This window comes from Gopherus flavomarginatus, chromosome 6 (genome assembly GCF_025201925.1).
Source record: "Gopherus flavomarginatus isolate rGopFla2 chromosome 6, rGopFla2.mat.asm, whole genome shotgun sequence".
NCBI lineage: Eukaryota > Metazoa > Chordata > Testudines > Testudinidae > Gopherus > Gopherus flavomarginatus.
The window spans coordinates 95,991,613-96,279,970 of NC_066622.1; the positions used below are offsets into that span (position 1 = coordinate 95,991,613).

The window sequence follows — 288,358 nt, forward strand, 5'->3', positions numbered from 1 at the left end:
AGCCCTACCAACAGGAACCCTAACCCTAGCACCAAGTGCCCTAATCATAGGAACCCTAATCCTAGGGCGGGGCACCCTACCCATAGGAATCCTAACCCTAGTTCCAAGTGCACTACCCTTAGGAACCCTAACTCTAGAGCGGGAAGCTCTACCCATAGGAACTCGAACCGTAGCTCGAAGTACTCTACTCTTAGGAACCCTAATCCTGGGGTGGGAAGTCCTACCCATACGAACCCTAATCCTAGCTCCAAGTGCCATACCCATAGGAACCCTAACCCTAGGGCGGGGCACCCTATCCATGGGAACCCTAACCCTAGCTCCAAGTGCCCTACCCTTAGGAATCCTAACCCTAGGGCGGGAAGCCCTACCCATAGATACCGTAACCCCAGATCCAAGTGCCCTACTCATAGGAACCCTAACCCTAGCTCCAAGTGCAGTACCCTTAGGAACCCTTCCCTAGGGTGAGGCGCTCTACCCATAGGAATCCTAACCCTAGCACCAAGTGCCCTACCCATAGGAACCCTAACCTGAGCTCCAAGTGAACTACCTTAGGAACCCTAAGGCTAGCTCCAATTTCCCTAACCATAGGAACTCTAACCCTAGGGTGGGACACTCTCCCCATAGGAACCCCTAACCCTAGCATTCAGCCATAAAACCATTTAGCTCTGAAACACCAGTAACCAAATCTGTCCTTAGATCCTGAAGCACAGACTGCTCACTCACAGAATTAGCATGGAGACATTCCTGTCCTAACACCATTGTCTTCCCAAAAAGCTGGCCACACACAGCCATGGGGTTATAGGGCTGCTTAACTTAGCAGCTTTTACTTCATCTGAGACCTTCTTAAAGTTACCCACACTGGATCTTTTAAAGGAAAAGTTAGTGGATCCATTCACCACAGAAAATTTCTGGTTGTTAGGACCTGAAACTTCCTTGATTAAATCACTTTCACACCCTTCAGTTGCAGTAAACTGTTTCCACAGGTTACCATGAGGATTCCTTTCCCTATGAGCTTCTCTAAGCAGCAATTCATCCCTCTCAGAAATTCTGCCCTTACCCTCTTCACCTAGGGCTTGCTCTAAAGGAACACTTCTCTGAGCCCCCACAGACTCTTTCTGGGTCTCACTTACATCCAGAATCACCTCTGGCCCATCAGGCAGATTCCTACACAATCCCCTTCCAGGCAAACCTATAGACTTTCTAGCTAACAGGCTAGAAGCCTTCTCCTTCCCTTGGCCATGAACAGGTTCAGGAATCTTTTCCTTCTTGCTACAAGTTGTCAAACTGTCAGTAGGTAACACAATTAAATCATCTTTTTGCTCTCCTTGTGCCCTGGCTAGGGTATTACCCTGATTAGACAGAGCTGCTACACCCTTTTCCAATCACACATTAGCAACTGGCAAACTACAAGCACCAGAATTGTCTGGTCTCTGGGATTTTGCTAAGACACTAACTGGATGTACCCTAGTTACAGTGCCATTTTCCTCAGCAGACACAAACTTAGGACCATTCCCTTCCTGGGCTTTAGCTGTATTTACAACCAACTCTGAGACAACTGAATCACCCTCAACCATCACAGGCTGAAAGGCACCTTCTGTCTGCTGCACAGACACAGAAGAGCCAGAGACACATTCTCCTCCACCAGACACACAGCTTGGGATTTCCTTTCCCTTGTCCCAGCACACCAGGCTGTTTACAGACAACTGGTTGGAGACTGAGGTAGCTTCCTCCATAGGCAAGTCAATACCCCTGACAGACACAGGCACATTTCCTTCTCTGTCACATTTTTCCACACAGGAAACAGGTAAGGGATAGGCCTTACCTTACCTTCCACTATCCTTGTCTTCCCACACTCCTGGCTAGACAAAGCCATCAGCTCACAAGGCTGCCTAGGCTTATCCAAACTTTTCCTACCAGGCACATTGCCACTCCCAACAGATAAGCTGCTGCTTTTTTCACTACACTGAGCTACTTCCAGCAAACCACAGTTACCCATTTCAGGTTCACTTTTACAAGCTATACTAGCCACCAATTCATCACCCATCACAAATCTACCCTTTCCTTCCTCAGTTAGGGCTTCCACCTGACCATTTACTTGAATCTGCTCCCGAGAAACATTTTCCTCCCCAATGAGATCTGTTTGCTCTTGATCTAACTTCAGATTCACTTCTGAGACATCAGACAGACATTCAGAAACTCCATTCCCAGACACTCTGCTTTCTTGCACAGACAAACCTTTGGAGCAACCCTCCTTAAGCAAACCATTGCCCACAATAGACACAGGTGTAAGATCATTCCTGTCCTGTGACTGGCTACCTGAACCGAACAAAGCTTTAACATTTTCCCCAATTAAAAGATCTTTAGGCAATAACTTCCTTACCCCAGCTATAACTTCATGCTTAGCCCCATTCCATTTGAGGTGGATTCTGGCTAAAGGCACACGGACAGTAAACTCATAGAGAATTACAACATTCACACTTTGATTTGGTAAATAATCTTCCTCTTTGACCAGATCTGCTTTAACAAGAGTGATGTTAGATGCCATAATTTGTCCTAAACAGCTTTTACCATTGACTTTTACACTCTCTATGAATTTTCCATTACCACTCCCATACATAGCACTGGCACAATTTATGGAGCCACCTTCTACTGAACCCACAGTAACAGCATTGACATAAAAGATGGTAGTGTTGGGGTACATTTGATTACACCCAGAACTGCTCAGAGTTATACAACATACCAACATTGTTATAAACTGGCCTTTCAAGAGGATATAGTTTCTGTTGTTCTTCCCTTGCTTTTTTGACTTGGAGCTGAAGTCTGGCAGTTTCTTGTTGCCTCTTGTGAGTCTCCTGTTTCAGTTCCCGTTGCCTTTGTCGAGCTTTCTCCTCAGCAGCCAGCAGCTCCAGATGCCCCTTACGAGCTTTTTCTTCTCTCTCCTCAACCTCCTTTTTTCTTTCAGCATCCTCTTTCTCCAGCTGGGCCAAGGCTTGCTTCTCTTTCATTCGAATTTCTGCCAGTTTTTGCTCATATTCAAACTGCAGGCTGTCCATCAGGGCTTGCAATTTCTTTGCTTTTGCTGATGCTTTCTGGCTCATGGTCACTGATCTTTAACCAACCAAACTCTCAATTCCAAAATTTAAAATTTGGATAGCGTGGGGTTCTGACCCAAAGCTTAATTGACCTGGTTCTGTGGATCCTGCCGACTACGCCACTGTGATGATGTGGTTCTGGCGGGACCCAACTGAGAGTGCCAATTCAGGACCAATTGCTCAAACAGGGCAGTCACAGCCCAAGGCTGGGGTTTTTCCACCTCTAAGGCAAACCAAACCAGCCAGACAAAAATGACTTCGGTTTCACCCCACTGGCTAACCACAAGTCACACAAGCAATTTCCTTAGACACTCCAGTCTCCCAGTGTCACCACCAGTGCCACCCGTCCTGGGGATGAATGGTTATGAAAACCAACATCCCAGTAAAAGAAAAAGATTCTCTCGATCCCAAAGGACCAAGCCCCAGACCCAGGTCAATATACACATCAGATCTTACCCACAAATCACGCTGTTGCCAATCCTTTAGAATCTAAAATCTAAAGGTTTATTCATAAAGGGAAAACGGTAGAGGTGAGAGCTAGAATTGGTTAAATGGAATCAATTTACATACAGTAAGGGCAAAGTTCTTAGTTCAGGCTTGTAGCAGTGATGGAGTAAACTGCAGGTTCAAATCAAGTCTCTGGAGAACATCCCCTGCTGGGATGGGTCATCAGTCCCTTGTGTAGAGCTTCAGTTTGTAGAAAAGTCCTTCCAGAGGTAGGAAGCAGGATTGAAGACCAGATGGAGATGAGGCATCATCCTTATATAGGCACTTCCAGGTGTAAGAACACGTCTCTGTTCTTACTGTGGAAAGTTACGGCAAAATGGAGTCTGGAATCACATGGGCAAGTCCCTGCATACTTTGCTGAGTTACAAGGCGTATCTGCCTCCTCTCAATGGGTCAATTGTGTAGCTGATGGTCCTTAATGGGCCATTAAGCAGGCTAAGCAGAGCGAACACCAACTTGTCTGGGATCTGTCCCAGAATTGCAGCACCAAATTGAAATACAGACAGTATAGAGCCAATACTTATAACTTCAACTACAAAATGATACAGACAGCATAATCATAACCAGTAACCCATAACCTGGTCTTAGACACCTTATATGACCCCCTTTACATAGGATTTGGTGCCACTACAGGACCTTGGTTGCAAACCTTGTTCAGTATGGTCCCAGTTTATATCTATAATGGCCCTAGGGTTAGGGTTCTTATGGGTAGGGCTTCCAAGCCTAAGATTAGGGTTTCTAAGGGTAGGGCACATGGAGCTAGGAGTACAGTACCTATGGGTAGGGCAAATGGAAATAGGGTTAGGGTTCCTATGGGTAGGAAGCCCTGCCATAGAGTAAGGGTTCCTATGGATAGGGCACGTGGAGCTAGGGTTAGGGTTCCTATGGGTAGGGATTCGCGCCCTAGGGTTTGGGTTCCTAAAAGTAGTGTACTTGGATCTAGGGTGAAGATTCCTATGGGTAAGGGACTTGGAGCTACGGTTAGGGTTCCTATGGGTAGAGCGCCCCGCCCCAGCGTTAGGGGTCCTATAGGTAGGGAACTTGGCACTAGGGTTAGGGTTCATAAGCGTAGGGCACCCCACCCTAGGGTTAGGGTTTCTAAGGGTAGGGCACTTGGAGCTAGGAGTAGGGTTCCTATGGGTAGGGCACTTGGGGCTAGGGTTAGGGTTCCTATGGGTAGGATGCTTCACAGTAGGGTAAGGGGTTCTATGGATAGGGCACTTGGAGCAAGGGTTAAGGTTCCTATGGGCAGGGCTTCCCACCCTAGGGTTAGGGTTCCTATGGATAGGGCATTTGGAGCTAGGGTTAGGTTTCCTATGGGTAAGGCACTTGGAGGTAGGATTAGCGTTCATATGGATAGGGCTTCAAGCCCTAGTGTTAGGGTTCATAAGGGTAGGGTACCTGGAGCTACAGACACAGTTCCTAAGGGTAGGGCTTCCCACTCTAAGGTTAGGGTTCCTAAGAGTAGGGAACTTGGAGTTAGGGTTAGAGTTCCTATGGGTAGGGTGCCTTGCCCTAGGGTTAGGGTTCCTATGAGTAGGGCTTCGCATGCTAGGGTTAGAGTTCCTATGGGAAGGGCACTTGCAGCTAGGGTTAGGGTTCCTAAGGGTAGGAAACTTGGAGCTAGGGTTACAGTTCCTATGGGTAGAGCTTCCCACCCTAGGGTTAGGGTTCCTATATGTAGGGCACTTGGAGCTAGGGTTAGGGTTCCTATGGGTAAGGCTTCCCACCCTAGGGTTAGGATTCCTATTGGTAGGGCACCCTGCCCTAGAGTTAGGATTCCTATGGGTTGGGCACTTGGAACTAGGGTTAGGGTTCATATGCGCAGAGCACTTGGAGATTGGGATAGGGTTCCTATTGGTAGGGCACTCTGCTCTAGAGTTAGGGTTCCTATGAGTTGGGCACTTGGAGCTAGGGTTAGGGTTCATAAGGGTAGGGCGTCCTGCCCTAGGGTTAGGGATCCTATGGGTAGGGCACATGGAGCTAGGGTTAGGTTTCCTATGCGTAGGGCACCCTGCCCTCGGGTAAGAGTTCCTATGGATAGGGCACTTGGATCTAGGGTTAGGGTTCCTATGGGTAGGGAACTTGGAGCTAGGGTTCCTATGGGTAGGGCACCCTGCCCTAGTGTTAGGGTTACTATGAGTACGGCTTTCCGCATTAGAGTTAGAGTTCCTATGGTGGGGCACTTGCAGCTAGGGTTAGGGTTCCTATGGGTAGGGTTTCCCACCTAGGGTTAGGGCTCCTAATGCTAGGGCACTTGAAACTATGGTTACGGTTCCTATGGGTAGAGCTTCCCACCCTACGGTTACGGTTCCTATGGGTAGGGCACTTGGAACTAGGGTTAGGCTTCCTGTGGGTAGGTCTTCCCGCCCGAGGGTTAGGGTTCCTAAGGGTAGGGCACTTGGAACTAGGGTTAGGGTTCCTATGGGTAGAGCTTCCCACCCTAGTGTTAGGGTTCCTATGGGTAGGGCACTTGGAGATAGGGTTGGGGTTTGTATGGGAAATGCACCTCTTTCTAGGGTTAGGGTTCTTATGGGTAGGGCATATGGAGCTAGGGTTAGGGTTCATAAGGGTATGGCACTCTGTTCTAGGGTTAGGATTCTTAAGGGTAGGGCGCACTGAGCTACGGGTAGGGTTCCTATGGGTAGGGAATTTGGAGAAAGGGTTGGGGTTCGTATGGGAAGTGCACCTCTTCCTAGGGTTAAGGTTCCTATGGGTAGGGCATTTGGAGCTAGGGTTAGGGTTCATAAGGGTATGGCACTTGGAATTAGGGTTAGGGTTCCTAAGTGTAGGGCTTTCCGTCCTAAGGTTTGGGTTCCTAAGGGTAGGGTGCTTGGATCAAAGGTTAGGGTTCCTATGGGTAGGGCTTCCCAGCCAAGGGTTGGGATTCCTATGGGTAGGGCACTTGCAGCTAGGGTTAGGGTTTCTATGGGTAGGGTTTCCCACCTAGGTTTATGGTTCCTAAGGGTAGGTCACATTGAGGGAGGTTTAAGGTTCCTATGAGTAGGGCTTCCTGCCGTAGGGTTAGGGTTCCTATGGGTAGGGCACTTGGAGCTAGGGTTAGGGCTCCTATGCGTAGGGCATCCCACCCTATAGTTAGAGTTCCTATGGGTAGGCACTTGGAGTTAGGGTTAGGGTTCCAGTGGGTAGGGCACTTGGAGCTACGGTTAGGGTTCATATGGGTACGGTGTCCCGCCCTAGGGTTAGGGTTCCCATTGGTAGGGCATTTGGATCTAGGGTTAGGGTACCTCTGGGTAGGACACTTGCAGCTAGGGTCAGGGTTCCTATAGGTAGGGCTTTCTGCCATAGGGTTAGAGTTCCCATTGGTAGGGCACTTGGAGCTAGGGTTAGGGTTCCTATGAGTAGGGAACTTAGAGCTAGGGTTAGGGTTCCTATGGGTAGGGCTTCCCGCCCTAGTGTTAGGGGGTCTATGGTTATGGCACTTGGAGCTAGGTTTAGGGTTCCTCTGTGTAGGGCACTTGGAGCTAGGGTTAGGGTTCCTATTGGTAGGGCATCTGGAGCTGGGGTTAGGGTACCTCTTGGTATGGTACTTGGAGCTAGGGTTAGTGTTCGCATGGGTAGAACACATGGAGCTAGGGTTAGGTATCCTTTGGTTAGGGCTTGCCGCCCTAGCCTCAGGGTTCCTATGTATAGAGAACTTGTAGCTAGGGTTAGGGTTCCTGTGGGAAGGACACTTGTAGCTAGGGTTAGGGCTCCTGTGTGTAGGACACTTGGACCTAGGGTTAGGGTTTCTATGGGTAGGGCTCTTGGAGGTAGGGTTAGGGTTCTTATGGGTAGGTCTTCCCGCCCTAGTGTTAGGGTTCCTATGGGTAGGGCACTTGGAGCTAGGTTTATGGTACCTAAGGGTATGGCACTTGGATCTAGGGCTAGGGTTCCTATGGGTAGGGCTGTTGTAGGTAGGGTTAGGATTCCTATGGGTAGCGGTTCCCACTCTAGGATTAGGGTTCCTATGTGTAGGGCACTTGGAGCTAGGGTTAGGTTTCCTATCGGTAGGGCACTTGGAGCTATGGTTAAGGTTCCTATGGGTATATCTTCGTGCCCTAGGATTAGTGTTCCTATGGGTAAGGCACTTGGAGCTAGGATTAGGGTTCCTATGGTTAGGATACTTGGATATAGGGTTAGGGTTCCTATGGGTAGGGCACTTGGAGCTAGGTGTAGGGTTCCTATAGGTAGGGCACTTGGAGCTAAGGTTAGGATTCCTATGAGTAGGTGTTCCCGCCCTAGGGTTAGGGTTGCTATGGGTACGGTACTTGGAGATAAGGTTAGGGTTCCTATGCGTAATGCACTTGTAGATAGGGTTAGGGTTCCTAAGGGTAGGGCTTCCTGCCGTCGGGTTAGAGTTCCTATTTGTAGGGCACTTGGAGCTCGTGTTAGGGTTCCTATGGGAAGGGCACTTGGAGCTAGGGCTAGGGTTCCTATAGGAGCTAGGGTTATGGTTCCTATGAGTAGGGCAGTTGGAGCTAGGGTTAGGGTTCCTGTGGGTAGGGCTTCCCACCCTAGGGTTAGGTTTCCTATGGGTAGGGCACTTCAAGCTAAGGTTAGGGTTCCTAAAGGTAGGACACTTTGAACTAGGTTTAGGATTCCTATAGATAGGGTACTTGGAACTAGAATTAGTGTTCCTGTGGGTGGAGAACTTGGAGCTAGGGTTAGGGTTTCTATGGTAGGGTACTTGGAGCTAGGGTTAGAGTTGCTATGGGTAGGGTACTTGGAGATAGGGCTAGGGTTCCTATGCGTAGGGCATTTGGAGCTAGGGTTGTGGTTCCAATGGGTAGGGCACATGGAGCTGGTGTTGGGGTTCCTCTGGGTAGGACTTTCCACCCTAGCGTTAGGGTTTCTATGGGTAGGTCAATTGTATGTATGGCTAGGGTTCCTAAGGGAAGGTGTTCCTGCTCTCAAGTTAAGGTTCCTATGAGTAGGATACTTGGAGCTAGGGTTAGGATTCCTACTGGAGCTAGGGTTATGGTTCCTCTGGGTAGAGCACTGGGAGCTAGGGTTAGCGTTCCTATTGGTAGGGCAGTTGGAGCTAGGTTCAGGGTTCCTATGCGTAGGACTTTCTGCCCTAGGGTTAGGGTTCCTATGGGTAGGGCACTTGGAGCTAGGGTTAGGCTTCCTATAGTTAAGACACTTGGAGCTAGTGTTAGGGTTCCTATGAGTAGGGCACTTGGAGCTAGGGTTAAGGTTCCTACGAATAGGGCTTCACTCCCTAGTGTTAGGGTTCCTATGAGTAGGGCACCTGCAGTTAGAGTTAGGGTTCCCATCATTAGAGCACTTGGAGCTATGGTTAGGGTTCCTATGGGTAGGGCTTCCCGTCCTCGCGTTAGGGTTCCTATGGGTAGGGCTTCCCGTCCTCGCATTAGGGTTCCTATGGGTAGGGCACTTTGAGCTAGGGTTAGGTTTTCTATGGTAGGGCACTTGGAGGTAGGGTTAGGGTTCCCATCATTAGGGTACTTAGAGCTATGGTTAGGGTTCCTATGGGTAGGGATTCCTGCCCTCAGGTTAGGGTTCCTATGGGTAGGGCACTTGGAGCTAGGGTTGGGGTTACTATGAGTAGGGCACATGGACCTAGGGTTAGGGTTCCTTTGGATAGGGCTTCCCACCCTAGCGTTAAGGTTCCTATGGATAGGTCATTTAGAGCTTGGGTTAGGGTTCCTATGGATAGGGTACTTGGAGCTAGGGTTAGGTTTCCTATCAGTAGGTCACTTGGAGCTAGGGTTATGGTTCCTATGGGTAGAGTAATTGGAACTAGGGTTATGGTTCCTATGGGTACGGCTTCCCGCCCTCAGGTTAGGGTTCCTAAGGATAGAGTACTTGGATGTAGAGTTAGGGTTCAGAAGGGTAGATTTAGAGTTCCTATTGGTAGGGCAGTGGAAGCTATGGTTAGGGTTCCTATGGGCAGGGCTTTCCGCCCTAGAGTTAGGGTTCTTATGAGTATGGCACTTGCAGCTAGGGTCAGGGTTCCTTAGGGTACGGCTTCCAGCCATAGGGTTAGGGTTCCTATAGGTAGGGCATTTTGAGCTAGGGTTAGTGTTCCTATGGGTAGGGCACTTGGAGCTAGGATTAGAGTTCCTAAGGGTAAAGCTTCCCGCGCTAGGGGTAGGGTTCCTATGGGTAGGGCATTTGGAGATAGGGATAGGGTTCCTAAAGGTAGAGCTTCCCGCCCTAGGGGTAGGGTACTTATGGGGAGGGCACGTGGGGCTAGGGTTAGGGTTACTCAATGTAGAGCTTCTCATCCTAGGGTTAGGGTTGAAATGGCTAGCGCACTTGGAGGCAGGGTTAGGGGTCCTATGGGTAGGGCATTTGGAGCTAGGGATAATGTTCCTATGGGTAGGGCACTTGGAGGTAGGGTTGGAGTTCCTAAGGGTAGGGCTTCCCACACTAGTGTTAGGGTTCATATGAGTAGGGCACTTGGAGCTAGGATTAGGGTTCCCAAGGGTAGGTCTTCCCAGCCCAAGGTTTAGGGTTCCTATGGGTAGGGCTTCGTGCCCTAGGGTTATGGTTCTTATGGCTAGGGTATTTGGAGCTTGGGTTGGGGTTCCTATAGGTAGGGCACTTGGAGCTAGGGTTAGGGTTCCTATGGGTAGGGCAGTTGATGTTAGGGTTAGGGTTCCTAAGGGTAGGGCTTCCCGCCATAGGGCTAGGGTTCCTGTGGATAGGGTACTTGGAGCTAGGGTTAGGGTTTCTATGGGTAGGGCACTTGGAGCTAGGATTCGGGTTCCAAAGGGTAGGGCTTCCCACCCTAGAGTTAGAGTTCCCATAGGTAGAGCACTTGGAGCTAGGGTTTAGCTTCCTGTGGATATGGCTCTTCAAGCCACAATTATGGTTCCTGTGGGCAGGACTCCCTGCCATAGGGTTACGGTTCCTATGGTTAGAACACATGGAGGTAGGGTTAGGGTTCCTCTGAGCAGGGCTTCCCGCACGAGGGTTAGGGTTCCTAAGGGTAGGCATTTGGAGCTAGGGTTAGGATTCCTAAGGCTAGGGCTTCCCGCCCCAGGTGTAGGCTTCCTAAGGGTAGGGCTTCCTGCCCTAGGGGTAGGGTTCTTATGGGTAGGGTACTTGGAGCTAGGGTTAGGGTTCCTATGGGTAAGGTTTCCCGCCCTAGGGTTAGGGTTTGTTATGGGTAGGGCACTTGGAGCTAGGGTTAGGGTTCATATGGATAGGGCACTTGGAGATAGAGTTGGATTTCCTGTGGTTACGGCTTTCCACCTTCGGGTTATAGTGCCTATGGGTATGGCACTTGGAGCTAGGGTTAGATTTCCTATTGGTAGATCACTTGGAGCTAAGGTTAAATTTCCTATGGGTAGGGCTTCCCGCCCCAGGCTAGGGTTCCTAAGTGTAGGGTACTTGAAGCTAGAGGTAGGTTTCCTAGGGGTAGGGCATTTGGAGCTACGGTTCGGGTTCCTATGGGTAGCGCTTCCCGCCCTAGGGTTAGTGTTCGTAAGGGTAGGGCACTTGGAGCTAGGGTTACTGTTCCTAAGGGTAGGGGTTCCCACCCTAGGTTTAAGTTTCATAAGGGTAAGGAACTTGGAGCTAGGGTTAGAGTTCGTATGTGTAGAACTTGCCTTTCTATTGTCAGGTTTCCTATGGATAGGGCACTTGCAGCTAGGGTTAGGGTTCCTATGGTAGGACACATGGAGTTAGGGTTAGGATTACTATGAGTAGGGCTTCCCGCGCTAGGGTTAGACGACCTTTGGGTAGGAGACTTGGAGCTAGGGTTAGGGTTCCTATGGATAGGGCATTTGGAGCTAGGGTTAGGCTTCCTATAGGTAGGGCTTACCGCCTAGGATTAGGATTCCTATGGTACGGCTTCCCACCCTAGGGTTCTGGTTCCTAAGGGTAGGGAACTTGGAGGTAGGGTTAGGGTTCCTATGGATAGGTCTTCCCGCCCAAGGGTTAGGGTTCCTATAGGTCGGGCACTTGGAGCCAGGGTTAGCATTCCTCAGGGTAGGGCTTCCCACCCTAAGGTTAAGGTTCCTATGGGTAGGGCACTTGGAAATAGGGTTAGAGTTCCTACGGGTAGGGCTTCCCGCCCTAGGATTAGGGTTCTTAAGGGTACGGCACTTTAAGCTAGGGTTAGGGTTCCTATGGGTAGGGCGCCCCACCCTAGGGTTAGGGTTCCTATAGGTAAGGCTCTTCAAGATAAGATTAGCGTTCCTTTAGGTAGGGATTCCAGCCCTAGGGTTAGGGTTCCTAACAGCAGGGCACTTGGAGCTAGGATTAGAGTTCCTGAAGGTAAGGCTTCTCGCCCTAGGGTTAGGGTTCTTAGGCATAGAGCACTTGAAGCTAGGGTTAGAGTTCATATGGGTAGGGATTCTCATCCTAGGGTTAGGGTTAGGGTTCCTAACGGTAGGGCACTTGGAGCTAGGGTTAGGGATCCTATGGGTAGGGCACTTGGAGCTAGGGTTAGGGTTCCTATTGGTAGGGCTTCCCGCCCTAGGGTTAGGGTTCCTAAGGATAGGGTACTGGGAGCTAGGGTTAGAGTTCTTAAGGGTAGGGCTTCCCATGCTAGGGTAAGAGTTCCTAAGGGTAGGGCACCTGGAGCTAGGGTGAGGATTCCTAAGGGTAGGGTACTGCGAGCTAGGGTTAGGGTTCCTATGGGTCAGACTTCCCGCCCTAGGATTAGAGTTCCTATGTGTAGGGTACTTGGAGCTAGAGTTAGGTTTTCTATGGGTTGGACACTTGGAGCTACGGTTAGAGTTCCATAGGGTAGAGTGCCCCACTTTACGGTTAGGATTCCTAAGGGTAGAGCACTTGGAGCTAGGGTTAGAGTTCCTATGGGTAGGACTTCCCACCCTAGGGTTAGGGTTCCTAGGGGTAGACCACTTTAAACTAGGGTTAGGGTTCCTATCGGTAGGGAACTTAGAGCTAGGGTTAGGATTCTTATGGATAGGGCACTTGGAGCTAGGGTTAGGGTTCCCATGGGTAGGGCGTCTCACCCTAGGGTTAGAGTTCCTATGGGTAGGGTACTTGGAGCTAGGGGTAGGGATTCCCGTCTGAGGGTCAGGATTCTTAAGGGTAGGTTACTTGGAGCAAGGGTTAGGGTTCCTATGAGTAGGGCAGCCCACCCTAGGCTTAGGGTTCCTATAGGTAGGGCACTTGGAACTAGACTTAGGGTTCCGATGGGTAGGGCTTTGCACGCCAGGGTTAGTGTTCCTAAGGATGGGGCACTTGGAGCTAGGGTTAGGGTTCCTATGGGTAGGATTCTACCTATAAGAACCCTAACGATGGGGCTGGGCCCCCTATGCATAGGAACCCTACCGCTAGTTCCAAGGGCCCTACCCTTAGGAAACCTAACCCTTGGGCGGGAAGCCTTACCCGTACGAACCCTAACCCTAGCTCCAAGTCACTTACTCATAGGAACCCGAACCCTATTGAGGGGCCCCCTAGGCATAGGAACTCTAACCCTAGTTCCAAGTGCCCTACCCTTCCGAAACCTACCCTTAACGCGAGAAGCCGTACCCAAAGGAACTCGAACCCTACCTAAACCTAGATTAAAGTACCCTACACTTTGAACCCTAAAACTAGCGCAGGAAACCCTACCCACAGTAATCTTAACCCTAGCTCCAAGTGCCCTACCCATTGGAAGCCTCACCCTAGCTACAGGTGCCCTACCCTTAGGAACTCAAACTCTAGGGCGGGAAGCCCTACCCGTAGGAACTCCAACCCTATTTCCAAGTGCCCTACCCATAGGAACCTTAACCTTAGGATGGGAAGCCCTACCCTGAGGAACACTAACCCTCGCTCCAAGTGCCCGACCTATAGGAACCCTAAACCCTTGGGTGGGAAGCCCTATCCATAGGAACCCTAACCCTACCTCCAAGTTCCCTACCCTTAGGAACCAGAACCCTAGTGCGGGAAGCCATACCATAGGAACCCTAACCCTAGGCGGTAAGCCCTACCTATAGGAAGCCTAACTCTAGCTCCAAATACCCTTCCCATAGGAACCCTAACCCTAGCTTCAAGTGGCCTACCCTTAGGAACCCTAACGCTAGGGCAGGAAGCCCTATCCATCGGATCCCTAACCCTAGCTCCAAGCGCCCTACCCTTTGGAATCCTAACCCTTTGGGTGGAAGCACTACCCATAGCAACCCTAAAGCAACTCCAAGTGCCCTATCTATAGGAACTCTAACTCTAGCTCCAAGTTTCCTACCCTTAGGAACCCTAACCCTTGGACAGGGCTCCCTACCCATAGTAACCCTAACTCTAGGGCAGGACGCCCTACCCAGAGGAACCCTATCCATAATGAGGGAAGCCCTACCCATAGGAACGCTAACCCTAGCTTCAAATTCCCTACCCATAGTAACCCTAACCCTAACTCTAAGTGCCCTACCCATAGGAACCCTAACCCTAGGGTGGGTCGCCCTACCCATAGCAACTCTAACCTTAGCTCCAACTACCCGACCCTTAGAAACCCTAACCCTAGTCCCAAGTGCCCTACCCTTAGGAATCCTAACCCTAGGACGGGAAGCCCTACCCACAGGAACCCTAACCCTAGTCCCAAGTTCCCTACCCTTAGGAACCCTAACCCAAGGGTGGGAAATTGTACCCATAGGAACCCTAATCCTAGCTCCAAGTGCCCTAGCCTTAGGAACCCTAACCCTAGGGCTGCGCCCCCTATGCGTAGGAACCCTAACCCTAGTTCCAAATGTACTACCCTTAGGAAACCTAACCATTGGGCAGGAAGCCTTACCTATAGGAATCGTAACCCTAGGTCCAAGTGCCCTGCCCATAGGAACCCTAACCGTAGGGCCAGGCCCCCTATGCATAGGAAACCTAACCCTATTTCGAAGTTCCCTACCCTTCGGAAACCGAACCCTAAGGCGTGAAGCCGTACCAATAGGAACCCTAACCCTACCTAACCCTAGCTCCAAGTGCCCTACCCTTAGGAACCCTAACCCTAGGGCAGGAAACCCTACTCACAGGAATTCTAACCCTAGCTCCAAGTGCCCTACCCATAGGAACCCTAACCCTAGGGCAGGAAACCCTACTCACAGGAATTCTAACCCTAGCTCCAAGTGCCCTACCCATAGGAACCCTACACCTAGCTCCAAGTTCCCTACTCTTAGGAACTCTAACCTTAGCTCCAAGTGTCCTTCCCTTAGGAACCCTAACCCTAGGGCGGGAAACCCTACCCACAGGAATCCTAACCCTAGCTCCAAGTGCTCTACCCGTAGGAACCCTAAACCTAGCTCCAAGTTCCCTAGTCTTAGGAACTCTAACCCTAGCTCCAAGTGCCCTACCCTTAGGAACCCTAACCCTAGGGCGGTGTTCCCTACCCATAGGAACCCTCACCCTAGCTCCAGGTGCCCTACCCGTAGGAACTCTAACCCTAGCGCTGGAAGCCCTACCCATAAAACCCTAACCCTAGCTCTAAGTGCCTTACCCATAGGAACCCTAATCCTAGCTTCAAGTGCCCTACCCTTAGGAACCCCAACTCTAGGGTGGGAAGCCCTACCCATAGGAATCCTAACCCTAGCTCCTAGATGTTTAAGTCGGTACCCAACTCTATGGGTGTTATGACAGTCAGGCCCAACAGGAGAGTTTTTTACTCATTTCAGCCTTAACTATGTTATTGTTGCATATGTTGTTCTTTTTGCAGAGCAGGATTGTCTCCAGTTAATAGGAGCACCTCAGTCATGAACTTTACTGAGGTGTTTAATTCCAGAGTGTAGATAGTGATATTATTATTAAATAGGTTAGCATTAAAAAAAACTCACCCTCCCACCCAACAACAAAAAACAAATCACTTCTGAAAAGAATATTGTCGTACGTATCTCACCTTCCACTTTTCTGGCATAGGCTTTTCATTCTTTCTCCAAAGTCAGACTGCTTAGCAGACTGTTTTATCCTGGTTGTTCCTTCTTTTTATTTCCCAGACTCCCTTCCCCTGTTGTAGCTGCATTGTGGCCCCCTGTTCCCAAGATGCAGGACTGGTGGCAGGGACAAACATAGCAGTTTAGATTAGATAACAACCCTTTCACTTACCCAGGTTCTAGGATTCAAGAAATTTTTTTCTCTCCCATTCTACTTCATTTTTGTATGTCAGGGATCTGGCTGGGATTGAAAGTGTGAAAACACTAAGCACAAGGCTCTTCCTGCTGCTGTTTGGGCTGGAAATACCAGAAGCCTCGTAGGAGGGAGAGAAGAGAGAGCGAAAAGAAGCCTATTGTTGTGTGATTTACATCTGAAATTGGCAGACCCACTGGGTTCCAATAAGCACCCAAACTTTTGAGGACTTTATTGAAACTGTTTAAAACAAACAAACAGAAAAAAGTCTTTTGACCTTCATCTGTTATCAGTAGGACCAAGTCACTTTAAATGCACTTGAATGTCCTGCCAGTAAATACAGTGAGTGACAAAACTAGTGCTTTGCTACTGGAAACTCTGCATATACTTTTTCAATGACCAACTACTGCGTGGAAAATAAATAACATGGTAATGAGTGCAGTGTAGAAACCTTGACAGAGTGACTGTAAATCCAGATATAATGTTAGATCTCTTGATTTGTTGTTTGAGGTTGCATTATGTGAATTATGCATACCTAGGTATAAATGTTAATAAGACACACACACACAGCATGTTGAATTGAGGCATAAACCTCCGTTTTCTTCACTCTTTAACTCTCACTACTGTGCTAACTCTCCAATCACCTGGTTTAGCCCTGTGTTAATCTGCAGTGGAATATTGTGCTCCAGTCTGGCTCCATTCGTCTCATGTCAAGTTGGTTGACACACAACTGCACTCAATCATGTGCATTGTAACTGGGATGATTTGACCCGCACCAGCATTGTGGCTCCATGGGTTAAGCAACAACTCCCCTCCACACATTGTCGTGAGGATGCTACAAGTAGAATGCTTGAGAAGATATGGAGAAATCCAAGCCTGCCACTGTACACAGACCACCCAAGAATGCGTTTGTTGTTGAGGCACCCATTGTGGGCCCACTTGCCCTGTCCAGATTTCTCTGCAATGTTAATGTGGCATCAAGAATGGTCTGCAGCTGACATCAGAAACTATCTGTTATAACTGACCCGTGCATACCGGGCTTTCATTTGCCATGCTGCTCATGGGCCCTTGTGAACAGATTTTTGAATGGGCCAGGGTCAGCCAGCCTTCACACCTGGGGCCAGCTAGAGGATCCCACATGCAGGTGTGGCCAAAGACAGACAATGTCATACATCACTGATGACTGTCCTCTGACCAGATTTGATGGTGGTCTGAGGGCTCTGCATTTCACTGATGAGGCTGCCCCAAATTGGCTTGGCAAGCTCCACATTCAATAAGAAAACTAGTGTGCCTATTTATTAAAAAAACATATAGCATGGGAAATAGCCAGTTGATCTGAGAACTCTGAGTAATGGGCCTTTCATATGACGAGAATTAGCTACAACATCACTCTGGGACTTTTCCCTGAAAAGTTTTTTTAAATATTTTTGAGAATGACACAAAATAAAACTCATTTGAGTCTGAGATGGTAATTTTTAAAAGTTAAATACCCAGAAAGGAACACTGGATTGGGCAAAGTTTCTGTATGACTCTGCAGGTTCAAATTGTTGTGAAGAAGTCTTGAATTGACAAAGGCAAAGATTTAAAAACTCCATTATATCCCTACAACTTTTGGTGTTCACTAGCTCTTGCTTCTTTCACCTACTGGCAGGGATGTGGGTGGGAGAAGAAGGGGTGTGGTGGCATGGAGTTCTGTTATGCTGATTCTGCACTAGTGTAGGTCCCTTAGGAAACCTGTAGGGACCTCACACCAGTAGTGTAAGTTAGAGCAGTTCCTTGGCTGCTCTAATGCCAAGGTTGGGCTGGTGCTGATTCAGGGAACCATAACTGGATTCCTGATAGCCTTAATTTCCTTCTGAACAAAGCAGAACTTGGACACGGAGAAGCAAGCCTAAAACATTATTTATACATGCAAAGATAGAGAGGTAAGATTGGTTGTTCAGTCTTAGGTCTCATTCCTGCTTGTGAAACGTAAACATGTGAGTTTTCTACACTAGGAAAGGATTTTTGAGCCCTCATCCAGTGACAGTTACAAAAAAAAAAATCTTCTCTAGGAAGCAAGCAAGCAAGGATGGAAAATATAATCCCCAGAAGTGATTTTTTTGGGGAGAGTTATAAGCATATGAGATAGGAAATAAAAGGAAGTGCTCTGCAACTTATTATAGCAGGTACTGAGAGTGCCCGTTTTAGTGAAGCTTTAATAGCAACTCCATAAAAAAGTAACTGATTTTCTACCAGCTCTTTAAATTCTGACTTGTTACACGACAGCTGGCCCTCTGAAAGGCTCAGAGACTCAGCCTATATGTGACAGGCTCTGCTGAGGAGAATGAGCCAGCCCACATCCACCTGTGATTACCTAGTTGTCTAGGTGGCAGTTAATTTGCTAAGAAACATCTGAGCCTAATAAAGGGTTGAGGGCTCAGTTAGAAGCTCTCAAAACACATAGGAAACTCCTGAGGAGAGGGACTTCTCAGAGGAGTTGGGTAGGGAACTGTTCAGGCTGATTCCCCACTATAGCACTTTGAGTGCAGAACTGCAAGGACTCTAAAAATTAATACTTGCCACTCCAGTCTTGTATTAAACTCTCAAGGTTCCAGCTTTTCTCTGACCTTGGATTGGTAAATGCTGCCACCCCCCAAGTGCAAAACCCCTCTGAGAATCCAGAAAGGCACACTTGGGAATTACTTCCTGTGGGGTACCTTCAAGCCCTTTCACCCCCTGCCCCTTCCAGGGAAGAGCTGAGAAAGAAAAACAAAGGAAACCAACTGTTGCCACCAGGTAATTAAACAACATGTGCACAAACCTCTTAGGACACAAAAATCCAATCCGGTCCTTAAAAAAAGGTAAATTTTATTAAAAACAAACAAAAAGAAAGAAAATACATCTGGAAACTCAGGCTATTGCTAGCTTTAAGGGAAAAAAAACACTTACAGGGATTAAGCACCAAGACTAACATTCTTGAGGTACAGTTTAAATGTTACAAGCAAAACAAATGGTTTTGGGGTTACCACAGAGGCATCCACAAGCCATAAAGAAATAAAAGGGATAAACCTAACCATGTCTTCCTAGACATTTCCTGATCTACTTACATATTTGGGGTTTTAAATGAGTAGCTTCTAGGTATAATCCTGATGATTTTTTCATACATAGCCCCAAGCTTCTTACAGCATAGTTCTGCCCTGTCCCCTTGCTATGAGAGAACAACCACAGACAGACAAAGGGGAGTTTTGTTTCAATTTTAAAAAGTTCTAGCCTTCCCCATTGGCTCGCCTGGCCAGGTGTCCACTCACTTCTTTTAACCCTTTACAAGTAAAGAACAGTAAAGAGGGATTTTATAGCTAATTGGCTGGCTGGGTTGATAAAAGAGAGCTTACCCCTTCCCTCCCCCTTCATTTATCACAGGAATTTACCAGGAAAGGCAATTTAGGAGAGAGACTCTTAGAGGAAAGAGGTTCTGCAAGGGAAGAGCTATGAATACCAAGTTCCAAGGGAGAGCTGGTCCGAGTGAAAGGATGTTACCAGACAGTAGCAGGTGGGCCAGATCACAGAGGAACCACATGTTGCTCTGGAGAAGAGCTGAAGTGGTTTGGACTCAGTGCCGTCAAAGAGGGAATGTTTCTGCAGGTGGTGACAAGAGATCTGATTAAAGAGGATGGGGGGTAGGTCATGAGGGCACTTGTAATAAGGAGCCGAGATGGATGGACTCAAGGGGGGAGATGGATTAAGATTCATTCAGCCCCCCCAGCTAGGGAACTGGGGAAAGGTTTGCTTGTGTACCATATTTTGGCCTTTGGTCAAATAAATTAGATCTCTGAAGGGGCCCCGTTTCTTACATAAAAGCCTCATTGAAGCCCATTAGGGAAAACTGAGGCATGGATGCAACCACAGTTGTGCAACAGCAGGCCAGTGGGTTCTGTATGCTGCATTGTTATTAAGCAACGTTGTGCCAGGACATGGTGCCTTGGATTCTGTGAAGGGGCTCAGGGGAAGGTGGGGAGGGCTGAGGTAAAAGAAAAGAGCCTGACAAGAAAGCCAGTTATGGGCAATGACAGCTATTGCTTGTCTAAAGCGACAGAGTCCTGTAGCACCTTATAGACTAACAGGAGTATTGGAGCATAAGCTTTCATGGGTGAAATGCATGTGAGATGAGTGAGATGGATGTGGTGGAAATTTCCAGAGGCAAGTATAAATGTGCAGGCAAGAATCAGTCTAGAAATAATGAGGTTAGTTCAATCAGGGAGAATGAGGCCATCTTCTAGCATTTGAGGTGTGAACACCGAGGGAGGTGAAACTGCTTTTGTGGTTGGCTAGCCATTCACAGTCTTTGTTTAATCCTGAGCTGATGGTGTCAAATTTTCAAATGAACAGAAGTTCAGCTGTTTCTCTTTGGAGTCTGGTCCTGCAGTTTTTTTGCTCCAGGATGGCTACCTTTAAATCTGCTATTGTGTGTCCAGGGAGGTAGACGCGTGCTCCTACAGGTTTTTGTATATTGCCATTCCTAATATCCGACTTGTGTCCATTTATCCTTTTACATAGGGGTTGTCCAGTTTGGCTGATGTACATAGCAGAGGAGCATTGCTGGCACGTGATGGCATATATTACATTAGTGGACGTGCAAATGAATGAACTGGTGATGTTGTGGCTGGTCTCATTAGGTCCTGTAATGGTGTCGCTAGTGTAAATATGTGGGCAGAGTTGGCATTGAGGTTTGTTGCATGGATTGGTTCCTGAGTTAGAGTTACTATGGTGAGGTGTGTGGTTGCTGGTGAGAATATGCTTCAGGTTGGTCGGTTGTCTGTGGGCAAGGACTGGCCTGCCTCCCAAGGCCTGTGAAAGCAGGGGATCGTTGTCCAGGATGAGTTGTAGATCAGTGATGATGTGTTGGAGAGGTTCAAGCTGAGGACTGTAGGTGATGGCCAATGGAGTTCTGTTGGTTTCTTTCTTGGGTTTGTCTTGAAGCAGGGGGGCTTCTGGGTACACATCTGGCTCTGTTGATCTGTTTCCTTATTTCCTCGTGTGGGTATCGTAGTTTTGAGAATGCTTGGTAAAGATCTTGTAGGTGTTGGTCTCTTTCTGAGGGGTTGGAGCAAATGCGGTTATACCTCAGTGCTTGGCTGTAGAGGATGGATTGTGTGGTATGTCCAGGATGGAAGCTGAAGGCATGAAGGTAGGCATAGCGGTCGGTGGGTTTTTGGTATAGGGTGGTGTTAACGTGACCGTCACTTATTTGTACCGTGGTGTCTATTGCTTGTCTGCAACACTGTCTATATATTTCTGTTAGAACTTGGAATCCAGCCTCTCCATAGCAGATTATATTTCTTCTGCCAGCTAAATACCTAATGTACAATCAGTTCCTGCTGCTAGTTGCCTTCATAACTAAAGATACAAGCCAGTATTGACCTTGCAGCCTGAGAAAGGAAGAGCAGAGAAGATGAAGTACTTACTGTGCATGCCCTGTGTCAGTCCTTTGTTATAAATAAGGCTATAATTATGTCATGGAAGTCACAGAATCCATGACTTCCATTGACCTCCATGTCATTTTCTGTCCCGGGGCTGGAATTTTCAGCCAGCCCCACCCCTGCAGCTCCCAGCCCCTGCCTCGGGGAGACCCTGCAGCTGCCCAGCTGGGGCAGAGGACTGGTAGAGTCCGCAGCTGCCCAGCCTCAGCGTGGGGCTGATGGACCCCGCAGCTGCCCAGCCGTGGCAAGGGAGCTGCCCAGGTGGGACGGGCGGCCAGCGGGGGGACCCCCCATTGCTGTCCACTTGTGGCGGCTGGTGGGGCAACCCCCACACCTCCCAGCTGCCCCAGCTGAGACGACCCTGCAGCAGCCCAGCCCCGCTGGCAGGGGGACCCTGGACCTCCCACACACTACAGCAGTGGGGGATCTGGGAGCCCCAGCAGCAGTGGGTGCTGAACTCGCCTACCCCTTTTGTCAGGGATATTTTTAGTGAAAGGCAGGAACAGGTCACAGGCTTCCATGAATTTTTGTTTATTGCTTATGACCTGTTTATGACTTTTACTAAAAATATCCATGACAAAAACTTATTTATAATGATTTACACAAGATGCCTATTCAAGGCTCAAGTGCCCTAACACATCATTAATAACACAATAAAATCTCAGCAGCATTAAAATAGTCATTTCAACAGTAATTTGGCCAGACAAATGTCCACAGAAATTCTTTTCCGTCCCCGTTGTTGTACATTGTTTATTTTATCACTTTCACATTCTGTTTTCCTAATATCACCTTGACTCATGCATTTTTCCGTTGCTTCACAGTTCTCCGTTCTCCCTCTGTTTATTTTCTTATTTTCAGCCTTTCTGACTACTAATCACTGGCTCCTATAGGCATATTTCAATTTTTAAAATTTAAGTGAAAAATAAAATTCTTGTTACCTGTTGGCACTTGTTCTCCTCATTGTACCTCTCAGCTGTGCCTTAGACTGACATATGTCACTTATTGAATCCCCAATCTTTGTCCTAACTAAATGTGGAGTTAACCCACTGTGTAAACTGACATGAGAAATATTGAAACCTCATGATGCTGAGACTATAGAAAACTTTATGGGTGAAATCTTGGCCCCATCAAAGTTAATGGCAGAACTTGCATTGATTCCACTACTGCCAGAGTTTTTTGCACTCTCATTTCTAGCCAAACCAGTTTTGTAAACTGACTGGAGGCAGAGGCAAAATCATAAAAGCTAACAGTTCTGGCATCGTTCCCTAATGATTCTTGGGTGTTAGTTAATAGGTGGCTGTCAGGAGCCATCTCTTCCTTCCAGATCACCACCCAATCAGTTAAACCAAAGGGGACATATGGAAAATGTCTCCCTACCCAGGCCAAATTCCAAGCTTTCTTTCTGCTTTCTCTCTCTGCTTTTCTGGTCTTTCTGCCTCTCTACAGATACACAAACCTTCACTAAACAACCACAATGAAATTCTGCCTCCTACATGTGTCTTTATTTGCCTGTGTTCTGGGTGGAGTCTGCTACTGTTTCATCTATCTGATTCTATAAAGGATCTTACCTGTGTCCTACATTTATCCCAAGTAAAGGGTGGCTGTTACACCTATTGGTTTCAGTAAGGTTTAACCCAGGGGTAGGCAACCTATGGCACATATGCCAAAGGCGACACGCGAGCTGATTTTCAGTGGCACTCACACTGCCTGGGTCCTGGCCACCGGTCCTGGGGGCTCTGCATTTTAATTTAATTTTAAGTGAAGCTTCTTAAACATTTTAAAAACCTAATTTACTTTACATACAATAGTTTAATTATATATTATAGACTTAGAGACCTTCTAAAAATGCTAAAATGTATTACTGGCATCTGAAACCTTAAATTAGAGTGAATAAATGAAGATTCGGCACACCACTTCTGAAAGGTTGCTGATCCCTGGTTTAACCCATAACAATAATATAAGAGAAATTAGTTCCATAAGCGTCCTATCCAGTGAAGCATCTCTTACCAAGTGTAGACAAGCCCTATGGGTAATTTAGTGAATTAATTATTCTGGAATAACTGTTTTGGGTAAACTTTCTCAGAAGAAGGCAAAAGACATACATTGATTGGTTTGACTTGTTATTTAGATCTTTGAATGCATCATTGACCATTTAATGTCTGTTTGGATCATAAAGCCTCTATTTGTGTTTTTAATTGTATTACTTTTTCTAATGTGTGTGTATTTAATAGGAAAGGAATATATGTGCATTTTGGAGTAAGAGGAAGTGTTGAAAACCTATACTGTTACCTAGTTTCTTTTTCACAGCCACTTGGGATTATAATGTGACATCACAAGAGGTGCTCCAGCTATGGCCACAGAGGAAGAACTTAATGCCTTACATGAGTCTTATTATTGCTGTTCCTCAGAATGCAAAGTAAGTGACTAATAATCTAAAGAGATACAAGGTAAAGTACATTGTACAGGTTGGAGGTTTCAGTTTCATTGAGTAAACAGGAAGCAAGATGATGATTATAGTAACATAGAAGAGGAAAAACTTCATGGACTTGGAATATATTCATCTCTATAGAATTTTGTCTTAAACCACAAAACAGAAAAAAAATTGCATTTTAGAATTTTAAGCCTTACTAATAAAGAAAATCAAATGCCAACTCTTTCTGGTAGTAACATCACATCTATTCTGGCACAAATGGATATTTGAAATTGTTAAAATTAAGTAGAATTTGTCCTATCCCAGAGTTACATACTTAATGAGCCGCTGTGTCACCCCTGTCCTGCAACTGTGGGTGCCTTACAAAGCCTTGCTGAAGTAGCTCCCACCTGGGCTGCTCACAATGAGCCTCCAGCATGCAAGCCACATCCTCAGGTGTCTGTGTGTAGCTGCAACCAGCCTGCCACACTTGGGTTACACTCTGGCTCTTGGTTATAGTGCAGGGTGGCCCCAACACTCCGAGATTTCCCCCCTGAAATGTATGTCTTGTACTGCCCAGCCCTCTCCTAGACAGAGCAAAATATTTTACATCTATTATTCCTTAAAGGGAAAAATGTGCCATTTTATTATCTAAAATAGTTATTCAGACACTTCAATTTAAGCACACTAGATTAGATAAAACAGTAAAACAAGTTTATTAACCACAGAGAGATAGGGTTTAAGTGAGTACAAGTAATGAGGCAGAAAAGTCATACATGTTACAAGAAAATGAAGTTAAGATGTTTATTAATACCTAAATTAACAAACTATGTCAAGATTCAAGCAAAGTTTCTCACCACATGCTTTAAGAAAACATATTGACCAAACCTTGTAGGTCAGGATCCCACCCCCCCGGAGACCAACAAATGCTTCCTTTGTCATGTCAGGTGTATTGAATGTGATCCGCATGGAGAGGTGGGAGGATGCCTTGGGCTGTTTGCCCTTCCTTTTATAGTTTCAGTTCGTCTCCTGAAAAACATTTCCAGCTGGGCACTAGCAGACAAAGAATCTATGTGGAAGCATGTTTCCTGCTGGCTTTTTCTCACCTGCTTGTGATTTTTTTTGTTTCCCTTCCTGCTTGATGACTTTGTTTACTGCTTAAATGCAAATTAAGCAGAGCACTCATTCATTTGTTTAGGACAGACCAGTTTGCCAACCTCAGTTTGTGGAGGACTGGGGGGTATGGTGTATGGGTTAATAACATCATACAGGGAACTCTTAAAACTTTATATACGCTGTTGCTACACATTTTATCAGGACAAAACTGACCAGCAAATTATGAGTTTTCAAATGATACCTTACAAGACATGCCTTGTACAAAAAATATTACAATAGTTTATAGGGTATGAATAGGGATGGGGTAGAGTTATATTCTGTCATAGCCAGCTTTTAAACATAATTTCTAAACTGCCTGCTCTAGATAGAGGAGAGAGCTCTGCTTCACCATTGTGTTGACCAAGAAAAACCGCTCCAGATCAAGCAGTTGCAAGACTAGGTCATCTCCTACAATTATTTCCTGATCCCTCAATTCCCATTTAAGCGTTAAAAAACTCAGACTCAGACATATATATGTTGTTTCCTTTGGTATCATCTTTTGAACTGCCAGATTTCTGGGTTGCGGGCTGAGACTTCTTTCAATTTTTTGAAGGTAATGATAGACAGAATAAACTGAATGGAACTTGTTTATCCAAATTATGAAAGGGACCTGTGGTATATGCATGTATCCATGCAATAAAGGGCATCTTTTTGAGTGCAACATGCTATTTAGACTGACAAAACTTTCATTGTATTGACATACATGCTGCTTTAATAAAAGCTGTTGTTGCTGTTCACTTTTGCAAACTGACCTCTTTGCGAGAGGTGAACATGAATGGATGCAGTGCTGGTCAATGGAATGGTATGATCTTTGACTAACATGTGAGATATGGGAGTCAGATTCTAACTCCCGCTTTGATCCCTTTGTATGGGGGCTTGGGAGGGCAAGGGAAGAGGTTGTCATCCCCAGCCGACACAGATGGTTCTTACACCATCCTCATTGCAGCCTACAGCATAGGGGATGTTGTCATGGTATAATTCCCCACTCTGAACCTTAGCGTCCAAAAGATGGGGTACCAGCATGAATTCCTCTAAGCTCAATTACCAGCTTAGATCTTGTAGTGCTGCCACCAACCAGGACTTGCAGTGCCTGGTACACTCTGGTCCCCCCAAAACCTTCCCAGAGGACCCCAAGACCCAGATCCCCTGGATCTTACACAAGGAAAGTAAACCCTTTCCCCCACCGTTGCCTCTCCCAGGCTTTCCCTCCCTGGGTTACCCCGGAAGATCACTGTGATTCAAACGCCTTGAAACTAAAAACAGAGAGGAGTGCACCTTGCCCCCTCCATTTTCCCCCTCCCCAAGAGGTAATACAGATTCAAGCTTCGTGAATCTAAAACAGAGGGATTCCACCTTGCCCCCTCCCTTCTCTCTCCCTGTCTCCCACCATCCCTGGTGAGTACAGACTCAATTCCCTTGAGCTTCAACAAGGGGAAAAAAATCAATCAGGTCTTAAAAAGAAAAACTTTTAATAAAAGAAAGAAAAAAGTAAAAGTTGTCTCTGTAATTAAGATGGTAAAGGTTACAGGGTCTTTCAGTTTATAGACACTAGAGAGAAGCCTTCCCCCCAGCACAAATACAAATTAAAATCCTTCCAGCAAAATACACATTTGCAAATAAAGAAAACAATCAAAAAGGCTAAACCGCCTTCTACTTATACTTACTATTTGAACAGAAAATTAGAGAGCCTGTAGTTAAGTCTGGTTACTCTCAGAACCCAGAGAGAACAACAGACAAACAAACAACACAAAACAAAGACTTCCCTCCACCGAGATTTGAAAGTATCTTGTCTTCTGATTGGTCCTCTGGTCAGGTGGTCCAGGTTCACTGCTTGTAACCCTTTACAGGTAAAAGAGACATTACCCCTTAACTATCTGTTTATGACAGATGTGCATGGCCAGAGTGTGGTATACTCTGATTATCCCTAGCTGGCAGACGGTCACTTCAGGGCATGGGAGCTGCTCTAACATGCACATGAGACCAAGCAGAGAGTCAGGGAACTATAACTAGATTCCCGACAGCGACCCATGTAAGCTGGATGCATCAGGGAATCTGGTATGTGATTTTTGTTGTTGCCGTCTGAAACAGGCCATTACTGACCAATCTTTCGGGTTCAATGTTCCTTTTAAATATACATATATCTAGTGAATAAGTTCTGGAGAAAGGAGTTTGATTAGAGGTGTTAGAAAATTATGTCTTATTTATGTGGACTAGGGAGTAACCAAACAATTGCCCTCATTTTTGGCTTAACAGAAAATTTTAAATGTGAGGATTGTTGTGATTTAATTTTAACTTAATTATCAGTTTTGCTGTATACCTTACTCCAATGTCACTATATCAGTAATGCTGACCCAGGAATCACGTTACATAGCCCATCTAATTCTTTTTAAATGTACAATTGATTTAAAATAGTCTGTGAACTCTCTGTTTGTGCACAACCTGCATATTTTGCAGTAGACACAATTCTTCCAGAAAGGACTGCTCATGAGTTGGATATTTTACTTAAGGCTATCTCCACTGAAAAACACGGTTAATTTAATTCCTCCCTTACCTCTTCTACATTTAGCTGCTCTGCAATAGCTTTTTTCTTTCTGTAGAACGTTGGCAAATGATTCTCTGTCGCTGTTTTATGTTTGACCAGCAGGGGAGGCTTGTGCACAAACAGTGAAATTGTTCGTGTCTGGAAAATGTATAATGTATCATCAGATCTGTGACATTGAGCAGTGTCTTAAATGAATTGACTTTCTTGACTTAATCTAAAGATTTTAGACATTTTGTAAAAACAGCCAGTACAAAAATGGTTAGACATTTGAGGTATTGGCCTGAGGTTACCATCAGGCCCTTCAGAATGATTAGAACCCTCCTCTGTGAACCCATATAGCATAACTTTGCTATACAGTATGGAAGCTGTAATTGTTGCACACAATTTTATTTCAGGGAGTTCTGTTTCCCCCCCCTTTCTAATCAGAATGCGAGGGCTTGGAGAAGTGAGATAGGTGTTGCAGGTCTTTTAGGCCTAGATCCACACCAGGATTTAGATGTACAATGCTCAGTGTTGCAACATGTAACTTTCAGGCTTCATGTGCAATGTAGAGGATGCCTAACCTCTATCCTTGGAAGCAGTGACTCTGAAAAAGACTTGGGGGTTGTGATGGATAATCAGCTGAATATGAGACCCCATTTTGATGATGTGGCCAAAAGAGCTCATGTGATCCTGGGATATATAAACAAGGAATCTTGAATAGGAGCAGAAAAGTTATTTTACCTCGGTATTTTGCACTGGTGTGGTTGCTGTTGGAATACTGCGTCCAGTTCTGGTGCCCACAGTTCAAGAAGGATGTTGATAAATTGGAGAGGGCTCAGAGAATAGCCATGAGAATAACAAAAGGATTAGAAAACATCTCTCATAGTGATAGACTCAAAGAACTGAATCTAGTTAATTTAACAAAGAGAACATCCAAGTGGGGTGATTTGATGACAGTCTATACGTATCTACATGGGGAACAAATATTGAATAATGGACTCTTCAGTCTAGCAGATAAAGATGTAACACAATCCAGTGGTTGGAAGTTGAAGCTACATAAATTCAGACAAGAAATAAAGTGTAAATTTTGAACAGTGAGGATCATTAACCACTGGAACAATTTACTATAGATTGTGGTGGATTCTCCATCACTGACAATTTTTAAATCAGGGCTGGATGTTTTTCTCAAAGATCTACTCTTTTATTTTGAGGAAGTTCTATGGTCTGAGTTATACTGGAGGTCAGACTAGATGATCACAATAGTTCCTTCTAGCTTCGGAATCTACAAGGAAAACAAGATGTAAGGGACTCTCAGAAGCCAGCCAGCAAGCTGAGTGGGGAGCTGACAAAGGTAACCAGTAGGAGATGCTGAGGAGAGAAGGGTATGGCTTAAGTCCTGCCCCAGCAAGGTACTTGGGTACCCATATCGTCTTGAGTAATCACAGCTGTGAACCCTCTCTAGGAGTTAGGCACCTAAACCAGGTCAGCCCTTCCTCAGGAAGACACCCCCCTCCCCTCCACATACACCTCCCACCCCAAGTTACAGCCAATAACCTATCTGGAGGAGAGCCCTAACAACTGGGTTATTGGCTATACTGGGACGAGTTTCTCTTAGCCCACATCCAGACTAACCCGCGGCATCGGCAGGTTAAAATCGATTGCTCGGGGATCGATATATTGCGTCTAGTCTGGACGCGATGTATCGATCCCCGAGCACGCTTACATCGATTCCGGAACTCCATCAACCCGAACGGAGTTTCGGAATCGACACGGAGAGCCGCGGACATCGATGCCGCGCCGTCTGGATGGGTGAGTACCTCGATTTTAGAAATTTGACTTCAGCTACGTTATTCACGTAGCTGAAGTTGCGTATCTAAAATCGATTTTAATACCCTAGTCTGGACGTGGCCTTAGATTTTCCTGTTGAAACTTTTCCACTTTGTATATGTTAAATATTCACCGGAGCAGGGATTTGAACTTGCATCTCCTATTTCCCAGGGAGTGCTCTAACCACTGGCATATACAGTTAGTCTTGTTCTGGCCCAGTGACTAGTTAATGATTTATACAAAGTGAACCAGCTTCAACAGGAGAGACTGAGAGAGACCTGTGCCAGAATACCCAATAGCCTGGTGGTTTGGGTGCTCACCTGGGATGTAGGAGACCTGGGTCCCTGCTCTGAAAGAAGCAGACTGGGGATTTGCAAACAAGCCTACACATCCCAGGTGAGTGCCTATCCAGTGGGCTATTGGCTATTCTGGTGGATACACATGCACATGTGATCATGCCAGTCAGTCAGCCCCCAAAATTCCTGAACTGGTCACCTCTGACTGCCTTATGTGTGAGGTCCAATCCAGTAAGCATGCTCTGAGAACACCTGTTGGATTGGACCCCACAGGTGAGGCAGGCAGGCAGGCAGGGGAACACCTAGTCTGAGAACTATACAGGGGCCTATGCATGAGCTAGGATGACACTGAGCTGCTTGGAGTTGTCAGGACTTGGGCAGTTTTGCATGTACCCACCGACTCAAATGTTGTGCATCTAGGGGACTTTACTGGCAGGAATTTAGGCACTCCCAGGGTTAGATGGCAGCTGAGTGGGGGGTTTGAGGATCTCAGTGGCACGTAAACATTGGACAGAGGTGCCTAAGTCTCTTTATGGATTTAGTGCTTAGTGCCAATGGAGCAGACTGCAGTCCTGCCACCCTGGTCTTGTGGTGCACCTAGGAGGAGGGTTGCTGACCACAATGATTTGGGACTTTGGAGGTTAATTCCCAGCCAGAGTTCAGGATGATCACAGGGTGGTACTTCTACCTTTGAGCTAATTCGGTGCTCAAGGACAGGATTACTCTTTCTCCTCAATCCTGAGACTACAATAAAGTCCATTCATCCAAGGAGATTAAAGTAAGATACAAACAACCATTAAGATTCTTCACCCTGTGAAATAAGTACTGAAACCATTTTAGTAAGGCCAGTCAGGGTCATTGGCTTGCCCAAGTTCAGTGCAGGATAGCCAACCCCAAGCATTCAGGATTCTGCACAATTACAGTATGACCCACCCAGGTCTTCATCAGACCCTGCTGCCCACAGTCTCCCCACACCACCAATGACTAACTGGACTCATTGGAGGATGTGGGAAAGGAGCTGCCCTCTGAGAGCCAGGATCTTTTTGGGACTCAGGAACCTGTTGATGGCCAAGTGGAGAGGTACCCCCAGTCCTGCCCTCCTACAACAGACCCTGATTCCTGTCCTGCATCCACTGATCCTGAATCCAGGCCAGAAACCCAGTCTGGGACTGAAGAATCAGATCCCATGGAGTGAACTTGGGCATGTAAGTACCTATTATTATTATTGGCAGATGTGAATTAGGAGTCCCACCTCCCTTCCCCTTTTTGCTGCTTCAAAATGGCTTCCCTCAGCATGGCACAGGCATAATCTGTGGCCCCTCCTCCTCCTGCCCTGCCCTGTGGCAGATTTGAATAACAAAGCATTTATTTGTGCAAAATTCAACAGTTTATGGAGGCAAAGCTTACAGGGAAAGAAATGTGATTAATTTTCATAGTTTACATGAGGTCTCAGTGCACACTGCACGGCTGGTCAATGGCCGGCCATGGGTACAAATGCCCTGTAACACACAACCATAGTTGATAGTCATTGCAGGTCCCTATCTATTTTCCTCTGCACTTTCTCTGTATCTGCAGGGGAGATGTAGCAAAACTTTCCACACTGAGAAACAGCTTGGTTTTGTTTTGCACATTATAGGGAATAGCCCCTCCCCGCCATGTCCCCAGTATAGTTTGGAAGCCTTTCCCACTCCTGCAGCACTTCTGGGGGACAATCCTGGTGAATAACTTCACAGCGTATCTTGGTGGTCTGCCCTTTGCCTTTTAAATAAGACCATCTTCTGTCTCCTAGTTACATGCCTCAGTGTAACATCATTGAGTGTCAGAACAGCTTAAAGGGGATGTAGAGGGGTTTACTGTCCATCTTGCTCCCCATAATCTTCCTCCTTTATGCCTCTGAGGCCATAGTAGCACCTCCAGTGCATAAACAAAGCTGCAAAACCAAACTTGGAACATAGGTCCAATCACCCCATCCCACGCCTAACAGCATGAAAACAGGCACAATAGACTGAAATCCCAATGCACCCAGCACTCTCTGTACACATAGACCACTTATCTCTGGGTTCCAAAGAATGGGAAGAGTCTCAGAGGTATAGTCACATATACATACCAAAAAAGGCTATCATTACTTGTTTGGGATATGAACCATAAACTATTTCCCTCCCTACTGCCACAGCCACAGCACCTGCAACAGCCAAGCTGCCAAGGACAGAACATCTATCTACTGCTGACAGACTGGTCAACCTGAAGGGGAGAAAAAGGAAGACTTGGGATGAGGTGTTGGCAGAACTCATGGCAAAGTCAGAGGCAAACCAGGCTGGCTCAGAGTTTGGAGGCTGTACATGAGCACCCAGAAGGAGAAAGGAATGCACCTCCCCCAGGAGATCATGGCAGTGGCCAAATACAGAGTTTCAGTGAGTAGGGAAAGCGTGGCTGTGGCTAAGGACAGCATCACTATGGTGAAAGAGAACATGGAAAAAGGCAGAGAGATGCAGAGGCAACTCATAAGCCAAAATAGCCTCCTGCAAAACACTCTCCTGCCAAACATGCTGCTGCTAGGCCAGTGGCTCTGCAGTCCCGTAATTTGGGACCCCGTTATGCTCTTCAGCACCCAGACAATGCTAGCTACTGGGACCAGCAGCACTTGTAACCACTGTACCCCTACAACAGTGCTCTCAGAGGCTCCCATTCACCTCTCAGATCCAACCTCTGGGCATCGACAACACTAGCACCTGGGTGTCCAACTCTTTTGAGCCACAGCACTCAACCCCAGAATGCATGCAGACGAGAAGTGCCAGAGGCAAGGTGTGTACTACTCTTAACTTTAGAGATACAACAGTCGGCGAGATAGGGTATTTGAAATGTTCTCACTGTTGTACTCTGAGTTTTGTTTACACTGTTGCAGAAATAAAAGGTTTGCATATAGTTGGTGACTGAAGATAATTGATTAAATATATTTCCAAATACAAAGATATATTATTCCATTGGTGTAATTAAAAGGTTATCTTTCTTATTGTTCTTTCATAATAAAACTATTTACAGTACATCCACTATGAGTTGTCTTTGCACTTAACACAGAAAATCCTTTAAATAAAGCTGAAATAATTCAGAGGGCTTTACAAATGTGCATAGGGAAGTTTAAACACAATATCACAGTGCACCCAATGTCTGCATCCCAACACACCCACCGTTGGCTGACAGGTTTATGCAGGAGTCTCAAAATATGAACAGTAGGCATCCCTGACAGTTCCCTCTGGTGTTTGTTCTCTGTGGGAAGCATTGCTGGCTTCTCAAACCTCCGAGCAAGTCTTTGCACCTCAGACATGGGCAAAGCTTTCCTCCTTACTCTCCCAATTATTGTGTAAAACACAACATGCAGCGGAACATTTCCGCCCTCCTCCCCCCCCCCCCCCGGCTACTTCCAACCTATTCCATTATCAGTGCCATCTGCTTTTCAAATGGCCAAGTGCACACTCGACTACCGTGCTGCAACTATTCAGGCAATAGTTAAAATGTTCCTTTCTTCTGTCCAAGCAGCCTGTATGTGGCTTCAAATTAGCCAGGGCATCAGGGGAATAAATTGGGCCTTCCAGAATAACTGGACCAACCTTCAAACCATTAATGTCCACGTTGCTCCTCAGGGCAAACAGTCCTTTCTCTACCAAGAGGAGTGGGATAGCTCAGTGGTTTGAACATTGGCCTACTAAACCCAGGGTTGTAAGCTCAATCCTTGAGGGGGCCATTTAGGGTTCTGGGGCAAAAATCTGTCTGGGGATTGGTTCTGCTTTGAGCAGGTGGTTAAACTAGATGACCTTCTGAGGTCCCTTCTAACCCTGATAGTCTATGATTCTAATTTAAATAGTACTGAATTCTGAAGGATCCTAGCATTGTGGGCTGAGGAATGATAAGCACATGGGTTCCATCAATTGCCCCACAAGAGATTGGGAAGCCATGTGTGTAAAGACATAATCTCCTGAGCATTACCCAGCCTCAATACCTTGGTTAGACAGCACCTTATCAATGCCATAGCAGACCTGCATAAGAATGGCCCCAGTAGTTGATCTCCCTGCCCAGAATTGGTTGGCTACAGACTAGTAACATTCTGAGGTGGACAGCTTCCACATAACAATGGCAATCTGTCTCTCCATGGGTACATATTGGTAGTCTGTCACTGAAGCTTCAGGGTCAGTTCTTCACAGATCTCAAAAAAAGTAGCCTTCCCCATTCTGAAGTTCTCTTGCTTCACCTGGTCTTCCCAGCTTTGCTAGACCAATCCTCTCCCACCAGTCCAGTCTGATTTCCCAGTTCCAGAAACAGTGCTGAATGCTGTGTAGGTGATCCAGAAACCAGTCCTCTTGTTCCAGCACCTATCTCACCTGGTGTTGAGTGTAATTTAAAGAGGAAAATAACCTGTTACGTGCTATTATTATTATTGCATGCAGTGTAGCTGTAGCTGTGTTGGTCCCAGAATATTAGAGACACAAGGTGGATGTGGTGATATCTTTTATTTATTTTATTTATGCATCTGAAGAAGTGGGTTTTTTCACCCATGAAAGCTTATGCCCAAATAAATCTGTTAGTCTTTAAGGTGCCACCAGACTCCTTGTTGTTTTTGTGGATACAGACTAACACAGCTACCCCCTGATGCTATCTTTTATTGGACCAACTTCTGTTTGTGAGAGAACAAACTTTTGAGCCACACAGAGCTCTTGTCTTACTGTTATTATCGTTATTGAGGTTGTCTGGAGTCCTTACTTATCAAACTCAAAAAATAATTCTTTACTCATCAAACTCAAAAAAGAAGGAGGGAAATGGACTGATAGTGAATATGCCAGTCTTGTTATCTGAACAAAGAAGGATTAATTCAGATAGCCACTCTTAAACATTTTGTCACATGTAAAGCAGCTCATTATATTCCCTCTATTGGAACTTATAAATGCAGCAACAAAATGGGTGGGCAGAAGGGGAAAGATCATTTCCTTTTGCAAATTTAGAAATCTGATTATTTGGCACTAAATTCTGAGCTAGAGCAGAGTCTTTGGGAGAGGAACTGCTCTAGAGTTGGGGAGACTCTACAAGTCCATGTAAGCAAGTAGGAACAAGAAAGCTCTGGTGAATGAAAAAAGAATCCTCTGCTCCTTAAACACAAGATTGCTGCTGGCTGCTCAGTAATACTGTACAGCTGCAGATTGGGCAGGGACTAGGCATGCTTAGGGGAAATCAAGGATGCTTGCCCCACCCCCTCCAAACAAAAGAGAAAGGAATAACGTATACAGATCAGTGAAACTCTTGATGGAAATGTCAAGAACTGAGTTTAAATAAATACAGAAATCTAGGGAATGGAATCCCACTCATTGAGGTTGATTTGCCCAAGATAAAGGAAGATAGACCTTGCAAAGAAGCCTGAGAATTTTGGTTAATGCAAACAACTGATTGCACCAGAATAGCTCTGAAAAGGAAGCCAGCACCTGCAGGCCAAATATTTAATTACTTGGCTGCAGTAACTGACTTCAATGCAAACATTGTCAAGGCAGTGTTTCAATGTCAAGGCTGTCTTTAGGGAATTACAGGCTTTCTCAATAACAGCTAATGTATTCAGTGGATATCCCCATATTGTTAATTGCAGGGAACCTCCTTCTGCCTCTTGTAGCAGTCAATTCAGTACACCCACTCTGGCTTCAGTGACTGGAGGCTGTTCTAGTTTAAAGTCAGTGGGAGCTGTGCATGCACATTGGAGAGTGCATTTGCCCTTCAGCATATAAAAAGGCTCAGAGTCTTCAATGTACTCTTTTTAAAAATGTTTTTCAAATCACAATTATTATTAATTATGTGTATTACCGCAGCACCTAGGTGTCCCAGTCATGGACCAGGACCTCATTGTGTTAGATGCTGTACAAACACAGACCAGAATATAGTCTCTGCCCCAAAGAGCTCACAGTCTAAGTAATTATGACTGAAGCATCTATTCATAGGTAAATTGATGACTTTTGCTGCGTTTGAAACCTTTTCCTCCTCAGTATGGATAATGTATGAATTATTCAGATACTGTGGTGATAGCAGCTTATTAGTTACTAGCTTGCTAGGTTCTTATTTAGCTTATGTAGTGTCTTTAGATCTCAAAAGACTTTGTAAATGTTGATTGCTTACATTTTAAGCCTCACAAAATTTGAAATGAGCTTGGGATGATGTCCCCACCTATAGCCCTTTCATTTCATATTGCTGTTCTATCAATGGCCAGATTTTGGGTTATTTACATAATGACCTCCACTAGATAGTGAACAATGAGAAATAAGTTTGTTTTCTTCTCATTTCCTTTCTTGTCTGGTCAATGGTGGCATGTAGGCCACCAAAGACATCCCTGCTTTGCCTAGCAGAGCAGGACCCGACTAGCAATACTGCTTTGGAAAATCAGTCTGTAGACAGCGATGAAGCGGGATACTGTTTCAACTCTTTTTCTTGGACTAGAATATATTGCCTCTATAGTGCACCAGCAATTCCCCCAGCCATAGCAGAAGTCACAGTGTTGCTCCCAAAGCTTTCTCTCATGCTGAGCAACATATTGCTAGCAAGCCACAAGGCCAGATATTATGATGTTGCTGTAAGATAAATTTAAGTGAACTTCTCATTTCCATATGTAGTAAGATCTCTGAGCACAAAATCAGGTATCAGTTGTCACACATTTAAATGCTAGTTTGTGAACATGATGTATAATGGACGCTTAGTGACCTTTCTTTTGATGCTTGCTAAATGTTGCTGCAACCATTCTAATAGCTTACGGGGAGATATTTAAAAGGCATACATGACAGTTAGATGCCTAACTCTTATTGACTTTCAATGTAGGGGAGTAGGAGGAGGATTAGATATTTAGCTTCCATTTGTACATCTGAAAATCACCCTTTTAGATTATATTTTTGGGTAAGGATCCCTCTTTCTTGCAGGATGGGAGGGCAGTTGTTCATTTCCTTGGTGAAATCCTGGATATATATATATTCCTCAAGTCTCCCTCAGCTCATTTTAAGCTTCCTTATCTTCAGATCTTGGTGTTGCAGCCAGTGTGTCTCTGACTGATGACTCTAGTCTACAGGATTCCCTTCAGTCTGTCTATGCTGTTCTTAAATTGATTTATTGGTCATTGATGAAGAATACAAGGCAGCCTGCTCCCAACAAAGTTGAGCTTCCAATTCTGCAGCTTCCCTAGTCCCTGCCAAAACAAGGGACAGTAATGAAGGGCTCTTAAGTAAGTGGGCACAACTTCCAGGGACTTTTAGAATAGTGCCACTTTAATCCACGGAAGAAGTTGGCCCTAGGAATCAATCACCATGAGGAGCAGAGTACTGGCATTAGGCCACCAGCTTGGCAACTTTCACTCTTTGGCATTAACTCCTTCATGGTAGCAGCCTCTACTGCACTGCCTTGTGTGCAGGTGAAAAGCAAGCTACCAAAACACAGTGGAGTATAAAATTAACTCTAGTAGCTATTTTTCCTCTAGCACAATCTCAAACTGACTGAAACCCTGCTACCTCCTTCAGAGATTTTGAAGTGAAGAAGGTCTTCTAAAAAATAGCTGTGACTGTTCATTTTTAACACGTACTTTTCCTTTTCTGATATGGAGACAAATTTTATAACCCCCCCCCCAAGCCTAAAATAATTACTCTCTTCTGTAGTGTTGTAAACATATTGATAACATCTGAAGGGCTGGGACACAGGTCTGAACAACAAGTTTGAAATACCTAGACTCTCAAGAGCTTCAGCTTCATATCCCAGCCCTACATCCTTGGAGCTTTGGTACATTGGGCTAGACTTGCTTGTGCACTCTGGCTGCTGTGCACTATTCTAGTGGCTCTACAGCTGGCCAGGTGTACATATGGAAAGATTTGCTGGGAGAGCTGTATCAGAACACTATATCGGCAAATTGCTCCATATTGTCATTGGGTGGTGCAGTTTTTTCAGCCTTCCGAGTGAAATAAACTATTCTGAAAAGTGCATTTTTGCTGGCACAGTTCTGTTGGTCATGTCACACCTCATCACATCTCTGACCGACACAGCTGTGCTAGTAGAAGTTAACAGGAAAGAACTGGCCTAAGCAGCCATAAATCCAGTCTGTCTGTCTGGTTAAACTGAGTTTAGGGTTGGTTTGTGTCACTGGAGTGGTGCAAAACTGGAGCATAGTGGTGAATAATCTGGCCACTAGAGTGCTATTTTACTGTGTGGTGGTCATTTGAGGCATTACAAATCCAAGTTTTGTCTGCTTTCTGTGGTCCATACAGATCCTACAGCACGTTCCATAATGGTAGGGGTTTGTCCTGCTGTCCTTGGCCAAAACTCCCTCTTACATCAAACTCTTATGCTGGTTGCTTGCTTCTCTCTACGTTAGAGTTGGCTGTGTTTTGAAAATAAAGTTATTGGAGACATGCAAACATCATCTTTTAAATTCTTCTAGAAATTGCATTGCGGTGTTCTCCATTTTATTGGGAATAACCTGAGAACATAAGCCATCTTTATATCTGATTTTTGTTGGTTACATTAGCTAGCCTAGTCTGTGCTATTTATAAATACTATCTGAACAAATACCCAAAATAATCTTTGACAAATGATTTCTGACTAGTGGCTAGAAGGCTTCACTCATTAGGAGCAGACAGTGTGAGGTTTTAGTTACATGTTTCACAGTATTGGCTAGATTTTTAACACTGCTAGTTAGGATAAAACTGTAATTCTTCTCCTTGATTGTAAAATGTGTACAGCATGAGAAGGTAGCTGCTCTCTGAATTGAATACAAGGCCTTGATAAATGAGGGAGCAAAGGAATGTGGTTTAGCAACTATTCAGAATTAGCCAAATGACTTGCAGGAGCTATCAAGTGTGACTGCTATGGCTGCAAACCTGCCAAGATTCATTCGCTGGCTAAGAATAATACTTCTTTTGGAGTTATTTTCATGCAGATTCTAAAATACTTCACTTTTGTGATCATGGTTTTGTAGTGTGAAATATTTTCAGTAGTTTTATTCTTAATAGTTTATTTTATGTATTTCTTTCTTTTCTGTAATTATTTACATGGCTGTAGGAAGACAGCCATTAAATTGAGAAATCTTGTATGTGTGAAGCCTAGGGACCCCACAGGAAGGTCAATATCCGTGTTAGGGACTTAACTGCTATTTGATTACACTTGTATCATAGTAATCCCATTTAATATCTTCCAACACGCCCAGCAGCCCTAATCCTATAGGCAGGGCACGTTATCACCGCGGCCCATACAAAGTAGCATACGGCCAACTAGTGATGGAAATGATTCCCTATGTCCAGGCCCAGAGAGAGGGGGAGGGGATGCCGCAGCGTCAGCTGCGTGACAGTAAGTGGCGCAGCCTATGCAAGCCGCGAAGGAGGCGGTGTGGGTGGGGCAGCGGCTGCAGTTTTATTTTCCGCTCCCTGCAAAAGCCGGGCCCCTCGTTGAGCCCCACGTGCCTGCGTGTGCAACGCGCCTTGGGTGAAGCAGGCATGTTACAATAGTCATAGTGTAAACACTCCGCGGGGATGCTGAACAAGAGGCTCTTTCTGGGGTTTAAGCATCCCTGTAACCCGAACGTTAATCCCATGTGTTGTGTGTGTTTTCATGGCTCCTTCCCGGCAGCCCCGGTTATTTATGTGCCGGGACCAGGAGTACCGGGAACCACTCGCTCTTTCAGTGCAGGAATGTCTCTGGCTCTTGCTCTCGCTCTCGCTTGAAATGCCATGCCCTTTGCAGGCAGCGATGGCAGCAAGTTCCGTAGTTCTGGCTGGATCTTCTCTTACTACCAAACAAACGGGTTTAATGGCACTTGAAATAAGTAACGTACGTGGGGAACGTGCAGTGATGTAGCATTTTGGGGGCGCTGGAAAGCCCACCTTCTTTGTCTGCCACAAACTGTCCATCACGGTGCCTAGGAGACTGTTTCTTCCCTAATACTGCAGAGCCCTCCTGTAACAGCCAATCCCAGCGCAGGAAGTGGGCAGGTTTTTCTCTGTCACTATCCCCTGTATGGAAAAAGCCTCTGCATCTTTTTTTGCTTGGTTGTGGGAGAGGAGGAAGAAGCAGCCTTCCTGCAGTTTAGACGCTTTTCGTGCAAGGGAAGGGGAACAAAACAAAACAAAAACCCAGCCTTTAAATCGTTCATGCCAGAGTTGTGTTTGTGTCCTGACTGCTTTGGTGTTCAGCAAAAACCGTTTAATTATTTTACTTAATCAGACAGGATGATAGCTGCCCAGCTTCTGGCCTATTTCTTCACAGAATTGAAGGATGATCAGATCAAAAAGGTAAGTCAGAAACCGAATATTTGCACCCCAGTGGCCAATTTATTTTCCATAAAGATGTCTTTGTGTTGTCAGTGGCTGTGGTGTGCTTCCAGTTGATGAAAATATATTTGTTAGAAAAGCTGAATGTAGCAAAATCAGAAATATTTGCTCTAATAAAATGAATCATCTTGTCTAGTGCACGTGGGGTGTTTTAGAAAAGCAGTGGAGCCTTGAGTTTGTAAAATTTGAGAGGTATAACGCCTAAAAAGCTGAGTAATATGCTGCAGTGTCCTTGAAAGAAGGATGTAGATGTCATTTCTCCACTGAGCAGTCCCTCCAGGGCCTTTGTAGAATAGTCTAAAATAGACAAATACAGTCAGTCTCATAATATGTAACTGAATTAATGGCAAATGTTTTATTACACTGGGAGTTCAAGGCCCCGGGCCAATTATTATTTAAAAATTAAGTTCTCTTAACTGTAATTTATTTATTTTTTAAAGTAGAGTCCTAACTAAAAAAACTGCTTATTTCTTGTTAAAGTAATCTTTTTAGCTAGCAATTGAGTGAAAACACTGAGCTGAATGTAACATTTAAAATGTAGACTGATGATTTATTCACAAATTTGAAACAATTTATTTATATTCTTATTAAAGTGACAAATAGGGGTCACACTAGTTTCCCCTAAGGTTATTTTACACAGTTATGCTGTGTCCTCATGTCTCATAGGTGGTCCCTTATTGAGATGGGCCTCTATATATAGGTGAAATTTTCGGTTTTTAGTATCATCAGGATAATGTTCTTAGGCCTCTTACAGGAGGAGGCCCAACATTTCATTACACTAGGTGTAGTGCCACTGTGGGGGTAGGCTATAAACACAGACTTTGCAGAAATATTAAAGAAAAAATATAAAAGTTTCCTTATGCTGCAGAATTTGTAATGACTGTAAGGTATTTTAACTACATTTGATGTAGTTTTGTTGTCAGTGTGTTATTGCAGCCGCATTTAAAAACAAAAAGAGCTCTAATTATCAGGAAGTCATTTCTACATGAGGAAGTCACTTCCACGTGCATCATTTCAATATGTTTTTTTATTTCTTTGTAAACAACAGCATATATAGAGGCGATCACTCCTTTTTTATTAGTCCTTGCACAGACGTGTCTTACAAGAATGTGAGTTCAAAATGAATTCAAAGTCACAAACAATTTTGGATTTTATGTTGTGACTTATGAATGTATGGGGCAGCAGTAATATTTTTATAGTGAATTGACAGAGGCTGTGTTAAAAAGCATGATTTTTAAGCAGTTAAGGGGAATATTATTGTGTGCCAATTAGTTGCATGGTTTTACTGTTTAACAGCATAGTACAATATGGGTGTGGAGTTCTGGGTAAATAGATTGTAAAATAGTATTACCTTATTTCTGAGTGCTACTAGTTGCCTGGGCGTGGTGGTTTAACATGAAAAGGAAAAGCACAGTAGTTTAGCGGAATAGTTAGCAATGCTGGAGATTTTGGTACTAGGACCAAAAAAAAAAAGTTTGACTTTCTGAAGAAGCTCAGTGGCCTTTCACAAACAGGTGCCTACTCTGGAAGATTCCACTGACCCTTTCTGTGCCACATTTGTCCATATTATGTGGATTTGAGGGGAGAAATGGGGAGACAGAGAGAGGAATGTTATTAAAGGTGCATGTAAGATTTTTTTGTAAAACTCTGAATAATATGCCTGTGTCCTTCCCTGTTAATGTTACAAGTGTGCATTTTTGTAGTAATATCTGAGCTTGTCTGCTTAGACCAGGGAAATTTGCACCTGTGTGACTAGATTGATGTTGCTACATTGGTGTAAATGATTAGCAAAGGTGCACTGCATTTGTGTAATTTACCCCAGTAACTAGCCAAGATGAGTCACACTGGTGCATCCACATCTTACACTGATGTATCACATCCATGCTGGGGTTTTCTCCTGTGTAGTTACAGGTAACTACACCAGTGAGCAAAAAACAAAACCATCAAAAAGCTATTCCCCCTCTTCCCACAATAAAAGAGAATAAAAAGCCTCCAACAAAAACTGCAAACTTGGACAGAAAACCCAGTTAGACAGGGCCTAAGAATGTGCTTTATTTTTAAAATTGCTTCTTGCAGTTTTAGGTCTCTTGTTTATTCCGTTGGCTTTTCCCCATCAGAAATCCCTGTAGGAGGTAGAGGATTAGAAATAACTGTTTGTTTAGTCTGGAGGAAGATCCTGGATCTGCCTTCTCACAGAATTTTTCTATTACCTGAATCTATGCAATGGATATATTTGTTTCAAGAAAACACTTTTACACACCACTTACTACTCCAGATTAACATGCCTGAGTAAAGCATAGTCTGTTTTATTGTTGTTATATTTAACAATCCAAAATAAACAAAAAATCACGACCACAGTGGAGGTGGTTCATACACAAGATGTCACAAGCTTTAAATTTACTGCATCTGAAATGCTTGTTATGATGCATGCTGATATAGGGGAAGTTTTATGGTGATGTCTCACAGATATTGTTATAAAAATATAGACAGTGTGTTTGTAAATTTTGTTACAGTGAGAAACATAATTTTATTTGACTGTACTAGAAACCATTGTGATGGAGTATTTTAGAAATATAGATAGCTATTTTATAAATTAAAATCCCATTTAGACTGCACACAAATCTAAGCATATAAGTAAAATATTTCTGTATGTGCACCCTACTCAGAATCTATTGATATTGAAGCTAAGAACAACCCCCCCTCCCTCCTGGCCTCCTTTTAAAAATAAATAAATAAACAAACATGTTTTGGAAGGTTTATGAGGGTGTTGGATGGATCAGAATTCTAGTCCTGTTCTGAGCCTCAAAATACTGGAAGGTGAGCTATGCACTATGTTGACCCGTGATAGCGGTACAATTGTACTTATCCTTAGTATATTGCACAGAAGAATACTTGCATTCATTTCTCATTTTCAGCTCCCTCCTAGCTGTGCTTTCTCCTCTCCAAAAGGGGGAGGTCTCTTTTATTCCGCTACAGACAGATTTGTTTCCACCCCTCACTCACCACCCCTCTATTACCTGCGTCCCCTATAACTTTACTGCTCCACATCCATACTGTTCCAACCCTGAATGCAGGCCCGAACTGTTAATCCGAGTCTCCCCTGCACTAGTTCTTGGCCTGAGGTTTAGGTGACAGCAGGTAGTGAGTCACACTGAGAATGCCACCATAGGGCATGGGGGATAAGGAAGGATTATCAGCAAAGAAGGGACAAGGTAAGCTGGAACTTTTTCAGCCTAAGTTCCACATGTCACTGAGATACAGAGCATAGAAATTTCTCCCGCTCCACAGAATCTTTGTGGTCACGTAATACAGGCAGTACTCTAGTGTCATTCCCCTGGTAGTTAACCAGTTTCCTCAGAGTCTATAACTTTAAGGATCTGTACTATAGCAGTTACCTTCGCGTAGTGCTGTTCATTGTGGCTAGATATAGTATGGAGATGATATGGTTCTGAGACATGTGGAGTACCTAGGTATAATGAGTTAAGAATACCGCCTCCAGCTTAACTTGAATATAGATATAAAATTTGTTTTTCTTTCTTTAAGACGGGCCCTTGAAGGAGAGCTCCACTAATTTTGCCTAGTACAGTGTCTGGAAAATTTTAAAGGCAGGAATCACCATGGTGTGGAAAGAACATAGTGTGTGTATCATGGGCAGAAATAGTATGTTATATGTGAACAAAATTTGTGGGGCTGTAGTATATTAAAAAGGAGCCACTTCCATATAAAATCATGTGTCAATATATGATCTCATGCAAGTCCAATATATAAACCAAGCTAAAAGTATACAGTAACATTAATAGGTATATAAGATGCATATAGTTTTGTTCCATGTGGGATAAACTGAAATGAATTTGAAAACTCACTTTTTCATTATAAGTGGTATTGACGAGCCTTTTGCTGATAGCAGCTCTGGTGGCAGTTCTAGGGCAAAATTTTAGGATACGCATGGCAAGTTTGTCTCTGTGCACATATGCTGATTAAGCCTGATCCTGCAATGAATTAAGCATTAAAGGTTCAGAAAAGGGCAACAAAAATGATTAGAGGTATAGAACAGTTTCTGTGTGAGGAGAGATTAATAAGACTGGGACTTTTCAGCTTGGAAAAGAGGTGACTAAGGGAGGATATGATAGAGGTCTATAAAATCATGAGTAGTATAGAGAAGGTAAATAAGGAAGTGTTGTTTATTCCTGCTCATAATATAAGAACAAGGGGCCACCAAATGAAATTAATAGGTTTAAAACAAACACAAGAAAGTATTTTTTCATGCAATGCACTGTCAACCTCTGGAACTCCTTGCCAGAGGGTATTGTGAAGGCCAGTACTATAAAGCGTTCAAAAGTGAGCTAGATAGATTCATGGATGATAGGTTCATCAATGACTATTGGGCAGGAATGGTGCCCCTAGCCTCTGTTTGCCAGAAGCTGGGATTGGGTGACAAGGCATGGATCACTTGATGATAACCTGTCTGTTCATTCCTTTTGGGGCACTGGTTATTGGCCACTGTCAGAGGACAGGATACTGGGCTTAATGGACCCTTGGTCTGACCCAGTATGGCTGTTCTGATGTTCTTATGAGCTTATGTACTGTGAGAGACCAGGAGGGTGAAGTAATATATTTTATTGGACCACATTCTGTTGATGAAAGTGTGGAGAGAGTGTCACTCGAAAGCATCTCTCTTTCACTAACAGAAGACAGTCCAATTAGGGTTGCCAGGCCTCTGGTTTTCGACTGGAATGCCCGGTCAAAGAGGGACCCTGTCGGCTCCAGTCAGCAGTGAAGTCCAGTCAGCAGCACAGCTAGGCTAATGCAGGCTCCCTGGCTGCGCACAGCTCCTGGAAGCAGCGACATATCCCTGAAGCCCCCAGGCACAGAGCCCAGGGAGGCTCTGTGTGGTGGACCTGCCCCGAGCGCCGGCTCTGAAGCTCCCATTGGCCAGGAACTGTGGCCCGTGGGAGCTGCAGGGGCAGTGCCAGTGGGTGTGGGCAGAGCCTACTGTGCAGAGCCACCTGTCTGCGTCTCCGCCTAGGGGCCGGACATGCCAGCCACTTATGGGAGCAGCACGGAGCCAGGGCAGCTAGGGAGCCTGGCTTAACCCTGCTGTGCTGCCGACCAGGAGCTGCCTGAAGTAAGCGCTGTCCAGCTGGAGCCCTCACCTCCTACCCCAACCCAGTGAAGATGGTGAGGGAAAACAAGTGATCGAGGGAGAGGGGCTGGAGTGAGTGGGGGCGGGGCCTCAGAGATGGGGCAGGGTAGGGGCGGAGCCTTGGGGAAGGGGCGGGGCAGGACTGTTTGGTTTTGTGCAGTTAGAAAGTTGGCAACCCTGAGTCCAATAAAAGATATTACCTCATCCATGTTGTCTCTGTCATATCCTGGGGCCACAACAACACTGCAAACAACTTTATCATTCTCATTGACTTTAGTGTAACAGGTCACAGTACATAAAGTTGAGCAGGTATATAAGTCTTTGCGGGATCAGGGCCTGGTCCTTCAAAAGGCTGAGTACTTTTGTTTTCTATTAGCTTACCACTGCATTTGTAAATCTATGTGTGAAGTTTAAGATTTTGCCAATTTTCTGTCTAGTCAAGGAGCTATTAATTTTTACTCATTGAGTGCCTGACAAAATCTCAAAATAGATAATGAAATAAAAAAGAGAAAACTCTTAAAAATGCAGGCAGTGTGATGTAAATGGCAATAGTTTGGATATAATAAAATTGATAGAATTAACTACCCAGAATCACTGCTGTATAGCTGACTGAAGCAATATGTAATTGAAAAGGGAAAAGTCTTGCAACGTTTGAACTGTGTTTATTAATGCATTTTTTACTCCTGATGAATATTCCTCACATTTAAATGAGCATGCTGCATGAACAACTTTATGGTAGGAGTGTATGCATAAGTTAATGACTTCCCTATAAGGACTAAGTGACTAAAGTAGGTGCTAATGATTTTTGGAAATCTTTATAAGAAGGAGGCCTCTCTCTGTCCGTGGATATGCATGAAACTCCCATTAGTGTCAATGCAAACTAGACATGCATCTAAGGGCAGTTATTGGTCCTTAATAGCTGAGTAGGTGTTTACGTAGAAATGTGAGCACATACAATTAGTTATATTTATCTACAAATCCACTGCATGATTCCTTCAGTTCTTGGAATTCAACAAGTCTTTTCTAATGTATGAAAATGAATCAGCATCACATGTTTTAGTCAAGAAAAATTACATGTATACTATTTTGTTTATAGCACCCTCCATTTCAAAAAATAGTTAATATACTTTTAAAATCAAACTGAAACTATTAAGTCTTTTGTAGAGCTCCAGGCTTCAGGACGTGCGCGCTGTTGATAAAGGGACAAATTCTGCTGTTTTGCATCAGTGCAGCCATTCACTTCAAAACTAACTGCTAACCCATTGGAAGGCTACTTCCCTTCCCTTCCCTATAAGTTCCTCAGAACTATCTCCCAGTGTGCCTAGGCAGCAGCAGCAGCCAGATCTTCACAGAAGGTCTTCCCTGCTTGAAATCAGGATAAGCTCCACTGGTGCAAGTATAGGCTTTGCCTGTCTGCACTAGGGATTGTGCCAGGCAGCTGCACCAATGGATGTGTAATCTGGGCAGATCCTGTTTCAAGTATTGTATGTTGGGCAATAATGAGAGGATGCCACACTTGTAAAACTAAACAGGCTCTTTAATGAGAGAGCTATTTACAGAGATGCTGCAGCTTCAGTTAGCTGTCAAGCCATGTGCATACAGACTGGCTTGCCGATGCCTTCTCCAAACTTTTCTGCAACCTGAGCTCAAGGCTGGTCCTCAGTGTTTTGCAATTCAGGGTGGAAAACGTTTTTGGTGTTTCCCCAACAGCTGAGCTACAAAACCCAAAAAGCCAACAAAAAACTCCCAGCCCAAACAAACCAAAATCAGACCAGCACCTCCCCAGGTGTTCATTTGGTGCCGCCCTTAATGTTTGTCCCTGCAGCTGACCCTGCCTGTTCTCCTGCCTCCTAATTCCACCCAGCTTGCTTCATCGCCAGTCTAGAGAAGGTCTAAATAGTTTCCAGATGGGCTCTGGTTGGGAACACCTTATTAAACCTCCTATTCAGCAAAGTGCCATTTTCCTAATTGTGGCCTCTCAGAAAACATTTTCCAAAGTGTCCCTTAACTGGATATTGTGCATGAGCTACTTAGTACTTGATACTTAACCAGAAAACGGAGAGTTTGTATTGTTTGTAGTGGATTTTTCTTGTAGTTCCTGCTTAATTAGTAGCCTCGTAAGGGGAATGAATTCAAGAAAGCAATGCTGTCTCCTTCCTCTCCCGCCACACCCTTATACTTGGTAGAATGACTGTAATCATTTTCCTTCAGCAGAGACTGCTAGCTGGTTTGTTAGAAGTGGAATGCATTGGAGTGATCTGTTTTGAAGTGAGATTTTCCATGGATCACAGTGTGCATCTCTGTGTACTCCCAAGATCCCTACCCTAATTGTGTAACGGCAGGAAAAGTTGCCATTGATTTTTCAGAATGAGAAAAATATCCACCTTTTACTATACATGGTGTTTGTTTAGCTTTATGTAGTAATGGTACATTGTCCCAGAGGTTGTCAGCTCAGGCTAGTTCGGTTTTGATTTCCTTTCTTCGAACACCCTCGCTAAAGTTCATGTAAACAGTATTGGTGGATCACTTCTTTAGCCTTCAACGCGTTATTTTAAATGGGAGGCAGAAGGTGGAGCGTCTACAGAGTTTATTTTAGATGCATGACAAGATATTATAAAGCATCTAACAGCCAGTTAGATCATTACATGAGCAAGGAGATTATGGATAGTCAAGACTCAGAATGACAATGTAGTCTGATGACGATACAGCCTTAAATAGTGTTCCCCCCCTTCACTTTAAAAAGACAGTACATCAGCCCTCTTGCATATGGCTGAGTGCTGGAGACTGATGCCTTCTGTTTATTCCCAGAAAACCTGTGGCATGGGTAGCAGCAGGGCAGGGCTCCTCACCCTTTCACCTTTATGCCTCAGCTGTTCTGGAGAGAGAGCCTTGAGCAGTCTCCAGAATCAATGATTTCTTGGTCTGTTTATTGAAACTGCCCACGAGAGCGCCATCTGTGGTGGTTTCTGTGATGAGGATACTCCTCCACTAGGAGCAGGACTGAGCACCAACTCATTCCAGTGTTCCGAATGTGAGATTGTAACAGCATCCACCTACTACTGATATGGGCTGGATTCAGACAGATGATTTCAAGATAAGATGGCTAGTGTTTAGGTAGAACCCTGGATATATTAATATAATCTGCCACTTATGAGCTACTATATGGTATTATTTCTTGTAATTGCCGTGTCTAATTTTTTTTCCAATTTATCCTTGGATAACTTTCCACTTCTGATAAGCTTCATATTAAATGCTTTACAACATTCAAGGATTGATAATGAAAAAGGTTCAACCTAACTTTAATGCAGAGGGATTAGGATGCAGCCCTATCAGTTTAAGATGAGACCAAGTGAGATCTGACAAGGTAAATTATGGTTAGACCTGGTCAATGCAAGAGAAATCTAAGGTGCTTCAGCAAGTGTTTTTGGTGAGTAGTTCAGAGCATTGTTACATGAATGCTTGGTCATTATGTTAGGGTGCCTTGTTCTGTCACATGTGCCATCTGCGGTTGAGATGTCAAACTGAGATTTTGATCACTTGTTATTGAAATACTTTTTGCAGGAGTAATTGCATTGGGACTGGTTTCCTGGCCAAATTGCATTTTGGGCCCTAATTACATTTTGACTAGCTATATTCTCTATAAGCTAGAGAATAGTAGAGTATTCTGCATCACTTTCTGACTTACACCCACACACTAAACAGTTCATGTTCATATGTATATATGATGTGTGAGAGTACATTATGGTGCTGGTGTGGTAATCAGTCGTGTTTTTGAATGATAGATATTAATATTACCTAATTATATACAAGATTAAAGGAGGGGGTCTTGACAAAGGAACCTCATGTGTCTGACATGTTTGCCACTGCAGGCACATTGATTGTCAGGTACATGGGTTGCATTTTAATGCTCTGGACCATATAGTAAGCTGTGCTTAGTACAGGGGGTAAAAGCGGCCATGTGATGTGGAAAGTGTTGCTTCAGGCTGATGAATTTCTAGGCCAGTATGTACAAGCCAGACAGTAAACTGCACTAGACTAGAAGCTGATGGTAAACAGGAATGGGACACAGATATCTTTTAACCAGATCTCTGAAGGTTGAATTGTTTCTCTGAAGCATCACTGCTGCTGTTATCCTCTTTAACGATGAAGAGGATTTGTGTAATATTGTGAACAACACAGTGCTGGGTGTCAGGGGAAGCTGGAACTCTCACCTCTTTCCAGTGGTATAATTTCCTATTTCTAACTATCTAGGGTTGTGAAACAATGAACTGTAAAACTGACTTTTTTGTGTACTGAAAAGCTAGCAATGACCCTGTGCTGAGTTACCCCCGGCCTTGGGCTGGGGTAATTTTAGAGGGCTGTGTGGGGATGTGGCTCTTTGAAGTTGCTCAAGGATTAGAATACTCAAATAAATTCTGGAGACATGGATTAGTGAGCAAGAGCAGATGAGTCAGTCAGAGGGTGCGTGATAACCTGCAGATCCATGAAATTAATTGATCATATTGCCTCTACATATTAGATGTTTTCTTATGCTTTTGCATAATATACAATAAATGTGTATAAAACATTTTTGGATCCTTTGTGATGAAAAGCACTAAATATGAGAGGATAATATATACAGGAAATAAATCCCCCCAACCACTAAGATGAGAATAGATGTTAAAAAGGGCGATTTTTATCCTGAACTTTCAGTTCATCAACAGTCCAAAGAGTTAAATAACTCGGGAATGAGCTTTCCTTGCCTCTTCAGATTAATTCAGATGGTTTCATTAATAATTACAGCTGTTTCTGTTGCTGTTTGGCAATGCCAGCTCATAGCTGTGTGCAGATGTGGCCAGGAAATTTTGTAACCCTGAGTCTTGCAGGGTGGATGAAGCTTAGCCAGACTGGCTCCTTTGTGGTTCCCATAGAAGTTTGAATGTGTTGCTTTTTGATGCTACACACATTTTATCTTGGGATCACATAGCAAATACTGACAGTTTGTCTAGCTGTCTTTTGCTCCTGACATCTCTTGCTCTGGGGAATGTTTGTACAAATAATATCTTTGGCATATCAGATGAGAGCAGAAGCCCATATAGCGTTGCATGCTGGACAGTGGATTCTATCCTTCCAGCAGTTGTGTGTGTAGATGTCATAGACTGAGGGCAAAATTGGGTCTATTAGGTTGAAATGCTAGTATTCCTTATTGTGTGGATATGCAAAAATTGTGACTTTGTCTCTGTCAAAGTTATCACTGCCTTGAATGCTACTGTAGTTTACTGCACTACTTCATTTTTTCTTGGGAGAGAATCAGAGAAATGCGGACTCTGTTCACTGGCTATTTTCTGATCAAATAAGCTATTGAATAGTTCTTTTGATTATTTTCTTGCTCATCTTAATATTGTAATCGCTGAATTGTACAAGAATTAATTTGAAGCCTGTTGGGGATTTATGTCATGTCTTTGAGGCAGGTGCTTTTGTGGACCAGGGAGAATATTTTAATAAGAAGCAGCAAAGCAGAGAGAGTTATTCATTAACATTTCTGTACAGAATAATTTTAAAACACTGATATTTGTATTCAGAGAAGCACATACCTAAATCTAGAAATGATCCAAATCTGGAATCTTGAATTCAAATCTCTGTACCTCTTTGGTATTGGGTTTGTTTCCATAGTTCTAAATGTGTCCCAGTGGTTTTAGTTCCATTCTGGATTCAAAACCAGACTGGACATATACTATGGTTATAGTTTGGATGTGATAAGTGATCTTGCAAGATTTTTCTCCATGTTGTTATTTTTGTAAATGTTAATCAAATCAGTAATGATCCGTTTGAGCCCTCTAACCTTGTTAAGCGCCCGCTGTAGACAACCCTGCTATGTCAGGTCAGCCTTCTGCAAAATGTGTATAATAGAGTCTACGGTCCTGTGGCTTCTGGGGTAGATACTCTGGTGAACTGGAGAGTAGTTTATACCGTACCCTCGGGGCTGGCTCTAGGCACCAGCAAACCAAGCACCTGCTTGGGGTGGCACATTTTCAGGGGTGGCATTCCGGCTATCTCTTTTTTGCTTCGGGCGGCAAAAGCCTAGAGTCGGCCCTGGCAGCAGCTGTACGGGGGGCACCCTGGGGCCGCTGTGGTTTGTGCCGCGGGGAGCAGCGCCCGCACATTGTGGTTGGGCTGGGCAGGCTGCGAGCGGGGGACACCTGGGCTGGGGGTTGCCCTATGGGGCACATGGAGCTGCCTGCAGGTGTGGCAGGGCGGCCAGAAGCAGCTGCAGCAGTGGAGTCATAGATGGTGGAGCGCTGCCATACAGGGCCCACGTCCTGCTTTCCAGGGCTCCGCTCCCTCTGGGGCTACCCTGCCCCGGCTCCTCAGCCCTCTGCTGGAGCAGTCCCCCCCTCTTCCCTCCTAGGTCCCAGCCAGTCCTGGAGATGGGAGCCCTGACTGGAGGGACCCTGGGCTGAGGCGCGGCCCAGGAGCCCCAATGCTTACCCCGACCCTGCCAGCGCTGGACTGGTTGGAGGCGAGGGGGGAGCGGGCGGAGTCAGCCCTGGTTGGGGGGAGCCCAGGGCTGGGACGGCAGGGGGTGTGGGTGGGGTCGGGGGGAGAGCCCACTACTGGGGAGGTAGGGGATGCAGGTGGGGGAGGGTACTGGTGGGAGTGTGTTTGAGAACCCAGGGCTGGGGTGGGGGGCAGCCAAAAATTTTTTTGCTTGGGGCAGCAAACAACCTAGAGCTGGCCCTGTGTACCCTTGATTCATTCTGAACTATGCTCCACAAGATTATGAAAAATTCAGATTCCAAAGGTTTTTGGAACTGCTGCTACTACATAACATATTTAAATGCCTTTATGACACTCTATTCTGGGAACCCAGATCTGCAAGCTACTGTTACCTCACTACCTTAATAAGTTTCAGGGTAGCAGCCGTGTTAGTCTGTCTCCGCAAAAAGAACAGGAGTACTTGTGTCACCTTAGAGACTAATAAATTTATTTCAGCATAAGCTTTCGTGGGCTACAGTGTCACAAGTCTCTAAGGTGCCACAAATACTTCTGTTCTTTTTACCTTAATAAGAGTGCTTTGCTGGAGACAGACCAGTCTGTCTGCCTCACCAGCAAATACCTTGAAAGTCTGCCAGTCCTAACTGTGCCTTGCATAAGTGAGCCCCAATTCCTGAGTTCTCCAGGGATGTCTCTATGCTGTGTCCGCTCCCTCTCACTGAGCGCTCACAGAAATTAAATTTTCTACCTCCAAAGAGCCAGAGCACACACCAGTCTGTTAGTTTGGCTGAAATCCCTGCACTGGGCTAGCTTTGTAATAAAACAAGAATAAGCTTATTAATAAAGAAACAGATTTAAGTGATACCAAGGAAGAATTAAGAAGATAGGAAAGGATTACAAACAATACAAAAATAACACACTTTCTGGTGCCTACAACTTAATTTTAGCAAGCTATGTCTTTGACTTAAATGATTTCTCACTTGCATCAAACTACCGGCATCTCTAGCCCTCCAGGCAAGAGGATCTAGTGTTCATAGAATCAGAGGGTACTGCCTCCTTCCCCCTCTCCCACCAGGTGCTGGATAACTAGAATATCTGTCTTTTTTGCTCCCCTTATATTTCTCAAAATCGATTGTCTTTGTCTCAAGAGCCAGGAAAACCTCCTGAAAATTCAGAATTTGGTGTCTTCGCCCTGCCCACCCCCTCCAGCTGTTTGCTCTGCTGCTTGTTAGCTTGATTGCTTTGTTTACCTTATGTGTAGTCCTTAGCTTGTAGTCAAGCCATGCAGACAAATAAATTCGCATTCCCATGTCTAAGGCAGGCTCGTTTATCTACTGCCTCTAAAACATATTTTAAGAACTTATTTCCAGTATGCATACATATATCAGGCAATTAAATTCATGACTAGCATGTCACCAGTTAGTATATGATACCTTACAAGGCACTGTTTCACTAAATCAACTATGTTGCCAGTGGGCATAAAAGGTGCTCTTAGGCTTTATTTACACTGGAACCTGAACTTTTGTCGTTCAGGGGTGTGGAAAAAAACACCTCCCACTTGAATGACAGAAGTTTTACTGACAGAAAGCGCCGGTGAGAACAGCACTTCGCTGACAAAGCTACCGCCGCTCATTGAGGGGGAGAGTTTTGTCGGTGGGAGAGCTCTCTCCCACTGACAAACAGTGGCTGCACTGCACACCTTTTAGTGGCATGGCTGTAGCAGCACGGCTGTGTCACTAAACAGTGCGTAGCGTAGACATAGCCTCAGGGTCACAACCTCCTATCCAAGGATCTCAAAGTATTGTCCACACATTTAATTCTCTTTTTCACAGATCTTTCTCCTTTGGTCCCCATTGTTTGCCCAGCCCAGTATTTATGGGGTCTAAATTGCAGTGAAACCTTTTCATAATGAAATTAGAGCCTCTTTGCTGTAAACTACTGCTTGTCCTTAAGCTAGACTAATGATGATGATAAACAAGTCCCATGCTTCAGGGCATAAGCTGGTTACCTTCACTACAACCAAGTGCATTAACTTATTTTGCTGGGGGAGAGGAAGGGAGTTTCACCTGGTTTTAAACCTGAGGAAGGATGCAGGACTAGATGTGCCTCTGCTCTAATTTGATACGTCAGTTACCGTGTTCTGTTCTTTTTCTTTTTGAGCTAAAAGAATAGAAAACTTGTTGGTATTGGTTGTATTTCTCATTTGACTGGAGAATCCCAGAATCAAACTAGAAGAGTGACATGTTCAGTATATAAACATTTAATCTGCTGGAAAAATCCAGTTAAAGAAAAAAGAGTATCTGCATTCACACAAGCAAATGCAGAATTTTAACTTGTCTTTTCTTTTTTTCAGATTGATAAATATCTTTATTCCATGCGGCTCTCTGATGAAACGCTGGTGGATATCATGGCTCGCTTCAGGAGAGAGATGCAAAATGGTCTTTCTAGAGACTTCAATCCAACAGCCACAATAAAAATGCTTCCTACATTTGTAAGGTCAATTCCTGATGGCTCAGGTAAGGATTAGAATATTGTGTGATGTGTTAATGTAATGCACTGCATGAAAATGTCTTTTTAAATACTACTGAAACCAAGCAAAGCATTTTATTCCCCGGAGAGCCTCATATGCATGTATTCATTCCAATGCATGGAACTAATTTGTGTAATTTCTTTACAGACCTATGCAAAATGGGTCACATTAAAGCTGGAAAAGAGATTTTTTTTTGGTCCACTTTTTTCTAGGTATTCTATCCATCAACACTCCCACACTATTAATTGGATTGAAAACCTTGTTTTCATTACAGAATTGTTGTTGGTAAAATTACAGTTTTTTAAAAAATGATTAGCAGTAGTCTATAGTGGCCTAGGGGTTTTAAAAGTGGACATATGAGTGAGTGTCTTATAAAAAATACCACATATTCCTCACAACCCAAGGAGATGGTGTGTTAGTATTTGATAGCAAATTTTGTTCTCATTTTGATTCTCACAGTGATTCATTTTATTTAATATACTTGAGTTAGTAATTACACTGCATTTCTGCAGTTGTTTTTAAGTCTCTGCAGCGTAGTTGTGAAGTCATGTTGGGAGAACCGGTTGGGTTAAAACCAAGTTAATACTAGGCAGTGAAACGCTAGGCTGTATTGTGATTGGGAATCTTTTATGGTTCTGCTCTGCTCTTGCTTCTTGTAGCTTAATACTAATTTTTTATGCTTGGAATTAGAGAACCGTGTTAAGCATATTTTTCAAGTCCCCCACTTGTGTGCTGTTGGCTACTATGATGAAATTTACTAGTGTGCGGATTGCCAGCCCAAAGCCATTTTTCTGTTTAAGCCATGCATAGAAACTGCTGTAGCAGACCCTTGGTGAAGTGACCATGTATGGTTGCTATGGGAATGGGTTTTGCCAGGGTAGTGGGAGTGATCCTGGGTTGGGGGTCCATGTTCATGTAGATTCAGTAGCTCCAATGCCTCATGCAACGGATATGGAGAGTACATCGCTGCCATAGAGGGGTGATTCAGTAGTTCCGCACTCTGGCTATGAATAGGTTGGAATGGATTTCATTTTTCTGCTCCCCCTGCAAGCTACCACACTGAAGTCAAGTACTTAGACAATCTACAGAGGGAGTGAATTTCACTGTATGTGTACATATTGGGTTGTAGGTTGGCCTAAGAAGGAAGCAATGACATGGCTTTGACTGGCCGTGCATTCTGTGCTTCTGTTTGTTGGTGCAGAGAATGTATGCTCCTGGTGCCCAATGGCAGTTCTAACATTTTTGATGACCCTGAACTTCAGATTTTCCTGCATCTTCACTTCTACCAGTCAAGCACAAATATATCCCCTATCCCACCAGCACTCAGTCGCTATCACACTGAGTAAGTAAAACAAATAACATTATGAATTATTAAAAGACGTAAATACAGAACCAGAAGACCTTTAGGCACAATGCAGCATGCTGCAGGATGGCTTAGGCCTGGAATAGGTGGGAGATGTTGGGCGTCAAGACCTGAAAACCATCGGGGTTGGACCTGGTGCAATAAGCCTGGTTCCAGGCAGTGCTGTTAGCGTCTCACTTTCATAAACAATAGCTTAACTCGCAATAAAAAATAAAATGCAATAAAATAGTGACATCAAAATCCAATCCTTAGGCAGAGCCGAGACAGGAAAAAGTGTCAAATTTAGTCTCTCTCGCCATCAGGAGTACAAATGAATTAAAATATCGGTTTCATCATAAATATTACATGACTTACAAAAAGAACAAATATTATTCATGGAGTGCTTTTATGGCTCAATTCTGTTCCGATTTAAAGTGGTGATAATAAAACTCCCATTGACTTCATTGGTGCACAAAGAAAGTGGTGATCGTATGTGTGTTGCTGTACAAAAATAGAAGATGACACCAGCCTTCCCCAAGGAGCTTGTAGGCTATATCCAGTTCAGACACAGAAGTAGACTCTGCAGGTTTTTAGTATCTATCTTTGGATAATAATCGAAAAACTAAATGATTATGCTGTGCAATATTTGTATAAATGCATGCCTGACTTAAAATATGAAATACAATATTTTCTGTACGTAACTGTTGGCATCTGGGTTCCTGAAATTGCAAATACATTGTTCATCACATGTCTTACGTTCCCCACAAATGAAAAATCCAGTATTGAACTAATGAGACTAGAGTGCCCCTTTCATTTTAAACGATACAATGCTGTATGAAGATTTTTGCTCTGGCTCTTCTGTACAAAATCCTTTACCACAGTCATGGAAAAGTGACTGTTATAACTCTGTTTAGACTCTAGTAAAAGATGCTGGCCATAAGAACTCACCCATTGGATGAGCCAATAAAAAGTGATACCAGGTGAAACTGCAAATGGGAAAATATTGAGCAGTTCATGGATTTCTGGGGCCTAGAAGCTAATGGACTTGGACTAGAGAGAGAGAGCTATTTTAGTGCCCTACACAGCCCCTCCCCCATGCTTGCGAGGGGGCTGGCCTCAGGCCTCAGTGGGGGCTGAGGGGAGTGGAGGGGGGCTGGCCACTTCCTGCGGGGAAGTGGAGTGACCTGGCCCCAGCCTGCTCTGCTTTACTGGCTCCCAGGCTTGGGGGGAGGAAGGAACTGCCCCCCAGCACTCACCAGTGGCGTGGCTGGGAGCCAGGGGAGCGGAGCAGGCTGGGGCTGGGTCGCCTTACTTACTGGTGAGTGCCGGCCTGACCGCTTCTGGAGTCCTCGGGAGTGGGGGCGGGGAAGAGGTGGGGGTCCTGAGGAAGAGCTGCAGCAGGGGCTGTAGCAGCATGCAACTGCGCAGGACACCAGGAAATTTGGTGCCCCAAATTTCTTCTGCCCCACGCAGCTGCATACTTTGAGTATGGGTAAGGACAGCCCTGCTCTGCTGCATTGATTGCAGTAGTGTCGATCTCCCCAGTAGTGAAGACAAGCCCTAAGGTCAGAATGCAGTCCTATGAGAACAGTCTTGCTATCTTGTAACAACTGTGAAAATAATTTTGTGACAATAATTTCAGTGCATGAATTAGCTGTAAATCCCAAATCTTGAAGGATGAATGAAAGCTGAATATTCTGAAGAAATACTGTTTTTTAGTTAGTAATCTACATTTCTGTACTGCTACATTTCTGTACTGCTAACAGTAAACCTTTTGAGTAATATCTTCTAAAGACTGTGGAGATGTTCTTAGAATTATTATTACTTTTTACAATTGTGAAGTCATTAGAGAATGTAGAAATTTTCTTGGACATAATGGTCAGGAAAGCATCTGAAGCTATTTAAAATGATTTACAAAAAGATCTTTCTGAATTAACTTCTGCTATGCTTAATTGCATCTTTATGTTACAAAACTTAGATTAAACGCTGTTACTTAGATTTGTTTAAATCATGAAATAATCTAAATCTGATACATTAATATACTCATGGAATGTTTTAGGTTTGGTTTTGTTTTTTTATTTTTAGCGGAAAAGCATGAATTTCTCATTAAACTTTTGGTTTATAAGGAGAGCCAAATATATTTGCAAACAAATGTTAATTTGCTACCTATTGCCAGAATAGACGTTTCTGAAGTGCCGTATTTGTTTGAAGTATATTCCAGGGTGCATTTAAGCTTGAAAAAGGACCATCTGTTCTAGTGTTTGTTTATCATTATTTATTGAAGGTAATGGCTTGTACCAGACAAATGATGTTCTCATATGTTATGGCTTATTCAGGTATTTCATTTAATGAGATGACCGGGATGAACATTTTAACTTCTGATTCTGTGACAATGAAGAGAACTCTGAAAACCCGGTTTACTGTGTTAAATATGATAAAAGAAGCTACATGCAGAATTTTGAGGATATGTTCAGATTTTAAATTACGTTCATTTGTACAACTTAAAAATTTCTAAACCTGTGTAGTTTTAAAATACATATGAAAATACTAAGGGAGCTTTCCTCCAGTAAATGAAACAGGATCAGCCCAATGTTTGAGGCAGCAGAAAAAGAGAGCTTAAAGTTATGTGGTAAAAGTATTATTAGAAGAGACTTGGATTATAAATTTTGTCTTTAATATTCAACTTTACCAGTTACAGTTTATTTTTTATGCATGAGTTGTTTTTGGTGTCTCCCATATGGTGGTTTGCTTGCTGCTATATGCTGCAATTTGGGAGACCTATAACAACTTCTGTAGAGAACTTACTTCCCCCTTTAGTAGTAGTTCCTAATTTCCAGGAGGGAAAATGGCAGCTGGTAGGTGTCTTAGACTGGCCCAGTAACCTATGTACAGTCACCAGTCTGTTGCAAGTGGATCCAGTCATTGGGACCCAGTCATTTCCAAGTCAGCGGGTCTGGGTAGAATCTAGTCACTATTTCTAGCTCTGGGACTCTAGAGAGCATGCTCGTAGGGTCAGCCCTCTTGTCTGACATCCTTCCTTGAGATATGGAACACTGCTATCCAACCACCCTAGATGCTGAAAACCAGTGTGTGAGACCTCCTGACGTCCCTGAGTCACTTACACATGCTCCCCACCAGAATTCCCTCTAGGCTGCAGGCACTCTGGGTTCACTCACTTAACGCTTTGAGAAACGGTGTTGCAGAAAAGCAAGGAACCCAGGCATAGCAGAGGAGTTGCCTGATAACTGTCATTTGAGGCTTTGTCTAGAAGAACTATGTGTGTGGTAGCAGGGTCCACATAGCCAGTTAGCGCACAGCATGCTAGTGTGCTCTAGCTTTCTACCCATGTTGCCATGTACTAGCGCTCAGTGTAGACAAGCCATTAAGATCTTTGAAAATAACAAGTCCTGACATGCCCGCTCTCCTAGTTTGAGCTCATCCTTTCACATGAGTCTGTGGTTCATCAGGGCTAGTCTACACTGCTGTGCTGCTGTAGTGCTTCAGTGAAGATGCTGCCTATGCTGACGGAAGAGCTCCACCTCCCCAGGAGAAGCACACCTGTTGATGTAGTGCTGTCTACACCAGGAGTTCGGTTGGAGCAACACGGTTATACAGAGATGTGCATTTTCTGTACCCCTGAGCGACATAGTTATACTGACATAAATTTGTAATGTAGACCAGGGCTCAGTGTTTCAGACAGGGCAAAGTCCCTCCTGCCCTCTCTTTCCTGCAAGTCCTCCTTATGTGTGGTGATGGTCAACCCCCACAGAGCAGATGGTCAACCCCTAATCTTGCATAGGGCTTTGTTTCCGTGCGGTATGCTCAAACTGAGAGGTTCTGTATTCACCAGTCTTGCTTGCTCACCCACTGCAGCCTCTGTGGAAAGACCATTGTTCCATGAGGGTGGGCCAGTAGTGGGGAATCCAAGTCAACAGCCCCAGGTTGTAGCCTCGATGACTTTCGGTGATGGTCCTTCAGCAAGGTGTCAAATGCTTTTCCTAGGCAGGGCAGCTGCCTGGAATGCAGCAGAGTAGGCTGCCCCTGGACAAGTCTGAACTAATGCAGCTACAGTGCCAATATATCAACACAAGTACAAAACAGATTTCACAGTTTGGGCTTGTTTACACTGGCACATTACAGCGCTGCAACTTTCTCGCTCAGGGGTGTGAAAAAACACACCCCTGAGCACTGCAAGTTTCAATGCTGTAACGTGCCAGTGTAGACAGCGCACCAGCACTGGGAGCCATGCCTCTCGTGGAGGTGGGGTTTTTTAGCACGCTGAGAGAACTCTTTCCTAGCGCTCTGCCGCGACTACACAAGCCACGATAAAGCACTGCCATGGCAGCACTTTAATGTTGCCAGTGTAGATGTGCCCTTTGATGCAGTCATATCCCACTTTATCACAGTGGGATCATTCCATCTTGAAAGTTACACTGCCTATGGAAGCTTACTAGGCAGGACAATATTCTGGAAGACTCTGTGCACATAACATCCAAGAGGGACAGATGAGGAGAGGTGGAAGTATAAATAAGACTATATTAGTTTTTGCAGAGTAGTGGTTTGAAATAATGTCAGATGCAAGTTCTGGTTTGAAGGTAGCAGTAGGCAAATTACAGACCCATGAGTTCTGGGATGAAGATTTGGGGTCAATCAAACTAGATTCTTGACTATACAGATGGATGTGAGATTTGAATGGAAGAGAAGCTGGAGATAATGAAGTTTTGGGGATGATACTTAGCAGTTAAAAGTGCATCACTATTGATTTTAGACAGACACATGGCTGAAACAAGCAATGTCAAGAGAACTGGGAATTTCCTTCATAGGAATTATACAAGAGGTTGAATTCAAAAGGAAAGTGAGATAGATATTTATATGGATCAAGGATTGAATCCTGTGGGGCATCATAGTAATGAGGACAAGTGGTACACATGGTTCTGTGCTAACCTCAATGAATGGTAGAATATGTGGCAAAGAATCCTGGTCCATCAGAAGTCAGTGGCAAAACTCCCATTGACTTCAACAGAGCCAGGATTTCACCCAGTGTCTGTGTAGTTTCTGAAATTTAACCAAAGTGACAAATCAGTGAAGAGATGGAATTTGGGAGAGCACTAGAGAGTGCAGTGTTACATTAACTGTGCTGCTAAGCTGCAATCAGCCTTCTAAAATCAACTGGCGTGTGTGTGTGTGCGCGTGTGTGTGTGTGTGTGGGTAGGGAGGAGGAGAGGGGCTCAAGGGCTTCAGTGTTCATGTATTGCGCACACTAAGCCCTGTAGTTCATTGTTATAAAGATGGTTTAAGTGTTTCCATTGTTATCTCTTCTTCAAACCATTAATGATCACTGTCTTTATTTGTTCTGTTATCTGATAAGACAAGACAGCACAAGTGTCATCACCTCAATCAGTCAAGTATATTTACACAGCAGTAAAACAAGCACCAAAAGTGTGACTTTTCAGATATATGCCAGTCCCTGTAGCATGGCTGGGTCACATCCTTAAGGCTTTTTGAACTGCTCTTGAGGTACATAATCAATTGAATTGGCTTAAAAGTTTTGAAACCCATCTCCTCTCCCTTGAGATAGACAGAAATGTTCTAATATTTTCTCTGGTTCGCAGGAGGAATTTGTTTTAGGCAGCTATATCTGTGTCAGATTCAGCAGAAGTCACAAATTTTGAACTCATCTGTTGCGACAGCTATCCGTTTGTTGAGATAGTTTGTAGTATGACTTCTCTCTGTCTGACATCCGTTGCATTATTGTAGTTTTCACTGAAATTTAGCTCTCATGAATAAAACTCTTGGTTTATAGTTAACTATGTTCCCGTGTAAATTGGGGTGATTTAAGGCTGAATTGTATCCAGATCCATCAAAACTTCAGAGTTCTCCCAGAAATACTGTAGGTCCCCCTGGAAAGACTCTTCCTCTCAGTCTGTGCCCTCCCCCAGAGAAACACTCTTTAATTTCCCCACACACCATGATTCCATTCCATTCAGATTTACAATGTTTGCAGCTTGCTCCTCAGATCTTCCTCACTGAATCTGGTGAGCCAGCTTAGTCATGATGCCTGAACCCTGATTGTTGACCACTACTCCACTGCCCTCTCTCTGGAGAAGCCACACTATTATTTACTTTACATCACTGATGTTCAGTGTTGCTATAGCACTAATCTTAGGTTGAATTACAGTGAATTAGCTTGACATACTGTGTATAGGAATGCTGTAGATAGAACTTATTTGCTATAAGCACAGTACATGTATTTATGCTTTATACATAGGTCGATGTTTTATAGGTCAGAGCCATTTAACAATTTTGATCACTTGAATCTTGTCTCCCAAATAGAGAAAGGAGATTTCATTGCATTGGATCTTGGCGGATCTTATTTTCGAATTCTGCGAGTAAAGGTCTCTCATGAGAAAAAGCAGACAGTACAAATGGAAACTGAGGTTTATGACACACCAGAAGATATCATGCATGGCAGTGGAACCCGGGTAGGTTTCTTTTCTCAGAGATACTTCTCTAAATATCAGATGTTTTACATTACCATTTTAAAGAAGTGTAGAAAGAAAATTATTATTAATGCTTTAATATTCAAAACTATCTACTGAACTCTATAATTATTTGTGGCACCTTAGAGACTAACAAATTTATTTGTGCATAAGCTTTTGTGGGCTAGAATCCACTTCATCAGATGCATGGAGTGCAGGGCCAGCTCCAGGCACCAGCGAAGGAAGCAGGTGCCTGGGGTGGCCAATAGAAAGGGGCGGCAGTGCGTCCGTTGTCAGGGCGGCACGTCTGGATCAGTGGCACCGGCACTTTGGTGGCAGCTCAATCGGCCCGCTCTGGATTGGCGGCAATTCGGCGGTGAGTCCTTCACTCGCTGTCTTCCTCTTTGGCAGCACTTTGGTGGCAGCTCAATCGGGAGGGTGGTTCTTTTTTTTCCTGCCGCTTGGTGTGGCAAAAAAGCTGGAGCCAGCACTGATGGAGTGGAAAATACAGGAGCAGGTCTAAATACGTGAAAAAATGGGAGTTGCCTTACCAAGTGTGAGGTCAGTCTAACGAGACAATTCGATTAACAGTAGGATACCAAGGGAGGAAAAATAACTTTTGTAGTGGTAATGAGAGTAGCTAATTTCAAACAGTTGACAAGAAGGTGTGAGTAACAGTAGGGGGAAATTAGTTAATGGAATTGTCTTGATAGACTGACATACTTGGTAAGCAACGCCCATCTTTTCATGTATTTATACCTGCTCCTGTATTTTCTACTCCTTGCATCTGATGAAGTGGGTTCTAGCCCACAAAAGCTTATGCCCAAAAGATTTGTTAGTTTCTAAGATGCCACAAGGACTCCTCCTACCGCTACCACTCTGAAATCTATAATTCTTATTGATATTAAGAATAAATAAGCAATCTTGGTAATTAGCCAAGGGAACTAGAATGCAGCCTTCACTGCACAAGTCACTTCCTGCTGAGTTTGAATTTTACAGTTCTAAACCAATTTCTGTGTCTTATGTTCTAAAAATCACTTTCCATGTATGGGAATGGAGGGTTGAAAAACCTCCCAGTCTTTGTAAGTGATTAATTCAGTCTAGCTTGCAATTGAAATGTAGGGCTGTGCCTAGAAACAGATGAAGATTGGTGACAAGACCAAGTATTCATTCCCCTGCAAGAGGACTTTTGCATGAAAGAGTATGAGGACTGTAGTGTGTGTGTGTTTTTTTTTTTTTTTAAATTACACTGTAGGTGGCAAAGTGTTTTACCACCACATAAATCTGACTTGGTGGTGAATGCTGTTTGAAACCAGGTAGGTGTAATTTTTTCAGTCTCCTGTGTTCCTTAAATACAAATTTGCCTATGGAGAAACATTTAGTGTATAGTCAAGAAATACTAAATGTGTATTCTTATTACTTGGGCTAGTGGTGTGCACAGTTAGATGATTAAGGCTAGTTAAATATGATTTTTTTAAAAAAAATCATAAGATAAGGTAAATATTCGAAGTCCCTACATATATTAAGAGACCAGCTGCCTGGGCTCAAAACTAAAAGGAATTGTCAAGAGGGCTTTAAAACTGGGAGGAGAGGTAGGAATGGTAGCTACAATTGTACTCTGTAATGACTAGATACCTTCTAGTATCTAGCTCCTGGTAAAGAGAGAGAGAAGCTGGAAAGAGCATCAGAATTAGATCCATTTCCTTAGTTCTTGTATGACGATGTAAACATGACTAAAATTTTCAGTGATAGTATGTTAGTGGCAGAATTCGTGCTGTTCTTCTACAAGGATACCTGAGGAAACTGATAGGCACTCAGGTGATTAATGATTAAATGCTTTTGCCTGATTCTTATGCTAATAGTTCCTTAAAATTTGTGAACCAGTTGTCACAATTACCTGAATAGCTGTTCCATTGACCTTCTGAACAGGATTGGTTACTAACGGTTGTTAACTTCAAAGACTTATCCTCTTAAATCCCATTCAGATCAGTGGAGGAATTGTGAATTATGACTTTGTATCTAGCTGACAGAGCTCATTTTGAGATTTTTCTATGTTAGTGTGTTGAGACTTTTATCCTCTCCCATCTGTCAGATACAAACATATTTCACTTTTATATAAGTCCTTGTCATTTCCCATTAAAGTCAAGGGCAAAACTCCCATTTACTTCAGTTGTGCATTATCAGGCCCAAAGTTTCTAGAAACTCTTCCAAGTCAGTCTAAAGAGCTAGAGCTAATTTAAAACCTGATTTCTGTATTAATCTTTGTACTCTACGTTCTGTCAAAATAGTTTGAGTCTGAGCAGTGCACATTTAACTGTTTTTCTGCTGGGTTCCTTCCTCTGAATTTACTCTCAGATTTGTAAATTCCTTCCAATTAGACATTAACCCTTAAAAAATATCAATTTGCGAACTTCCAGCCAAATGAATCCTTAGGAGGACTTGTGTATGAGTCACAGGGACACTTAGGAAAAAAATCATAAAATCAGTAGTAAATAAAGATGGTAGCAAAAATTGTAAGCATGTATCTCTCACTTTGTTACTCTGCCTAACAATCAATTTCTCTCTCCTATAGTTCATTAGTTTAGTTTTTTTAATCTGGTACAGTAAGCCTATACAATATAAATTAGACACTCCTGTGCTTTCATACTCATAAAAGCATAGCTAATAGCTAGTTAATTCACTTGATTTACCTGTCTAGTGTTTATGTATTAAAATACCTCTTATGCTGTAAAGATGTGCTCTGAGTCATTCGTGCATGTTTTGTGGTTTCAGCTCACTCAGGCATTGAGTGAGGGTGGATAGTTTTAGCAGTCTAACCATCATATACGATATATCTATACTTCTTGGAACCACAGGTTTAAATCCTGTTAGGTTGTCCTTATCTTCTCCAAGACAATGCACGGAGTTCCACAAAACTCACCATGTACAGTAGGGGATCTTTTTAAATTAGAATTTAAAAAGCAGGGCCTGTCTCCTCCTGGTGGCCCTGGCTGTTTGCCTAAGAGCAGGAGTTGGCATAGGGTTGCCAACTTTCTACTTGCACAAAACCAAATACCCTTTCCCTGTCCTGCCCCTCCTCCGAGGCCCCGCCCCTTCTCACTCCATTCCCCCCTCCCTCTGCCACTCGTTCTCCCCACCCTAACTCACTCATTTTCACTGGCTGGGTCTGAGGGGTTCAGAGTGTGGGAGGGGGCTCTGGGCAGGAGATTGAGGTCTGGGTGTATGCGAGGGCTTCTGCTGGGGGTGTGGGATCTGGGGTGGAGCTGGGTATGAGCGGTTTGGGATGTAGGAGGGGACTCTGGGCTGGGATCAAGGGGTTCAGAAGGCAGGAGGGGGATCAGGGCTGAGACGGGTTGGAGCATGGAGGAGGGGAGCTCAGGAGTGCAGGGTCCAGGCAGTGCTTACCTCAAGCAGCTCCCGGAAGCAGCAGCATGTCCCCCCTCCGGCTCCTACGCAGAGGCACGGCCAAGCAGCTCTGTGCACTGCCCTGTCCACAGGTGCTGCCCCACAGCTCCCATTGGCTGCAGCTCCTAGCCAAAGTGAGCTGTTTGGGTGGGGGCAGCGTGCAGATCCCCCTGGCTGCCCCTACGGGTAGGAGCCAGAGGGGAGACATGCTGGCTGCTTCCTGGATGGGGGACATGCCGGCTATGCAGTGTCGATGACTGGACAATCAATGGCCTGGTCAGTGGTGCTGCCAGGATCCCTTTTCAATGGGGTGTTCTGGTCGAAAACCAGACACCTGTTCACCCTAAGTTTGCACCAGTGTCCTTGGCTAAAATTTCCTCTTCCTGGACAGTAATTTAATGGGCTTTCTGTTTGTTGTTCATCTGGCTGTCACCTTTAACCCTAGTGGGGCAACATTTTAGTGGTGGCATGTGTAGTTTGCAAAGCACTTCCACTTGGAAGACACTATATAGATGTATAATGTATTATAACTGTAGGAGCTCATTTTATATGAACTGTCATACTTTTTTGTTTAATTATAATTCCTCTTTTTATAACTCTTTTTATCTCTCATTTGGACAGCTGAGCATGACCTTTGATTTCCTTCACTTTCTGGTTGTGTATGATGGTACTGGTGTTCTCAATTGCAAAAGACTATAAATCGCAGTTTCCTCTCTGAAATTACCATAGTAATACTGAATCAGATTAGCTCGTATTTTAGTTATGGGTTTAATATAGTTTAGTCCAGTGTTTCCCAAACTTGTTCCACCGCTTGTGCAGGGAAAACCCCTGGCGGGCCGGGACGCTTTGTGTAGCTGCCGCGTCCACAGGTTCGGTCGATTTGTGGCTCCCAGTGGCCGCGGTTTACTGCTCCAGGCCAATAGGAGCTGCTGGAAGTGGGGGCCAGTATGTCTCTTAGCCTGCGCTGCTTCCAGGAGCTTCGATTGGCTTGAAGCAGCAAACCGCGGCCACTGGGAGCCGCGAATGGCCAAACTTGCGGATGCAGCAGGTAAACAAACCGTCCTGGCCTGCCAGGGGCTTTCCCTGCACAAGCGGCGGAACAGGTTTGAGAACCACTAGTCTAGTAAGTAGAAATGTCATGTAAACCACTTTTTAGTCTTGTAAAAAAAAAAAAAAAATAAAACAAAAAACAACAAAACAACAACAAAAAAACCCTTTTAAGTTTTGTCTTTGCTGCTGTCTGTAGTATTTCCTCTGTCATTGTGGGATCTTGTAAATTATTTTGATTAGAGCTAGGTAAGTGCATGGCAACCTATGAGTGATAAGGCTATTTTGTAGTCTCAGTCAGTAGCCCTAGAATGCTGGTATTTTTCTAGGTTTGTGTCACAATTTTTGAGTCACAACGTGAAAGAAATATAATCGGCTGGTACAAGGAGAGAGATTTGTTATAGGTCAACTTGAGGCACAGCCAGCCTTTTGTGCTAGTAGATATGAATGTATTTTTTACAGTTCAATCCAAGGGGCTTAAGTCAGCCCTATGGTATGCTTTGTGTATTGCTATATAATTAGTCACTCTGCTTGGCGCAATGGTCCTTAGTAAACTGTGTGTTTGATGATATAACTGGAGGTTTCATAGTAATTCAAGAGTGATCTCTCTCTCTCTCTCTCTCTCTCTCTCTCTCACGCGCACACACCCACACCACGTGTACAATTTCTGATGTCAGTAAACCTAGAAGTAAATAGCCACAAGAATGAGTGAATAAAGCCAAGGGTGGGGATGGAGATGGCAACGGCAAGTATCACCTGCTATCCCCTCAAAAAAGCCCAGTGTAAGTTAAAGCTTCCAGAGCCACTTTCATTAATGCTACACCTCTTTCAGCCTATCCACTCCTATTTTTCTGGCTTTTTCTGGAACAAACAAACCTGAATGTTCATTTATGGTGTCCTGCATCCTGGCTAGCAGTCCCAAATGACTGTCATTTTAGCAGCTAAGCCACTGTATTAGATGAAGATTTGTTTGCTGATGTCATTGCTGCTGCAGAAAATGACACTCGAACCAATAAAGTTCATAATATCCTCTTTGTAACTGACTGACCACTGATACGGTCAGCCAGTCATTTCAGCATGCAGATGGAGTTTGGCCACTGATAGTGTTCTGGGCTCTCTTGTTAGGTGTCACCTGAAAAGGAGAGATCTGTTAAAAGATGGAGCATCAGTCACTGGCCTGTTTTGCAGCACAGGGTGCATGGGTATGCTCAAGCCAGACTGGAGCGCCAGTGTCTTTTTTATTTTTAAAAGCCTATGAAGTGCTTTGGGTGTTACCTGGTTTGAGATTGGAGAGTTGAACTATCAGAGTAAGAACCCTACTAAGCGGGGTGGGGGGGCAAGAGTGGTTTTCTAGTGTTGCCTGCCCTGGCCATCTTGTCTTTCTGTGCTGTCCTGGCTTTTCTCGTTGGTCTGCAGTAATGCTGTAGTGCTTGTCACTGGAGATGTAGTCAGTTCTCAGAATGTACCCTGCCTGCGTAGCTTCGCATTTTAAAAATTGTATTTCCATCAATGTTTGTCCCTTGAAGCTTGTGCGGTAGTTTAAAAATCTGTGTTTTTCATACTTTTTTTTTAATTAGATGATGTTATTCAAGGGTTCAGTCCTGCAAGGTTCTTCTCTTTATGGTCTCAATCTAGCAACACTTCAAGGAATATGAATATTTTAATTGACTAATACGATTGTTTTACCTGCTTAAAGCTAAGCTTGTGCTGATTTGATTTGCTGGGTCAGGTTCTTATATGATCAAAGGCCAAATATAAGCCCTTTCAGGTAGCTGCATTTGCATAATACATTATTAATAATCTCTTAAAAGAAACTGATTTTTTGTTTCATCAAATTATTAATAGATGTTATAATATACTAAAGAGGCACTTACCATCATTTTCGGTTTTGCATTTTTTAAAGAGTGGTGAAAAAACAGTTAAGTAGAATTTGCTAAAAGAACAATTTCTTTTCCTTATTAAATATTGAAGTATTTATGTTGCCTTAATTTTAACGTGTTATCAGTTCTAAATGACACGGAAAATGTCTCTTTAAATTTGGAATTGGTTGTTTATAATAGTCACTTTAATTCTTTCCAGTGTTTCTTGTGAGGGTCAAGGCATATTTTTTTCTTAAAACTGTCTTTCTAACTATTGTCATTTTATGTTCCTCTTTTTCTTACAGCTCTTTGATCATGTTGCTGAATGCCTGGGAGATTTCATGGAGAAGCAAGAAATCAAGGACAAGAAATTGCCAGTTGGGTTTACATTTTCTTTCCCATGTAGACAATCCAAGCTAGATGAGGTAAGAATATTTCAAAGTTTTATTAATGTACTGCAGAGACTCTGCTATTAACCCTTCCCTCCTCTGCTCCGTGTCAGCAGACAAGCAGTATTTTAGCTGGCCTGACTTTCAGTGTAAGAATCAATTATTGCATATTTCACTGTAGTACTTCATCTCAACATTGGTTAAAAATGCTTTTTAACAAATGAACAGGTTTTACTATTTTGTGTTACCATTTTGATTCAATGATGATGTTTTAATTTAAAGTATTGTATAGTATACAAGTTATAATTCTGAGGGCCCAATTCACCAATGCTTGCTCATACTGACTAGTAATTACTCATTGTGAGTAAAAATTGCAGAAACGGGTCCTAATTTAGAACCTAATCTTGAGAGGTAGTGAGCACTCTTAGCTCTCCTTGAGCAAAAACTGGAGCGTGAGGTGCTCAGCACCACCTAGAATCAGACCACTAGATTGAGGAAAGAAAAAACCTATTTGAGATAGTTTGAAAACGAACATGGCTACAAAATGAAATCTGGCTGCTGGCTGTGGTGTTACTCTGAATGCATAATGGTGGTTATGTGATTCCCTGAACCGCAGAGTGCTCTGCAGTATTGTATTTCTGCATTATTTCCCATCTTTTACTTCGGATACATAGAATGACTCAGTGACTTGCTAATACAGTATTGCTATAGAAACCGTGTACTAATGCTGATGTACTAAGAAGCAGTGAGAGTGCACATATTGATAGGCTTTCAATATTCTAAACATGACATCAGTACTAGTTCTAAGGGGCTAAGTGTTATGGAGAATACAACAGATCACACACCTTGTCATATCCCTCATGGACGTAGAGGTTCCAGTAGAAGTTTGTGGTGTAGACATGGTCTCAATGTGTGACCTTGGGCAAGTAATCTACCCTTCCTGTGTATGTCCCCATTTGTAAAATGGGGATAATATTTATCTCTCAGGGCTGTTGTGAAGGTTATTCACTAATGTTTTTAAGAGAGCTTTGGATGAAAATTGCCCTAGCAATGTAAGGCATCTACTTTTAATATTCATAGTGCATTTCACATCGCAGAACGGGGCCTGTGCTGGCAGGCAGAGGATCATTTAGTCTCTGAGTTTAGGTATAATTCGAAGGTCCAGAAGGAATATACTTTTCCAGATAATGTCCTTGTAATGAGAGCAGGCTTCAGGGGGTTTATAGAGTTCAAACAGCAGCTGGAAGCCTGTCAATAAAAGAAGCAACTGCATCAAACTGTATCCTGTGTTAATCATCAAATGAGAAGTAGAAGCAGGCATGTGACTGTAGAGTCCCATGGATAGTATCTGAGCTTGAGAAATGTCAACTGTATATTCAGTGCTTCCCCCGGCAAAGCACTGAATAAAATGGATAGTAGGAATGTATAACCCACGAGACACAACACAAGGGCAGAGGGTGGTGGGATTATTTATGTAGTGTTGTACATGATGCTGTATAGCAGGCAAAATGGAATAGTCTGAGAACAGAGTACCTGAACAAGAACTGAAGAGCATATACTTACAGGCTGTGGTCTTGCATTGGAATATGCAAGGCTGGACCCCTGCACTCACGGGGAGGCCCATTGACTTTGGTTCTGGAGGATTTTGTCGCAGGTTGTGATGCTTCTTAGGATTCTGAGACACCTCACGACTGATCCCTGTAACCCTTATGCATCCCTGTGCCCTCTGCGTGTTGGCACCAATGGGTCCCTAGGTCACACAGATTCCTTAATGACTTGTGGGCAAGAGCAATTATTTAGGAGTTAGAGACAGACTCTACATCTTGCTATGAAAAGAGGACTGATGTAGGCAGAGCCACAATGAGAAACCTTTCTCCTGTATCTGCTGAAATAAATACTGTCCAATTTTGAGGGGAGAAAAACTAACCTTCTGAAAGAATTTATAGGAAGAAGTGGTAGCCAGCTTTTAAGAGGAGAACCTTGCAGACGTGCAGGAGTATTAGATCACAGGCCATTTGTAGATTGTATTTTAACTCTTTGGAAGGCACTCAGATTCTGCTGTGGTGGGTACTGTTATAAAAGCCTGGATAGCTTGGGCATGTGAGAGAGAGGGGAAATTAAATGGTGCTAATTTGTATCTTCTTTTCCCTTCTGTTGATCAGCAGCTCTTGTCTGCTTCCTTCCTTTCATTATTTATTTATTATTTATTCATTGAATGCCCCAAAGTGAGCTAGGCGCCATCCAGATACGAAAAATTAGACATGGTTCTTACCCAGGAGAGCTTACAGTCTAATTAATGCAATTGCAGACAAGGTGATGGGTTAGGGAATGCAATACAAGGGAGAGGAGGTGGTGGTGGTGGTGGTGGTGGTGGTTGTTGTTGTTGTTGTTATTTTGATTCTTGCTTCATTTTCACTTTTGTTACTTTATCCCATACTTAGCCATCACCGCCTTGATTATTTAGTGAGCCTGGACAATTGTCCATTGTTAAATAATTTAACTCTAATATTAATTCAAATGTATCTATGTATTTTATACCTTATTCGTGCTTAATTCATTTTAGTATTTTATTTTTAACCCTTGCCTTTTTAATTTTTTTATTCCTCTAGTCCATTCCTTTTCAATGTGTAAATTATTTTAACTCTATTGTTTTAAGGCTTTTCTTTCTAAGTAACCCTTTGCATATTGTGTTTTCTAAATGATTTTTTAGCATAGTCATTTGTGATTTTTTTAAAAATTTATAATTGATCCTTGCATATTTAGCTTTCTGAAAATGTTTTAGCCCATTACCTTTTTAAAAATTGTTTTTAACCCTTGCCACATTTCTAATATTTCAGTTGAAGAACATTTTCTTTACAATTGCGAGATGCTCATCCTCCTTTCTCCCTCCTGATGCAAATCAGTGATGATGGATGCAGACCAGTCTGATTCCTGGCACCCTCTCCACTGATCAAATCTTTCTCTTTCCCTCCACATGAATTTACTGTCATTTCTTTTTCAGTCATGCCTGCATGGTGAAGCCTCTCTAGGAACTGCAGGGTCCCAGTTCTGTAACGGGAGAAATGGGAAACCGAATGGGTCTTAGAGAAGCAAACCATTCAGGAACAATAATAATCAATGGAGCTAGTAGAAAATTTGAAACTTCAGCCATGCTGTCTCACTCTTTTTCTCAAACAAGATCTTTGATGAAAAACTTTCCCCATTTTTCAACCTGTTATAGTAAGAAACAAAGACTGCCAGTCACATCAGATTAAGATGGCATTGTGGGGGAAAAAGATTGACCATCGAAACCCAGGGATTTGTAGATTCATTTGGAGTGCTAATGTTTTGTTTTAGAGAAAAAGATAATCTCTTTGTGTTTGGTTTAATATTGTACTTAATGTTACTCTCTTTTTTCATTAGGGTATTCTGATAACCTGGACAAAACGCTTCAAAGCAAGTGGAGTTGAGGGAGCAGATGTAGTAAAGCTGCTCAACAAGGCAATCAAGAAACGTGGGGTAAATTTGTTTAGTCTTTTTACATACATGCATATGCATATCACATTATGGGCTCTAGAAAATATCTGTGTGTTTTTTACACACACAGACAGAGAGATTTTCTAGATTCCATAATGTGATATGCAGTGGGGAAACCAGAATAATTTTATAGTTACTATGTGAAATTTACAACAACTTTATTAAAGTTACACTTCTCATCATAACACCATTTGTCCCATGAAGCAAATTAAGTTACTGTGTCTCACAATAGTTAACCTGAAAGCTCAAGTAATTTTATCACTCTCGTTAAATGTGAAATTACGTGTATCACCGTGCTAGTTCTCTAGCAAGGTCTCCCTGTAGCTCTGTAAATTCTCTTCCTGAGCAACTACTTAGAGATCATATGACTATTACAATCAGGTGAGCCTGTTGATGTCATAAAGTGTGACTTGGTCTGAAAATGGAACTCTGTTGAAACTGAACACTTTTTGTTCTATTTTAGCAGCACGAAAACCTTTGAGTTGATTTTATCTTCACCAAGACATGCCACTATGTAATCAGTTACTTTTTCAGACTTTGGGAAAGATAAATAACACACCAAATTAACCGATTAATGGAAATGATTTGATTATGTAATTTTGGTAAATTCTTTTTATTTTATTTACTGATTACATGCATACATTAAAATCTTTACCCAAAGTTTTCAATTAATATTAATTAAAGAAATCTTTACATCAGACATTCAGAAGGACGCTTGGAGACTCACGAACTCCTCAAGAAAAGCTTAGCAAAACCTTCTATTATAAGACAATTTGATCTCTGCTTTTCAGTTACTAGAGACTTTATATTAAGATGAATCTTGATTCCTTAGGAATTACTCTGTTACTATTACTTATTCTTCACTTGGAACATTAATCTGCTTCTAGTGCTCTTGCAATCTTCTCCAAATAAACTTTATTACCAGTGCAAGATTGTGACTTCAGATGGACAATAGGAAGAATAGGGGTGATTTCTTACTAACAATATTTGCTTGTAAACAGGAATTTTATATCTGTAGTAATAGAGAAATTGATTGGTATAAGCAGAGTTGTCTTTAAATATAATGTTTTTCAAAGTTCTATGGTCAGTGACATACTGATATTAATTTTTTTTTTAAGGAAAGTTTGTAGTATAAGTAAAATTCTGTTTTGTCCTTCAGGACTATGATGCAGACATCATGGCTGTTGTAAATGACACAGTAGGAACAATGATGACCTGTGGATTTGATGACCAGCGTTGTGAAGTTGGCTTGATTATAGGTGACATTCATTCCTCTGCTACAGTGGACATACTGCATTTTGGTTTTTGTTGGCTTGTTTTGTTAATATCTGCTAGTATCTTTTCCTAAAGGTACTGGCACAAATGCCTGCTACATGGAAGAAATGAGGCATATTGATTTGGTGGAAGGTGATGAGGGGAGGATGTGCATTAACACTGAGTGGGGAGCCTTTGGAGATGATGGGTCACTAGAAGACATCAGAACTGAGTTTGACAGGGAGATTGACCGTGGATCCCTCAATCCTGGAAAACAACTGTAAGTGAGACTTTCATTTGCTTATTTAGTGGCACAAAATGACTGAGACTAATCTATAAACTCATAGTAGAGCAATCTCAGGATTAGGCAATTTAGTGAGGCAATTATAGGAAGCAGCCCTGTGAAGTCTGTCACATTTAAAACTATTCCACCTTGTAGCCTACAAACCATAGGCCAGGGGAAGCTTTGAGATCTTACTGAGGGATGGACAAAATGGAAATATACGCCCCCCCCTCCCCCCCGGACTCTTGCCCGTGGCTCAAGTGAATTGATCTAAAGCCTTTTTATTCTAAAGTCCTGCTCTTACAGTGGCTGTCCCCACCATCACAGGTCTTCAATAAGATTGGGCCTCATTCTTTTCCAATCCAGAAGTTTCCAAGCAAATTCCCCTTTTTTTCCTCTTCCCTCGCTGTGAACTTCCAACAGGTCTCAACTCCTTTCTTCCCTTAGTACTTCAGTAGGCCCAAATTCCTACCTCACCACTCCATTAACCTGTTAAAGTTAGGTTTACAGGCCCAAAAACTCAAGCACTTGCTGCTGTGCTTTGACTCCAATGAATTTAAATATCTTGTACTGAGAGTTCTCAGTTATGATTTTTGTTTTTTCTTCTCCATCCCCGACACCACCTCTCTTCTCACAGGTATATGGCTTATCCCATATAACTGTTTTCCCTTTCAAACTTCCTGCACCTTCAGCAGGCTCTTGGACCTTTATCGCATGTAAATCACCTCTCTGCAGCAGGATGTGAGAATTTCAGTGAGTCTAAGGTTGGTGAAGGAGAATAAATCAAGTTGTACTTTGTCTAGCTCTAAGGTCTTTTAGCTTTTGATGTCTCTCTGATCTTCGGGCTGGATTTACAGCTTTCCTGCTGGAACTTATTGCTGCCTGCTGGCTGCTCTAAACTTGCCCAGCTGGTTATGACTCGCAGGAGAGACTGGGTGCAGCAGAGGATTTGGGTCATGGTTCGTAAAACAAATGTGGGCTGTCTGAACTGGGCAGAGGAAAGCAAGATAGCTCTGTTTTACTATCTGGTAATTTAATTTAAGATGGAGACTGCAGTAGGTGGAGGCACTGGAGCTAGCTATATATGCCCATTGAGCAGGGGCACTGGAGCCAGCTGATATGCCCATTGAGCAGGGGGGCTAAGGGAGGTTTAGCACTGCATGTTTGTGAACCATAGAAAAGGAGGAGGGGACACTCCATCCACTGAACTTTTGTTAGCACCTGTGAAATCACTGCCTGAGACTGATGATGTATTCAGCATCATTTTTAGTCGGGAATATCTCTGATTGCCCTGTACTGTAGCCGGGAAACCCCCTACCACAAAGCCATGCCTTTCCTCCCTTTCATTGCTGAATGGTCTTTTGGTTCTCAGAACTGATCATGGTTTGGTACAGACAGAATCCTATTGCCTGAGATTTTTCCTTGTAAACATGCCTGCGTGCACCCACCCAAGTAGCTTTACTAGACAGGCTGGGTGTGGCTACAGCATCCTGTCCAGCCTGATTGTTTGAGAGTTTGTTACTGGAATAGACTATTCATTCATTTTACTACCACCTTGGTAATAGCAATATTGTCAGGGTTGGTCCTTGATAAATAGTAATGGGTATTGTACTTTTATTTCTGTCTTGGCGTGTTCATTTTCCAGTCTTGTCTCAGTGATCACTGAAGGAGTCCATTTACAGTATTAAATAGCCCTGTTACAGTACAGTACCTGGTATAGAATGCTGGCTACTGTGCTAAAGTTAATTAGAACGACTCCTAAGTTATTTGGTTTAATAGGGAAGAATATTTATAAATTTCTGTTTGATAGTTGGTACTTAGTCTAGGCTTAAGAGGTTAGAAAAACATTTTGCATACTGCCATGCACTTGGAAGGGTTAAAACAATAGTTAAAAAGGGGAATGAAGAAACTCTTGTCTCTTTGCTAGAAGAGTACAGTGAGAGTTCAGTAAATTCTGCCTCTGTGATTTTGTTTAAAGCTACTCGGATCAGTATTTGAACTGGATCAAATAAAACCCAGTTAGTTTTTGTCTTTACTTCAAAACTATCCTGTAGGCCATTGAAAAGGGTAACTTCCCACTGAGTTAGAGGTGCAGGATTTTGTCTGAGGGCTGGTCTGCTCTGCAAAGTTACATCGGCACAGATACATCTCTCATGGATGTGAAAAATCCACATCTCTGAGAGATGTAGTTAAGTCAACCTAACCCCCAGTATAAATGGTGCTAGGTCAGTGGAAGAATTCTACCGCCTCTTGAAGAGATGGATTACCTGCAGCAGCAGGAGAACCCCTCCAGTCACTATAGTAAGCATCTACACTGAAGCACTTCAGTGGCGCAGCTGCAGCGTTTGAAGTGGAGACATAGCATGAGTTATAGATATCATTGTTGCTGATGTTGACTTTATTTGTCAGTTTCAGTTCAGTCTAATTTCCTGCAGTCAGCCTGTATTACCACAACCTTGTGAAATTCTGTTTGCCCTGTCTTGTCTGAGGCAGCTAATTTAAAATAAAATCATATTAGCTTGTTCGTTATCAGAATTATCATGCTGGTAAGGGTGGATGAGTAGACACTGCCTGAACAGGTACCTTTTCATGACGATTTTGTGAGGTTCTGTTAGCACCCCCTGCTGCTACTTTACCCTGAATCTTGTCTGAATCCTACACCTTGCTTTTGTCTCACCTTTGCTGACAGTGCTTATCCTCAGTATCATCGGATGTTACTATGTTGTGCTGACTGTTTCTTGTCAGCTCTAATTTAGTAGTATTTCCTGCATTTAGAGTCCAAAGTTAGCCAGCACTGCCTATCCTGAATCCTGATCCTCCTTGGCTGTTCTGCTGATGTATTCAGATGTTGCCTTTGGAACTTCTGCTCTCGGTGGTGCTTGACATTTTTTGCCTTTTACAGTGTACACACACTGGATCATATATGCAACTGCATCCAAAAGTTAGTTGGGATCAGGTGACAAGTATGCACGAGTGCACTGAGTGGGGCGTCAGTAAGATTTTCCTAAGTTGTGGTGGGGAACGTGTCCCTCCCATAGACTAGCATAAATACCAGAGCCCAGTGGAAAGTTCACAGTCAACGTGTCATGTTACCGAAGCATCTTCAGATTTACGTTCTGAACTGTTTTTGTGCATTTCAGTAAGAAGGGGAGATTAAGTTTATATGTAAAATGGGGTATTTGGTTATTACTTTGCCCTGACAGCTGCTGCAACCTCTGTGTAGCAGTGGCACTTGTCACTTTTCTTGCAAAGTAGCATCCTTATTTGAAAAGGAAAGAAACTAGTATGTTAGGCAGCACTGTCGGTCTTTTGGCTTTTCCTACTTGGTCTATTGCAGAGCAGACAAGTAGATAAAAGCCTGAAACTAATATTTGTGTATAAGAAATTTTTGACTTTGCTTTTGAATGTTCTCCAGTGACATTATTAGTGCTATTTTCAGAACTATTACTTGATGACTCAAAAATTCTCATTGTCATATGGTGGGGGCATTTATATATGTATAACGGTCCAGTTTTCAGCCGGACCTTAGCCCAGCTTCTCTTCTAGCAAGACCAGTTCTACTCTTGCATGTATTTGCAGGTGCAGACCATACCACTAAGCATTATAGATCAAGCAGGTGACTTATAAATGCAAATATTGTACTTAACCATCTAAGTGACAGAATTTCACCCACCATTATTTGCAGATGCGTTTTTGGCCTCTCAGGTTTCTCTGTATAATGAGGGCACTTTCCACTCAGAGCCCTGATCCTGTGTCTGTTGCATATTTGAACGGTCTTAATTCAATAAATGATATTGCCAGAGTTATAGCAAATAGCAGAAAATGGTTTCCCCTCTTAGTAGAAAAGCTGGAAGGTCAAAAAGCATCCAAGGTGACTTACTTCTGAACTTCAGATAATAAGTCTAAATCTGAGAGTTCACTGTGAAATCTTATAACTTGTGTGTTTGTTGTTGTTGTTGTTACAGGTTCGAGAAGATGGTCAGCGGACTGTACATGGGTGAGCTGGTCAGGCTTATCCTTGTAAAAATGGCCAAAGAGGGGCTACTGTTTGAGGGGCGAATCACTCCAGAGCTTTTAACCAAAGGAAAATTTGAAACAAAACATGTATCTGCCATAGAAAAGTGAGCAACTCATTTCTTGCTTTCTTTCTTTTTTTTTTTTTTCCTGTCTGTGATTTGTAAAAGCATCAGCACATGTGCAGTTTTGTGGCCATTCTCTTCCTTTCTTAATTCTTTGCTGCCTCTTTCTTATTTGGCAGTGGCTAGGAAAGTGGGATATAAGAATCTTGATGGCTGCTGTGTGAACAAGGAGCTTCAGGGCGGGCTGCTAGATGGGCTGTTGCAAACAGCTGCTTTCTCACTGCAGTGTGAACAAGTAGTGTGTCCAATAGCAGTGGACTATAAAAGTACTTGGTCTTGCATCTCCCAACTTATTGGTTAATGTTCCTACACTTACAGAGTTCTGGGTCGCGGTTGCCAAATGTGTAAAGTGAAGCTGGGGCATTGATCTCAAATGAACCTGTAACTTAAGTATAAAATTAGATCTAGGCTCTGATTCTTCTTTACATGAGGGCTCCCTTTATATCACTCTGAGCAGTGTGAAGGGACCTTAAAGTTGGTTTAAAGGTAATTACATTCGCATCCACTTTAAAGTCCATTTACGTTGCCAGAATGATGTAAAGGAGACCTTAGTGTATATGAGAATCAGACTTCAGATCTGTTCACCAACTTGATATGGGAGCTCCAGTTTACTAACGTACCTTTTTAACTCAAAGGGCATTTATTAATCTCATTGGGAGTTCAAGCACCACTGCCATTGATAACTATTGCCACCTGGTGCACTCCACTATTTCCAAGCAGAGCCTTTTCCCAGACCTTACTACCTGAGTGAGTGGTTTGCTACCAGTGCCTCCTCTTGTTTGTGTTGGCATCATGCATTTTTGACAGCACAGCTGGCAGTTTGCTGACTGTCATCCTTTCAGGAATGAGAGGTCAAAAATAGAAACTAGAAATACCGATGTGCTGATGCATTTTGCCGTTTTAAACCACTGTGCTTTCTGGGGTAGAAGTGATAGTGACGCATGGTCTGTCGGCATGCCTGTGGAGGTGTGAATATTTTTGAAGTGCTATCAAGTCCTGGCAGGCGATTGGTGTTTCTACTGAAACCTCTCTCTATTATCTAGAACGATGCAACTACCATGTGTTCCACCATGATGTACCAGAAACATATTCTCCTACCATGTAATTAAACCTGCTAAAAGTGTTGCTTAGTGCATACCAATAAATGTTTCTGTGACACCCTCTCCCATCTCCATATTACTGTCATGTAGAAAGTAAATAAATGTGAAAAGTATACAGAGCATCCTGTCCAGTAAACAACAATAATTATTACACTGACCTGTAAAACATGAGGTGTTGAATGTGACAATGTCAGCACCTTTTCAGTCCATAATTATGGCTTTCACTACCGATTTTTTTAAAAATTTGTATTGCTGCATAATACCCTCCTTAAGCCAAATTTTTAAAAATCTGTTTCTGATTTTTGGGTCTACAATTTTTGGTGCGATATTGTGGGAACAATCAGTAATTTCTGCAACTTCTGTGGAGCCAGCCCTCTTTCCCTACACACCTCCCTACATCATATTCCGTAAGCAACTCCACATTAAAAGTGAAAATGGATCCAACTTACATTCACATGCATATATAGTCAATAGAAAGGTGAGTGAAGAGAATTAAGGTATTGTGGTGTTTAAAAACTATCAGTGAGAACCACTGTAAAAAATTTCACACAAAAGGTAAAAGTTTGACAAAGTTATAAAAGTCTGAAAAACATGCTTTAGACACCCTTAGCTATAGCTATCTCTGTTCACCCTGGCCCTAATTCAGGAGACATGTAAAGCATGTGAGTATGGAATTACTCGTGTGTTCAGAGTTAGGCACATGCTTAAGTAGCTTGCTGAATGGTGGCCTCCGCTTATCATTCAGAATTGTGAATTAGTTTATAATTTAAAAAAATCAACAAGGCATAAAGAATTTCATTTTCTCCAGGCGTGTAGAGGTGTACAGCTGAGATGCTTACTAGTGCCCTGGGGCAACTTACCAAAGGAACTTTAATGGCTTTGCTGCTCTCTTTTTGCTTTGGCGGTGACAAATGACTGGCTTCCAAAGGCTTCACCATGTCTTTTTACCATCCTGCTTTTACGTGTACATGCCATGTTATCAGGTAACACTTGGCAATAGCAATATAAATATGATTATCCGCAGTTTTGGTTTGGATTCACACGTGGTTGAATTATGGCAAAGTCACTAGAAAGTAGACTTGCTCAGACAATCTGGCACAGTGAACAAAATTGCTCCCTGTTGGAGGTGAATCTTATAAACGCATCTTAATTAAGAAGTGATACATTTTCTGTCAAAAAATGTACTTGATGCCCAATGGCAAACAAATTTTGAGGGGATGAACAGCATTTTAAATATAGATATGTGATTAATCCAGCATTTTACATATCTATACATGTGAGCAGAAGAGTACTGACAGAACTGGTGCTAACAGAATTGTTGAAACTACATTGTACCACTGATAGAAATGATTTCATAGACTGTATATTTCCATTGGGCTTCACTGAAAAGCTGTATATTCTTAGCAAACATTATTTTGGCTTTGCTCTCCCTTGTTTTGTACTTTGTGATTTTGTAGTTCAGTTAATAGAGAGATTGACATGGGCTGATATTACCCTTAACTGCTTTTTCTAAGACCCTTCTCAGACCATTGTCATGTGGCAAAGCACCTGACATCAGATCATGTTACTTACTTCTGCATTTTATAATTTAATATTAAAGAGTTCACTGTTTAAATTCCTGTCTGTAGAAGCAAAGAAGGTCTGAATAAAGCCAAAGAAATTTTGACACGTCTTGGGGTAGAACCATCCCATGAAGACTGCATTGCTGTCCATCACGTCTGTACAATTGTTTCATTCCGTTCTGCTAATCTGGTGGCTAGTACTCTGGGTGCGATTCTGAATCAATTGCGTGATAATAAAGGAGTAACCAGGCTGCGCACCACGGTGGGTGTGGATGGTTCCCTTTACAAGATGCATCCACAGTAAGTCCTGCTCTTTCTATAATTAACATTTGGCATCTGTTAGGGTTCATCTTTTGCAAAGGTCAGACATGTAACATGAGGCCAGCATCTTGACTTGCAGTCACGAATGAGATAAGGAAACAGAAGTTATGAGTGCACATATGTATATTGAGAAGTAAAAATCTCTATGGAGAAGTGTTGCCTTTAACTGTAGGGTTACGTTAGTAATTCAAAGGAGTCTAAGGGAAGTAGGTAACCAACTCTCATTGACAGTAAGGTTTGGATGCCTGACACACTTATGTGCTTTTGAAAGTCCCAGCTGTAAAGGATAATTTATTTGATCAACAATATAGTTAAATATCCAAAGACTGTACTTTTGTGCCTGTGGGCTTGGCTCCGAGGAGAAACCCCAGTAATAGAATGTTATTCCTTATTACACATTTAAACTGAATTGTCATGAAAATGACTTTGATAACCCTATTTCTCCAGTGTTCCCTTGCTTATACTTGTAAGTTAGAAGGCAAAAATAGTGTCTGCCTTTCCTTGTCCTTATAAAAGCAGCTTATTTTTTTCCTCTGTTCCTAAGCTGCATTTTTATAATGTACTAGTTCAGATTTATGTAAACTTCATAGAGGAGGCAGTCTTATTTTTTAAATGCGTATCAGAGTTACCATTTGGCTTGTTTAGTCACTTGAAGATATTCTAGTTCTAACAATTAAACCAATGTCCAAGGCTTTGGTCTTGCAGACACTTACCTGTGACGTCATGGGTTAGAGTTAAGCATGTGCATAAGTGTTTGCAGGTTCAGCACCAAAACCACAAAACTGACAGAAATAAGAAGGGTGCAGGCTTGATTTCTTTAGTATCCTTCATGTGCAGAGGCTAGAATGTTTTTCATAATGAAGTGATAATCTGTTTAATAAATTAGTTAAAAATTAGTCCTAACAAATGGTTTTACTCTGGTCTTCAATACCATTGTCGTCACACATCAGAATTTTGGTGTACACAAAAGCTGGAAGCGTGTACTACTTCTAACAAACAGTATCTAGTTGGAAAAGTTAGTTAATTAAAATATTGTGATACTGCTTTGGGGGTGGAGCATGTAGTATAGATCTGTTGTAGATGGAACATAAAGGAGAAGGATAAATATTTTGTGTGGAGTATTTTTGGAAGAAACAAAAATGTTTGTTTCTTAAATCTTTTTTGTGGAAATTTTCTGGTGTTTTGGTGAATATTTTTTTAAATTTTGTTTGTTCAAAATGAAAATATTCCCTGAAAGTATTTTGTTATGGGAAAAACACTATTATTTTTATCACTTCTTCTAGATATCAGGTATCTAGTGCATGCTGTTTGTTTATTCTGTTTTTAATTTATAAGCTAATATTTCGAGATTTTAAATTAATTTTATGTTTCCCCTTAAGTATTAAAAAGCAAAATCAAATTATTGTGATTCCAGCTAAAGGGAATCTGCAATAACGTAAGAGATGCCATAGTAGCTCACACCATAGGGTGATCAAGTTTGACCCTGATATGTCCTCTTAGGAGGATGATATTCTGAGAGTTTTTTTTTTCCCTGGCTTTTGCTAGGATTTTATCTGAATTCAGGAAAAAATCTGTCTATGGGATAAATACTTTTCCACTCTACCCTTTTGTCATGATGATTCCTTTTATGTGGGAAGACATACGTCAGCTTATGTGATATGAGGAAAGCACTGCCCAAGGAGGTTTGGGGCTTGTGTGTGCTTGGTTGGGACACTTGCAAGGAAAAATCCATTGTTCAGCAGAAAACAGGGACTGGTAAATTTCAAAGATAGAAAAACTAGTTCCCATGCTCCTTTCAAGTTGTATAGCCAGTGGTGACCAGTGCAGATTTTTGAGCTGACCAGAGAGAGATTACGGTTTTATGATCTTCTCTTACAGATATGCCAGACGCTTGCAGAAAACAACGAGGCGATTAGTTCCTGACTCTGACGTGCGATTCCTTCTGTCTGAGAGTGGCAGTGGAAAGGGTGCTGCAATGGTCACAGCAGTAGCATACAGGTTATCCGAGCAGCACAGGCTGATAGATGAGACTCTGGCTGAATTCAAGCTTACTCACGAGCAGCTGTTGCAGGTTAAAAGAAGGATGCGAACAGAAATAGAAGCTGGGCTGAGGAAGAAAACTCATGAAAATGCAAAAGTCAAAATGCTGCCTACCTTTGTTCGCAGCACACCAGATGGAACAGGTAGTTTCATTACAATTGATGCAAGAACAGCATGGTAAATACTAGGGCTGTTGATTAATCAGTTAACTCACGCAATTAACTAAAAAAAAAAATTAGTTGCGATTAAAAAAAATTGTGATTAATCGCAGTTTTAATCGCACTGTTAAACAGCATAATGCCAATTGAAATGTATTACATGTTTTTGATGTTTTTCTACATTTTAATATACCTGTATATTGATTTCAGTTACAACACAATATACAAAGTTGACTGTGCTCACTTTATATTATTTTTATTACAAATCTTTGCACTGTAAAAATGGCAAACAAAAGAAATAGTATTTTTCAGTTCACCTCATACAAGTACTGTAGTGCAATCTCTTTATCGTGAAAGTGCAACTCACAAATATAGTTTTTTTTGTTACATAACTGCACTCAAAAACAAAATAATGTAAAACTTTAGAGTCTACAGTGTAAAACTTTAGAGTCCTCTGGAACGGTGGTTGAAGCACAAAGAGACATGCATCTTTAGTGCATCTGGCATATAAATATCTTGCAACACCGGCTACAACAGTGCCATGCGAATACCTGGTCTCACTTTCAGATGATATTGCAAACAAGCGGGCAGCATTATCACCTGCACATGTAAACAAACTTGTTTGTCCTAGTGATTGGCTGAACAAGAAGTAGGACAGAATGAACTTGTAGGCTCTAAAGATTTACATTTTTATTTTTGAATGAAGGGGTTTTTGTACATAATTCTGCACTTGTAAATTCAACTTTCACAATAAAGAGATTGCACTGCAGTATTTGTATTAGGTGGATTGAAAAATGCTATTTCTTTTGGTTTTTACAGTGCAAATATTTATGATAAATATAAAACGAGCACTATACACTTTGTATTCTGTTTTGTAATTGAAATCAATATATTTGAAACTGTAGAAAATATCCAAAACTAATTAAATAAATGGTATTCTATTATTAACAGTGCGATTAATCATGCAATTATTTTTTTATCACGTGATTAATGGTGATTAATTTTTTTAATTGCTTGACAGCCTTAGTAAAGCCCTACATAGCAGACTGTACTTCCAGCCAAGAAGGATGCTGTGGTGCAAGAAAACAAAAACCATAAACTTGGAGCTGAAATGCTAGTTTGTAATTTAATGAATTGGATCCAGCTAATGGATTTGTGTCTGGAGTAGAGTCTGTGTTCACTACAAAACTCTTAAACCATCAAAAAGAAGAAATTTTGAGTCAAGGCTATAAGTCCTCTTTTTAACACATCTTCTGTAAATTAGAGTGGCAGTTGTGAGCCTATACATAAATATAAATGCAGCTCCCTGCCCCACAGCTTTCGACTAGTTGAGAGTTTACAGGTACTTTTGCCTCATCTAGTACTTGGTGCAAAATCTGTAAGTCAGTGGGAGTGTTTCAGACAGCTTTGACTCCAGTCCATGAAAAGTGGCTGGTTCCATTCTCATCGTTCCTATATAGATAGCAACTGTGGAAAAAATGGGATGGGGGTAGGGGGTAATAGGCATCTATATACAGAAAAGTCCCACAAAATGAGACTGTCCCTTTAAGAACAGGACATCTGGTCACCGTGTGTGTGTGTGTATATATAGGAATAGATACCTCAACCAGCAGAGGCAGCCTCATGCTTTCTCTTGTCTTCCATACACAGCAGAGACAGAATGGCCACTCCGTTTTTTCTTTCCTCACCTCCCCATGCCTGTCTCAAGCACATATACAGCTCAAGACCACACTCTGCAATTGCTGAAGCAGGAACATAGCACCATCTGCTGACTTCCTGGAGAATTCTTCACTTTTTAAAGAATGTGTAGTTGAGTTGAGCATGTGCAGTGGCAAAGACCACCCAGTCATTGTTGTCTTTTGAAGGAGCAGTAGCTATATGGCAATGTATTTCTTCTGTTCTTCTCAATAAGCAGGGAGAAGGCTTAGAATGAACATGAAAAATCTTTAAAACCTTCAGACGATTGAGAGAACTTTCAGAGCCTTATGCCAAAATACCTGCTTGGAAAATGAAAAATGGACACCTGCTTACGCTTTCTTTTTGTGTTCCTAAAATGTATACATATTTTGTTACAGAGAATGGAGACTTTCTGGCTCTCGATTTGGGAGGAACAAACTTCAGAGTTTTGCTTGTGAAGATCCGTAGTGGTAAAAGGAGAACAGTTGAAATGCACAATAAAATATATGCTATTCCTATAGAGGTCATGCAGGGTACTGGAGAAGAAGTGAGCATTTCAATTTCTTTTTAGCATTATCACTTATTTGCAAAGAATGTATAAATATATATTTAAATAAATGACTAATTGTAATAATGTTTATATATTTCTTTTTTAAGCTGTTTGATCACATTGTTAGCTGTATCTCAGACTTCCTGGATTACATGGGAATAAAAGGCGCACGACTTCCCCTTGGCTTTACGTTTTCCTTCCCTTGCAAGCAGACCAGTTTAGATGCTGTAAGTTTTATAATATCTTGTATCTTTTGAATTTGTCCGTTAGAGCTTCTTCTGGGCCTGATTCTCCACCCTCACACAGGCTGCATAATACTTACTCACATGAGTAGTTCTATTAAAGGTTGCAGTGGGAATGCTTGTGTGAGTAAGTCTGTGGAAAGAGTTGCCAAATTATGTGCCTCGAATGTAATATTGGCTTCTATAGTAGAGTAACATTATTCTATTCAACACTGTGTTAGAAAGATGGCTTTCTCTACCACATTTTCATATCAAATTCAACATCTACTGCATGTGGTAACATTCTGAGTAGTAGCATTCTTTCCCTGTAATGTGATTTTTCTTTGGCTAAGGTTGTAGCATCTTCAAAGTGCAAATGGTCCTTTATCTGGGACAATAGCACCCACATTTCACTTTTTTTTTTCACTTGCATTTTCAGTGTTGAGCTGAATATGGAATGATTTAATTAGCAGATTGCGGTGTAATTCTGGAGATTTTGTCATTCAATTAGAATTCGTTGCTTTAGTCCAAATTAAAAAGTGGATGCAAATTTTGAAGAGGCAGAGAGACCTTCTCTCTAAATATAGCTTCACAGTAAAATATTTGAAATTTGGAGTAAGTGGAAAATTCATATTGAAAATAAGAGTAATATTCATATGTAAAGGAGCGCACCAATAAAAGTCCTTTTGAATCTTTAAGAGACTTTTTTTCACTCTAAAGTGCATACTTTACAGTATGTAAAGTGAGTATTTGTCTATGTCAGGTAAGCATTTTTTAAGTTAAAAACAAAGCCATAACATGGTGAGCTCTGTCCAAAAACTATGGTTGAGGGTGAACCACCTACAGTATTAGGGAATAGAATTAATCACCTTCAGCTTGAAAAATGAGCCTTTTACCAAATGAATTAAAAGAGCTGTTCCAGCTGGGAGAGAGAACCTGAGCATGACTGAAATACACAGTATATGCTGTTCAGTAGAGGGTTGTGGTACATTCCTATACTTGTGTTGTATTTTCCCAGAGAATGCTGGAGATGCTTTTCCTTGTTTCAGCACTCCATATCTGTGGTTCACAGGTGTACAATCCAACAACTGGGTTCCAATCTCTGAGTCATAGTCATGTCTGTGAGATCACCACTGCCATCTGCATATAATGTGGCATCAGGGTTAGAATGTACAACTTCTTGCAGTGGAACACTGTTGTTTTGTCCCATGGGTTTAACTGCAGTTTGCAACAGATATGTTTTGATATGTATGTGCTTTTATGTACGTGTATGTATTCAGTCTTTTAAACCTGTGTACATGTTTCAGAATATTTTTTAAAAAACTCTTACGTTCTAATGAAAGACATACTCAGAAACTTAGTAATGAAAATTTCTTCTTTTTAGGGTATCCTCCTCAACTGGACCAAAGGCTTTAAAGCTACTGATTGTGAAGGAGAGGATGTAGTGTATTTGCTTAGGGAAGGAATTAGAAGGAGAGAGGTGACATTTCAATATCTTATTATTTTCTTGAATGTATTTGTTAACTTGATTATGTGTGATAGAATTCTTACGCCTCTGGCATTCTGGCATTGATGAATTTGGATGCACTTTGCTTTTGTATTTACACAAATGGTACACATCTTACAAAGGGGCTAGGAAATACAGAAAAGAAAGATTCTTTCCAAACAAAACAGTTTGTTTCTCCATGTTGGTTGCTTTGTGGGGATAGCGTATGTAGAGTCCAGTTGGTGTGTAGGAGCATGCTCGGGGATGGAGCATGCTCGGGGGTGGAGCATGCATCTTCAGGGAATTTATTTGCCAAACTTTAACACATCTCTACTGAGCATGTATGAACTAACATTTTTCAGAGGCATGTAATTCGGACAAATTTATGTGAGTTTTCATTGGGATGACAAAAGGCACATCCCTGACACCAACGCAATACCCTTGTCAATTTTCAGGTCCCTGCTCCAAAGAATGGAGATACTAGAGTTTCTCAACAAAATGCTTGTAAGAGTGGGGTTTTTTTGTTGTGTGTTTTTTTTTTTTTTAATTTACTAGGCAAAAGAACATATTTTTTCCCCTATTGTATTATTGGAAATGGCAGAACTTTTCTAGGCAAAATTTTCCAGAACAATTCAGCCTGAGAAAACCAGCAGGCATGGAAAGTTTCAGCCTGCATGGTTTAAGCTTGGCGCAGTTACAAACAACTGAAAATAGGATCTTATAGTGAAAAGCTTTGAGCAACATTCACTATATGACTGCCTATAGAGTACGTGTGCGTGCATATGTGACTATATAAGCAGTTAATATTCCTATATAAGCAGTTAATATTAAAAATGTCCTAACCTAAATTGGTATTTGCACTGCAATAAAGTAGTATACTGTACAACTCCAGCACAGTATAACAGTAAGTCATGATACCTGCATGCAAATTATATTACTTATTGTTTTAAAAGAAAAACATCTTTTGATTCTTGAATATTAAGTGTATATTTTTATTCATTTGTACTCAGCACATTTTAGACAGTTGGTTAATTCCTTGCAGCCTAACAAACATTGCAAGGGTTGGTTTGATATATTGCAAACAAAGCAATACTTTTTTTCTATAGAAATATATTTTTTTGTTCAAAGGAATTTGACTTAGATGTTGTGGCAGTGGTGAATGATACAGTAGGCACTATGATGACTTGTGCATATGAAGATCCAAATTGTGAAATAGGACTCATTGTGGGTAGGTATTAATTACTTTTTATTTTTATTTCAACTGTAGTATATCCTTATAAACAAATAATTTTGTTCAGTTAAGACTATTAAGACACATGATCGGATGTGTTTCCTCTAATTCCTATTGTTAACCAAACCTGTATCTGGGATGTTTGTGGAGTTTCTTCAAACCTGACGTAATGTTTCTTCTTAAGATGAATAGGATAATAGTTTCCTTGAAAAGTGTAATCTGAATCCATGCAATATTTTTAAAACTTAGACTTGAATATATATTATTAACAGGAGAAATGTGCTGTTTTCCCCATTACTATTTTTGACAGTTTCATTTTAATACAGAGAATACAGAAGTGAAATATAGCGTTTGACTAATAGACATTCCCCAGAACCATCTATTTAAGTCAGTTAGGTGAAAAAAATCAACAAATATATTAGTTTTTTTGTTTGATCATCAGAAATATTGTCTAATAAATATAAACCAATACTGAATATTTTAACTTGAAAATCAATCTGTTTCACAGAATTAATGCAAAAGTGAGCTCAAAGTTGCCAGTACATGGTTACCCATTAGTTTATTCTGTAATATGTATCCCTAATTCACTAGTATGACGACCCACAACGTTTTCTTGAACATGGGGTCTGCCCAAGACAGACTTGTAAAGCAAAGCACACCAAATGAAAACTGCAGAACACCTTCAAAAGATGAGCTTGGGAGCTTAAATTCGCAACTTTGCTAGACACTAAAAATCATGGACTGAATAAAGACACTGGAATTATGGTTTATAACAACAATCTGTAACCCACTAACACCCAGTGATGAGCTACCAAAATATTAACAGGTTCCCTCCTCCTCACCTCACCTCACCCCCCCCGGGGGTTCGTGCCCTATCCAACCCCACATGTTCCTTGACACCCCCCCCCGCGGGGACCCCTGACCCTTCCCTGTCCCCTGACTGCCCCCTGCTGCCCCATCCAACCCCTCCTCTTATTCTTGATGGCCCCCCGGGACCCCTGCCTCATCCAACCCCTCTTCTCTCTGTCCCTGACTGCCCCCCCCCACCTCATCCAACCCCTGCTCCTTCCTGACTCCCCCCCCGGGACCCTTGCCCCCATTCTGTCTCCCTCTTCCCTGCCCTCTGACCGCCCTGACCCCTATCCACAACCCACTGAACATCCGGTCCCTGCCCCCTTACCACACTGCCTGGGGCCGGGACCCGGTCTGTTCTGCCAGGACCGCGACCAGTGCGGCGGTCCCGGGCTCGCTGGGCCGGGCTGGAGCTGCTCGGCCAGCACCGGGACTGGCGCCGCGGGGCCCGACTTGTCGGGCTGGGCCGGAGCTGCTCGGCCGGGGCCAGGGGGAGCCGCTCAGGTGGAGCCGGACTGCTGCTTGTTTCAGGCTTCCCGTGAACATTTGATTCGCGGGAAGCAGGGGAGGGGAGGAGAAGGAGGGCGTAGAGTTCAGGGGAAGAGGAGGAGAGGGGGAGGTGAGCTGGGGCTGGGACCAAGTGGACAGCTGCCCGAGCCTTTGTTAAATTCAAAAACTTTTTTAGAACTGGTTGTCCTGGAACAACTGGCTGGAGCTCACCACTGCTAACATCCCCCCCACATCAGCTGTCTTCCCCATCCTCCCCGCCCCCTTTTCCCCTATGACTGGTGGAGTGTTAATGGGCCACTTCACCTTGAATGGTCCCTTGAAATATGTGTTCTTTGAGTGCTTGCTTATGTCCATCCCATGTAAGATGTGCGTGCGCCATGTGCACCCTTGGTGGACATTTTTCCCTCAGTGGTATCTGTTGGGACAACTCTAGTGCCTTCTGGAGCCACACACTTATGCTGCACACTTACCGCCTATGATGGTTGCTGGAACAACATTTCTTGCTGCGGCAAGACTTCTTCCCAGTGGTTTTTGGATTCCTTCTTCATTGTAGTTATCACACTTTAGTGGATACAATTTTTAAAATTAGTATTAATGTATATAGTTAGTCCCTGTCATCGAAGGACTTCTTCACTCCAGGGGTTGGGCATGCCCTGGTCCCCAGGCTTCAAGCCTTGTGCCTACTGTGGCAAACCATGAGTTTCCTGCACTCTAGCTTCTTAAAGTGCTTTGGGGAAACCCATGTGAGGTACAATTGGCAGATCTGTTGGGACTTTCAGACTCTGTACTAAAAAGGACGGTGACATTGGGCTGAAGGCTATCCTCCCGGAAGCCATCCTCAGACCAGTCTCAGAACCGAGTGGCTCTGATTCAGCACCGAGTACTTCGGCATCGGTGCAAAATGCTCCCCCAGCATGGAGCTCTTCCTATCACCATTCACTGTCTGCGGTGCCAAGGAAGAAGCACAAGGAGCAGCATGCCGATAGAGGGCGCTCACTGGTGCAGAAGAGAGACAAGCGGGGAAAAGGCAGCATAGTGAGACCTGTGCTCGGCCACTCTTTTGCTCCTGGACCATATCGGCACTATCTTGGTGGTACAATTTTCTTTTATTTTTTATTCAATACTGTTTAAGATAACACATTTAGGTACTTCAAGTCGGGCAATTTTGTTCTTACCCCTTATCTGTAAGGGTCAGAGTTCAGATACTTTGCTATACAACTGGATGCTCAGTGTACAAAATGTTTTTGCCATTCATAGCTCTAGTACAGAATGGATCTTACCTCCCACAAGCAATCTGTGTGACAATGCTTCCCATAAGTTCAAAAACTTTCCTTGGGTTTATCTCATGGCTAGTAGAGTTATGACCCAATTGTCCATAGCCTCCAGCTCCAAATGTAAAAACTCCACCTTCCTAAACAAAGATATCTGGATTAAAATTAGAATACATTTAACAATAAGAATCATCTATTGTACAGTTGTCCTTTCTGCCTGCGGTGTTGAGTCTGGTGTGGGATCCTTCACTGACGCCAGCAAGCTACCACAGTGCCAGTGGTCTGACCTTCTAGGGGCAAACCTTCCCTGATCCAAGCGTCCTAATCTCTGGTGCGTCACTTGTCCCTGGAACCCTGGCACCATATGGAGGTGGAAGTGGGTGCTGCTCCACTTTGGTCACTGAAAAGACTCCTCTTCAGAGGAAAGCTGGTTGGAAATGCGTAGTTGAAGGCCTGAAAGCCTATCACCGGTACCCAGTGTATGCACCACCAGTCTTCTGTACCGGTTCCTCAGCCCACACCCGACCAGCGGGTCACTGGCCAATCCAGGTGGCCTTACTGGGATCTCTGAGGTTTCCCCTGGCACCAGGTCCTCCCTCCCAATACTCCTATTCGATGATCTCCAAGAGACAGGCTACCGCACCTTCCCACTCAGCACCGGATCCCGAGCCTGGTCCCGATGTCCAGGAGGTGGCTTCGGTAGATGTAGTTGAGGCAGAAGAGGAACGAGCCCCTCCTATGGTGCAAGCCGCCTCCTCATCCTCTCTAGATGAGGCCATCATGGGTCCTAGGAGCCTGCTTCTGCAGGATGATTTCAGGTCCCATCAACATCTTCTGAAGTGGGTCACTGTGTACCTGAGCCTGGAAATTCAGGAGCTCAGAGACATCACACAGCCTTGTTGATATCCTGGCTGCAGCAGCTCCATCCAAGGTGGCCCTGCCCGTCAATGCGGCCATGATGGGGCCAGTCAAGACTCTATAGCAAACTTCTTCTCTGCCCCCACCTCAAAGAGGGAAGAAAAGAAGTATTATGTGCTGGCAAGTGGGTTTGAATACCTGTACTCTCACCTGTCCCCACACTTCCCAGGGTCCATGGTAGTATTTGCAGTGAACAAAAGGGAAAAGACAGGCAGTCAAGCGCTACTCCGAAACAAAAAGAAGCTAAGAGACTAGACCTTTTTGGAAGAAAGGGTTATTCAGTGGTTAGCCTTCAACTGCACATTTCCAACCAGCAAGCTTTGCTGGAGAGAGACAATTTTAATCAGTGGGACTCCCTGACTAAATTCAAAGACTTCCTGCCCCCAAAATCAAGGAAGGAGTTTGCAGTCCTCTTGCAAGAGGATAAGAATGTAGCCTGGACCTCTTTCCAGGTGTCTCTGGACGCTGCCAACTTAGCAGCCAAGACAATGGCCTCTGCGGCAACCATGAGGCACTGTTCTTGGCTCCAGTCCTCTGGCCTTGGATGGACTGCTGGACTCATGAGAAAGAACTCCTCTTTGAAGGCCACTTTCTTTTCTTGCAGCAGATGGACATGAGACTTCATGGCCTGAAGGATTCGAGGGCCACTCTATGATCCATAGGCCTTTATGTTCCATCAGCTTCCAGCCTCCTCAGTTCTCAGCAGCTCCAAGACAGGAACCCTTCAAAAGAAAATGGCGCTCACCATCCTGTCCACCTCAACCTCCCAGTTGGGGTTTCAGAGAGACTCTGGCGGTCCCAAGTAGACCTTTTAAAGGTGTGCCTGAGAGCACTGTACCTGTCACTATTTAAGACACACTTCTTTTATTTTTGGACCGTCTGTTGCCCTTCAGCCCAGCATGGTCATTCAGACATTGGACCCAGTGGATCCTGAGCACAGTGACTGTTGGATATACCCTTCAGTTTCTATCCCTGCCTCCCATCCCTCTCCATCTTCAGGGATCCTTCTCACAAGCAACTCCTTGTCCAGGAGGTGCAATCCTTATGTATGGGGGCCATGGAGGAAGATCCTCAACACCTGAGAGGGAAGAGGTTTTATTCCTAATATTTCCTAATCCCAAAGGCCAAAGGGGGCCTCTGGCCCATCTTGAACCTGTGTTGAACAGCCAAGTACAGAACAGCATCAGCGCGGTCCAAGCCACCTTCAGAGTGTTAGGCCTGCTGATAAACAAGCAGAAGTTAGCTCTTGTGCTGGTTCAGAGAATAGAATTTATCGGGGCAGTGCTCAGATTGACCCAAGCCAGGATCTTCCTGCCTGAGGCCTGATTCCAGACCACATCAGACTTGATATCCAAGGTCCTGGCTACTCAATCATGAGCTCGGGGTGCCTCAAGCTGCTGGGTCACATGGCAGCTTGTAACGTATGTGGTTCAGCACGCAAGGTTGCACCTCAGGCCCCTCCAGATGTCCTGAGCAGACACCACTTGAGGGACTGTGAACACGGACTCCCCCTCCTTGGGTTGGTGGATAAACCCGAGATTGGTGATGATGGGGGTGCCCTTTTTACCCCTCAACTGTTGGTAACCTTAGTCTCAGATGCATTGCTGCCAAGTTTTACATCAACAAGCAGAGAAGGGCTCGATCTTTGTGCTTGTGTTAGGAAGCCATCTGTCTGTGGGACAGCACAAAAGCACTCACATCTCCTGGGAGCCTGGAATAGACAGGTGGATCACCTCTGCAGATCCTGGCCCTTTCGTCTGGAAGTCTCCAGATTCATCTCCCAAAGGTGGGGGCCTCCCCAAGTGGACCTGTTTGCCACCAGGCAGAAGAGCAAGTGCCATTAGTTTTGTTTGCTCTGTGGACACAGCTTGAGCTCCCTTTCTGATGCCTTCCTGCTTTCATGGACAGACCACCTACTTGATGCCTTTTTCACGATCCCCTTGGTTCACATGGTCCTCCTAAAATCAAACAGGACAATGCAAGAGTTATTCTAATAGCAGGTTGAACCCTGAAGAACAGGTCTGCTCAGAAGGAGTTCAGCAGGTCTTGCTAGGCAAGTCACCTATTGACTGTTGTAGGTGTTGAATAGGATAGGTAAAATAATTTGATCCCTGTAAATCCACAAATGAAGAGGTTAAGTGGTGGAGAGGCAGTTTCCATTACTGCTCGTTGGGTGCATCCCTCCAGGAAGGACTCAAATGATATTAGCACATTCCTCTGGACTCCTGTCACCACTCTCAGGCAGGGCAGCAAGCAGTGGAGTGTCAAATGGGCAGGAGTGTCAAATGCTGCAGAAACTCAGGAAGATATCTGTCCTCTATCCATTGACAACAGGAGATCATCAGTGTGCCACTAAATGGTTTCAATCCTGTAGCCTTGTGTGAATCCAGATTGTGCCTGGTCTAAAATATCAGATTAAGTTAGATGGGCTTGCAGTCGGCCTTTGCCTAGCATTTCTATGGGCTTGCTCAGGAAGGGAAGGTTTGATACTGGACATTAGTAAGCTAGAACTGATTAGAATTAGTATCCAGGATGGATTTCTTCAGTGTTGGTTGGACTCTGGTGCAGCATAATGTAACTAACTTGTTCCATCTCTGTTAATACAGTCCCATCTGCCAATCAGATTACTTCCTCTGTCAAATCAAAATGTAATGTATAGTAAAATATGTGGTTGAATGTATAGCAAAATGTGTGGTTTCCAGAGCTAGAAATGGACAGACCTGTAGGGCAGGTTTTTTTCAACATTGATATGACCTTTTTGAGCTTCCATATATATCTGGTATTGCCAATTTGATTGTTTAAAATGGAAATTAATATGGGTTGCAATCACAAGATACTCTTTGCAGGTGGAGCCTTTTGGAGAGTGGAGCTTTGTGGGACAGTAGGGTGGAACTGCCTCTCAGTTGCTTTTGGAACTACCATTGTTTTCTTTAAAAAATAATAATAAATAAATAAATCAAGAAATGGTCAGTAATATGATAGAGAAAAAAAGATGATTCACACAATTAAAGAGTGCAATGAGGCTAGGATAACTATATAATCTCAGTGGGTCATGCAGGCCCATAGAAAGATTGCTTAGATGAATCAAAGACAAATTATTAATATATTTAGAGTTATGCAGGTCAAGTTTAATATTGTGATTTTGGCAGGCTAACTAGAGAGAAAATGGAAACAACACATGGCGTTCTCTTGTATGGGATTTATGGCAGTTGTATTCTATGAGCATCAGTAAAACACTACCGCACGTGAAATGGGTTTCTTTTTTGTTTCACTGAGCAGTGGGCTTTCTGAAAATATGCCTTTTTCTCTTCTTTCTCAAATTAGAATTGGGCAGCAATATGGAGGGGTTGCAGCTACAGAATAATTCAACAGTTAGCTATTAACATTGGCAGGTGTACAATCCCTGTAATTTTCTTTTGTTTTTAAATTTAGATGGATGTCAGAATTTTGGGGAAATATGCTAATAATTAGCTAAATACTGAGGTCCTTATTCAGGCAAGATTCTTATTGAACTCAGTGGGAATTTTGGCTTAGTGAGTCAAAGCTAACTAATAACTTCAGGATTGCAATTTTGGTTTCAGTTGCACGTTGATTAGAGTTGCATGTTAATCTTCTGTCAGATATTGTGCTGCTTCCCTCTTGTACACCTCTACCCCAATATAACGCTGTCCTCAGGAGCCAAAAAATCTTACCACGTTATAGGTGAAACCGCATTATATCAAACTTGCTTTGATCCGCCGGAGCACGCAGCCCCGCCGCCCCGAAAGTGCTGCTTTACCATGTTATATCCGAATCTGTGTTATATCGGATCGCGTTATATCGGGGTAGAGGTGTATTAAAAATTCTTAGGAAGCACTAGCCCAACTGGAATTGAAGAGCCTAGGTTCATCGGCTGCTAACTGTACCCTGTACTGCACAAAGTGTGCCCCTCTCCGCCTTCCCATGTGCAATTCAGCCCTGACCAGCCGGAGACTTCTTGCAGAGGAGGCACTGCATGGGTAATATCCCTGCAAACTCACTGTACCAGCGAGGGGATTATTTAGTTCCATCTCTTTATAAATACTGAAGATTTATCTTTATTACAATATGAAATTTATTTTATAAATATGGAAAAAGCCCATAAGGGGTTCTAATGCTTATTCTGGTATTTAAAAAAAAATAATCTGTTCATTCACTTGTTTTAGGCACTGGCAGCAATGCATGTTACATGGAGGAAATGAGAAATGTAGAGATGGTAGAGGGAGATCAAGGACGAATGTGTGTGAACATGGAATGGGGTGCGTTTGGAGACAATGGATGCCTGGATGACATCAGAACAATTTATGACAAAGCTGTCGATGATTATTCGTTAAATTCTGGAAAACAAAGGTATTTAATACTGAAATCTAGCAAGAAATCTGATGTAAAATTTATGGAATCTGATGTGCTAGGAATAAGTGATGTTGCCTTCAGCTGATTTTAAAAGTGGTATAATTAAATCTCCATTTATGGAAAATAGAAGGATTAAGAGGACATAATAGTTTGCACCGTCACTGTCCCCTGTAGGAGCTCCCTTGTTCCTGATTTCCCAGATGGATGACTTTCTCCATCTCTGACAGGTCAAGTGGTTGCAGTCTTTTCTCTAATGTCAACTCTGTGTTGGTTATCCTTTTCTTTGTCACCTCCAGGTTGTTAAACTGCACCGCACTTTGCTAGGGACTACCTTCTCACAGTCATCTGGAAATTTCAGCTGCCTGAAAATGCAGCGTCTGCTTGTTAAGTGCGATGAGCTGTTACATGCCCAGAACATCAGCTCAGAATGCTGTACTGTCCTTTTAGGTAGCAGGGTCTGCAAAATGAGTTAACATGTGGCAAGCTAGTGCGCTGCAGATTCACGCTGTAGCTTGCTGCACACTAACTTGCTGTGTACACAGGCCATCATATAAACATACAGTAATCTATAAAAATATGATTTGAAGTGTAAAAACACATGAGGAATACAGAGAAGGTGGCAGACTGCTTGGAAAGCTCCAAAATGTGAGGGTACAATTTTAAGTCCATAAAGGATCAGGCACTGAGGAGGCTGGGAGATGCTTTTTTGCAATGACAGCAAAGAGAGCATGGAATGAACTGCCAAAGGAGTATATAATTCAAAGAGAGTTAGGCATTTAAGAGAGAGGCCATTTATAGGATACAAGACTGTTCATGGACATAATTGGACTATACGGCCCCCTTCCAATGTGAAATGTTACTTTGTACCTAGGTTGGATAGAGGAGCCAGTAAAATCTCAGATTTGCACAAAAGACTGAGAAAGACACTGTAACGTAGTGAATTGATTAAACAAAGAAAAGCAAAATGTACCTTGCAGTGAATTAACAGATGTGGAGACTGGAGTACTGTGTATAATTCTAGTCACCCATGTTAAAGATAAATTCAGACTAGAACAGCTGCAGAGAAGAGCGGCTAGGATGATCATGGGAATGGTGAGAGTATTCTACAAGAGAAAACTGAGCAGTATGTTTTAAAGCAAATGAAAGTGTGATTGTAGCACAAGTAAATATACCAGTGCTAATCTAGCTAGCACAGGTAACAACCATAGTGAAGACTTGATGGCACAGGCTTCTGCATGGCCTAGCAACCCGAGTACATACCCAGGATCCCCAGTGCACTGATGATGTGGTAGCTAACCTATGCTGAGGCCTGTGCTGCCATGGCTTCACTACTGTTGTTACTGATAATTTGCTGGAGTAAAGGTAGCATGAGTATACTCACGCCCCATCACACCTTTGTTTGCTGTGTAGACTTACGCTGTAAGAGCTTGGCTTGTTTAACCAGGAACAACAAAGGCTGAGAGAGAGGATATGATTGCTCTCTATAAATACACAAGGGGTAGATGGTAAACACCAAGGAGGGAGAAGAGCTGTTTAAGCTAAAGGCCAATGTTGGCACAAAAGCACATGGGTATAAACTGGCCATGAACAATGTAGACTGGAAATTTGAACATGGTTTCTAACTATGAGAAGAATGAGGTTCTGGAACAGCCTCCCAATAGCACTAGTGGCGGCAAATAACATAACTAATTTTGAGGCAGAGCTTGATAAATTTATGAATGGGATTATATGATGAGATAGCATGGGAGTGGCCCTCCAGGAGGTCCCATCTAGTGCTATGTCCTGTGTTCCTATGTTTTAGTTTTAATTATTAAAATAATATTCCATCCTAAACCAGTAAATGTTCATTTAGAAATGTTTATCAGCTGAGCACCTGATAGTAATAAAAATGTCATATCAAATTCCCTGCATTTTCAAAGAAAAGTTTAATATGGGACTTCAGTACTCCATTGTCTCTGTTACTGTATCACTGCTGAGAAATGGGAATTGACCACTGGCTTCTGTGTTTGTGTATGAACAAAGTGTGAATTAGCAAAATTCTAACATTAGTAATTGTCAAATACATTAAATATTTGAGAATCATGTTAGCAATTCAGTAATAGCTAGGAGAGCTAACAGGAACTGTCGTACTCACGTCTGGGGGCAAAACTGACAGCTAGTTACAGGAACTGGGCAAAGAGAGTTGGTAAGCATGGATTCTAATAGTGTACAGTATTTGAGTTTGTGTAACACCGTTCATCTCAAGAACCTAGCATGATTTGAGTACACCTAATTACACTTCATAACACCCGTGTGAAGGATGAGGATAAATAAAATACTGCTCTGGCTGCATGTATATCCAAAGAAAGGGGGATCAAATTTAATACAAAAGAGTTTCCTCAGAGAATTCAATTATTCCTTTTCAAGGTCTGTCACAACTGTTTATTGTAAACAGCTATAATATTATTAAATAGCTAGTTTAGGACAGAAATGCTCAAATTCTGCCCAGTTGAGCATGATCTTAGCAACTTGGCCAGAATTCTAAGGAGGCAAAGATAATCTGGATAAAATGGAACACGTTGCATTTTCCATAATCTTTGGTATAGAGGCATGTCCTTGAGAAATTGCAAGTCCCAACATGCAATGTTTGGATCAAGATGTGTTGGTTTTCTTTTCTTTTCTTTTTTTTTTTTTTTTTTTTTCAATGCAAGGATTTGTTATGCATTTTGGCACATTTACTGTTGCCTCCACATCTGGACACGTGCAACAGATTAAGTGCAACCAGACATTGAAATAAAACCTTCAGTGATACAGTATAAATAGCCCTACTCTCTGTACTGATGAATTCATCCATAATTAAACCAATAAATAATGGTAATTAAGCTATACTCCTGGAAATACTCATGAACATGTACTATTACTTTTGCCGTTGTTCATGCACTTGCTTTTTTCAGTGTAAAAAGCAACAAAGAGTCTTGTGGCACCTTATAGACTAACAGACGTATTGGAGCATGAGCTTTGACCAAGTGGGTATTCACCCGTGAAAGCTTACGCTCCAATACATCTGTTAGTCTATAAGGTGCCACAGGACTCTTGTCGCTTTTTACAGATCCAGACTAACATGGTTACTCCTCTAATAGTTTTTTCAGTGTGTTACCCAGTAGTTTCTGCTCTTTGTAGAACTCCTCTATGAAAAGAGGTAATGCTCCAGGGACTGAAACTCAGCTCTAAACGCACATTGTCTGTGTAACCTACTAACACCGAGGCAGCTCCATTTAATTTCTAAAACTCCAGTTATGAGATGGTTATCAAACTCTCTTCACTACTGTTCGGCATATTCATGTAAACTAACTGAATTATTTATAAATAACATTCCTTCTGAATTGTACCATTGTCTTTAATTCCAGGTATGAGAAAATGATTAGTGGAATGTACCTGGGAGAAATCGTTCGCAATATTTTGATTGACTTCACTAAAAGGGGATTCCTGTTTAGAGGTCAAATTTCAGAGTCACTGAAGACCAGAGGTATCTTTGAAACCAAGTTCCTTTCACAGATTGAGAGGTAAGATTGATGCCCGGTAGAATTGATCCAGTTGAAATAGCGAATGTCTAATTTAATACTGGTGTTTGAGGGGAGGAAACATAGGAGTGCAGTTCAATTCTGCTTGTCATTGAATTTTTCTAGAATTAAAATGTGATAGATTGTACAACATGTGTCCTTACTAACTAAATCTGAGCAACTGCTTGGCATTCAGTTCTTATTAAAGCACATATTGGCTTGTAAACTGTAAGGCCCTGCTTCTGCAAACTTTCATTGAGTAGCCTTACTGAATTCAGTGTCCCATCTTGCATGAGTAAAGTTGACCCCTAAGCAAGTGTTTGCAGGATCAAGGCCTAAATTGTGTAGCTCTCAGATTCTTTGATGTCAAAACTTATACACATTGGTAACTGTTTAATGGCACAAATGTCAGTGGTCATGGATAGCCTTACAGATTTGACCTATATCTTTTGTGTATATTTATGTAAGCTAGATGTTACTATTTTCCTTTTCATACAGTAGTGAGATTCAGGCTAATTACCTCAGCTCACGGAATTTTAAACTGTTTAACTTGCCCTTATAACATATGGTTAAAACTTAATAATGTGTTTTGGCTTCTTCTACCTTTTCTGAAAATAAGATCCTCTAGGAATTCTAACATTTATATAATGCAACATTTTCCTTTTTAAGTGTCAGACAGTAGTTTTACCTGTCCAACTGAGTGTGCACATGATAACCTGGAAGGGAAAAAAAGATTCATGCCAGATGAGCAAAACTATTTATAGAGCGCAATAATGAAATGGGAAGTTCACCTTAGAACTATATGACTTTTAAGGAGGGAAATAATGGGATCAGGAAACAGAAAAATGATTTTGTGCTCAAATACTTCTGTAAATACGAGGAAAAATATTTTGTTTTTATCTGTACTGGATGCCTATAAAGGCTGCAAGAAGAATTCTTTAGAATGTTTTGTCAGTTCATAGGAGTATTTCCAGCTAAGGCCATGTCAACACTACCTCTTATGTCGGCAAAACGTATGTTGCTCGGGTGTGAAAAAAAACACCGTCCTGAGCAATGTAAATTACGCCAGCATAAATAGTAGTGTGTACAGTGCTATGTCAGCCCAGGAGAACTTTTCTTGCTGATATAGCTATTGCTGCTCGTAGGAGATGCTGTAGTTATTGACGGGCGTGCTCTCTAGTCAGCATAGAATGGCTACACGAGAGATCTTAGCATGGTACAGCTGCATCAATGCAGCTGTAAGCTCTCTAGTGTAGACGTAGCCTGAGTCATAGTGATAGTAATCAAAGATGTTTTTGCTGTTTCATTTTATTGTTTGTATGTTTAAAAACAAAAACAAACAATTTCCTTGTTCTTATTGATTACATATGGTAGTATATAGTAGTAGAGATATAATTATTAAGCTATACTAGCAATAGCTACTCATTGATTTATTTGTATTGTACTATTAGTACCAAGATAGTATATTGTAAAGTAATTTAAAGGCCACTTGATGTTTCAAGGAAAAGCCTAGTATAATAGAGACTTTTCTCATGGAAATATCCTTTAGAACAAATGAGGAGGGAAGAGACATACAAAAAATTCAGTCTGTTGAACCAGTATTACTTCTAAATAGAACGTGTTTCAGTGTTTGCCTTGACTCCTTATATGATGATTGATGCTTGAATGCAGCAGCATAGGGTGGAGAAATGAGCTCAAGATTGTGAGACACTCTCGTGAGTCCTAACCTGGCTTGAACAGCAAATATTTGCCAGATGTGCCTATGATGATTTGTGGGTTCACCCAGACCAATAAGAGGTTCTGTCATTGCCTGCTCTGTAATCTTGGGTACCTCTGTATTAATGTAGCTATGATTCAGAGCCTTGACACCAGCAGCATGCCCATAGTACAGTGGTCTCATCCTGGCTTCCACCAGCCCAGTTACTCTTTGCAGAGTGACACCAACAATTCTTCTGGTCCTGAGCCTTCCCAAAACTGTCTACCCTGCCGTGTCCTGTCCCTCTTACTGGTGCTTACAGAAGTAACACAAAGTTTGTGGCCTCCAAAGAGCCAGTACACAAAGCAACTTGTTAGCAGAGCTGGGTTTATATACACACTGAGAGAGCTTGTAGTCAAAGTGAGAATAAGTTTATTAACAAAGAACATGGATTTAAGAGCAAAAGATAGCAAAGGGATATAAACAAAACAAAAATAACACTTAATTCTAGCAAGAAATAGCGCTGCCTTATGTAGTTTCTTGCTCACTCCAAACTGCCAGCATTCTTAGACCTGATTTAACAGGAAGATCTAGCTTTTATAGATACAAAGCACTGGCTTCTTTGTTCTCTCAGGTGATAGATTATTCAGATGTTTCTTTCCTACCCCACTCCCCCTCAATATTATCCCAAAGTTCCTTGTCTCCGTTTCAAGAGCCAGGAAGGCTTCCTGGGTGTACAGACTCTATCTCCTATTGTCATCTCCCCAACTTTAGTTTGGTGGCTTTGTTTACCTTGCGTGTAAATGTTCTTTTCATTGTCCTCTGTGATCAAGCGGGTAGACAAGTAAATCCATGTTCCTTTGTCTAGGGCAGGCTGGGATATATGGGCTGCCTGTCAAACACCTTTTAAGGACATAGTTTCATCCTACATTTATAACTCATTGTACTCATCCCGTACATACATCACACAATGGTTTTGGGACCAATGTGTCACCAGTTTGTATATGATTTTCCACAACATCTTTTAGATACAGATAGTGTGTTGGGGCAGTGAGTGTGTCAGGCCTAATGTAAGTCATGGTATGGTGTGCCCTCTGCCCGTTGGCATTCATGGACTCCTAAGCTCACTGTGCCTCACAGAGGGGTTGTGAGAATTTATTAGGTGTTAATTGTGGTATAAATACTAAATATTGTTAAAGGCTTCATTCAGTGACCTGGTCAAACATCTTGTTCTCCTTTTTTTTCAGTGACAGGTTAGCATTGCTTCAGGTACGAACAATCCTCCAGCAGCTGGGCTTGAACGGTACCTGTGATGACAGTATAATTGTAAAGACGGTTTGTGGAGCAGTATCGAGAAGAGCAGCTCAGGTGTGTGGAGCTGGAATGGCTGCGGTTGTAGATAAAATAAGAGAGAACAGAGGATTAGACCACCTGGAAGTAACAGTTGGTGTAGATGGGACTCTGTATAAACTACATCCACAGTAAGTATTGTTTTTTTCTGTGTTTGTTTGTAATGAGTGCTGCATTGATGTAGGTTTGGCCTTTCTCTGAAGTGTCAGATTCTGGTCTCGGTTAGAGGAAGAATAGTCATTTAAATTAATAGCAAGCAAACCAGAGCTTGAAAAACAATTATGGTTGGAGCTTTATAAGGGGAATAAGAGACTGTAGAAGGAATGATAAAGCACAGTTAGCAATAGTATGACAAATAAAAAGTAATGAAACTCATTAAATAAGGTGGAGGTCAGAAGTACAGGTGAGAGCAATAAGACCATTAAATAGGGGAGAAAAGCAAAGAATTATCGCTTCCTGAAAAAGAAATGACAGAAGAATGGTTTCTTTGCATCTATAGAGACTGACATTAATGAAACAGTGGTAGGAAAAAATAAAGGAATACAGATCAGATTACTTCCATGAAAGATGTGGCATAAGCTATCTAATAGCTCAACTATTAACTGCTGCTAAGTTAATAATGGTGTTGCAGTTGTGTCTAGATGCCCCAGTCAGGGTTTGGAACACCATTGTGCTAGGCATTGTCCACACACATGGAATAAAGAGACAGTCCCTGCTCCAAAGTGCCTTTTAAGTAATCATTTGATATTGAGAATATTCTAGGTGACTGGAAAATGGTAAATATAGTTCCAGTATTTAAAAGAAGCTAAACATTGCACACTGCAAGTCTAATGTATATATTAGGAAAAGGTTTAGAGATAATTCAGTATGTAAGTCACTATGGATTTGTGAAAGATAAATTGTGTTGGAAAATGTCATGATGGGCTGTGAGGAACCAGTAGATTCAGTACATCTCGACAGTCAAATGTGGGCCTGACAGATTATCATATGAAGTATCTGATAGTGGGGATAGATAATAAATTAGTAAAATACTAGTGATTCTCAATCCATGTTTTGTGGAAACGTAGCTTAGGGTCTAGGTCATATATTTCCCATATCTTGTATACTTTTGAAAATATATATACATATATGGGTTCCCAAATCCCCTGCTTCCATCACCCCACTCCCTGCTGTGACATCAGAGAGGAGAGCTCCTTGGGTTACTGTGACATTCCAGGTTGTAGTCCAGACCAATGAGGGGCTGTCACCCCTGCCCTGCAAACATGGGTGCCTCACTATGCTTTGTAGCTCCCACCTAAGCTGCCCACAAACAGACTTCCAGCATGCAGGTAATACTCTGAGTGTCTGATGTGTGGCTCGCAGGCTGTAGCTATACACAGCTACACTCTCTGGCTTCCACCAGCCTTGGTTACCACTTGCATGGTGACCCGAACATACTCCCAGTCTGGGTTTTCCTCCAAAATGTGTGTTCTGCACTGTCCACCCCTCTCCTCGGCAGTCCAGACACATACATAGAATATCAGGGTTAGAAGGGACCTCAGGCGGTCATCTAGTCCAACCCCCTGCTCAAAGCAGGACCAAGCCCCAGACAGATTTTTGCCCCAGATCCCTAAATGGCCCCTTCAAGGATTAAACTCACAACCTGGGTTTAGCAGGCCAATGCTCAAACCACTGAACTTTGCCTCTCTAAGGGGATCCATATACAACAGTTTATCTCCCTAAATGGAGTTACCCACACAGTTCACAACAGTGGATTCATTTTGATTAAAGAATAAAATAAGTTTATTTAACTACAAAGAGAGAGATTTTAAGGTAGTACAAGCGTAAGGCATTAAATTCAGAAATGCTTACAAGAGAAATAAAGAGAACACTCTTCCTCGGACTAAAACTTCACCTTGAAACCAAGTCTAGTTTAAGTCTAATACCACATGTTTCCCCTAACGTTGCTGACAAAACTCTCAGGCCAGGACCTGCTCCCAAAGTCCAGTGGCTGTTTCTTTTGTCGTCTTAGGTGAAAGAGAGAGAGATGGATAGGGAGAGATACCTTGGGGTATTTCTCCCCCTCACCTTTTATAGTTCAGTCCTCCTTTGAAATGCATTTTTCCAAAGGTTACCCCTAGATAAAGTTAATTCCCACTGTGAGGTTGGAGTCATGGAGTATTGTGATAAGAGGTTTCATGCAGATCCATTTGTTCCTGAACTCCTTTCCTTGCCAAAAAATGGCCACTTAATAGGTGATTGCTCATCAACTTTGACACCTGGCTAGAGGCGTCAGCTTGTTCTTTCTCTTTGAGAGACTTGTCTGGTAAACACATTTCAGGGTTAATTTCAGCTTCTGTTTATAACTTTACACATAATATTACTACACACATTTCATCATGATATTAATGACCGGTGAGTTATAAGTTTTCAAAGGCGTATTTTGTACAAAGATTATTACAGTAGTGTTGTGTAGGGTGTGACTACAGGGGTGCATTTGGTACAGTTACCTATAGCAGTGGTGGGAGGCAGAAGCAAGCAGCCCAGATGGTAAAGACAACTCTTCATCAGCTGTGGGGCTTAAGGGAGCTCCCCCATAGACCTCCCGGAGCCAGTGAGAGGCTGGAGAGGTAGCATAAACTCCTGAGTCTGTCTTGCATTAATGATGGTAGGAGGGAAGGGCAGAGGTAGTATAGGTTCAGGCAACCATGCTCCCTACAGCTAAGGGGTAGAACTAAATAGTTATCATTTAAACTGCTTTTTCCTTTCCTAACTACCATTGTTATATTGTCTCCCAATCATTGGCACTCTCCAGCAGTGTTGTTCATCTCTCTTTATGTGCCTAGCCAGTGTTCAGAATTTTGTTGGACTGTGTTCCTCGTGGCAGAATCCTGTAGCGATGCTGCTGGATTACACTTACATCCCTATCTGTTTGTTTTGTAGCTTTTCAAGGATCATGCACCAAACAGTAAAGGATCTCGCACCGAAATGCAATGTGACATTCCTCCTTTCAGAAGATGGCAGTGGGAAAGGGGCAGCTCTCATCACTGCTGTGGGATGTAGACTGCGTGATGCTGAGCAAAACTAAACTCCAGAACACTGGCTTTAATTCTGCCTTTCGAGCACTTTCTTATAAAGCTGCGACTCTGTAGTCTGAACTGGTAGAAGACCAGAATTCACTGCTTTATTGAAAAGTACAACTAATGACATAAAAAATAGGATTCAAAATAGAGTGTGTGCTATTGATAATATCCATCTCCGGACCCCCAATCTGCATGTTTCTTTTCCACCTGGTTGGTACATACATTCCCCATCTCTAGGTCATGAAAATCAGTTTATTATTTATTCAGCTGTCAAAATAAGTTATTGTTTGAGATAAAATTACAGCCAAACGATATACATTAATGAGAGTTACTGTTACTTTGTATGAAATGTATTCTCTCCAGCAGATACTACGTCCATGTTAAATGCACCACTGATATGCTGAACATAAAATCAAGGTGTTTATGCTTATAGAAGCAGAAGTAGTAATTCCCTCCTGCGTTTCTGCCTAATGTTGTTTCACTTAAAATGACTCTGGAAATATTAGTGTGTCAGCACTGGGTGCTCATGTAACTCTATAGTGGGATTTAGAATACGACCTATTTGCCTCCTCAGTTCATGTTTTATTACAGTAAAAGTAAATGGCTCTGTCCCAAAAATCTGGTATCATTGGCATTTCTCATTGCTTTTGTGAATAGTGGTGTGTTACCAAGTACAATATGTATTGTTTAAAGAGGAAAATCTTTACTAGTAAAACCAAGTGATTGATTGGGGTAATCCAAATCTCTGGACATGGGAAATCTGCCATCTTTAGCAGATTTTGCTTTATTCTTCAGAGTCTAAGATTTCTTGTAAAAGTTTTCTATCCTTTTTTTTAACTAAATAAATCAGCACACTGCCGCTGTTTTGCTGAGTCTGTAGCTAAACAGACTGGAACAGCATCATACAGAAGTGTAAAATTCCCCCTCTTACTTTAAAGAGTTTTTTTTTTGTTTTGTTTCAAAGCAAGTTTTAATGTTTAAACACTTTCTCAAAACACAAAATAATACCAGGGTCTCGCTTTGGTTTGGATGTTAAGGACCCAAGTGCGTAAAACAAATAAACCACAAAAACAATGCCAGGCCCAGTTATTCCATGGACTTAAACAACTACGACAGATTATATACATACTGAGTATCCCTTCCTATGCTGAATCGATTCTGTCATTGTAAGTATTTAGCACATCTATTTTTTTTAAACCGAGAAGCAAGTTAAGCCAGTCTACATTAAATAACTTTTGCATGTCACACTTTTCTCCTGCAAAAAAAGGAGTGTCTTTTGTAGTTATTTCCTCCTTTTCTACCAGAAATGAATTGAGGTCTCTGCATGGTTTTTTTTCCTGCAGAAAATCTGGATATGCAGTTTGCTGTTCCCTCTTCTTGTGTCACCCCCAGGATTTGGATTGCCCTAGTTATTGATAACATTTCAGTATGCATTATGATGCACTGTGATTGACTGTTGTAAGGTAACATGTGAGTCACAAACAATACTTGCAGCTTTGTGTGTGTGTGTCTACCTGAAGAATTGCATGCCTAACTGGTTTTGCAAAGGTAGAAAGTCTTTTTACTTTGCACACTAGTAATAGTTATACTAGTGTTAAGTGATATTTGTGAAAATATTAAACTTTTTTTGATGTGTGTTAACTGGTGTCCCGTGATTCTTTCTGGAAGAGGCTCTGTTGGATAATGGCTTAGTACTTTGTAAAGCTCTGCTGTTTTATAAAGCTATAAAACCTAATCACAGCAGTGTCAGGGTTTTTTTTATTCCTATGTACTCTATTACTAAGAAGGAGTCCACAGGCATGACAAAGACTTGACCTATTGTACTAAAGCAAACCTGCTTAGAAATACATTTGGCCAGCTGTTCAGTCCAGGGTACGATAGATGCGCCTCTGCAAAACTGCACATACTCTTATGGAGTCCACGCCCTCCTTGTTTGTTTTTTTGTTTTTTTGTGCGCACCATCTGACATTTGTACACCCACATATGTCAGGTAACTACACACATCCACTAGTTTGCATATGCAGTTACCTGATTTGTATGTTGAAATGTCAGTTTCTGTGCACAAATGTTGTGCTCTCGGAGGTGTGCCAATTGTGCATCTAGCTGAAACTACTACTCATAATCTCTGCACAGCCGTCAGCCTGCCAAGGCCCAGATATGCATCTGTAATCCAAAATGATAGACAAAATAAAGTGAGAAGCTTGCTATGCTGAACAAGGTTTTTGTTTGCTTGTTAGTGTAACTTACATTTTCTATCATTTTAATTGCACGAATCTTATTTATGATGTCAGCAATCTTTTGGAGATGGCTTGAGCCATAAAATTTGGATCTGACTTTTGAGCACTAGTAAATTTAGGTCTGTTTGAATCTGAGAATTTGGCTCAGTATAGAGAGACTGAATGGCAGCAAAATTCAAATCTGGATCTAAGTTTAGATTGTGAAACCTCTTCCCACTAAATTTGGAGGTGCTTGGATATGTGGATGTTTGGTTGGGCCAATCTTCCTAATTTATAATAAATGAAAAGGGGATGACAATAAGCATGGAGGTGGCTTTGTGTTTATAACAGTGGAACTTTCTCTGTCATGGAGGATAGTTGCCGTGAGATGAGAAGCCCTAGTTCTTTTCGAAGCAGGAGATAGACGTATGCAGGACTTTAATCTCTAAACAGCTTCTTACCCATGAGAAGTGTGTTAAGAATGAAGTGCAGGTCTTGATTGTGTTTTAAAAAATGTCTTAAATTCCATGTTGACCAAGCAGTAATTGAGATGTCTTACAATGCATTATTTAAAGGTTTGTGGCTTGAATAAAACTATGATCCTTGCTTTGTAAGATGTTTATTTAAAAATTATCATATAAACCTTATTTCATGGAAAAAGTGTCATTTACATACCTATGTTATGCTGTCATCTGCTCATACTGAGTTGAGGATCCTTTAGTGTTTCTCTTACAATGGTCTCATCGTCATTTTAATGTTTTAAAACAAGCAATTTTTGTTCTTTTTAAATTAGCAGAAGGTAAAAATAAAGATTTTCCTAATTTCTGAAACTATTTTGTGCTTTTTGTTCCTTCTTTTTGTTGGAATGATGAGATTCTTCGGACAATTTTTCCTTAATGAATACAGGGGACTCATTTTTTTTGCTATTTAAAAACAAAAATAACTTTAAATGGTAGTTCTCAGTAACTGGATATTTAACTGCAGTTTAATATTTATTTAATCATTTCTATATCTATATATTATGAAGGATTTTATTTATTATTATGGAGAGCCATCTTGTTACCTCATGAATTGGTCTAAATAATGCAACCTGCCTTACACTCCACCGTCTTATTGCTGTGCCTACTGAACTATGGGGTCAATAGTTGAAAGAGTCTCCACTTTCAACTACTGCATCAGTGACATGACAGATCTTACCAGAGATCGTATTCTGATTCCTGCATAGAAATGTAGTGATGATTTCTTCAGTTTTTAGAAGACATTCTCCAAATATGAACCAGAAACAGGCTAACAAAAGATGTCAGTGATCTGATCCATCAGAAAATAGCTGCAGCCTTCATAGCCATACAGGTCAAGGAAGGATGGTGATGCTAGCTTTGCAACGTGCTATCCCAGCCCTTCAAGAAAAAGAACAACTCGATGCCCAGAAGAGTAATCTATATCCCACTCCCTCAATACAACAACCCTTCAGTTCCTTACTAGGGTATTGTAGAGCTGTTTAGTGGGAGGAGAACTCAAGTCACCAAAAGTGCAAACTATCTGGTTATGTGTCAAGAAGAGATGGAAGATGAACTATCTTTCTGGAAGGATGGACACAGGTCATGGTGGATTCTCTATCACGGACCATTTTAAAATCAAGATTGGATGTTTTTCTAAAAGATACATTCTAGGAATTATTTTGGATCACAATGGTCCCTTCTGGCCTTGGAATCTGAAATGGTTGGCAGGCGCAGTAAGTGAACTAGGGCGCTCGGTTTAGTTGCTTTTATGAATTCAGGTTAAGGCATCCTTAACATCCGTGTAGAGACACTCTAACATCATTACAGTTAAGTTAGCTGGGTCATATTGTAGCTGAGGAATGGACAACGAACACAATTGCAAAGGGGTTATTGGGTGTTAATGAGGCTTTCCAGTAGTGTTAATGTAACTTAGTTGAAAAAAGCATCTTTTTGCATCATGTAGGGATAGACCCATAATGATGCGTAACTCAGGTTTACAGTGACTAGGAACACTTGACAAATTTCTTTACCAGAGAATCTCTCCTAAATTGCTTTTATTTCCTGTAGCAGCAAGAATTGTGGTGGTTCTTGTTAAACAAAGCTGTCTTCATTTCAGTTTCTTTCAGAGACTGCTTATCAAGGTGTGTGTGTGAGAGAAAATGAGCTTTCATTTTTTTCATCCGTTGTACTATATTTTGTAGCATCACTATAGGTGGCTTCTTTTTCCAACTCCCATTCATTTTCTTAAAATAATGGTAAACCCTTGCATGTCCCCCAAACCCAGCTAAATAATGTCCAGATTAAACATCTGAATGGTACTGTACTGTTTAAACACCCTGTTCCTTACTGCAGTTACCGATCATGTGCTACAGTCTTCTGGGAATTAGTGCCACCAGAAATAGCCCTGACTGCTACATGTGGATGAGAAATGCTGTCTCTGGAAAAATCGAGCTGTACAGTCAAGGGACAGTTGACTAGTGTCAGGACTAGGAACAGCTTTTGGGAATATTTTTAAATCTTTAAAAACAAAATGGAACCTTTGAAAGATGAAAGACACATAATGCCAAACTGCAGTTAAAGTGATAGAACTATGGGATCACACTGGTATAATTTTGAGCAGAATTTTCTACAGGGTGCATAAGTGGGATTATTAGGCAGATATTGAAGAGGTACCCATCCATTCCCTTGCCTAAAACAAAACTGGGAAGGAAAATTGTCCCTGTCTACTCTTTCAATTTTATTTACAAACATGGCTTTATTACTCTTTAGTGGGCTATAATCAGGCCCATAATGAATAAAGTCAATAGAAAGAAATCCCATTGACTCAAATGGGTTTTGGACGAAGCCTTAGTAATTCTGTTTTTGCAGAATGAAGGGATTGGTAAAACTTGGAGGTAACACAAATTAAAGTAGCAAATAAGATTGCTTTTCCCCTTTCTTACTTTTTATATTCCAAAGTTAACATCCATCCATTCATTGCACACGATATAAGCAAACCGAAACAAACACCTAAAAAATATCATGCATGTAACTGAACATGTCTATATAAATGTAAACAATATATATCTGTATACCATTCACTCTCAAACTAGTCTTTTGATTAAATGATTGAAACATTTAGTCATTTGTTCAAATGTTTGATATTTCACCAAATTTCTAAAATGGTGATTAGACAAGTTAACTGACAATCTGAACTTTATTCAAGACAGTTGCATATATTGATGTTTATAAACAAGCAATGAAACTACAGATTAATGTAGTGTGTGATTTTAAATGTATAGTGAAGTCTAAGTATTTCACTAGCCTTCTGTTTGTGGGTGTGGATTTTCAACTCTCTTCCTGGAACTACCTTGTTTTCAAACTGCTCTTCAAACACTGCTTGCAAGTGAGCATCTCCGATGTCACCTTTTATCACTGTGAATGTTGGGGACCTGGCAGTACATCAGAAATCTTTTCTTTGCTCCCCACACATTCAGGGACTCCAGCTAGGTATGTGTCCTATCTCCATTGCTTATAGGGGCCTCAGCAAATACGTCTTCATATTTTCAGTTGCACTAAGCCTTGAAGTTTTCTTTCTTTCTCCTCCTTTCTCTCTTCCCATTGCTCCAGTTGAGCAGAGAAGGAAGGGGAGGTGCTAGTCCTCTAATCCCCATCCAGCCCAACACTTCATAGGTACTAAGCTCTTAGAGCAAAGGTGGAATATTTCCAAATGACTGACAAAATGGAAGGTCTTATAGAAAAGAAGGAGCTAAGTCTCACCAGGTGTTCCATCTACAGTCATGGTAAGGCTCTTTAATATTAGAGAACACTGTGCTTATGATGGAGAAGGTGCGTCTATTCTAAACCCTTATCAGTCGCTCACTGAGTTTGTATGTCTTGAATTTGTTGTGCTTAATTTCTCAGACTTTTAACACGGTATCATTCCCCTATTCACCCTTGCTTTTATTTTTAATATGGGGAAGGGGAAATGGTGTGAATAACTAACATGGGAAAGGAGCTGAGATGTGTGTAGGGGTGGGAGTAAATGAGTTAGGCAGTCCGGGCGCTTGGATGATCAAAGTGGCTGTGACAGTTCAGGGCAACTACACATGCATTTCACCTCAGTGGTCCAGCACAGGCACCCACTCTCAGGCTTCCTGTTACTGCAGCTGTTGGCTTTCTTGGGTGGAGATACACATTTTTCTCTCTTCTGACTGGGATATTTCCAGGCCCCACAGGTCCCTGCCTTCACTGTGTTGTTCCCAGCAAAGACAGAGTGCCTAGATAGACTTGCTTGTTGTCTCTTCAGAGACAGTTAACAGGTGTAATTGCTACAGTCACAAGTAGGGTGACCAGACAGCAAGTGTGAAAAATCGGGACAGAGGGTGGGGGGTAATAGGAGCCTATAAGAAAAAGACCCAAAAATCGGGACTGTCCCTGTAAAATCGGGACATCTGGTCACCCTAGTTACAAGTTCCCACACAGCACAGTATGCAAGCCTACTTTATTCTTAAGGTAAAAATATTAGAGAGAGCTTAAAAACAGTAAAAGAACCTACACACATGCTAATAAGCTTACCAGAGATCACCTCAACCCTAACACGGACACTGGCAGCAGCAGACCTTCAACTCCCCACCCAAGGGAAGTCCTTGTGGTTCCAAGTTCATTACAGCTTGGGGTCAGAAGAAGCACATAGTCTAACGGGGCCTCAGTTGGATAAGTCGTGCCAAGCCTTCCCTAAGGATTGGGGATCTGTCGATAGGGGTCCTGTCCATTCAGTGGATCAGGAAAAAGCTCCTTAGCCTATTTAAAACCAGGCTATTTGTCCAAAAATCCTTTGTCTGTTGGTCGCTGGAGAACCAAGTTAAATCTCTCTGGGGGGGCTGGCTTTAAAGGGCTGAAATGTAATTTCTCTGGTCAGTTTTCCCCCTTCTACTAGAGCAGGTACATACAATGCCACAATACTACATACATAATTGTATTTTTAATTCAATGGACTCCAAAGGTATGAATCCTAATTCAATAAAGTTTTATCTAATAAAGTTCATTCAGAGTATTGTAGGAAATGGTCAGTCTGTCCCAGTGCCATGTTGGATTAGAAGGATTAAAACAGTTCTCTGCATGGACTATTCATTTTATATTAAACCTAGCTTCTAGCAGTGGTTGTATTTGCATGTATGTGTTAGCTTGAGACTTGGGCTGGGGCCGTAACATTCCTACTAAAATGTTGTTAATCATACAAGCAATTCTCAGCCAATTAATCAGATGAAATACATTTGAAATAACTGCTAGTAAGGAGAGAGAGGATCTATCTGTACAGATTCTGCTTAGAGAGGTTCCTTCCTCTAGTTGTGAAGGACTCAGACAGAACTATTGTGCTCCTGAGAAGTATTAAACTGAAAGGTAAAAGCCAATGTCACTCAAGCTTCACCTGCTTCCTTCAGTGCACAAGTACGGTTACAAGCCCATATGATGTTTGCATGGGAGACAGCATGGCCAATACCTAGGGCACTGGACTGGGGGGGTTAGAAGATCTGTGTTCTGTATCCAGCACTGCCACTGAGCCAGCTGTGTGCCCGTGGGTAAAAGCTTCTTGTGCCACTATGTCTTCACCTGTAAATTGGGGATAATTATATTTTCATTTGCAAAATGCATCAAGATCTATAGAGGATCTTGGAGGCTCAGGTACTTTATTCTGTTAACATGAGTGTTAAAGCAGCAAAGAATCCTGTGGTACCTTATAGACTAACAGACGTTTTGGAGCATGAGCTTTTGTGGGTGAATACCCACTTCGTCAGATGCACCCACGAAAGCTCATGCTCCAAAACGTCTGTTAGTCTATAAGGTGCTACAGGATTCTTTGCTGCTTTTACAGATCCAGACTAACACAGCTACCCCTCTGATACATGGGTGTTAAAGTCCATGTTGGTAACGTATGTTTTGCCTGTGTAATAATCTCTATTAAATGTTTAATTTTGGTGATAAATTTATAAAGAAATGATGCTGAGATTTTGGTCCTACTGCCTATAAATAAGAATTCCAGCAATAAAGATTCTTTAAGGAATAGCTCCGAAATGTTTATTGATAAACTAAAACTATAAGGCCATATCAGAACAAAAACCCAAACACCCCAGAATTCTGGAAAAGTTCAAAGCCAAACTTTGCAGCCTGGGTCAAGCTCTAATTTATGGTTTATAATTTGTCTTAGTTATAAATATCTCCTATGGCCCAATCCTGCAATCTCATCTGTGTGGATGTACTCCTGATCTGTGTGAGTGAGAGTCCAGCTGAATGGATCTGATTGTGGAACTGGGACCTATAGCTGTAGGTTGGTTATTTTCCATAAAAAAGTTTCTTAAAGAACAGAAAAAGAAAGGACATTTCCATCAGGACTTTTTCATTTAACCCTTTTGTTAACACAATTTATTTCATTTTTTTAATTGAATTCTTCCCTATTATGATTTTCAGTCCTGGGATGGGCTGATATGAAATTCTTAAGTCGAAGATGGTATTTGGAAAATACGTGCCTGTACAGCTTACAGACACCGTATCATGGTGCAAGTAGAGTTGTGTGAATAATTGATTTTTCAGTAACACTAGGAGTTTAAAAATATCGAAAACAAATTCAGTTTGGGTCAAACCAAGACAGAAATTTTTTAGAATTTTTGGTGAATGGAGAAATTCAGAAAAATTGTTTTGGAGCAAAGAAGATGTTTTGTCTGACATGAAATGTTCGTTTTGATTTCAAGCATTTTAACCATTTATTTAATTTGGATAAAGGCAAAGAAAGCAAGGGGCTAGATTCACAGAAGAGAGGAGGGAGGTGGCTAGGACACTTACCTAGGGAACCAGGTTTGAATCCCTACTCTGGAACAGGGACTTGAACCCAGGTTTGCTTTCTCCCAGCTAAATACCAGGCAACTGGTTGCCCACTTTGTATGAAATACTTGACTAGCCAGAGAGAGAGAGTGAGAGAACACAAGAGAATGATTGATTGTAGAGCCTGGTAGCTACTCACATGTTGGTGGGGGAGACCTGGGTTCAAAACCCTTCTCTAGAGCTGGAATTCAAACGGGAGATCTCCCACATCCCAGGTGGGTGCCCTAACTACGGGATATAAGGGTACAATTGCTCCTGCCATCATCTCCATTTTGTGAATGATGCCTAAATCCCTTCTGTTTCACTATTGCTGAAACAACCTACTTAGACATTTCCAACATATTTTTTGTTTGTTTCAGCTCAAACAATTTGACAAAAGCCGCATAAATTTGTGATATGTTTTGATTGACTCAAACATGCATTTTTTGATGGGAAGGCGGAAGAAAGGGTTGGCTGAAAAAGTCCACCCAGCTCTGAAATCGATAAATACCGACTACTCTTATCCTATTTTCAATGTTGATGGCACCTGGCAGAGCGTGGTACAAAATAATCAATTAAGAATCGATCCCAGGCTTCTAAAATCTACGACACTATCTTTTAGAGACTATATTTTGAACAATATTCCAGAGCATCAAAATAAAAATCCAAGTGTTAAATGCGTGCAGGTTAATGATGTCTTCTGTTTCTCCTTTCAGTGTGTGTCTGTTTGTTTTTCAATTAGCTTTGTTTGGCTGGCTGGTTGCGGATCAGCTGTGAAGTTGATGGGTAAATTGGGCACCATTGGAAAGCTAATCTGAAGCCAGAACGAAACCTGCAAATGTGCACAAACACACAAAGGGAATTAAATGATACAATGATCATCCTAACTGCAAAGAGAGAGAGAGAGAGATGGGGCGTGTTCCACCCTTGAATGAGCATGGGGATGTGAAAGGCTTCCATTGAAGTCAATGAGAGCCCTGTGCACTTGTCTGAGGGAAGAATTTGGCTGTTGGGGGATTGAATGCATAAAAAGACACCTTTCACTGCTCAGATGGACAAAGCAGTATGAGGTAGAGATCAGGTCTCTTTCCATTTTATGCAATGCACTATCAGAGCCTAAAAGAGAGTGCTCCTCCCGACACAGAAGCCACAAAAAACCCTTATAAGTTTGGGCTGTGGCAAGATTGTACTTGTTAGCTAGTTTTTCATTCTGACATTTACAGATGGAATGTTCATGTAGGCCCTTTGTGTGTTTAATATAGTCACTCTTAATAAATGCTAAATGACCGTGAGCTGTACTGAGAAAATTCCAGTTAGAAACAGTACATTAGAGGAGCTACTTTGAATAAAGAAGAGTTGTTATTAATTCATTAGGTATTCATTTTGCAAGCCTGCTTATGTGGATACCTGAATAAGCAATCAGGATGACTACTGCTTCTGTGCCCTTGCCTGCTTTCTTTTTTTTGCTAGTCAGAAGAAACTAATAATTAATTTTAAACGTGGAGAGCTTTGTTATAGAATTAATTGTGATTTGTGCTGTAGGCAGCCCATAGCTAGACACACTAATGTCAGGTGTTACTGCATCAGGTAGGCAAACAAGAGGCAGATAATGCAAATGCCTACTGTGGTATGATCCTGCACCACGGGAGTGAATTCAGGTTCTGATCACTTGATCACATAGTAACTTTCTGACCTTTCCCGAGGGCCAAACATTTTAAAGCTGATTTAAAATGGCTGGTAACATGCAGAGCGTGTTCAGAGAACACTGGACTAAATTCTGTGTGGGTCTAAATGGGCACGGCTCCATTGAGTTCAATAGAATTCTTCCCATTCACACCTAGAGAATTTAGCCACTTGTCTATAGGATAGTGGGATTTTATTTATTTATTTATTTATTTATTTTGCTACTAACCTTTGGTTAAGGCAGCAGTAAATAAGTGGATTGTACATCGTAGAACTCATAGCAAGCAGAAAGACTGCAAGCTATACTTGCTGAATATACTTTTGTTGATAGATGTCTTCCCTGAAGCTCCCCAGGATGAAGTAGAGGTGGTAAGGTAACCAACAGATAGCAAAAGTTATCACAACAATGACCATGGTCCTCACAAACTAGAAGAATAAAAGGAATATTTTAATTCATTGTCTTGTGCAATTATCTGAAGTTTCATGTTTAACTGATTTAAAACAATACTGTTCTTCCTCCTGAATTATTAAATCAGTGCATATTTTTTGCATATATTAGGGGCCTTATTATGCCCTAGATCAATGAGAAGAACTCCTACGCTATTGATGCTGATAGGAGTTCTGAGCGCAGAAAGTGTAAAGGCATATAGTGACTATAGATTTTATATTTTTCTTTGCATTAATACATTTTAGCATATTAAGGTAGCCTGCTCCATAGGAATTGTTTACAGTCAAATTGGAAATATTAGGGAAAGGTAGGTAATGACACCATCAGTTGAACTGGTGGTAGTGTATAATGGGAAGAGAAATTTCTTCCTTTCTGCAGCATACATAGATCTGCTTGAAGCATGAATCCATTGGACAATACCTCCTCCACTCAGTGTAGTGTTGAGCAAATCAGTACCTTCTCCTGATTGGAAGCTCTCTCTTGTAGAAACTGTCTTACGACACATTATTGCATTTCACTCTCTTTAGGAGGTCTGTGAAAAGAGCACCTCACCCCCTCTGTGACACTGTGTATCTCAGGGGACACCCTATACCCCCATGTTCATCTTTATAAAATGAATGTGTGGAATCCAATGCAAAGTTTGTCATGTTGGGTGTCTTCGGAAGGCTCATGATGCACTGAGCATGGTTGTTATAGTGATGTTATAGTAATTGTTACAGTATTGTCATAGTAATGGTATAGAGTATAATTTCATGTATATAGTTATGAGGCTGAGAATGTACCCTCATGGGACAAACCCAGCCCAGCCTCACAGGAACAAAGGACGCTGGCCTAGGAAGCAGCAAAAGGATCTGTTAGACTCTGGAGGCAGTCACCCCCCTTCCTTTGGTCAGTTTGGAACTGCAATGAGGTAATGCTCACCTGACTCTGAAGAGTGGGAGGGGCAAAGCCAAGAGGAAAGAAAGGACATGATAAAAGGGAGACACATTTGCCATGCTCTTCCTCTCTCTTCCACCTACATCTATGGACTCTGCACCAAGGGACTGAAGCATTGATCAAAGGGGAGAGCCTGGCTGAAGAGCAACCAGCCAAACCGTGGTGAGAAGCATCTAAGTTTGTAAGGACACTGAAAGCATTAAGATCAGCTTAGAATGCGTTTTGCTTTTATTTCATTTGACCAAATCTGACTTATGTCTTGCCTTATAATCACTTAAAATCTATCTTTATAGTTAATAAATCTGTTTGTTTAGTCTACCTGAAGCAGTGCGTTTCAGTTTGAAGCATGTCAGAGACTCCCTTTGGGATAACAAGCCTGGTACATATCAATTTCTTTGTTAAATTGACAAACTCATATAAGCATCTAGTGGGCATAACTGGACACTGCAAGACGGAGGTTCCTAGGGTTGTGTCTGGGACTAGAGATACTGGCTAATGTCATTCAGTTGCAAATCCAAGGAGCAGCTTACATGCCAGAGGCTGTGTGTGAAAGCCCAGGAGTGAGGGTTCTCACAGCAGAGCAGGGTAAGGCTGGCTCCCAAAGTCAAGGATTGGAGTGACCTAGCAGATCACTGGTCCAGATAACACCAGAGGGGAATGTCACACCCTCCTTCTAAAATATTTTGCCACTTTTTCATATATCCTTAATATATCAGAACCGCTGGCAAGATAAAAGATAGTTATTAAGTTTCACTTCTAACCTTTTTTTGGCAGTAACTTGATGGTGATTATAGACTCTATTAGTGTGGTCTCCGGGGACTGTACTACTCCAAAGAGTAAATCCTATAATGCTATATGTGACAAACTTCACTATTAAAGGCAGCAGGTAAATCAAGGCAATCACTATGATGTGATACCTGAAAAAGAAAAACAGATACATCTTCACATTTAATGTGTGTCTCAAAGAGCTTTTGTCCAAGTGTCAAATATTTGCCATGGATGTGTCTGCATGGTGTCTATTAATTTCAGTGGGAGCCTTGCACCTGCATCTGAGAACAGAATTTCACCTTAAAGCCTCAATGCAGGTGGAAGGAACTTCCAGAATCCGTAAAAATGCATTTCTTTCATGTTCTAGTGATCTTTCCTCGAACTGAAGTCTTGGCTCTTTTTAAGGACAACATTATTTATCTTTTTAACAGTGACTTAGATTTCATGTCATCTTGTTCAGGGTTCACTGCCTTACCGGGGTCATGACAGAGGGATTTACAGCATTTGTGTCTATAAAAAAGTTGGCCACAAATTATGAAAGATATAAAATTAAAATGCTGTAAAATCATAAAGTACCTTCCAGTGCACAAGGACACTGGGCTGAATTCTGAGGTTCTTCTTCGAGTGATTGCTCATATCCATTCCAGTTAGGTGTGTGCGCCGTGCGTGCACATTCGCCGGAAAACTTTTACCCTAGCAACTCAGTGGGCTGGCAGGTCGCCCCCTAGAGTGGCGCTGTCATGGTGCTCGATATATACCCCTGCCGGCCCACCCGCTCCTCAGTTCATTCTTGCCGCCCGTGTCGGTCGTTGGAACAGTGGAGCGCGGCTTAGCTGACCTCCACTTCCCTAGCTACTCGTAGTTCTCGTATATAGTTATGCAGTTATAATCCTTTCATATATATATTTGTATAGTTATACGTTTTTTTTTCTTTGCTAACATAGTTAGTTTAGTAATAGTTAGCGGGGTTCAGGAAGTAGCCCCTTCCCTGCACCCGGTGCCAGAGCCCATGCACGGCTCACCGGGTTTTAAAATGGGCTTGGCCTGCCAGAAGCCGATGCCGAAGGGAGATCTACACGACTCCTGTTTGAAGTGCCTCAGGGAATCACACTTGACAGCTAAGTGCCCCATTTGCAAGGCTTTTAAGCAGAGAACAAAAAGGAGCGGGACTTTCACTTACCCCTCCACCTTTGGCATCGAGCGATGATCAAGTGGCTGGCAGAAGCGCCTCCTCGGCACCGGACCCCGCAGGTACTGCCAAGGCCTTTCGGCACCGGCCGTCGCCGGCACCGAAGTCGACTCGGCACCGCTCCCTTCCTCCGAGGTCGAGAGAGCCTACAATTCCTCCTGGTGCCTGACGGCTCCCCGGCACGCGCCGTGGTTGAGCCCCCTGCTCCTGCTGCTTCCGTGCCACCTGCATCGCAGCCAGAGAGCTCGTCTAAGTTGGATTGCCCGGCACCGACACCTGCAGAGGCACCGATGACATCGGCACTGTCAATTCCAGTCCCCCAGGGCCATTGAATCCAGTGCCTGACAGCTCCCCGGCATGCGCCGTGGTAGAGCTTACTGCTCCCGCTGCTTCTGTGCCAACTGCACCGCAGCCAGAGAGCTCGTCTAAGTCGGATTGCCCGGCATCGACGCCTGCTGAGGCACCGACGACGTCAGCACCGTCGATCCCGGTCCCACAAGGGCCGTCGAATCCAGTGCCTGACGGCTCCCCAGCATGCGCCGTGGTTGAGCTTACTGCTCCTGCTGCTTCCATGCCAACTGCACCGCAGCCAGAGAGCTTGTCTAAGTCGGATCGCCAGGCACCGACACCTGCTGAGGCACCGACGACGTCGGCACTGTCAATCCCGGTCCCACAAGGGCCATCTAATCCGGTGCCTGACGGCTCCCCGGCACGCGCCGTGGTTGAGCTTACTGCTCCTGCTGCTTCCGTGCCGACTGCACCGCAGCCAGAGAGCTCGTCTAAGTCGGATCGCCCGGCACCGACACCTACCGAAGCTCTGACGACCTCGGTACTGTCGATCCTGGTCCCACGAGGGCCATCGAATCCGGTGCCTGACAGCTCCCCAGTATGCACTATGGTTGAGCCTGCTGTTCTCTCCACGCCAGAGACATTACCACCGGCGAGGGATCTCATTGCCATGATAGAGTCGATGCTGCCTGACCCCGGCACCGCCGGTGCGGGTAATACAGTCTCTTCATATGACCGTCCTCTGTCAGCACAGTAGAGCGGCACCGTTCATGATCACGGTCCTGCAGACGCTCCAGGTCCCGTCGGCACATCCGACACCACTTGCAGTCCCGGTGCTGTTTTCCTCATCGGTACTGGTCGCACTCGCCGCACCGGTCGGTATCCCGTTCGTCGACCCGCTACTATCGGCACCGTTCCGACTCCCAGCACCGCGACAGGTACCGTGACTCCCGTAGCCTCTCCCCGAGCCTCGAGATCTCATTCGACCTCCCGGCACCGTTCTGGTTGCAGGTCTGGATCTCGTTCCAGGTACCGGTACGCCTCCCGGTGCCGGTCCCCGGTGCCGAGTTGGGCAAGGTCCGATAGAGTCAGAGACTCTGCCCATGCCTTTTTTTAGTACCTCCATGGCCGACAACCTGAGGTGGAGGAGGTCCCAGAGGTAGAGGACCCGGTATGGGGCCCTCTAAGGGGCACGACTACTCATCTGTCCGCTCTCCTCTCTGCTCACTAGTCTTTCAATCTGTTAAGGAGAGGTATTGGCATGGCCAGCAGGCGCCAGCCCCGAAACCGAAGGAGGCTTGGCGAATGAACCTACTTGGCCACCAGGTGTACTCTGCAGAGGCCCTGCAGCTCTGGGTAGCAAAGCAACAAGCCTTGCTTAGCTACTATAATTATAGCACCTGGGTGAAGGTAGTTTAGTTTATGGAGTTTCTCCCTCAAAGCTCCCGCCAAGAGTTCGCTGCCGTCTTGGAGGACGGGGGAAAAAGGTACCCAGAGCGTCCCTCCAGGCCTCGTTGGACGCAGCAGACTCAGCAGCTAGGACTCTGGCCTTTGGTGTTGCCATGAGGTGCATCTCATGGCTTCAGGTTTCAAACCTCCGGCCGGAGCTGCAGTATGCCATTCAGGATTTACCCTTTGTTGGTAAAGGCCTCTTCACGGCAAAGACAGCCCCAGGTTGTGAAGCCTGATGGACAATAGGGTCCTAATGTGCTCTCTCAGCATGCATATGCCAGCAACCAAACGCAGGCCTTTCTGTCCCCAGCCGCCATACTCTGTGCCTAGCCAGAGACAGGACTTTGGCAAACGGCGAGGCCAAGGTGGTCGCAGACGAACGTCAGGACCCCTAAAGAGCCAAGGTCAAGGTCCCTCGCAATTACCACTGGGACCAAAAACGAACCTTCCAAGGTGCCCCTGAGGGCGGTGTACCAGTCACAGGCCGGGATCCCAATCCCACTTTAACTGGGGCCACGCCAGGAGAATTTCAGATCGCTGGGTCCTGTGCACGGTGGAGCATAGGTACCACCTCTAATTTGTCGGTATCCAGCCCTGTTCCCCTTCAGGGACCCCTCTCACGAGCAATTCCTCGTACAAGAGGTGCAGATGCCAACTGACGAAAGGGGCAAGGGGGTCTACTCCCGTTATGCCCTAGTCCCCCACTTGAACAGAGGTCTCAGACCTTCCTAGTCCTGCGCGGACTCAACCAGTTTAGGATAAGGTTGAAGTTCCGCATGGTATCCCTGGGAACCATTATTCCATCCTCGCCTCCTGGGGGCTACTATGCCGCCCTCGATATGAAGGACGCGTACTTTCGCAACACCATCTTCCCTCCGCACAGAAGATACCTCCGCTTTCTAGCCAACCGTCAGTACTTCTGGTTTACGGCCATAGTCGCCGCCTACCTTCGCTGATGTCGGATATGCGTTTTTCCGTATCTGGACGATTCGCTTATCCGAGGAGACTCCGAGACACAAACCACTCAGCACGTGGGCATCGTCACGGTCTTATTCACAGGTCTAGGCCTGATGATTACTATAGAGCAATCCACTCTGGTTCCCATGCAGAGGTTGGACTTCCTAGGGGCTATCCTGGTCTCCGACCTAGCCGGAGCCTGCTTATCACAACTGCGGTTTTAGGCGATGGCAACAATCATCCGAGGTCCGCAGACTTTCCCAACGACCTCGGCTCGCACTTGTCTCAGTCTCCTGGGTCCATGGCTGCCTGCAAGTTTGTAACCAAACACGCCAAGCTCCGCCTCCGTCCTCTCCAAGTCCGGCTCACCTCGGCGTACCACCCAGACAGGGAGCCAATGGTCATGGTAGTCACCGTTCCCTCGAGCACCTTAGGCTCCCTAGAGTGGTGGCTAGCTCCCTCCCTGGTGTGGGCAGGGATGCGGTTCCATCCGCCCCAGCCCTCACTGCCCCTGACGGCGGACGCGTCATCTCTCTGCTCGAGTGCTCATGGTCACCTCCGAGCTTAAGGCCTTTGGTCTTCTCGGGAGCTGGCATTCCACATCAATGCCCCAAAAATGAGAGTAGTCCGCCTGGCGTGCCAGGGGTTCCAGCGGCAGCTGCGAGGCCGTGGTATCTCGGTGTTTACAGCCAACACAACGGCCATGTGCTTCATAAATAACCAGGGAGGGACATGGTCCTCCCCCCTTTTATCAGGAGGCCATCCATTTCTGGGACTTTTGCATGGCCCGCTCGATGGAGCTGGTGACGTCCTTTCTCCCAGGCGTTCAGAACGCCTTGGCGCTTTGACTCAGCAGGTCTTTCCTGTCTTACGAGTGGTCACTCTGCCCCAGGTGAGGCGTTCTGTTTTCCAGAAGTGGAGATTTTTCCTCACATAGACCTGTTCGCTCACCGCGAGAGCAGAAAATGTCAGATGTTCTGCTCCTTCCAAGGTCTCTCCTCGGGATTGATCTTGGACGCATTCCTGATGCCGTGGAAAGGCCAACTCCTTTATGCCTTCCCACTGTTCCCACTGGTTCATTAGGTCCTACTCAAACTCCGCAGGGGCAGAGCGCACATCATCATGATCACTCCAGCGTGGTCCAGGCAGCATGGATATACCACGTTGCTCGGCCTGTCAATAACCGACCCAATTACCCTGCCACCCCACCTAGACCTCATCACTCAGGGCCACGACAGGCTTCGTCACCCAGACCTGCAGCCTCTTCGCCTCACGGTGTGGCTGCTGCGTAACTGAGCCGGGGTGACAGGACGCCTTCCACCTGGTCAACGTACCGGGCCGAGTGGAAGCGTTTCTTCTACAGGTGCAATACGCTCGATCTTGCTCCTACTGAGGTCTCGATCCCCTCTATTTGGCCTGCCTCTGGCCTTCAGTGGCAGGACCTGGCGGTATCATCGCTGAGGGTACACTCGGCAGCCATCTCTACCTTCCAGCCAGGCTAAGGTGGACGTTCCGTGTTCTCACACTCTATGGGTTCGAGGTCCCTCAAGGGCTTGGAGTGCTTGCACCCTCGGGTGCGCCGCCCAGCCCCAACCTGGGACCTCAACCTAGTTTTAACCAGACTTATGTCTCCCCCATTCGAGCTGTTCGCGACCGGCCCTCTGCTATACCTGTCTTGGACGACAACTTTCCTCGTAGCTGTTACATCGGCCAGACGAGTCTCCGAGCTCAGAGCTCTTACGGTGGTTCCGCCGTACACTAGGTTTCACAAAGACAAGGTGCAGTTATGACCGCACCGGCTTTCCTCCCTAAGGTGGTTTCGGCCTTTCATGTTACCCACAGCTCAACGCAATGGGCGCAACAATTGCACTCCCTGGACATCTGTAGAGTGCTCGCATTTATATTGCGCTGACAGAACCATTTCGTAAGGTGCCCCAGCTCTGTCACGGTAGCAGACCAAAGGGAAGGCTTGCTTGTTTTCCTCTCAGAGGATCTCATCTTGGGTGATGGCGTACATCCGCACTTGTTATGATTTGGCTCATATTTCCCCAAGCCACATCACCGTGCATTCTACCAGGGCTCAGGCTTCATCTGCCGCCTTGCTGGCTCGTGTTCCTACCCACGAGATCTGTCGCGCAGCTCCATTGGTCCTCGGTCCGTACCTTTGCTTCGCAGTATGCCCTGGTTCAACAGTCAAGAGATGCTGTAGCCTCTGGCTCAGCAGTTTTCATTCTGCCACATTTCACTCCGACCCCACCGCCTATGTAAGGCTTGGGATTCACCTAACTGGAATGGATATGAGCAATCACTCGAAGAAGAAAAGACGGTTACTCACCTTTGTAACTGTTGTTCTTCGAGATGTGTTGCTCATATCCATTCCACACCCGCCCTCCTTCCCCACTGTCGGAGTAGCCGGCAAGAAGGAACTGAGGAGCGGGTGGGCCGGCAGGGGTATATATCGAGCACCATGACGGCGCCACTCTAGGGGGTGACCTGCCGGCCCACTGAGTTGCTAGGGTAAAAGTTTTCCGACGAGTGTGCAAGCGCGGTGCACACACCTAACTGGAATGGATATGAGCAACACATCTCGAAGAACAACAGTTACAAAGGTGAGTAACCGTCTTTTCTTAATCATGCCAACTCCTGTTGAAGTCAATGGGAATTTTGTTGGTTTAAGTACTTCAAATTTCAATGTATTGAAAGCAAGTGTGGCTGGATTTTTAAGAAAGATAACCAGGAATCTTTCTGTGTAAAGTTTTGATAAGTGAATGGCATTCAAACTTAGATTATTATTTATATTGTTTTTTGATTTACAAACACAAAAATAAATACTTAGACCAACTGTCAAAGCAGGCTACCCAGCTGTCGCTACCACCAAAACCAACAGCATCTGCTTCGACTGTATATGAGAACGCTATCTAATGTTATCCAACAAGCTTCATCTCATGTAAGGAAAATATAAATGTTATGCTTGGTATGATTATTTTAAGCAACCACCTTTTATGGGGAGGGAACAACTGATTTACTCAGTTAAAGCAGATGTCATTTTCACATAAACTCTGTAAAAGAAGGATTATGCACGAAGCCTTTGGCACACACTTCTGGTATTAACCACAAAAGGCTACGTATGTGTGTCTTCTCGGAATTATGACATTTTGTACTTATTTGCTACATCAAAGTAGATTACATGTTTAGCTAATTATATGGTCATCAGATTATAAAAATACTTGGGTTCTTTCTGCCTGAAGCACGGGGTGCAGGGGATTCACTGGAACCAAGATTTATTGTCTATTTAGCACACTTTATATTCAGTTTTCTCTTATCACATTCACACAATATAACCCCCATTTCCATCACCTTGATTGTCTCCCTCTGCAACATCAGCTGGTTTACAGCACACATTCTTTGATCAAGGAGATGAACAGCCTTCTCCTAGGTTGCAATGCTGTTTTATTGCTGACTAACAAGGGGTGCTTAAGGTTATAGTTGTTCTCCCCTTTGCCTCATGGAGTCAGAAGGATATTACTTCCTTATTGCTTATAGCTCTTGTAACCAAGGGTACTGAAATTAGAAAAACTTTCAGCAAACTTTCAAGTGATGCTGTATAGATTTCTCATTTCTATTTTATACAATTGAGGAGTTCTTACGTGAGCTGATGCTTCCGTCCAACATCATCTGGCCAGGCAACAATACATTTAGTCATTCCATTATCAATCATGATCGGCCTTGGCTACACTCACACTTTACAGTGCTGCAACTGGGGTGTGAAAAAGCACCCCCCCTGAGCGCTGCAAGATACAGCGCTGTAAAGCGTCAGTGTAATCAGGGCAGCAGCGCTGGGAGCTGCACGCTACACCCGTAAGGGATGTGGTTTACATGCAGCGCTGGGAGAGCTCTCTCCCAGCGCTGCCGCTCTGACTACACTCACACTTCAAAGCGCTGCCGCGGCAGCGCTTTGAAATTCTAAATGTAGCCAGCATAAAAGCACTGCGGGAAGGTGAGTCCAAAAGCCACCAATCATATTATTCCTATAATTACTTTGGTGCTCACAGCAGAAAGTTTGGGCTTAAAGGGATAAATTATAGCCATGTACCTAGGAGAAAAATGTGGTAACATCATTGTTATTGTTGTACCAATAAACTAGTCAAAAATTATAATGAGGGCAAAAATATCCTAAATCATGTGTCAATAAATAACCAAAACTACATATTTCAATTGATACATGGTTTTTTGTTAGGTTTGGTTGAGTAACTTCCACTGGAAAGAAAAATTAAAACATTTTATAACAAGTCACTGCTAGTTTATCCCAAGGGAATGCACTATTGTGTGTGAAACTTCTTATACCTTGTATCAACAGTGTCTTAGTTAGTACAATAATATTCATAGAGAGCTATTCTTTTGTGTAAGAGTACATGCATAATAAGTTTGCAGTGATCCTCCTTCCTTCTAATCTTAATTACTGCTTCCTCGCTGTATGTTATAATTTACTAATTTGGAAAGCTTGAATGAACTAAGATAAACGAAACTTTCTGCAAAGACTAAAACGAACTATTGTCCATGAATGAACACAGTCCACCTTAAATAAGGAAGACAGCTGAATGTGCTGCTGTTGTGGAACTGATGTTAGGCCCAGCTGAATAATTGCAAAGCCAGCTCAGTCCACAAGAATGATTTGCTACATTGGTGCAGCTGTCTCTCACTGAAGCCAGAAAAAAGTACTGAAACTGTGGTGTGTGTGTTGGTCTGAATCTTGGTAGCATGAATTGCATTCACATTTTCAGTAGCAGATGTGTATATATATTATTCCTATTAAAGCTTTGAGTTACATACCGCTTTGTTGCATGGAATCTATTTCCCGCTATCCAGGAAGATTAAATTAAAGCAGGGTCTCCACCAAAGCCTCCTATTTTATTCTCAGCCACAGATTGTGGTCTTGCAAGTTATTTGTCATGGATCTGAATTGTTGATTTTAGCACTGGAAGCTCCTTGTGTCACCCTCCTCCTCTTTCTGTGACCACTCTAGCACTTGTATTAGCAGTTTAAGTGGTATACTGTTGATCCTTTTCTCCCACACCTGTTCAGAACAATCATGTCATGTATCTAGCTGACTCTAAAATTACTTGGAAGAGCAATGCCTTGTTTTTAACTTCTCTGTGTAAAAATGCAGTTGTATCCTAGAGACTATATAATTAATTATTCATATCTGCCTTATTCTTTATCATGGTTGTTTCAAAGTCTAGTTGGAGTGGAAAACTCCAATTACTTCCTTGTTTTCATAGCAAAGAAAGTCTGGCTATTGAAGAGAATTCTGTCCAGGTCTTGATATAATATAGACACGATAAAGAATCCATGAACACAAGCACCATAAATATTGCATATCTGTCAGAGCCTTATTTATCGAGAAGTAATGAACAATTCCTGTGATATTTTGCTGCTTTAGTCTACAGTATATTAAGTTATACTTTGCTAGACCCTGGCCAGGAAAGAGTCAATCAGTAAACAATCACCTAAGTGTTTGCTTACAAAAGTTTATGAATCTATCTGTGTTCTATTCCATTTCTCATAATGAAAAGCAATTCTGAAATATAAACGTCAATTATGGCACTGCCTGAGCTGTCAATGAGGAATTGAAATTGAACCAAGTGTTGCATCTAAGGAAGGTATTACAGCAATGCAGAGCAGATTAGTGAGATGATGGTTTTAGATAAACACCAACAAGTTTAGACACTCATCCCAAATCTAGAGATTTCTTCTCCCTCCCTCCTTGCTACATCCCTGAGGTCCCCTTCTCTTTCTCTTCTCCCACTCCCTACAGGCTTCAATTCTGCCCCACTCTGTGTGACTTCCTCCCTATGCAGACGAAACAACTGGATCAATTGCACAAACTGTAGTATGAACATTATGTGCTTATGAACTTTTCCAAGGGAGCCTGGAGGGGCTTGATATCTGGAATTTTGAATCTCCAGCTACTGATACGCCTCTGCCTGAAGGCCTCCATGTAGCTTGTCTGCATTAGCGATACTGTGCAGGTTCTACAGGTATTGTTATATACAGTGCAGCTGGAAATATCAGTAGATCCTTTGGCTGGCAAGAAAGAAACAGCTCAATGCTAATCATTGTGACAAAGGCAAAATGACTGGGGTCTGTCCCCATAGTAACGACTAGCAGTAAGGTAAGTGACTTTTAGACATGCCGCTTTTAGCTTGCTACTTTAGGATAAACTGTTTTAAATTAGTGTGTTTCCTCGAGGTGAGACAACTGAGCTTGAGCAAACATTAACATCTATAACAATAAATGGAAACAGAATCTTTCTGTTTCCAGGAGACAGTGTCAAGATCTATTTAAGGTCAAGTAAAGGATAGCTAAACATGGTTAGGCAGAGCTGCCAAGTTTTGTTTTTGAACCTTACCATATGACTAAAAAGGTTTTAGCTTCATAGATATTTTTACCAAGAATCCCTAAGGGGTAAAAGTAGATACAGGTGAGAATGGGCTGAGGTGGAATGTATTTTTTTAAGTGTTTTTTGACAAGTTCTAAGGATGTACATAAGAGTTATCAAAAATCTTTGATTTAAAGCCAGAAAAGCAACCTGTGTCTGAATTCTAAAATCAAAATACTGTTCCCTCTTAAATCATATTTACTTCTATTTGTACTAACTATGGGCTAATTATCAACAGCACCATTCTCTGTTAAAATTTGGTAACTGTTAATCAGGACATGTTTCTATTTTCAGGTGTAATTTTCAGCATACATTGAATGTGCAATGTACTGCAAGGACATAATGACTTATTTTGCAGGATATTATGCAAGCAAATCTGTTTATCCTGAACTTGATTTTTCTGACACAAGGTTGGCGGGGACTGAGTGTGTTGCAACAGTTACTCTACTTCTGAATAGTACTGCAGCTCCTGGTGATTGATTGATTAAATAATGCCTTTGGAAGGGTTCCAGAGGGAAGCATGTCTGTTACGTGCCTGGATGCTCTGCAAGGATGAGGCCCACACACACAGGTGAGTTAATTGGCTTTAATGAAGGTTAAGTGACACACCCGCAACGGGGACTCCACGCGTTGCTGCCACTGGCTTGGGGAGTCCAACGTCCGAACAGCTCGGTCAGTGTGAAGTCCAACGCGCAAGCTCCAGCCCATAGCAATTATAGCATCATGCTAATATCATGCAAAGCAGCCTCTACATATGCAATGGGGGACTTTCCAACAGCAATGGCCGCCTCCCCTGGCCTCGGGCCAAGGACTTTCTGCAGTTCCCCAAAACACCGGGGCTTCCCACACAGGGCAGTTCTAACCGGTTAGAAGCAGCAGCTGCTAGCAACTTATGTCCGCTAATAACCTCTCCTTGAGAAAGCGCAGGCCCTAGCTAGACCGTGACAATATCTTCCGGGGTCCCCTACACGTCTTACCCTTGCAGATAAACGATGTTTCTGGCAGAGACAGTTGGCAGGAGACTTATATGTTGCCCTTGTTTGATAGGAGAAAAAATTTCTGTCAGAACATTGCAGTCCCATTGAGAAGAATCAGTGAAACCCAGATATTTCCTGAACTGTGGACTCTGAGTCACTGCCTTGAAATGACTTGGGGAAGATTGTCAACTCAGAGAAGGTAGAAGGGGAAAGAATAAAGGTGCTTCTAGTGCCTGGTGGAGATTGGGGAGAAGATTGATCGAAAAAGGATCAAGGAGAAGATCAAATAGGTCTGGAGAATTTGGGACGTCAGTTTAGCCTGCTTTCACTCCTTTTCCTTTCTTGCAGACAAGGAAAAATAACTTCCAATGAATTTAGACTACTTCCTAGTAAAGAAAAGTGTTCTCATTTAGCATGTGGACCATAAATGTACCAAAATCTTTCAAGCTGCTCCTGTTGTGAAATAAATTTTGCAAATCTAATGGAGCATTTTGAAAATATTAAATTGCCTCTTATTGAAGACATTCAAAATCACAATGAATATAATCTAAATTTTGTTCTTGAATAATAAATCCTAACAATTTGTGGATGCTAAGTTTAGTATCTGAAGCATATTTCTTTGCCTTTTCTTTGTTGTTGCATCTTGATTCAGAAATAGCATTGTGGATTATGACATTTTCAGTAAGAGATCATATAAATTCCACCTCCAAACAAATGACGGATCTTTCTGGGGTGAAAAAAATTATTTCTATTTACATGAAGATTTAGGAACCTTCTATGATATTTAACATTTAAAACAAAGCAAAACTCAGAAATAAAAGTCACTTTCATTCATTACATTAACCCAGGTTTGAGTCAGCTCAGTGACCTAGAGGTGAAAGGGTCTATATCCCATTACAAATCTCCTAACCATCCAATCGCTCAGTAAATAGGCAGATATTAATCCTTTTTGTTAATAAACCACTGAAGTGGCCAGTTGTGAAACTGTTCCATAATCAAAGTCTTGCAATAAAAGAATATTCCTTTATCTTTAATTTTTTTTATTTACCTTTCCATTGCATCTCTTACCTGTCAGCAGCAATTGCAGTCCTGGAATAAATACTCACAAACATTACAGTTATAGGAAAAAGTTCTGAAACCTGCAGAATTCCTTGCCAAAATACCAGACGTTGTGGCTGGCATAAATAAAATTGAAAAGTGTATTGAAAGCAGCTATAAGTAGATCAGAAAGAGCCAAATTAACAATAAAATAATTGGTAACACTCCTCTTTTTTGTGTGCTACAATAATCCAGATGACAGTCACATTGCCAATAACTGATGTAGTAACTATGAAAGAATAAGTGATAGCCCAAAGGGCTATTTGCCATCCAGGCTGGGTAAACGTTCTTGCAGTCCAATTGCCATCATCCTCAGGAGAGTCAGCCCGCGAAGAATTGTTCAAGTTTAAACGTAGAAAACCTGTTTAGCATTTGATGATTTCTTACAATAGTCATTGGTGTTCTGAATTCCTTATTTAGATAATAATTAGAAGTAATTAACAAAATGTATCAGAATTCAATACACGACATCCTTTTGCCCTGTTTTACAAGTAATAGAATATAGTGCCAAGCGGAAATGTTATATATGAAATACCTGCTACGCAGCCCTTTAATTTATGACATATTTGAAAAGATATTAAAAAAAAAAAAGAAAAAGGAAAAAAAAAGGAAGTCCAAGGTGATTTGAGATTCTTTTGTATTTTTTTTTAACAATTCCAGACCTGTGGTTGAGAATCTCTTTACTTTTTTTTTACCTCTGAAAATCTAAAGCAAGTGTCAAATCATCAAAAGTTCTAATCCAAATGGAAATCCTTCTGGTTCTGAAAAGTGAATCCTTGATATTAGAGAATGACAGAAATACAAAGACTCTGTGGTAGGAGTGATGGTATTTTGTTGTCATCTCTCTGTTTATAAATTTTCTACAAGGTCTAAAAGGATTTTTGAGAGGAGGTGGAGTCTACTGCATACAAGAGCTAAACAACAAATTTGACATCAAATGAAATTTCATGAGGTGGTGCTTAAACTTTTCTGTGTGGGTTCTTCAAATAATCTCTGAGATTAGTCTATTCCTGTCAAGTTTTATAACCCTAGATGTGGATGGTAGCATTTTACTAATCCTGCATTCCTTTTGCTTCCAAAACTCTCATTGACATTAATGGGCACTTCAGTGTTCAAGGAGTGCAGAAATGGGCCAGTGGAATACTACAGATGTAAATGGAAGTGAACAATACTAAAGTAAAAATCTACAGAAGACATTAGAAGGAAGTTAACAGTTATGGGAAGTTAATTCAATACAATTAGCCAAGGGGAACAATAATTTGCGAAAGGTGGTATCTCTCTCTGATGGACACTAGCCTAGGGTATGAGAGACCTGGGTTCAGTTCTCTACTCCACTAGGGACATCATGTGCGACTGAGCCTCTCTGTGCCTTAGCTCCCCATCTGTAAAATAGGAGTTCCAGAATGAACCCAGACACTGCTGGGATAAAACCTATCCATTATTGCCTAATATGGAGTGATCTTGATCTTAATGTTCAGTACTTTATATTTTTTAAATGGTTTATATTTTACATTATTGAGACCTGGTCTACACCTAAAACCTAGATTGACCTAGCTACATCACTCAGGGCTGTGAAAAATGTCTTGCACTGTATGATGTAGCTGGATCGACCTAACTCCCACTGTAGATGCTGTTAGAGTGATGGAAGACATCTTGTGTTGACCTAGCTGTCCCCTCGTGCAGGGGTGCATTTACTACAAGAATGGAAAAACACTTTCTGTCACTGTAGTGTCTACAGTTTTGCCGCTGTAGCGCTAGTACTGTAGACATACACTGAGACAATATGCTTATTGTGTTTCATAGGTCCTGCCTCAAAAAAACCCTTCAATCTTAAGGCACAACATGTGTAGGATGGGATTTTAAAGAGGGCTCAGCATTGGCCTAATTTTGCTCCCCTTGATGTAAATAGGCCTGCAGGTAGAAATTGTTGTCCTTCTGTCCTTCCACAGCATACACTTTCCTTGGATAATCATTTACGGTGGGGAAATGCAAAGAAAAACTTTCCATTTGAGTTCCACATTGTCATAATGATACTATCCAAGCAATAATAGTTTGTGAGATTCCATACATGCCCCTTTCAGGCTCCTCTGCAATGGAGCAGTTGGTATTATTTCATGATCTCTTTTACCAGCAGAGCCAACTATATAGTATCAAATGATCTCTCTCTTACTGCATTAAGATGTGAAGAAAGCCTCCATTTAACTCATTGCATGATCACAGCAAATTTTTAAAGCAGGTGTTCTGTGAGACAGAATGAAGGAAAAGTGTAATTATGATAAATAAATGCTTACCAAACTATGCATACCAGGCCTTGTGCTGTTATGGTAGAACCTCAGAGTTCTGAACACCTTGGGAATGGAGGCTATTCATAACTCTAAAATGTTTGTAACACTGAACAAAATGTCATGGTGGTTCTTTCAAAAGTTGACAACTGAGCATTGACTTAATACAGCTTTGAAACTTTACTATGCAGAAGATAAATGCTGTTTTCCCTTTATTTTTTAATAGTTTACATTTAACACAGTACTGTACTGTATATGTTTGTTTTTTTGTCTCTGCTGCTGCCTGATTGTGTACTTCCAGTTCAAAATGAAGTGCGTGCTTGACAGGTCGGTTTGTAACTCTGGTGTTCATAACTCTGAGGTTCTATGTATCTGTTATATTCCCAAGAAAATATCACTCTGTCTTCATATTCAAATCTACCTTAATTCACTCCTTCCCTTTCCTTCTATAGGAACACATATACAACAATACATTTTTAGATGTCCTATTATACAGTTTTACACACCCTTCCCAGGTTTTTCAAAAACCTGTTCTACTCAAACCTCACCAAACAACTTAGAAACTCACAACTCTCTGCAGACCATACAGCATAACTTTTATCTATTCTGCAAGATAGTTTCAACTGTTAATAGTATTCCACAAGGTTTTCATGGCCTGACTGTAGTATCATTAAATTCCAAAGATAATCTGAGCAAGATTCTCTCCTGATTTAAAAAAAAACAACCCCCCCAAAACCCCAGAAAAGTGCTGTCTTAATTGTATCTACAGATTGCAGAATAGAATAAAAGATTAGAAGACAGTGCAATTTCAAGATGAAACCAAATCCATATGGATTACTTGAAATTCTAAAGTGACCAGGGTGTCAGTCTCTCTCATTAAGCTCCACAAACATGATAAAAGACTACTTCTGCTCACATAATGCTCCATTACAAAGCTTTTTAACCTGATCACACCCATCCTTGTGTCAACACTTCAGCATATTATTTTAGCCGCCTCATATCTTTACTCTCGTTAGTACACTCCCACCTTCTCATTCATTTTCTATTTGTATAGTGCCTATATTATCACACAAGAGTCCTGCCAGTTGTATAGATTGTTTTTTTTTTTTTTTTTCTTTTTTAACTGAGCCAAATGTTCTCATGGCTTGTGCACTGAAAACTGTAGTAATTAATTTAAAACATGCATCTAAATTCTTCAAAGAAGCCAAAACCTCCTGGTTAGTATATTATTTATAACACAAAGAAGGTCCCTCTCAGAAGAACTGAAAATTTACTGTAAAATGAGGATAATGATATTTACTTCCTTTGTAAAGCAGTTTGTGATCTACTAATGAAAAGAGCCATAACAGCTGGATAGTATTAGTAGTATTTATTTATTTTCATTGCAAGAATGTTTAAATCTTGAACAGTATTAAATAAGTAACAATCCTAGAGGTTATCTCAAGAAAAAGAACTGCCAGCTTGTAAAAAGATTAGTGGTTGAGCCGTGAAGCATGTGTCTTACATGTTTTCTGTTCTGGAAAAATAATACAAGATATTACAGGAAGTAGAGTCTGTTCCTATAGCTGTTACACACATTGAACTCTTGTTGACTTCAGTGAGAACTTTGCACATGTAGCAGTTACAAAAGCAGGACCTCGCAACATTAACCTCCTATTAGTCGAAATCCACCTTGGGTGTGGCAAAATAGAGTTTGATTGTGGCTGTCTGAGTCAGAGTTGTGCCGGGGGGAAGTCAGTATATGAGCCACTGCACTACCGGTAAATCCTGAGGACAGGCAGAGTGTTTTTGCTAACAGGGGGATGTGTGTACATATGTGTTTGTGTGTGATGCTTTCCAATGATATCCAGGGCTCAGAGGTACTTCACTACCACTTGCCCTTGGCATGAGGAAGCCTTGTCTGTATGCCAGGGATCAGATCCCTGACTATATCAGCTACAAGGAACACAAACACTGCCCAGGCAGTGCTTCAGTTACACAACTGGCACACTCCAACACCTGAGTTCTTTGAGTGTCTCCCTAAAGTGCTCAGCCCCTGTTGCACTAGATACTCAATTTCCAGATCCTCTGTTCCCAAAGGAACAGTACACCATAGCTTACCAGATACACCAAAGGACAGAGTTCTGCTTAACACACAGCACTTAGATTTGTTTATAGCAAAAACAAGAACAAGTTTATTTAACAAAGTTCAGAGATACTAGAGATAGCAAGTAGATATACTGGAAACAAATGGTTACATATAAAACAAAATCATATCGTGCAGTCTAGAATCTGAACTTATCTAACAAGATGCCCTTTTGTCTAATAAAGTACTGCTTACACAAAGGCCATCTCATAATGTTTTCAACAAGATGGCGGAGACCATCCTTTCCTAAAACCGAGCCCACTGGCAGCTTGTATCCCCAGAAGAAGGAAGCCAAGCCATTGCTCTGCACCCCCCTAGCTATATTAGACCAGTCCTTTGTTCTTCACCTATAAACTGTCTCCTTCCCATCCTGACTGGTCACCTCTTTCCTCTTCCTGTTAATTTATTCTCATGGAGTCCCCACAATCTCTTCATTTGCATTTGACTCAGTATGCAAATAGACTTCCACTCTAAGAGACATGCTATACACATAATATATGTGTCTCCTTCCTCCTGTCTGGTGGAACCTCTGGGTGACCTGTCTTTAACTTCAAGGATTTAAGAACATAATTCCCTATATATATAAAATCTCCTTACATATTATCTGCATGTACATTTTGCAAAGATTACAATGTCCAGTGCAACACAGACTTACAATAAAGACCTTACATGAGACTCTTTGGTGAGCAAGTGTAAATAGCAGACGCAAGGGAGCCCTGTAACCCTTATGCACCACTGTGCCCTCCACCACAGTGTTCTAATAGGCTGCTCCTACAACCTTTTGAGGAATACCATGTTCTCCTCCCCTTGAGTCTATCAGCCATTATAGAAAAAGTTGGGGCCATGCCCATACCTCTTTTGGAGCATCTGACAATACTAACACTGCCCCTTATTCTTGAACTGCGCCAGCACTAGGGACAAGGTCATGAGGACCCCTGACGACCTCTTCCACACATGTTCACTAGCAAAGGACCAGCTGCAATTTGACCATAATATTTCAGGAGCTCTCTCAATATCCAGGAGCCATTTCATAAATGGTAAGGGCATGCAAGCTTTATCTCAGATGGCAAAGGGGTCAGAAAAGCTCATTGATCATTTCCTTATGCTGGATGCCCTTACAGATTGTGCCATGCAGAATATGTGCTAGCAATGACCTTGAGCCATGAAGAGAAGGCAACGCCTCCCTCCACCAAAATCTCATGGTGATATTACTAGACTTTTCAACACAGCCAATCCCTGTGCTGTACAGCAGGGATGGATGAAGTTAAACTGATTCTGTTTATTCCTTTTTGACAAATCCCAAAGACTTTGACTGGCAGCTGCTTCTTCACTTTGAACGTTCTTACATGTGGAGTCCCACAAGGCTTGAATGAAGGTAGGTTTGGCAGAATTCAATTTTAATTTTTTTAAATAATTTTGACAATTGATGATTTTAAAGCATTTTTGCAATTTTTATCAATTTAAATTTTCACTGTGAAAAATTATGGGTTTTAAGCATTTTTTATCATCAGTTTAAATTTTGACAGGTGTGGGAAATAATGGAAGGAGGTCAGACTATAATTATTTAATTACAGTATATACTGAGATTCAGAAAGTTAAAGCTTTATAACCATTAAAGTAAATAGTCCATAATATGTCAAAATATGCAACGTTAATAGCCTTAACTCAAACTCTAAAGTTTTCAAGAAGCATGTTTCTTACTTTGCTTAACTGTAAATTTCAATGATCATCAATGGAAATATTTTTGATCAGTTTGTGTGTGTACAGTGAAACTGACATTTATTGACATTTACCAGTTAAAAATCTAATCCTTCCAAGCCTAAACATAGCTTTTTGGCTATTCACATTCAAGACATGCTAGCAGAGAAAACTATCAGATCATGAGCTCAAATGCCAATAGGCTGTGAATGGTGTCCATCCATATATATCTTTCTCATCAGGAGCAGACAATATCATGACACAATTGCCCCAATATGTGTAATAGACAGTAAGCATTTGGCTGGAAAGTAGCTGGCTCATTCTTAACCTGGGTAAGATTGAGACAATTTAAATGAGGAGAAAGTACTTCAAAATTGTGACACTGGCAAACCAGGTGCTAGCTCAGGCAAAGGTCCCCACGTCTCAGCTGGACACTAAAAGAGACATAATTGCAGTGAGTTAATATTGATAAAATAGGTATTTGAATTACAAGAAAGTATTTATTGTTGAGAGTCTTTTGAATGCTTGTGAATTGCATGCATTGATCTTAGTTGTAACTTCTGTGTTCCATATTGCAATGTAATATTTGAGTGATTGTATTGTGAGCCTCTGCGACTGTATGAATTGCTACACAGGAGAGAGAGATTAATTAGTGTGAACAGCTGCTCTTCTACAGAAATTGTTACACACACACCCGTCCTGAAAGAGGAGACCTATCAATACCAGGATGTGGCTGATGGAAACTCCCTACACTGGGATTGAGAAACCATCAACAAAAGAATCAAGATTCTTATTGTTGGTCTGCTCTCCTCCCTCTGAAGTTGAGTCATGCAAGTGGACTCCTACAGTCAGCTGAGAGCACATGGATGGCAGGAGGGGGATAAAAACCTGAAACCAAAGGAACTAAGGATCTCTATGCTGCTTGGACTTGGGGTTGGGAGGCAAGGTGTTTCTATAGATAAGCAAGAGATCCCCAGCTGCTTCACTAGAGCTATCTGATTAAAGAAGTTATATTACCTTTTGAAGCCTATGGCTCTGTTTACACTGGCAAGTTTCTGTGCAGTAAAGCAGATTTCTGCGCTGTAACTCCCAAGGTGTACACACTACCAAGCCACTTAGTGCAGAGAAACTGTGCAGTTGCAATGCTTTAAGAAAAACACTCCAATGAGAGGCGTATAGGTTTCTGTGCAGGGGCTGGAGCACTGCAGTGCCAATGTAGACATCGTGGTCCATTACAGTGTTGCAATTGGCCTCCAGGTGGTGTCCCACGATGCCTGTTCTTGCCTCTCTGGTCATTGGTTAGAACTCTACTGCCCTGCCCTCAGATGACCAATCGTCATCTCAACCCCGTAAATTCCTTTGGAATTTTGAAAGTCCCTTTCCTGTTTGCTCAGTAATGCATGCAGTGGTGTCAGCGCATCTTTCCAGGTGGCCATGCCTGCTCCATGCACCAGGCAAGTCCCTGCTTGGAGCAATGCTGAACTGCTGGACCTCATCAGCATTTGTGGAGAGGAGGTTGTCCAGTCCCAGCTGTGCTCCAGCCGTAGGAATTATGATATCTACGGGCAGATTTAATGATGTATGACAGAAAGGAGCCATGACTGGGACACACTGCAGTGCAGGGGCAAAGTGAAGGAGCTGCGGAATGCCTACCACAAGGCAAGGGAGGCAAACCGCCACTCTGGCGCTGCACCCACAAGCTTCCAGTTCTACAAAGAGCTAGATAAAGAGGAGGGGAGGGATAGCTCAGTGATTTGAGCATTGGCCTGCTAAACCCAGGGTTGTGAGTTTAATCCTTGAGGAGGCCATTTAGGGATCAGGGGCAAAAATTGGGGATTGGTCCTGCTTTGAGCAGGGAGTTGGACTAGATGACCTTCTGAGGTCCCTTCCAACCCTGATATTCTCTGATTCAGTACTCAGCAGCAACCCCACCTCCACTGCAAAAGCCTTCGTGGATACTTCAGTGGCTCACTTGCCAGTCAAGAGTGGAATCCAGGAAGAAGAAATCTTGGACAAGGATGTGGAGGGGAAGCGGGACCCAGAGGCAGAGGATGCCTCAGAGGTGCATGCAAGCAGGATCTCTTTTCTCTGCCCCTGCAGCTGCTCACCATTTTAGGGGTTTTGTGGCTCATGTGTGCTTGCCTGGGGTCAGCCAGTTAGTGACAGGTGTGTGAGTACTGGCTGTGTTTTAAATCACTGAATCACTGTTCTCTGTGTTGCAAACAATACTGCTTCTGAAAAAAGGTTGTGTTTAAACTTCACAGAGATGATCTTGAGAACCAGCCTCCCTCTTTATCGGTGGCTGAACGGCTGCGCAGAATTAGAAAGTGGCCAAGAAGAACTAAGGAGGACTTTCTGCATGATGTTATGATGCACTCCTCCGCCAAGAAACAGGAATTGAAGAAGTGGCAGGACAGCGAGAAGAGGGACAGAAAGGAGAATGCCGCACGCCAGAATGAAGCCACGGAGTGGCTCTTAAAAGTTATGGAGAGCCAAGCAGACATGCTCTAGGCACTACTAGCTCTGCAAACTGAGCAGCTCCATGCCCGCCCTCCCCTGCAGCCACAGTCGCAAAACTCTTTCCCATGGACTAACCCCCCCCGACCCCACCAACACACTCTTATCACTTCTCCTCCTCACATTCCACTTCTCCCCCTCACAGTCCAGAACTGTGAACTCCCACTACCCACTGCACTCAACACCCATCCCTCTGAAGTTTGGCCCTGCTGAAGTACAGCATCCACTGCATTGTACTCCAAAGGAGAAGTTTGGGTATGATCCCTGGACAAACACAAATCTTTAACTGTCCTGGAACCCCACCTTCTCCTGGGACATTCTCTTCCCCCATCCCTCTCACTGCTGATTTTTTATATTTTTTTTGTTGGTTGACTCTCTCCTCCAGTTGTTGTTTTTTAATAAAAGAATTGTGTGGGTTTGAAAGCAAGCTTTATTCTACTAATTGAAAGCAAACAGAGCCCTGCAAAGCAACAGACAACTTTGTTAAACCTTCATATTGCATCATTTGTACCAATCACAGTCACCTCCGAGCATTACAAGGACTGCACTCCCAAGCATAGCAACAAATATTAGTGGCTTTCAGCTTCAAAAGGCTGCCTCAAGACATCCCTGATCCTTATGGCCCTGCCACTGTGCCCCTCTAATAGCCCTGGTCTCTGGCTGTTCAAACTCAGCCTCCAGGCACTGAGCCTCTGTGGTCCAGGCCTGAGTGAAGCTTTCACCCTTCCCTTCACAAATATTATGGAGCGTACAGCATGTGGCTATCAGCATAGGAATATTGTCATTGGCCAGGTCTAGCTTCCCATAGAGGCAATGCCATAGGGCCTTTAAATGGTCAAAAGCACACTCAACAATCATTCTGCACTTGCTCAGCCTGTTGTTGAACTGCTCCTTGCTGCTATCAAATTGCCCCATATATGGCTTCATAAGCCACGGCAGTAGGCGGAGTCTCCCAGGAGCACAATGGGCATTTTGACTTCCCCTAGGGTGCTCTTCTGGTCTGGGAAGCAAGTCCTTGCTTGTAACTTCCTGAAAAGGCCAGTGTTCTGAAAGATGCATGTGTCATGCACCTTTCCAGATCAGCCTGCGTTAATGTCTGTGAAACACCCACGGTGATCCAAAAGTGCCTGGAGAACCATAGAGAAATACCCCTTCCAATTAATGTACTGGGTGGCTAGGTGGTCTGGTGCTAGAATTGGAATGTGCGTGCTATCTATCGCCCCTCTGCAGTTAGAGAAGCCCATTTGTGCAAAGCCATCCACAATATCATGCACATTGCCCAGAGTCACAGTCTTTCGGAACAGGATGTGATTAATAGCCCTGCTATTCAATCAACACAAGTCCACTTTCCCAGTCTGAACTGGTTAGTGACTGATCAGTAGCAGCCTGGAGTAGCCAGCTTCCACAGTGCAATTGCCATGCGCTTCTCCAACGGCAGGGCAGCTCCCATTCTTGTGTCTTTGTGCCACAGGGCTGGGGCGAGCTCAACACACAGTCCCATGAATGTGGCTTTCCTCATTCTGCATTCTGACGTTCTGCAGCCACTGCTCGTCATCCCAGATGTGCATCATGATATGATCCCACCACTCACTGCTTGTTTCCAGAGCCCAAAAGCAGCGTTCCACTGTGGTCAACACCTCCGTGAATGCCACAAGCAACCTCGTGTCGTAGCTACTATGCATGGAGAGATCAATGTAGCACTTCTCTTGCCTTTGTAGTTTAAGGAATAATTCCACTGCCACTTGTGAAGTGTTGGTCAGAGCGAGCAGCATACTGGTCAACGGTTCAGGATCCATTCTTGCAGCCCAAAGAGGCAGGGAGTGCAGTACACAAACTGTTGAAAGATGGCGCCAAATGTGGATGGACTCACAGGGATTGCTGGGATGCAAAGCAAAGCATCATGGGGCATTGGGACAGGACCTAGGATACCCTGCGACTCCCATCCGTCTTCCCACAACTCTTAGCAGCAGACAAGGAAGAAATGCTCTGTGGGATAGCTCCCCAGAATGCACCGCTCTGAATACCGCTGCAAGTTCTGCAAGTGTGAACACGCTATTGCACAGGCAGCTGAAAGTGTGAACACACAACAACAGTTTCCTCTCAGTGCTTTCTGAGTGGCATTGTAACTGCTGGCGCTGTAACTCTGCCAGTGTAGACATGCCCGAAGATTGTAACTTATTTGTGTGTCTGCTTGCTTTAACCTTATAAATAACTCTTTAATTTCCTTTTCTTATTTCATAAGTTTTCATGTTATTTACTATAGGATTGGCTACCGCTGTCATCGTTGGTGTGATGCTAAAACATAGCTGACCTGGGCTAAGTAACTGGTCCTTAAGATTATGAGTAACCTGAATTGCTGTGATTCTTGGTATTCTTGTGTCACAGATAGGGTTATCATACATCTGGGTTTTCCCAGACACAGCCTCTTTTTGTAGTCACCTTTCTCTGTCCAGGGCGGGGGGTGGAGGTGGAGGTATGGGAGGGATTTTAAAAATAACAGGCAAAGTCCAGGGTTTTTGCAGACCAGACAAGCTGGCCCCAACTGGTCTGCTTCCTGATTGGTACCCCCCCTGCATCTGCATCTGATTGGTCCATTCCCCTGCAAGCCACAGTTGCTGAAGCCCACCCCCCACCCTGCCCCAGCTTTCAGCCATGAGGAAGGGGTCTCGCCAGAGGGTGCTGGCTGACAGCTGTTGCTGCATCCTGGGCTTGCACCAGTCACCCTGCTACTGTGGCAGGGAGCAACACTGCCCCCCTCCCACCTCCAGCATCTGACTGGCAGATTTCAGGCATAATAATTGAATAAAAGATTAAGAATGTGATCTGAAAGACTTCTTTTTTGTGGGGTGTGTGTGTGTGTGTGTGTGTGTGTGTGTCTGTGTGTGTAACATAATAGTTAAAATAATACTAGAACTTTAACATACATACCAATGCTACATTTCACATATTTTTCCATAAATGTATGGGAGATTTCAAAGTGTAATTTCCACTTAAAATAATAGAAGAAATACAGGTAAATCTTTTGTGTACTAGTTTGAAAATTATTGTTCTTGAAATTTTAGGAGATGAATGCTTATAAAAAAGCTGTATTACATCTTATTGATCTATATAAATGGATGACCTATTCTTTGGCTGGCACGCAGGCAGGGCTGTTCTTCCAGAAGCAAACATGGTCAGTGTTGTAGCTAGGATCAAAGGATTCCAGGGAAATTATTGAGATTTTACATAACTGATTAATCTATAAACATACAGTGTAATACATAGCAAATGATTTTGTAGCGTTAACAGCTAAGGTTTTTAATACTACCAAATTGTCATAAGTATACGGCAAAGTGATAATGACTGACATGCAAATCTTTATGAAAAGGGCAAGAGATTATGAAAATATTGAACCTTTTTAATTTCAGAAGGTTTCTGCAAAACTTCAGCTTTTGCAGTGTGAGACCTTTATCCTTTATTATTCTTTCTCTGTTTCTTGGCCAGTGGACAAGAACAAATTCTATGATGATTGTCAGTTCTGAATAAGCCGTGCTCTCCCCTCCTCCCCAAAATAGTCTTTTTGTATGGCTATTGGAATAAAGTATTAATCTCTCTCCTCAAGTTTATGTATAGTAGTTATGTTATGTCTCAGCACTGGATGCCTATTGTATAACTATTAATGCTTGCTGTTTCTCACATTAGTAAGACTTTGGATAAGCATCTGCTTAGCCCAGAATGCTAGAGCACACGATCAGTACAATTGCTGTGGCTCCAAACTAGTAACTTTGGCACCAATCCTTCAATTTACAGTGTGTTGGTGGACTGCTGCGCCCATATGTTGTAAATTACAGGATTGGTGCCTTTAATTTGTTATGTAGAGTAGCAAACATTATTACATATTATAATGCACAATAATAGTGAAAGATCAATGGTTAATTGTATTATTATTTGTATTGCAATAGTGCTTAGAGGATCCATTGGAGCAAGCATTTTACACACACCTAACAAAAGAAGTGTGTCTCCTCCAAAGAACTTACAATCAAAGTTTCCTATTTTACAGAGACTTAGGTACATGCTTAGCATTATGCACTGAGTGGTCCTATTAAAACAAATTTCTTGTGCTTACAAGATTTCAAATATGTGGGGCCAAGTTTAGTTGACCTCAAGCTGACCTATAATTTTTGAATCACAAAAATACATTTATATTCTAAATGTTTATGTTCACAAAATTGGATGTGTACTTGTGTTTGTGTATGTAGTTTTTAGGCACAAACATTAATGTATATATTTTTGGTGGGAAAAGCAGAGGGTTTAGTTGAAAATTTGGCCTTAAATATTTGTTGATAGTGTCTTAAAACAGCTAATTGTCAACTGCACAGGCCATATTGCTAAACTCATGAAACACTGCTGTACAGTTACTAAAGCTCTGTGGATAATGCACATTCCATTTCACGATGGATTTTGAGATTTTGAAATCTGGCTTAGTTCTGAATTGGAATGAAAACCAAAAATTTTGAGATTTCCTGAAGGAAAATTCTGGAAAAAAAATTTGTTTCAGGTCAAACAAAATGTTTTGTTTTAACAAGTTTTAACAAGTATCAGAGGGTAGCCGTGTTAGTCTGGATCTGTAAAAGCAGCAAAGAATCCTGTGGCACCTTATAGACTAACAGACGTTTTGGAGCATGAGCTTTCGTGGGTGAATACCCACTTCCTCAGATGCATGTAATGGAAATATCCAGGGGCAAGTATATATATGTGTGCTAGCAAGCAAGCTAGAGATAACGAGGTCAGTTCAATCAGGGAGGATGAGGCCTTTTTCTAGCAGTTGAGGTGTGAAAACCAAGAGAGGAGAAACTGGTTCTGTAATTGGCAAGCCATTCACAGTCTTTGTTCAATCCTGAGCTGATGGTGTCAAATTTGCAGATGAACTGAAGCTCAGCAGTTTCTCTTTGAAGTCTGGTCCTGAAGTTTTTTTGCTGCAGGATGGCCACCTTAAGGTCTGCTATAGTGTGGCCAGGGAGGTTGAAGTGCTCTCCTACAGGTTTTTGTATATTGCCATTCCTAATGTCTGATTTGTGTCCATTTATCCTTTTCCGTAGAGACTGTCCAGTTTGGCCGATGTACATAGCAGAGGGGCATTGCTGGCATATGATGGCGTACATTACATTGGTGGATGTGCAGGTGAATGAACCAGTGATGGTGTGGCTGATCTGGTTAGGTCCTGTGATGGTGTCGCTGGTGTAGATATGTGGGCAGAGTTGGCATCGAGGTTTGTTGCATGGATTGGTTCCTGAGCTAGAGTTATTATGGTGTGGTGTGCAGTTACTGCTGAGAATATGTTTCAGGTTGGCAGGTTGTCTGTGGGCAAGGATTGGCCTGCCACCCAAGGCCTGTGAAAGTGTGGGATCAAGTTTTAACAAGTTTCATTTCATTTCAACAAGTTTGACTGTTTTATGTAATATTATATATACAAGATAAAAAATTTGAAAAGTTGTTTAAAAAAATTAAAAATATTTCAAGCACAAAAATGTTAAAATGGGATGTTTCAACATTGTTGGAACTATTCTTGTTTGTTTCTTCTGAAATGAAATTCCAGCAAAATTAGGTCAATTTCACAAAGCATTTTGATTTAGACAGACTTGCATATTCTGACAGAATATGCTTCTGCTGAAGTTTCTCTAACCAACTCAGTTTTTATTATGTCTTTTAGGCTTAATATTTGGATAGTCAGCTTTATATTTGAGAACAGGGTTCTTGTAAATATTAATATCCTGCTTGCCTTGGAGAATGGAGCAAGCTGGCAAAATGGAGGAATAATGCAATTTGTGTATTCATGTACCCATGATGGGAAATAATCGTTATTGCTGGGCTGCTCAGCTGAGAAGTTTTGTTTTCTTTTGTTTTCCAGTTTTGTTTTGAAGAGCTAATAAATTTCTCAGGAATAATAATATTTAGCACATAGTAGGACTTTATATGTTCAAATATTTTATAAAGAATAACTAAATGGAACAGTAGGGGATTAAGAAATCAATAACAGTGGACCAAGTTTCCAAGTGGAAAAACAACATCGCTTGCCTCATAACCTAAGTCGTGCAGAACGCAATGCCATCCACAGCCTCAGAAACCACCCAGACATTATCATCAAAGAGGCTGATAAAGGAGGTGCTGTTGTCATCATGAACAGGTCTGACTACCAAAAGGAGGCTGCCAGACAACTCTCCAACACCAAATTCTACAGGCCACTTCCCTCAGATCCCACTGAGGAATACACTAAGAAACTGCAACATCTATTCAGGACACTCCGTACACTAACACCGGAACAAATCAACATACCCTTAGAGCCCCGACCAGGGTTATTCTATCTACTACCCAAGATCCACAAACCCGGAAATCCTGGACACCCCATCATCTCGGGCATTGGCACTCTCACTGAAGGACTGTTTGGATATGTGGACTCTCTACTCAGACCCTATGCCACCAGCACTCCCAGCTATCTCTGTGACACCACTGATTTCCTGAGGAAACTGCAATGCATTGGTGACCTTCCAGAAAACACCATCCTAGCCACCATGGATGTAGAGGCTCTCTACACGAGCATCCCACACACAGATGGAATACAAGCTGTCAGGAACAGTATCCCTGAAGATGCTACAGCATAACTGGCTGCTGAGCTCTGTGCCTTTATCCTCACACACAACTATTTCAAATTTGATGACAATATATATCTCCAGATCAGTGACACAGCTATGGGCACCCACATGGCCCCACAATATGCCAATATTTTTATGGCCGACCTGGAACAACGCTTCCTCAGCCCTCATCCACTCACGCCCCTTCTCTACCTACGCTACATTGATGACATCTTCATCATCTGGACCCATGGGAAGGAGTATCTGGAAAAATTCCACCATGATTTCAACAGCTTCCACCCCACCATCAACCTCAGCCTAGACCAATCTACACGGGAGGTCCACTTCCTAGACACAACGGTGCAAATAAGTGATGGTCACATTACCACCACCCTATACCAAAAACCTACCGACCACTATGCCTACCTTCATGCCTCCAGCTTCCATCCCGGGCACATCACACGATCCATTGTCTACAGCCAAGCACTGAGGTACAACCGCATCTGCTTTAACCCCTCAGACAGAGACCAACACCTACAAAATCTCCACCAAGCATTCTCAAAACTACAATACCCGCATGAGGAAATAAGGAAACAGATCAACAGAGCCAGACGTGTACCCAGAAGCCTCCTACTGCAAGAGAAACCCAAGAAAGAAACCAACAGGACTCCACTGGCCATCACATACAGTCCCCAGCTAAAACCTCTCCAACGCATCATCACGGACCTACAACTCATCCTGGACAATGATCCTACACTTTCACAGGCTTGGGTGGCAGGCCAGTCCTCGCCCACAGGCAACCTGCCAACCTGAAACATAGTCTCACCAGTAACTGCACACCGCACCATAGTAACTCTAGCTCAGGAACCAATCCATGCAACAAAACTCGATGCCAACTCTGCCCACATACCTACACCAGCGACACCATCACAGGACCTAACCAGATCAGCCACACCATCACCGGTTCATTTACCTGCACGTCCACCAGTGTAATATACGCCATCATATGCCAGCAAGCCCCTCTGCTATGTACATCGGCCAAACTGGACAGTCACTACGGAAAAGAATAAACGGACACAAATCAGATATTAGGAATGGCAATATACAAAAACCTGTAGGAGAACACTTCAACCTCCCTGGCCACACTATAGCAGACCTTAAGGTGGCTATCCTGCAGCAAAAAAACTTCAGGACCAGACTTCAAAGAGAAACTGCTGAGCTTCAGTTCATCTGCAAATTTTACACCATCAGCCAAGGATTAAACAAAGACTGTGAATGGCTTGCCAATTACAGAACCAGTTTCTCCTCCCTTGGTTTTCACACCTCAACTGCTAGAACAGGGCCTCATTCTCCCTGATTGAACTACCTCATTATCTCTAGCTTGCCTGTATATATATACCTGCTCCTGGAAATTTCCACTACATGCATCTGACGAAGTGGGTATTCACCCACGAAAGCTCATGCTCCAAAACGTCTGTTAGTCCATAACGTGCCACAGGACTCTTTGCTGCTTTTATCTCTACTAGAAATACCTCGCCTGATGCATCCCAAGACCACATTAGCTTTTTTCATGGCCATATCACATTGGTGACTCATAGTCATCCTGTGATCAACCAAACCTCGAAGGTCCTTCTCCTCCTCCGTTACTTCCAACTGATGTGTCCCTAGCTTATAACCAAAATTCTTGTTATTAATCCCTAAGTGCATGACCTTGCGCTTTGCACTATTACATTTCATCCTATTACTTTTTCTCTAGTTTACAAGGTCATTCAGATCTTCCTGTATGATATCCTGGTCCTTCTTTGCATTGGCAATACCTTCCAGCTTTGTGTTATCCACAAACTTTATTAGCACACTCCCACTTTTTGTGCCAAGGTCAGTAATAAAAAGATTAAATAAGATTGGTCCCAAAACTGATCCCTGAGGAACTCTACTAGTAACCTCCCTCCAGCCTGACAGTTCACCTTTCAGTATGACCCGTTGTAGTCTCCCCTTTAACCAGTTCTTATCCACTTTTCAATTTTCATGTTGATCCCCATCTTTTCCAATCTAGCTAATAATTCGCCATGTGGAACCATATCAAATGCCTTACTGAAATCGAGATAAATTAGATCCACTGCATTTCCTTTGTCTAAAAAATCTGTTACCTTCTCAAAGAAGGCGATCAGGTTGGTTTGGCACGATCTACCTTTTGTAAAACCATATTGTATTTTGTCCCAATTACCATTGACCTCAATGTCCTTAACTACTTTCTCCTTCAAAAGTTTTCCCAAGACCTTGCATACTACAGATGTCAAACTAACATGCCTGTAGTTACCGGGATCACCTTTTTCCCCTTTCTTAAAAATAATAGGAACTATGTTAGCAATTCTCCAGTCATACGGTACAACCCCTGAGTTTACAGATTCATTAAAAATTCTTGCTAATGGGCTTGCAATTTCATGTGCCAGTTCCTTTACCTTTCTTGGATGAAGATCCCAGTTTAGGCTCAGTTTGGCTTCTACCTCGGATGTGGTAATATTTACCTCCATAACCTCATTCCCATTTGTCACCCTACCATTATCCCTAAGCTTCTCATTAGCCTCATTAAAGGCTGAGGCAAAGTATTTGTTTAGATATTGGGCTATGCCTAGATTATCCTTAACCTTCACTCCATCCTCAGTGTTTACTGGTCCCACTTCTTCTTTCTTTTTCTTCTCCTTATTTACATGGATATAGAACCTTTTACTATTGGTTTTATTCCCTTTGCAAGGTCCAACTCTATATGGCTTTTGGCCTTTCTCACTTTATCTCTACATGTTCTGACCTCAATAAGGTAGCTTTCCTTGCTGATCCCTCCCATTTTCCACTCCTTGTAGGCCTTCTGCTTTTTCTTAATCACCTCTCTGAGATGCTTGCTCATCCAGCTTGGTTTACAACTCCTGCCTATGATTTTTTCCCCTTTTCTTGGGATGCAGGTTTCTGATAGTTTCTGCAACTTTGACTTGAAGTAATTCCAGGCCTCCTCTGCCTTTAGATCCATGAGTTCTTCAGTCCAATCCACTTCCCTAACTAATTTCCTTAATTTTTTTAAGTTAGCCCATTTGAAATAAAAAACCCTAGTCGCGGATCTATTTTTGTTTATTCTTCCATTTAGTTTGAACTGAATTAGCTCATAATCGCTTGAACCAAGATTGTCCTCTACAATCATTTCTTCTATGAGGTGCTCATTACTCACCAAAACCAAATCTAAAATGGCATCCCCTCTTACTGGTTCAGCAACTACTTGGTGAAGGAATCCATCAGCTATCGCATCCAGGAAAAACTGAGCCCTATTATTATTACTAGCACTTGTCCTCCAGTCTATATTGGGGAAGTTAAAGTCTCCCATGATCACAAAATTCCCATTAGTATTTACTTCATTAAAAACATTAAAGAGGTCTCTATTCATATCCAAATCAGATCCTGGTGGTATATAGCACACCCCAAGCACTATCTCAGGGGAGACTCTAGTAGCTTTCTTTCCCAATGTGATTTCTGCCCAGACAGACTCTGTCTTATCCATTCCATCACTTCTTATTTCTTTATAGTCTACCTCATCATTGATATAGAATGCTACTCTACCACCTTTGCCTTTATTTCTGTCTTTCCTAAACAACACGTACCCTTCAATATCTGTACTGCAGTCATGGCTACTATTCCACCCTGTTTCCATTATCCCTATAATATCTGGTTTCACTTGCTGCACGAGTAGCTCTAGTTCCTCCATTTTGTTATCTAGGCCCCTCACATTAGTGTAAAAGCATCTTAATTTTTGCTGTTTGGCTTCGCTCAATTTCTTTACCCAATTAGGCATTGACAGTCCACTGCCAGTATCACCTATTAGACTGGTATCTACACTACCTTTCCTCCTTATGTCCATTCTCCTACCCATGGCTGTATCCTTTCTTACTTCGTTTTCTTCCCTCTCAATGTTAAAATCCAGTGTGGAGATTACTGTACATCTCCCAACCATCTCCCCTAAATTCGTAGTTTAAAGCTGTCTTTATCAGTTGTGCTAGAAGTCTATTTCCTTCCCTACTCAGATGAAGTCCATCCCGAGAGAACAGTCCTCTGTCCATGAATGCCTCCCAGTAGCCATACATCCCAAAGCCCTCCTTATAGCACCACTGCCTGAGCCATCTGTTGAGCATCATAATCTTGTCACACCTTTGTTGCCCTTCTTTAGGAACAGGCAGAATCCCACTGAAGGTCACCAGAGCCTCAAATTCCTTAAGCATCTTCCCCAGCCTTGCATAATCTCCCGTGATTTGTTCCGGTGAGAATCTAGCCGTAGCATTGTTCCCACATGAAGGCCAATCAGTGGATTCTTTCCCACTCTTGTGACTTCAACTCAACCTACAGTTTTGTGTATGAATAGGGTTACCATCTTTGATTGGACAGATTCCTGGAGGTTTCATCACATGACATTATCTTTAATTAAGATTAATCTTTAATTCCTGGAGACTCCAGGACAATCCTGGAGGGTTGGCAACCTTATGTATGCAACGTTGCATGTACCCAAGTTCCTGTGTGCCGAATTTTGAGATGCAAAGCTCCCATTACCCAGAGTGATGAATGCTCAGAAGAAATAAGTGGAAGCTTTGGTTGGGTAAGGAGAGCATTCCAGCAGAGGATCGGTCCATTAATGGCTATTAGCCAGGATGGGCAGGAATGGTGTCCCTAACCTCTGTTTGCCAGGCATGGGGAATGGGTGACAGGGGATGGATCACTTGAGGATTACTTATTCTGTTCATTCCCTTTGGGACACCTGACATTGGCCACTGTCAGAAAACAGGATACTGGGCTAGATTGACCTTTGGTCTGACTCAGTGTGACTTTGCACTTCATATGCTTTATGAAAATATGCTCATGAATGTGAATATGATGTAACTGGAATATGCTTTATGCTAAAGGTCTCTTGTAAGGTTATAATCTACTGAGTGTGTTCACCCTATTTATTTGCATGTATTATTTCTATGTCTGGATTTAGGAGAATAAGACACAAACTTGTATTACTGAAGTAAACATATTAAGTGGAAGCCATTAAGGGGACTTCAGAATCAATGAACTTGTAAATGGATCTGTTTACTTGAAAACCTTCCTGTGTACATGTGGGCCAGCCCAGGAAACATGAAGGCTGGGGGTCTCACAAGACATCTGACCATGTCACATGATACTGGAATCCATCTTAAATCTGGTACTTTTCCATTTAGAAGGAGGGGTGGGGACCCACTGAGACAAAAGATTCCAGCCTGGTGCAAAAGCTATAAAAGAGGGCGGAACAGGACAAAAGGCGGTCAGTCATGAGAAAGCCCCTGCTGACCACTATTGGAGAAAAACTCAGTTCTCACTTTTTGTTTGGATGCAGCAGAGTCAGATTCTTTATTCTGTTTAGCAGCTACAGCAGGGAGAGAGTGCACTAGGACATAGGGTCTCCCCTTCCTAGACAGGTCTCTCAACAGGTAAACAATTACAGCAAGCATTTATACTTTTGTTACAGACAATAATAAGCAACAGCTGCATTTTGTTTATACATAGGTCATCCTAATATCTTGTTTTTCTTACTTTAAAGGGATGCCAGTCTACATATTGTTATTAGTGCAAGGTCGCAACAACTTCTTACACGGTTTTTTTCAGTTACCTTACACAATCCTCGCTTCTACAAATCTTTCGTTATTAGGGTTACAGCTAGCCTAACTCTGGCTAACAGCTAGTCTGACTCTTGCTAACAGACTGTCACGCATTAAAATCCCCTACAAATCCCTGTCAGTTCTTTCTACTTCCACATCACCTAAGATGCCTGCTGGAACTAACAGGGACTGTACCAGTGGAAAGGATAAGGCCCAGACTAGGAAAGATTCTAGTTTGGGAAAGAAGCTTATTGGAACATCTCTGAGGGTGAGATATTACTTGTAATCGGTTTCTTAATGTATTAGGCTGAGACTTGCATGTTTTGTTTTATTTTGCTTGGTGACTTACTTTGTTCTGTCTGTTATTATTTGAAGCCACTTAAATTCTAAGTGTTATACTTAATAAAATCACTTTTGTTTATTAATAAACTGCAGAGTAAGTGATTAATACCTGAGGCAGTGAACAGCTGTGCATCCCTCTCTATCCATGTTATAGAGGGCGGCCAATTTATGAATTTACCCCATATAAGCTTTATACAGAGTAAAACAGATTTATTTGGGGTTTGGATCCCATTGGGGGTCTGGGTGCTAGAGACAGGAGCGCTTCTTAAGCTGTTTTCACTTAAAACCTGCAGCTTTGGGGATGTGGGGTCAGACCTTAGGTCTCTGTTGCAGCAGGCTAGAGTGTCTGGTTCAACAAGGCAGGGTTCTGAAGTCCCAAGTTGGCAGGGAAAACAGGCTCAGAGGTAATTTTCAGCATGTCAGGTGACAGTCCCAAGGGGGGGGGGTCTCTGTGATGAACTGGTCCCACCCAGTATGGTGGTAATTATGTTCATAGCACTGACACAAGGAAATTAGAGGCAGTGTAAATTTGTGCTCCGTCTCCTTCGTCAGAGAAAGGATGCTGTCAAACGCCAGGTCATGACTGAAGACAGTGTGTGAATTAGAATCTTTAAGTTCTTGAATGGCTCGTGCTGTAACTCAGCAGATATAAGCAGAAAGGCTCCGTGGTCTGCACACTGGGAGTCCGACTTGCTCAGTGGAATTGTTTTCTTTCACAGCTTCAACCGATGACGCACCGTTTGCGATGCGTCGCAGGCTTGGGTCCCCCAGTTGCGCATTCTCCCTCCCGGTCAAGTGAAACACACACACTCCGTCGCGCTCACTCACCCCTCCCTGGTCGTCCCCCGCCCCCAGCTGAGCGATAGCTCCTGTGCCGCTGCCACCCAGTGGTGCTGGCCGCGGCTGCGAGACTCCGCCGCCGGCTGGGTGCCGCTCGCGGGCTGCGCTGCAGGTGGCGGCGGGAGAAGCAGGAAGCGGGCCGGGCCGGGGAGCAGGATGGCGGCCGGGGACTCGGAGAACATCCGCTACTGTGCGCGCTTCTCCTACCTCTGCCTCAAGTTCACCCTCATCACCTACTCCACGCTCTTCTGGGTGAGCGCGGGCCGCCGGCCGGGGACTCCCGCGGGCGGGGGGCGCCGGCAGAGCCCCCGATCCCCGCTGTGTCCAGTCTGCGCCAGAGCGCTCCGGCCACCGCCCTGCCCAGCAAGTGCCCCCACGCCAGGGCAGGGCGAGAGCTGGCCGCGCACTCCGCGGGGCAGAGTTATTGTTTTTATTATTGGGAACGCTCGAGTCATCCTCCGCGTGCATGTGCGTGCCCGGGGCTCACCTCGTGTGTTGGTCCGCGAAGTGCAGGAGAAGGCCAGGGAGGTTTTCCCCTTCGGCAGGGTTTAGTGGGTGGGCATGGAAGAATTTTGTAACCGAATGAGATCTCTGGCGTCAGTGCACCGCATGCCCTAGGAGGACCTTCGGAAGCCTCTGGGGCGCAGTTGTGTGGTTGTCACTGGGTAACAATCAACTGGTATTGGCAGTTAGCGACTTTCACAGGTGGAAGCTTGTGGCAGGTGGCATGAAAATCAGTTGTGTACAGTAACAGTAAAACATTGCTTTGTCTCACTCAGATGGGAGTAGGAAAACTTAGAAGGGGAAAGACCTCACCCACTAGAGAACCAGTTGTTTTGTGTCTGATTAATGTAGGATGGTTTCAATTGTAAGTTTGTGGGTTGTTCAGTGATGTTTCATCTGCTCTGTTCTGTGCTTTTAAAAGAGGAAGGTGCAATGTTGCTTGATGTCTTTTACTGATTTTCTTAGGAAAGGTAGTACAAACTGATATTTATACTATCAGGCAAAGCAGCAGACTGGCTCTCATAGTGCTTAAGACAATTGTTCAGGCTTAGTAGGGGAAGAGCTTCTGTTGAAAGAGACATCATCCAGGCTGTTACAGCCCAAATCCAATTTACATGTCTGTCCTTCTCAAAAATGGCAACTTCATCTTTGATATGCATCCTGAGTATGAAAACAATGATCAGAGGTGAACACTCATTTAGGGGAAAAAAATAGCAAATTTCCATTTTCAGAGTGTGAAGTTCTGGGTTTACAGCAGAATCTGACAGACCATTTTCTGATGAGATTTGTTTCTGTCTTTGTCTTCAAAGGGCTCAAAATTCAAGACTACTGCATTTCTTGTTTTGAAGATCTGATAATTTTTCCCTAGTAGAGAGAGATTTTTAAAGTAAGGCTTTTTGTTTTAAAGCATGAGTTGGGAGAACATGTTAATTTGGGTTTCTGAGTCTTCATAATGTAGTATCCCTTTAGATTTTGTTTTGAAGAAACAACTACAATTTGAGGAATAACTGAAAATCAGAACATGAAGCACATTGCCTTTACTTCAGACTTTTTTGGGTATTAGGTATCTTTTAGCCTATTTTGTTTTGTTATTTTTTCTATTTTTTAATAGAAAATTAACCTTTTCTCTTCCTTGGAGTCCTAATTTCACTCTAGCAACCATTCCCTAAGTAGAACCTTCTGCAAAAAAAAGGTCAGGGCAACAATAATTATAGCTTCCCAGATTAGGATACTTGTCCTAGTAATAACATTTTACTAATTTTGTTATGTTGTTCTGTGTTCAAAGGGTTTCTAGTAAATTGATTTATACACAGATATGCCTTCTGTTCTTTCTTAAACACCGCATTATCTTTTTTTCTGTAAGCAAACTTTCTGTAAAGGCACCCTTGTACCTCATTTACTTGTCTGCTCTTTCATTTGGCATGGTGGGCTTGTTCTAGTGTGGTATAATACAACACTTAATAATACACCACTTAGTAACAGAAAAGTCAGCCCTGGTATCTCTGAGTACGTCCCCAAACCAAAGTAGCTTTCAAATACCTTAAGAAATTTAGTCTTTATTTGTAATTCTCCCCTCCCTCCCCCCTGGATTTTCAACTAGGAAAGTATGCTAAACTTGTTCCTCCTATCATATATCAAAATACATAATGTGCAGTCTAACACCATGGAATAGTTGTTAAAAGGAAATTAGATATAATGTTTTGGTAATTAGAAATGTTAGTTCATAATAATGTTCGAGTGAGCTAAGATTAGCTTATGTGAGTGGAGTTTGCAAACATATAGTTTACAAAAAAATCCTGAAGAGACAGAATTTAAATTCGTATGTTAATAGAGGAAAGTTTATACACACTGTACCTTCCTTTAAATAACTCCTTGTCACCTCAGCACAGAGTCCAGGCAGGTTTTACCATGCCACCCCACCCTCAACAAAATTACTGTAAATGTTCTAAAAATGAAAAGAAGAAAAACTATAAATAACAGACCGGCAACTATAGAATTCTCAAGGCATCTATGTTTTAGTGATCCTTTCAATTTATTTATTTTATTTATTTAAACCTTATTTATATCTAAATGCTTAACTCATTAATATATTAAGAAGGCGGTTTGGAACTTGAAAGTGGGACAGAGGCCACAATGAAAGAGCTGTTGGAGGAGGAAAGGATGGGGGCTGATAGCATTTATTCTTGCAGAGGGCTTCCTTTGTTAGTATAATTGTCTTCTTTCACAGATTGAATGTATGATGTATTGTTTGAAATATGTCGCAGGCGTGTGTTCCCTCTAAATTCTCCATTCTCCCAATGAAGTAAAACAGATCTCCTTACCTGTGTAATAAGTACCTAAGGCTGAATTATCTTTTCTGTTGTGCTGACACAATCCCACTGACTTCTGAGAGTAGATTTTTGTTCTTTATAGTGAACAACCCTTCTAGCTTGTGAAGGTATTTCAATATATTACTCACTTGTTTAAATCTTTATTGACTGTACTTAACTGCTCTATACTTTCCCCTCTGTTAGGTTTATACTTTGTTTCATGCTGGGCATATTCACCTCCCATTTACTTCCATTAGTTTCTATGGGCACTACTCTCTTAAGCACATTCGCAAAGCAGCCAGAGAGCTGGCCTACTGGGGCAACTGGGAATTCCTCTGGTGTCAGAGTTTTGGACCTGCAATAGGGGCCAAACCACCTGCTGGCAGTATCAGCATAGAATTGAGGCAAAGGTGATGTAACGCCAACTTAACCCCTTGTTTCTCCTGATAATTGCCAGAATTACTGTTCTCGTCATATTTTTTAACGCTGAATAGTAATGATTTTTTTTGCAATAACGGGTTCAAGGCTGGAGCATTTAATTAAAGAATAATTATAAAATTTGTAAATTGTAAGACTTTTTTTTCTTAATTTGTGGATTTGATCAAGCAAATGGGTCTCTCAAAATCCGATCCTGTTGCTTGCCACGTGCATTTTACAGATTTTCTGAGACAAATCTGTTTGTTTAAACTAATTTTTGCTCCTGTGAACATAATTGAAGATGCACAAAGAAGAATAAAAATAGTCTGCAAAAACTTGTTTTGACTGTCAAAATGAATAAATCTGTTGCAAGGTCCTGTCACTGCTGTGGTTTCAACTGTGCATCTAGAACTCTGTTCAAAAACTGCTGACTTTTCTAGACAACTGATTTCCAACACTTCTAGCTAATGAGATAGTAGCATAATTTATCACTCCAATGTGAAGAGCTATTTGTGTTATGCTAGCCATAATAACATTATCAATGCCCTTCTCCTCTAAGGCCTGCATCCGAGGTTGGCCTGTAGTAGGGTTTGTAACAATAATGGGTGTGATGTGAACATAAAGCATTTTATAACGCTGTTAGACTGTAATTGAGTTTTGAAACTGGTGTCAAACACGAATACAGCCTTAATGTAGACAAGATCTTAGTCACTGATACAGGTTTAAAAAGCTGTTTTTCCAGAGGTTCTAACCATAATTATGTTTTAAAATAAAACCCATTTCCCCCATCCAAAGTTTTCAAGATGAAAATAACTAGTGCTGATAGTCACAGAATTGCTTGACACACTTAAGCTTTTGTATGTGAATTAAATGTTAAATTTAGTGCTGGGACCAGTAGTTAAAAAACTGCTTTTTCTTCCACTTGGGAAAGTGACTCCACTCTTTTCTACACACGCAAAAATTCAGAGGATGTCCCTATCCTTTGGTGATACATATCCAATGAATACAAATCAAGGCCAGATCACTTCTGGCGTGAGTAAAATATGTTTTGCCAAATTTAAATTCATTTGTGAAGGGACAGGATGCAAAATATACATATGTCTTTGTGGTTATCTATGGCCTTGTCTACTCTGCCATGTTTTGTTGCCAAAACTGCCCTTTGTTGACCAAAACAGTGAGTGCATACACACTGCAAGGTGACTTTTGTTGGGAAAAATGCCCAGTTTTGGCAACAAAATTCATCCACCCTCACAAGAAATTTATATCTTTTTCCTCTATGTTTTTGTTGACAAGTGCCAGTGTAGACACCAGGCTTGATTTCATTGCTTTAATTAGCCTCTAGGAGGTGTCACACAATGCCCATCCTGACTGCTCTGTTCAGCAGTTTGAACTCCACTGTCCTGCAGCCAGGAAAACAACCATCCTCCCGTCCCTCTTAGAAGCCCTGAGAATTTTTGAAATTCCATTTCCTGCTGGCTCAGCATGGAGAGGTCTCATCACATCTACCCAGGTAACCTTTGTGGGTTATCGCACCAAACGCTCTCCTGCTTGGACCACTGCAGGGCTGTTGGATCTGCTCAGTATATGAGGAGAGGAGGCTGTGCAGTCCCAGCTGCGCTGGAGCTGTAGGAATTGGGATACCTACGGACAGATTTCTTGAGGCTTGTGTGAAAAGGGCTATGATCGGAACATGCTGCAGTGCAGAGCGAAGATAAAAGAGCTGAGGCAGGCGTACCATAAGGCGAGGGAGGCAAACCATCACTCTGGTGTTGCACCTAAGACCTGCAGTATAAGGAGCTGGATGCTATCCTCAGTGGTGACCCCCCCTCCATCGCCAACAGCCCCATGGATACTTTGGAGGGCATGGAGGCAGCGGAAAGAGAATCTAACCCAGAGGATGAAGTTACTGATGAAGAGGTGGAGTTAGATGAGGATGTGCTGCTCCTGGCTGGGTCGCTTGGTGGGGCAGGCATTCAGGAACTGTTCTCCTCTCCAGTGGTGTCAAGACAGTCTCAGCAGTCGCTCTCTGGGGAGCAAGAAGCAGGAGATGAGCTGCCTGGTAAGTTGTTGTAGCTTGTGTAGTCCGGACTGGAGGTGGATTAGGGCATAGAAATGTGGGACGCTGGCTATGTTTCTGGGAGCTGGACATTTCCCTGTGTAGCTAATTGGTGTGGTGAAACCGGGTGTTGATGCACGCTGAGATCTCGCAGGAATCCTCCAGAGAGATCTCCAGGAAAGTTTCCTGGAGGTACTGGGTAATCCTCTGCCAAAGGTTCCATGGCAGAGCTGCTTTGTTCCTTCCCCTACTGTAGGAAACTTTCCTGTGCCTTTTGGCAAACTCTTTTGCAGGGACCAAAGCGGCAAACAGGTGAGTAGCGTAGGGAGCAGGGCAAAAGCCACAAGCATGGAGTAGATGTACCCTCATTTCTCTGCTTACCCTTAGCAATGAGATGTCTGCTAGAATGATCCCCTCCTGTGAAAAGTGTGGGAGAATTTTAGAATTTGTTTCCTAGAATGCTGCACCATGAACCTTGCAAAGAGTGTGTGCTCTTTTCCTCAGGTGGATAACCCTCTCTCCCCCTCCCCAGCCAACACTCACCATGCTTTGGCTGTTCGCAGAGATGTGTGTCTGGCTAGGGTCAGTGAAAAAGTGATGGCAATGTTGCAAAGGGTGTATTTAACCGAAATGTTTCAATGCTGTGTGTGAATTTAACAATCCCACTTCTGTGCATTGCCCCCGTGCTTTGCCAGTCATGGCTTTCAGGAATACCCCATGCACCCCGGCTGAGCATCTCCGACAGAATGGCATGACAGAAAAGAGAATCACGCATTTGTTAAGGACAGAACTGAGCGGATAATTAAAGTAATGGAGGAGCAAACGCAGATGCTGAAGTCCTTAATAATCTGCAGACTGAGCAGATACGTGCTCTACCTCCACTGCAGGATATTCAGAACTGTTCTCCTTGCCCACCCCCCCAAACTCTGCCTGTACATTCCTTTTCACTCTCTGGGACTTCTTGGTTTCCCCTTCACTCCACCCCCTTGGACAACTTTCACAATGATAGCTGGACTTACACACAGTTGTGAAAGTCTGTCGTTCTTTGGTTGCTCCTTTCCCACCAAGCATCTGTGTGTTTGTATGTGCTGTTTCTTGTGCAATAAAAACAAAGTTTTATAATGGTAAGTCATCTTCGTTTGTTTCCTACAAATTGAGATAGCAGGCTCTGCCAATACATGAACTGGCAGTTTAATCATGTCCTTATTGGAATATAAGGCCCCAAATGTCATCATTGCCCCTTAGAAAACTATACGTAATGTAACATTGAAGCATCTTTGACAGATATGTTACTGGTGCTCATTGTCAAAGTGCTGCCTCAAAGTCTCTCTGATTTGAATAGCCCCCTTCTGGGCTCCTCTGACAGCCCTGGTATCTGGCTGCTCAAAATCAGCGGCCAAGCAATCTGCTTCAACGCTCTACCCCAGAGCAAACTTTTCACCCTTAGCTTCACAGAGATTATGCAACACAGCACCTGGCTATGACCATGGGAATATTATCCTCAGTGAGGTCTAATCTGCCATAAAGGCATCACCAGCGTGCCTTCAATCTGCCAAAGGCACATTTAACAGTCATCCGGCACCCGTGGAGCCTGTTGTTGAACCGCTCCTTACTGCTGTCCAGGTGTCCTGTGTGAGGTTTCTTGAGCCATGGCTGTAAGGGGTACATAGGATCCTCCAGGATCACTATGGGCATTTCAACATCCCCCACTGTAATCTTCTGGTTTGGAAAGAAAGTCCTCACTTGAAGCTTTCTGTACAGGCTGGTGTTCCTGAAGAGCCATGCATCATGCACCTTTCCAGACCACCCTGCAATGATGTCAGTGAAATGCCCATGGTGATTCACAAGTGCCTGCAACACCATGGAGAAATACCACCTTCCTATTGATGTACTCTGTCGCAAGGCAATGGGAATATGTGTGCCATCTATCACCCTTCTGTCATTAGGGAAACCCATTTCTGCAAAGCTATCCACTATTTCATGCACATTTCCCAGAGTCACAGTCCAGGACACGATTTATTGCCCTGCACACTTATATTAATGCAGCCTAATGGTTGACTTCCCCACTCCAAACTGATTCGTGACTGACCGGTAGCAGTCTGAAGTCATCAGCTTCCACACAGTGATTGCCACACGCTTCTTTACCGAAAGGGCAGCTCTCATTCTGGTGTCCTTGCACTGCAGATCTGGGGCGAGATCTGCACACAGTTCCAGGAGGGTGGCTTTCCACATCCGAAAGGTCTGTCGCTACTGCTCCTCATCCCACATCTGCATGATGATACGATCCTACCATTCAGTTCTTGCTTCCTGAGCCCAAAAGCGATGATCTATCCTGTGCACCTGCTCTGTGAATGCCAACAGCAATCTAAAGTTGCTCCTATCCATATCAGTCAGAACGTTGGGTGCCTGTGAGTCTTCCTCAGTTAGGAACTTCACGATTAACTGCACTGCCATCTGTGAAGTCTTCATGACAGTTAACAGAGCATAGGCGAGCAGGGCAGGATCCATCCCTTCTCACAAAGATGCCAGGCTGCACAGCAAAGAAGGGCCATTGCAAAAATGCCACAAAAAATGCTGGAAGATCCTGGAGTGCTGGGACAGAAAGCAATGCATCACGGGACATTTAGACCTGTCCCAAAATGCACCGTGGTCCGCCGTGATTTGCTGGTTATGATTATGCCATTTGTATGTATGTATCATTTTTTTATTTGAAGTTATAAGTATTGGCTCTATACCTGGATTTCAAATATTTGCTCCTGGGGTAACACCCACAAGGTAGTTAGCCAGCACATCTTGGAGGTACTATTCAAGTTGAGTGGCCCATCAAAAGAACATTTAACTGACAATGAACCATGGGAGATGCCTATTACACTTAATGGAATTTCCTGTAATAACTATGCAAAATGCATGGACATGTGACTTGTCCATGTGACTCCAACCGCCGTCTTGTTACTGTACTTTTCCACAGTAAGAACAATGGGATTCTCTCCACATGACAGAAGATATCAAAGGGTCTGGAAACACCTCTGTTTTGCCTCTTTTCTGCTCCAGCCTCTGGACTATGAATTTACATTAATGGAAGCATTCTACCCAAGGAATTGAGGACCTTACAATGATTTGGAAGCAGCCAGAGACTTGACTTAGGCCAGCAGTTTATTCCATCACTGCTATGAGCCTGAGCCAAGAACTTTGCGATTATGTATGTATTTGATTCCTTTAACTAATTTTAAGTCTCACCTTTCTTTTTTTCTTTTTATGAATAAACCTTTAGATTTTAGATACTAAAAGATTGGCATCAGCGTGATTTTTGGGTAAGATATGGGTTATATATTGATCTGGGTGTGTGGCTGGTCCTTTGAGATCAGGAGAACCTTTTATTTGATGAGACTGGTTGTAAAGAACCACTCACCTTTAAACCCAGTGTTTTTAGTAGTGATATAAGCAGGGCCGGCTCTAGCCATTTCGCCACCCCAAGCACAGGCGGCACACCGCAGGGGGTGCTCTGCCGCTCTCCGGTCCCGCGGCTCCGGTGGGCCTCCTGCATGTGGATGCTCCACCGGACCAGAGGACCCTCCGCAGGGACGCCTGCGGGAGGTCCACTGGAGCCGCCTGCCGCCCTCCTGGCAACCGGCAGAGCACCCCCTGCGGCATGCCACCCCAAGCATGCGCTTGGCGCGCTGGGGCCTGGAGCCGGCTCTGGATATAAGAACTGGAATGTCTAAGGAAACTGCTTTTATCGCTTCTTGTTAGCCAGTGTGGTGAAACAGATGTTTACTTTTGTTGCTGGTTTGGTATATTTATGGGGGATTAGCCACCAGTCCTGGGGTGTGTCATCAGTTTTTCCTGAATTTGGCATCCTCAGTTGTGGCCCACAAAGGCACAGTAGAGGTGTTGTGCTGGACGGTGGGATAGGTACCCACAGTGCATTGCTTACACTGTCGATGGTGCCCCCACTCTGGACGCAATCTGCCAACAGAGGGAGGAAGTGTGAACATGAAATTGCGATTTTTATTATGTTAACTTTTGGGTGTTGTCATCACTTTTGTCAACACAAATTGGTAGCGTAGACATGGCCTGTGTGTGGTTTGGATTTCTGCAGCAGCTGGAAGGAGGAGAAGAGTCAACACTGGCAGAAAAGGGTAAGTTGGAGGGTTTAAAGTTCTTTCCCAATCTGTTACCTCTTGGTTGAGGCAAAGCAACGATGCTGGTTTTTTTTAGCCATCTGTATAAGGGTTTTTTTAGCCATTTAGGCTGTGAGTTTTGTTTTTCGATGGTTTGCCAATAGAAATAATGAATACAGTAATAAAGCTGGTTTAGTATGCACATTTTACAAAAAATTAATCCACCTGTGTGTAAGAGAAGTGCATACAAGGACAAGTTTATTCAAGTAATGGTATTGCTGGATAGAGGGGTAATTATATTGTCAGCATCATTCTTTTTGATCTGTATATTAATGCTAATATAGGATTTTAAAACAAAATCACATTTCAAAAATGTACAAGTAAATCTAAGCATAACCCACGTGCACAGGGATTATAATAATGTGTCTATTCTTTCTTTAGGAATTCCCACTGCTAAAAAAAGAAAAGTCCTTATACAGTATGGAATATGTGTGTATTGCATGATGGTATGGAGTAAATGTTTTATTAGCATGATTGTGGGAAGGTAGCATTACTCCTGAATGGCAAAGCGACAAATGAGTGCCAGTAAATGCTTTATACCTCCCACATTTCTATATGTCATGTTTTGCAGAATAACTATTTTAGAAATATTCTAGCGAATTTTTATACATTTTATTAGCACCAAGTTTTGTAACTGTCTACCTGTCAAATGCCACTGTTTTGAAATGTAAAATGTTGAGCCTTCCAGAAGTAGAAGTACATGCTGTATGTCCTGTTGGGAAGCTTGGACTATCCCTTGTATATAGTTTGCATTTCAAGTCTTGATGGGTTGTGAGATATCACATCTTAAACCTGTCATTTTTCCAACACTGAATAGTGTCCGTTCTGGTTCTCGGGCAGCCCAGTGTAATCTTTTGGGGAATGGGAAGAAAGGAGACATAATTGTGGTATGTTGATTTAATAAAGGAAAATAACTGAAACTTCTCCTAAGTTTGGAATATCTAAAGTAGTCTTGGAGGAGATGGATGGGCAGAGTGCAGGATTAAGTGGACAAAAGTGCAGTTTGTCATATGGCCCTGCAGTTTATTAGCTAGGTATCATCACCAGATATGCAAAATTTGTGTTTGGAGCATATGTTCCTACTTCCAGACAAAAATCTTTAGGAAGATGTGGTTAGGTTTGCAAATATGGATCAATAACTCAAGGGAAAAATCTTTCAACAGAATTTTCTAGTGTTAAAACAACAAACTTTTGAAAACCAGGGAATTCATATGTAAGTTTCTACAAAGAAACTTAACTCTGACTTATATCCCTACCACCTTGCACAGCCTTTGTATAAGGTATATTCTTGCTTGACAAGTATTTCAGCTACTAGACAAATCAAATCCTCAAATCTTCATGGTTTGGCTACAAATGCTGATAGCTGAGGACATCTTAAACACTGTATACTGTACTTTAGTGTCTTGTGTGCAGTTGCTTATGATAGTGCATAGTAAGTTCTACCAACTTCCTAGCAGAGTATACTTAGTATAACTGCAAGTCTATACTCGTTTTAAATTATCTGCAGTAGTATAATGTATAGTAAAGGGTTGTAAAATTTACAATTTCTAAGCTACGAGAGTGCAAACATATACAAAAACTTGTTTTTCAGCTCTTACAATGTATACATTTCAAGAGATTATTGTGGACAGATTTCTTATTTTCTTTTTAAACAAACTAATTCCAAACTAGAAACATTGTATACCAGCTTTCACTCTGGAGTAGATTTTATTGTTGAGATTTAAGTTCCTGAAAGTTGGAGTTTGTAATGGAAAAACTGACACAGTCCTAACTGTGGTGGCTGTAAGAGGCTTTGATATAGCAGAGTGTAAAGCAGGCATTTGAAATCACGACAGATCTGAAGGTGCTGATTTAATCAAATTCAGATTTAGACCTGTACAACAGCGGCAGTGTGTAACAGAAAAAGCAGTGCTGTTTCTGGGCAGTAACACTAGGAACTTTATTGGCTTAATAGTGAGTGTATCTGTTCTTAAAAGGGCACTTTTTAAATTTTTTATTGCAAATCATTTCACTGCATATTTATTTTTAAGGTTTTGGATAGGAAGATCTAACACAGCAATTAACATAAAACTTTAAGCCAAGTAAGGAATATAGGGCTGTAAGGCTAGCCAAACCCAGATGTATATATTTTAACAAAAAAGGTATTTTCTAGACATTTTTAGTTATGTTAATATGCATGCTATAATAGCTGAAAAGCCTTCAATTTTATCCATTAAGTTGATACTGAAGATTTTTGATAAGACACTATTTAAAGAGTGAACATGAAAAATCATATACAATTGTATTCAAGTGATAAGAGACAGATTTTAAATAAACACAGGACTAATCCATTTGTGTGTTCTGTTTTTGGCTTTTAGCAAACTCTTTTCCCCATCTCAGAGTTCTTTGTAAACTGCAATAACCTCAAAGCATTATTCAGTATCAATATTTTTAGAATAAGATTAAAATACTACATTACATAATAATTCTTTTAAAATTAATGGACTTTGCAAATCTACTATTATACAATTGCTATTATAAGGTTTATTGAAGATTCTTTGGGTTGTTTGCCAGTGTTCCTAAGTTTCATACCAGCTAGAGTAATATGAATTGTTATGATAAATAATATAATTTATAACTGATAATTCAAAACATTTTGCTTTTTAAAAGCTAAACTAACATTAGAGATCAGGCTTCTAAAGATGTAAAACCAGTTAAAAATAGCTACAGTAGAAAAAGGCTTGTAATGTAAATAGTAAAGTTGAATAAGCGCTGTCTGTCTTTTCTCTTCTGTGATTCATAAACTCCTACAAAAGGCACTCTGAAGTCAGGAAAGCGTGTTAGCCTGAATTCAGTCTTATTGATTTAGTTATTTAATGGTTGAATTCAACAAGACAGTGGTAAGTGTTAATGCACTAAGAGAAAAAGACACTAATATCAAGTACACCATCTATAGAAGTGTTGTGTGGGTAAGATTTGCTATGGCAGCAAAAGGATCAAGAACTTGCAAAGCTCTTGGAAGTTACATAGTATTACTGGCTATGTCTACGCTACAGACCTTACTGGGGCACAGAAGCTGCACCATGGTAAGGTCTCCTGTGCTCTTTGCCAACTGGCAAGAGCTCTCCAGTTGGCATAGTTAAACCACCCCAACGACTGGCGGTAGCTATGTTGGAGGAAGAACGCCTCCTGCCGACATAGAACTGTCCACCACAGGCACTTAGGTCTGTCAGGGGAGTGTTTTTTCACACCCCTGACCGACAAAAGTTTTATTGACAAAAGTGCTAGTGCAGACATAGCCCAACACAGTGGTTCTCAAACTAGGGGCTTTCCCTACACAAGTGGTGGCCCCAGTTTGAGAACCACTGGCCTAACAAGAGTAATAGAAGCTGTGACCAAATACATGTGTCCATAGTTAATATGAGTCCAAATCTTGTGGACTGAATAATAGAGAATTTGAATTGGCAGGTTGAAATAGCCATACAAGAGCAGAATAACAAGTCTAATATTTATTTCCTGAAAGCTTGCATTTATAATGTAAAGGGAAAAATCGCTAATCTTGGCAAAATTGAATTATTATAGTAACAGTCATGCCTATAGTTTAAAACAGTGGTTCTCAAACTGAGGTTGCTGCTTGTGTAGGTAAAGCCCCTGGCAGGCTTGCCGGTTTATTTACCTGCCAGGTCCACAGGTCAGGCCGATCGTGGCTCCCACTGGCCACGGTTTGCAGCTCCAGGCCAATGGGGGCTGCGGGAAGCAGTGGCCAGCAAATTCCTTGTAAACAAACCGGCCCGGCCTGCCAGGGGCTTTCCCTACACAAGCGGCGGGCTAGTTTAAGAACCACTGGTTTAACACGAAGTAATATACAGACTTTTTTGCAATACTGACATACAAGTATGAAGATCTTATCTACAAGGAACATAAAAGTCTCTCTTCAAATTCACTTGGAGGAAGAAAGGAAAAGAGGCAGGTTGGTAAAACTTGCACATGGACTAAGCGTTTGTACATCTTAGGCAGAGATTTGGTAAGTGGAAAAGTGCCTGTGTGACTGTTCTTGTCAAAACGTGGAGTTATGAGACTGGCTCCCAAAAGAGTGTTGTTTGTCAGAGGTGGCCCAGGTTTATCCGATTAAGTGGAAAATGAGAAGGATCCTTTGCACTGGAAGATAATTGGAACTGGATGATGCTTAACCAAATATTAGTCCTGTCTTTCCTAGAAAATCCTTCTTTGTATTGAGCCTAAGTATGCACTGTAGAAGTCAGTGGGAGTTTTGTTACTGATGTTAGTGGAGTATCTATAGGTCCAGTATCTATAGTAAACTTTTTTTATCCACTTTTCGTGATAATTCTCTTGGCATAAAGTGGTGTGCAAATGAATAACTATGTACAGGGTCACTTTGAACTTATTTGCTTGCAATGTACTTTAATTTTGTGGTCTGTATGATCTGCAAAGAGAACATTATACAAGTTAAATGTAGAGACCAGTACTTTTAAGTTTTTTCCTTAACCTAGTGCATGGTAATTGTAGAAGTAAATGATTTGTAATTCATCCAAAGCAATTAGTGACAATATTTGTATATGACAAGAAGTGACAAAGACAAATTTAATACAATTCATTAAATGACATCTCTGTATTTAAGGTAAATATTATTATTTGGAAAAAAAAAACACCTGTTTTTCTTTTTTTCATTGCAGTTGATAGGAGCTCTTGTTCTTGCTGTTGGAATTTATGCAGAAATTGAAAGACAGAAGTATAAAACCCTTGAAAGTGCCTTTCTAGCCCCAGCAATTATTTTAATACTCTTGGGCATTGTAATGTTTCTTGTATCGTTTGTGGGTGTACTGGCTTCTTTAAGAGACAATATATACCTTCTTCAAGCAGTAAGTACTCCGTTTTTTATTGTCTTTTATAGTTTTTGTATTTTTAGATATTACTTGAACTCAACCTCCCTAACCATTGCTTCATCTATCTTTTATAACACTGTATAAAAAACACGGTATTTTTTCCTCTCCTTCAATTTAATAATAGAGATAAACTATGTAAAGCAAAGCTGGTACACACAACTTTAAAAGCAATACAATCAAGTCACTTTTCTTACTTTAATTAAACATTATAAAATCCTTTACGATGACCTGTTCTTACAAATATTTCATTGCACAGGCATCTTTGTAATGAATCATCTGGATTATTATGGGATTTTCACAAGTGCTCAGCATTGGCCCAGCTCCACTCCCACTGAGATCATTATTGACTTCTGTGGGAGCAGAGTTCAGCCAATGCTGAGCACTTTTGAAAATCTCATCGTGTGTGTGCATAGTGGCATAAGTGAACAAATGATGAATAAATAAAAATGTCAAATATTGAGATATTAGATTGTTTATTTATAAGTAGAATTAATATTATAAATACTTGTAATATTTTCTAATTAGTAGTAAGGTAATAAGATTCCCATCATCATAATATCTCGTCTCACTTTATATACCGTGAGATTAGAAATGTACCAAACAGCATCTTCTAAAAACAAAGAGCATGTTCTTTGCAGTCCTGTGTAGCAGTAAACCGAGCTTCTCTCAAGCAATCTATATCAGATGACAGTTGTAAATAAACAGTTTTAAGAGATTCCAAGGCTTACAGCTAGAGAAAAGCTAAATAAAGGGATATCCTATACCTCACTTTAAAAACTGGTGAATGCCTCGTGATATCTAATTCTAGGGGGTTCACCACTATGAATGCCCTATCTCAAACTTGTCTGAGCTACACCCTTGAAAAAGACAGCTGAAGCATTCTTTCTATGTGTTGTTGATATAACAGCACCTAGGAGGAGAATCAGTCTTTGGCCTGGTCTACACTAGGGTGGGGATCAACCTAAGACAAGCACTACAAGAATAGTGTAGCTGAAGTCAATGTATTTTAGGTCAACTTACCTTGCATCCTCACGGTGCAGGGTCGACTGCTGCCACTCCCCTGTCGAAGCCGCTTCTGCCTCTCTCTGCGCTGATGTACAGGAGTTGATGGCAGAGTGATTGGGGATCGATTTATCGCATCTACGCTAGACGCGATAAATCAATCCCTGATAGATTGATCACTACTGGCCGATCCGACGGGTAGTGTAGATGTACCATTAGATGAGATAACTGGGACCTAGAGAAGTAAGGGCTTTATCGATAATAACCCCAATCATGAATAGGCAGTCAAAGTGGATTGCACTGACTGACGCTTACAAATAGCCATCTAAGTTAGCCCTAGGTACAGTGTGTGCCATTTGTGTAGCCTAATGATAACAAAGGCATGTATTGTGGTGAGGGACTGCATTTGGGAGGAAATGGCACAATCTCTTGGCCAGCTGAAAATGAAAGAAAAAATATCTGGCCACTGCTATTATTTGAGAACAGAGAAGAGTAGAACCTTGAAACTGTGAATTACTTCGATAGATGGATTTTGCAGCAGTTCTCAAACTGTGGTTTGGGATCCCAAAGTGGGTTGTGACTCTGTTTTAATGGGGTCGCTAGGGCTGGCTTAGATTTGCTGGGGTCTGGGGCCAAAGCCCAAAGGCTTCAGCCCTGGTGGCAGGGCTCAGGTTACAGGCCCTCTGCCCTTGGGTTAGGCTTTGGCCTCCCCGTACAGGGTGGTGGGACGCAGGCTTTGGCCTCCCCATACAGGGTGGTGGGCCGCGGGCTTTGGCCTCCCCACCGAGGGAGGCAGGGCTCGGGCGGGCTCAGGCTTCCATCCCCCCTCCTGGGATCATGTAGTAATTGTTGTTGTCAGAAGGGGCTCACGGCACAACGAAGTTTGAGAACTCCTGGGTTAAGGCATTAAACTGAGAAGCTAGTTGTCAGAAGCAGCATTTTGAGGAGATGGCAGACTCTGACTGAATCTGAACAAGTTGGCTCACATCCAAATCTCTGTCTACCATTCATTGGGGAAAGCATGGGGAATAGTTCTGTGGGGTTCATTGAAAAGGAGATGTACAACTGCGTATTCACTATATTGATGGCATTGTAGCACATAGCTCCTCAAAGTCTTAGAGCTGAGACCCCTGAGAAGGAAACAGCAGTAACCTAGGATTTCTCTGCTGTTTCTGTGAAAGAATGAGTGTAGCTATTTGAGGGCAATTCTGTTCACCCCTGCAGAGTGCTGTGATCACAAACTTAAGTCATAAACATAAATTACAATAAGGATAACATATAAACATTTTTATTCACCTGTCAAATTTTATTTACTGAATAGTTAAATGTGATATGTAATGTAAGCTAAAATGATGGGTGATTGCGATTTTAAAAAGTACACTGGAAATTGACAGATACCATACAGATATAGAGAAAACTGCTGAGAATCTGAGGTTGAATGATCATAGTCTCTAATTGTACAGTGGTATTGCTTCCCATTCTATGGCAGGAAAGTTTACCATGGATTTGAACAATAAAGGTTCATGGTGCTTCTTTCTTAGACTAATTCTGTCTCTAGCAGAGGAAAAGACTTCAATCTGTAGTAGTTCCAGGTCGTTCACAACAGTCTGAATAAACTCAGTTTATTAATGTGGGCAGTCTGCAGTGTTTACTTCTGGGCCTTGTTTACCCTTGGCATGTGTCTGTGTTCACAAGTAACAAACTGTATTTTCCTGGTTGGGGGTTGGGAGAGGAAGGAGAGGTCAGAAGCAGGAAGTACAAAAATTTCCAGTGCTCTATCCACATAGTACAGCACTAGTTTTTGCCCTCATGTTTTTGAAAAAGGGAAATGTGACCCTCTTAAAGCGCTCTCACTTTGCTATCAAATGTACTAAGTCCCAGATTTGGCTGACTTTGAATACTACTGATCTTTTCAGGAAGCACAAAAACATAATGTTCTGTGTTTCTTCTAGCAGTTTGTTAATATGCTATTCCAAGAGCTATGATGCTGTTCTAAAGAGAGGAAGAGGTGTTTTGGCATGATAAATGCAATGCAAGTCTTAAAGCTATATAAATTTCAGTTGAGTTGAAAGCAGGAAAATCAATTTTCAGTGTTTCCAAATGGAAAAAGGTATAATTAGTAACATGGGGAAAAGAATCTCTCAAACCACAGTATATAAAAATCTTGAATTTTCTTGTTGTCTTCAAAAGTATATCGAGATTTAGAAAATTGTTCAGTATGTTGAAGGTTAAAAATTCCTGATTTAAAGCAGAACAATTGAAGGAATAACTGAGGAAATTTGATCGTAAGCTTATTTAGGATTTTTTTTGCAATTACGTTTTGCAGTTTATGTACATCCTTGGTATTTGTCTCCTCATTGAACTGATCGGTGGAGTTGTGGCACTGATCTTCAGAAATAAGGTGAGCAAAATTAGTTTATGTTTTTACTCCTTAGTAATATTATGTACAATATGCAAATACATGGCTACGCTGTTTAGAGGGTAAAAGTATTTAAATTCTCATCTGAACACTAAAAGGTGAGGGACTAAAGAAAGGTACTGTTTTTTTTTCAAATTAGTAGGAAAAAAGGAAGTGTCAGAACTTGTGCAACTTATTTTGAGACCAAAGAATAAGGGAAAAGGTTATGTGTATGGCTCATTAGTAAAGATTTGCAATACATGCAGAACTTGTTTGCAAAAACTTTCTGTGTTGTGAAATGCTTTTCTTCATTTTATCTCCCATGTCCCACCCGTTCTGAAAATTTCAGCTGCTTAGGGAGACTTGGGCACTTCTGGGTGAACAATCTGTTTTGCATTTCATTTTCACCTTACTTGTGTATATTAGTCCAGTAATGCTTAACATTATCTCAGTTCTGTCACTAGGTCAGAGTATCTTTCTTTCAATAACCAAACTACTTTTCTCCAACAGACTAGGTCAAACAAATACTTTGCATATTGATTAAATTAAAAAATGGACTGTTTAATCTATGTGTGTGTGTGTTTTTGGCAGATAGGTAATAGATTACTTTTTTCTGTTAAAGTTTTAGGACATAAATTAATATGCTAGGTTAAGTAGCAGAAGCCTATACACATTTATTTTTATTTTTTCTGTTTTTCTATTGGCAAAATCAGTAAGAATATTCAAAAGGAACAAAGGAGCAAAAAACAAATGGCTACCCCCCAGTGTCCACATCTGTCTCTTCTAAGGAAAGCGTTCTGATGGATAGATTTAAACACATCTTTTTTTAAATAATGAATCTTGCCATTTTACTTCTCACTGTTGTATTGAAACAAGCTTTCCCTTTTCCCAGCATTGCTTTTTCCACTTGATGCTACAGTGAAGTTGTGATATTGAATTGTAACATCAAAAGATGGGTTATCTTCACTTTTAAAAGTTATATTTAACAGTAACAGTAATGTATACTTAACATTGTGCAAATTATTCTTCTAAATTCCACTTAAAGTGAGAAACTAGACGTCAGAATGGAACCCAGCAAATGTGTTTACACTGTATTAGAATCAAAATGAGCAGACATTTTAGTAAATAGAAGATTTGAGTCATGGTAAATAAAAAATCTAAAATTCAATTTGCTGGTTTTTGAGTGTGGGGGAAGGGTTGCTATTGATTTTTATAAAGAAAAGGATCCAGTTGGTCATTCCTCTAACTCTCCCCTCACAACTTTATTTCTATTGGCTTAGTTGGCTGTCTAAGCAGAGAGATTAATAATTGAAGGGATCTAGGGGCTGTACTACCCTCTTTTAGAGTTGGTTGAGAGCTTGGTGCTAATGGTTTATGGATAAGGAAATGATTTTAAACATCCTATTGTATTCAGTGATGCACTGAATTTAAATGCTGATGTTTTGCCTAAGCCACTTCCCTCTGAAAGCTGAAAAGTTACGTTGCTTTGCTTTGAGTCATATTTACAGTAAGAAATATCTTATAATGGCATCTGTTTGCCATCCTTTATCTTTCATAACAGCAAAAGTATCCGTTATGTATTTATTTTTCATCCAGCTATTATATACAGCCTGTCTCCATTATTCTAGTATGTAAGTGATGTTTGAAATTGTTATAACAATTTCATTTTTATGGGGCCATTTGTGTATTCTCTAGGGGATTCTGGTTGTTAATCTATATTCGATGTTTTTTGTATGTATTCATTTTACAGTTTAATTGTGACTTGAAAAATATCATGTAACACTGAAGTGTACATCCTTCTTTTTAAAAACAGAGGTTATGTATTGTCCTTGAGCTTCTGACATAAAGGATGATTCCATGGAATGCTGACTTGCTTATTCAGCCCACTGCTCTTTCTTGTTCTTGAACAAGTATATTTTATACTTCCTGCAAGTAACAAGTACATTTTATATTCATTGCTACTGATTCTCTAGATGGCAGCATGAAACTGCACCACACCACATTAGCTCTAAGTTTCCCATGGGAGAACCAAAATTGAGAATTTGACTAAGCACAAGTATCATCCCTTCTGGTATCTAATTAGGCAGAATATTGCTTCAATTTGATCACAAAAAAAACCTATCATGCATGTGGTAATATGAAAGTTTGGTGGTGTGTATAAATATAAGATATACATCTCTTCTAGAAAAGCATCTTCTTATCTTCTCTTCCTACTTCTATTTGCCTGTGGAAGGTTGTTTTATTATTTCCTATTGTGCAGAAGAAATGAATTCATCAGGACAGCAACACAATGTCTTGCACGTAATTATCAGCCAATAAGATACACCAGTTGGATCTCAACCTTCTGAAACATTATCAGATATAACTAAGATGGAGAATCTTTATTCCCTCCCTCCCTTAGCAAATATCTGCAATCTTTTACAGATGTCAGATGAGCCCTCTCCTTTGCCTTTCTAGCCAAGGGATGAGCAATTACAGTTAACTAGAAGAGAAATAGATGAGGGCTTTAGAAGGGAAAATGAGATTCCCAGAATGAAAGAAGTGAGATGCCCACTGACCATCCTTTGGGGACTAAGGCACGGTCTATACTACAAAGGTAGATTGAGATAAGCTGTCTTGCATTGATCTAATTGTGCATGTGTCTACACTTAAATTTGTCTCCCTCTGATCTAAGCACCCCGTTATGGTGATACAGTAACACCACCTCCCTAAGCAGCACTGAGTCTTGTTCGATGTACTAGGGTCAACACAGCATGTGTGTAGATGCTGTGTTACTTACGTTGACCCTAACTGTCCTCCAGCAGCTGTCCCACAATGCCCAACGCAGACTGCTCTGGTCACATTTGTGAACTGCACTGCCCAAAGGACATGGAGACCAGAAGACCTCTCCACTCGTAAAACCCCACAGATTTTTGAAATGCCTTTTCCTGATTGTTCAGCTCGGCAAGCACACATGTTGGCTCTCCATTGTTGTGTGCAAGTGCCCAGCTGTCCATGCCGGCTACACATTTCAGACATACTCTGGCTTGGAGTAGACTGGAGATATTGGACCTCCTGGGACTGTGGAGAGAAGAGGCTGTGCAGGCACAGGTATGGACCAGCCACAGAAATGTAGATATCTGCAAGCAGATTGCATGGAGGATCAGCAGCAGTGCCGTGTGAAAGTGAAGTACCTGCAACAGGCATACCAGAAGGCCAGAGAGGCCAACAGTCAAACTAATGCTGAGTCACAGGCCTGCCCTTTATACAATGAGTTGCATGCTGTACTTGGTGGAGACCTCACAACAACCCTGCAGATTACTGTGGATACCTGTGAACAGCAAGGATGATGATGAGGAGGAGGATGGGGGACATGCAACCAGGGGGTCCAGCTATTCCATGAACCAGGACCTTTTTGAGATTCCACTTGCAATCCAGTCAGTCATGGCAGTTGAGCCTAGGTCAAGGGGAAGGAAATTGAAGTGCATGTGTAAATGTATTTCTCCTTTCAATTATGTACTGATGATGCCCCCAACTTAGCAGGACACAGCTATTGACTTCTCATTAATTTACTGATATTGGAAGAAGCATTGGTACAACAAACAGAATAGTGTTATTATCTGCTTTTCATCCCCCTATAGAGTTATGTGGTGGGGTCTTACAGAGAACTTCGTGTGTGTACACAGGAATTTCCCTTGAGCCCTCCTGAGAGATATCGCTGAAACTTTCATCGAGGTACTCTGCAATCTTCTCCTGAAGGTTTCTGTGAATGGCAGCCTTATTTCTTCCTCTGTGGTAGGATGCTTCCGACCCCAATTGGCGGTAACTTTGGTACACACCATTGCAGTAAACAGGCTAGTGGCATATGGGCCCATGCGGGATACTGGCAGCAGCTGTGCTCTCTGTGCTTTTGTTACCCTCAGGAGGGAGATATCAGTTAAAATGACACCACCTGTGAAAATGGTGCCAGTTTTCAGTGCCATTGCTCTGTACTCATAGGCTCATGCTATCAAGCAATTTCCTCCTCATTTCCCTCACCCCTGGTGGGCCATACTCACCATGGCTGGTGTTGTGAGTGGTGCCGTGCACAAGCACTCTGAAGCAGAAGTGTCAGTAAGCATGTTTTGTTTAAAACTTTAGGGGAATGTGATGGGGTATACAAATCCCACACTGGGCAACAAGGGGTTAAGGAACTGCTTTGGGTTCAGCCAGCCCTGCCTCTCCACACCTGTAGGAAATGCACCAATTGGTAGAGGAGTTAAAAGGTAGGGGAGTAGCTCATTTGGTGGCAGAGCAGAGGAGAGACCAGAGCTGCAATCCCAGCAGAAGAGAGTGGAAGGAAAGGCAAACTCTTTCCCCAGGATAACTTCCAAAGGGTCCCTCCCTGAGGGAAGGGAGGAACTGCTACAGAGATAGCCTGAGAGGGGAGCATTCCCCTCATCCTCTCATATGGACTTCAAGTTTTATTAATTTCCCTTTCTTTTGTTTGGACTACCCCAGCAGGGGAAAGCCCTAGGATTGATCTGGCCCAGATGGGTGGGCTATTCTGCAGAAGGAGGCAGTTGCCGCACGAGAAAGAGAGCTACCACACTACATGCAGTTGCCAGAAGGTGGCACCAAAGGCACAAAAATTATGGGATATGGATGAAATTATGGGATGGAGATAGTTGCATGCTGGGAAGTTGATCCCCTTGCTCCCAGTCACCTCTGCACAATTCATTACTGCCCCAACATGCGTTGCCAAAACTTTCCAAAGGACAGTGCGCTGGATGGTGGTGAGTTGCACATTGGGTTACCTGCCCATGGTGCACCACACAGTGCATCGATGCAAGCAATCCTGGTGAGCGTGTGCAACTCTGACTCAAGGAGCCGAGTATGCACGTGCATGAGTGATAGATATACTGCTTGGGGCATGTTTATACTGATATGTTGCAGTCAAAGTTTGTAGTGTAGACATAGCCTTAGTCATGATGAGGAACAGGCCACACTGACAAGCTCCTGGGGCCTACCTTGTTGTTGTAATGAACATCCTCTGTTTCTGTTTCTTTAAGTCTGAAGGAAGGTGCTCTCATGAAGGCTTTCCCTGAGGAGCTGACAGCTGAAGAAAATTAGTCCATCTTCTTGCATAGTCCATCTTCTTGCATAGGGTTGGCTATAACGTTAAACTACTACTAATGTTAAGCTACCAGAGCTATAAGGAAAGAACTACTGTGGCCTCAGTTAGCTTCTTCCTTGTGTGTCAGAACTGAACAAAAATGTCAAGAAAGAAGTTGAGGGCTTGGAGAGAGGAGAGAAATTGGGAAGATAAGAGACCAAATCTGTGATTAATGTGTGCAGATCTAGGTATACAAATGTATTATAAATCTTTAGCTCGCTTTATGTGTGCTCCCTCACAATAGTTATCAACTAGGTATAAAGAAATACAGGTTTATAGACTCAAACTCTAAACTATTTATTTAATTTTCAGTTTTTCATAGTTTAATTTTGCATATTGTGAAGACAAATTTGGTTCTCTTTATTTGGGATGCTCTTATATAAGTGTACAAAAGCTAGAAATTAAAAGATCCATCAGTTGAGTCCACCCACTTGCAGGATTTTGATTCTTGGATAAAGGGTGTATTTGATATTGGCAAAAAGATGAAGATTAGATTTCTTATATAATCAATTGTTTTCTGCGGATGTTTGTTTTATTGGGATTTAAGAAATCTAATATTAACAGAATAGAAGTGAACACAATATTTTATTATTTCTACAGACTTTATTTATTGTGGGGCATTCTCTGCATACTAAGGAAACTACTGTACCTATTTCTGACCAGTGAAGTCTAGTCTTGATACATTTCTTAATTATGGAAGTTTTAGTTATAAGGAAGATTGAGGTGCTCTGGTTCTGAGGACTGCCTGTTTCAGGAAGGCTGTGACTATATTGGATACTTAAAAGAGAAAAGTTATAGACATTTTTCCTTACCTCTTAGGAGTTCTTCTTGATTCATGTCTGTAGTTCCCAGTACATTGAGCTCAGGAGACATCGCTTCTTATATCTACAGCTTCTTTTCTGGATGACTTTTATATGTGCTCAAAGCCATGATTGTAAAATATGCAAATATTCATTTCTTCCCTCTCCTTCCTATTCCAGCTAAACTGAAGCTCTTTTTTCACTAATGATCTTTAGCACAATTATTTATTTTCATGTTAGACCATAAACTATTTGTATGTTTGATGAGAGATTATTCTGCTTTGTATCATTGGGAATGGCAGGGGAGCAGTGAGGATAGAAAGAGGTACTGAAATATTTTGGCCAAGTAACTAGGGTTGCCAACTTTCTAATCTCAGAAAACCAAATACCTTTGCACCGCCCTCTGCCCTGTCCCTTCCCTGAGGCCACGCTCCTGCCCTGTGCCTTCTTCAAGGCTTCGCCCCCCCTCACTCTCGCCCCTCCTCTCTTGCTCATCTTCATTGGTCTGGGGCAGAGGGTTGGGATGTGGGAGGGGCTGATGGCTCTGGCTAAGGGTGCGAGCTCTGGGGTGGGACTGAGGATGAGGGATTTGGGATACAGGAAGGGGCTCCGGGCTAGGGGAGTGGGACTGAGGGGTTTGGAGTGTAGGAGGGAGATCCGAGCTGAGGCAGGGGGTTGGGATGTGGGAGGGGCTCTGGGGTCTGGGCTCTGGGAGGGAGTTTGAGTGCAGGAAGGGGCTCAGGGCTGGGGCAGGGGGTTGGAGTGCAGATGGCGCTCAGACTCTGGGATGGAATTTGGGTGTGAGAGGGGGCTCAGGGCTGGGGCAGAGGGTTGGGGTGCAGGAGGGTGTTCAGGGTGCGGGCTCTGGGTGACAACTCCTGGGAAGTAGCCGGCATGTCCCTCTGGCTTCTAGGTGGAGGTGCAGCCAGGAGGCTCTGTGCACTGCCCCTGCCCACAGGTGTTGCCCCCACAGCTCCCATTGGTCGGGTGAAGCCAGCGCGTGGGGTGGGGGCAGTGCATGGAACCCCTGTGGCTGCCCTTATGCCTAGGAGCTGGGGGGACATGCCAGCCGCTTCCTGGGAGCTGTGCGGAGTCAGGTAGGGAGCCTGCCAGCCCCACATCAACCAGACTTTTAACAGTCCAGTCAGCAGTGCTGACTGGAGCCGCCAGGGTCCCTTTTTGACCAAGTGGTCCAGTCTAAAACCAGACACCTGGCAACCTTTCGAGTGACAAGAATTGTACTAAATCTTTAACTTAAACACAGTGTTTTCTAAAGGCACTTTTCCTGGCAGCAGTGAAAAGGAGGGAAGACCACTTTTCAATGCTCAAAGACAGAGCATCCTAACGTATTCTGGCCTAAAGCAAACCCATGTTACTCTAAGACCTACCAAGTCTTGCAGCTGTTCTTAAACCTGATCAAAGTCTTGTGCAGACCTTGTCCTGAGGCCTTACATAACAACCAGGCCTTACATAAGCAGTATTGCCAACTCAAGCATACAAAAATTGTGAGTCAGACCTCATCAAATGTGTCTTTTTAAAATAGAAACCAGATCCACTTATTGCCCTTCTGGTTTTACAGCCTTTAAGATTTATGTTTTCAATCTTTTCTCCGCAACCTTGAGGGTTAGAAACTTTTTAAAACATGGAAGCTGAAAGTCTTACATAATCACAAGGTTCCATGAGCTTCAGGAGCGGCTCCAGGCCCCAGCACGCCAAGCGCATGCTTGGGGCGGCAAGCCCTGGGGGGCGTGCCTGCGGACCTTCCACAGGCAAACCGCCGGAGGCAGCCTGCCTGCCGTGCTTGGGGCAGCAAAATCTCTAGAGCCGCCCCTGATGAGCTTGGGATTAAGAAGAACAACCAAATATTGCAAATCTTGGATAAAATTATGAGAGTGAACAACGTTTTCTAAGTGCCTAGGCCTCCATGCATCTCCAGGCCCATTCTTTAGGAGAGTTGGACTGATACCCAATGTACTAGTAAGGGGCATTATTCTAACTCCTGACCACTGTAGGGTTGAGAGCACCAATCACCTCTTTGTTAATTTTATCACCTGAAGGGGAATCTAACCCAATCTGCCAGGGCAAACCAGACAAAGTTGTGATTTTGCAAATCAAAGACAAATGAATTCTACCACATGTACCTGTGAAATCTCTTCCAACCTAGTGAACCTCACAGCATGTACTTCATGCAAGGAATAACCCTGAAGGAAGGAGGGCAACAGACTGGGATGTGCAGTAGCAAGGAAAGTAGAGCAGGAAGAAGCCTGGTTCTTCTTTGTGCCTCCCTTTATGGAGTGTGCCTGGTCCATGCAACTAATCTTGTCAGTTTTAAGTGTAGGCATAGATCTTGCTGGGCATGAGTAAACTTGCATATAGCTTGATTTGAGTGCAGGGTTACACTGTAAACAAGGGTGTGAGAGACTGTGTGCTGGAGACTGGTTGCGATAAGCGGGAACACCCTGAACTGATAAGTTTGTAATATTAAGGTGAGGACATAAGCAATTGGGGTTTCCATGATCTGCAAAGTGACTGGTCCTTACATGATCTATACGATGTACAAACCAATTAGATTCAAGAAGTATAGATATTAGTAGCTCGAAAAAAATATATATATACTGTGCAGTGTGTGACATGATGTGTGCTTATGTTTCCATCCTGTGCGTAACCCCCTTGTGTCTGGGCCTGGCCAAGATGAGCATAGAGTTGTTACATGCCTAATAAAGTAACCCGAATGAGTAGCTGGAGTTGCACTGAGTTTTTGGATCCCAGAGAACTGGATGAAGTGTTTTCCCAGAACTCGACTAGGTGTTCTGGGTAAGCTGAGAGGAAAAGTTCTCGGCAGGCATTCCAAAAATGAGAGATGTTGTGAATTTACGATTTGTAGCAACTCTAACCCAGGAGGGCTGCCTTTGGCAGGCCATTGTCCTCAAGCTGCCAGGGATCTGGACCATTCCCCAATCCCACAATCAGAGCTGACTTGTTAAGGGTCAGGTTGCACTAGACTTGGTCTCAGATGACCTGGGCTGTTTCCTGTGTCTGCCACTAGCCTGCTGGGTGACCTTGGGCAAATCATTTCATTTCACCATCCCTCGGTTTCTTTATCTGTAAAATGGGGATAATGATATTTGCCTTCATTGTAAAGTGCTTTGTGTTCTATAGATGAAAGATGCTATGTAAGAGCTAGGCAACGTTAATTATTTATACTATCGTAACAAGTGACATCTAAGGCACTGATTATCCAAAAACATATGCATGTGCTTAAACTTTAATCAGTGGTGTCAATGGGACTACTTATCTGCTTAAAATTAAGCAAGTGAATAAGTCTTTACATGATCAGGGCCTAATTTAGTTACTATCTGAATCTATTATGACAGAATATCTGTTTGTGATAGTTTTATGCCCATTAGTTACCCTATGAATAAGTGCTGAGTCTTAAATATTGTTGTAGAATATGCAAATGATGCATCTTATTTTGCTTTTGTCCCCTAGACAATTGACTTTTTAAATGATAATATCCGAAGAGGAATTAAGAATTATTATGATGATCTGGACTTCAAAAACATAATGGATTTTGTTCAAAAGCAGGTGTGTTTTTCTGGGAGTATTTAATTAAAACTAATACTAGAAGGGAACGTGGTAAATCCTTGAATGTCACTCTTGATAATAAATATTACGGAGCGTATTCTTCCATTGGTGTGTGAATCTAACTCCCATTAACCGGGGGGAATAGACTCCCTTGTATGAGCTGGAAAATCTCTTGTAGACTTTCTACTTGCAGGGATTTTATAGAGTTCTAATTGGCTTTTAAAGCCCCCTTTCCCTCTCAGGTGTGAGGAGTGCAAACTGCAACCCCTACACTTCTGAATGGGAATCTGGGACTAAGGGCATGATCCAAATCCTGCTGAAGACAATGCAAAGATTTCCTTTGAAATCCACTCTAGTGGGCATAGGACTGGGCCTCACTTACAAAAGCTATGAAGTATTTTGCTTAAACAAATTCTTCATGTTTCTTCTTGAAATGCTTACTGAAGGAGGTATATCTGTTACTAAAATTCACACATGATATCGAGTGCAGCTGAACAGTATTTAATAGCATATGTGGTTGGCTCATAGCCTTTATTAAGGCTACTGTGTTAAAATGTTTATTGGATTATTTAAGAATTCTGACATACTTTTGAGACTATAGAAGAAACAGAAAGTGTTCAGATGTGTGTATAGGGATCCTATACAATATATAGATGTGTTAAAACCTTTTTCTTAAATGGCTCTAGATGGTGCACAAATTTTGTAACATCGTTATGGAAACACCACAGTACTTTCAAAAACAAAGTAGAACATGGAAAAAGTTTTCAAAAGCAAACCATCTTTAAGATATCTTGTCATATTAGTTCATACCCTTCTAAGAGTTTCCATGTTCTACAAATAGTTATGTGTATGGACAGTGATTATAAGTACCAGTGATAGGTAAACACACTTTTTCCTCATTTTAAAAAAAGCAATAGCGGGGGGCTTTTTTAATTAACTGGACTACTGTAAATTAACTATATTTGTTTTGTTTGCAGGATCACAGTCCTATTCTGTTAATTAAATCACTTTGAAAACATTCTGCTGTTTTTTATAATTTGCAAGAACATCCCTAGATGAAATAATGTTTTTGTGTTTAAACTCTTTTTTTTTTTTTCCCTTTCAGGAATGTGGTCAAAATTGACCAGCTCAAAATTCAAGTAAAAAAGAAATAAGTTTTGTGTTATTTAGATCCAAACCAATATCTATCATCTTTCAGAAATTGATCTGGGACTGAGTGTCAGTTACTTTTACGGTCAAACTTAAGAGTAATGGCTTAGTGAATGATGATGGGACATGATGTGTATTCATAATGCTGCTAGTCATTTTGAATAGACAACATATTGAAGTTGGATCCTGCTCTTCAGGAGCCCAATTCTTTAGCTGTCTTAATATTCTTTCTGTTTTCAGGGGCAATGCAATGTATACACACACCTGCTAATCAAAGCAAAGTTGATAGCCCCATTACAGCCCCAGCTTCAACACTGCCCATTAATACATATGCACATTAACAACAAACTAGATATTTCAATTTAACTTTTCCCTCCTTGTCAATCAGATAGAAATTTTCCTGTAGATACAATTTTATGCAAAATATTGTATTTAACCATCTCTAAAGATATGTTGAGAGCTTTTCCTCTTTCATTTTGCCTCTAATCCTGTAGTTTTACTGATTTCTTCTATAAAAGATGTTTGGGCTTTTTACTTGAAACATTGACTCTGATCCAATGCATTTTAAATTTGATTGTCCCTTATCCTGCATATTTTATTTGTGACTTTGACTACAATTTTGGGACATGCTGTCCTATAACTTTTGTTAATGAGTCAATGGTATGAGAAGCAGATACCTCAGTAGTTGCTGCCTCTTTCCTCTCTGATATTTGAACTTTCTTAAAATTAATTCATTTTTATATTTGATTCATTCTGCAATTATTAGAAACATATTTTTAAGACAGATTTTTTTTTCTTTTTTAAGTTTAAGTGTTGTGGTGGGGAAGATTTTAAAGACTGGTCACAGAATATGTACCATGAGTGTTCTGCACCAGGGCCATTAGCCTGTGGAGTGCCCTATACTTGTTGTATTACAAATAAGGTATGTAAACTCTATTTGATCTTATTATTTTAGCTGATTTCTGTTAAATCTCACTGATTCACAGAAAAAGAACTATCCTAAATTACTCATTCTCTTAAAGAATAACTTTTCGTCAGTTAAGAATCTTGGGAAATATGTCTGTTAATTAAGCAAAAAGGAACAGATTTTCATAGTTGCTAGGTTCTTATGCTAACTATAGTCTCCCCAAGGTTGTTATGGGGCCAGTATAGTATATAGTGGGGTGCCACTTGACAGGGCCATGCAGAGGACTCAGAGGGTCTGGGGCAAAGCAATTTCAGGGACCTCTTCCATAAAAAAAAGTTGCAATGCTATAGAATACTATATTCTCATGGGGGCCCCGAGGCAAATTGCCCCACTTGCCCCCTCCCTCCCCGGCTGGCCCTGCCACTTGAAGTGAGAGCTGGTGATCTGTGACTCTGAGGAACTTTAAAAGTGGAAAGTAATTCTGATTTGGCTGAATTCTAAATACTTCTCTTATCCTTGCTAATTTGCACATCACCTCTAAGTTCTTTTGACTGTTCGTGCTTTCCCTTTAGCATTATATGCATTCTCATAAGTTGCATTCACATATGTATGTACACACACACTAGCTGTTCATTCCCAATGATGTGAGAAACCTGAATACATGCAATGAGAAACTAACCTCTCCTTTCTTCAAATAGCATGACGCACAGCAGGAAAATTGGTCTGCATAGCTCAAAAATACCCCTGCTCTTTCTGCTGCATGCCCAAAAGCAGTGAATGTCAGCTTCCTAATGGAGAGACAGGCAGAAACTAACTTTTCTTTTTTTTTCATCTGAACCCTTCCAAAAGTACTGGTATTATTAGAGATTTGGAACAGTTTCTAAATCCATCAGACCCATCACAAGTATTCTGTAACCAGTGCTCTTACTTTGAAGGCTAAGTGTAACACTAAGTTTGATAAGGAAATAGTCCACAATTAAAAAAAATACTGGAAATGCCTTTCCCACTTTGTTTCAGTCTTTAGAAGTGAGGTCTATGTACAAGACAAAAATAAGGTACTTGTATAGTTTTTCAACTTTGTTCATTGTGCAGTTCCATGTTTTCCTGATCCTGACCAAATTAGTTTTGAAATAAGGGAATTTGGCATTAACATCTGTACTTGCTGCATACGTCTTTCTGCATGTGCCCAGGTACTTGTGGCTCTCCAACTTAGATAAAAGGCTACCCGATTGTCTTTTATACTGTATTTGTCATGCCAAATCTGAATGTTTGCTTTCTGCACAGATCCAGGCCCTGCCAACATCTAACTTATCTAAATATTCTTAAACTTGTTCTTTCCCTGTTCTGGCGTTTGTTCCTTCCCCCTCATCATTAATATTAGTTGTGTTAAGCATCTGGTCACTTTTTAGTGAAGACTGAAGCAAAACAGGTACAAAACACCTCAGCCTTCTTGGTGTCTTCCATTATTAGCTCTCCTTCTCTGCTAAGTAGTGGACCTACACTTTCCTTCATCCTGGTCTACACTACAAAGTTAGGTCAATGTAAGTCACTTTGTGTCAACCTATTTGTGCATGTGTCTATGCTCAAATTTGTATCTGGCCGAAGTAAGTGTCCCATTACAGCGATGCAGTAAAACCACCTCCTTGGATGGTGTGAAGCCATGGTCAACCTACTGAGATTGACACAGTGCAAGTGTAAACACTTTGTGACTTATGTCTACCCTAACTATCCTCTAACAGCTATCTCACAATAATCCATTCCTTGTGACAGTGACTGCTCTAGTAACCATAAATTCTACTGGCCAGGTGTCACAGAAACTGGAATCCACCCCCTCTTTAAAATATCCTTGTATTTTTGAATGCCTTTTCCTGACTGCCCACCTTGGCAAGCACACCTAGCAGCTCACCCTTGTGTGCAACTGCCTAACCAACCATGCTGGCTCCATGCACAAGACAAGATCCTACCTGGACAAGGAAGGCCTGTGAGGAGAAGAGGTTGTGTAGGCAGAGCTATGGCTTCACTGCCAGTTTTGAAGTTGCTTTTACATAAATCTGATAAGTGAAAAGTAAAAATAAATTTGCTTTTGTGAGTATTTTTTCCAATTTTTGGCATTTATTTTTTCTTTTCAGACAGACATTATGAACACTATGTGTGGATATAAAACGATTGACAGAGAGGTAATTTAATTGTAAAGTCTCTTAATTGTAAAGTGTTTCATGTTCCTTCTTTCTGGATTTTGTTAAGGTTAAGTAAATTACTAATATAATGCTTACATTATATTAACTTTTTTTGCCAATTTTTGAAGTATAAAGAAATCAAAGATTAACCTGATTTATCTAGAAACACATGGCTTGCCTGTGAAATGCTCTCTTTCTTCCACCTTTAGGTTTGCTGGTTTGACTCAGATGAAAAATTCCTTTCCAGATAGGAGAAATACAAACCAACATCTAATGCTGCATATTAAATATACAACAGACTATTTCAGTAATGCTAATGCCGTGACTACAACCAGGAAATTATTTTGTAGGAAAATCAAGGCTTCTCACTAAATAAAAACACATCTTCGTAAAGTGTCCTTTTAGTTCTTACAATATCTTACATGCCATAGTAGTAGGTATAAAATTCAGAAAACTTGACAAATAATGTAACACTGGAGAGGAAGTAGGACATTCCGTATTTTTTGTGAGCAGGCTTTTAATGCTTTTTAAGTGTAGTTGTGACATATGGCCTAGTCTTGTAGATCTCACTCATGGAGTAGTCCATTGACTTTAGTGTTGTGGGCTTTGTTGGAACTAGCCATGTGAGAAAGGGCTGCATGCTCAGTCCCACAGTACAGCAGTAGAGTGCATACTGAACTGATCTGCCACAGGTCTGTACTTCATAGGCTTGTAGAACAAAAATTACTGTTGGACTAAAATACCTCTCTCATAAGGCACTTAGCATAAAATGTCAAGTTCAACTGTTAATTTTTTTAGATTGGCAATCACCTTTAAAAATGATCTTTCCCTTCATTTAGGCTCATTGACTGAGGGCTTTATCCTGCAAGCTGCTAAGTATTCCAGTCTGGCCCTGATCCAGCAAAGCATTTAAACATGTGCTTAATTTTAACCACATGAGCAGTTCCATTCATTTCAATGGGACTACTCATGGGCTTAAATGTCTTATCAGTCCAGGTCTAGAGTGCTCAAAATATTGTAGGATTGAGACTTATATTCTTTTGTCTCCAGCCTACTTGGAGCCTATTACAAGGCAGGATAGCACTTTGTCTATGGTTTTGTATTTTTGTATTCCAGCAGTAGCAGCAGCTTGGAAAGTAGGGATGTAAAGGTGGATAGATGCCTTTGTATTCCATATGGTCTAAAATTAGGATCAGGTATATTTTTTTCAGCAAAGTATAAATGGAATGTAAAAAGCACTTGTTTAGACTTGAAAAACTTCAGAATACATTATTTGAGAGTTGGTGATAAGCCCTCTGTGCCAAATTCAGAGGGGTTGCATGGATGTGAATGAGGCAGAATTTGCCCCTTTATATTCCAAAAATACATCTTTGTTCTCTTCTAATTAAACTGTTGTTTGAAGGTATATTTCATTATTTTACAGCACTTGAGTGTTCAAGACATTATATATGTCCGAGGATGCACAAATGCAGTACTCCTTTGGTTCTTAGACAATTACAGCATCATGGCTGGCGCCATGCTTGGCATATTGTTACCTCAGGTAAGGCTAGGTCATTACATTGTCCGTTAAAGGGAATATTTGGTTCATTGCTTTGGTAAAAAAATGGGATTTGATTTTATAGTTAATAAAATACATTTTTATTTAAAATTTATGTATTCTGTAAACTTATGTGGCTGGACTTTTGTGCCTGTACAGAGCCCCACTGATTTAGTGACAGCAATGTCATATTTTGCATTTTTTCATGACCCTAATCACCTCACCTGAACTCTGCTCACTAATCTGTCTCTACCAAGACTTATTCTAACATTCCATACCCCAGAGTGGTTTCAAACAGCCTCTATTGTCTTTTTTAAAAATCAGCTGGTCATTAATATATTTCCTTCATTCCTCTCAAATGTGGATTTTCCCTTCTCCAAGATTATGCTGGCTTGAGGCCCCAATTTATATATATAAAAATTTAGAGTGAGAGGTGTTGGATAAGCAGAACTTTGTCTCCTATTTATATTTGCTGTTTTGTTTTACAGTTCCTTGGAGTGTTGTTATCTTTACTTTACATAACTCGCGTAGAGGATATCATTGCTGAATACAAAGGTAATGAGAAGCCTTTACACGAAATACAGCCGAAATCAGAAACTGAATCTGCAAGCACAGGTTGCTGTATGTGTTATCCTGAGTAATGTAGCTGCCATGCAAGACGTCAAGTGCTGTTTAAAAAAAACAAATCTTGTGTTGTGGTTTGTATATATTTCTGCAGATCTTAAAGATCTTGAGCCTAATTTGTAAACCTTTTTGATTTTTTAAAAAAAAAAAAGTGTACTTCAAATCAGAAACTTAACTCTCTCCACCATGCGTTCTTAACTGCTTTTCCTGTGTATTTCAGCTTGAGTATGCTTTGAATTTTTAAAGGATCTCTCAGGCTGTGCATTCTGAGGAATTTCATACCCCGGAGAGTGCTAAATCTCATGAGAATTAAAACGTGGGTCAGGTAATCCAGTGTATTTTAAAGGAATGTGGGTTCTCCAAAGGCAGAAGCATTGCCACCATATTATAGCTTAATTCAAACATTTATTTTGGTGCTTTCCCCAACTCTGCTGCCCCAGGTGGCTGTTCGCCTCTAACACAGGCCCTGTATCTCCCATCCTGTCCTCATTTATACCTCTAAGGCAGCAAATGGCCTCCAAGGCTGACACAGGCCAGCTGTGGATTCATAGATTCTAGGACTGGAAGGGACCTCGAGAGGTCATCGAGTCCAGTCCCCTGCCCTCATGGCAGGACCAAATACTGCCTAGACCATCCCTGATAGACATTTATCTAACCTACTCTTAAATATCTCCAGAGATGGAGATTCCATAACCTCCCTAAGCAATTTATTCCAGTGTTTAACCACCCTGACAGTTAGGAAGTTTTACCTAATGTCCAACCTAAACCTCCCTTGCTGCAGTTTAAGCCCATTGCTTCTTTTTCTATCCTTAGAGGCTAAGGTGAACAAGTTTTCTCCCTCCTCCTGATGACACCCTTTTAGGTACCTGAAAACTGCTATCATGTCCCCTCTCAGTCTTCTCTTTTCCAAACTAAACAAACCCAATTTTGTTTTATGGATGGTTAATTGCAGTGTATATCTACCCTCAAAGCACAAACCCAGGGGCCTACCCTGCTTGACAGTGGTTGACTGAACATTTTCTAATGATTACTGAAAGATCTGTGGTGAGGAATACTTTATGTTGGGAAAACTCAGAGCTAAATTTTTTTGAAAGAGCTTTTATATTCTAGTTTGACATATTTAAATGTTTGTATTTTCATATTGATTCCTAATCAGAAAGGAAACTTTTGTGTCTTTGTATATTGAGCTAAATTGTAATATCAAATACATATTTAATAACTTTTTCATGCTGGTCCTGACTAGGGCTGCCAGTTTTGGCTGGACATAGTCCTGGAGGTTTCATCACATGACATAATCTTTAATTAAAGATTAATCTTTAATTCCTGGGAATGCCAGGACAATCCTGGAGTGTTGGCAACCCTAGTGCCTGATTTAATGACATCATATAACTGCATGTAATGCAGCACACTTTCATAGATGAATCTTTTGTGCCTTTTAATAATGTCGGTATACACTAATGTTTGAATCAGTCAGGTAATGCTTTGACAAACTTTTTAACGCAGTTTATTACTATACAGATTTTGTATGAGAGTTATTGGATGTTTGGCTAATTTAAATCTTGTAAATATTGTATTTTCCCCTCCAAGTAAATTAACTAGATTGCCTGTTGATTTTTGGAGTTGTTCTGATATGTGCAGATATTTCAAACTGGATTGTTCTCATAAACAATAAATTTTATGATTTGTTTTAAAAAACAAACACCTTATTTCAGGGACGGGCAAACTTCTTGACCTGAGGGCCACATCTGGGAATAGAAACTGTATGGAGGGCCATGAATGCTCACAAAATTGGGGTTGGGATGTGGGATGGGTGAGGGCTCTGGTTGGGGAGTGCGGGCTCCGGGGTGAGGCCAGAAATGAGGAGTTCAGGGTATGGGAGGGAGCTCTGGGCTGGGATGGGGGAGTGGGGTGCAGGATGGGGGTGAGGAGGGTGCTCTGAGCTGGGATCGAGGGGTTTGGAGAGCAGGAGGGGGATCAGGGCTGGGGCGGGTGTTGGAGCGTGGATAGAGGCAAAGGGGTGCAGGTTCCCAGCAGCGTTTACCTCAAGCTGCTCCCGGAAGCAGCAGCATGTCCCTTCTCTGGCTCCGTCCGCAGGCACTGCCACTGCAGCTCCCATTGGAGTGCTGGAGAGGGGCCACTGGAGCAGAGCCATTGGAGCACGTAGGAGTTGGAGTGGGGCCATGCCATGGCTTCTGGGAGCTGCGTGGAGCGGCCCTTGACTCTGCTCCCCAGATGGAGTGCTGGAGCGGGGCAAACCCCAGACCCCACTCCCCAGCGGGAGCTCGCAGGCCAGCTTAAAACGGTTTGCAGGCCGAATCCGGCCTGCGGGCCATAGTTTGCCCACCCCTGCCTTATTTAAATCTAATTTTGATTATAGTTTTAAAAGGGATCTGTTCAATCATTAACGTTACTAGATTTGAGATACTGACAAGAAAAATCTCTCCCTAGTCTATTTTTCATGAACTCTCAGGCAAGTGCAGAGAAGTTCAGTTGTTCTTTGAGGAATGTCCCTGTGAGTGCTCCACTTTTAGGTGTTAAAGCGCCCCAGCGTTTCTAGTCAGAGATTTAAGGTAGCAGTGCCCTGGTTGGCCATGCACGTGCTGCAGCCAGCTTGTGCTGCTCTGAGTGGGTGTTGCATGCATGCAGCCAACCGTCCCCCAGTTCCTTCTGTGCTGCTGTTGGCTTTGGTCAGAGCAACAGCAGCGCCTCAGCATACTCTTCCTCAGAATACTTTTTCCTTTCTGCCTGAAATTACTCCTTCCTGTTTCCTGCAGGGTTCCTGTCTCTTTCCTTTCCATTTTAAAAAAAAACACCCCTCCCCTCCAGAGACTCTCTTCAAACGGCGATGCCTGGCTTCCCAGGCTTTAAAGTAGAGGTGGGCAAACTTTTTGGCCTGAGGACCGCATCTGGATATTGAAATTGTATGGCGGGACATGAATGCGGGAGGGAGTGAGGGCTCTGGCTGGGGGTGATGGCTCTGGGGTGGGGCCAGAAATGAGGAGTTCAGGGTGAGGGAGGGTGCTCCGGGCTGGGACCGATGGGTTCGGAAGTCAGGAGGGGGATCAGGGCTGGTGCAGGGTGTTGGAGCACGGGAGGGGGTCAGCAGTGCAGGCTCCGGGTGGTGCTTACCTCAAGCAGCGGAGGCATGGCCAGGCAGCTCTGTGCGCTGCCCTGTCTGCAGGCGCCGCCCCTACAGCTCCCATTACCCATGGTTCCTGGCCAACGGGAGCTGCGGGGGCAGCACTTGGGGTGGGATGCGGCCCCCAAGCTGTAGTTTGCCCACTCCTGCTTTAAACATTGCCTCACCTGTAGACTATCAATACCAGTGTCTGATGGTCACTCCCAGTGTGTTCGCTGCCTGGGGGAGACTCACGTTACTCAGAAGTGCCAGCACTGCCAAAAGTTAATGGCAAGGACCAGAAAGGCTAGGGAACTGCAGCTCAAACTGATGCTTCTGGAGACATCTCTGTATCCTATCTCTGACTCTGAGCAGAGGACCCATCCCCACCAGCTCACTCACTCACCAACTGCCATGTCAGACATGGGATCCTCCTCTAAGATGAGCACAAAGGACCCAGCCCCCATGAAAACAAAGAAGCCGTCTCACTCCTCCGTCCGGGGAGATTTGCCATGCAAAAAGCCATCTCCAACTGCTAAATCTGCCCCGGTGCCGTCGGTACATAGATCCTTGGACCCTGTGGCATCGGGTTCCTCCAGTACAGAGGCAACCTGAGGAGTGAAAGACCCGATATGGTCTAGCTCTGAGACAGGCAGCCGTGGCGAAAAAGACAATTACCTTTCCATAACTGGTGTTCTTCGAGATGTGTTGCTCATGTGTATTCCACAATAGGTGTGCGTGTTTGCCATGTGCACCGGTGCCAGAAGATTTTTGCCTTAGAAGTACCTGTAGGAGAGTGCCCCTAGCAATCCCTGGAGTGGTGCCACTATGGTAGTGGTATAAGGGGTGCTGCGTGCTCCCTCAACCTTCAGTTCCTTCTTGCCAGAGACCTCTGACAGAGGGGAAGGAGGGTGGGATGTGGAATGGACATGAGCAAAACATCTCGAAGAACACCAGTTACGGAAAAGGTAACTGTCTTTTCTTCTTCGAGTGATTGCTCATGTGCATTCCACAATAGGTGATTCCAAGTTATATCTGTTGGAGGTGGAGTTTTCAGACACTTGAGATGGAGCACTGCCCTGCCGAACCTGGCGTCCTCCCTGGTTTGGGAGACGATCACAAATGTGAGGTGAACGTGTGGACCACGACCATGTAGCAGCCCTACAGATGTCCTGAATAGGGTCGTGGGCCAGAAAGGCAGCCGACAAGGCTTGCGCCCTAGTTCAGTGTGCTCTCACAATTGGCAGCAGGCGAACTCCCACCAGGTCGTAACAAGTATCAATACACGAAGTGATCCAGTTGGAGGGCCGCTGAGTGGAGGGAGACTGACCTTTCATGCATTCGGCCGTGGTGATGAACAGTTGCAAAGACTTCCTGAACAGCTTTGTATGTTCCAAGTAAAAAGCCAGAGCCCGTCTCACATCCAGCATGTGGAGGTGGCACTCCTCACTGGATGCATAGGGTAGGGACAGAGCACTGGCAGGAAAATGTCCTGGCCTATATGATAGGCAGAGACCACCTCGGGGAGGAACGAAGGGTGTAGGCAGAGCTGAACATTATCCTTATTGAACACCATGTACTGGGGTTTGGAGGTCAGGGCCCGGAGCTCCGAGATCCATCTGGCAGACGTGATCGCCACCAGAAAGGCTACTTTCCACGAGACGTGTGACCAGAAGTATGTAGCAAGCAGCTCAAATAGAGGTCCAGTTAGCCTGGCCAGCATGAAGTTCAGGTCCCACTGGGGGACTCAGGGTCTAACATACGGAAAGAGGCGATCCAAGCCCTTAAGAAATTGACCATCATGGCATGAGAGAATATCGTGTGGCCCAGCACTGGTGGATGGAAGGCTGATATGGTCACCAGGTGCACCTTGATGGACGAGGGTGCTAGGCCCTGGGCTCTAAGATGAAGGAGGTAGTCTAGTTTAAGCTGTATCAGAGCAGCCACTGAGACACCCCAATCAGCGGCCCCCTGGGAAAACCGAGACCATTTTGCCAGGTAGACCTGACACGTGGAGGGCCTCCTGCTCTCCAGGAGGACATACTGAACTCCTTCCGAGCAAGTTCTCTCCTCCAGGCCTAACCATTGAGCAGTCATGCCATGAGGTGGAGGGCGGCTAGGTTGGGGTGGAGAAGGTGACCTTGATCCGAGGAGAGCAGGTCCAGGCGGGTTGGCAACAGTCATGGCGGGGCGACTGCCAAGCTCGTTAGAGTCCCTTACCAATGCTCCCTGGGCCATGATGGGGTGATCAGAAGGACACAGGCCTTGTCCCTCTTTATCTTTTCCAAGTCTTTGCCTATCAGTGGAATCATGGAAAAGGCATAGAAAAGCTGACCCAACCAGGACAGAAAGAAGGTTACAAGTCCTGGCTCAGCTGATCTGCCTGAGAGTTTCGGACGCCTGGTAAGTGTTAGGCTTCCAAGTAGATATCGTGGGCTATGCAGAAGTCCCACAGCCTGAGGGCTTCCCCGCAGAGGGCTGAGGAGCGGATCCCACCTTGCCTGTTGATGTAGAACATCGAGGCCGTGTTTTCCATGAGAACTCTTACCACTCTGCCTGCTAGGCACCAGCAAAAAGCCACGCAGGCTAGATGGACTTTGTCCATCCTGCCTCTGGACTGGGAGAATACGGTGTCGAGAATGCCGAGGCCAACCAGAGCTGAAGGGGCCGCATCCTGAGACACCCCAAGTCCTGAGTCATGACCATGCCAATGAGCTCCCTTAGGGTTTCGAATCTGTCAAGTGGGAGGGAGGCTCTGGCTGATGTCACGTCCAGAATTGCCCCAGTGAACTCTATGAATTACACCAGTACCAATGTGGACTTGGTGTTGTTTACCAGCAGCCCCACTGTGGTGCACGTGGACAGGAGGAATGTTACGCGGTCCTGTACCTGTGATCTGGAGCTGCCCTTGACCAGCCAGTTGTCAAGGTAGGGAAAGATCGGGATCCCCCCCGGCGCCTGAGGTAGGCCGCTACTACAGACACACACTTTGTGAAAACTCTGGGAGCCGTCAATAGGCCAAATGGGAAGACTGAACTGGTAGTGCTCCTGCTCTACCGTGAAGCAGAGTCAAATGCCTGTGACCCTCGAATATATGAATGTGGAAGTACGCATTCTGTAGATCGAGGGTGATGTAGCAGTCTCCAGGATCTAGGGAGGGGATGATGGAGGCCAGAGAGACCATGCAAAACTTGAGCTTTACCATGTACTAGTTCAGGCGTTGCAGGTCCAGGATGGGCCTGAGCTCCCCTTTGGCCTTCGGGATATGGAAATAGCAGGAGTAGAACCCCTTGTGTCTGAACTCCGCCAGCACCACTTCCACCACTCCTAAGCAAAGGAGCCGCCTCACCTCCTGCTCAAGTAAGCTCTTGTGAGAGGGGTCCCTGAAGAGGGATGGGGAGCAGGGGTGGATGGGTGGGGTAGAAAGAAACTGGAGGGTATAGCCCCGGGAGATGGTGTTGAGGACCCATTGGTCCGAGGTCAGCAGCGACCATGCTGGGAGGAAAGTACATAGGCGGTTGGAGAAGGGAAGGTCGGGTGGATCCTTGGCACAAACTGGTAAGTCGTCCCTGGGCGTCCCATCAAAACTGGCGCTTACCTGACTGCTTGCCCTTAGAGGGCCCAGGCTGGGGCGCAGGCGAAGATTGCCTTTGTGGGCGCTTTTTATAGTCCCTTGATTTTTAATAAGGGGGCTCATATCTGGAATGGGTGGCCTGACTGGGAGCCTGCTGCGGTTTGAACTTGGTCCTGGCCAGGGCCGGGACATAGAGACCGGAGGTTTTTAATGTCATGTGGGAGTCCTTAAGACTGTGTAACTTCAGGTCTGTTTGTTCTTCAAACAGGGCCTTGCCATTGAACAGAAGGTCCTGCAAGGAGTTCTCTACCTCGCTGGACAACCCAGACAGCAGGAGCCACAACGCTCTCCTCATAGACACCACGAAGTCATAGACTATGCAGCCATATTTGCAGCATCCGAGGCTTCCTGAAGGGCTGCCCTAGTGGCAGCCATGCCCTCCTCAACCAGAGCCTTAAACTCCTGCTTATCACACTCCTGGAGGGAGTCCGCAAATTTGGGCATCGAACTCCACAAATTGAAATCATATCTGCCCAGCAGGGCAGGGTGGATAGCCACCCTCAGTTGGAAGCTTGAGAACAAATAAATCTTTCTACCAAATAAATCTAGTCTCCTTGAGTCCTTATTCTTAGGAGTAGGAGCATAGGTTGACCCCCTGTGGTTGACTGCCTCGCTCACTAGAGAGTTGGGGGTGTGGTGGCTATACAGATATTCATGCCCCTTGGCGGGCACAAAATATTTCCGTTCTGACCTCTTAGGGATGGGGGCCAAGGAAGCCAGGGTTTGCCACAGGGCATTTGAGATCTTTGCGGCCCCTCATGGAGTGGGAGAGCCACCCTGACTGGTGCTGAAGCTGAGAGGACATTGAAGAGGGAGTCCAAGGGTTCCTCCACCTCCTCAGCTTGCAGGTTGAGGCTTGATGCTACCCTTTTCAACAGTTCCTGGTGGGCTTTCATGTCCTCCTGTGAGACAGGAGGAGGAGAGGCCATGATCGCCTCATCAGGGGAGGATGAGGAAGGTGGTGCGGTGGTCTGCATCCCCACCGGTGACGTAGGCCCCACCACTTTGTCCCCTTCTAAGTGTGAGACAGGGGATGAGCGCTCTGATGACCCTTTTCTGGGATGCTGAGAGAGGGAGGCCAACCGTCTTTCCAAGGCTCCGGCCACTGAGTGAGCCACCACCGGGGGTTGTATCAGGCCCATGGGGCTCATTGGTACCATGGTGCTGGCCAGGGAGCCCGGTGTCACTGCAGCTGTTGTGGCACCATCAGAGCAGACTGCCCTGCCTGACTCGCCTGGCCCACTGACTGTCGACTTTGAAGGGAGGCCGGGCAGGCATACAATCTACCACTATCCCAGGATCGGGACAAGTAATGGTGTTGGGAGTGGTCCAAACACGAGACCATGATCCTGGCGTGGAGGAGCGGGAGTACCGTCTGTAGTGGCTGCTCCGTGAACAGCTCCGATGAGTGGATCCGCGGTGGCGGGATGCCGGTAATTGACATCTGGGACTGTGGGAGCGGTGCCGTGGTGGGGATCTTGAATGGGACAAAGAGTGGGAGCGGCGTCGACATCTGTACCATGAGGGGCTACGATAGCTTCTTGGAGATAACAACCTCTGGTGCTGTCTGTCCCAGTCTTGGCGAGGCATGGTCTCATCATAAGGTCTGCGTTCCCTTGAGGCGAAGCGGTGCCTGGAACCCCTGCTGCTTGGTGGGGGTTGACAGGGACTGGTGTGGGCTGCACATGGGACAGTCACTGTGTGGAAAATAGCATCAGGAACCTTCCCTTGACCGTGACTGGTACCATCCAGGTGGTGACTGTGGGGGTCCAGGTAGCAGCTTGCCTCTGGACCAGGGAGCTGTTGACGGCGATGTGACTGGTACCGGTAGAGACATAATGTCTCGGGCTGCCTGCAGGGCCTTCAGTGTGTAGGGCACCCGAATGTGGCCACTGGCATCTGGGGAGGTTGGCCTGGAGTGGGCTGGGCTACTCTGCTCGGCTTGAGTCAGAGGCCGTGAGGCTGATGGGGACAGAGCTGCATAAACTGGGTCTAGTCTCTCCCCCAGCCTGCTCCGGTGCCTTGGCGGAGAAGGTCTCTTCTTCGCCTTTTTAGAGTGACCCATGGATGGGGAGCAGTGCCGACTGGTGGAAGGCACCTTTGGGTCGCCACGCACGGATGCCACGGTGCTTGGTGCCAACTCTGGTGTTGGGGTCAGGGACGACTCTATTAAAATGGCTCGGAGCTGTATGTCCTTCTCCTTCTTGGTTTGAGGTTTGAAGGATCTGCAAATTTTGCAATGGTCACTGAGGTGGCTTCCCCCCAGACAGCGTAAACAGTCCAGATGCAAATCACTCTCGGGCATAGGCTGTTTGCAAGTTTCGCACGACTTAAAGCCTGGGACATGGGTCATGCCCCGACCTGGGAGCGCTTAACTATTCTAACTTTTTTTTTTGTAGCGATAGGTACTAACTAACTAATAAAGTCCAGAGAGGGAAAGCTACAGCGCAGCTTGAGCAGAGCAGTTTCGAAGCACCTTCACTGGTGGCAAGAAGGAACTGAGGGTGGGAGGGAGTGTGCAGCGCCCCTTATACCACGCCATAGTGGCACCACTCCAGGGGTCACTAGGGGTGCTTCTCTACGGGTACTGCTAAGGGAAAAACTTCCGGCACTGGTGCACTAGCGAGCACACACACCTATTGTGGAATGCACATGAGCAATCACTCGAAGAACAAAGCCTGTTCCCTCACAGCCTAGAGAGCTGAAGTCCTCAGCACTGAGCAGTGCTATGGCACCACCTGCTGTTCCTATATATTACAGCAAGCCCACAGCACCAGTGGCACAGACGCTGACTAACCCTCTGTGTGCCTCGTACGCTTCCTAGTGCCACAGCATTTCATTAGCCAGGCAGACCTTGTCGTTGCCTCCACCCCGGGCATGCCTCTCTTTGGCACAGATTGGGCAACAAAATGGCAAATGAAATTTAATGTGGATAAATGTAAAGTAATGCACATTGGAAAAAATAACCTCAACTATACATACAATATTATGGGGGCTAATTTAGCTACCATGAGTTAGGAAAAAGATCTTGGAGTCATTGTGGACAGTTCTCTGAAGATGTCCATGCAGTGTGCACAGGCAGTCAAAAAAGCAAACAGGATGATAAGAATCATTAAAAAGGGGATGGAGAATAAGATTGAGAATATATTATTGACCTTATATAAATCGATGGTACACCCACATCTCGAATACTGCGTACAGATGTGGTTTCCTCATCTCAAAAAAGATATACTGGCACTAGAAAAGGTTCAGAAAAGGGCAACTAAAATGATTAGGGGTTTGAAGAGGGTCCCATATGAGGAAAGATTAAAGAGGCTAGGACTCTTCAGCTTGGAAAAGAGGAGACTAAGGGGGGATATGATAGAGGTATATAAAATCATGAGTGATGTTGAGAAAGTGGATAAGGAAAAGTTATTTACTTATTCCCATAATACGAGAACTACAGGTCACCAAATGAAATTAATAGGCAGCAGGTTTAAAACAAATAAAAGAAAGTTCGTCTTCACACAGCACACAGTCAACTTGTGGAACTCCTTACCTGAGGTGGTTGTGAAGGCTAGGACTATAATAGCGTTTAAAAGGAACTGGATAAATTCATGGTGATTAAGTCCATAAATGGCTATTAGCCAGGATGGGTAAGGAATGGTGTCCCTAGCCTCTGTTTGTCAGAGGATGGAGATGGATGGCAGGAGAGAGATCACTTGATCGTTGCCTGTTAGGTTCACTCCCTCTGGGGCACCTGGCATTGGCCACTGTTGGTAGACAGGATACTGGGCTAGATGGACCTTTGGTCTGACCCGGTACAGCCGTTCTTATGTTCACAGATGGCATCCCAGCCAGACCAGCCATGAGTCTCACAGCTACACCTGCTGGCTTAGCCCCTCCTCTCTCAAGCGATGAGGAGGATGAAGTGACTGTTGGAATGGGCAACCCACGCCATTCATCACCAAACCTGGAACCTCAGGGCTACAACCCACAGTGTGGCAACCCCCTCAATGGCCCTCCCACCAAACTGGCCATACTGAGACCCATCGGCACTGTACAGGTCTCACAATATTCAACCCTCAAACCAGTCCAGGTCCAGATCACCAAGATCAGCTAGATCTACCTCACCGGTTGCCCCAGCTTCCCCTGAAGTCACCAGGGAGGAGCATTATGGCAATGAGGACTTAATAGAGGGTGACATCCAGTTCCTACCGATATTTCTTCATCGTCCCCAGAGGACACAATCATGCCTCCCCCGACACTGTGGGACTACTTTAAATCTTTCCAAGATCTATTCAAGCGTGTGGCTGATTTCCTAGGCATCTGCTTAAAAGAGCTGCCAGAAACACAGCATAAGCTCACTGACATTCTCCATGCCTCTCCTACAGCCAAGATTGCATTGCCTATTAATTCTGCCATATGGACCTGGCAGAAAGGGTCTGGCAGACACCGGCCATGGCCCCACCTTCTTGTAAACATTCAGACAAGAAGTATTACCTGCCAGCAAAAAGGCCTGAGTTCCTCTTCATTCACCCTCACCCAAACTCACTGGTTGTGGAAGCTGTTAATCAAGGGATAAAAAACACCTGGCTCATACCACCTCTTATGACAAAGACTGGAAATGCCTTGACTTGTTTGGTAGAAAGGCCTATTCCTCAGTGTATCTTCAGTTACACATCACTAACCACTCCGCGCTATTAACCAAATACACTCACAACATTTTTGCATAGATGTCTACGTTCATTGAGCATCTCCCAACAGACAAAATAGAACAATACAAAGTGAGCATCTCGGAAGGTTCCCTGATTGCCAGGATGGCCTTGCAGGCATCGTTGGATTCTGCAGACACAGCAACACACTCCATCACCACATCAGTAGTCATGTGGAGGGCCTCTTGGCTCCAGCTTTCCAGCTTCCCCAAGGAAATCCAGGCCACGATCAAGCACTTACCTTTTGAGGGACAGAAACTCTTTTTGCAGACACCACGGATGCAGACTTGCATACAGTCAAGGACTCCCGTGCCACACTGAAAACCTTGGGAATTCATGTACTTAATAACAAAAAGAAACAGGGCACATTTTATACCCGTATTGCTCTGTATACCCAGCCACAGAGACAGTACTACCAAAGTTGCAAACAATGTCAGCCAAGACGATGACAGACACCGGGGCAATCCACCACATCCCAACGATCTACTTCTAGACAGGCATTTTGAAGTGTTGCCGCAACCATCTCCTGATTCCAGTCCATTTGGAGACCGCCTAACACCTTTCTATCCGGTCTGGACAACCATTACATCAGACAAATGGGTTCTGGAAATTTTACACAAGGGCTATTCCATCCCCTTCACCTCTATTCCACCAATTCACCCCTCTTTCCTGTCCCTCTTCAGGGACCCTTCTCACAAACACTTACTACAGCAGGAAATAAATCACCTCGTGCAACTCGGTGCTGTAGAACCTGTACCTCCCAAACACAGGAGGACAGGGTTTTATTCACACTATTTCCTTCTGGAGGCCCGTATTGGACTTGTGCAAGCTAAACAAGTTTATCGGAGCTCAGCGTTTCAAGATGGTTACTCTTGTAACCATAATCCCGGCATTGGAGAAGGGAGATTGGCTTTCAGCCCTTGACCTCCAGGATGCTTATTTCCATGTTACCATACATCAAGCACACAGAAGTTTCCTTCGTTTCACTGTAGGCAACCTACACTTCCAGTACAAAGTGCTCCCATTTGGACTTTCCATGACCCTGCGAGTTTTCTCCAAAGTCCTTGCTGTGGTTGCAGCCCATCTTTGTGGACAGGGGGTAATTATATTCCCTTACCTGGACGATTGCCTGTTGAAAGCTTCTACATACCAACATGTGGTGGATGCTTTGTCGCTTGCTGCCGCTCTATTTAAAAGACTAGGCCTACAAATCAATGCCCTAAAATCCACCCTAATTCTGACCCAACAGTTGGAATTCATAGGTGCCCACCTGGACTAAACCACGGCACTGGCAAGTCTACCCCAACAACATTCCTGACATTAACGAACCTCATAGCAGCCATACAAAACAGCCGAGAGACATCCGCCAGGTTATGCCTCCAACTTCTAGGACAGATGTCAGCAACCACATTTGTTATGAAACATGCACAACTTTTTATGAGGTACCTTCAGGCATGGCTCCGTACAGTACACATTCCTCACAGACATGCCATTCATAAGCAAGTGACCATGCCCACCGCGATAAAGACCTCATTATCCTGGTGGACAAACCATTCCAACGTCTGCACAGGTGTTCCGTTCCAATGACACACCCCATCAGTAATGATAACCACGGATGCGTCTCTCCTGGGCTGGGGGGCACATCTGTCTGAACATACCATCCAGGGCAGATGGTCCTTCATGGATTCCATGCTCCATATAAATCTATTGGTACTCCAGGCAGTCCGCAATGCATGCCACCATTTTCTGCCCCTCATTTGCAACAAGACAGTGCAGATCCTTACAGACAATTTGGCCACCATGTTTTATATCAATCGCCAAGGTGGAGCTCGATCTTACTCACTCTGCAAAGAAGCGGTTCATCTTTGGGAATGGTGCATCTCTCACAACATAGACCTCAAAGCAGCCTACCTACCAGGAATCCAAAACAACACAGTGGACGAGCTAAGCAGAAACTTCTCCCAGACACATGACTGGGAAATGGACCCGGAAATTCTCACCACTATCTTTCAACACTGGGGCTTCCGCACAGTAGACCTATTTGCAACGCCCCACAATACCAAGTGCCCTCAATACTGCTCTTGGCCAGGACTCGGGGAAAACTCCCTTGGGGACACCTTCCTCATGAAATGGGAAGCACTTCTAATATACATTTCCCCCTGATTCCTCTGATATCTGTGTCCTTTACAAGATAAAACAAGACAGATTCAGAGTAATCCTGATCGCACCAATGTGGTCCAGACAAACCTGGTTTCCCTACCTCAACCAGATGATCACAACACCACCATGGCCCCACCCACTCGTACCTGACCTACTCACACAGGACTCAAGTCATCTCCGTCACCCCAACATCCTGATCCTCCATTTCAAGGCATGGTTAATCTGTGGCTGACATCTCTGGAGGCAGGCTGTTCCACAGAGGATATTTTGACAGCAGACGACTAACCACACAAAAAAACATATACTCAAATGTGGTGTCATTTCTCCATATGGTGCGGCGACAAACAACTCTCCCCTTGAATGACTACATTACCCGCAATACTTGAATATTTGCTGACCTTAAAAAAATCGGGTCTTTCTGTCAGTTCACTCCGGGTACACTTATCTGCAATCACAGCTTTCCATTCCAAAGTAGACGGCCTCACTATATTTGCGCATCCTCTCACTAAATGCTTCCTCAAAGGTATACAGAATACTTACCCTACGGTCAGAGACCCTATCCCTATGTGGGACCTTAACTTAGTCCTCCGTACCCTCATGGGCGAACCTTTTGAGCCCTGGCTACTTGCTCACTTTTACACTTGTCCATGAAAGTCACCTTCCTAGTTGCAATTATGTTGCCACGATGGGTTGTAAAGCTTGGTGCTTTGGTGATAACTTCACTTACACCATATTCCTCAAGGACAAGGTAATTCTTTACCCACATCCAAAATTCATACCTAAAGTGGCCTCATCCTTCCATCTCAACCAGCACATGTACTTACCTGTATTCTTCCTGAAGCTGCACACTGACAGCAGGGAAGCATCTCTTCGCACGCTGAATGTTCGTAGAGCACTTGCGTTCTATGTAGATAGCACAAAGACATTCAAAAAATCCACCAGACTGTTTATTTCCACAATGGAATGATTTCAGGGACTAACCATTTTCAAACAATGACTTTCAAAATGGATATTGGAGTGCATCCGATTATGCTACCACGAACGTGACCTAGAACCCCACTCTGTTCTTCGCATGTACTCCACCAGGGCTATATCCACATCAATAGCTTTTCTTAAAGATATACCCATCATTGATATATGGAAAACTGCTACCCGGGCATCAGCTCACACCTTCACCAGACATTATGCTTTATAGAAGCAATCAGCTGCTGACACTCATTTCGGGGAATCTGAGTTATCCACCACTCAGTAAACATCTCCGAAGCCCCTCCTTCCAATGAACGTTACTGCTCCATAGTCACCTAAAAGTGGAGCACCCACAGGGACATTTCTCAAAGAAGAAGAGTCAGTTACTCACCTGTGCAGTAACTGATGTTCTTTGAGATGGTTGTCCCTGTGGGTGCTCCACTACCGCCCCCCATCTGCTTCGGAGTGTCTCTTTGATCCTCTGCGGCAGAGAAGGAACTGGGGGACAGTTGGCTGCACGTGCATGATATCCACTCAGAGCAGCACAAGCTGGCTCCAGCGCCTGTGTGGCCAATCAAGGCACTGCTACCTTAAATCTCCGACTAGAAGTGCAGACCCACAGGGGCAACCGTCTCAAAGAACATCAGTTACTGCATAGGTGCGTAACCTTCTCTTATGCTGCTGTAGGAGCAGGGCTTATATTGTGGTGTTACATTCAACTATCTGCAGTAATAAGATTTTTAAACAGCAACAGAATCTGTTTTTTCTTGAGACTTTTGAAGATTTGGATGTCAACAGTCTGCATAATATCTCAGCCTTTTTTGACTAGGGAAAAATATCCATTATTTGTCTGAGCACCTTTTCTGTAGTGTTTCCAACCCGTCATACTCACAGGCAAAAGGTGAAGATATAATTGGGTTCTGCAAATAAATAAAAGCCAAGAAATCTTTTTCTGGTGTTTTGTTTTTGCCTTCATGAATCCTCCCCACTCTCCACCTCCGCCCCTTTTTATTTTTTTGGATACTCTAAGTGGCATGGCAAAAATCCAGCATCACCTTTTTTTCCTTATTTCTTCTCCCATTCCTATTTTATTTCCTTTCCATCCACTTCTCTTGTTCTCTCTGTCCTCTTCCCACATTTCCCCACTCATTTCTTCTTAGCTTTCCTCAATTACCAAGGGTATCTAATAAAGAAAGCTCCATATTTTTTCAAGGGTCCTTGGTGCCAGAAATGTGCAACTTGATCTTAAACTACTATCGTAGGAATTAGAAAGGGGAAACGCCTACTGGATCATCCAGTCTACTCTGTGTCAGTGGGGTCATCCCTACAGTATATTTTCTAGAGTTGTGACCAGACCAGTGTTAAATATTTCTGGTTATTTCACCATTTTACAGATCTCAGTGCCATTCAGTTTTTCCTGATATTTATTCTGAATTGCACACGTCTTTCTCTGATGGGTCATCTTTGATAAATTTAAGGGGAAAGGTGTTTTTAAATTAAGGATTTGAATAAAGAGAGAGAAGGAATTGTAAATGAAAGGGGCATCTTGAAAAGAGGAATCAAGATGAGTATCGATGAGGATACAAAGGGGCATTTTGGAGGGGCTTAAGCAAAAGCAGGAAGCAGAAAACAATGAAGGAGTAGAAAGAAGTGAAAGTTGAGATGTAGGTGGGGCATGGTATTGAACATGAGGACATATATCTTGAACTTACTGTGGAAAGTGAGAGGAAGCCAATGTCAGATTGACCAATGGGAATCAAGAGCATGAGTACCAACCTCAGGCAGACTGTCAAGAGCTAGTGCACAAACCCCAAATTAGCTGTGAGGTCCATACTTAGATTTCACAAATTATCAAGTATAAACTCATCAGGCAATTTAACAGTCACGAACAACTCTCTTGGGTACTCCAATCTTTCTTGTCACCTAGGCAAGCTTGCCTTTGTGATAGATGGTCCCTTATACCACAAATCAGCAATATTTAGGTTACTTCCACTCCCAAAGGACCAGTCACTTGCTCCAGGTCATTTGCACCTTACATCTCACACCAAAGGCAACACTTGTAGCCAATCCGATAATAAAGTATACGCAAATTTATTATATAGGAAAAGGAAATTAAAGAGTTATTTACAAGGTTAAAGCAGGTAAACATAATATACAGACAAATGAGTTCCAATCTTAAATTTCAATAAATAATAGACAATTTTGTAATAAGAAGCTCTATTTGTCCTTTAGGGCTAACTCAGGCTTAGCAGCTGAGGATCCCTTGCTTATGTCTAGAAACCATGCCACCAGAGTCCAAGGAGCAATGAGATACAATTCCTCCTTGTTAGGGGTTTTTATTCCTGTTCCCCCTTCTGCTTTGAGCTGCAAATTTAGCTGATGTGAGGAATTCACTTGCAAGATTCTTCTTCATGGATGGCAGGAGAGTAAACAACAAAGTCTTTTGTCCTCTTCAACATTCTACTCAATCTGTCTGGTGTTGATGAGCCTTCCTTGTTGGGCAGGACATAACACCTTCTGTCGGAGACCAGCATTTCCCACTAGTTAGTGTATCTCTCCTATCTCATGATTTACACAGTTACAGGGGCTTACAGTGCAAATGTTCAAATATTACCTCACAATATGGGATATGGATATTTTAAGTGACATTAATGCATGCGGCAACTCACAAGCATTCTATAAAGTCTAAACACATTCTTATAATTCTAATACCTATTTTAACAATACAAACATACAGGTGAGCCAGACTGATTTCAACTATGTATTTGTCAGTATTCAACTGAGGTATGGGGACCATGGTGTTTGCTGGCCCCTGGTCTGCCAGCATCACAGCCAGAACAGAGTTCTGAAGAGGTAAATTGATATAAGGATGATTGGGGTATTTTGCATAGATAGTGATGAACTGAGATGTGGTATGGCCAGAAGAGTAGAAGTTGGGGTAGTCATAGCAAATGATGACCAAAGAGTAATTAAGAATTTGTGTAGTAAGGATGAAAAGGAAAGAATAATTATTGGTAGCTAGAGACAATTCTCCTTTAGCTAAGGGGTTAGTGGCTTGTCCTATGTTTTAGCAGAAAACTATCTTGCGTTCTGTTCACCACACTTTGTGTGAGGTTAGCTGATTATTATGAGTCATGGATTGTTATGAGTGTAACATATAATGTTTTCTTTGTTAAAAGGTAAAATACATTTTTATTTAATGTTTTTACACATATGTTGACACTTTCCAGTCTTTCAGTCTTGGTGAAATTAATTTTGTATTTACAGCATTCTGGTGGTTGAAGGGAAGAAGTGCACAAATCAGGAGGTATCCGAAATCAAGACTATACTGGTAGGAGGGGACAAAGTGAACTCTGCATGGCTGCTGCCCTGATGGATGATAACTGGAAATTGCCCAGTTTACTTCCAGCGATTCACTCTTAACAGCTGGATGTAGGCAAAGAACAAGAATGCAAGTGACAAGCATAGGAGAGCAACCTCATTCTCCCACAAGCCTCAGGTGCTGTAGTTGATACCTTGCTGCTGCAAGTACACCTCTCCAGGTACCCTGCAACAAACAGACACGGGTGTTTGACACTGTTCAAACAAATACAACACAGTAATTGTTTTTCATTTTAAATGTTACGATGATAAGTTTTAGTGGTGATACGTGAGAAAGTATTGATTAGAAGCAGGCACAGCGAAGGAGGGCACTGTGCAAGTCTCTCCTTCTGTTCCTTTCCCACAGCTTTGCTAATGCAAATAGGTCCTGACCTGCAAGGTTGTCACTTCAAGTTATTGTGATCCTGTCTTGGACAAAGACTGCTCTCTGGAAGCTATCTGGAGAATACCAAACTCACTAACTTTTAATTTGTGTAATTAGTCATAAGAGCTACTAATTAGTGAAAAATAGAGTGCAATAACTTTCTGCAACATCTAGCTCTATGATATTCCCTGTAGTGAAGTACGGCAGTGCTTCATTCAGAGAGTGCTATCTTCTCTTTATTTTACAGTTGCTTGGAAGCAACTGTGGGGAAGCCTTTTGCTTGGTGGGCTGCAGTAGATAAGGCATGTTATGGAAGTGATGCATTTGCTCTTGTGGACAGCTGCCAGCCTTGACCCACCCACCTGGATGCTTCCTGAATTAAGAGATGTAGTCCATGTTCAGATGCCTAGAAGAACCTTGATAAATAAATCTGGTTCTTCTAAATCAGGGATCTACAACATTTGGTACGCGGCCCGCCAGGGTAAGCACCCTGGCGGGCCGGGCTGGTTTGTTTACCAGCCGTGTCTGCAGGTTCAGCCAATCGTGGCTCCCACTGGCCATGGTTCACCGCTCCAGGCCAATGGAGGCTGTGGGAAATGGCGTGGGCTGAGGGATGTGCTGGCTGCCACTTCCCGACGCCCTCATTGGCCTGGAGCGGCGAACCGTGGCCAGTGGGAGCCGCAATTGGCCAAATCTGTGGACGCGGCCGGTAAACAAACTGGCCCGGCCAGCCAGGGTACTAAAGGTTGCCGATCCCTGTTCTAAATAAATGAGCTGTCCTTATTAATGGGACATTGTACTGGTTTTTATTGGACCTATTGTATGTCTCTATGTATTCTGTAATTCTACAGTAGCTGTTGCTATTTTATCAAGTTATAAAACTCCTGTAAGAGTGTATTATGTGTCCTGCCTAGTGAGTTCCTATAATGAGCCCTTCTAAGTACTGATGATGTGACTATGTGAGTCCCCAGGTGAGCCATTAAGTGTTTGTAAGTACTTTAACTGTAATACATATGCTCCTGTAACATCCTGCTATGAACTTCCTGTGAGCCCACTCTGCATGAACCTCTGTGGTTTCCCATATGTGCCCTGACAATCCCTAAGTTACATAAATGCTTAATATGATCTTGTTGTTCACTTGCTATATGCCTCCTGTGTTGCCTAAAATTGCCATGTGAAATGCCCCCATGTAGTTCTCTGGTCTGAAAATGCCTTGTAATTCCCAATAGATGACCTCCATGATATCCATGTTCTTTGTTTCCTGAAAGTGCCTTTGTCTTGCATCTGTCCTGATAAATTTTGTAATGGTGGTGCAGGTTATCTGCATGAGGAACAGCCAGAACCAAATTCTAACCTAATAATTACAGTGACTCTTTGATTACCATGCCTGCTGATTTACAGTAGAGAAATCTAGTGACATTTACAGATTCACCTTCCTTTGTGTGAGGGAAAAAAGAGATAACTGGAGACACTGCACTGACTATCACACTTCAGAAGGGGAAAAATATTGCACGCAAGGAATCAAACAAACACAACTAGTTAGAGACTGTCATGGTACAATTCCCCACTCTGAACCTTAGCGTCCAAAAGATGGGGTACCAGCATGAATTCCTCTAAGCTCAATCACCAGCTTAGAACCTGTAGCACTGCCACCAACCAGGAATTCCAGTGCCTGGTACACTCTGGTCCCCCGAAAACCTGGCCCGGGGACCCCCAAGACCCAGACCCTCTGGATCTTAACAAAAGGAAAGTAAACCCTTTCCTTCACTGTTGCCTCTCCCAGCCTTCCCCTCCCTGGGTTACCCTGGAAGATCACTGTGATTCAAACTCCTTGAATCTTAAAACAGAGAGGAAAATTTACCTTCCCCCCTCCTTCTCTCTCCCCCTCCCTGACTCTCCCTGAGAGAGAAAGTAATCCTAACACAGAGAGAAATTAGCCTCTCTCTCCCCCTTCCCTCCTTTCTCCCCACCAATTCCCTGGTGAATCCAGACCCAGTCCCCTGGGGTCTCACCAGAATAAAAAAACAATCAGGTTCTTAAACAAGAAAAGCTTTTAATTAAAGAGAGAAAAAAAGTAAAAAATATCTTTGTAAATTTAAAGTGTAATAGGTACAGGGTCTTTCAGCTATAGACACTGGGAACACCCTCCCAGCCTAAGTATACAAGCACAAATTAAAATCTTTTCAGCAAAATACCAATTTGAACTCCTTTCAGCCAAATACACATTTGCAAATAAAGAAAACAAACATAAGCCTAACTCGCTTTATCTATCTAGTACTCACTATTCTGAATCTATAAGAACCTGTATCAGGGAGATTGGAGAGAAACCTGGTTGCACGTCTGGTCCCTCTGAGCCCCCAGAGTGAACAACAACCAAAACTAACAGCACAGCACAAAAACTTCCTTCCTTCAAGATTTGAAAGTATCCTGTCCTCTGATTGGTCCTCTGGTCAGGTGACAGCCAGGCTTACTGAACTTGTTAACCCTTTACAGTCAAAGAGATATAAAGTACTTCTGTGCTATTAACTTTTCTTATCTGTTTATGACAGAGACATCTACCTATGCATTTTAAATAATTTTAGATTATACATATTGGGTGAGGTTCAGAGAAGTACTCAAGTTTCTTGAGCACTTCTGAAAATCTCACCCGTGGTGCTGTTTATATTTAGTGCAGCATTTAAGGTTATATGTACTGATATGTGAAGAAATGTTGCTAAAGTATTATGTACCATTTTTGCATGACACATTATGTTAAAAGAACATTTAAAAAATGGTGAAGGTAGAGATTTTGGAAGAACAATACTGTTATATATGGAAATGACTAACACAGCTCCCTCTAATGGGTAATATTTATTACTTGATATTCCTGTGTACTGTTCTTCCTGTTAATAAGTTAGTTAAACATTGGCTCTCTGTATGTGTATTGACACTGCTACTTCTCTTTCAACAGGGATCACATCATGGCCTCCTATTTATGCTTCATGCCGTGTGGTATGTCAGACTCCTGTGTATCCAAAAATACTCTATAAATTGAGTGCTTGTATGTACCCCTGTGGTGAAATGTGTCAGGTATGACAGCCTCTACCTTCCCTCAGCACTTTTGGGTTGTTTTTGGTGGTTGGTGAACAGAGTGAGTACTTATGTGGAAGAGTTCAAATGGAAAACTGTTCCTTGGAGCTCATTGATGGTCAGGGCTGTCATAAACAGATAGCTAAGGGTTAATGTCTCTTTCACCTGAAAAAAAAGTAACCTGAAGCACCTGACCAGAGGACCAATCAGGAAACAGGATTTTTTTCAACTCTGGGTGGAGGGAAGTTTGTGTCTGAGTTCTTTGTCTTCTGCCTGAATCTCACTCAGCTATGAGGAGGATTTTTCTATTTCCTGCTTTCTAATCTTCTGTTTCCCAGTTGTAAGTACCAAAGATCAGATAGGGGATTTTTATGTTCTTTTGTATTTACATGTCTATAGTTGCTGGAGTGCTTTAAATTGTATTCTTTTTGAATAAGGCTGTTTATTCAATATTTCTTTTAAGCAATTGACCCTGTATTTGTCACCTTAATACAGAGAGACCATTTGTATGTATTTTTCTTTCTTTTTTATATAAAGCTTTCTTTTAAGACCTGTTGGAGTTTTTCTTTAGTGAGGAACTTCAGGGAAATTGAGTCTGTACTCACCAGGGAATTGGTGGGAGCAAGAAGTCAGAGGGAAAACTGTGTGTGTTAGATTTACTAGCCTGACTTTGCATTCCCTCTGGGTGAAGAGGGAAGTGCTTTTGTTTCCAGGACTGGAATTAGAGAGGGTGGACTCCCTCTGCTTAGATTCACGGAAGTTGCTTCTGTGTATCTCTCCAGGAGCACCTGGAGGGGGGAAGGGAAAAGAGTTATTTCCCTTTGTTGTGAGACTCAAGGGATTTGGGTCTTGGGGTCCCCAGGGAAGGTTTTTGTGGGGACCAGAGTGCCCCAAAACACTCTAATTTTTTGGGTGGTGGCAGCAGTACCAGGTCCAAGCTGGTAACTAAGCTTGGAGGTTTTTCATGCTAACCCCCATATTTTGGATGCTAAGGTCCAAATCTGGGACTAGGTTACTGACAAGGGCCTAAAATAGGAAACATATGTTTAAAAAAACTAATCTGTTAGAAACTGGCAGATGAAGAAATTATACAGCAAGAACAGCAGTGCCTCCCCAGAAACATGGAATGTTCCATTTTGACAGGGGTCACTTCTCAACCTTTTCCATACTGTATTCAGAGATTTGGGAAATGCAGCATGACCATGATGCCCTGACACAATTTTGGCAATGGTTCTTGACCTATTCCGTATCGTGACCACCCTCTGTTCAGCAATTTAGGAAGTGCAGTGTGGCCATGATGCCTGACACTTATTCATGACCCCTGGTTGTGAACCCTGGAATTATGAGAATCAAAGATAATTAATTATGGGCTAATTATCAAATGAATCTGCCCTGTAGCTTTTAAAACATATGTCCCTCTCTTTCATCAGGCGTTTCAAGGTAGACACGCATCTGGGCTCCTCTTGTCTTTGGCTAGCACTGGAGAGACTCCTTGGTGCCAGGATGTTTGGAGTGGAGTTAGGACAGGAGAGGGAAGAGGGAGGGGATGAGATTCTCATAAAAACAAAGCCTCAAACAGCAGAAAAAATAGCAGAACATGGGGAAGAGATTCCTAAGTCTGAATGGGGAAAAAAGAACAAAACATTCAGCTAAAGGCTTTTCTTCTGCAAATCTCATTGTAAACATATATGGAAATGTTTATTCTTAGCCCTCAGAAGCAGGAATTTAATCAATCTTCATTGAAAAGAAGATAATGATTTGTTTTACAGCATCAATATTGGATGCTGCCAGTAAATGGTGCTGTAGTTTCTATAAGAATTATATTTAGGGCAGACTTCATATAAACTGTGTTTTATTATAAGAATACAGTAAAGCTCATGTTCTGGCATGGTTTGTGAATGTGCATGTGTGCTTATTGTTTCCTTTACTTCTGATTAGTATCATTATATGTGACAAAGCACAGTACCAACTTTACAGAGTGAGAGACAGAAATGCAGATTTACAGATGTTGTCAGTCAGACAAATACAGACAGTCGGCATTTTCTTGGTCAGACAGAGGTGGGCTTCTAGGACTTCTTCAGAAGACATGTGAAGACGACAGTCTACCAACATAGACTGGATGATATTTTTGATTAGTACATGGTAGTATCAGGTGATTCTATTCTGTCTTTGGCTAAGAGCTTGTGAACAATCCGAGACATGAGAAGTGAGATGGCAAACAGGCTTGAGGGATTTTGTACAATCGGGGATGAAGTTCACTTTACTTTTGAACCTTCCGTTTTGCACTTTGCCAAATCTTCCACATAAGGGCTGTGACTCACATTCATTCCATAAAGGAAGATGCTGACCCATTTGATCCAGGACAGCCAACTCAGCATGCAGTTCAGGTTTACAAGGAACCCACCAAAGACCTGTAGGAGACAGTGCAAAAAAACAATGCAGACCACGTTATAAACGATATGCTTGTCTTCTGTCCCTCAAAGTGCTTGGGAGTTGTTCCTCAGTACCAGACACCTTGAGCCAAATAGTGGCCCTCATTCATGAAAGGGAGAATAGGGAAATTTATCAGATATATGGTGTTCCTATCCACTGTATTCTGAGTAGGAAAATAACAATGCTAAGGATGTTTCTCCAGTTTCTGTGTTGTTAAAAATAATCTAATTTAAGATTACTAGTATATTTATTAGCTAAAAATTGTTTTGTAAAATATTTTTTCAGACTATTTGGCCCTAAAGTTTACTAGGACTTCCTAATACTAGTAGCTTTCATTTAAAATGATTAGCTTAGAACAGTGGCTAATGTAACTACTTTTTCATTTTAGGCACCTCTAGTAGCTACATGTTGTTTGTATTGTGCAGTGTATTACAGTAAAAAATACAAAGCCTATTAAAGCCTGGACTGAAGCCTCTTCTAATCATACATCCCAGTGGGGAGGATAATGTACCATTCCATATTTTTCATACAATATGTGTGAGAAGTTAAAAAGTCTGTAATGTTTTCCATTATTAAATTGCTTTACAAATATTTAATAAACAGATCTCAAACCACCCATTTGAAATAGGTAAGGATTAACCTCATTTACAAGTGGAAAAACTGAGCCAGAGACTTTGTGACTTACTAAAGATCACAGGTACAGTAATGGAATGTTAAACTGCATTATACTGTTCAGAGTAGCAGCCGTGTTAGTTTGTATCTGCAAAAAGAACAAGAGTACTTGTGGCACCTTAGAGACAAACAAATTTAGTTCAGCATGAGCTTTTGTGAGTTATAGCTTACTTCTTCGGATGCATAGACTGGAACACACCTTTTCATGTTCTCTGTATGTATAAATATCTCCTGTCTGTGTGTTCCATTCTATGCATCCGAAGAAGTGAGCTATAGCTCACGAAAGCTCATGCTGAAATAAATTTGTTAGTCTCTAAGGTGCCACAAGTACTCCTGTTCATTATACTGTTCAGTCACTAGGTGCCACTGCATGAAAATACCTGGCAGAGTGGTAAAGGATCTTATGATGAACACATCTGGGGTATATAATAAGCAAGCTCTGTAGCCAGTCCATATCTGGTACAGGAATGTGACATGGTGTCAGGAGTAAACTAAGAACAGAAACAGAAGAAAATAGCAACAATGTTGCAAACAGAAGGAACAAAGCAACAAAGATTGCAGGATCTCATCAACATGCCACTCTTTAATGCCCCAGAGAACTTCAGCTTTGACAGACAGACTGGAAACCATATTCTGCAAGATTTCACATTGCTATCCAGCTGCACAAAGAAACTGGAAATATACAGGTATCAAATCACCTTTATGCTATGGAGAAACAGGTAGAACATATCCTTAAATCTTTTGACTTTACTGAAGACAGTCACAAAGATGACTCTGAAAGGGCTCTGGCTATGTTTGAGACATACTTAATACCTCAGAGAAATGTTGTTTATGAAAGAGCATGTTTTCACCTGAGAATTCAAGAACCAGGAGAAAATGTTAATGTTTTATAAGAGCTCTGCATACATTGGATCTGAGGAATGCAAAGCATGAAAATACCAGAGAGAGGCTGGTTATTGGGTTAACAGAAAAAAAAACCTTTCACAGCAGCTATAGTTGAAGGCAGATTTAACCCTAGCCACAGCTATTGAAATAGCAAAACAGACTGAAATGGTGAAACAGCAAAACATAGAGAAATTTGTTTACAGTTTCTAAGCTAGTTTCAGTTTTTTCAAGTTTTTCAGACATTTGAGTGTTAAAAGTCATTACCATAAAACCCCTGAAGAAAAGAGCAAGAACTCCCAGGCGACAAATTCCAGCCTAGATGCACAGGATATGGAAAAAGTCATGTCCTAAGAGATAATGCATGTCCAGACAGATGCACACAGTGTAATACATGCAGGAAATATGGACATATTGCAGGTGTTTTGTCACACCAAAGCAATCTGGAAGTTGACTCATATTACAGACAAACAAGAGCCTTTGTTTCTGGGATCTATCACTTGTGATGACATAGATCCTGCATGCAGAGTGAAATTTAATATTTATGACAAGACTCTTGACTTTCAAACTAACTCAGGAGCCGATGATACATCATCTCAGAAGGAACTTACAGTCACCTTCAACCCCTTCTAGAGATGAAGTGACAGAACTCTGACTAGCGCTGGAGGTATTCTGAACTGCATGGTCCAGTTCACCACAGAAACAATCTACATAGACAAAAGCTATGCATTCAGTGTGCATGTGACTAAAGGATCAAACAACCTTCACAGCTGCAGTGTGGCAGCCGTGATGGGCCTAGTGAAAAATAAGAAAGAACCTGATGGAGGATTTGATGATATAGTACTTTTGAAAGGACATCCAGTACAAATCAACTTGAGGTAATACTGAACCAGACAGTGTACAAACACTATTAGCAGAGAAACCTTGAAAGAAACTAGCTGCAGGATTTATGCAAATTTAGATTACATCATTACCTGATTGTAGTGGGCTATTTTCCCAGGTATATAAAAATAATGTACTTGAAAGATATAACATGTTGCAGTATTATCGAGAAATTCAAATGTACTTTTGTTCACATCGGTATTCCAGAGCAACTAGTGACAGACAATGGACCACTGTTCACTGGAGCAGAATTTACCTGAATCCAAATGAAATATGTTATTTACTATATTACAAGTGGCTCATGTTATCCACAAGAGAATGGAAAGGCTGAGAGACCTGTACAGATAGTCAAGAAAATCCTACAGCTGAAAGATCCATTTCCTGTTCTTCTGAGTTACCGATCAACACCAATAGTGGCTACTGGATATAGTCCAGTACAACTCCTGATGGAAAAATACCTCAGAAAGACTGTTCCAGTTTTGGAAAAGAATGTATCCAAAGTGCCCAGACATGAAGAGAGTAGCCAAGTCAGATAAAAAGGCTAGAAGAGTTTATGAACACTTTTACAACAGACGTCATTCAGTTGAGAACTGCCGGATCTACAATATGGTGACTGTGTTCATGTCAAATTGAATGGAGAAAAAGGATGGACACCTCTAGCTGTTGTAAAGAAAATCCAGCACCCAGATTATATGTGATTGAGATTGGCAATGGAGAGTTCAGCAGAGACCACCAACATCTACAGTTTCTTTCCTCAGAAAGAACAATCAACAGAGCAAACGCTACAGATGACAGATGCAGAACAACAAGAAGAATACTCAGGAATTCCAAACCAGCCACAGCCTGTCATTGAAACTAACAGACAGCTAGATGACCAAGTTGTTACACATGTGGGTCATATAATTAGAATACCAATACGATACAGACACACTTAACAGACTAATACCTCCTGAACTTCAAAGACAATGAGACAGTGTAAATATTGTAAATGGTAGGAATATAGAACTTAAAGGGGGAGATGTACTGGAATGCTAAACTGTATTATGCTGTTCATACACTAGGTGGTGTTGTGTACAAAATACAGTAGAACCTTATTTATCGGACCTGCATTATCTGGCTCTCCATATTAACTCAACAACCAGTACACGCACGTCCAGAAGTGGGCAGTCTCTCCTGTGGCCCTAGATGGCGCTGCAGCCTCACAATTTCCAATTCTCTGAATTATCCGAATTTTTGATTATCCAATGTGGCCCTGATCCTAATGAGATCAGATAAATGGGATTCTGCTGTACCTTATTTACACTAACCTCAGCCATACCTGGCAAAGTGGTAAAGGATCTTATGATGATCACATCTGGTGTGTATAAGCAAGCTGTAGTAGCCAGTCCATATCTGGTACAGGAACGTGACAGGTGCAGAGGCAGGATTAGAATTCAGGCATTGCTGACTGCCTGTCTTGTGCTCAGAGCAGACCAGACCTTTCCCCTTAGACCAGATGTACTAATAACATATTGTTTATAGCTACAGTTGCTCTGTATCTTGCTTTCCTATGTCATAAATACTCCTGATTTTTTAAAAATGCACCTTCCCTGACCATTCCAGTAGGGACCCAAACCAAAGCCTCAGATCTGAGCATCCCTTCAATTTGGGATATTTGAACTGAATGTTGAGATTTAGGCCCATCTCTGATTCCAGTAGACTCTATACATCCTGCAAGGCTGCTCTTGAGTGGATAAAAAGTTCTCACCATCATGAAGACGAAGGGCAGGGCAAATAAGACATTAGCAATGGTGAAGGTGCTGATGCTGGTGCTCACCAGGAAGGCCATGCTCGTGGCTGCCAGATTTGTCAGGCTGAGGGAAAGACCATACAGGAAGAAAGATCCTGCATCCTGTTTCAGACCTGTGTATGATGACAGAGAGAAAATGACTCAGTACTGTGAGAAGGTCTGGATCCATAACAGGCATTGCCATGGAATTGCTACAGTAAAGGTGGTTCCCAGTACAAGACTCCAACTTGGTATTTTCACGAATTAAAGGCGTAATAACAAGCACTGTGGTGCATGTTTTCAGTGCTGGATCCATAGAGTATCCTTCCAGGACAATGTTGTGAGAAATCTGCCATGACTAAATTTTAGTTTGTATTTTGGGTATGGTTATGACAAAGATCATTGGGTCCATGAGGAATTTGCAGGGTGGGGCTGTGAGTGCCAGATTTACCACTAAAGAGCTGCTAGAGAGTGCACCTCGCAACACGTTTTTATTTACTGGAAAGCTATGCCTGTTTTCATCCTAGTGTATATAATCATACTAAAATTAACAGTTTGGTTGCATGGGTTTGTTTAACTCTTCACATGTCTCAAAAATTGAGACCATCCGATTGGTTTTCCTGCACTATTACCTAAGCTCTGGGGGAACTTAGAAGGCCACACTGCCGGAGTCCTGTCCGGAACTGATACAGCACTGTTTTGTGAAAACTCAACCAACTGGAGTCAGAGCTAGTGGTATACTAGAAATAAGATGATTTTGTGTGTGGGTGTCTTATTGGGGGGGGGGGGGAGAAAAAATGATGAACAGAAGCACCCTGGGAAGTTCTATACAAAGTTTGTACATAAGGAGAGAATTTTTTACCTCTGATTATGAGCAATGTAATATAACTGCACAAATTAATAACAAAGCACAGTCACCACAGAAATCTGTGCAATGACATTTCATTCTTGCCAGAGTTTGATATTACTCCCAAAGTTTTTGTGGCATTTTCCCATGGTGATTTTTGTCCTGAATCTCTTCCTCAAAGAGTTGCTGAGCTAAAAGAAATTCAGTACTTACCCATCATGAAGTACTATACGCCAGAGAACATCAACAAGAGGATGATATGATTGGGAATCAGATCAGCAAACACCTTGGTCAGAAAATATGCTGAGGTCCTGTAGTATCCCCTAGAGCTCTCGTGACTGGAAAAATGTATGCAATAAATAAAAACATTGAAAATCAAAGTAGCTACTTCATATATTTATATTTAACTCTATAACCATGTTAGCGTTTCAGTCCTTTCCTTACTCCTGTCTCCCTCAATTTCATCAGAACTTTCTTCATCTCCAAATAGATATGCCATTAAATAATTAGTAAGCACAACAGCCTGAAGAAAAACTATCCCCTTCATCTTCATCTTTGATACACCTCTCTCATTTACCCTTACTTTCTGAAACATATACATTGAGCTTTATCTTCTACTATTTCTGCCTCCTGTTTCTTCCTGGTCTGTAAATCTTCCTATCACATCTAAAACATCACCCACAGATGATGCTATCCTGACTTCTCCTCTGATGAAACTCTCCTCCATGCCTCTATCTCCTCTTGTCTTACTGCTTGTAACTTCCTCCTTCAGTGGTCTTCCTCTGACCCAAATTTCAATTTGTCCAAAATGTGGTGGCCAGTCTCTTCATCCATATCTAGAAATGTGAAAACATCAGAAATCTTCTCCAGCTCCAAGTGTCCTGTCTGCTTCAGAATCCAGTAATACAATTTCCCCTATCCAAGGCAGGGCTCTATCTTACTTTCATTGATTGCAAATGATATAGGATTATACCTTAAATTCTTAGATGAACTTGCCCAAAATACACACACATACACATACTCTATTTTTTTTCCTTCAAAGTAATCTTTCCCTTTTCTGTAACCAGTCCTCGCTCTCTTCAAATATCCAATTCCTTTCTTTCCCCCCTCGTGGTTTCTCCAGAGTAGGATGTAGAAACTGCACCTTTCCAGTATTTAGTCTTTTCTTTCTGAAATGTGTCCATTCACTTCTCTCTACTGTTACTCTGCCATGTCTGTAGATGCTACTTGCATGCTATATTGTGACTGACCGAACAGTGTCCTTATATTTGTATGTATATATTTCAATTGTCTATGATTGTATTTGTTTTGAAATAATACTGAGCATTTTAATGTTGGGAGCTGAGCCAGACTTTCTCAGATCCATGATCTGCTGGCCATTTCTAAGGTTCAGCTGGACCTAAATTCTGTGGTAAGGCATCCTTATTTCTGAGGTGTTCCGGTGTGGAAATCTGGAAATTCTGTGGCAAGGTTTAGAAAAAGTGCACACTTTTTTTAAATGAGTGAAACCTGAAAACGAATAATACAATCTATTCATTATTCCTATGTCATTTTCATTTTGATGTCAAAATCAAGTCATTTCACACTGTCCCAGATTTTTAGTTTTTAAGGTGCTGCTGATTTTGGTATTGAAAATGCATAACTGTTGTAAAAGCCTGTTGGGGAAGCTGAAGATTTTGGTAACGGGACAGGGAACAGATGGGGCTGTTGGCATCTTGGGAAGGCATTGGAGAGTTTGGAATCTGACATCTACAACGCATCTGAGGCTTTTGGCATTGGGAGTGGGGATGCATTGTCTCTTTCCCTTCCTTTTTTAGACAGATGTGGACATGATTTTAAATTTTGGGAGGGCTTGATTATTGGAGCACAATTCTGTGGTGGTGTATAGATCTGCAGCAAACTCTGCAGCCACAGCCAGTTTATGCCTGTTTCCAGCATTTTGATTTGAAGGCGTCTTAGAGTCACTCACATGAAGAGTTTTCTCTCATTGATTAAGAGCTCCACTGCAGACAGATTCCCAAAGATCTGATTAATGACCAGGAAGAAGAAAGCTCCCAACCTGCAGAGAAGGGAGGAAAAGGAAAAGAGATTTATTTGGAGTTCTCTGCTGGACTTGTACACAAAGGGCAGAGAGTTCTCTCATGCTTTATACTGCTCTCACATTACACTGCCTTGGAAGTTAGGTTTGGGAATCAGATCCTCACCAAGGTAAGTATTCAAAATTTTGGAGTCTGTCACTGTCTTTGCTACTGGGAATATTCTCTGATGTCTTCAGCAGATTTTGGTTCCATATAAGGTTCCCTCTCCAAACCCCTTGGGTGCCCCAGGATATTATGCTCACTTGGGCTACTTGAAAGGAACTTGTCTGCATCTCTTCATTCCTTCTGTAAGTGTGTTACTCCTTTCATCTATCCATCCGTCCTCCCTCATACTGCCAGCTGGAGGAAGGGAGTAAAGATTCTGTTCTTCCTCTCACCTGTTGTGAAAGGCTTCAGGTAGAGTGGCAGGTACTTGGTAGAAAATGAGCCCCACCAACACAGAGAAGAAGGTGCCTAAAAGGAACTGACCAATGGATGTCTGAGGATTCCTCAGGATGTTCTTCACATTGCGATTACTCACAACATACAGCTAAGGGAACATACACAAATACATAATTTATACATACAGAAATTAAATCTCCTCCTTGAAATATCCCAGGCCAGTCCACTGGACTTGATTTTTTATTGAGGATTCTTTACAACCCTGATTTGAGTCCTGATTTCCCCTTTGTTTTTTCCTCTGCTTTCTCCATGCTCAAAACTGCATGTTGCAGCTACCTGCTACCCTAGCAAAAGAAACGAGCTGAAAGTCCCTTTCAACTGCACTCTTCACAGGGATTTCTCTTGAGTGAAATGATGCTCAACCTCACCCCCCAGATACTGAGCAAGACTGAGCCCTCCCAAGATGTGCCTGCTCTAATTGATTGGGGCTATGACCCGTACCCACACATCATGCATGGCAGGTGCATAGCAATATCCACAAGACAACAGCCTCAGACTGGTGTGATATGAATTCTTTGAAACCAAGTAGTGGGGATTTCCCAGGCTCCCATTGAGGATTATGTGCAAGCTGTAGCTAGGGAGCCTGCCTCTAGTGGAGAATATAAGCTGGAAAAGTTTAGCATCAATCTCATTTTCATAAAGATGGCTTCTAAACTAGACACAGGCAAATGTCAGAGAAAGTCTCTCCATTGCCTGCAACAATTGTCCTTTCACCTTTACTCTGGGACAATCGCAACCCACTTAACCCCCTAGAGCATATATGTTTTACTTATGTATCTTCACATATTTATTCTTATTTAAATATACTTCAGTCATCTTCAGTAATAGTTCAGTGCACTACAGCAACTGTAAACAGCAGTATTCTGGATAATTACTGTAGAATACGGTAAATTTTTTTTAAGGTATCTGACTTCTAATACTTAATTTTCTGATAGACATTTAAACTGTCCTCCTTCCTCGTAGATACGTCATTTTGGTGGGATATGTGTAAAGCTTAGGAATTGGGTACGTTTGTGCATGCCAGAGAACATTGCCTTATTTTCAAAGACTGTAATAGCAGTAGAATGAGCTCTGAAACGCTTATCATTTGTTCACATATTTGCTTGCACAGAATTATATTTGGAGTCAGAGAGAGACTGTATGTTTGATTTTTCTCATGATATAAAAAAATTACCATGCTCTCAGTGGTGCATTCTTGACAACTCCCGGCTGCCTATGCCTGAGATGGAAGTCATGGTCGTAGGTAAATGTTCACTTTCTGATTTTTGTTTCAATCTTCCCCTTTTCCTTGCCCTCCTCTCATCCACTCAGTGTGCTGGGTGACTTTGTAAGATCAGTAACGTTAAACATAAACCCCATCAATACAGAGGGCCAGATCCCTAGATGGTGTAAATCAGTGCAGTGGCCTTGACTTTAATGAAGCGATGCCAATTTACACCAGCAGAGGGTCTGATTCATGTTGTATAATGTAATTTACATATCTCAGAAAAAGTTTATTCTCTTCTGTCCATTACATAATTTTTAAGGAAAGTTTTCAATTTACCTGCCTTAAATTGTTCCTTAATGTCACAGTTTATTTTGAATGGAGGACTATAGAAATCCTTCCCAAGCATGACAGCAAAAGTAGCTGCTTTTTCACTGTACACCACAGGCTCAAATTACTGAAGGAGACCCTTCTGAGGTGAGTAGCTGAGGATGTGCTTTCCTACAGGAAGAGCAGGGTTAGGCTCCTCATTAAGGGAGAAATTCAACTCTGTGGCTATGGAGGTTCCCTGGCAGTGGCACCTGTGCAAGTCTGTGGCACACGGGGGTTAAATATGAGTGCACAGTGTGGTGCACAGCCCAGCTCCACTGGGTCTCCCTGCACAGCACAGTGTAAGGAGGAGTAGATCCTGAGGATCCACTGCTGTGTTAATCCTCTGGTTTTCATTCCCTAGACCAGGGAAAACTGGGGCCTTGCAGAGCTGCTTCAGTCCAATGCCTCTACAGAGTGACCCAGTGGGCTTCTTCTCCCAACAGCCTCATGGAGATACTCAGCACACAACTTGCTAATTGGCCAGGACACAGGATCCCTGAATCTGGTCTTATGTGGTTATGAAAAATAAGAATATTTTCGTTGCTATAAGGATTTAATTGGGGTTGGTTTTGCTTTGAGCAGGGGGTTGGACTAGATGACCTCCTGAGGTCTCGTCCAACCCTGATCTTCGATGAAGTCTTAGACTCAGATGTCTCACTGGAATTGCTGCACAGTGAATAAGTCTCTTGCAGAGGACCTCATGAAACGACTGATTGCATTTTCCTCCCCTTTCCCTCACCTGGTGGAAGAATGAGGTGGAATAGGTGACTTTTGTTGGAACTGCATCGCTGAGGTGGCTCTCGAATGACTGTAGGTTTTCCAACTCTTCCTGCAGCTGCTCATAGTAGCAGGACTTGTGGTAGTAGATGGGCAGTGGATTCTTGTCACTACAAGAGCTGCATTGAGAATCGGACTCTCTCACTGAGGCTGCAGACCAAATGGGACAGCCCTAGGTCAAAACTTTCTATTCCTGCTTCAACTTTGCTTTTGAAGGATTTTGAAAGTGTTAGCCAACTCCCAGAAAAGCGACGAAGATTGCTAATAATCACACTAGCATTTTTATGGTCATCACTGCTAGTAACTTTCTGGTCATCATTTGCATACCCTTAAACACAACTGAAAAGCAAAAAGAACCACACAAATCTGCATATGAATTAGATGATGCCTTGGCAGGTCTGCTTGCTAAAGGAAAAATATAGCATAAAAATGTTACGCTGAAATTGCATCTGCATATGCGTAACACTGGCAAGTGACTGAGGTAGAAGGGAATTAGCATCATGCGTGAACAAGAATTATTTTGAGGAGAATCCAGTGTGTTGTGTTTAGACTCTGAGCTAAATGTTGGAATGGGCACTGCAGAAGTTTGGCTACCTCTGTTTTACAATTCCTATATATTTTTTGTTGAAGTGGATTTGCAAGACATTGTCCTAGCTGCTGCCTCACCACCACTTCTTTCTTTCTCAGCCAATATAATTTTACAGCACTCACCTAACTCTGGACTAGGCTGGGACTGCATGATCTCTCCACCAATGACATACAGGAGGAAGTCCAAAGGATTGTTAAATGCTTCACACTGGTAACCTGAAACACACCATATCACAAGAGAAAATCAAAGCTAACCCCACACACAACTAGCAGTGTGAGAAAATGACAAAATCTCTGTGCTAAATATCATCTAAAATACCATATTTAGTTTCAGGACATTTTGTGGCACAGAAGTTTTCCTTTTTGACATTTTGGAAGTTTTCCTTTTTGACATTTAATTGCAACTGTTGCAATTAAAACCTGTGAAAATCTGAGTTCACACTTTTAATATGATAATTTGTCTTGATGCAATTAAAAATGTTGAGATTTTCAATGAACCTATTTTCACTCAAAAATGCTTCTAATACTGAATGCAAAAAATGTAAAATTACATCAAGTAGGACTTTAAAAAAATTAAGAAAATGCAAAAACCTTTCATTTCAAGGGTTTTGAATTACATCACAAACATTTTGTATTGCCCCATACCCAGCCTTCCCAGAGAGCCAAAGAGCTGTTCAGACTAACCAACCAACCTACCTCATGTCAAACTAGTGCCTCCTCAGCAACCAATAATTACCTTAGCCAAACCAGCCTTCTCTTAAAATACATCAACCAGCCTGCCCCTCTGGCAGATCAGTCTTTCACAACCAATTTCACTCCTAAACCAACTTATTAGTCGACACAATATCTCACAAAGGAAACTGAAATAAACCTCTTGTTTCTTTTAAATGGACCTGTATGCCTTCCTCATGCATCATGCTTCTGTACATCCTTTAATCTTGTGTGAACTGAACTCCTTTTGGGGCCCAGCTACACTACTTCTTGGATCAATTAAAAAGATGTTGCTGTGCATTGATGCCCGTCATTCCTCTTCCTCAGGATGCATGTGGCACCTCTGTAGGCAGCACTTTCTTATGTTTTCCTCATCTGCTTCCCCACTTAATCTACTGACTCTTAAATACACCCAGTCCCTGCTGTCTTTGTGAATTAGAGTCCTGGACAAAGAGTTAAATATAGCTCTTTTGCATGGGCAGTGCAAAGCACAACCATGAAGCAATTAAGTTGGCCTTTGCACACTGTGAGTCTGCTGATGCAGTTAAGATTTGAATCAAAGCAGTTTTCTGTGGTGTCCTTGAATAGTGAACTGCTTGTCTGTCTGTCCAAGGTTCTTCTAGTGCATCCTTTTATTAGCACTAGGTTTGTGCACCTAGAAACTTTGACTGCTACTCTTAAGGCTCCATTTAAAAAAATCCCATGTGTAGCTGCCCTGTAGCAGTAGGAAATATAATTCTCATCCTGCCACAGTCTCAACCCCTATCTATACTGTTGAAATAACCAGTGGACTCTTTAGCTGGTCCTGCATAAATTATTTCTCCCTTGTTCATCAGCGTTAGATGATCAAGCAGACGGAAGATGGAATAACGTGACTGGTGAATAGAGAAAATCACAGTTCTTCCTTTCCTGGAGAGTCTGCAAAACAGAAGAAGCACGTGGTGAATATCACAGTCCCAAGCCAGCTAGAATTTAGGCCTTAATGGAGCAGAGCATGAGAAACAGAGAATGGCTCACTGATGCAGCAGCTGAATGATGGAATTAGCTGTGTTGGCATCCAGTCCCATAGTTGGCTCATCCAGGAATACCAGTGAAGGTGCAGTGATTAGCTCCATGCCAATGCTGCACCTCTTCTTCTCACCCCCTGAGACACCACGCAAGAACTCAGTGCCAATCTGATACCACAGAGAAAAAAAAAGGAAGCAAAGAACCTCGGAGAGGAGGCAGATGAGTTTAAATGCAGGCCGTAATGAGTGGGATGATCTGAGATGGACACAAATGGTAAACATATAGCTGGGGTGCTCCTGGTCCTTTCAGTCATCTTCCCACATTTTAACAGGGAGAGCTGTATCCTCTCCTGTGTCCCCTCATTCTGAGCTCCAGAAGCCATGCTGGTTTCTCCTTATCATATCATGTTCACTAGATGTATTATAATTCCATTTGTTATTATTTCAAGCAATTCGCTTGGCATTGAAATAATCCTTACAGGTCTGTATTTCCCAGGATCAGGATCACCCTAGCCAGGAGCCAAACTAGAAACAAAGAAGTTGTGGTTCTCATACAAGAGCTGCCCATAAACCAAAGAGCCCACCTCTAAGCTCTGTGAGCCTTACAAGAGCATAGCATTGCTCTCTTACCGGACCTGCCCCACTCCCCTCTCATCTCCATGTCTCCTTCCCCTTAGAGGGAGGTAGGAAGAGAGAGAAATGGCAGAAGAGCCCTGCATCTCCAATGTGTAACCCATTCTAGGAGATTGTGGGACTTTGTCCGTCTCAATGGCTGGCCCATATGAAACATTTGAACCTGCTTCCAGATGACAGACTCAGTCCTTTTGCTCAGGCGGTAAAACGTCATGGTTTCAGCATTGAAAGTCTCAGATTGAAACCGTGCTGTTGGCCGAAGCAGGGTTGGATGTACAGTACATGCAAAGCTGCAAAAGCGAACACCTGTGTGTGCTCTGTTCACCCTGTGCATACAGAGGATAGAATCTATACATGCAACTCAAATCACACACCTCTGTCACACCAAATAACACACCTCTGTCGCACCAAATCACACACCTCTGTCACTGTTAGTGTGCGAAAAGGGTCCTATCAGGTACTTGTGCACAAACATAAGGAGGCTATTGCTTTAAATGAGGGGTATTGTCACCGTGTGAGTACATGTGCCACCTCTACCTTGTTTTAATAAAGAGATAGGACAGTAACCTTGGTGTCAGCACACTCCTGTAGCCCTAGCTCCTGTATCACTGCATCGACCTTCAGCTGCTTTTCTGCTTCACTGTTCTGGCCTTGTGGGAGGCGCAAGCTGGCAGAGAACTGAAGGTTCTCATGGACAGTGAGTGTTCCCATCAGAATATCCTCCTGTGGCAGCACAAAACAATGGAAAACACTTGCTTTAAGAAGAAAAATCAGCCAGTGCTTTGAGAGAAAAAATCTCCACAGTGGGTCCTAGTACCACCAACACTGTTCTAATAATGTGAAGTCCTTACAGATAGACCGTACCCAAAGAGGATTCTTGGCAAGAGGAATACAGAGGTCTAATGGCTTCCATAGAGTTCTCAATGGGAGAAGGAGACAGAGACTTGTAGTCTCTTGAGGAAAAGATAATGCTTCAAATGGAGAAAATGCCTATGATGACAGAGTCATGTGGTTATGGCTGAGTGAAGTGATATTTCAGGATCCTAAATGGATATTCTGCTGTAGCCATAAGGAATACACATATGTGATTAACTAACATCATGAGACCTTGCCACTGCGTGTCCTGGGCATTTCAGGCTCAGCATACTATTCTAGTGAAAAATCAGATAGGCCTGTGCACAAACTGGCGCCATGGGTTCTGCCCTAACTCACCTGTACTATGTAGGCCGAGCATAGGTGAAACCATGAATTTGCTGACTTCCTATCCATGAAGATTTGTCCACTTCTAAGCCCCCTCGGGTCTTTCCACCCCGCAAGTACATCAAGGAGTCTGAAGAAAATAGGGTGACTTTTCACACAGTTTCTCAGTACAGGGCTTCTCCCTATATCACTCCAACCTATGGACCCTTCCAACCCAGTCCTGCATGCACTCTCCAAGTTCATTCAGCTTTGGATTTCCCAACACTGCTCTACTAAAGTAACTAAGTGTGACAGTGTACCCCATAAGGCTTTATGGGGGGTGCTTATAAATGTATGTACGATATAACTGGAATAGGGTTTTGCTATATATGCCATGTAACATATCTATGTAAAGGTTATGTTCATCCTAGTTGTATGCAGGCACCATTTATGTGTTCAGAGTTATGAACATTGGCTGTATAATTGCTTGATTTCTAAGAAGCCTTAGTTAAAACATTTGGTCACTTCTTGGGAAAGGAATGTGCAAATTAAGTGTTCAATCCAGAAGCACTTAACAGACAAAAGAGCTTGGAAGGCTCCAATCCACATAAGAAGTCTTCCTGGAGACATACAAGATACCATTTATAAACTGGCTTCTGCCTGTAAAGACTGAGTCATGCATGGACATGTGACTTGCCCAGGTGACTCCAGAACTCCATCTTGGAGCTGGACTTTGGATAGGAGTGAGGAAGGGGGTCTTCACCCACAAGAGAGAGCCTATGTAAACCAGTGAGAGACCCCTCCATTTTGGTCTTGAGATGGCTAAAGAAGGAGCCTCTCCATCACCCCCCGCCCCAGGATACTTAAAGGAAACTGGAACAAAGTACAGTAACTACAAGGGGTGTGAGTGATTGCTGGACCCCAGGCTAAAAGGAGATTAGTCTGTAAAAGGGAGCATTCTGAAACTGGTGAGGATCTGATCTGTATTTAGTTTCATTAGACATAAATTTGCGCATTTTATTTTATATTGCTTGGTAACTTACTTTGTTCTGTCTGTTACTACTTGGAACCACTTAAATCCTACTGTCTGTATTTAATAAAATCACTTTTTACTTTTTAATTAACTCAGAGTATGTATTAATACCTGGAGGAGCAAACAACTGTGCATATCTCTCTATCAGTGTTATAGAGGGCGAACAATTTATGAGTTTATCCTGCATAAGATTTATACAGGGTAAAATGGATTTATTTGGGTTTAGACCCCATTGGGAGTTGGGCATCTGGGTGCTAAAGACAAGTACAATTCTGTGAGCTGTTTTCAGGTAAACCTGCAGCTTTGGGGCAGGTGATTCAGACTCTGGGTCTTTGTTGAAGTAGACAAGAGTGTCTGGCTCGGCAAGACAGGGTGCTGAGGTCCCGAGCTGACAGGGAAAATGGACAGAAGTAGTCTTGGCACATCGGTTGGCAGCTCCCAAGGGGGTTTCTGTGATCCAACCCATCACACTAAGCAATTGCTTTCAGGAATCAATTTTGTCCTAGAGGTATTGCTGTTTCCTGGGGTGAGAGAGAAATGAATCCCAGTATTCACACTATGGCCTGCCAATGTACCTGAACCCAAAGCTGCAGATACCAACCCACCCTGGGGTGGGTGGGGATTGAATCTCAGCCTTTTTTCCTTCTTTGCAGTAGAAGAGACATCAAAAGTGACGTAAAAGGCATTAATTTACACAGCTACACTTACGAGGTTTTGCCACTTCCGGCTGGTCCTAAAATGGCATTCATTCCAAGCTTCATAATGCCACTGTGAAAAGAAGACGTATTATAAACTGTTTAGGAAATGATTTCACATGACAAGAAATGCAGAGTAGGCAAGCGAGGTAAGTGAAAGCAAGAGGCCGTTATTGGCTGAAAAGGGAATGAGACACAAAACAGCTTTTATGATAGAGTGTGTGCTATTTGTGAAAAGTAATCTCCAGGATTGGCCTGGGCACAAATGGCTGCCCATGCTGTGTGATGTGAACTTAGCTGTTCTCAAAGCCAGTACAGACCCCCAAAGGAATGTTTGGGTCACAGTGTGACTTCTTGTGGAGCATCTGCACATGGGCACTGAGAGCTGGAGGTGGAGTTATGAATATAATCGTATGAGGTTAATTTCCAAAGAAAAGCACCCACTCAGGCCCAATCAAAATGTTGTTGCCAAGATCAGCTTCCTGGCTTGCCCTTCTGACCACATCATCTCCCGCCTCCCTTTAACTCTCTTCACAGGCTCCCCTTTCTCCACTACATCACAGAGCTCCTAATTCTTACCTTTAAGGCTGTTCACAATTTAACCCCACTTTGCCCACTTACTTTGTCTTTATAGTGTTGTCAGCTGCCCTCTTTCTTCTACTGATTATGCCAACTCTCATGGCCTATTTGTTCACTTCTCCCAAAAGCACCTTTACACTTTCTTCCATGACTCCCCTTCCCAATCTAATCCATAAAGTCACTATTCCATCCTCCTTCAGATCCCTCCTTGAGATCACTCCTACTGTGATCCTACCAAACACGGGCAGGTGATACTGAGCAGGCAGGCAGGGAACTGGGATTATTGTTACCAATATCTTCATTTAGCTCAAAATTCACCCTTTAAACAGCACAGTAGCTGAAACCCCCTTTGTGCTACTAAAATATGCATAATAATAAATGACAGTCATACTAAACATGTAGGTGTTGTGTGTTAGCTGGAATCTTGGGCTCCAGTGATTGTTCAGAGATCTTCTATATCCCAAGCAAATGTAGAGCTCATCTGCTGACGCTGGCAATTAAATGATTCACAATAGCAGCAGATACAAGGAACCGATACGAGGGGTGTTCTCTGGGAGGCATTCCAGCTCTCATAAAGTATGCACATCAGCCTGGTCAGGGTTTCAGAGCGCATCAATTAATCCCACAGTAAAGCACACACACTTGCTGCAGAATCTGCCCTTTGATACTTCTAGACTTCGGAACCCATGGCAGTGCCAGCCTCTTATGTGCTATTTCAGATTTAACACACTTACCACTTACTCTTGCAAGCCTGGGATTTGGCATCTGTAGCTTTGTGCCTTGAAGCCCCAGGAATAACTTGTGGTCACTAGCTGTCTGGTCCAATGAAGCTCTGGGAGGATAGCTGAAGAGATGTGATGGGTGATGACAGAGGGAAATGATAACAACTATAGACATGAATGTCCCTTAGCAATTGATAAATGCAGGGGTACTGGAGTCACTCCCTGATTGACAGGGCATACAGAGGGTGCATAAGGGTGTTTCGTCTTCAGATGGTTGGTGTTTGGAGGAAAGGGAGTCTTGCTCTGTTGTGCCATGAAGGAAAACCTTTGTGAAATTCCCAGTTGGCCTGCTGTCCCACAAACTAGCAGGGTCTGGCAGTGTAATACAGCCCACGGTGTTGTTTATTATTTAAGCCCCTTGTTTTAGGCACTGTACAGACATATAACAAAGAGATGGCCCTTGCCCCAAAGAGCTAGCATGCTCTGCCTCTTGAGGGAGGGGTGCCTTGTGTTCTTCATCAGTGACCCCTTCAGTCAATTAAGGATCAGCCCTGATGGGTTGATAAAGGCACCCCTTGCTCCTCAGCAGGAAGAATGAAGGGACTGGAAGATGGGGATCAATAAAACAAGGGGAAAGAGAGATTGGGTTTCTTGGGGATCAGGATATTTCTTCAGCGGTAAAATGGTGGTTCCCTCAGGATTGAGGAGCATGTATTCCTAGGACACGGTTGAATTTCTGAGCTAGCTTTGGTTGGACCAGACATGGAGAGTTCCACCTGCTTGCACTGGCCCCAGAGACATTAAAAATTTCATTTTGTTTTCAACAATAAGTTGCTCATGAAACAGTGCTATGAATGTCACTGCCCCTGTGGAAACCTGACCGGCGGTGCCTGGGGCCTGCATGGGAGGGCTGAGGGCTGGGTCTCCAGGTAAGACTGGGTTATAATAACTGGGCCAGAGAGCCTGAGCATGATCTCCCCCAAGAAGTTGAAGCTCACACAGCAGCATACATATGATCCAACAAAGCCTGGTGTGAGCACTGGCTGCCTCTTCCTTTCCAAACTGAATTGAAATCACCAGTAGTGATCTAGGAGCCACTTAGTGGTTGGGGTCCAAGCTGCCTCATCGATCACCTATCTTCCCCACTGACCCCTATTCGCTACTCTCAGAGATAGCAATGCTCCACAGAGGTGCTTCAATCAGCCTGGCTCAGCATAAGGCTCTCCCGTGTATAGGACACTGCAGGAGTACCTTATTGCCGGACATCAGGCAGAATCCAAGGTCTTTGATAAGACCTTCCTTGGTGATGGCATCTCCCTTGGACTATTGGAGAGATTGGAAAGGAGGAAGAAGAAAGAAAGAAAGAATAACTCTATAATCAACCAGAGAAGCAGACAGAATCCAAGTGAGGCCATGAAAATATTGCCATTTAGAGCACACTTAGTGTGAGTATTAATTTTTGTGCAATACTTAGTCATTGCTATGATAGGAACCATAGACAACCCTGAGACAGATAACTGATATTATTTGACAGAGCACAACTGTATCGTATAATATGGGGTGTTCAATACTTTGATATTTAAGATTTCCTAGGTCTCTATGGCCCCAGAGCCCCCTGATTCCTTATTTTGGCTATGCCTTTACAGGGAAGAACCATTCTTTACCTGACATCCCAGAGAATTTCCTTTTCTTAGGCTTCTTTTGAGAAAAATTACTTGCTGATGGAGACAAAGTAACTGATATTTTGGAAAGCCAGAGTTGGCCCAGGAACAGTCAGCTGGGTAACAGCTTCCTGAGAATCAGAGAGTTCCATCCCTGGGAGTCAAAGATCAGTTCAAATTGGAGGGGAGCGGGAATGTCCAGATGTTTCCCTTGGAATTAAAAACCTCTTCAGAAAAAAACCAACAAAACGAAAACAGAAGATTTTTTCAGGGGCCTTGCCACCAAATCTCCGTATTGCTCCGTCTCTGTTTTCTCATGTCCAATTGTTGGGAAATCTTGCTTTTATCTGTAAAACGTGCTGCAACATCTTAGTAGAGCCAAAGTCCTTCTCCACCAAACTGCAAAATAATTGTGCAGCCAATAGTACGTTCAGCAGGGTTACAAATGCTGATATCAGACTGTAAAATACAATAGGCCAGATTCTTCCCTGATGAAACTCCACTGACTTCACTGGTCTTTACACTAAGAATGAGTTTGGCCTAATATGTGGGACATCACAAATGAATGGAACGTTGACATTAGAAAATAACAATAGAACAAAATAATTTGTGAAAGGACCAAAAGAGGGAATCCTCAGTAAGGTAAGATGCACCCTGACCTTTACCTGCTGCACATCTCACTGTTTCCCTGCCTCTGTCAGTCCTGGAACTCCACATGGCTCTGCCTCAGTGTGTGACAGAAACTGTAAGAACATGGCAAGATCTGTGAACTTTATAATGCACTGGAATTTCAGCCAGAGAGACACTGGTGAAAGAGGCCCAGATGGCTCCTTAAATGACATTTCCTTTAGTGTGCAGAGGGGTGGAAGGGGCGAGGGAGTGTCATAATCCATTTTGGACAGTAGATGGCACTGATTACTTACGCTATTGACGTTTGCTTTTGGCATCGGCTCTGTTCCCAGCAGGCAAAGTGCATCCAAGTAAATCTACTGTGCTGTCTGCTTGGAGGCATTTTAGTCCTAGACAACTTCAGAGTGAGGCAAAGTAAAGGCAGGGCCCCTTACTGTGGTGTGGCATGTGTGTGTGCTGTGTGTATAGGCCATGATGAAGGTGGAGGTTTATATGTTTGAGATTTCTGAAGGCCAAGGGGGTCACAAAGAAAATCTCAGTCCAAGCGCGTCCTTCCCATCATTTGCACAACAAATGTAACATAAGACGTGAAAAGCAGGGGGAAAGGATCAGATTCAGAAGTGTCCAGGGGCAAGGCCCTGGGGGAGTCTGGAGAGGTGCAGAGATCTGCATGCTGGATAAATATTAGACCCACCGTCTTATCCAGCAGAACCTCACTAATTGTACAACGAGACCTCCTGCAAATAGGGTTGCCAACGGTTCCCTTATTTAAATAGAAAATTGCCTGTCCTGTACTAAGTCAGTACAGGACACCTGTGTTTCAACAGAAGGGGGACTGTACTCACAGGTGCATCTTTCCACTCCCCTCCTAGCCTGGCCCTTCAGTGCTGCACAGGGAAAGGCAGGCATGGCCATGTTCAGGAGCTAGGATTGGGAGGGGTGTGGAAAGATGTACCCAAGAGTACTGGATCCCTGCTGGAAAGGGCCCCCTGCTGACTCCAGCCCTTGGCCCAGTCTGCTTTCCCTGTGCAGGCTCTGTCTGGCAAGGCAAGTGGGTGGGGATGTGTCCTCTAGAACTCCCCTGAAGGGCCAGGATCAGGAAGGGGCTCTACCTGGCAGGGGGTCAGTACTCCCCAGGTGTAGCCTCCATGCTCGCAGAGTCTCTGCCAAAATCCCCAGCAAGATGCACAGCGCCGCAGCTGACAAATACCAGCCACTGCAGCCTCCAAGTCAGCTGCTGGCACCATGTGGAACCTGATCAGGAGTTGTAACCACTGCTCGCCTAGCACCTGAGGCCCTGGGCTCTCAGCAGCATCCAGAGCTGGAGAGGGAGAAACCCTAGGAAGCATGGGGCTGAGGGGAAAGGGACTTGCCACCCGAGTTTCAAGTCAAGATTGGGGACATCTAAGGTCTGTCCTGTATTTTTTAAGAACTCTAATGCAAATGACCGATTTTTGCTAATTAGCAATTAAGGGGCCAGTCCTGCTCCCTTGCTCCAAAGTGAAGATGGTCTTCTAGCAACAAAACTCAACTTGGGCTGGGCTGCTTGTAGCGAGCAGAGTCCAGCCCTGTGGGGTGGTGGATGGGAGGTGGGGTAGGCTGGAAGATCCACTGCTTACTGGATTTTCTAGTCCTCTCCCAGTAGCAGACAGGGGTGGTGAGAAGGGGAGGATGGGAGAAGGGATAGGTGGAAGGCACTGAATAAGGCTTGGTGAGGCAGCAGTCAGGGACATTCCACCCCTTCTGCAGACCCTAAGAGATTCATCGCTCCCTCTGTAATGATCACCAGACCTCTTCTCTCCCTCCCCCACTCCATGGCAAACCAATCACAGTAGATTTTTCGTGGGGTCCTGATGCACATGCTCCGTCCATAGGTCCTGATGACCCTAAAAGTGATAGTCAGCACCCTGGAGTAGCCTTGGTAGGACTATTCAGGCTAGTAGACGGATGATATGGTTTAGCTTGTCAAGGGCTAATAGGTTTCCTTGCGCTTGCAGGAATAGGTAGGAGGTGCGTTGTGGCCTTGAATGCTAGCAGAAGAGCTGGGCTACTCTACTAACCTCCCAGGGCTCATGAGTGGAGGCCCTCATGAACCTTTTACCATCTGCAGGTGGGTGACTGAGGGCCCCAATGAGTCTTCTAATACCTGTGGGAGGGTGTGGAGAGGATGCCTGACAAGCCTCCTAAGGCTCACTGTGGCACTGATGCATGTACCCAGCTAGAGCCCTATTTCTGTGCACCCCCCAAAGTCCACAGGAGAGAATCTCCCCTCACCAAGCCCACAGGAGATCCTGTGAAAGGCAGGAAGGCTTCCTGATGTTCTGCCCCACAACTGCCTTGCCCACCTCCTTTCCCTCCCTCCCACAGACATCCTCTTTCTGTGACCCCTCTCATGGGCTTACTCAGCAGAAGAGATATTCTGGGCCAAAATATATGCTGTATAAATTCAAAATCTATCCTTCCCAAAATGCTGAGGGGCCATCTATAAAGTCCAGGGGTCACACAGAAGGATCATCCTTAAAGATCAAAACCTTAGGGGAGTTCCCTTTTCTCTCTCTGAACTTCGTGAATTCATGATTGCATTTTAATGAACATTCACAGAATGATTTGTCTTCCAAAGCTTGCAGGTTTAATGACTGACTCCAAATGTCATCCAACAAAGACTAGTAACATCATTACTAATGGTTCCTCATATATCAGGTGAGTAGGTCCGTAGGTATTTTTGTGTTCTCTGCATAGGCATATCCCTATTCCTTGTCAGAATGAAAGGAAATATCAGGAGCAGGTTTCCTTCCTGAATCCTTGGCTTTTGAACTGGAGGTGAATCACCGACAGGACTGCCATTCAATGGAATCTATGGTCTATAATATGCTCAGTTGTTAAAGTGTAGTCCATTGTACTCATGAATAACTCCATGATTGTTTTCAGTAGAAGACAACCTGGAACACGGTAACTTTGGGCTTATAGTAACATGCATTTCATACACTATGATCAGTCTTAGCTATGAGATCTTGGGCAGAAACACATGGAAGCATCACACCTCTTTTCTCTACACGGTAAACCTTTTAAAATTTGACGTCTTTGGTACTGCTGTCCCAGTGTTTGCACAATCCGTTCAAGCAGGTTTAGTGGTGGGTCTCCCTGTTGATTCTCTGGGTTGCTCTGCATCAAGAAAATGTAAGTAACCATAAGGTAACAGGCAGTCCCTGTGAGTTTGTACAGTCAGGGCTCATGTCCTTCTCAGGCCACACAACAAAACCCAGGCTGTGTGAAATTCTTCTTTCTGTTACAAACATAACACCACTCTCACTCACCAGACCGTGTGGATCAAATTAATTCTGGAGTAGCTCCATCCTTTTATTATTTGTCCTTGTGGATTACACCCTACTTTCTTATCAGATTTAAACCTATCTTCTCTCCCACTCTCTCTGAATTTTTCGAGGCTAAGGTTAGCTCTCTTGCAGTCTGTGCTTTGAGCTCTTTACATGTTCTGCGTGCACCTTAGTCATATCCTTCGGGATTTATGCCCAAAGTAAGAGCTGTGGTTCCTTTCCAGCCAAAAGTCTGGTAAGTAACCATTGGTGTCATTTTTTGTACAGGCTGGCGTGCAGTTGAAGGCATAGACAGTTGTTCAGTGCAGTGCAGGCCCCTCAGGTCTTTCTTCCTTTGTTATAACAGTTATGGTAGTTTTATTTGATGGTGGCTGCTGTTCACAAACTGGGGGCTATGGTGCAGACAGGAGTGTGAGAACATTCTAGGCCTCACTGGTCAACTTTGTCCTGGCAAAGCCAAATGATAGCACACCTGTCTTCGGGTTTGGTACTGCTGCCCATCACTGGATGTATCTGGGCTCCTTCCAAGTGAAATAGAGTGATATTTCTCCCCAATCCATGTGCTTCCTGTAAACCTCGCTCTTTATTAATCCTAGTTTGCCTCTTTCTCTTAGAGGTGATTTGACCTCTCAGGTTTCAGTATTTTGTTTTTTTACAATAGCTGAGTTTGTGTCTGTCCACAAGTGAAATTACCCACTGTGCCTGCAAACAGTCTTTGTGAGCCTGATTTAGAGAGGAGATTTCCAGTTTGTGCCTGATATCTGTATGTCTAAGGGTTGTCACCATCCTTCGCTCAGTAAGGGAGACGCTGCTAGTGCCACTTAATAGCCATGCCACTTGCTTTAACCAACCAAAGCGGAAGAGAGTCGTTTATATAGGTAGTGAGTTTCAGGGAACAAAGAAGATCATGGACACCCGTATCAGTCTGATGAGGTGGGATCTGATGGGAAAGAGGTGAAATTAAATGTAGGGTTTTGTCACTATTAAATGTAGGGTTTTGTTGTTGTTGTCGTTATGCTAAAATGATAGGACTTTCAATGTCTGGCTTAGTTTCATGAAATGAGTAAATGTAGAGTAGAATACTGTTAGCTTGAATTGGCCAACTCCTCTTTTGGTAATGGTTTTGTAGATTGAAACTACATTTGTGTGTGGAAATGCACATGTGCACGCCTGAGTTCTGGATCCCCTAAAACATAGCCACCTCAAGCTGTGCACTCGAATTAGCCTGGCATGCACAATTATGGATGCACTCATTTGGAGGCTGGGTTGAGGCTACTCTGACAATTTGGCCTTCTCTATAGAACCATAGAACAGTGAGCTTCCAAAATCAGATGTGCATGAATGCAAAACTTCCATCTTTCCAAAACTTCCATCCTTCAGGACAGGGAAGGCTCCATTGTTTTAGTACCAAAACAGGTCAGCATGCTTGGATTTCATTCACGCTCCCACCAATTGTTAATTTATTCACCTGCAGGTGCCTTGTACTCCCAGATGTGCAAAATTCATTCCTGCCTTTGAAAGCATCAGATAAAGCTGCAGAAAGAATTTCCAAACTGCTCCTTACAAGTGTATACTCTGCTGATTAGTAAAGGCCCAGTCCTGTAAATAGAGAGCGACTTCCACGCCCAGTGATTCTAGTAGGGATTGTGGCTACTCAGCACCTTATCAGATCCAGTCCAATGAGCAAGGGGTGAACAAATCAGCAGAAATGAGAAGTGGCTTTTGGAAAGTGAGTATTGGCCAGTGTAGCAAAATCATCACAATGGGTAATGATCAGTAAAACCAAATGCCAGTGTAAAGAGAAAACTGCATCCTCATGTTCTGGCCTGTGGGAAATGAACAGTGAGATGAGCTGGAGAACCTCTCACTGACCACCTCTGTACCGCATGAGGTATTCCTGGCCCTTTTTTCTCTCCCTGTCTGTTCTTTTCAATCAGAGGAAGTTTCTGAATGGGCCAGACAGTGTCCCCGAAGCCCCTTGACCCAGTGACATATGAGAACAGCAGGCCAGCATCAAGCCATGATTATTGTTGGGTGTCAAAAAATAAATGAAAAGCAAGAGGGAGAGCTGTGAAGAGGGTCACTCTAGTGGCTCTTTCATTTCTTGCTGAGGAGGAAGTTAGAAAAGCAGAGCCCTCAAAACCTTATTGAAAGAGGGACAGAGACGGGACAATGTATAGGGCTGAGGAAAGGAATCTCCGAGTGCTCACCTCAGTGTCTTAATTATCTAGCAACAATTAAGCCTTTCAGGGTGGAACATATGGTAGATGGTTTGCTTTTTTAAAAGGAGAAATTACTTTAGAAACTTAAATGATGTTAGAAAATGGTAGAAATTGCTGTAAAGAGATGGGGGCAGGGAGACAGACTCCGGACATGTGGGACCCCAGCCTTGTAGGAGTCAGCTGGGCTTGGTTTTCCTTGACTCAACATACTGCCAAAATCTGCCATCTCGCTGATTCACCACAATATATTTGGAGCCCAGAAAAATAATAAAGAAATGAATACGTAACATCTTCGCCTGCTCAGTGCTCAGGCTCAGCGTGTCAAGCAGTGGGATGGTCCAGCAGGTAGGACACTAAGGTGGGAGCCCAGAGACTTGGGGACTATTCCCACTTCAGCTGCTGACCCACTGGGTGAGTCACTTAACTTCTCTGTTCCTCTGTATGACCTTTGTCAGTCTGGTCCCTTCCCCCAGAATTTATGGTCCTTTACTATATGTATACATAGTGTAATGGGCCACTGGTGGGGGCCCCTAGGTCCCAGCTGTGATACAATAAATGTTCTATATAAAGCTGGTCAGAACATTTCCAATGAAATGTGTTTTCCTTGAAGTATCCTGTCTCCTTGAAGCTGAAATGTGTTGTGGAGACTTATCAGTTTTGATCAACTTTTTGATGGAAAGGTTTCTAGGGGCCAAGTCACTCTATGGCCAGGGAGAGAGAGGAACTGAAAACCTGACCTCTTGGATTTGAAAATGGATGTTTTGACACAAGCCTGCTTCTAAAAATATGGAAAAGTTTGTATTCCATTCCAGTGCAGAACAGAACCAAATGTCAGACCTTCAGAAGTTGTCACAAAATGGAATTATCATCTTCTGCCAGCTCTCGTGCTAAACAAATAATCACTTGGTGGACGGAGGCTGTATAAACATATATGGCCAAAGGGGATTAATGGCAACAGGGCTTGTTCTTCTCATTCAGAAAATTATTTGCAATGGAAGAGATGTTCTTGACAACCAGGGAATAGCTGCACCAGCTGGAGCCTAAGACAGTGCAAGCTGGAAGGGTGGAAGCTTCCCCCACACAGCTGGGAAGCAGTGGCAGTGCATTTAATTCATCCTGACCTGCAGAATCCCTGTAGCTCTCTCTTTCTTCAAACCGTAATCTTCTCTGATTCTAGTGATCCTCAGTCCTTACCTACAAGATCCTCGATATTCCTATCCTGGATCCTGCACATCTCTGCCAGTGAATGTTATTACTGTATTACTGCCTGACTGCAATACCCTCTGCTATTCCATTTTCAGACCATCTCAGAACTCGGCCAAGCACCTCAGTGTAGACTCACAGAATCTCCAGTTTTTCCAGTCCTGCGCCCCATATAGTTCTACCACCGCATGTCAGTCCGTCCCTGCAGACCCCAGATACTTCAATTCTGAGAGCCAAATATTCCTGCCAGTTCACTACAATATAAATGTTAGAAGAATATGCACTGATTTAACTATTAAAAAGAGAGCACAAAAAATAAACTGTCACTAAATGCCACCACAAGAAATCCCATTCCTGTGCCTTAATAGCAGATTAGAATAGATAAGATTATATTTAAGAAAAAATCTCTCTCTTTTTAAGGTGGAGCAATAAATTATTTTTTTTTAAAAAGTTACACTGAAAGAAATCTTATACCAAAAAACTATTCTGATAACAAAATTGGAAGTTTCACTGATCTAAATAGTATCTTCTTTATTACTTTACTATAATTGTTGCTGTAGCAATAACACATAGAGGCCCCACTCTATGATCAAAGCCCCACTGGGTAGGCACCCCCCCCCACAGACACACACAGAGATGGCTTCTCCCTCAATTTGTTTACAATTCTATGTGTATGACAAGTGACAACAGGTATATACAACAAATAGATGGGGGGCATAGGGTAAGTACACCTCTACCTTGATATAACGCTGTCCTCGGGAGCCAAAAAATCTTAGTGTGTTATAGGTGAAACTGCGTTATATCGAACCTGCTTTGATCCACCGGAGTGCTCAGCCCTGCCCCCCTGGAGCACTGCTTTACCACATTATATCTGAATTTGTGTTATATCGGGTCGCGTTATATCGAGGTAGAGGTGTAGTGGTAACAGCACATGAGCTGACTGTGCTTTCCTATCTCTCTGCTTACTAATGGTGGAATTTTGTTTCAGAATAAGCAGAGAAATGTGTATGTGAGTGTATATATTTCGTGCCCCATAATATGTTTGTAATGAACTTTCAAACTGTGGCTTTGGACAATAATTCATTCGAAATGGAACTGGGCAACGCTGAAAAGAGAGAACATTTATACAAAGGTGCTTACTTTGCCTGTATTTTTCTAAATACATCATTCTGTTTTAAGTTATTTTCATTTAAAAGTGAGCTTTCTCTTGCTGAGCCCAGCTTCATCTGTTGTAACTTGCCATTAACGCAATATGATCAATTCAACATTATGATCAGTATCTAATAAGAATAGGAATTGAAATAAGTAGGAGCAAATCCATACGTAAAACAAATATTCTAATTACAGTAACACCCATAGGCCCCAGCTGAGATCAGGGCCTCATTGTGATCGGTGCTGTACAAAAACATAACACGAGACAGTCCCTGTCACCAAGAGCCTACAATTGAAGCAAGCAAGTGAGACAAAGGGTGGGAGGGAAACAGTCCGGAGACTTGCCTGAGGTCACATAGCAGAGCAAAGGACAGAAGTCAGATCTCCTACTTCTCAGTCCATGCTGCTCTTTGATAAGATGCAAACATGACAAAACTATTAACAACCAAATATCAGGATTTACCCTTTCCTATTTTCTGAGTGAAGAATGCTGGACTCAGACCTCTAAGGACTGAAGTCCTCTAGCCACAGAATAGGCTTGAGAAAGGAAGCAATAGTGCAAGCTTCCCTGCATCACCCTACTAATATATTGCATAGCCACCTCAGAGGAGGAACCACCTCTTAGATTGTGTCTTCACAGCACAGTAAGCTTGAGTGTTACCTCTAGCTTGTCTCTTCTCCACATACACAATCTCCAGCTTGAACTAAGAGGTGCTTTAAGCTTGAGCTAGCTGGTCCATCGGGGATAAGGTAGGGAAGGGTGAGTGGGTGGCTTAACCTCCAGATATGTTGATGCTTAAGCTAGTAATGCAGCGAGGATGCTACAGCTCAAATTACAACTCCATCAGCAGCTAATCCAATCACTCTGTGTAACTGCAGTGTTGTTTTGGGGCTAGGCTAGTTCAAGTGCAGTGACTTGAGTGTAGTAACTTGAACTAACTGTTGCAGTGAAGCCCAGCCCTGAGCGTATAAGGATAACTTGGTCACTCATTGTAGCATAGAGAGTTTTTTTAGGTCCTCATGCTGTGGCTGAGCTGAAGGATCATAGAGCTTTGTTGTCCTTCACTGCTGCTTTTGTGCAGATCTGATAGCCAGAACTGCGGTGAGCAATTAAGTCAATCCAGTCTGCCTCCACTCTGAAAGAATCAACATTTGCTCTCTATGAGGAATTGTCCATCTGCTCCGTGGATCAGATGGATCAGAGTCAGGCTGCTTTATCTGGCTCCGTGGCAGCAGAGCCATGGATGGAGGTGGCAACGAATGAATGAAGGAGTTTTTGTCAGTTTTGTTCATGGAGTTTCTGGAGTTGCTTGGAAACTGGAAAATAGAGCCAGGCACTTTTTATTTGGTAAAAACAAGAAGATTGGGAGGGAGAGTGTAAGGGAATATAACTGGTAGATATTAACCTCTCCTTATGAGAGCTTCAGTCAAAAGAATGTCAAATTCTTCCTGAAGAAAAACAACACATTTTGACATTGACAAGCTTGCCACTTACTGCCCTGTTTTTACCTTCCCCATTTGAGGAAAGATGATTGAGAAGATTGTGAGAAAACAGCTCTGGCATCATTTGGCACCCACGGATTTCTTTTCCCCCCTTTCAGTTCAGTGTTAGGTCTGGATATGGTAATCAAACTTTGCTAGTCTCATTGCTCCATGCTCTCCTAGGCAAAGGTCAGATGTTCATTATGACTTTCTTTACTTCTGTCAGTGCACAAAGTGGTGGTGACTCACATACAGACCTTGGCAGAACTAGATGGAGTCACACATTAGTGGCTTCATTCTTAGAGATCTCAGAAGGTGATATTCTGCAGTTTACTCATCTGTCCCAAGGACTACTGCAAAGTTCCATTCTGTCAACCCTTTTCACTGTGTATGAGTGACGCTCAAGAAGATAGTGAACAATCATGGGCTGCAATGCCATCAATATGTTGATTGTGTTCAGCTGTACATTTTCTTTTCTCAGACGCTGTCATTTGTGCTCAGAAATCAGGCTGATGTGGGCATGTCAAAATAAATAGATAGACTAGATAGAAAGGATAGGAGCTGCTGGCAATCTTGTGAGTTTTCAGCCCATTTTCTGGATCTAGAATAAGTGTACAAATATTTGAATAGTCCAAAACTCTGAATCTACTGAGGTTCACCCACCATTACTTGTCAAAATGCTTTCCCATTCACATCTTAGAGGGCTAGCTGTTTATGTCTCTGTGCACAAAGCTATGCTGCTGAAAGAATGACATTCAGATTAGGGCTGGTCAAAACATTCCTTCAAGAACTGTTTTTCAGTGGAAAGTTGGGTTTTTGACTGAGTTTTTCATGAAAAGTTTCTGCTTTCTGTGGGAAATTTTGATTTTTTTTTTTTGGTAAAAAACAACATCCCCAAATGCTCCAATCCCAAAACATTTAGATTCTGATATCGTGCTGCAGTGTAGTGGTAGTTTGATATCCTCATGTCCACATTCTCTGCTATGGATCAGGCTCCCCAGCCAGATTATAATTCCCATGGGGCAATGCGGCAATAATTCCAAATTGAAATATTTTATTTTTTGGCTGAAATATTTTGATTTTTCTGAAATGTTCTAGAGGGAAAAGCACATTTTTGAACCAGCTCTAATTCTGTTTGAATTAGAATTAGCAGTTCTATCCTGCATTAACATATACTTTGGAACCAAGTGCATTTCAGCTTTTCTTGTTACAACCAATATCACATGCTGTCTTTTCACATGGTGCATTCTGCTCTAACTTCAGTCAGAGCTGGGCTTGCTGTCAGCCATCACTATTTCCTATGGCACACTGCACAGCAATCACCACAAGCTGTTTGGGAATTGTTACACTCTTTCACCCTGCACACCACACACAATATTATTACATGGTGCCATTGATGGTCAGAGTGCTTTAAAGTCAAGGGAGAAGACACAGTTTTTGCCCTGTGGAACCTGCAACTATGTTAGGTAAGTCAACCAAAAAAGGGCAATAGACCGTGGTCTGTAGGGGGATGGGACTGAATAATGGAAGGGGAATAAAGTCACTGGGATAATGTCACTTTGTAAGGGTCCTGATGGGAAAGATGGTGATTGTTGGTATTTTCATTTGCATTTCTTGTTTGTTTCTGTGGATTTTTTGTTTTATTTTACTTTTTTACAGTAAATATAAAGGTCTGGCCCTGGAGCAAGAGAAGAAAGCATCAGGTGGAGGTTAGTTCTGCAAAGCTTCCAGAAATAAGTGAACTTCAGGGAGTGAAGGAGGATAGTCAGTGAGGTTTCATGGTGGCAGAGAAGAGAGGAAGGTTGTTGGCTGGCCTGGGTGCGGGGGAACAATATGAAAAAAGAGCAGCAAGAAGTTAGGAGTGGGCACAGTGCACTGCATAAATGGTGCCTAGGTCCAGAATTGTGTAAACACTTGAAGGCGAGGGCAAGGAATTTGAACTTGATATAGAAAGTTACAGGAAGCCTGTAGGAAGGAACTTTAGGGGAGGTGATGTGGTGGGAAGGGTAGGAGAGGAAGATGATTTTGGCTGCAATGGTTTGTCTAGACTGGAGAGCTGAGAAGCAAGGAATCAGAGGACAAGGCTGTACACACTAGTCTTTGATAATCTCCCCTCCCCCTTTTGTTAACAAACAATAGTTATTATTGTGCTGTTGCTCCAACTTGTGTGTGAAATATGCTACCTATTTGTGGAGGTTCCTAAGGGTCTGAATAGAATTCATAACTTCACCCTCTTGTGGATCCCACTGACCACCAGTTGGCTTAAAATGTCCCAGAAATCTGCTGCTGGGAAGCCTTGGTTTTGTTTGATCTGAGATAACAGAAATCACATCAAGACCTCAACTTTACTGTCTGAAGATCTGATCCCTTTTTCATGATTGTCTGGAACAACATATTCCGATATTTAATTCATTCTTGATTGACACTATTATTAATTAGTAATTGCCCTTGTGCCAGGTTTTCCGTTATGTGGCTCAATCCTGGAAGGTATTGAGCACACTCAATTGCCACTGAAGTTAATGGGAACTGATAATGTGTTTTCGTCACGTGCTAAGCCCATTTCCTGTTCAAAGACTCTAGTCCTACTTTTTCTCAGTGCAGGCAACAATTGCTTTCGCCCAGTGGACTCTAATTAAATATCTTCCCAGAGATTAAAACAGTTTTCTTTTCTCATGGGTATAACTATGTGCCTTGTCCAAATCTGAAGTGACTTGCTATGGTACCCATATTTGCCTTTATTATAGACAAGGCTGGTGGCTCACCTATTATTAAGGTTGCCCAATATTTCCCATTGTAAGACCCTGTTTTCAGTTACTTATAATTTTGCCAAACATTAACTATTTGGGCTGAAATTTGTGATGCCTGGTGTCCGTTTTTTGGAAAAATTCAGCCAAAGTTGTTCAGTCATTGCCAAGAACAAAGATTGGGGAAAAAAAAACATTGTTTTGCCAAGTTAGAAAATGGCGGTGGTCTTTTTATTGAACAGCTCTAATGCTCCCATGCTTTGGAGCAGGGACTTGAAATGTGGCTGGGCGTGGCCTTTGCATCAGGGATGTGCCTTTGCCACCATCTCCATGGGCATGTTATAAACATTTTTTAAAAAATAACCACATTGTGCACTTGTTCGTAGCGACTTCTTAGATTTTAGCAACAAAATTCCCCAAAGATTCTGGCTTCACTAGGCATGCTCAGCCTGGGGTTGAGGAAGACTTTCCCTGCAGTAATGACAGGTTTCAGAGTAGCAGCCATGTTAGTCTGTATCCTCAAAAAGAACAGGAGTACTTGTGGCACCTTAGTGCCCATATATGCCTTTATTATAAACAGGGCTGGTGCATTCTATGCATCCGATGAAGTAGGCTGTAGCCTACAAAAGCTTATGCTCAAATAAATTTGTTAGTCTCTAAGGTGCCACAAGTACTTCTGTTCTTTTTCTCTGCAATTGCAGCTCTGGGCTGCTGCGGGTTGGTCCGATCCAACTTCCAAGCACCTGAACTGAGAGCAAAGAGACTGTCTTTTCTGCGCTCTCAATGATTTCCCTGCTGAGCCTAGGCTGTCAGGCGGAGGAAGCTGCCTGATTTGAATGCAGGGGTGACAAAAGCCAGCCCTTTGATGAGGGCAGGGGAAGTAGATTGGGTCAAGAAGTTTTGGAAGGGAGGACAGACAGACTGCAGGCTAGAGAAGGGGAAGAGGGAAACTGGGACTGGGAGATGAGGTGAGAGAAGATTGGAATTAAGAGCCAGGGTGGGGACTAGGACTGGAAATGTCTGGGCAAGGAAAGTGAGACTGATAATGAGGAGGAAAATGGGGAGGGGACACTGGGATCCAGCTGGTGGTTAGAAACTTGAAACTGAATGGGAAGCCTGTGACTGATAATCAGTGGGGTGTGGGAAAGCAAGTGATTGGGGTGGGGAGACAGATCAGACAAGGAGTAGAGGTGCGGAGGCAAAACTGGTACTGACTAGGAAAAGAGATGGAAAAGGTGCGGGGGCATGACACTGAGATTGTATGAGAGGCTGAGGAGGGAGATTAGGATTGGAAGTTGGTGAGGATGGTCAGTGTGTGTGTGTTTGGAAAGAAGGGGGAATGGAAGATTGGAAAGGAGAGACAGATCAGATGAGAAACCAGGAGATGTGGGGACTGGGAATGGGTGAGATGGGATGAGGCATCTGGAGGGGTGAGACTAGGATTTACTGAGCAAGGAGACGGACTGGGATGAGAAGCCTGAGGAGTGGAGACTGGGACTAGCTAGGTGAGGAAAATAGAAATGGGATGAAGAGTCAGGTGGGGGAAGAAACACACGTGGGACAGGTTGGAGGGTCTGTGGCAGGAGAGTTTATGCTTGCAAGGAAAGGACAGAAGGGTCTGTGTCCCCCAGAGCACAATTCTTCCAGAGCCAGGAGTGGAACATCAAGATTCCTGAGCCTCACCATTCCTCTGTTGAGAGCAAATATCTGTGAAACCCACTGACAAAGTGCTCAGCCCCCTCTAATGCTGGTCTGGACAGAGAATGACAACCTACTACTGCTATCAGTTCCTTCATTAGCTCAAGTGGCAGAGTTCTGTGTGATGGAGCTAAAATTCCAACTTTGTTGATAACCCAGGTGGGTATCAATATGTTTTCTGTTTTTCTTAGTTTGCTTTAAAAAAACAAAACAAAAAAACTAGGAAAGTACCCACAAAAATATGTTAAGAGAACATTATTAAAGTTTCAAAATCAAGCTCTTCAAAGTCAGGAAATGCCAAATTAAGGTTGCTCAGGTAACCTTAATTTGGCCCTCTTTGCATATGAATTATGATACAGTCTTTAATTACATGATCATATATGATGGTTTTTCCCCATGTCCTCATTCAGTGCACAGGATGGATCTGCTCAGGAGTGAATCAGGGTTGTGTAGTGAAGGAGGCTGTAGGACCCCAGACTTATTATTGCAGAAGTTAGAAGGTGTGTAGTGAAAGAGGCTGGCATTAGCAGAAAAAAAAAGGATGGTCTCATGAGTAAGGTAGTTGAATGCTGCCCTGGAGAACTGGATTCTATCCCTGCCTGTGCCAGAGTTTCCGGTGTGAGGCCGAGCTAGTCACTTAAACCATACTTTTCAGTGGTGGTCACTAATTGTGTGTTTCTCATTTGCTGAGTGCTTGACTTGAGACCCTTTGGTCTGATATTTAGAAGTTGAAAGATTGTGCTGAAAGAGTCATTAACAATTATTCACTGTCAAACTGCGAGGGTATATTTAGTGGGGCCCCACAGAGGTCAGTCGTGGGTCCAATACTAGTCAAAATTTTCATTAATAACTTGTATAATGGAGTGGAGACTATGCTTATAAAATGTGAAGATGCCACTCTCAAGCTGTCTAGAGTGGCTCACGACCATGAGTGCCAACCTCAGGGCAGACTGTAAAGGAGCAGGGCACAAACTCCAAACTGGCTGTGAGTTCTATGCTTAGATTTCACCAACCAAGTATCAAGTGTGAACTCCTCCGGGTCTACTCCTCAGGCCCTAATCATGGAGTCACAGACAGTCCTCTTGGGTGCGCTGGTCTATCTTAGCACTTAGGCAAGCTTGTCTTTGTGAGAGATGTCCCATACACCAAAAATTACATCAATATTCAGGCTACTCCCAGGAGTAACCAAAGGGCCAGTCACTTACCCCAGGTCAATTGCAGCCCAGATGTCTCACCAAAGACAATGCTTGTAGCTAATTTTGTAATAAACTAAAGATTTATTAGGGTATGTCTACACTATGAAATTAAGTAGAATTTATAGAAGTCGTTTTTTTAGAAATCGTTTTTATACAGTCGATTGTGTGTGTCCCCACAAAAAATGCTCTAAGTGCATTAAGTCGGTGGACTGCGTCCACAGTACCGAGGCTAGTGTCAACTTCCAGAGCGTTGCACTGTGGGTAGCTGTGGGTAGCTATTCCACAGTTCCCGCAGTCTCCACTGCCCATTGGAATTCTGGGTTGAGATCCCAATGCCTGATGGGGCAAAAACGGTGTTGTGGGTGATTCTGGGTACATGTCATCAGGCCCTCCCTCCGTGAAAGCAAAGGCAAACAATCGTTTATCTCCTTTTTTCCTGGATTACCTGTGCAGACACCATACCATGGCAAGCATGGAACCCGCACAGCTAACCGTCGCTGTAAGTCTCCTGGGTGCTGGCAGACGTGGGAATGCATTGCTACACAGCAGCAGCTCATTGCCTTTTGGCAGCAGACAGTGTGTTACGACTGGTAGCCATTGTCATCGTATTCCTTGGTGCTCTTTTAACCGCCCTTGGTGAGGTCAGTCAGGGGCACCTAGGCAGACATGGGAATGACTCAGCCAGGTCATTATTATCTTCTGCCAAGCACCCAGGAGATGACAATGGCTAGCTGTCAAACTGCACCATCTGCTGCCACCCTAAAGATGTAAAAGATAGATGGAGTGGATCAAAACAAGAAATAGACCTGATTTGTTTTGTATTCATTTGCTTCCTCCCTCTGTGAAATCAACAGCCTGCTAAAGCCAAGGTTTTGAGTTCGATCCTTGAGGGGGCCATTCTGTGTGACAGTTGTTGGTATTTCTCCTTGATGCAAAGTCACCATCTTTGTGGACTTTAATTCCCTGTAAGCCATGTCATCAGTCGCCCCTCCCTCTGTCAGAGCAGACAATCGTTTCGTGCCTTTTTTCAGCCCAGACATCATAGCACTGGGATCATGGAGCCCTCTCAGATCACTGCAGCAATTACGAGCACTGTAAACACCACTCACATTATCCTGGAGTATATGCAGAACCAGAACCTGCCAAAGCAAAACCAGGCAAGGAAGTGATGGCAGCGCGGTGATGAGAGTGATGAGTACATAGACCTGGACATAGGCTTCTCGCAAAGTACGGCCCCGAGAATGTGCAAATCATGGTGTTAATGGGGCAGGTTCATGCCATGGAATGCCGATTCTGGGCCCAGGAAACAAGCACAGACTGGTGGGACCGGATAGTGTTGCAGGTCTGGGATGATTCCCAGTGGCTGCAAACCTTTTGTATGCGTAAGGGCACTTTCATGGAACTTTGTGACTTGCTTTCCCCTGCCCTGAAGTGCAAGAATACCAAGATGAGAACAGCCCTCACAGTTGAGAATTGAGTGGCGATAGCCCTGTGGAAGCTTGCAAAGCCAGACAGCTACCGGTTAGTTGGGAATCAATTTGGAGTAGGCAAATCTACTGTGGGGGTTGCTGTAATCCAAATAGCCAACGCAATCAAAGAGCTGCTGCTATCAAGGGTACTGACTCTGGGAAATGTGCAGGTCATAGTCAATGGCTTTGCTGCAATGGGATTCCCTAACTGTGGTGGGGAGATAGACGGAACCCATATCCCTATCTTGGCACCGGAGCACCAAGCCAGCGAGTACATAAACCGAAAGGGGTATTTTTTAATGCTGCTGCAAGCACTGGTAGATCACAAGGGACGTTTCACCAACATCAGCATGGGATGGCCGGGAAAGGTACATGACGCTCGCATCTTCAGGAACTCTGGTCTGTTTCAAAAGCTGCAGGAAGGGACTTTCTTCCCAGACCAGAAAATAACTGTTGGGGATGTTGAAATGCCTATAGTTATCCTTGGGGACCCAACCTACCCCTTAATGCCATGGCTCATGAAGCCATACACAGGCACCCTCGACAGTAGTAAGGGGCTGTTCAACTATAGGCTGATCAAGTGCAGAATGGTGGTAGAATGTGCATTTGGACATTTTAAAAGTGAACAGGTGCAGTTTACTGACTCAGATAGACCTCAGCGAAACCAACATTCCCATTGTTATTGCTGCTTGCTGTGTGCGCCACAATATCTGTGAGAGTAAGGGGGAGACGTTTATGGTGGGGTGGGAGATTCATGAACCTCCCCCCCCGCCTCTTGGTTCACTCTACTTCCCTGTAAGCTAGCCACCCTTCCCTCCCACCTTCAATCACCGCTTGCAGAGGCAATAAAGTCATTGTTGCTTCACATTCATGCATTCTTTATTAATTCATCACACAAATAGGGGGGAAGCTGCCAAGGTAGCCCGGGAGGGGTGGTGAAGGAGGGAAGCACCGAGTGGAGTGGTGTGGTGGAGGAGGGGAGGAGGGAAGGACAAGGACACACTGCACTTTAAAACTTAAAAACTTTAAAACTTATTGAAGGCCAGCCTTCTGTTACTTGGGCAGTCCTCTGGGATGGAATGGCTGGGTGGCTGGAGGCCCCCCCCACTGCCTTCTTGGGCATCTGGGTGAGGAGGCAATGGAACTTGGGGAGGATGGCAGGTGGTTACACAGGGGCTGTAGCGGCGGTCTGTGCTCCTGCTGCCTTTCCTGCAGCTCAATCATACGCTGGAGCATATGAGTTTGATCTTCCAGCAGCCTGAGCATCGACTCTTGCCTTCTGTCAGATGCCACTTATCATCTTCAGCCCGCCACCTCTCCTCACATTCATATTGTGCTTTCCTGCACTCTGACATTGTCTTCCTCCATGCATTCTCTGTGCTCTGTCAGTGTGGGAGGACAGCAGGAGCTCAGAGAACATTTCATCCCGAGTGCATTTTTTTCACCTTCTAATCTTCACTAGCCTCTGCGAAGAAGCATTTGTAGCTGGTGGAGGAAAAGGGAGAGTGGTAGTTAAAAAGACACATTTTAGAGAAAAATGGGTACACTTTCACGTTAAACCTTGCTGTTCACATTACACAGCACATGTGCTTTTGTTACAAGGTTGCATTTTGCCTTTTGTATTGAGGGCCTGCTGGTTTGGTGTGAGAGATCACTCACACTTCACCCCTCCCCACACCGTATGGCTAACAGTGGGGAACATTTCTGTTCAGCCACAGCCAAACAGCAGAGCAGGAATGGGCTCCTCTGAATGTCCCCTTAATAAAAGCACCCTATTTCAACCGGGTGACCATGAATGATATCACTCTCCTGAGGATAACACAGCGAGATAAAGAACGGATGTTGTTTGAATGCCAGCAAACACTGGGACAATATACTGTCATGCTTTGTTATACAGTGATTCCCGAATATGTGCTACTGGCCTGGCATGGTAAAGTGTCCTACCATGGCAGACAGAATAAGGCCACTGTCCCCAGAAACCTTTTGCAAAGGCTTTGGGAGTATATCCAGGAGAGCTTTATGGAGATGTCCCTGTAGGATTTCTGCTCCGTCCCCATATATGTTAACAGACTTTTCCAGTAGCTGTGATGGCCGCGGATGCCAGGGCAAATTCATCATTAAACACGCTTGCTTTTAAACCATATGTAAGATTTACAAAGGTACACTCACCAGAGGTCCCTTCTCCGCCTTCAGGGTCCAGGAGCCCGCCTTGGGTGGGTTCGGGGGTTACTGGCTCCAGGTCCAGGGTGAGAAACATATCTTGGCTGTTGGGGAAACTGGTTTCTCCACTTCCTTGCTGTGAGCTATCTTCAATCTCTTCATCATCTTCCTCGTCCCCAAAACCTGCTTCCATGTTGCGTGATTCTCCATTGACGGAGTCAAAGCACAGGGTTGGGGTAGTTGTGGCTGCACCCCCTAGCATGGCATGCAGATCATCATAGAAGTGGCATGTTCGGGGCTCTGATCTGGAGCAGACATTTGCCTCTATGGTTTTTTGGTAGGCTTGCCTTAGCTCCTTAATTTTCACGTGGCACTGCTGTGTGTCCGCCTCTGTTGTTCATGCCCTTTGAGACTTTTTCTAATGTTTTGGCATTTTGTTTACTGGAACAGAGTTAAGCTAGCACAGGTTCGTCTTCCCATATGGTGTGCAGATCCCATACCTCCCATTCGGTCCATGCTGGGGCTCTTTTGCAATCCTGGGACTCCATCATGGTCACTTCCGCTGATGAGATCTGCACTCACCTGCACCTTGCCACACTGGCCAAACAGGAAATGAGATTCAAAAGTTTGCAGGCCTTTTCCTGTCTACCTGGTCAGTGCATCTGAGTTGAGAGCGCTGTCCAGAGCGGTCACAATGGAGCACTCTGGGATAGTTCCTGGAGGCCAATACCATCAAATTGCATCCACACTACTCCAAATTCGACACGGCAAGGCCAATTTCAGCGCTAATCCCCTTGTCAGAGGTGGAGTAAAGAAATCAATTTAAAGAGCCCTTTAAGTCGGAAAAAAGGGCTTCGTCATGTGGACGGGTCCAGGCTTAAATTGAGGTAATGCTGCTAAATTCAACCTAAAATTATAGTGTAGACCAGGCCTAAATTAAGAAAAGGAATGAGAATTATTTACAAGAATTATATTACAAGGTTAAAGCAGGTAAATATACACAAATGAGTTACAGTATTAGGTTTCAAAAGGTGATAGTAGCTGTTATATAAGCAAACTCTATACATCCTTTAGGGCTAACCCAAACTAAACTGCCTGGGGATCCCTTGCTTATGCTTAGAAATATTGCCCTTTCCGAAGTCCAAGCAGCATAATGGTACACTTCCTTTTTGTCAGGTATTTGTATTGCCTTCCCCAAGAGTTTAAGCTCATGGGATGAGTTCACACATAGACCCTCTCTTCATGGGTGTGGGGGGAGCAATCAACAAAGTCTTTGTCCTTTGATGTTTCACAGTGGCTCATTTGGTTTCAGTGGGCCTTCTTGTGTGCAGGACCAGCATTCGGCATTAATTAATGCTTCTTTCCTGTTTGGTGATTTACACAATTACACTCAATATAACTTTATAACATGGGCTACAGATGTTATAGGTGAGATCAATACATACAGCATTCTACAAGCATTTCATCAAGACTAAACACATTCTTATCAACTTAACATCTGTTTTAACAATGCTAACTCAAAGATGAGCCAGATTGGTTTCCAACTGTGCAGGGGGAGGGATAGCTCTGTGGTTTGAGCATTGATCTGCTAAACCCAGGGTTGTGAGTTCAATCCTTGAGGGGGTCATTTAGGGATCTGGGGCGAAAAATCTGTCTGGGATTGGTCCTGCTTTGAGCAGGTAGTTGGACTAGATGACCTCCTGAGGTCCCTTCCAACCTGGATAGTCTATGATTTGTCAGTGTTCAGGGAGGCTTAGTGGCCTTGGCAGAAGCTGGCAGCTGGTCTGCCAGCATCATGGACACCAAGTTGGGAGAGGCAAGCACTTTGGAGGACAGGGTTAGAATTCAAAACAATGGTGACTAATTGGGGCATTGGTCTGAAATCAACAAGATGAAATTAGATGAAGATAAGTGCAAAGTACTTCTCTTAGAAAGGAAAAATCAAATGCACAACTAGAAGATGGGAAATAACTGATGGTAGTGCTGCTTAAAAGGCTTTGGAGTTGTAGCAGATCACATATGGAATGAGTGAACAATGTGATGCAATTGTGGAAAAGGGCTAATATAATTCTGAGGTGTATTAACCGGAGTGTCATATATAAGACATGGGAGGTAATTGTCCCACCCAACTTGTCACTGGTGAGGCCTCAGCTGGAGTACTGTGTACAATTCTGGATGGCACAGTTTAGGAAGGATGTGGACAAATTAGAGAAGAGTAAAACAAATATTACAAGGTTTAAGAAAACCTGACCTATGAGGAAAGATTAAAAAAACCTGGGTATATTTAGTCTTGAGAAAAGAGGACTGAGGGAGAACTTATAAATCTTCAAATATGTTAAGGGGTTCTACAAAGAGGATCGGGATCAATTGTTCTCCATGTCCACTGAAGGTAGGACAAGAAGTAATGGGCTTAATTTGCAGCAGAGGTGATTTAGGTTAAATATTAGGAAAAAAAACTTTCTAACCATAAGGGTAGCTGAGCTCTGGACTAGGCTCCAAAGGATGTTGTGGAATCCCTGTCATTGGAAGATTTTAAGAACCGGCTGGATGAAAGAACACCTGTGAAGAATGGTCTAGGTTTACTTGGTCCTACCTCAGAGCAGGGGGCTGAACTTGATGACTTCTTGAGATCCCTTCCAGCTCTACATTTCTATGGGTACGTCTACACTACGGGATAATTCCGATTTTACATAAACTGGTTTTATAAAACAGATAGTATAAAGTCGAGTGCACGCGGCCACACTAAGCACATTAATTCGGCGGTGTGTGTCCATGGTCCGAGGCTAGCGTCGATTTCTGGAGCATTGCACTGTGGGTAGCTATTCCGTAGCTATCCCATAGTTCCCGCAGTCTCCCCTGCCCCTTAGAATTCTGGGTTGAGAGCCCAGTGGCTGATGGGGCAAAAATCATTGTCGCGAGTGGTTCTGGGTAAATGTCATCAGTCATTCCTTCCTCTGGGAAAGCAACGGCAGACAATCATTTTGCCCCCTTTTTCCCTGGATTGCCCTGGCAGACGCCATAGCACGGCAACCATGGAACCCATTCAGCTTTTTTTTTACAGTCACCATATGTGTACTGGATGCCGCGGACAGAGGTGCTACTCCAGCACTACACAGCAGCATTCATTTGCTTTTGCATGATAGCAGAGACGGTTACTAGTTGTTCTGTACCATCTGCTGCCAGTGTAATTTGGCAATGAGATGACAGTTATCTGTCCTTCTGTACTGTCTGCTGCTATCATGGGTGCCCTTGGCTGAGATCGGCCAGGGGTGCAAAAGCAAAACTAGGAATGACTACCTGAGTCAATCCTTCCTTTATGGTTTCTAAAAATAGAGTCAGTCCTACCTAGAATATGGGGCAAGTGTACTAGAGAAGCAATGTATCAGAGAGCACAGCTGCTCCGTGTCAGATCCTGCAGAAATGTTGAACTACATGCCATTCATGGGGGGTGCCCCTGCAACAACCCCACCCGTTGCTTCCCTCCTCCCCTAACCTTCCTGGGCTACCGTGGCAGTGTCCCCCCCATTTGTGTCATGAAGTTATAAAGAATGCAGGAATAAGAAACAGTGACTTGTTAGTGAGATAAAATGAGGGGGAGGCAGCCTCCCTATGCTATGACAGTCCAGGCAGGACATTAAGTGGTGCGGGGGAGAGGAGCCCAGCATGCCGCTGCTATGATAGTCCAGGCAGGACAGAATCTTTTCTTTACGCAGGAAAGGGAGGGGGCTGATGGAGCTCAGCCCCCAGTGGCTATGATGAAGATGGTTACCAGCTGTTCTGTACCATCTACTGGGAATGACCGAGAATCATTCCTATTTTCACCCGGGCGCCCCCAGCCAGCCTCACCTGAAGCCAGCCAGGAGCACTCACAGGTTGATAAGAAGGATGGTTACCAGTCCTACTGCACTGTCTGCCATCGGGGAGGGGAGAGGAGCAGATACTGCTCTTCACTGCTGCAGCATCGCGTCTACCAGCAGCATTCAGTAGAGATAGGGTGACATTGAAAGAAGTCAAGAAACGATTTCTTTCCCTTTTCTTTCACGTGGGGGGGGGAGTAAATTGACGAGCTATTCCCTGAACCACGCTGGACAATGTGTTTGAACCTACAGGCATTGGGAGCTCAGCCAAGAATGCAAATACTTTTCGGAGACTGCTGGAGACTGGGGGATAGCTGGAGTCCTCAGTACCCCCTCCCTCCCTCCATGAGTGTCCATTTGAATCTCTGGCTTCCCATTACGCTTGCCACACAGCACTGTGTAGCCTGTAGATATTTTTTTTCAAACGCTTTGGCATTTTGTTTTCTGTAACGGAGATTTGATAGAACAGATTTGTTTCCCCATACAGCGATCAGATTCAGTATCTCCCGTACGGTCCATGCTGGAGCTCTTTTTGGATTTGGGACTGCATTGCCACCCGTGCTGATCAGAGCTCCACACTGGGCAAACAGGAAATGAAAATCAAAATTTCGCAGGGCTTTTCCTGTTTACCTGGCCACTGCATCCGAGTAGAGATTGCTGTCCAGAGCGGTCACAGTGGTGCACTGTGGGATACCGCCCGGAGGCCAATACCGTCGATTTGCTGCCACACTAACCCTAATCCGATATAGTAATACCGATTTTAGCGCTACTCCTCTCGTCTGGGAGGAGTACAGAAACCGATTTAAAGAGCCCTTTATATCGATATAAAGGGCCTCGTAATGTGGATGGGTACAGCGTTAAATCGGTTTAATGCTGCTAAAATCGGTTTAAACGCGTAGTGTAGACTAGGCCTATGACTCTGTAAAGTGCTCGGCATTCACAGTTGCAAATGAAATCAATGGAAGCTGTGCTTTGGCAGTCTAAAGTGTTATATAATGCTAAATGCAGTGAAAAAGCAGGCCTTACAGGTTTCAAATTGGGCCTCCAGAATTAGTGGATACTTTTGCCAATCTTATGTGGGCCTCAGTTTCACATCTGTAAAATGAGGATAATATCACCCCCTCATCTCATAGAGGTGTTGTGAAAATAAATTCACTGATAGCTGTGAAGCACTCAGATGCTACAGTGGTGAGTGCCACTGAAAAGACCTTGACAAAATTAATAATTCTGTCTTCAGAGCAGGATTTGAATAGGTTTGCAGGAAGTAAGGCGGAGGTCCACATACCGAGCAATGGAGATAAAACAAAATAGTGAGTAGCTGCTCATTAAGTGAGCACCATCCAGATGTAGAATGACAACATAGGAACATAATAACAGCCATACTGGGTCAGACTAAAGCTCCATCTAGCCCAGTATCCTGTCTTCCGACAGTGGCCAATGCCAGGTGCCCCAGAGGGAATGAACAGAACTGGTAATCATTAGATGATCCATCCTCTGTCGCCCATTCCAGACAAGGCTTCTCTGGAAAAAGTGGGATGTGATCATGTGGTTAAAGATTGCATGATACTGCATATGCACAAGGGAGAAGGGTGAATTGAGGTTGTACAGGCAACTTTAATTCTGTAATTTCCTAACTTTTTGATGCTTGACTTTGTGGCTGTAATAATGTTCTTCTAACATAACTTTTTCTGTGTGTGGTTATAAAAATGTTATTCACTCTTCTGCATGTTATATTTGTACCAGATTCTCAACCTTTTTGTGTTTCTAGCTGCATTTGTGTTTATCATCTTCATTTTGCATAAAATGTGATGTGCAAAAACACAGCTAATTTTCACATCATAGCTCTTTCTCTTCTTCCTCTATGACTTATGAAATGACACTTTCGTACCCTAAGAGATTCCACTGATACTATATAATAATTCACAAAAGAAAGCTCCAACTTTGTTTATATATCTTCTGGCAGTGTTTTACTCTGACATTTGGAGAGGATATTATCCTTGGACAGATCTTTGTATTCACTATTATAGAGAAAAAATCAGTTTTAAGGACTACAGCTTTTAGTAATCATTCATTGCTACACTTTGCCAATTCTCGTGTTTTGGTGTGTTTAACCTTTGATCAGTGGTGCTTTCATATTAGAGTGAAAGCCATTTCTCTGATTATTTTCAGAGGCCAGAAAGAATTGTGAATCTTTTTGAATGACACTTAGAGGCAGGTGAAGAATTTAACTGCTGATAGGAGTACCGGTTGGAGCCAATTATAACTTGATTGATCTGTTAGGACCTCAAAATGCCTAGAAAAAATTGCTTTGTCCAGAATGGAGGTTTTGTTTAGGAAGCTGATAGTTTGCTATATATATGACCATATAGTGATCATTTTAAAGGAGGGCTTGCCCACATTTATCCTTATATCAAAATTCAACATTTCACACCAGGTTGCTAAAGGAAACTGGGGCAGCCAGAGAGTTCACCTGGTGAAAGGTTCCTTTTGCCTGAATTGTATCTGTATCTGCCATTTTTAATTACAATTGCTCTTTAAGTCCCCAATTCAGCAGGATACTAAAGCACACGACTAACTTCAAGCAGGCGACTTCAAGTAAATGGAACCACTGACAGGCTTCAAGTTAGGCACATGCTTATGTGGCTGGATGAACTGGAGCCTAAGGGCCTATTCCTCACTCACTGAAAACTGCCCTTTCAATCAGAGTTTTGCTTTAGTAAATTCTTCAAGATTAAGCTAGAAGTTTGTCTTACCATTTAGAAGTATGGCCCTTTGAAAACCCAGAAGGGAAAAGTACTTGATGTAAATATGAACCCAATCTCTTTCCCCAAGCTTTCACACAGCAGTACCCCCATTCCCTCAAATCTATTCACTAAAATATGTACTCTGATTTGGGACTGGATCCTGCTGCCATCCGACTCCCTTTAACTCTTGTGGCAGAAAGATGGGACCCTTTAACCTGACAGCAGAGTATGTCACACTTATGCCATATTCCTTCATGCATGGCCACGTTTTGCAACCAGTTGGGAAAGTTCTGTTTAAAGCCATTGGGCCTGATCCTGCACTTCATGCTCAGTGTCTTCCTTTGAGTTTTTGCCTGGTGGTGACTGCAGGATCCAGCCCATTTTAAATAACTTCACAGCTGTTGAGCCCCATCCTGCAAGAATCCTTCCTAAGGCAGGTTGTCCTTACTCATGTGGACATCCAGTGGGTTACTCCTGGAGGAAGGCTGTGCAGGACTGGGCCCTTTGGTGGCAAGCTGAGACTTTTCAATAGCCCTGGCTCAGGAGCTGGGGGTGGGCTGCCTGTTGCTAGCTAACCCACAAGCATGTGTGCAAGTTGCTCAGGAAGATCCCAGAGACCTTATTCTATGTAGACAGGGCTGTTTTTTCTTGCGCTGCCTTTTGGACTTGCCACACAAAAGACAGTTAAACAGCAGGAAGATTTACTGTGCTAAATGGGACTTGTTGGGGCTTTTTTAAACATCCTTTGCTGCTTTTCCTATTCACTGTCTTGAAGACTGATTGCTGCACAGTGTTTTAAAGTTAGCTGAGTAATTAATTATTTCCCAGGAGGACCCCAGGAGATGTCTTTAGGTCAGTGTGCGCGCGCCAGGGGGGGGAGGAGGGGGCTGGAGAAACCCTGGGGAAAGGGCACAGTGGGACACTGTTTAGCCTGATTGCCCACTCTGGGGCGGCCTGATGAGAAAGGGAACGATCGTCATTTCCCTCCTCATTCCTGATCAATTAAATGCGTAGCCCGGTTGTGGGGCACTTGCCCCCCGATCTTTGCCCTCGAATGTTTCATTCTTTCTGGAGGAGAGGGGATGGCACGTTTCAAGGCCAGAAATCCTTCCCTGGAGGTGCCTTTTAGAGACGGATGCTGAACTGGGCTTTAGAGCCAAAGACAAATAAAACCGCTCTGGCTAAACAGTCTCTGGGTAGATTAATTAGGAAAGGAGGAAAGTGCATTTAAAAGACAAAGGAATCCGTTCGCAAGCTACTGACAGTAAGGACCGGGATATCTGAGGTCCAGTACTAGGTTCTTATGTTTTATCCCCTCTCCGATAAGTAAACCACAACACATGATCATTCGGAGTGTGTATTTATTTGATTGTACTGGTCTGTGTAGGGAAAGTCTTACGAAATTTTGTGTTCTTCACATTCGCAGGACCCACTTTGAAAAGGCAGGCAGATCAAGGAATGCGTCTGCCCTGAGCAAATAATCCGCACAAACTGGCTTTCCCCAGGTTTCTTCCGGACTCTGCTCTTCCTTTTCCTCCAAAGAAATCAGTAGCGGGCACCTCCAGGAGTGGGGGTGCCTTGGGGAAGCCCCTTGTTTCGGAAGGTGAGGAGTTTCTTTGCAGGGTTCCCAGGAAGCATTTCTGGTAACAAGGACGGTGGAGTCTATGTTCAAATGTCAATGTCTCCCTCAAAGGTGTCTTGGGAAACTTACCAGCACGCGGAGGGGGAAACAAACGGGTCCTCTTCCCTTGTTCAGAGTATTTTACAGACGAGTCCGATTTGATTATCAGACTCCCCGAGGCTCGCTCTAGTCCCTACAGTTTTAATTTCATAGCCTGCTCGAAAACTCGTTTCTAGAAATTCGTTGTAGTAAAGCCTTTTCAGTTGGCATCCACTCTCACGCAAGGCCAGATCTGTTGCCCCCTGGTCCCTACCTCTTCCTTTCCCACTAACTTCTGTATCCTACGTGTCAAACCGGACCAGAGCTCTGCCCAAGGGGAAAAGATGCCTCTGAGACCAAAGATACAGGATATTTTTCCTACTGCCTTCCCAGTGATTTGGCTCAGCTTTCCCAGTGGGTAGGTCGTAGAAGGAGGCGCATGATGCTGCTGGGACAAACACAAATTTCCCCGGGGCCCAGACCAGAGAGGTCTTTGTAAGGATTTTGTCTGAACCATCTTTAATCCCCTGTTTTAATGACGTTACACCTGCCAGGCCCCTAGAGTGAATGCTAAGAATCATTCGTCAGGCTTCCCAGCCTTCAAGCCAACTTGCCCTTGTTGGCTCAGCTCTGGGTGCGCACCCTTGATACTCGCAGAAGGGAAGATATAGTTCATGGCACGTGCAGATCTCCACTTGGTGCAGTTTGGTTTGTTTTTTACCTCGGGAAAAAATATTGTTGGAATTAGCTGCCTTTCACAAAGGGGGGCATATGTGCACCTCGCGCCTGGCATATGTGGCCTTGTGTCGTAACAACACATTTGTGTATGCGTGGGTGAGAGTTGGAGGGGGGGTAGAGAGAAATGTACATCTGTTGAACTTGACAATAAAGTCACAAAATAGAGCCGTTGTCAGCAAGATTAGTGGGTCTGTCATCTCAAAAGAGGGCGCAAGGATGCCTGCCACAGGTATTATATTATGGGTAGGTATGTTAGTCAGAGCAGCTGCTCTCTCTGTCTGTGAAGAGTATGCACATATTCGCTAAACATATGTCACCACAAATCACAGTATCTTTTTAATAGTCTTCCACATCCTGGCTGGGGTGGGAGGGGGAGGAAAGGAAAGCAGAGAAGCGGGGCTCTGAGACGCCTCCGCTCCCACAACAGGTGTTTCCGTGCGCACTGCACCTTTTCACGCATTCAGTGCTGCCAGGCTCCTTAGTTTCCGCTAAAACTATCTCAAGAGTTTGTTTGTCATTTGCTAAATGGGGGACTCGGGGACGTGTAAATAAAAGCTCTGGCCACTTTGGGAGCCCCATCGCTTTTCTCCCTTCTTGTGTGTTTCCCCATCCCAAGTGCTTCCAGTGCGCATTGGGCTCGCCTGTAAAATGGCATATGGTGGCCCTCTCACCTATCCAAAAAGGCTCCCAGAGCGCATGGGGCTGCCTCTGGTGCAGACCGTTTATTTTATTTTATTAAATTGTATTTACATTCGAAGTTTGTGTGCGGGAGCGAGACAAAAACAGGCCAAGTGTTATCTCAACTCCTTTCCTTAAATTAAACAGCACCAGTTGGTCAGAGCAGCCTGCAGGCAAGCCCCAGATTGCAAAACATCCCCAACGTCTGGCAGATGAAAGATGGGATGGAGCTGAACTGGTTACCATATGTTTTCAATAAAATAAGGCAAATAGGGCAGGGAGATAGGGATTGCAGTAAACCTGTTATAAAGTAGCATAATATAGTCCAATGTAAACGACATAAGGGCCCCTCCTGGAAGGGCCATTTAATGCCAGCTCTGTATTGAAGCTGCCCAGACAGGTGTGAGTAGGAACCTAATGCAGTCCCCCTCTAGATTTTTATCACGTTTGTGGTAATATTGTGCTTGTTATGCTAACTATGAGTAAACAGAACCGACCAGTCATTGTGGCAATAGGAGAGAGTTATCAGAAAGTGGCAGTGTGAAGGTGATTTAACAATAAAGTCGCCTTGTTTCCCAGCAGGTGATGACTGCCCCCAGCCCCATGATTAATGTTTCCCAAAGCACTTCACTTTACAATCTCTTGTAATTATTTATTAAACGAAATCTATTTATTATTATTTTAGCAAACAGTGGTACCAGGTGGGGCTTTCTTTTCCTCTTCAGCTTTTGTTTGAAGGACGTTTGAAGTGGGCAGTCTAAGGGTTGGAAACTCGCTCACCAGATTTTAGTCAACCATTTGCACAAGCACAAAAATCTGCCAGGGCCTTGCTATTCATTTTTCCCTTGTTGCAAATCTAAAAGGGCACACAAAATTCGAGAGGGAAGAAAAGTGCCCCCTCCTTCCAGTCCCCCTGAAAAATGAACGATCAAGGCTTTCAAACCCCAAGCAGCCTCCCTTTTAAAAGCAATCACAGGCACTCACCAGATGCACATGCCCTTGGGAGCCTCATGTTAACCCTGCCTCTCTCCTGCGCTTCTGGAGACTGCAGTGCGCAAAGGGGCACCAAGTGCCAAGCTGGGGAGCGGGGAGCCCAAAGATCCCTGCCGAAGTGGGCAAGCAGTGAAGGGCCAGAGGACACGTTTCCAGCCCTAGAGAAGGAGCTGTTTCAGCACCACCGCTTTACACATAGATATCCGTTACAGCTCCCAGCCCGAATCCCCACGGCCAAACTCCAGTGATGTCAGGAGTGGTTTTGGTGAAGGAAAGTGAACCTTTAAAGGCTTCCAAACCATATTGTGTGTGCTTTAGAAGCACTCTTGTCTCTTCCCCCCTCTGGTCGATGAATGGCTTCTGGACATTTAGAAATGTCATAGCCTTTAAAATCGAAACCCTGGGAAAGTAAACCTGCCCCCGGCAGAGACAATTCATGCTGCTCAGACTAGCTATTGCGCAAAAACCCCTGGCACGTTTTGCGCACTGAAGTGACTGCTCCTGATCCTTTGCTCTGAGCGAGTTCTTCAGGGGAAAAAAGAGTTTAGGTCCCAGAATTGGTGACATCACCTTTTCCGGGGATTCTGTCTGCAACAGGGCTCCAAACCATTCCCTGCGGGTGCTGGGAAAAGCTCCACTTCGTCCTTGGGAAAGAAAGCATCTAGCTGCGCTCATCGGGCGCTTCCCCACTTCTCCCGGACGACTTGCAGGGAACAAGTTTCCCAGCAGAGTTCCTTTTCACTGGACCTCCCCAAAAGCCAAACAAGTTATCTTTTTTGGCCAAAGGACCTAATAACTTTGTTCAGTCCAGCTGAGTCTTGAGAGCAAAACCTTATACTCATCTTAATGGGGGATGTTTTTTTCTCACGCACAGGCTGGAACATCAGCCTCCTACAATGTAAAGAAAACCAAACTGTCCCACTACTGGGCTAATAGCTAAATGCCATTGGTTTCCATCCTCACTGCTTGGATCGCGTCTGTTTTCTATTGTTTTGGTCTCCTGCCTAATTTTTAGAAGCCTGCATAAGGTTCTAATCCAGAGGATTTGTTGTGCTCTCAGCTATTTATAAGATTAAGCCCTCACCATCCAGTGGTGTTCCTCCACCTACTGAACTAGTGGTTCATTCAAACTAAATACAGATGTTGACTTATTTTTTCCTTATTCACATCATATATCTATATATTTTTCCAAGTTAATTTGGCCATGTTGGAAACCAGGATCACAACCTGGCATGAAAACCATTCTGCTCCTATAAGGGAGGGGAGTGAGAGCCTGGCCAGAGAGGCCTTCCCTCTCAGATGCCCCTTGAATGAGAGGGGCAACAGGCCTACCTAGTAAGACTGCCCTCTTCCCCCAAGTATCTGGTTGTAGAGTAGTGGGCAGGCATGCTGAAGGGCAGAACCAAATCTGAAGGATGGTTCCTTGATTATTGCTGGGCAAGCTGCTTAGATACCACAGTTTGGGGCCTGTATAAACAGATATAGATACAGAGCCTTTCTTTGGGGGTGTCGAATGACCTAGGCGAGGCCTCACCATCTTGCTTTTCTTTATGGAGAGTGGGCAAGCGCACTCTGGGAGACTCCTCCAGCTTTGCAGTCTGCTCCATAGAGGAGGTGATAGTGAAGAAGTTCACAGGTGTCTTCTGTCCTTTCCTCTTGTACGGTGGAGAGAGGGGAAGGGGACCAAAGGGAGCATGTGTTTTAGGAGGTCAACTTACATAGTGGGACAAGTGTCTCATGAGCAAGGGAATGTGAACTTGAGGCAATTATTAAGTACTATTCTATTTACCTTGATCAAGGCTTAACATATTACCCCAGTTCATTACAGCTGCCCGGCGTAGGCTTCTTAGGATCTTTGTGCTTAATTCACCAAAGAGAAAAAGGGTATATAAAAGACTGTACTGGATTCAAGTGATGAAAGGGTTGTCCAAAGTATCTGAGCCTACACACATAGAATCAAGTTGAAGCAGTTTACTGTTAGTTGATCTATAGAAATATTTCCCAAAGCTCCCTGAACAGTATAAATATAGCAACCGCAGGAATTCTTACTGCTTCAGGATATGCTTTTCCTTTAAAGTCTCTCGTTGCCTGTTTTCTCAGGGTTAGGACTCCTTGTTTTATTTGGCTAATATGGTACCTGCATTTTATTATATGTATACATAGAGACACTTAATTTACATTTAAACAATTTAAATACCTCTATTGAGTGTTGAACCATGATGTGGATGTGGATGTTAGGAGCTGCAAGTGTTGCATTTGGTGCAAGTGGAAGGAACTGATGGGAATTCTCTGTGATAAGAATATGCCAACTAAACTAAAGTGTAATTTATATAAAATCAGGATTAGGCCTGCCATGAGGTATGGGTCAGAATGCTGGCCAATGAGGGAGAGAGAACAACAACACTTCACACTGCCCAAGTGAGAATGCTTAGGTGCATGCTGGGCAAGATGAGAGCTGATAGGCTATGCAATTAAATAGTAGGAGGCATGATGCAGGTTGCCCTCATCACAGAAAAGCTGAGGAGTATCAGCTGAGATGGCTGGGTCATAGGAGATGCCTAGCTGTGGTATATGTTGGCCAGAGAGTACAAGAGCTTGTAGTCAGGGGACAAAGACCATGAGACGGACCTAGTAAAAGGTGGTTCAAGACACTGAAATAGGGCATGAAAACGGTTGGTGTCAAGAATGCTTGGTGATGAAGAACAAGAATCACCAGCTTGGTTTGACAGGGCAAGGCAAAGGCAAAGAAGACATACATAGAACATTGTTATTTTTCTCAACATATTTTTTTCTTCTTGGAAACTCAATTTTTTTGTATGAATCTAAATTTTAAAAAGTGGGTTTCAAGTATTCATCTGTGGAAACCTCCAGTGTGTCTATCTGTGCCTAAAACAAACTGTGAAGTTACTTCTTATGTTGGGGATTTGTGTGTATAAGGTTGCTGCTGCTTAAATATCTCTGAGATCATGTTTCACCATCCTTAAAATTAGGTGGGCTTGCAGGAAAAAGAAAAGTTGGCACTGAGATCATTTAAATGTATCATTTAAAGTACCTTCCGAAGGGATTTACTAAAGAAAAGAAATAATTTTGTTTGTTGTTCGTCCCACCATTTCTTCCCACCCCCGAACTGGGCTACATTAGATCAGATATTCAGATATCCAGTTCTCGGTAGGCGTTGAGCCCAACAAGAGCTGCTTTGCCCTTGCCAAGTCTGAAAACAAGGGATCAGGCGTGTTTAAGAATTTTGCGCCATTCTTGTGTAGCTTTGAAAGATTGTTGGGAGTGGTTTACTGTTGGTAATGCCTACAGGGAATCGGAAATCTGAACTAGGGTGCATGGGAACTGCTAGGGATTTTGCTCGACCACAGGGCTAATGGGGCCCCTTTCCCCCTACCCCCAGAATGGAAGAAATGAATAAACTGTAACCTTGTGAGAAGCTGGCGCTAGTTGGGTTATTTACTTTGGATCATCTCTCCTGGCTGAAGCAGGTGCGGGCAGCACCTCGTATGGGCACGCCAGTTAATCAGTTATAGTGAAATAGCAACTAGCTTCAAGAGGAGGAGAAGCAGCTGAGTTCAGGGGCTAAAGGAGCACCGATCCTGTGTAGGGTGAGCACCAGCCGTGTCCTGCCAGAGCGAGGTGGTGCAGAAAAAACTAGGTGCAAAGGAAAGTTTCTCAGCTGAAGGGCGTGTTCTCTGGTGACCCTAGAGCTGCTGAAACGATCCTTTCAGGACTATCGCCGAGGGAGAATGGGGCTGTAGCCTCCCCTCTTCTTCCTGCTCCTCCTCCCCACGCGGGCCTTTGTTGGGATTCCAGCTGTGCGAGGAGTAGTGAGGGGCTCGCGTGGCTCGGCCCCAAGCCGCCTCTCTGATTGGCCGGTGGTGGGCAGGAATGAGCCAGGCACACTCCAACCGGGCTGATAAGATAAAGCGTGCCAAGGGGGCACACGCTGTATTGATCAGGAAATCCCCATTGTCTCAGGCCGGTATATATAGGAGCTCAAAGGCGGTCGTGTGCCTGACGCAAAGCCTTCACTCTACTGCACTTGATAGGAGGCTGCTCCGCATCCCCAAGGGGTCAGAAGACAAGGGGACCAATTTGGCTGGGTTCTTGCAACAGTGCTACTCCCTCAGCGCCAGCTTCACCCCCAGGGGATCCAGGTAAGCGCCCCCCTCACTCTTTCTGCCAATAGCAGCGGGGAGTTATTGCCCACTCGGATCTAAATCTATATTTTACGAGTACCTGGGATCTCCCCCCACCCCCCATAGCCTACAGATCCGAGAGTCCCAGCTGCCTTGTTGCCCTGAATTAGACACAGGATCAGTCCCCAGAGTGTCCGTATGAACCGATTTTGTTGTGTAGCGTACATGGAGCAGAATGGAAACTGACGATTCCCTGTGCCCTGGGTTTCCCTGCAGGATGTCTCCCAAGACTGATTGCTCTCCTGGTGCCCAGGTGAACAGTGAGGGCGTGCAGTACTACAGTGTGTCTGATGATGAAGGCTCCGCTTCCTCCCTTGGCACTGGTAGCCTGCCTTCCTCTCCCAACCCTTCCCTGGCTCGGCTGCAGGCAGGAGGCTGCCCTGCAGACGAGGGGCCCTCTCCGGAGTGCCCGCAGAAGAAACAGAAGGCCAGAAGGGGACGCACAAAAGCCAAAAGCGAAGTGGTGCTGACGAAGCAGAAGAGGAACCGCAGGATGAAAGCCAACGACAGGGAAAGGAACCGCATGCACAACCTCAACTCCGCCCTGGATGCTCTTCGCAGCGTCCTCCCCACCTTCCCCGACGACGCCAAGCTCACCAAGATTGAGACGCTTAGGTTTGCCCATAACTACATCTGGGCACTGACCGAAACCCTGCGGATGGCCGACCACAGCCTCCTGAGTGTGGGGCAGCAGGAGCTGGCCAGGGAGCCTTTCCGGCAGCCTCCTACCACCGCCTGCCTGCTGGAGCTGACCAGTCCCGGCAGCATCTCGCCTTGTGAATGGGACTCTCTGTACTCTCCAGTCTCCCAGACTGGCAGCCTGAGCCCTACTGACTCCCTGGAGGAAGGGCGCTCTTACCAGGCTGCGGACGCCCCGGCCTGCCTCAGGCACAGCCCTCATGCCTTCCCAGAGTTTGTCTGAGGCTAGGACTGTGTTTTGGGGACTTATCCCCCTTCTCTCTTTCTTTCCCTTCACTTGTTTGCAGCTGCAAACCCAAAAACGATGCACAGATGGTTAAACCATGCGCCTCTTTGGACACGCGCTGCCTCCCGGCCCCAGGAGAGGAGAACGATCTTTCAAGTGACTCTCTGAAATCAGCTTTTCCCGCTTTGCCTTAAAACTTAATGGGGATCAATCCAATGGATATGCACTTTCCAGGGCTCCTGCTAGAGCCGGAGCACGTAGGGTGCGTTAGGAACTCTGAGTGTTTAGAGGGAGATACTTTTTTTCTTTTTGTAATTGGGGAATCTCTCGCTCACGTGTGGGCGGTTTGGGTGTATGTGATCAATATTTCACCGGTTGGTAAGTTTCAGACAAAGTTCTTTTTGATATAAGATGGTAGCACGTCTTTAAAAATCAAATTTTTGTACTTGGAAATGGTAAATTATATTAATTTTTCACTGTTGGTATTTATTGATTATATTTCGTAACGAATATATATTTTGTACATAAGATTATTTTTGGCACCGGTTTGAATGATTGTACTAAACAGGTTTGGTGGTGTTAATTAAAAAAAAAGAAAATAAAGCCTGTCTCTTTTAGAGCTGTTATAGTACAGTGTCTTTGCAGAAGAATTTTTAGCACACACATTTGGGGCTACCAACCAATGAGTCACCAAAGAGTTGGGCATGCTACTGTCCGTAGAATATTGCTAGCGGGCTCCACTTTAAATGCAGAAACAAAGAGAAACATAGGGCTTTACATAATGCCTTTGATCCCTGCATCCAACTCCTAGTAGTCTCAAAAATTGCGGCCGCTATTCTGTCCTGAAGTCGCCTCATCCTACCGACATATCTCAGCGGATCTTCTCTCACATGCAATCAAAACTTCACACTTAATGTAGACTAAACGTAACAATCCTAGCTGCTTGGCTGTTGTGGGCTTAATAACACCTTCATGTGCGTTATTGTGTTAACACTTATGAAAACATTCTGGGAGAGTTATGCAGCTGGTACGCACATTCCTCTCTGCAGGGCAAAACATCGCAGTGCGGCGAGCAGTTTTGAAAGTACCAAGTAGAATTGCTAAAAAAAATGAGAGAAGAAAATCTTGATAATACAAGCTCCATAAAACGCTCGCACTTACTAACGCCACCACCATATACGCTATTTATATATAAAACTCAGTCTAATCTCTTTCTTCTTATCATTTTTCACAAGTAATCCATTTCACTTCCGCTGAAGTTTTCTACTTGAATTCAGAGAGAAGATATATGGCACTAATCAAAACCCGGATGGAGGGGAACAGCAAACAGACGAATGAAGGAAGGTGTTGTTTAATGCCTGGGGATTTAATCTAATAACACGAGATTAATGAGTTTTTGGTGGTTTCTTGCAATATTCAGTTGTTTACAGGACGAGAAAAGTGTGCACCTGGAAACTTCAGGTTAGAAGTGTTATAGTAGCGCTGAATGAGACATTCACAGTAGGAAGGAGGGTTATAGGACAGCAATATATTTTGCTACTTTTTTTTTTTAAGTCAGGTTTTCTAGTGTAGCTGCTTCAACACTTGAGGAATATTTCCATGAATGGGGGAGTAGATTCTTTTTGTTAGGAAAATTGCCTCTAGAGCACTTTCCTTATAAAAGCACTATTTCCTAGTCTTTAGTTAAATATGAAATTATTTAAATATGTTCTTGATGTTGTTGAACTTCCCTCACTTTTCACGCACAAAGATTCTTAAACTAGTCTTCGTCTGAACACAACTCAGGCATTTGTAAAAAAGAATATTTCATATTTCATCCCCCAAAAGAGATTGAGGTTATTTATACATTATGAGCCAAAGCTTCTTGCCTTACTAGAGGTCCCATTAACTTCAATGGGGATATTTTCATGAATAAGAGTAGCAGGATTTGGCCTAGGAATCGCTTCATCCTTAAGATGCAGCTGGCTCTGGGGTGGAACGTGGTGAGTATTCAGTAGGTCACAGTTTCCTCACAATGCACATCTTGGGACAGAGGATCCACAAATTATGGAATAAGAAGTAGAGAATTGTATAAACAGTGCTGTGGCCTTGTGGGCGGTCGGAATGTCTCTGGTATAATATTTCCCTAGATAAACCAAAGCCACAATGCAGCTTCTCTTCCTTCTGCAGCACAGTTGGACTTCTCGCTGACTTTTATCCTGTTTGACGTGGAGTGATTGGAAATCATGACTCATCCTGCTTCCTTTACTCTCTCTCTACCATTGACTTCAGTGGGAGTTTTGCGTAAAGCGAGCAGAATTTGGCCTCATTATTGCAGTTTCAAATGCAGCTGCACCTCAGCATTTATACTCAGTAGCCTCCTGTTCTAAGCATCTTTAAAATCCCTGAGGCAATTGCTCTACAGAATTACATGGTCTCTTTTCCCGGTGTCGTTATCATTTGTTTAGCTGAGCAGTTAAAAACGAAATAAAACATCTTTTCGTTGTTGCTATCGCATGCTAAAAATGTAAGTAACTTTCAGGAGTTGTGTGCAAATGAATGTAGCATAGTTAGTGCTGATAATGATAGAGCACTCTAGGTATTTAAAGGGCGCTTTACAAAACATGTATAAAGCTCGGTCCTTGCCCCCAAAGAATCCCCATCACTCAGACCAATGCAGTGACACTGCACTGAATAACGCTGAAGGTAGAGAAGCAGTTCTACGGATCAGTGTGGGCGGGTTTAAAGTTTGTCTCTTAAATTAACTCGGTGCAAAATAATAAAATCTGAAACACGCTGACGGGGACGGAGCCCCGGGGGATTTTGCGGGATCCAGACTCCAGTTAGCAGCCACGTTTTCTATTCCTTGTAACTGGAAGCACTCTAGCTTTGTCAAGCGACTGTAAAAAATCGAGTTGCTAATTACAGTGTAAAGTTTCTCCAAATCCCCATGGGTTTTGTGTGGAGTTAAGACTGGTTATAAAATGCTGCCTGAAAACATGAATCTTGTATTTTTTTTCCCCCTTCCAGGGGCTCAATTTGTAGTTGGTAGATTTATGGCCGCTCTTTATTTCCTCTTCTCCGCAGTTCTCGGAAAGCCTTCTCCCTCTGCCCCATTGCAATGCGGCCGAGAAACAAAGAGGTGCTGCTGGGCCAAAAGGCTATTGTGATGCTAATTGTTGTCAGCTGAGCCGATTTGCAAGCAGCAAAGAGACTCTATTGAGGCAATTTGTAGAACAAAAGAAATTTGGGTATTGGGAACAAAAACTCACTCACAGCCCACACAAAAAAGGCAAGAGTGAAAAATAACAGCTCGGGCTGGGAGCCTCTTCTCAGATATTGTCACTGAGGCCCCGCCCATGAGAGCAACTTTCGTTCTTCACTGATGCACTCTCTATACAGCCTGCCCCAGGGGCTGTTGGAATGAAGTGTCCTTGAAAGTGGGCAAGGCCACTGCCCTTCCTCTAGGGTGACCAGACAGCAAATGTGAAAAATCAGGACAGGGGGTGGGGCGTAATAGGAGCCTCTATTTGAAAAAGACCCCAAAATCAGGACTGTCCCTATAAAATCAGGACATCTGGTGACCCTACTTTCCTCCCCTAACTTAGTGTGTGAGGAGAAAATGGGCCCCTGGAAATTCAGAAGCCGATGCAGCCCCCTACCCATTCCTAGGCCAGAGACTGATTTGTAGGGTGAAGCCCAGGAGGCCCCCCTCTTCCCAAGCGAGCTAAGCCCACCTTTCCTCCCCGCGGCGTGCATGAGCCTGAGGCCATGTCTACATCTAAAGTTTTGCAGCGCTGGTTGTTACAGCTGTATTAGTACAGCTGTATAGGGCCAGCGCTGCAGAGTGGCCACACTTACAGCAACCAGCGCTGCAAGTGGTGTTAGATGTGGCCACACTGCAGCGCTGTTGGGCGGCTTCAAGGGGGGTTCCGGGAACGCGAGAGCAAACCGGGAAAGGAGACCCGCTTCCCCGCGGTTTGCTCTCTCGTTCCCGGAGCCACCCAGCAAACCGCAGGGAAGGAGATCTGCTTGCTCTGGGCTCCGGGAACGAGAGAGCAAACCGGGAAAGGAGACCCGCTTCGCCGCGGTTTGCTCTCGCGTTCCCGGAGCCACCCAGCAAACCGCAGGGAAGGAGACCTGCTTGCTCTGGGCTCTGGGAACGAGAGAGCAAACCGGGAAAGGAGACCCGCTTCGCCGCGGTTTGCTCTCGCGTTCCCGGAGCCGCCCAGCAAACCGCAGGGAAGGAGACCTGCTTGCTCGGGGCTCCGGGAACGAGAGAGCAAACCGGGAAAGGAGACCCGCTTCGCCGCGGTTTGCTCTCGCGTTCCCGGAGCCACCCAGCAAACCGCAGGGAAGGAGACCTGCTTGCTCTGGGCTCTGGGAACGAGAGAGCAAACCGGGAAAGGAGACCCGCTTCGCCGCGGTTTGCTCTCGCGTTCCCGGAGCCGCCCAGCAAACCGCAGGGAAGGAGACCTGCTTGCTCGGGGCTCCGGGAATGAGAGAGCAAACCGGGAAAGGAGACCCGCTTCGCCGCGGTTTGCTCTCGCGTTCCCGGAGCCGCCCAGCAAACCGCAGGGAAGGAGACCTGCTTGCTCTGGGCTCCGGGAACGAGAGAGCAAACCGGGAAAGGAGACCCGCTTCGCCGCGGTTTGCTCTCGCGTTCCCGGAGCCACCCAGCAAACCGCAGGGAAGGAGACCTGCTTGCTCTGGGCTCCGGGAACGAGAGAGCAAACCGGGAAAGGAGACCCGCTTCGCCGCGGTTTGCTCTCGCGTTCCCGGAGCCGCCCAGCAAACCGCAGGGAAGGAGACCTGCTTGCTCGGGGCTCCGGGAACGAGAGAGCAAACCGGGAAAGGAGACCCGCTTCGCCGCGGTTTGCTCTCGCGTTCCCGGAGCCACCCAGCAAACCGCAGGGAAGGAGACCTGCTTGCTCTGGGCTCCGGGAACGAGAGAGCAAACCGGGAAAGGAGACCCGCTTCGCCGCGGTTTGCTCTCTCGTTCCCGGAGCCACCCAGCAAACCGCAGGGAAGGAGACCTGCTTGCTCTGGGCTCCGGGAACGAGAGAGAAAACCGGGAAAGGAGACCAGCTTGATTACCAGAGGCTTCCTCCTTCCACGGAGGTCAAGAAAAGCGCTGGTAAGTGTCTACATTGGATTACCAGCGCTGGATCACCAGCGCTGGATCCTCTACACCCGAGACAAAACGGGAGTACGGCCAGCGCTGCAAACAGGGAGTTGCAGCGCTGGTGGTGCCCTGCAGATGTGTACACCTTCAAAGTTGCAGCGCTGTAACTCCCTCACCAGCGCTGCAACTTTCTGATGTAGACAAGCCCTGAGCTAACTGTCAGCTGTTCCTAGAGCTGGCCGCCGCTTCCCAGGGCCCAGCTCGCACAAGAATCCCCCAGCTTCGGCTCCAGCTGAAATCGCAGGGAGCTTTGCCGCTGATGTCCACGGGGAGGGAGTTCTCTGTGGAGAAAGGGGCATACAAGGCCCTTGCCCATTGGTCGCTCCTGGCCCTTGCAGGGCCCTAGCTCAGCGTGGAGGGCGCTTAAAGCTGTTCGTCCTGAATTCCTCTGGCTCTTTTCTCCCCCCCACCCTGGCTCCAGACACCAGTCTCTGCCCGCAGTTCATGAAGGGTTGGGCTGTCTCACAGTCAGCCCCAGAGGGAGGGTCGCGTGTGGGTGAGGAGGGAAAATGGGGGCGGTGAGCGTGAGAGAGGGAGGAGAGAGACGCAGAGAGTGGGAGGATGGGGGTGAGGGCGGGAGAGTGGAGGCTGGGGAGAGGAGGTGAGGAGGGAGATTGGAGCTGGGGTGTGTGAAGAGAGGGAGAGGGGCTGTGCCTGTGGGGTGTGTGAGAGGGGAGGGAGAGTGGGGATGTGGGGGGCAGGGAGAGTCGCGCCTGTGGGTATGGGGAGGGAGAGTGGGGTCTGTGGGGGTATGGAGAGGGAGAGTGGGGGCGGGGAGGGTGTGAGGAGAGGGAGAGTGGGGTCAGTGGGGCTATGGAGGAGGGGAGAGTGGGGGCAGTGAAGGTGTGAGGAGAGGGAGAGTGGGGTCTGTGGGGCTATGGGGGAGGGAGAGTGGGGGCGGTGAGGGTGTGAGGACAGGGAGAGTGGGGTCTGTGGGGCTATGGGGGAGGGAGAGTGGGGGCGGTGAGGGTGTGAGGACAGGGAGAGTGGGGTCAGTGGGGCTATGGGGAGAGGGAGAGTGGGGTCAGTGGGGCTATGGGGGAGGGAGAGTGGGGCCGTTGAAGGTGTGAGGAGAGGGAGAGTGGGGTCAGTGGGGCTATGGGGGAGGGAGAGTGGGGGTGTGAGGACAGGGAGAGTGGGGTCTGTGGGGCTATGGGAGAGTGAGAGTGGGGGTGGTGAGGGTCTGAGGAGAGGGAGAGTGGGGTCAGTGGGGCTATGGGGGAGGGAGAGTGGGGGCGGTGAAGGTGTGAAAAGAGGGAGTGTGGGGTCTGTGGGGCTATGGGGGAGGGAGAGTGGGGGTGGTGAAGGTGTGAGGAGAGGGAGAGTGGGGTCAGTGGGGCTATGGGGGAGGGAGAATGGGGGCGGTGAAGGTGTGAGGAGAGGGAGAGTGGGGTCTGTGGGGCTATGGGGGAGGGAGAGTGGGGGCAGTGAAGGTGTGAGGAGAGGGAGAGTGGGGTCAGTGGGGCTATGGGGGAGGGAGAGTGGGGGCGGTGAGGGTGTGAGGAGAGGGAGAGTGGGGTCAGTGGGGCTATGGGGGAGGGAGAATGGGGTCAGTGGGGCTATGGGGGAGGGAGAGTGGGGGCGGTGAGGGTGTGAGGACAGGGAGAGTGGGGTCAGTGGGGCTATGGGGGAGGGAGAGTGGGGGCGGTGAAGGTGTGAGGACAGGGGGAGTGGGGTCAGTGGGGCTATGGGGGAGGGAGAGTGGGGGCGGTGAAGGTGTGAGGAGAGGGAGAGTGGGGTCAGTGGGGCTATGGGGGAGGGAGAGTGGGGGCGGTGAAGGTGTGAGGAGAGGGGGAGTGGGGTCAGTGGGGCTATGGGGGAGGGAGAGTGGGGGCGGTGAAGGTGTGAGGAGAGGGAGAGTGGGGTCAGTGGGGCTATGGGAGAGGGAGAGTGGGGGTGGTGAGGGTCTGAGGACAGGGAGAATGGGGTCAGTGGGGCTATGGGGGAGGGAGAGTGGGGGCGGTGAAGGTGTGAAAAGAGGGAGAGTGGGGTCAGTGGGGCTATGGGGGAGGGAGAGTGGGGGTGGTGAAGGTGTGAGGAGAGGGAGAGTGGGGTCAGTGGGGCTATGGGGGAGGGAGAATGGGGGCGGTGAAGGTGTGAGGAGAGGGAGAGTGGGGTCTGTGGGGCTATGGGGGAGGGAGAGTGGGGGCAGTGAAGGTGTGAGGAGAGGGAGAGTGGGGTCTGTGGGGCTATGGGGGAGGGAGAGTGGGGGCGGTGAAGGTGTGAGGAGAGGGAGAGTGGGGTCAGTGGGGCTATGGGGGAGGGAGAATGGGGGCGGTGAAGGTGTGAGGAGAGGGAGAGTGGGGTCTGTGGGGCTATGGGGGAGGGAGAGTGGGGGCAGTGAAGGTGTGAGGAGAGGGAGAGTGGGGTCAGTGGGGCTATGGGGGAGGGAGAGTGGGGTCAGTGGGGCTATGGGGGAGGGAGAGTGGGGGCGGTGAGGGTGTGAGGACAGGGAGAGTGGGGTCAGTGGGGCTATGGGGGAGGGAGAGTGGGGGCGGTGAAGGTGTGAGGAGAGGGAGAGTGGGGTCAGTGGGGCTATGGGGGAGGGAGAGTGGGGGCGGTGAGGGTGTGAGGACAGGGGGAGTGGGGTCAGTGGGGCTATGGGGGAGGGAGAGTGGGGGCGGTGAAGGTGTGAGGACAGGGAGAGTGGGGGGTAGTGAGGGTCTGAGGAGAGGGAGAGTGGGGTCAGTGGGGCTATGGGGGAGGGAGAGTGGGGTCAGTGGGGCTATGGGGGAGGGAGAGTGGGGGCGGTGAGGGTGTGAGGAGAGGGAGAATGGGGTCTGTGGGGCTATGGGGGAGGGAGAGTGGGGGCGGTGAGGGTCTGAGGAGAGGGAGAGTGGAGTCAGTGGGGCTATGGGGGAGGGAGAGTGGAGTCAGTGGGGCTATGGGGGAGGGAGAGTGGGGTCAGTGGGGCTATGGGGGAGGGAGAGTGGGGGCAGTGAAGGTGTGAGGAGAGGGAGAGTGGGGGTGGTGAGGGTCCGAGGAGAGGGAGAGTGGGGGTGGTGAGGGTCCGAGGAGAGGGAGAGTGAGGGCACGGGGGGGCAGTGAGGGTGTGTATATATGAGGGATGTGGGTGTATTTATGTGCGGGGGGGATGACAGGCGGAGCAGCGCTGTTGTTCGGTGCACTGGAGTGATGAGAGGTGACGCCTGGGGGCTGTGGGGTGAGTCCAGGTGTGAGAGGCAGGGGAGTGTGTGGTACATGCATGTGGTGAGAGGAGGCGACGGGGTTGCGGGTGTGTATGTGCCAGGAGCTGGGCATGGTGAGAGCCTCTACTAGCATCTCCTGTTTCATTTAACAGCAGCCAGAAATGTCCCTCGCCTTGACTGCGCTCTCCAGCGAGCACCTTCCGCAGGTGCAGGGCCAGGCCGCGCTGCAAGGACCTGGCCAGCATGTGGCTTGTGCTGGTCCTCAGTCCGACCGCGGCCCCTTTGGTTTATTGTTTCACTTCCCGTCTCTTTCCTTCAAACTCTTTCAAGGGCCCCGAGCTGCGTGGGGCCCGCGGGGCCCTTCCCGGCCCGCCTTGGTGCAGCGCCGCTCGGTAGCCTGGCCTGGCGCAGCGCGCTCGGCGGGAGGGTCCCCCGGGGGAAAGCCAGGCCCTGGCCAGCCCCCGCTGCCGGCTTTGGGGCGCGTGGAGCAGCGTCGCTCTCAGCGGGATTCTCTGGCCGCTCGCACTTGCCCGGCGGTGCCTGTTGCGCAGACGGGCGGCAGTCGGTGCGGGGCTGCCTGCGCTGCCAAGACTGGTGCTTGGAGCAAAACACTGACCATGGTGCTGAAAGCCGGGAGCCGTTCCCGTGACTGGCTGGAGCAGCGAGGGCAGCGGGTGTGCGGACAGTGGGGGCTGGAGGTTTGGGATTAAGCTGCCAGCCCCCCGTCAGGATCCGTCTCTCCTTTCTGCTTCCAGATGAGTCACCATTTACAGGCGCCATGGGCCAGAGTCAAACCCAGGGCTGCGCTATCCTTTAAAGAGTTGTTGTTTGTTTAAACGCCTTTATGGAAAGTTTCTGTCACTTGCTTCGAACTCGGCGCTCGAAAGGAGTTGGCTCTGGTGGGGCTTCCTCGCCCCTGTGTTAGAGACCTGAGCGCGCACGGGGAAGGGTAGTGCCGTGTGGCACTAGACTTGTTGTCGGATCAGAAAAAGTTGTGGGGCACTGTGGTTTTGAGGAGGGGTGCGTGGCAATCGGTCCCAACCTCTCCTCAACTAGCTACTCGGCCCCAGCAAAGGAACTCTTCCCCACCGTGATCCGAAGCTGTTTTAGGAGAATATCCATCGGGAAGCACCATCAATCCGCCTTCACTTACTAAAGCTCCCCTCCCACCGCCCCAGCCGGCAGCTGTTGCTAGCACACTGCTCCCAGTCGCTGCTAGCGTTTGGGGACTTGAGAGGGCACCAGGGGCCCAGGGAGCTGGGGCAGCGATTAGCGAGGTGCTTTGCTGCTCACTGTCTCACTGCAGAACTGGGGCCCCTCCAGGCATGAGTCCGGGGTCTTCCTCTTTCTGTGAGTTCCCCTGAACATCTGCTCCCTCTACTGGCTTCACACAGCAGGGAGCACCCTGGGACTTCCCTCTTTCGCTGGCATTGTGGAGAGCTGTAGTGTTGGTCAACTCCCCTGCCTGCACGGTGGATCGGGAATCCACTTGGAAGGTAATTGGGGCTGGTGGAGGGGAGGGGAGAGAAAGCGTGTGTCCAGGTGTGGAGTGGGGTGTTATATTCCTGAATGCTACCCAACCCCCACCTCCTCAGTGAAAGGCCTAATAGCATTCCCCCTTCACCCGTTCTGGCTCCTTAGTATTTTAGTTTCCCTACTGTGTCTTTTGACTCCTCTTTCCTCCAGTTCAGCTTCTCTCTGGTATCATCTTGCCTAAGACTATCCCAGTGCCCTTTCTGGGTTTGAGAATCAGAAAAAGAAGTGTAAGAAATTATAGCATTTACATTCTCAAACAATGGCTTGATCAAAATCGCACTTTTGTAAAGTCATGGTGTAAAGCTCCATGTTTGTATGAGTGACAGAAGGGGAAGGAGACCTACAACGCAACAAATCACAGGTATTAGAGGAGGCCTGGAGGGCGATTGTTTGGTAAACTAGTTGTTTTTTCTAGAAAGAGTTCACTTACGCGGGTTTTACTGCATTGCAGCTCTTTGGAGATTTAGGACGTCTCTGGTCTTTTAGCTTTGGTTCTGTGCACTGGCAGGGAAATTTACAACCTCTGGAGAACTAGTGACTGCTTCAGGGTCTTGAATGCATCTTTTTTCTTTGCCTCCACATTATTAGGTTAATCATTGCTTGAACTGGTTGCTATGGTTTTGGCAAACCTTTGGAGACTTGATAATTAACACTGAAAGACTCCTTTTCCATTTATCTTTTTTCAGTGTTTAGTGCATGATGGTTTCATTTTTGTTCACTAGGCTGTGCAAGATCTGGTGTCCCACCATAATAATCAAGGCTTCTTTAAAGGCCTGTGCACTTTTGGATTTAAAATAAACAGGTGGCCATTTGAAATGCACCCATTCCAGAGATACAGAAATTTACAGAATCTCCTGCTCATATAAACAATATGAAAACTATTTAGCATATGTTCTGCCAGATTCAGTTGCTGAGAAACTTTAATTGCTGAAAAACTTGCAGGACTGATTTTTATTTTTGAAGACAGCCAACTCCTTGTAATATACTTACATTTTTTGTGCCTGAGACACACAGTTCTAGGTAATCTCCTTCTGTTTAGATAAAAGGATTTGAATAATGAAAGGATAAGATGGAAACCAGATGTGGCTGCATTTCAGTGGTGGGAGAATGTAATCCTTTATAGATTATGCTTTTTAATGCATTTAGGGATCCTTTGGGATGAAATATGCTATGTAAAGACAAGACAATATATATTATAAAGGTGGGGATGCTTTAAACATCTCCAATTCAAACTCTCTTTCCTTAACAGGGTACATTTTTGGCCTGTTCTGGGTTTTTATATTAGTTTTCAGCCATAGAAGATTTGCTTTTAGGAACCACAGGCTTATTTTTCAGGCTGCATACAGTATTCAGTATTAGAGCAGGCCTGGCTCATTGCTGGTAGCTGGAGTTTCTTACATATAGATTGCTCATGTGTGTTTCTATCGAGATGACAAAAGGACAGTAAAAGTAATGAACAGTGAAAACAGAGAAGGTAAATAATTTACATGGGTAAAATGATAAGCAAGGCTAATTATTAAAAGGCCTTGCCAGAGCTCATGACAGGGGAGCACAAAGATGATTAGTAGAAATGTTTGGGTTATTTTCCTATAAGAAACTTCATCAAAAAACTTTTTTATGCTGATCCCTGCTCCAAGAGAAAGTAACTGGATCGAATAATGTCAGATAACTGAGAAACAGTTTATTTAGATTCCCATATTTCCAAGACAATTTATTTGACCTGTGGCCTTCAGTCTCAGCTTAAATGTAGACTTAAGGGAAGTGCCTCCCCTCCATATGCTGTATACATCTGGCATGTCTGTTCAGTCCCCATCCATAGAAAGCATCACATTTTGTGAACTACTCTTCAGTCCCTTCATATAATTAATTATAGATTAGCTATAATTTCCACAAGTATACCAAACCCTCTTGTATTTTCTGTACATCCTCCTTATATAAACCAGTTCTATATTTAATCTGAGATACCACCACTGTGAAATATGTCTCCTTCATGTTTGTATTTCTCCCCAGCCAATATTTAGCGGGGCTCTTTAATTATGAATAATTAATTAAGGAGAGGCCTTCATGTATAATCTGCAAATTCATATGCTTACATGTTAAAGAGAAAGGTTTCCTCCTCAGTCAGGAAAAGGTCTAAAGCCCATAGCTGTAAAGGCTAAGAATCAGGATACTTTCACATGGGCAGATTTCAAAAGTCTCTCCTTTTTTTCAGCTATAATGACAATCCAAAGAGTTCCTGATAGGGTTTTAAAAGATGCTTATTCATTCACTGTCCACCAAGCATGAAAATCCAGCTCATTTGTTTCCATTCTTAGTGCAAACGACCTCACAGGGTTCAGTTCAAGCTGAAGCCTGTTGCCCAGAACTTGTCACTCACACTTTTAACTTCTTTTTGTTGGACTCCTTTTATTTAATTCTTCTGGGTCCTCACCTCATTCACAGCCCCACCCTCTTCCCTAGTCACAAAAAGAAGTCTCGAAAACTCTTTAAAGCTGCAGAGCCCCCTTTAAAAATCAATACAAAAAGCAATAGCTGAAAAGAGATCACAAGTATGTGTAAGATAGAAAGTTCATTTTGTCTGGCCAGTGGACTCTACACACTATAGAATTTAGAAAAGAAAATAGATCTGCTGCATGCCAGTGCCTGAAAGCTGATCAATTATGACCAGGAATGACTAGCTCTTTGGATATGAATAAAGTGTCACATTGTTAATATGAATTGGGGCTTTTTGTATGAAAGGAAGTGTAATTTGAAGGTTTTAGGACATTTTAAGGAAAACACAACATGGTTCTTCAAGGACAGAAATGCAGGTTCAATGGAAGTATCTGGAAGAGTAAAAGCACCCCAGTGTGCTGGGGGCAGAGTGAAAGTGTGGTTTGCTTGTATCAGCAACAGCACTGAAGGGCTCCCTGTTGGTCAGGATCACAGCACATTTTGGCCTCATGTCTCTTTTTGTTCCACTTGTCAGCAAAGAATAAGGAACTATCTTATCTTTCAGAAGGTGGATTTTCTTTTCAGTTTGGTGTTATTGGATGTTTTTGTGTATTGTGAGTAATGAGCAGAGCTGGCTCCAGGCACCAGCGCAGCAAGCAGGTGCTTGGGGTGGCCAACGGAAAGGGGCGGCACATCTGGCTCCTCGGTGGCAATTCGGCGACAAGTCCCTCAGTCCCTCTTGGAGAGAAGGACCTGCTGCTGAATTGCCACCGAAGAATGAAGTGGCTTTTTTTTCCCCCCGCTTGAGGCAACAAAAACGCTGGAGCCAGCCCTGATAATGAGTGTTCTTGCTTTCCCAAAGAAATCATCACTTGCATTCCTCTTGATATCCCACATAACTGTTCTTTTTGATGGCTAATAGTCCATATTAGAGAATGAACAAGTTGAGAAGTCAGTTCACCTGAGTGTTGTGGAGGCATTGATCAGAAAAACACAGGTTTGTATTTGGTGTAGAGAATCTGACTATAACCTTTTTACGAACATCTAAGCAGGGCCTGTGTGAAAAAATGACAATGTTTGGTGGGAATATTAACTTTATTTTCAATATGCGGACACTTGACCAAACCTCACCACTCTGTGAAGGATAAACATGGTAAGCACCATGACCTCTTACTTCATTTCTTTACATTGGAGTTTTAAAGGGGGATTTTCAAAAGCACTCAGCATTGGCCTAATTCTTTTCCCATTGACTTCAATGGGAGCAATGGTATCTTTTAAAAGTCCTACAATTCATGTTTTGTTGTGATTTCTAGAATACGATCTGTGACGGTATCTGAATCAGATGATTGGCTGCCTATGATATAATAGGAAAGAAATCTAGACTCTGATAGGTTTACAACAGTGTGAAGGTCAATGTCTCTGTTTTGAAGCAGTCATTTAAAGATGCAGCTAACACTCAGGAAATCTTGGCAACTGATTGAACTGAATGGAAAATTATAGTGGGAAGAGAATGGTTGTCTTCTAGAAGTCTGAAATGGAAAACTTCACACTGTTAAACACTTGTTATGATGCAAAGCACTTTGTATCCTTTTCTTTCCCATCCATCACCGTGCTGCTTTGCTTTCCTGTACTCTATAATAAGCAGAGGTAGGCCTGAGCCAATATCCCAAATCTGAGCAGCCCCAAACTCTGGGGAATCTAGATTCAAATGTGGCTCAGGATAAAGCCCATCTCAATGGCAAAGGTCAAAGATGACAATAAATTTTTACTGTCTCTGTATCTCATGGTAAAATTTTAGATAGAAGAAGCTCACATCTATGGTAGTTCATACACATCACAGTGGAGATTTTCAAAGACACAAAGGGGAGCTGGGCACTCAACTACTACTCATGGCTTTGAACATTTGTCCTCATGTTTCTCTTTGATCTAGCCACTCGTTTGTCAGGTGATCATATTCTGTAAAGAGTTTGCTTTCTAGCTGCCTCTTTAGCTGTTTTTTTAATTTATTCTTGGTTATACCTTTTATTGCTGTTGTCGGCAGTTTGATACAATCTACACATTGCAATTACTGTCTGGGTAAAGCAATTCCTCATTACTGTTTTAACTCTATTTTGTACCTTCAGCTCATGCCTTCTGTTTGAACCCATCATCCTTCCATGAAATAGTTCAACGGAATTTATCTTCCCTATACTCATCAGAATGCGACACACCTCAATCAATTACTGTCCTTTCTAATGGATATAAATGTAACTTTCCTATTCTCTACATAACTCTACAGCCTCTGACACCATTTATTATCTTTGTTGCTCATTTGGCTTTTAATTTAAAATATTTACACCATTCCATGTATGGTAGAGAGACATCTGCACAGTCATGAACTTTCCCCTTTCCTTTCCAAAAGAAACAGGTTGGAACCGAAGGAAAAAAATCTTTACCTGTCAGGTACCAATCCATCACCCATAAATACTTCAGAAAACAAGGAGTGTCAAATCCATCTGGTTAGCATCTGCAGATAGAGTGAGATGGAAACCTACCTCTGATTTTGCTCAATCCTTTTGCTTGGTCAGCAAACAGTTTGTTTTAAATACAGAGCCCTCACGTATGTGGGACAGAAGAAGATTAATTAAACAGGTGCTTTAAGCCCAGAGCTGGAAAATTCACTGATAACGTTTCTAACTGAGATATGGCTAAGTTTATACTTAGTTACAACCACTGTTGTATCCACCTGGAGAGTGTGCTTGGGTATGAGTAACATGCAGAGAGGGAAACAAAAGATATGCTCTTCTTTGGGAAGGAGCAAGGACTAGTTTTGTTTGTTCTGCATTATAGATTCTACCTGAGGAAGCTGACTAGTTTTCAGGTTCATAGTGCTGTGAGACAAGAAGGGATGAGAGGAAGATAGAATAAAAGAAAAGAAAAACATTGTTTTCTTCTGAGTGATGGAGAGGGGTTTGTGGACTGATGCATGTGTGCTCTCTACTCTGGAGAACTGAGCTGAAATCTTGGATCAGGTTACTGGTGAAGGTAAGTATCTGGGTCTCAGCATATAGCCTACTGAGCTTTTGTCTGCATTACACTTCTTCCCCACCCTCTACCCTCCCACACTTTGGCGCAATTTAAAATGATTGTGAGTTTCTCCTCAAGAGAGACTCAGAAGTTGAATACCAAGTAGCATGGGAGGGCAGCAGGACTGAAGAGATTTCACACTACTGTGTAGGGATCAATGACTGGGACACTAAGGGTGCTGCAGGTCAGAACTGAGAAGGATATGGGAAACCACAAATGAAACAGCTGGAGTGTTCCATGTCACGGAGGAGATGCATTGACTGAAGCTGTGTGGGTGAAGCTTACGCAGTGCTTGCCCACTCAGGCCATGTCTACATTACAAAGTTAAGTCAACTTTATGTAAGTCGACATCGAGCCCCCTATTTAAGCAAGTCAATCTTGTGTGTCTACACTACACTCATTGTGTCCGTGGAGTGCATCCTCACTAGCAGGGCTTGCATTGACGCATGGAGCACTGCACTGTGGGTAACTATCCCACAGTGCACGTAGCCGAGTGAAAATTTGGGTAGTCAAGTGGAATTTTGGGTTGGGCTTCAAATGCCTTATGGGTCCAAAATATGGGCCTGGGTGATTATGGGAACATGGTGTTAGCCTCCAGCGATGCATTTACCTCCCTCCCTCCCTGAAATCAATGGCAAACAAACCAAGCCTTTTTCACGCTTCTTTGTGTAAGCCTGGGTTACCTGCGTGGATGCCATAAGCACGATAAGCATGGACCCTGCTCAGCTGTACAGTGTTGTGAGCATTACAAACACCTTGCACTTTATCCTGCAGTATTTACACAGCCGATAGAGGAGCTTCCGTGTAGAACAATGTGATGCCATGCAAACAGCCCTGCTGGAAAACATAGAGTGGAGCAATTCACAGTTGCTGGCTACAGTCACGCATCACCTTGACATGGCTGAACACTGTTTCTGGTCCAGGAAAAAACTACTGACTGGTGGGACCGCATCATTATGCAGCTATGGGATGATGAGCATTGGCTGCAGAACTTTTGAATGCGTAAGGCCATTTTCCAGGAACTGTGTGAAGAACTTTCCCCACAGCACAGCAATACTAAACTGACAGTTGAGATATGAGTGGCAATAGCTCTGTGGAACTTGCAACGCCAGACTGCTACCGGTCAGTGGGACATCAATTTGGAGTGGGTAAATCTACCATGGGATCTGTTGTGATCCAAGTTTGCCGGGCCATTAACAGACTTCTGCTAAGAAGGGTAGTCACTCTGGGCAACGTGCAGGACATAGTGGATGACATTGCTGCAATGGGGTTCCGTAACTGTGGTGGGGCAACAGACAGAATGCATATCCCCGACTTGGTACCGGTCCACATTGCCAAAGAGTACATAAACTGAAAGGGGTATTTCTCAATGGTGTTGCAAATGCTGGTGGATCATATGGGCCATTTCACCGACATCTAGGTGGGATGGTCATGAAAGGTACATGACACATGCATCTTTAGGAACACAGGTCTGTTCAGAAAGCTACAAGCAGGAAATTTCTTTCTAGACTGCAAAATAATCATTGGTGATGTTGAAATGCCAATCGTGATCCTGGGAGACCCAGCCAACCCCTTTCTCCAATGGCTCATGAAGCCGTACACTGGCAGCCTGGACAGCAGGAAGAACCAGTTCAACCACAGGCTGAGCAAGTGCAGAATGCTGGTGGACGTGCCTTTGGATGTTTAAGTGTCTCTGGCACTGTTTGCTTACGGTTAGACCTCAGCGAAAGCAATATCCCCATTGTTATTGCTGCCTGCTGTGTGCTCCATAATATCTGTGAAACAAAGGGAGAAAAGTTTCCACCAGGGTGGAAGGTTTAGGCAGATAACTGGCAGCCAGTTTTGAGCAGGCAGACACCAGGGAAATAAGAAGAGCACATCGAGGGGCTCTGCATCTTCATGAAGATTGGAAAACCAGTTTCAGCAACGAGCCAGAGTAACATGACACTTATCTGTGTTGTTCCTTACCAAACTGTCACCTCCACTGAATTTTCTCCCTTGTGTCACCCCTGCCAACTACTGCGTGTTGAATGACTAAAGAGCCTTTTCTCCTCAGCCTGTTAACTGTTATTATGTACACAAACATAGGCGGCGGGTTATATGGGCTTGAGGTGACCAGGCTCCAGGAATATTCAGGGCTGGGTGCCCTGCTCCAGCAATATCTGGAACTGGGTCTCTCCCCTGGCCCTGCCTGGATTGGGCCCTGGCCCTGGCCCCTGCGGGTCTCCCCCCACCACCCCGCCCCGTCGCATCCCTGCCTGGAGCGGGTCCCGGCCTCCGCCTTCCACCCCTCCCCTTGCATCCCCCCCTCCGCCGCGTCTCTGCCTGCTCGCAGATGGCTCCCGGCAGAACTGCTGTCTGCTGCCCCAGGGTCCTAGCGCCTGCCATCCGCTAGTGGCAAAGTAGGCTGCCCTTACTCTGCTCTTCTTCCCTAGCCCTGAGCCTCTCCAATGCCCCAAACCCTCATCCTCAGCCCCAACTCTCATCCCTCTGCCTCAGCCAGAGCCCTCATCCCCCTGCACCCTAATGCTCTGCCCCAGCCAGAGCCCTCATCCCCCTGCACCCTGAGCCTCTGCCCCAGCTCTGAGCCCCCCTGCATCATGAACCCCTCATCCTCAGCCCCAACCCTCATTCCCCTGCAGCCTGATCCTCTGCTCCAGCATGAACCACCTCCCCCTTCCTACACCCCCCCAGCCGAGCCTGCACCCAAACTCCGTCCCAAAGCCTGCATCCCTCACCCCCTCCTGCACACCCACCCCCTGCCCTAGCCCAGAGCCTGCACCCAGCACCCAAACTCCCTTCCAGAGCCTGCACCCCTCACCCCTTTTACACCCCCACCACCAGCCCAGAGCCTGCACCCCTCACCCCTTCCTACACCCCCACCACCAGCCCAGAGCCTGCACCCAAACTCCATCCCAAAGCCTGCAGCCCTCACCCCCTCCTGCACACCCACTCCATGCCCCAGCCTGGAGCCTGCACCCAGCACCCAAACTCCTTCCCAAAGCCTGCACCCCTCCTGCACCCTAATCCCCAGCCCAGGACCTGCACCCCAGACCTCCCCCCTGAAACCCTGCCCAGAGCCTTAGGCAGGTGGAGGCAGAGTTTGAGGGGGCAGAGTTGGGGGGGCGGGTTCTGGGCACCACCAAAATTTCTACAAAGTTGCCTCCCATGTGTAACATAAATACACAGAGACACAAAAGAAAAGTAAGATAACTTGGGCCAAAGGGTTGATAACACTGTGGGGGGAGAAATAAGGAAAGACTGCTTACAGATGTACTGCAGTAACAATCAAAAGTGTGGGAATGGGCACGTTCTGGTCCTTGTATCTTCTCCTGGTGTTGAATGCAAGGGACACTGAACTTTCCTTCTCGCACCCCCATAGGATGTTTCAGGGGAGGAGGATGTAGAACTGAGCGATGCTGGCAGCAAGTTCAACATAGGTTGCAGAGAGACTCTAGCATCCAGCTGCCTTTCTTGAACCTCAACCAGATGCCTCAACATGTCTGATTGCGCCTTCATAATCTGCAGCATCTCTTCCTGCATGGCACACTCTTGTTCCCTGCATGCTGTCCTGTCCTCCCTGTCCATGTTCTGGTTCTTGGACAGTGTAATCCTCCATGCTCTGAGCTCTACCTTGTTACTCTTGGAGATGTACATTAACTCATTGAACATGTCCTCCCGAGTCATCTTTTTCTGCCTTCTAATCTGTGAAAGTCTCTGTCCTGGTGTGGAGGATGCTCCAATGGACAAGGTTTCAGCTGCAAGGAATGCAAAGCACAAGGGTAGTATAGACAGTGCATACGTTGTTTCTGGTGCAAGGTTAATTTTTTTTGTAACAAAAACTCCCCTCAATACACTTCTTTGCAAGCCACAACATAATCACAACTGCTTACAGGCCAGTTAGGTCAGCAGAAGGGACTCAGAGTAGACACATACATTATTAGATCGACTTAATGAGGCTTATGTGGACCTAAGTTTGTAGTGTAGACCATGCCTCAGTGACCAGATTTTGTCTTTAAGCCACTAGCCACATTTGAGAGGTGTGATCAGAGGCTGTACAGCAGGAATCCCCAAACAATTTCTAACTGATTCACCCACATTCTGCCAGAGAGACAGGACACATGCTGGAGCAAAGCTCCTACACTCTATTGTAGCAGTCAGCATGTATTCTCCCCATAGGTTAGGCTAGCTGTGCTGACTGGTGTGGAGTGGGGTGGGGGCTGGGGGTAGGGCGGCCTGTGCCTCCTACATAGGCAGCAGCACTAGTCTAGAGCAGTGCATTGTGATTATGGCTGCCTCCTGCACAGGGTTGTAAAGGATGTGAGACAGCTCCTTGTGCTCTCTTTCTGTTCTTTCTGTTCCCTTGAGCACCTGCACAGGATGGACACAATCTGTCCCTTCATCTAGCTTTAGGGTCTGATCCGGGAAAGAGATCTTCAAGAACAGACCCTTATGCCTGCACAGAGCCCCACTGACTGTAATGGGTCTTGTCTCTTCATGTGGCTGTATAGGTTCTTGCTTGCAGATCCCTTTGCAAGGTTGGAGCCTTGGCCACACTATCAGCTTCTCATTTTCTTGAGAACCACCTTCAGGCACATACACACAAACACACATGAAACAAAAACAAAAGTACCTTCAACTTTAACATGCCTGGAACTGTTCATTTAATGAATTATTTAATACCTATCACTTATATAGCACTTTTGATCAGTCGATCTCGAAGGGCTTTACACAGGAGATCAGGATCATTGTTCCCATTTTTACAGATGGGGAAACTGACGTGGAGGGAGGTGAAGTGACTTGCCCAATATCACTCAGCAGGCCAGTGAATGATGTGATGTGTAAAAAGTAGTCCTCTTAAGCAGATGTGACTGAGATATTAATGGAATCTTTTCAGTTGGGTCCTAATCTGGCACAGTTTTGACTGAGTAGATCTCTGTATGTAAGTTAGAGAAATACCACAGTAGTTTGGTAAAGCCAGCAGGGACACTAATGGAAACTCTTTGTGTTTATATGTAGAAAAGCCAGTGGGAACTCATATGATGGGCTGACTTCATGAGCTACGATCCTTCCCTCCCAAATCTTCCCAAACAAGCACCTAAAAGAGATACTATAAATGAACTATAACTGTACATTACATCTGTGACCACAATCATTCATGTGGCAAGGTAAGAAAAACTGGTGCACTTTTTCCTGTTAGCTGTCAGTGAGCTGTACTTCTTTCTCTTTATTTTGAATGTTTCTTCCTATAGATTGAAGGTGTGAAAACGAAGTAGCTGAGTTGTTCTTCCACCTGAGAGATGTATGAAATGACACACATTAAAAGTGACAAATTGACAAAAGGATTTGGAGACTCTTGAAATTAATAAATACTTACATGTTAATATTTTCATTATACCATGTATTTTAGCAATTTACCAACCTCACAGGGGTATTGAAGATTAATTAATCTTTGTGAAACCACATATTATATTATTTCTTTAGGTCAGGATTTTCAAAGTAGCCTAAGAGAGTTGGACTTCTAAATCTCATTATCATTCAGTGGGAGCTGGTGTATGATTTTTTTAGACTCCTTTGAAAATGATGGTTTGTAACCCATTAACAAATTAGCCTCCAAGGGAGTGCCCTGAGGGATGGGAGTATATGTGAATGTACACACGTCACTGCTTTGAAGATGGAGGAAGTGGTGTCTCTTTTTTAGCCTGCAGACATTTTCAACATTAAAATTAAACCAGGAGAAGAAAACGCCACTTTGAGAAATGTAATTTTTTTTAAAGGCATAAGGATCTAGCTCACTGAGGTCTCTGTCCAGCATGGCTGAAGCTAACATCTTAAGTTCTTTTTTTAGTAGCCAAGATTCCAGTTTCTAATAGAGTTTGTCAGTATTGTGGTTAGCCTTATCATGGTTTCACTGATTGAAGTGGACTGTGACAAAGCAGGACTTTCACAGTTTACATAGTCTGATTTTATGAGTTAAAACTTTCCTGCAACTGCATCTCATCCTTTTTTATCCAGAATCTCTCTCTCTCTCTCTCTATGTATATATATATATATATAGAGAGAGAGATAGATATAGATATATAGATATATATATAGAGAGAGATTATACACACACACGCACGTGCACACGCACACACACGCGCACATACACAGAGCATGTGGTGGTGGCGGCATCCATGTGATAAACTGCATTTTTTGTGAACCTCTAATGATCTCATTTGTGCTTTGGCCAATAATCCATCTCCACTAGGTCTAATTGTAGAATTCCATTCGGAGGAACTGGTTCAGATAGTTGCCTTTATAACGGTTACAATAGCAGCAGCAGAAAAAAGAAAAAAAGAAAAAAGAAAGCCAAATAAATGTTTCCTCTCCTTTCCAATGTATGAAACAAATTACACCAGCCTGAGGCACAGGATGGACAATAGACTCTTCTAGACCAGTGACAGTTCAAGTCCAATTTCTTGTGAGCCCCTTTAGGGCTAGAACTAGAGAACTTTATATAATTGGAAAGAGGAGATTTCTAGCTTTCCAATGGGACATACAGAATTAATTTGATCAGGTTTCATAGAAAAACTATTTTAAGATAAGACAGAATTTTAAAATTTGTTAGGCCTGATTTTTCTCTCACTTATATCACTTTAGATAGAGAGTAACTTGACAGAAGTCCCATGACTAGATTATTGGGTCCAGCCAAGCCCAGCTCAGCACAATACCTGAGGAAAAGGGGGCCAATAGTGGCTGTATGCCTGTTTCCTGGGATAGCCTCACATTTTGAATTGTGTTAAGCTAATTGTTGTGTAAGCTTGTGAGCCTTCTGCTCCAAAGCCACTGGGGCAGGGGAGCAGTTTGTGTTAGAGCAGTAAAAAGCATGAACTGTGTGTGTGGTAGTTAAGGGAGACTGGAACTGGGGTGCAGGAGCCCTGTGCCAGAATGGCCTTTGCATCAGACAGTCTGAAAGTGTGTGCATGTCAGGAGGCCTCTATGCTTAACAGTATTTCTATAGAAGCTAAAGAAACCAGTCCCAAACCCTCATACAAACAAGCCAAGAAAAGGTCAATTTAGACCTTAATGTGAGGCAGCCAGCTCGGTGTCTGACCTTGTGGCTCTGGTAATGATTTAACTCCCTGAACGAGACATTCGTAAACCTGTCAAGAGTGAGTTTCTTGCTCCCTGTCACTGTGCAACTCCAGCCAAGCACTCTAGCTAAGGGGGAGGAATAGAGGGGGAAACCTTCAGCTCACGGACGTAGTCTCTGTCCTCAGGGTCCCCCACCTGGCCTCCCTTCAGCCATCTGGTGTGGCTGGCTGGTTCTATTGATCAAATTCCACTCAATAGCCCTACTCTTCAGCTAGACTGGGCAAAGCCAAGGTTTCAACCTCCCTCCCCATTAATGATTCCAGAGGGACTGCTGACTTTAAATTTATCACTACTCCTTTAAAAATAAACCATTATTTATCTTCCCTCTCCCTCTCTTTTTCTCCCTCTGTCTCTCTTTCTTAAAGCTCTGGTATTTCATCATTCTGACCAGTGACTTCCAAACACTCCCCCCTCCCGTTTCTTTTGGTTATATGAGGTCTTCCTCACCTTCCCTTGGGTGGCTGACGATTGTTTCATTATTGCTACAGACATATATATATTTTCCTATTTCTCTGAGATTGTACCTATCCCCTTCCCTCCTCCTCACTAGCATCCCACTATGATATATAAATAGCTGTTTACCCAGCCTCTCTCCATTTATCCATAGCCGAGGCCACAGTAAAGTTGATCCATAACCTCCAAAGCATCAGGAAACATCTTTTGAAATGGCTCTCCCTAAGAGAGATGGCATTCTGATGGTCACACATGTAAACTTTGATACCCTGGAGAACTGTAGACACTAAGCAGTATTTTAAATCATGCTGCAACTGAGTTAGAGCTGGGTTCACACTAGTGAAAAGTATGGATTTCAGTTTAAATAAATACCAAAAATATTAGATGCTTATGTTGATATGGGCACCTACATGACTTGATATAGTCTCTTTTAATACATCCTAACTATCAGTGACATGGCCTGAAACAGAGAATAATGTATTATTTTTGTTGCATGGCCATCTGTATGTCATGTTTCTTACAGGTTCAAAAAGCACCTTCACTGCATCCACCTCTTGCCAAATGATGAACTATACAGTATGGTATTAACTTCATGTAATTCCTACATAAGCAATTATGCCCCATCCTCTGGAGGGCATAATTGTAAGACCCATGTAAACCATGCTGAATTTTGTTCACAAAATGGTTTTCAAACTGAACCCTGATGGCAGGCTCACAGGGATTGGAAGAAAATCAACTCCTGTAGAGGTACTTGAAGGTAGAAGATAGAAAGAACTCCTCACCCCTAAGGTCTACTGTTCCCTCCATCCTGTAACAAGTCTTAGGACTTCTTTACCTTCAGCATCTTCGGGGGAATCCTGCAACTTATTATCAGGAAGGCTGTCAGGCTGGAGCAACAGAGCATGGCATAGGGAAGGGAGGTTTGCTAGCTTCATAGTTCTGAGAGAAACTTTATGCTCATGGTTATTGAACTTTCATGAAGATGGGTTGAGGTTAATGCATGCAGGTCTACCTGGAATCAAGGCTGATTTTAAGTGCTTTGTGCTTTGAGTTGAAACATTTTGCAGAGCTCTAATAACTGTACTCTTCTTGTTTTCCTGCTATGCTCATTTATTAAGTATCCCTCTGTGCTTTTTTAAATTTTGGAAGTGAGCATCTTTGAAATCATGTCTGTTGGTTCCCTTTTAAAACCAACTGCTTCTCTCTGCTAAAAAGCCCTTAGCAGAGAAAAGAAAAATATAATATTTCTACTGGCTTCTGGATTCTAGTCCCACCGCTGCCACCATGTAATAACCTTAGTCCCAGATTTGGACCTTAGCGTCCAAAATATGGGGGTTAGCATGAAAACCTCCAAGCTTAG

At 43.6% G+C, this 288,358-nt stretch overlaps 4 protein-coding genes, 1 long non-coding RNA gene and 1 pseudogene across 5 annotated transcripts; 3 read left to right on the forward strand and 3 right to left on the reverse strand.

The window, feature by feature from the left end:
• Window positions 1–39,152: 39,152 nt before the first annotated feature.
• On the forward strand, window positions 39,153–108,440 carry HK1 (hexokinase 1). The gene is made up of 18 exons (XM_050959336.1): window positions 39,153–39,577; window positions 53,587–53,749; window positions 61,439–61,587; window positions 68,201–68,320; window positions 71,687–71,782; window positions 72,960–73,059; window positions 73,151–73,334; window positions 77,303–77,458; window positions 80,205–80,438; window positions 82,338–82,642; window positions 84,733–84,881; window positions 84,992–85,111; window positions 86,490–86,585; window positions 87,720–87,819; window positions 95,558–95,741; window positions 99,131–99,286; window positions 102,227–102,460; window positions 105,252–108,440. The coding sequence occupies exons 1-18, from the start codon at window positions 39,515–39,517 to the stop codon at window positions 105,394–105,396; spliced, it is 2,754 nt and encodes a 917-aa protein (XP_050815293.1). The 5' UTR covers window positions 39,153–39,514; the 3' UTR covers window positions 105,397–108,440.
• Window positions 108,441–115,181: 6,741 nt separating this feature from the next.
• Window positions 115,182–149,656, reverse strand: TACR2 (tachykinin receptor 2). The gene is given in 9 exon segments (XM_050960756.1): window positions 115,182–115,275; window positions 116,356–116,552; window positions 118,265–118,427; window positions 125,812–125,887; window positions 126,139–126,257; window positions 130,649–130,709; window positions 130,712–130,848; window positions 130,850–131,039; window positions 149,512–149,656. Coding segments are annotated over 9 exon segments (1,182 nt in total).
• Window positions 149,657–152,813: 3,157 nt separating this feature from the next.
• Window positions 152,814–188,101, forward strand: TSPAN15 (tetraspanin 15). Its single transcript, XM_050959681.1, has 8 exons — window positions 152,814–152,993; window positions 166,882–167,067; window positions 170,420–170,494; window positions 179,915–180,010; window positions 181,965–182,081; window positions 184,196–184,243; window positions 185,667–185,783; window positions 186,269–188,101. The coding sequence occupies exons 1-8, from the start codon at window positions 152,898–152,900 to the stop codon at window positions 186,419–186,421; spliced, it is 888 nt and encodes a 295-aa protein (XP_050815638.1). The 5' UTR covers window positions 152,814–152,897; the 3' UTR covers window positions 186,422–188,101.
• Window positions 188,102–209,402: 21,301 nt separating this feature from the next.
• LOC127054520 (broad substrate specificity ATP-binding cassette transporter ABCG2-like) lies at window positions 209,403–229,127 on the reverse strand (annotated as a pseudogene).
• Window positions 229,128–261,628: 32,501 nt separating this feature from the next.
• Window positions 261,629–264,057, forward strand: NEUROG3 (neurogenin 3). The gene is given in 3 exon segments (XM_050959657.1): window positions 261,629–261,769; window positions 262,915–263,093; window positions 263,352–264,057. Coding segments are annotated over 3 exon segments (1,026 nt in total).
• A 4,140-nt stretch (window positions 264,058–268,197) lies between these two features.
• On the reverse strand, window positions 268,198–268,999 carry LOC127054099 (uncharacterized). Its single transcript, XR_007775176.1, has 3 exons — window positions 268,852–268,999; window positions 268,516–268,739; window positions 268,198–268,403 (listed from the first exon to the last, which is right to left on the reverse strand). It is a non-coding gene; the product is annotated as an uncharacterized LOC127054099 (long non-coding RNA).
• Between the last annotated feature and the right edge of the window lie 19,359 nt (window positions 269,000–288,358).

Excerpts from the sequence above, each read along its gene's own strand:
- HK1 (XM_050959336.1), top strand. The coding sequence starts at position 39,515 with ATGATAGCTGCCCAGCTTCTGGCCTATTTCTTCACAGAATTGAAGGAT. Across the intron at positions 61,588-68,200 it reads TGCATGGCAGTGGAACCCGG|CTCTTTGATCATGTTGCTGA; the intron begins GTAGGTTTCTTT and ends TTTTTCTTACAG. Across the intron at positions 80,439-82,337 it reads CTTTACAAGATGCATCCACA|ATATGCCAGACGCTTGCAGA; the intron begins GTAAGTCCTGCT and ends CTTCTCTTACAG.
- TSPAN15 (XM_050959681.1), top strand. The coding sequence starts at position 152,898 with ATGGCGGCCGGGGACTCGGAGAACATCCGCTACTGTGCGCGCTTCTCC. Across the intron at positions 182,082-184,195 it reads CTTGTTGTATTACAAATAAG|ACAGACATTATGAACACTAT; the intron begins GTATGTAAACTC and ends TTTTCTTTTCAG. Across the intron at positions 184,244-185,666 it reads ATAAAACGATTGACAGAGAG|CACTTGAGTGTTCAAGACAT; the intron begins GTAATTTAATTG and ends ATTATTTTACAG.